Source organism: Accipiter gentilis, chromosome 21 (assembly GCF_929443795.1).
Source record: "Accipiter gentilis chromosome 21, bAccGen1.1, whole genome shotgun sequence".
NCBI classification, from domain to species: Eukaryota; Metazoa; Chordata; class Aves; order Accipitriformes; family Accipitridae; genus Astur; species Astur gentilis.
Window position 1 is genome coordinate 1,681,858 of NC_064900.1, and position 270,559 is coordinate 1,952,416.

The following is a 270,559-nucleotide window of genomic DNA, read 5'->3' on the forward strand; positions in this document are numbered from 1 at the left end:
CGCGCGCTCGCCTCAGAGCTCCGCGCGGCTCCCAAGGGACGCGTCTGTCGTGTCAGAGACAAATATTACTCCCCCACGGGGCTTTCCCTCACGAGGTCCCCAAGAGGACCCCGCGCTAAACCAGATCTGCGCGCTATTTTCCAAAAAAAAACCCCAACCCCCCAAAAAACCACCTCACGTTTATGGGGCCCGACCTGCCACCCTCTAACCGCCTAAGAGCGGCGCGGTCGCAAAGAGACACCGGCGCTGCCACAGCCGGTGAGGCGCAAGATGCCGTTTAGGAGCCCGCAGCGGGGGAGGGAGGGGGCGGCAAACTCCGAGCCGTCGGGAAAGGGCTACCGAGCTGCCCCGCCGTTGCCCGCCATTACCCCGTCCCTGCCCGGCCGAGCCGCCCCCTCCCTCCCTCCGAGAAGAGCGCGGTCAAGCCCCGCCCCTCCCGCCGAAGAGGCGGGCTCTCTCTCAGCGGCGGCTTCCTCGAGCCCTCGCTTCCCTCAACGGCGCCTGCGCCGCTCCGCCGCCGCGCAGGCGCCGTTGAGGAGCGGGCGGGGAGAGAGAGGAGAGGAGAGGGTCCTGAGTGGAATCGCGGTGGCCGTTTCCCCGGTGCCGTTTCGGCCCCGTTCCGTCAGCGGGGCGGCGGGGATGAACCTCCGCCCGGCCCGGCTAAAGGGACGCGGGCGGAGGGACGCCGAGGGTCAGGCCGGGCCCTCAGCAGCCCCTTGTTTCTCCTCGGCGCTGTCGCCGGTGGCGGAGTCCCGCAGCCGAGCGGCTGCGGAGCGCCGCTGACCCGGTAGCCGCCCGCTCAGGGGCCCTGCTGGCCCCCGGGGCGGAGGGAGGGAGGGAGGGAGGGAGAGGGACGGTGCGCAGGTAGCGGGGCGGCCGAGCACAACCCCCCCCCCCCCCCCCGGGGGGGCGGGGGCCGTCGAGGCGGCCCGGCCCCCCCCCCTCCCCTCCCCTCCCTCCCGTTGCCTCCCCCGCTCGGTGGTTCGGCGGGCGAGGGGGGGGGGGACGCGGCCCGGTACCCGTGGGGAGGATGGTGAAGCCGCCTTCAGCCCCAGCGCCGGGCCGGGAGGTGGCCGAACCGAGCCGGAGCCGGGCCCGGGCTGGGCTGCTGAGGGGCTGAGGCGGGCCCCGCCGGGTGGTCGTTAGCGGAAGGATGACCACTCCCGCCCTGCTGCCGCTCTCCGGGCGGAGGTTGCCCCCCCTGAACCTGGGGGCCTCCGCCTTCCCGCACCACAGGGCTACCTTGAGACTCTCCGAAAAATTTATCCTGCTCCTTATTCTTAGTGCCTTCATCACCCTGTGCTTCGGGGCGTTCTTCTTCCTCCCCGACTCCTCGAAGCACAAGCGCTTTGACCTGGGCTTGGAGGATGTGCTCATTCCTCATGTAGACACCAGCAAAGGGGGCAAGAACCTCGGCGGCTTCCTCATCCACGGGCAAGGGCACGACGAGCACCGGCACAGGTAGGTAACGGCGGCCAGCGGGCCCCCCGTGGGAGCGGGACCGCGGGTGGAAGGGGAGATGCGTTAAAATAGGTCCTTCCCGCACCGCTGTCGCTCCTCGCTCCGGCATCCTCACGTCCTTCCCGGCGTGTATCAACTTGTGAGCGCTAGCCTTGTGTCCTCCAGCTGCCATATGTAGCTGTGGCTCCATGTTTTCTTTTCCGGCATGGATTTAGCCTGCTGGCTAGCCAGGGTTGGGAGGATAAATAGGAGCTCTCTTCCAGCGACCGGTTTATTTCCTCGCCCGAGCCCATTCCCTGGGTCGGTCGTGGAAGGAAGGGGGTTAAGTTCCGGCATTTGTGGAGACAGTGACTGAAAACCTGCCGCATCTTTTCTATAGCTTTTATGTGCTCACCCAAAACAGCTGCTTGTTGCTGAATAGTGCAGCGAGAACTTTGATCTGACAAAGACTTCATGCTGTGACCCAGAGACTGTCAGCCTGCAACACGCAGGCTGTGTGGATGGCACAATCGCCTCTTCTGGCCCTTAAAAATCCCTCGTTATAATGCTGTTCCAGACAATTGGAGGTGTGGGTGGCTAAGTTTCCTTGTTTGCGTTTGCCAGTGTAAAGAAATCAGAGATAAAATAGTAGTTAAGAGTAGCAAAGGTAAATGTCACGCTGCTCATAGCTTTTTGGGGCCACCTAAAGCTTTGTGCCATGCAAGCCTCTAAATGTTCAAGACTGGGTCATGTGAAGTTAAGCCTTCAAAACTGAGATTGAAAAAACTTAAATGAGGGTTATACAGTATGTTTGCTGCTAACATACTTTAATTGCTTAAATCCTACCCTAGTGCCTGGATCACAGGGAAGCTGACTGATCTTTCTTCACTGTCAAGGATGTGTAAAATGTGATGGTGATGGGTGATAAAATATATGCTCTTCCATACTCAAACTAGTAATACGGTGAAATTTAAAGAAAGGTTACTTATGCTGATAGTGTTCCTTTGAGAACAGTTTAAAATATATCCTGTTGACATGACAGAAGAATTATTTAAAGGTTATTTGTGCTAGATTAAAAGGACAGGGTATAATTGCCTCTTTTTATTCATGTGTTATGGGTGATAAAGACTACCTGAATACTATGGTATTTTTCCTTAAGGCATCTTTGCCGTTGGATGTCTTGGGGCACTTGTCATGAGCCCTTTCTCCCTAACGGAAAGGGCACGGATGCTTAATATTTAACAAGGATTTCTTTTGTCTATGATGTTAGTCACTGCTGCAGTTAAATGTTGCACAAAATATAGGTTTAGACATTCTCTAATACGCCTCTGAAGTTCTCATCTTTCACAGACTTTTTGTTTTTTGTGATCTTATTTCTTAGCTTCCCCAGTCGCTGTGGTGGTACATGCAGTCAAAATCAGGGTCTAAAATAGAAGACAGATGATACAAAAAGAAGAGTTAAGAAATTTTCAAAACTCCAGCTGTGACTGTTGTACCTTTTGTTGCCCAGTAGATGGGCTGTAGAAAAAGGAGTTTGTTGATGCCGATAGTTCTAGAGTGATGCTCTTGATTAACCTACTTATGTGGGTTGTTTTCAGGTTTCCTCTTTAAGCGTAATTACGGAGGATACAGGTTTAGTAATGAAGTGCGTACTAATTTTTTCTGTCCCATAGATAAGTAGTAACTTACAACTGCCGGAGCTAAATGCATTTTGCTTGTTTGGGATTTGTTCTTAAATGAAGCGGTTATACTGTCATCAGTTAACGCTTCTATGGTTCCTCCATTAGATATCAATGTGTGTACCTCCCCCCCTCCCCAAATTGTCCCTGTCGTGTCCAGTTTTTTATTGCTGCCTTTTGAGTTGTTATCTGAGCAAGAATAGATACTATTCATGTTGTTTTAACTCTGCAAACCATTGGATCACTCCAAGCATAACTTAACTACTAAAAAAGCCTGCCTGCTTAACCTGCTTGTAAGGCACTTGTGTGAATGCCACAATATGCATTGTGAAGCAAGGTTATGTGCTTTACTGTTGGAGCAACGTGTTTGACTTATTACCACATAGTATTATCAACAGGCTATTTGCTAGCTTGGAGCTGTTGTGGTGACTGTATTCCATAAATGAAAACACCTGTTGCCATTTTCATTGCTCAGTTCCTGCTCCTGGGTTGCAGGGACATTGACAGATGGTATTTTGAGGAAGTATAGGGTCTTCAGCATTGAATTCTAAATTACTTGTTATCTCAGTTTGGGATAGAAAACTTTCTTCTTACTATCAAGGAGCAAAGTCAAGTGGCAGCTACTCTGTAAGTGTTGCTTTTTGGATGGTGCTGAGGAGTTATGGTACAAAAGATCAAGAGAAATTAACCTACTGGTAATACAAAGGAGGATGCGGTCTAAGATGTGAAGTGTGATGATAGATTGACAAGTGCTATTTCCAAGAATTGTGGGTCTTCAGAAGAAATCGGATCAGAGATCTAAGGTCATATGAAATATATACTTGATCATGAAATGACAGGTGTGTTGATTTAGTGACTAAAGGAAAGTGTTTCTTCTGTGGATGCTCATATTGATCTCTATCAAATGATAAAACCCACATATCATTATGATGTTTCTCCCTTGGTGTATAGACTATAATATTTTAATGCTCATTTTCCCCTGCCCCTTAAATTTTGAGCTTTGTAGGCTATTGGAGGATATTCGTGTTTCCATCTTCTAGCAAAACATAGCAATGCTGTAGGTAGAGGGTTGTCATGCAGCCGTGCTTTAGTGTTGGGTGTACCAACAGTGGTTCTCACTGGACCTTCTCTGTATTCCTCACATTGCTTTCCCACCTCTTCCCCTGGGCCCCCTTGATGTTCTTGAGTGTTTTTATTATTATTGTTACAGTGGTTGCCCCTTGGCAATGTTCACTTTGCATCTTCCATTAACCTGTTGGGTTTTTTTTCTTTACCGCTCCTGTCCCTCTTCACGTCTCCCCTTCCAGCAATAAAGAGGGGGGGAAGCCCCACTCCCTTCCTGATGGTCTTAAGTATTTGTTCAAGGGTGACAGTGTCCTTGCCTATTGTCCAAAGAAAAACTACTTTCTTTTAAGAAGATGTTTAAAATCTGGAATAAAACTGCTATTTATGTTTTGGGGAATGGATGGCCTGTAGTGCAAGTTAGTACTTATTTTTAGCTGTTCATTTCATGGCTAAGCTCTTCATGTGCACTTGCAGGATAATGCATGAGGAATGGGTTAATACTGTTGGAAAGGTGTACCACAAAATTTTGCCTCTGGGAGGAGGGAGAATGGAAAAGACTAGTCCAGGACTTGTGAAGATATGTGCATACACACGCTTTTTAAAAATTGATTTCATTTCCCAAAGATGAATTTCTCTCCATTTCAAATAGGATATTGCAGAGGTTCTGGAACGAGAGCAGCACAGTTTTGAAGACACATCTTGCCAAACAAACTTGTGCGTCACTCAAAATTTGTTACACGGTTTTAGCTAACTGTCACTTCTCCTAAACTTCTGCATCTCCCCTGCCACACTAAACCACTTAAGGTGTTTCTCACTACCCAGTTAGTTTCCAGCTGTTGTAGATATTTTATTCTTCAGTACCAGGTCTGAAAGGTAGCTTTGGAACCAAAACAAAACATGCTTATGGTTTCTTGGCATCTCATGTAAATGAGTGAGAATGCAGATGTCCTGTAATCTTCTTGATTTATCATAATTTTTTTTAAATAAGATTATCTGTAATATGGAAATTGAGCAGACTTGTTTCTTTAATGATGTGTTGAGCAGTGGCTCTTTATATTACTTGACGAAAGTTAAGATCATTTCTGTGGTAAAAGTACATTAATCTTAAGGCAACGAATAATGTAATTTTATGAGCTCAAAGCTGCAAAGCCGCTTTGTAACAGCACTTGGACTACTGTTGTGCCAACAATTCAGTCCTTCAGAATTTGCAGAGCTGTATCTTCAGCTGCTAGATTCCTGTGTATTACTTCGAGTCATAATTCCTGCCTGTGTTTAAAAAAAACCAAAACACGCACCAGCCCTCATGCCATCAGATTGATAGCAGGTGCTGCTGATACAACTGACCACCTCAACTGCCTTGGCCTCTGTGTGTGAGTAGGTATAGATCAGTGTAAATCATACCTTTGACTTTGCTTCTGTCAAGCTAAGGAATATTGACTTCTGTGTTATGCAAAGATATAAGCTCAGCAGTCTGATATGACCAGTTTGGGGTCAGCAGCTGTATGGCAATAGTCTAAAAGTGCTCTTTCTTCTGTTGCTCAATATATGTTTGGCTCTACGGCAGTAGCGGCTGCCGGCTCTACTTTTAGGAGGTGAAAGTAACAAAAATTATTCTGAAGAGCTTTCAGTCTTAATTTCTTCTTTGAAATCCTGCATTTTTTAAATTTTTTTTTTTAAAGAAACATGAAAGGCTTAATATGCTGCTTCTGAATACCTTTATCTTCTCTGGTCTGTATGACTTAATTAGCCATAATAGAAGTGGGCAGAGGAGATAATTTAACCTCTATTACTCAGTGGGATCAGTGTCTCCTGTCATCCTCTGCCATGCCATCAAGTATAAAAGTGCTCTTTGCTCTTCCTTTCCCAACTTTACTTGAGGCGCAGCTCATTAGTGTAATTAAGAGTATTTGCTATTGTGACTCAGAGAACCTGGTTCTTCCCCTGAAAAATCAGGAGCCACTGTAGGGTCTGGGCCCCAATTCCTTCTCTGTCCAATTTTTCATTGCGTGAAATTGAGTCTGTCTTCAGAGTAGACGCCACAGCCTCTCTGAAATGTGGGCACTGAGTTTAAGCTGATCTAGAAGCAAAGCGTCTTTAGGGTGCAGGAGATACAGGTCCTTGTGGTGACACCTATGGAGCTGAAGAGGGCAGGAGTAGTAGCTTCTAAGTCGGGGTTCAGAAACATCTCCTATGTCTAGGGCAAAGAAGTCATTAACTGGTGTCAGCCTTCAGCTGTTGAAGGTATTGCCAGAACACTGGCTATCTTTATCTGGAGACTTTTCTCAGTTGGAGTTTTTAGTAGCCACATGTCATTCTCTATTCTGGACTCCATTTTGAGAAGAGGCTTGAGAAATGATGCTGGTACTTGAAGATTTTTGGGAGTATGATTTCTCTTGATTTCTTCTGGAATCCCCACATTATACCCTTAACCTCAATTTGAATTTCTCCTGAAGTTTTACTGGACTGTGGGAGAGGTACCCCCTTGTATTATTTCTAAGGTTCTGCTGAAATTAGTGCATTATGTTGTAGGCTGGGAAATGCTTTCATCTTCGAATTACAAAATGCAAATTCCAGACCATCTGTCTAGATATCCTCCCTCCTCCCCCCCCCATCTGCTGAACAGCCTACATCATATATAGAGTGCTGCTTTCTTCAAGTTATCTTGCTGTACTCCAGTTTGTCAAAGTATTTCCTGTATTATGAAAGAGAAGAGTCGAGAGCTGGTGTTCTCCAGTTCTTATCCTTTCCAGTTTAAAAAAAAAAAAAAAAAAAATTAAAAAAAGTTTTAACTTGTTGGTCTTCTGCATGATCTACACTTTGTCTACATGCTGGAAAACAATCAGGCGTGGGAAAACTGCAGAAAGCCTGCTGGCTGGGTTTAGGCCAGCTAGTGGGTGGGAGGCAGTAGCACTTTGGTTCATTCGAAGTTTTGTAGATTAAAATCTCAAAAGAACTTTAGCATAAATGTGGGTTGCTTTATGATGGTAGCAGTGCAGGCAATAGTAAGCAGCACGGCTAGTTGTGGGCATATTGCACTACAAGAGTTCTCCCATGTTCTGATCCTCTCGCTTTCCTGTAGAAAATACAAACATCTCGATCCTACTCAGCTAGTTCTGTGTTACGGGTTTTTGCTTCCTTACAACAAATGTATGTAAAACTAATTACAAGTTTGGTGGCGTCATGTGTTGTATGTGTACATGTTTTCATAACAATTGAACTGTGACTGAATGAGCAAAGAGGAAAAAAATTTGTAACTCCTTTCTTCTCTTCTTATGTCCTTCCCCAAGAAGCCCATAAAGTCCAAAACACAGTCAGTGCTTTTATTCCACCAGCCCACGCTTTCATTATTACAGCTCTCAATGTTGAGAAAAGCCTGGTCTGATGGGCAGGCAGCTGTTTTGCACAGCAGTTATTCAGGCTAACAAAGTGAGAACTTGAGGGCATGTGTTTGGATATAGCTTGTGGGATTTGTTCTTTTCCCTTTGTTTCCAGTTGCAGGCTCAAGCGAGTGCTATCATCTGTCTTAATTCATAAACTAGATTATCACTTAATTACTAAAATTCAGAGTTCTGTTGCAAGTTAACTGTTTGTGGGGAGACAAGTGTTCAACAGGCCAACAGGGTAGTAAGGCCAAGAAAGGGGAAAAATCAGTAGTACCTTTCTGTTGCTGCCCCAAACCTTGCAATAAAAAGTCTGAGGGCTTTAAATGTCCTGTATGATTGTAACTTTTCCAAAGTACCTGCATTTACAATGTAGTTATTTACCTCTTATTTGATCAATATGACTTCTGCTATTTGTCTTCAAATTCAACAAATAGATTTTACTTTATTATCTTACTGTATTGAGAGCAAATACGCTTATTTACGGAGCGGAGGGAGATACTGGGACAAGCTTCGAGAATTGCTAAGTTCTTGTAATATATGTTTGCTCATAAAATTTGTAGGCTTTTGATTCCTTTTGTCTTTATGTTGTTGTCTGATCTAGTGTCCTGTACCGAGCAAATTGTGTAGCTTCATCCATTCACTCCAGTAAAGATCTGGAGGTCTGTATTATTTGTATTATTTAGTATTTGAAGGTCTCAAAAAAAAAAAAAAAGGGGGGGGGGGAAGACAATTTTCTGTGGTAACTTCCATTCTTGTTTTTTTGAGTACTCAACCAGGTATGCTGTTGTTTCTAAAATTTGGGGAAAAAAAATAAAATTGAGAAGATGTGGTTTAGGTTATTTATTAACCTTCTTTTCTAAGCTAGAGGCTGCTTTTTAAAGGTATCTTTAACCTTGTCTCCTAAGCAAACAAAGCTTACGTGGCTGTGCTATATGTTCACCTGCAGGGCTCACTGACCCTGTTCTGTTCTCTATTCCATCTTTATCCTCTGTAACATCTATCAGCAGCAAAGGGTGACCTGTCCAAAAGTATGTTTCTGTATCTTGTGTGTATCTCAGTGCTGGGTGAAAGACCTTATATAGGGACAGTGCTGAAGGAAGATTCACAGCTATGGGCTGCAGAGTCATTTGTGGTACTTGGTCTGCTGCTAGTCAGTCTGCACAAGTGTACCTCTGAACCAGCTGCAGCTCATGTCCTCTGCTCTTCACCGATCACTGGAGAAGGGTGGTTGGAAATTAACCCTGTGGCAGGAAAGAGCTGGGTTTTATGGGGTGCCACTAGCGATGGGGTGCGTTACTGAGGCAGTAGGAAACAGGACAGAAAGCTAAAGGCCATTGATGCATGAAGTATGGGGATATGTTAGTTCTCCTCCTTACAGGATTTATTTGCCCAAATGTTGACTTGTGTTTGTGATTCTGTCTTGCTGCCTTAATTTTTTTGAAATATTTTTATTATGCAAAGTCATGAACTGGATTACCTTGCATATGGTATTCAGCATTAGTTTCATTAATGTTTTATGTGCTTTCTTACGTGGTAGTCACCTCTTAAACCACCAGATGATTTTGCAAAAGCTTCTCCATCTCCTTGCTGTAGTGCTGCCATTGAGGCTTACAATGGACAGGTAGCTATTTTCTATGATGCTATTCAAGAGAGCAAGTTTGAGGTTTTCATTTGGCTTAACATTATGTAATCTGATCAGTATGGCATGAGCAAAATTACAGCTTTAAGGGAGTGCGTACGATGCAACTATTTTCTTGCTGTATAATGATTTAAGAGCTCGTAAATGAGATTACTTTGTGTCTATTAACACCAGCACACAGGAATGTCAATTTTCACATTTAATGTGTGCTGGTAGCAACTTGGAAGACTTTTGCAAGATGACATTCATCTCAGCTGAGGTTTAGTACTGTTTGTAGGCCAGCAAGGCATTTGAAGTTTGCACAAGCGAGCTGCATAAGTAGTTTCTCCCTCTCATTAATTTGTTATCCTTTTTCTCTGGGATCTGCTGACATGTTTTAACTGCTGAAGTGTACACTCAGGCCACTTATGAGCAGGTGACCATCAGTGGTAAATCAAACATCCGTTTTACTTTTTATTGGATCAAACTGAATGTGCTCACAAAGGGTAAGAAAAACATCTCGTCTGTGGGAGTGGCATATCCCTTAAATCCTGCAGTGGGAAGGGGAGGATCACATCTGCCATGCTCTTGCTCTGAATATCCTGCTGGATAAGTAAACTTGTGCTGAATACACTGGGTTGTACTCATGGTTTAGGTTTGTTGGCTCCTAAGAACAGCTTTACAGCACGTGCTGTTTCTTCAGCAGACTCTTCTGGATGTGTAGTATGCCTTTACAAATGCATTACATTTTGAGTGCTATTTCCTACTTTCCCTATGCAAGTTAGGGAATCTGCTTTTGCTCCAGAATGCTTGCATCCTTTCTGTAGTATATTTAAAAAAATTAAATCCAGAGCTGACTTTCTGGAGGACAAACTTCCTGCTTGTTTTCATTACTTTTATGACATAAAATTTGCTCTGTGCTTTAAAAACAAAACTTGAAAAAACACCACTCTCTGGGCTTGAGATGGTGAAAGTAGTGGAAAAGATGCTTCTTAGAGAAGAGGGCAGTTATTTTCCTGGATAAGATACGATGTTTTTCTCCCCCCTACCCCCCCTTTTTTTTCCTAAAGAAAGAGAAAATTCAGTCCTGAAAAAATGATAGCGTGAACTAGTTTGACTAAGAACCATGTTTCTAGTGACCTTTTAAATCTCTTGTTAATCGGGTTTATCTTGGAAACAATGAAGACTGTTTAATTCTAAACTTAATAATTGCAAATGATGCGAGCATGTGTCTGTTTTCCCAGTGCTATAATCACACATCCTTAGTTTCCTAAAGGCATCTGTTCTGCTGTCGTTGGCTTCTATTTGAGTGGAAAGTGTTCTCCAAACTATTAAGTAACGCATGTATTGAATTCTGAATTGCAATGCACAGTGTTCTGTTCTGGAGAAGAAAATACTGCAGAGGGGTAAGTGGGCTCTTCTGCATCATGGAGTTCTGATGTTATAAAGGGTGTTCAAGGAATTCAAATTTCTACTTTTGTGAATAATGCTACCTTCTAGAGACAATGGAATCCACGGCAATTAAAATATTAATGAGTCTGTGAAACAGCCATTTTCCAGTAAATAGGAAAAATCAAAATAAATGAGAAATAGTGCTAAGAATTAAAACAAATTTTTAACTTTGGTTTTATCACTATATCTTGCACATTATTTTAACTGGTTGTTGTTACTCTGAACTGTTAAAAATACTGATTTAGATACTTAAAAACAGTCAAGTTGGATCTACTAATTGTTATAATTGTTAAGCTGGTCCAGATCAGGGCAGTGAAAAGTTCATAGAGTATGAATGTTATGCCTGTTTCTGTGTGAAATGAATTACTAATTCACATCCCAGATGATGGAAGGGAACTTAACTGTACTGCACTAACTGTCACCCTGATAACAGAATTTTTTTTTTTTTTAGTTTTATAACATGTCTGGGAACTTTCTTATACTGAGGGACTGATACCTATGGAAGGATACCAAGGTATCTGTATATGTGATATCTATAAACCGCTTAGTGAAGCTGTTAATCAGTTGTCACTGCTGTCATTTCAATACTTGCATGTGAAACTTTAAAACCAATGGCTAATGAGGTGACTGATTTTTCCACTGGAAGTTTTTATAAATAACTTCTGTTATGAACTTGGTTCAGCTTTTTCTTATAGTGATACTGGTGAACAGAATGATTGGGAATCATGCAAAGTTGTACTGGTAACCAAAGGAAGCTCTTTTTGAGGAAAAAAAACCCCAAACAAACCACACCAAAACCCACCAAAAAACCTTACCCGAAACCTAACAAAACCCCCCACATCACCCCATCATTCTTGGTATTACTTGATGTGAAAAACAACAACAAAAAACTAGTGATGAAGAGAACCTGGAATACTTCTGGCTGGCTTTTACCCAGTCCTTTGTTGGCATTGCAGCATTTGGTAGCTGCTTGCTGGCCAAAGTAGACGATGGGAACAGATTATTGACTGAGTCAAATGCCTTATGGTGACTTTGTGTTTGTTAGGAACACAACATGTGAACCCCAGGTCCTTGGTTTGCTCTGGTTTTTGTACATTTGCAGTCTTTTGATATGTTTATTTTGGTTTCTATAAATCACTTGAGCACTAATTTTATTCAGATGGATATGCTATTGGAGTTATGCATAGCTGTTTGCTTGACACGCCCCGTCCCCTCTTTAGACATAATTTTCTCAGAATAGCATCTGGCCATCACACTACAGTGGGACTAGATCACCCAGTCTACTGCTATTACAAAGAAAAATGAGGCTTGACATATTCGTGTCAATTTGGCAAGATGCCTGAATCACTATGCTCAATGAAATATGTGACGTTTCAAGTGGTAATGTAACCTGCAGGAACACTTGCAGGAGAAACTTAGGGCACTGCAAAGAAAATGCCACCTTTCCTTGGTCTGGGAGGTTCAGATACTGATGCAAGTCACCTGATCGATCCCCAGGACAAGATTGCAATTTAGTCCATTAAGTTATGTAATTTTATTCAAAATTTTTCATACTCTAGAATTTGCTGGTGGTGATCCTGGAAAAATTTAGTATGCCTTTTGAGTTTGAAAGGAAAAAGACCCAAGGAATTATCTATGGAGCTTCCTTTCATACACTACCAAGTAAACAAATGAACAACCCGCCCGAACTCCAAAGTGGTGTGTATGATTTTTGAGTAAGTCGTAATTACTTGCTGTTCTTTGCTTCCCTAGCAATTTTGTTTTGAACCTTCATGGGTTCGTAGTATGGAATTTTTAGAAGAAAGCAAACTATGTAATATTGTCTAGTGTTCTAGTAACTAGAAAATATGTGGAAGCATAAAAAAATCAAAGTATTCCTTAAATTTGATACTTAACAAATTCATTTTTCTATCTGACTTCTGTTAATAAGAAAAAATTCTGGAAACTGTGCAGACTGCAAGTAGAGTTCTTCCAAGCTGCCTTGAAAAATTGCCTTAAACTGCACCAGCCATAACCTTGCCTCACTAGCTTTCAGTTGGGTTCAATAATGCTTAAAATAGAATGTCTTTTGAGATTTAGAAAGCCTTATGTTTACATCAAACTGTTCAAAAACATTTGTGGCAGATGGTTTTTGGTGTTATATTTTCAGTTTTTGCTCTACCTCTCCTTTTTATAGAATCGGTTGCTTATTTTTAGTAATTTGACCTTACTGTTTTCAGTTCAGTGCTCAACAGTTGAAATAAAACAGGGCTGTGAAGGTGGCAAGTGCTGTCCAATGGTCGTGGAGTCTGAGACATCACTATCTTCTCTGCTATGTGGAGATGTGAAGGCTGAGAGGGGAGGGAAGGATAGGAGGAATTGGATGGAAGCATAACCTGGAATTTTTTCTTATGTTCCTCTATGCCGTGCTGTTTTTCAGATCAGATACCCTTTGCCCCAACCTTTCTCCCACAAAGGCTAGATGTGGTCTCGACATGTTGTGGTGATGGATGGCTAATATGGCCTCGTGGTCTTTTAACCCATTAAGAATGACTGAACTTTAACCTCTGAGAAGCAAGGCTAAATAAAAGTCTCCATAAAACTTAAGAAATCCTCAAGAAGGGAAGCTACACTAGGCTTTGACAGCTATCTTAAATACCATGGTTTGTGTTCTTTATTTTTTTCTCCCATCCCTTCTTTCTGGAATCCAAAACAATAATGACTGAAGGTGATGTTTCCTAGTCCGAGTGCTTGATTTTGCAGCATCTTTAGGTTTGGAAAGATCTTCCAACTAATATTAACTTCCATGCATGACCATGGCTGCAAGGATGTGGCATTTGCTACAGCATTGATCTTCAGAAATAGAGTCTTTCTCTATAAAGTTGCCATGGGTATGCATTTGGCATCTTCTAGCATACACAGAGGTTCTTCAGGCAGGAGATACACAGCAATTATTTGCTGGCTTGTGCAGAGAGACTTGCCAGTCAGGCTATTTACTGAGGATTGGTGTGCTTACCAACTCAATGAGTCCCTGCTGGCCTGGAAGGTGTAAGGTAAGAAAATATCAACCTCCTTTGATTCTTGGAGTGGGTTGATTCTTGATCTTGCTGAGTCAACATATTCCAACTCCCCCTTTTTTTCTGAGATTTTTATGCCTTTTGGAGTCAATATTTTTCTCTTGAATTAAGTTGGTGTCTCAGCAATTTCACTCTTTTTCCTACCTTTTGTGGCTTACAGCTGTGAAAGTATCCTGTCATAAAGTAACAGTTTGGTTTTGGTGGAGCGGAGCCCAAGGTCACACTGGACTTTGGGTTGTAAAGAGTCGAATCTCTTGGTTTGGTGATCTTGGGACTACATCCTTGTTTACTCTGGACCAGTATGTTTGAAACTATTGGGTCTGAACTTCTCAAAATAAACATGATTTTGTTGCCTACAGCCACTGAAGGAAAGAGTTGTGGGTTGTTTTCTAGTTCCAGAGTTTCCATTAGTCAAATCAACAATGTTACTTTGAGTCATCTCTTTCTTAATTATGTACTGTTATATTATGGATAACATTTTTTTTAGGGAAATGACCTCTTTTACATGAAGGAGGTAAGAAAGTTGCCGTAATCATTTGAGTTAATGAAACAGATTTTAATTTAATCTTAGAGGAATCAGACATACGACTACAGCTGTCCATGAGCTGCATTTTGTTGCTGGGAATTTAGAAAGTTGACTACAGCAATGGTGGAGAAGGAAGAAAATTGACTTTACATGCTGGATGTATATGTGATTGTATTAAGCAAATTAACAGAGGAAGATAACACAGTGTGTACTATGTACTGTTTATAAAGCTCTCTGAAAAATCTGAGAGTCTGTTGATGAAGACAATTCAAAGGTCAAATTGCTGAGACATTTTATATCCCAAGCTCTTAGGTTGTTTTAGGTTCATGTTCTGGGCTACGGTGCTTCTGTGTATTTTCTGTCTTGGTCATGTCAAGAGTATTTTGTGTCCAACTCATCTATTGTTGCATACATCTAAACCCTGTATAGGTAGTCTGTAAAACATTTTAATATTAAAGTATTTCACTGGTACTGGAAATAGCACTGATAGCTGTTAATCAACATTTCATTGCTTTAGTTTAATCTGTTAATTTTATTGTAGGTTTATGAAAAATATCCATGATAGTTCTAGATGTACTACTATACTAGAGTTCTAGATATATACACACTGCTGAAACATTGCTCGTTTGCTGTATTTTCTTTCACTTCTTGTGTCCTGACAGTATATTTATTGCAGATGCGTATGAACAAAGATCTGCTCGGCAGTTCCCAAAGAATGCCAAGTTGTCTTTAACTGACTTAGTTGTAATGTGTAAGAGTATTTTACACATTACAATCTCCTCTTTTATACTTTTTTTTTTTTGCTGTCTGTTGCGTTTACCATCGTGATGCTAACATCCTTACCTTTTTTATGGGTCAGTCATTCCTTAGACTACTGTCATGGAGACACACGCAATCAAATCAAGCAGGTGTTAAAACCAGATTTTATTCTTCAATAAAAGAGGTTGGTTAGAACTCTGATAACATTAGTGAACCACAGGCTCAATGATGTAAGGGGAATTAGTACTACACAGCTGACTTAAGAGTTCTTAAGGTTTAGAAATGATGACTCAAAATGTGCATATCGCTCACCTAGATGAGGGCTCTCAACCTCAAGGAGTTACCTAGGGCAGCGTCCCGACCCGAGGGGAGAGTCCCTGACTGCAGACCCACTGCTCCGAGGAGGACTGGCTCAAAATGCCCTCTGGAGGGGCCCCATTTATACCCTCATTGTATCTGGCCTGTGGTCATAGATGGTCATTTTAATCCCCACTGGCTGAGGGTCAACACTTTTCTATTCCTGATGCGTGTACCTGTTGACAGTAACGTGGCGTCACCGGGCAGTTCAGCTTCCAACCCTTGGCTTCTGGGTTTTTTCCTCTCTTCCATGGCCAGAGAGTTTTTACTTTCTGTCGGGGCGGGTGTACTGGCCACAGCTATGTGCTGGATTTTACTAACCTAGTTGGCTGTCAACAATATTGTTAATTCAGTTGGGAATACATTGCAGCTGGGAAGGTGTCTTTTTGAGAGTGAAGGTTATCACTCATTTTCTCTGCAGTTTGCTCACATATGAGGAAACTCCACTGCATAATTTATGGTAATGATATCTACATCCTTGAGGATATTCAGAAGCTCTCTGGACATGGTCGTGGGCAACTGGCTCTAGGTGGCCCTGCATGAGCAGGAGCGTTGGACCAGATGACCTCCAGAGGTTTCTTCCAACCTCAATATTTCTGTGATTCCGTGATGAGAACTGTATTCTCCTCTGAGGCACAGAAAACTGCTTTCCGTATTCATAAGTGTACTGAGCTCATGTAAGTGTGAGCCTTGCATTGTTATATTTTTTTGGGTGGGGAGTTACCGATCCAGTGTTGCTCTTCTAGTCTTTTTTACATGGAAAAACCCCTAACACCTAATTATCTGTCTCTTGAATCAAAATTGTGTAGTTTATTAGCAGGGTGGATTATTTTAATGTGGAAACTTATTAAAAGCACCTGGAAGGCTAAATAATTTGTCACACAGTTGTCTTTCATCCTCTGCTTTATTGACAAGATTAAAGAACTTTGGGAGTAATGAGATACAGTTTTGCTCTGTGGAACAGTGCAGATTAGACTGTACGTCATGATTTCCAGGTATTTTGTTGCTCTATCTTAGTTACTGTTTTGGCTGATTTGCTAAGTAGAGAGGTATAAAGCTCTGCTGTTCTTTCCTTCTAACCAGTCCCAGGGGTGCTGTATGGGAGAAGAACTTTTTTTAGAGTACTTTTAGAACTTCTTTTAGAGTATTTCTATTTTAATTAATCCAATATTACTGTTAAAATTATATCCACACTGCAGTCTGTGTCCTCTCATATGAAATCCTTTTGACTCACAGTATAAGTGCTATATATATATATATATTTGTTTTTTTCCCCTGAAATAAGTAAGGAGTGTGTTTAACAATGGAACATTGCCTGCGGCTCCTGTCCTGTCTGGGTTTTTCTCACAACTTGTCACAAAATACTTTCTGAAAGCTATTGATATTCTGAGACTGACTTAAAATTAATTTTTTTTCCCGTTGTTGCCCCATAATTCTTCCAGTTTCCGTGAAGCAGGACTACATTTTAAACTGCTGCCACATAGAGGGAAGGGAGTGCTGGGGAGTGGTGTGATCCTGGCAGTCCTGCAGTGCAAAGAGCTGATCTGTGTCTTTCAGATAAATTAAATGCTGCTCCCATGCCACAGCAACGCTAATTGACTAGCACTGATGCTGTATTAGCCAGGTGGGTTATGCATAACTGTTTCTTGGTGGTGAGAGGAGCAAGTCAAGAGAAATTGCTGTAGATCTGTGTTTCGACTAAGCTGCACACCCCTAGTAGTGTTGTTCCCCTGTAACGAAGAGCTTGTATCAGTCTTGTGGTAGATCCCACAGTTTTCCTCTTCCTCTTCAATCTCTTTGCCATACAACATTTTAGTGCATGGCTTATGGTACCTTGCATGTTGACTACCTTATTTTAAACGCACTGATATAGAGGTATCGATTTAACATATAGCTATGTGGTAACAATTATAGGTGGAGGAGAAAGATAAATCTGAGCAGTACGCCTGAACTTCCAATACGATATTTAAAGCACTCTTGCTTCTGGCATGTGCCAAGCAACTCTGGCTGGGCGAGTTAAAATAGCATTATGGAAATGTGGTAGCTTCCATCAACAGAACATCTGTGTGAGGGTACTCACTTCGTTAGAGCTCTGTAGGACCTGCCAGGGGGTTTCCCATGCAGAAAAGTCTAGTACCATCTGCTTACCTGAAAGTTTGCCATCTCTGAGTCTACATTATACACTGTTTGCTACTTTCACTTTGCAGTAGCCTTTCTCTCTTTATGTGTATTTTTGCTGTCAACTTATTTTATATTTGAACAATTGAGAGTTTTGGGGCTAAGACTGTCTAATATCATGGCTATTGCCTTAAATTGCTAACTTTCTCCAGCTGTTTTTCTTCAGTCCGTGGGAGTCTTGTGGTTTACTGCTGGAGATCAGGCTGTGCAGAAGACTCTTGGTATAAAAGGAGGGAGCTACCATACTTGTTGTGGTACCCCTTTTGAACACAGACATGAGGAAGAGGACATTGCTTCAGTTAATACAATTCTCATTTTTCCAGTATAGGGGGTGGAAAAGGGAAAAAAGTACCTGATTAGGAACAGGAATTTGGAGGAGAAAATTGGGCCAGGGCCTTGGTCATGGTGAGGAGCAGCAATTAATTTGTTTCTTTGGAACCTGGAGATGGTAACTGCACACAGAACAAAATAAAAGGGGGTGGGATGACTGTGAAATAGTGCCTTTTGCTTTCTGCCCCTTTTTCCCTAAGTAGAAGATGATCAACATTGTTCATCTGAGGTATAAGAAGAGACATTGGCTGAGTGAACTATTGAAGACTAATCAGAGTGGCCTTGGGGAGACGAGACACCTGAAGCAAGTTGGTGCTCAGTAAGGCAAAAATAACATTTGGGATGGTGGGGAGTGACTCTTATCTGATGGAGGAAGCAGTATCATTGGGATAAACTAGAGGAGAGGAAACCATATGGCTGAGTGAGAAGATAGAGGTGATGGTAGATGAGGGAATGACTGTGGGTAATGGCCATGTGAGTTTGTATGCAGAAAACGTGGTCCTTGTAGCTTGGGCTCTAATTTAACATCCCTAAACATGCAGGTCTCTAACACCTGATGCTCATTTCCTGTTCTGCTGTGTCCCCAGCCATTTAATCTTGCCTATATCCTTGCCCCAACAGCAGTGTTTGGGCAGTCAGCCAGTTAGGAGACCTGATTTGGCCTGAAATGATTAGTGATTTTTTTCAGCTGGCTCAGCTCACCACTGGCTGACTGGCTTGTTGCCTGGTCTCCCGAGTACCGGCATAAGGAGCAAGGGAGCTTGCTTTTGCAGGGCAACTAAAGCCCTGAAACTTAAAAGAATGATTTGCACAGAGATGGTGACTGATACAAGGAATATAGACTTAAAATACCCTTTATTATGTAAATCAATATTCCAACTATTATTGTTGATTGTATTAATGCTGTGGTCATACACAACCAATCTGTAACCAAATAAATCAGCAGCATGTGTGGACATACAAGCATCTTTCACATGCTAGTTGACTTGTTTCTACAGAACCACTAATTTTCCAGCCATCAGTGACTCACTGCAGCATCACCAGGGAGGCTGCATTTCTGTGCACTGGCTGGCTGGTGATCAGGAGAGGGGACCCGTGCTGATGGTGGGCAACTCTTACTCATCCAGGGATATTCTCTTACCAGTCCACGCAGGTGGACTTCTCTACGTGGGGCAGACGGTGAAGGCAGTGTCATCTCCTCTCCGACTGGAAGTTGGGTCTGCAGCTGGGTCTCCTCCGAGTTTGTCACAAGAACTTCCCAAAGCTTAACCTGCCACAGCTCATGCTTGCATTGGTGATCTCTGCTCTAGATGGTGTGTGGGCAAACTGTCCAGTCAGTTTGTTTATCTCACCATGGTTTCATCCAGTTGTCCTCAGTTTCCAGCAGATCCTTGCCTTTTACTGTTGGCTTTGACTGTTTACCTCAGAGCTCTACAGTTAAATTTTATTTCTTGTTATACCAGTCACCTTAAAGCTACAATTTACACATTTGTCTCTGGCAGGCTCTGTTAAGGGAATGCTGTGTGGACTAATCTGTAGAGAGAAGATTGCTCCTGCTTCTTTACCCATGGTAGCTTTGGGTGTCATCTGACCCTACCATCAGCTAATTCAGGGAGCTAAGTCCATGCAAAAAAGCTCAGAACAAACAAATGCCCAGGAGAGCACTACGAAGCCCCCAGATAGTCTAACTGTGTTAAGACCGTCAATCAGTTCACCAGCCACTGACAAGTGCCAGAGCCTGGTGCAAGGCTGAGTGGGACCTTTCACTTGGCAGTAGCTAGGTATTAATCAGCTTAAATATAATGTGAAACTGTAGCTGAAGTCTTTTTTTTTTTCCTGCTGCAAGCTGATATGTGTGAAACCCTGTCAAGGTATTTTTTTCTTCCTCTGTTGTTGACCTACATAGTAACTGATAGCAGGAGTCTGTCATCCTCTGAGTGCAAATGGTGGAGTCTCTTATGGGTGTAAATCTCCAGTCTTAACCATTTTGTATCACTAGGACATTAAAGTGATTTTAATAATTTTTAGTGATTGCTGCTTCTTAGTTTCCTTAAACACCCCCTACCCCCAAACACAATTCTATACAGCAAAAGTTTTTTGGCACACCTTTTTTCTTTTCTAGTGTCCCAAGCTCTGTTCTTAGGGTTACTTACTTCACACTTTCAAAAGTCAGCCTAATATTACTGCTCACAGTAATATTTTTTTCTGATTGTTATTTGAAACTAAATGAAACTTTGAAGCTCTGTTCTTAACAAAATAAAATCAAGTTGATTATAAAAGTGAGTTAACAGAGGTGTTCGCTTTTTAATTGTGTTGCTTGAAAAGTCTTCTTGGTCTGTTTTATGGTTTGCTTGGTCTTTTTTTCAAAACAAGAGTAGATCAGGGGTTATCTTCTTTCTACTGTTGTTCTTCCTGGACTCGCATGTTTAGTGTGGGTGTTTTGGGTTTTTTTTGGGGGGGGCAAATTCTTTTCAAGTATGTCCCCTCTTGTTCTTTCATTTTAGAACAAGCTTATAATGTCTACATGGAATGTCACAGAAGCATTATCTGTCCTGCCACATGTGGAGGGTGAGGCTATCCTGGTATATTAAGTATTTAATATGTTTATATTTAGCACTTCCCATTGCAAGGAATTAATGCAGCTTTCTCTGTGACATTCTTACACAGTGATTTCAGCAATCCTTTGATATCTGCTGGAGAAAAGTTTTCAAGCTGTATCTTGTGAAGGTAAACAGCTAAAGTCCTGTTTCTCTTGCTTAAATGTTCTCTCATATATTGCTGTTTCTCTACCTCAGGTGAAATGTTAGAAAACTCTTCGTAGCTTATTAGTCAAACTAATATCACATGTTCTATTACTGAGCTAAACTATCTGGACAAGAGCATGCTGTAATCAATAGATGTGCTAAGAAATTCCTTTTCTTTACCATGTGGGTATGCAGAAGGAAAAGGAATTTCTCAGCTGGTTAAGGCTCCTATTTAAAACTTGTTCAGTTTCTGGAGGCTATTTGGGTCCTTTCAGTCACTGCTGAAGATTTTCTGCATGCCTCCAGGAACCTTTTTTTCCTCTTCTGGGAGTATCATGTGCGAAAGGGGGATTTGTAATTCTGGGGCAAAGAAGATCAGGAAAGAAGGGAGAGCAAGGATGCTGTGTGTGATGCACATATATGATTGGAGTTCCGTTGTTGTCAGTTCATTCTTGTTTCTGTCCCCATCCCCTCCCAAAATTCCTGGACAAGTGTAAGGTTATGAACCCAGCATTCCGTCTTGGCACAACGCTCAGGCGACGTAGCTAGTACAAAGGGTGAAGGAGTAGCAAGTCAGCACTGTAGTGCTGAAGACATAGTGCAAGTTTCCCTAGAGCATATACTGAAACAATTGCTGGTGTTGTACAAAAAGGGACCCATGATTCATTTTCTTTAGGTAAAAAATTATCTAAGAATTATATTTTTGAAACACCAAAACTTTACATTCCAGAGAATGTTAAAAAGTAGTGTATGAAGTGCCAGTTCTGCACTTGCACATGCACCTTTAATATGGCTCTTCATGTGTTCAAAAGGGTGAGAATTAAGGTGTAACAGAAACCAGTAATCTCATTGGTTTTCAGGTGTTTGAATCTATAAAACTAGCCACCTAAGTCTGGCTAGCTTCAGGATTCTGTTTAATATTGGTCAGCTTAAGTAGGACTGTGGTTTTCCGGGGAAAAAGTTGCTATCAATGCAGGTTTGTTTTTATCATTGTGAAAAATGAGTGTTTACAAATACTTGTTTTTCTTTATTCTACACAAAATTAACTGCTGTAAAGATTGTAGCATGATGACCTGTGAGAAAGATGAGTTTTGAGTGGTATGGAAAATACAGTAATGCTTCAGACTCTGCAGCAACTTTTGTGATATATGCCAAATTGTAGAATGCACCACTCTTATTTTCCTTCCTGGCTTGTGTTGCTGGGTTTGTCTCTTTGGGTTTTTTTTCCTATTGGAAACTTAGTTTTTGGCAGTAGTAGCAGACTGGACATAATATTTAAGAGCTTGCTGCTGTGTAATGGAAGTGATCTGGTTCCTTTTATTTCTGCTCGAGCATATGCTTCAGTATCTGATCTGTGCCATCAGCATCAGCAGGACTGCTTTGTCCTATATCTAAATGTGCTTATTTGTAAGATGTCTTCTTTAATAGGAAGCAGAGATGATGCATTGCTCTTGCATGAGAACCCAGTTCATTGCTTTCTCAGTATCACAGGACCAGCTATATATTATTCTTCCTTGATCAAACTGTCTTTTATAGCAATAAATAATATAGTAAGATGTTTATCCGTACTGTCCTAGACTTGACTGTGGAGAGTAGAGTGTAAATACATTGCTACATAGATATCTAAACTTGTACAACAGCAGTGTTTTCAGCAACCTAGAGTGATACCTGGATACCTAGAATGGTTTGTAGTAGAAAATTCTGTGTTTCGACATTGTTAATTGTAGTAGCCTTCTGCAGTTTTGAATTGAAATTATCCTACTAGTGTTTGGTGCTGTTTGAATACCACATCAAAATAAACTCTCTATTTCCAGTTTGTTCTTACTATCTTGCTAATTTCTAACTTTTTATCCTACCCAATTCTCTTGTTCGATACTGATTTCTTTTTCTGTTTTTTTTTTTTTTTATTCCTATAGTTTATATGTATTTTTCACTCCTGCTTCTTGTAAAGTTCTTCCATCTTCATTACTAAGAAAGAAAAAAAAGAAATATGTCTCAATGGGGTACTAATTGGAAAGGAAGATATGATGCTCCAGTCAGTATGGTGCTGGGAGACAGGAACATATTTTAAATGCTTTTACGCAGGGCCAGTAGCAACATTATTCTTATTCAGGCGTCCTGGTAAAACATGAAGAGATCTTAAATTTCATAACCTTTTAGTAAGAATTAGGCTTTTCAGTGTCCTTTTCTAGAAGTAAGATTGATTCCTTAAAAAAAAAAAAATAATATTTTTTCCTCTATATTAGCATTGTAAGTGCTTTGACAATCAAATTTAAGACCTTGTTCTGCAGAGTCTTAATATTCTGCACAGAAGTAATTAGCTGCAGCTGTTAAATGAAGTTTCTTTAATCAGCAAAAATTCTGAAATAATGCCTGCTTTTGATTATATGTTAGTGCTGTGAGGCAAATGTAATTGTATTCTCTTTTATATCGTATAAGCAGAAAGGATCTAAATGAGATGCGTTTGATAGAGCTGTAGTGATTGAAAACTCAACATTGTTGAACTTTATGCCTCTATCGCTTTTTCTAACGAAGTGTTTTCGTACCTGAATGACATTAAGACACTAAAAACTGAATGAGTTTGCTTATATGTAGTTGAAAACTTGTAAAGTGTTATGTGTAATTTATATTTTTATTTGCTCCTCACTAATGAAAGTTGCATTCGTTGCTGTTGTAGTCTTAAAGTATCATATTTCTTCCTGAAATAGTTGATCTGCTTCGTCTGAAAATCTGTTTCAGCTGATACTGTAACTACAAAACTAAGAAATTTCATATGAGCTTAAAATGCTTACGTAGTTTCTAGTGACCCTTCTTAGCATTGACAAATGCCTGGCTGCTAATATGAATGCAACTGTTGGAGTGTTTGCAGAAAGGATCTACCTTTCCTTCATAGTAAAACTGAAGCTGACTATACTAGCTATGACAGGTCCCAAGAAAGCCAGTAACTTGAGCTTGGTGCCCTCCTTTTTTGAGTTGACACTTGGGATTACATGGCTGCTGTAGACAGAGGTGAGGAACACATTCCTTTGCTAATGGTCACAGCACTTGACAAAATCTCAAGATAAATTTTCCCAATTCTGCTCATGTTAACATTCATAACATGGAAGCAAATAATTCCTGAAGGATGACCCCTTGTCTGGATGTCTTTTTTTTTTTTTTCCTCTTCAGAAGTTACACATATTCTACATTTGATAGTGGAATCTGTACTGTTTTGTTCTGAACTGGAAGCTATGTTTTGTACTTTTTATTATTGTAGTAAAAGAAAACAAGAGACGTCTTATATGCTAATGCACTTTGTTAATGAAGTATTTAATTGGGTGTATTACCTTATGATGATTTATGAAGATTCTGGCTACGTTACAAAATCTTATAAAAGATACCTAACAATACCACGGAATTTTTTGGCTTGTAGTTTTGCGGAGGGCTTGGCCTTCATGCATAAGGGATGTGCTTCAACTCTTCACTCCCTTCTGCAAGTTCTATGTGCCCATTCAATCTGTGTTTTTGAAATTCTCTCTAAATATATTCCCCAAGGGTTTTACTTGTCCTCATTCCAGAGCTGCTGCCAAAGGCCCTGCCTAAATTACAAGACAAAGGAAAACAATTGGGTAGAGACAGATACAGGAGTAACCAGCAGCAGTGGCCTTTAATGATCAGCATGGAAATCTGTGAATTAACATATCAGACATCTAGAAGTGGCCATGTTTTCTTTCTGTTGTGCCTAGAAAAACACATATAATGAATTGCACATTCTGCGGAAGAAAAACACCTGAAAAGCAACGTAAGGTTGCAAGTAGTTAAGTAGATTGTCTTCCTAACAGAATTGCTGGATGAACAGAACAAGATCCAGCTCTGAGGGCTTCTGACTGTATGGGTTAAGAAAGACTGCATTTAAAATACCTGGAAGTTAAGCAGAAAAATTTAGGTGTAGTCACGTTCTAGGAAATGGGAAGAATGCCCAGACACCGGCAATCTGGGCAATGGAGAAGTTTCCACTGCTGAACAAAAGATGTGGGAGGAAGATTAAAAGTTAAGTTACAGTTCATTTTGCTTGAAGGTGACACCCAGCTATCTACAAAGAAATGTCAGAGACTGAGGTTTTGGTTTAGACAAGAGAGCAGATCTGAAATAGGATCTGTGAGGTGCCGTCATAGAGATGAGAGTTTTTGAGAGCAGTGACGAAGGTGGCTGAAGGCCCAGATTCATGGTATAAGACTTGGCAGCAAAAGGGATCAATTAGGGACATCATTATTGCACGTAAGCGGAAGGAGATTTTGTTTGGAGTAGGTCTACATGGAATTTAAGAAGGGGTGTTTAGGATTAAAGGAGAGTGCCTGTGTCAGTTTGATTCTCTCCTCTCCCTGGTGTGGCCTGAAGAAGTTGAATGATGCAAGTGAGGAGGATGGGTGTTCAGAGTGACAGCCGTGCCTTTCTGGAAGACCAAGGACGTAAGCTAGCAGAGCCCTGAGTTGGTACAAATAATAGTAAAGGAAGGCAGGAAACAGGAACATGAAAAAGGTCAAGGGGGAGTGTGATGGCAAAGGTAAAAACTTCTGAAACTTGATGGAGAGGGATAAGAGCACTTGGATAAGGAGTCTGTCTCATGTTCCTTGTGCTTGAGGAGCAGTACCCATGTCATATGCAAATCTAACCACTTGCTAGAAATAAATTCCACCGTCACCTTTGTCTAAAAGAAACCACTTAAAGAATCTGCAATTTGGGTTAATTTTCTGGACAATGAGGGGCAGTATTTATATCTCCAGTGTCCTTGTGTGTCATGAATGTATCTTCGCCAATACTAGGAGAACATGATGGGGTTGTAATATGTGTGGATGTTATAAAATCGTGTATGCTGCAAGACTGGAAGGAAAAGCAACTTTTGTAATTAACATGTGAAATGTTTTTTAGGCACTGACTCCCAAAGATTTTTTTCTTTTTTTTTTTTTTTTTAATTAGTGCCTACCTTTTTGTTTCACCGTGTCTCTGAAAGTAGCCTCTGGTTGAATATTAAACTTGACAAAAGGGTAGAAGTTCAGAATTTCTGCACAGAGGTTTGTTTCTGGGTGACACAAATCTTTATGTGCTTCAACAGTTCTTGTATATCTATCTGCTGAAAATCCAAATGATAATGAGCTGCTTGTCCTTTTGCTATAGTGACCCAGTGTTCTGCTTTTTAGTGTGAGAGAACAGTTGCTGGTGGCCAGTTTTCTTGACTCCATTCTAATTTTTATTTTCTTTTTCGATCTCGAATCTTACAAAGAAGTTTGAAAGCATTTTTGGTTTTTTTGCAATTCAGTTTCTAGAGAGCCTGTTGTGTCACAGCAGATAGGAGAGACGCTAAGTCATTGTCTTGGCAAGTGAAGCTTTAGTAGCTGCTAAGTTCAGAAGGCTCACTACTGGGTGCATAATTAAAGCACATTAAGTTTTGGTTAGTGATTCGGTTATTGAGTGTTATAATTTGTGGTCTTTTCTGAATGACACTTAATTCGTGGATGCTTTGAGAGTGTACACTGTTCCTGCATAAGCAGCTGGAATAGTTAATCACAGTGTTTAAAAAACTTGCACCTGTTTCTGGTTTCAGATTCCAGTTATCAGGTCTATTTATGGTTCTTGCTGGCAAAAATAGTCTAATTACAGATTCTTTTAATATTGCTCGTTTTGAAGTAGCTACTGCTGTAGTTTCATGGTACTTGAACCTCTGTCTTGAGACTTTAGAGTAAGTTGTTGGGGTAACTAGAAGGAAGCAGCAGCTTTCTGTTAGGTAAGGTTTTTGAAGATGTACTCAGAATACTCTGTTTTAAGAGTTTGCTTATGTTGCCTAGAAGTGGGGTGGGTAGTTGGATAGGGAAACTGACACATCTTGGTATATGTGTTTATGCTGGGATTCTTTCCAATCTTAGATTTTTAGATTGATCCTTTTGGAGGTCTCTTTTCTTTGAGTATTTGAATGTAGGGCTATCTATGTGCATTAAACTATTGCTGACTCTTTCTTATGCTGGATGGGGAGCTTGTTGGTGTTTGGGCGTGACTTGGGGGGGGTGGGGTGTCAGCTGCTCACATGTTTCCAGTCTTCTCATTCTCTTAACTTCATTCTGTGTTTACACTTAGTTCTTGTTGCTTAAGAACTCAGAAGAAACATGTGGTGTTGGTATTTAGGGGCGTGCTTTTTTCTTCCATTAGGGTCATATCCTTGAATATATTTGGTAAAACAAGTCTTCAGCTGGAATGTAGAATATGACATTTCTTGTAGCTCATGCTGTCCATCATTGGTAATTGCATAGAGAACATCTGTCTGCAGAAGAAGCTCTTGTACTATCTCCTGTAAACTCCCTCAAATACCTGTTGACCTTTCTCTTCATCTTACTGTTTTCTTATGTTTGTCTCAGAATGTCATTTCCTGGAAGACTTGGAGCTGATCATACAGTTAGCGCTAGAATTTCTCATCTCTATTGAGTCGCTGTGTATTTTCTTCAAATATTTACGTATTCTGCTGAGTGACTGAAGGAAAGTAGGCTGTCATTCAAACCTCTTTAATGACTCTAATTGGATTATAGTGCTGTAGAAATCAACAGCTTTTGTATGTTTATATAGTGGTTCCTGCAGTGTAAACAGACGTGAATTCAAAACTTGTTTTCCAATTTATGGCTGTTTCATGCAGTTTGAATCTAGAAATAGATGAAGTTGCTAGAGTGATGGAGCTTTTATTACTACTGTTGTATGCAGCACCTGGGACTGAAAATTTAAAGGTAAAGGCAAAATCTTCATGGCACTTGATCTTGATGGTGCAAAACCATGAAGGTGCACAAAGCACATCACCAGTGACTCATTTTAGTGAGTCAGACTCACTATAACACTCAAACATCATTAATCTTTTTCACACGGGGGTCGTGTTTGGGGACATGCATGTTAACCATGGGTTTTATGAAAACCATTTCTATTTATGAATAAAGCAGACTCACTGTAAACCATCCTCTTCAAATTAGGTTAATGTGAATATACCTTGAACATCTTTTTATTGAGGTCTGAGATACATTGTTACCCTGTTTTCCTAAAATCCCAGGTTTTTCATGGTTGACGGTTGATCCTTTGCAAAAAGAATTTCAACATCTGTTAACAAAACATTAGTAGATCTAGTCAGAAAGTAAAGGCTGTCACTTGCCTCCAGGAAACTGAGTTCTGAAAATGAGAAACACCTCTAAAATACATTATCCTCACACTGAAGTATTTTGATTCTTCCTATTTCTCATTCTCTGTAAGCCATCTCTTTGGCTCCTGTACAGCGTGCTGTCTCTTGGTGAGAACATGACTGTGGGGAGTGATGTCTCATTCTGGTGACCTTGTTCTCATTCTCTCTAGCTGCATCTTACGCAGAGCCCTCTCCTAGCCTTGGGAAAGCTTTCCAGACTACAAATGTATGGTTTCAAATTTTTCAGTTGATAGTAGTTTTTAGCTGCTTTTGTTATTGAATTGAGCACGTTGCTGCCACAATAGAATGTGAGTAACTTTTACAGGAATACAGGAAAGTTATCTTCCACCCATAAATGGGTCACAGTAGAAGTAAAAGTTATCCTAAATGGTATTACTTGTGTTTTTCACTCTTTAGACTAGTCTTTTGCCACCTTGAAAGTTGTTTCTTTGCCCTACAGTTGAAGGAGAGAAGGACTGTTACTGTTCAACAGTGTTAAAATGAGCTTGGATTTGATAGTCAAAGCGAGGAGCTCAGTACTTCATTTTTTTTATTGTTAGGGAGAAACATGGATGTGACGTGGGTCACATTGAGAAAAGCGGCTGAAGAACTTCAGTTTGAATGCCTTTTAGTCAGCGCATCTGTTAAAACATTGCATTGTATTTCTGGTACTGAAATATCAAAAGGTAATAATGCTACTATAACTTTTTAAAATGCCAACCTAATAGCACTTAAGAAAAATGTAAGGGCTAATAAAACACTCTTTGTGTAACAATATATTTTGCTGAGAGCATTTATGTTGTAGTACTGTGGTTTTCCCCCTGCATGCTATGCACATTGGCCTGTAAACTGGGAAGTTATTTTCTGGATGACATCAAGTGATGTCAGACTTTGTCAAATTGAGAAGAAAACATGTGCCTAAAAAAAGTCTCTATTTGAGCTTTTGAGTCCAAGCTAAAGACTGGAGCAAAGAGGTGTATAAATTTTAACTTTAAAATATACTGGATGTTTATGAGATAGCAGTCAGGACTCGTGCACTGGGGGTTTGAACTGTGCATTTCTGGAACGAAAAGCTTAATTTATTGCACTTTGACTTAAAATCAGCTCTCCTTAGGCAGAGGACTGTAACTGTTATAAACCTTGCAGGAAATGGACCGGTCTGGTGGGATTGCTCTGATAGTATTGTATCATAACTCTGTGCAAGTTATTCGTTATTAGCTTCATTCTTTGACCTTTCTTTGTAAAGGTGAAACAGTGCTCTATAACAGATGTGACATGATCTTGATCTGTGAGATTAATAAAAACAGTTCTATTATACTTGCAAAGCTCAGTAAGATCTGTCCATATCTCCAGATATTCCAACACAGCACCCCAGTGAGTTACTTAAAATTTGTTTGAATCTTTGGAAATATTACCCGTTTATCATAGACTTTGTCAAATATTTCTAATAACCTTTGTAGGAAAAATATCCCAATTTAAATACATAGATACATTCCTGTATTTGTTGTCAGTGTTGGTTAACAGTTGTCAATCTCATGTTTATTTTTGTCTGTAAACTTTGGATTGGCTTTTAGTTGCAGTTGGACTAGACTGCTGTAGGTCCCTTCCAGCTGAACTCTTCTATTCTAATTCTCACATACTAAATGGTGGTTGCTCCTTTTCATTGGTATGTTTTCAGTATAGTGGAAAAAACACATGATATGGGTCAAGTGTCTCTGTTCCTCCTAAAAGCAGTTATGCCAAGCTTGGTATTTCTTATGTGGTTTGCTACTTGCCTTCTTTCCTTTCCATTATCCACTGTCTTCTCCTTAATGCTCTTTGTGGAGAAAGTATTTTTGCCTGGGGGAGGAAACAGGGAGGGAGTGTGTGTTTTGTAACTAGTGCTTGTTTTAAATCCCTACAACTATTTTGGCTCACATTAGTCATTGAGCGGCTCTATATTTTAAAGAAGCTTGAAAAGGTTGTGTTATATTGGGAGTCTGATGTGTATCTTTCTGATGCCTTGAAATGTTTTAGGACTGGAATGGGCCATTTTTGTCTGTTGTTAGAATAACCTCTTGTTTAACCCAAGCTTTAAAACAGCAGTCTTCCTTTTGTGTGTGAACCTCAGAACTTTTACTAATCGTTAAAGATCATGATGGAAAATTGTGCTTAGAAACAAGATGATGTTGGTTTTATTGACAGTGAGTTTCAAAATCATGCTTTACTAAAAGCTCTTATGTTCCTAAATGGCTTTATAATTAACTCTGCATTTAACTTGTGAGGTTTATGGACCGTACTGATTGGAACAATGAGTTCTGAAGACAAAACATGCTGTGGTGGGGTTTGCAGCTCTTGCAGCTTACACCTCATTATTAATAAAAGTACTGGCTGCGATTTTTTTTTTTTTTTTTTTTTTTTTTTTTTTTTGCAGTAGTTACTTCAGTCTTGGGAAGTTGTGTACTCTGTATTTATTGTACAGAAGGCAAGGAAGAGCCCTTCTGATTTTATTTTTTTTAAACTGAATGATTGCTATGATTGCTCAATATGCCTCTGCACGTGTCCTCTAGTTGAAGTACAAATGTAGGGCTTTTCCTCTCTAAATCCTTGAGTAGGCAAGCAAAGGTGCTGAGACATGATCTAGAAAACCCTTCTGATACATTTTTCTACAATAGTGTTGTGGATGTGTGCACGGTTCTTTTGGGGTTCATGGCAAAAACAGTGGAGGATTGTGTCCTAACACAATTCAGTAAACTTGCCTGAATCATTAGAATTACTTAGAGTAAACTAACTTGGGATGTGGCTTCTGTTGTGAAGCTGCAGTTTGTTTATAAGCAATGTGTTTTTAGTAATGAGATGCTGACTAGCATTTGTGTCTCTAGAGAAGAAGAGGAACGTCTGAGAAATAAGATCCGAGCAGATCATGAAAAGGCTCTGGAAGAGGCTAAGGAGAAATTGAAGAAATCGCGTGATGAGATTCAAGCTGAGATTCAGACAGAAAAGAACAAAGTAGTGCAAGAGTTGAAAAAGAAAGACAGCAAGCCACTGCCCCCTGTTCCTTTACCAAATCTTATAGGGATAAACAGTGGAGAACCAGCAGACCCGGATATCCGAGAGAAGAGGAACAAAATTAAAGAGGTAAAGATGATGATGATGTGGTCCTACCCATTCTTGTATCTGATAGCAGTTATTTATATGGCGTTGCTGTTATGATTTATATTAAAAGAAAAACAGGTCTACAAATCTTTTTAATAAAAACCAGTAAGTGAAAAGTGCACATCAAGTATTAATGAACATCGCATGTTTTTTCCTGGTGTTGGTGTGTTAATATTTCACTGGATAACAACTTAAAAATGATTTTAGGAATTTCTTCAAATTAGTGATACGGGTTCAAAGTGAGTTTGTCATTAACACATGGAACAGCAACAAGTGCAACTTTAAAGCAGAGCCTGACTTTGTCAGGTTCCCTTCAAAGAATGGCATATGTTAGTGTGTCGCAAGATATTTTTAAATGTTTAAAAAGTGGATTGAAAAGATAGGGGAAAAAATGACCCGCAGCTAAAATTTGCAAATTACCAAATTATCATATGCTTTTCAAATTAGGTTTTAAATGGGTCTAAAAAACCTAGGAGCTCATTTAAGTAGATTGCCTCATTTACCTGTAAAACAGTCAAAATAAGATTTTGGCCTAGGCTTTTGGTTCTGTGGCAGCTTATGCTATGGGAATTGCTGTTTCTGGTCTTAACCTTTCTACTCCTGGTTGGCCGTGAGATTCATTGCCCTCTTTTGCCCTAGCAATGCCAATTATCACCAGGCATTTTTCCGAGTCTGTGGTTCTAACTAGTATGGCAGAAATGTTGTACAGCCTTCTTTTTCTTTCCTGCAATCTTATTAGTTTTATGTCTAAAAATTGGGTTAGCAAGCAGGAATGGTTCAGGGCAGAGGTAGACAAGCACAGGCTCTGTAATTAAAGAACATCAAGGACCACAGCACTTAGTAGTACATCAGCTAAATCTTCTTTGAAATTATAATCTGAGTTTAATTAGCTCAGAAATCTAAACAAAAAAAGTCAGTCATACACCTGTCCTTGTAATAGGGAGGAGTTGCAGCTGGAGTATGTACCATGCTGTGGGTAGATCACCCAAGCTGGGATTTTACATTGATTATCAATGACGACTAGATGAAATCCACTCTTATCAAATAATGAACAACTGCTTATGATACATGAGTGATACAGCATGGAGCTGTACCACTATTTGAATCTCTCCAGTAGCAAATCTTTTCCTGCAAGATGTGCCTGTTCTGTTAGTGACTCCTGCAGAAGCACTTTTGCCTGGGAAGTTGTGTGTGGAATACTGGACCCCCTTGACCCTGCTTGGTTAGGGCTATTTCCCAAAGGGGAGCACTGGTTTGTGGATTTCAGACGGTTCTGGTGCTTTTCGAAACTGTATCCTCAAACATTTTCAGTGAGAACATACAGAGAATCTTGCTTTTCAAAATGTCTTCTGTAGGGTGGAGATGAATGGTGAATGGTATGGTCATGTAGTTTTCAGCACTTCTAATTTTAACTACAGACGACTGTATTTAAATACCTTTGAGTGTGCCACTGATGGATTTAATGGGTAGAATAAAATTGAGTTGACAAAGTAATGTGACAGTACTGAGTGCAGCTAACAATGAAGAACTAGCTGGAAGAAATAATCAACTAAAGTTCCTATAGATCAAGCCTGAAATTGCAGGGAGGGTTGAAAATTAGTATTTACATTTCTGAGGTTGTTTGGTCAGAATGTAGACTGAGAGGAGATGAGAAGCTATAGGTTAATACAGAATGGCAATTTTCTTGCTGGCATGAATGACTAGTAAAGTTTAGACGATTCTTGCTGATCTAAATGTGAAGGTGCAGTAATTTGTGAGTAAGGATCACCAGGTAGTTGCTCTGGTGATCCTTAGCTACAGTTACCACAAATCTCATGCTGTAAAAGGCTTACTACTTTTTTTTTTTTTGGTGATCAGCCTGTGTGTGAGTCACACTGACAAGCTGGTTTTTTTATTGCATAACTTGTTGATGAATCCTATTGTGGTTTCTGAAGTGTAGCTTTTCATAGCCAGACCGAAGATTTTATGGGACTATGTATTAGGTGGGTAAGTCCTTCAGTTAAGATAATCATATCTTTGTACTGAGCAGTCTTCAACCGTGTGACCACTGTGCTTGAACAGTCCAGGATCATACTAGCATGACTGAAATGTCTGTCTGTTGTGTGAATTGCCTTCATTGAGTCAGTCTTGTTAGTACTATAGCTATGAAGTGGTCTTGCGAATTTTTAATTTCTTTGATGTAGGACAGCAGATAGTCACTTCTACAACTAGATGTGTGAACACGTAGCATACAGGAGTGGAAGGTCTGCTAGTGAGAACGGACAAATGATAATGCTGAAGAACCTGTTGTTGGTACATTGTCATTTTTGTTTGGCCTCTGGGTCTACTTCTGGGTTTTGGCATCTGCTACGTTGCAATGAATATAATGTGGCTGAGATAAAACATGTATCGACACTGTCAGATGAATAACATTTTGCCTGAAACCTGTTCTTGACAGCATCAGATGTATCACAGAAGGCTGCAGTGATTCCAGAGATGCAAAGTGCATTTTGAAATATGCTATGATCGTTGCTGAGGTCTTCTCACAGTTTGTTGTAACCAGTGTAGACAAATAGTCTTTGTAGATGAGAGAGATACTTAGCAAAAAAAGAACAAGTTCCGGGAGACAATATCTCTAACATAGGTCTACAGCTAGCTTGTGTAGCATTTCTGACATGTAAGACATTACGGCTGCCTGGATTGAGACCAAAAATACAGCACAGGGAAGCTCCCAGCTCTTTGGAGGATATGCATATGCAGCTTCAGAATTCCAGGTGGTCCTGAGAAGCCATTTGGCTCATGCCTTGGTTTACTTTGAAATGTCCTGATGCATATTTGAGGAACTTCACTCTCACAGAACAGCTTTAGACTGCTTAAATTCACAAAATTAATTCATTTATATGGCCTATTTCACCTAATTCCAAATGGTGAAAAACTATGTAGAATCAGGCTGACTGTTGGGGACAGTTTGTAACATGCACATGGCTCTCTACAATTGGGAGAAAAACTGGAAAGCTTTCAAATGGAATTTCAGTTCTATAATTTTTACAGAAAATTTACTACTATTTTTTCCTTCCAAAGATCAACTTGGTGAAGTCTTTAACAGATCCTTGTATAAAAAGTGGTTTTGCAGTACTTAAGTATTTTAAAAATAAGTATTTTGATTTTTTTAAAAAAAGTGCATATAAAAGTAAAACAATCTGTGTAATGCTCTTGAGAGCTTTATAAAGCATTCAAAAGCTTTATATTATAGGAATGTTTACTGAGCACAGAGAGGGAGTGTTCATAAGGTCATGGAATAAACCAGGAGCAGAACCTACATCTCTTGTTTTTGTTTCAGTGTGTCTTTTGGTTCTGATGTTTATATTTAGTGTTACATTGTATTCTCAATTGTAACTAATTCACAGAATTGTATAAATTGTCTAGATTCTTCTAACAAGCTGTTATTTCAGTTATTTCAATAAGGATCATTTAGAAGTTGGCCGGTTATTTTAGATGCACAGTAACAACTTTGAGAAGTAAAGGTTTTCCACCACCTGTTTACTGTACGTCCAGTAATGCTTACTGCTTTCCACCTGCTTTGTAGCACTTCTCTAGTATATTAGCTTGCTGTTCTGGCTTTTAAAAAATGCTATGTTTTTTAATTAACTGGTATTTTAAGAATAAACACATCTGAAGATTATTCTTGCTGTTACACTTTAGCTTTGGATTAATATTTTAGTGATTTTTTTTTTCCATATTAAGTAAAAGATGAAAAAGTGGTTTTATAAGAGGGTAGATGTAACTTGTATAATCTCCAAAAAAGAAATTAAGAACAAAACTCTTCTTTTGGAAGTCATTGGCTTCCTTTCCAAGTTAAATTAGATATAAATTGCCTGAGCACTTGGAATTTTTGGCACTTAATTTCCATTATTATGTCCTTTAAATGGTGTTCAGAGTATTAATTTTTTTCTGCAGTTTAAGTGTAATCATTACATAGTGCTCTTTTTTTAACAAGTTTTGTTTCCTTGATAAATTAAATTTTACCCAGTCAAATAAGGAAAACTTTATAATTCTTTTCACCCTACTCAGGCTTCAGGTTTTCTTTCATTTCAGCTTAAGGTTTCACAGTATTGTCTTACTGCCAGCATTCATTTTGGATATGTGTTAAAAAGTGTATTTCACCCAATAATGGTACTAATCCCATGCAGGATATTCTATATATACCTTGTTTTAAACACCGAATTGAGTTCTTGGATTGTTAAAGTGTTTGCTCTGAGAAGTGCTGAAATCATGGATGTGTAGCTTTTACAAGTCAGTATGTATTGTATTGCACAGAATATCAGTTTTGCGTACATACTGGCTACACAGCCGTGATTGTCAGGGACCCGGGGGCCTGGGTCGTGGTCTCCTTCATCCTTCCAGTGAGGGAAAGGGTGCGAGGATGAGGGTGCTGGCACTGCGCATCAGCAGTTGGTTGTGGAGCTGGTGTTGGCAACAGGGCTTTGGGTTCTGCAACCGTGGGACTCTCTTTGCAGGGTCTGCCTGGGAGAGATGGGACCTACCTCGCTAAGGCAGGACAAAGGCGTCTTTGCCAGCAGGATGGCTGACCTTGTCAGGAGGGCTTTGAGCTGGGAACAATGAGGGCGGGAGAGAGTAACTAGCAGCCCTGCAAGGGAGCGACGGACGGGGGGATGAGCAAAGGACCCGCAGTGGTGTGACAAAGGGATCACAAAGTCAACATAACAGGGCTTAAGCAGGGTCACCTCTCGCATTTGCGTGGAAGCAAGGAAGTGCCTACCAGGCAGCATTATGGAGAAATCCCCAAAACCATTTCTGGGAAATCAGCATGCCGGGGTACCTCTCTGAAGCGCACATACAATCGTGAGCGTGATTGAAGAAAGCTTCTCCAGAGTGATACACAAGTGCACGTAGTAAACTTAAGAGTGAAATAGTTTTTATGTTCTAGGTTTCAAAGATGGACTGGAAAATCTGAGTTCTCTGGAGCTTTTATTCTACTGCTTGTTCTGTATTTGTTGTGATACGCAGTCGTGTAACTAGGCAGTGCTAATTTTGCATAGGCTTTTTAAATTCAGCTCAAAGGCAGTGTGGTGTTCACACAAATAAGCTAGAGTTGTGAAGTGACTGAAGCTGCTGGCTGTAGCATGCTTGCTTCTTGTGCAGTTTAAAAGCTGTTTTGTTTAATGAGATGGGATAGCAAGGAGATATCTTATTGCTTTCTGATAAGCCGTTTTCAACACGGCAAAATTTTGGTTCTGTTCCTGCTTGTCACAGCTTCCTGATAAAAAGAAAAAGCGGAGAAAGACATTTAAGCAAAAGTTGTTGTGAAATGAGCATCCAGGGAGCATAGGGGCCACAGTTAAAGATCAGTTGCTACATCGGACACCTGCAGAACGAGTTGCTGTTAAGTTCGGATCCTCCAAGTGAGGAACAAGGTCCTGGCTGGGAAGCTAGGAATGTTCTGACTTGAGTTCTTCTGCCAGTGAACTTACTGAGGCCTTCAGCAAAACTTTCAGTGTATCCTCTTTTAAAATGTGACTTGTAATATGTTGCCTCTTAGGAGGGGAGGTAGGAAGATAATTTATTTAATATTAGTGGAGGCAATTTTGGAAATACTTTTAGAACTGTGCCAAGAGGAGAAGTGATTAAAATGTATTTTCATTGTGGTCTCTGTATGATGCTCAAGAGGCTGCTAATAATGCTGTTTTATAAGCAGCAAAACTAATGGTTTCCTATGAATTTTTGACCTACATCCCCTTATACCACCCTCCGCTCCTCATGCACACATTGCTGTGAATGCCCTCTTATCTTCCTGTCTGACTGTGTGAATTGCAATGTGTTCTGTGCGTGGTATAGAGCTACCTGCATGCTAAATGCTGCCCCTCTGAATGAATAAAGGGTTGGATTATTGGATTATAACTGCCTTCCTCTCAGTTGGGGTACTAATTTGTGTCTGTCTATCTTATCTAGCCACAGGTATCTTTTTCTTTACACCCCACCCCTGCACAAAAAGTAGAGGTCTCAGTTATCTGGTTCCTCCTAACTCTGCAAAAGCAGGTTTGAAATGAGTGAACAGATTCAAAGGCTACTGCAAATGTATGTGGCAAATGGCAGATGTACAGACAGCAAGATTGCATAAGCCTAATTCTCTTAAGAAATCAGGTTAAAAATAGTAAGTGTCTTTTTACCTGAGTTCTGTTTTGTGTGCTTATTGAGAAAAGAGCTGTGCAGAAGAAATACTTAGCCAATACTTTTCATGTTGCGTAACTCATCTTTTCATAGTTACTATTCATACAACTTCCACTGCTAATCTCGTTGGGTTTTTTTTTTTTGTAATTGCAGTGTTTCTGATCTAGCCAAATAGGCTGCCTTCTGTGACGGGGGGACTTTTTTCAGCATCTAAAACCAATTTAGAACAATTTCATTCTTGCTGACGCTTTTATACTCTTTGTTGTGTTCTTGATCAAACTTACTTGGACTTCTAGTTGCTTAGGACATCAGTTTTTAATCATAGAATCCCAGGTTGGAAGGGACCTTGAGGATCATCTGGTCCAACCTTTCTTGGCAAAAGCACAGTCTAGACAAGATGGCCCAGCACCCTGTCCAGCTGAATCTTGAAAGTGTCCAATGCTGGGGAATCCACCACTTCCCTGGGGAGATTATTCCAATGGCTGATTGTTCTCATTTTGAGAAATTTTCCTCTTGTGTCCAATCAGAATTTCCCCGGGAGTAACTTCTAAAAAAACGGGGCTCCTTGTAGAAAGGGTATCTTCAGCTGATTTGTAGCCATCTCTTAAATGCTGGAACGTGGTGATAAGGTCTCCCCAAAGCCTTCTTTTTTCAAGGCTGGACAAACCCAGCTCTCCCAGCCTTTCCTCATATGGCAGGCTTCCCAGTCCTTTGATCATCTTTGTGGCTCTTCTCTGGACTCTTTCCAGCCTGTCTGCATTTTTTTGTATGGGGGGACCAAAAGTGAACACAGTATTCCAGGTGTGACCTGACAAGTGCTGAGTAGAGTGGGGTAATGACGACTTTATCTTTGCCGGCGATGCAACCCAGCGTCCATTTGCCTTGCTTTGCCGCAGCAGCGTGCTGTTCACTTGTATCGAGCTGCTTGGCCACCAGGACCCCCAGGTCCCTTTCCACAGTGCTGCTCCTCAACTGGGTAAATCCCAGCCTGTGCTGCACTCCTGGATTATGTTTTCCCAGGTGAAAGACCTTACCCTTGTCCTTGTTGAACTTCATAAGGTTCTTGTTAGCCCACTCTTCCCGTCTATCCATGTCTTCGTGCGGGGTGGCTCTCCCTTCCAAAGTGTCCCCTTCCCCACTCAGTTTGGTATCATCAGCAAACTTCATGAGAGTACACTTGATCCCATCATCTAGATCACTTATGAAGGTATTAAACAGCACTGGGCTCAATATCAATCCCTGGGGGACCCCACTTGTGACAGGTTGCCAGTTTGAAAAGGAAAGGGAATTCGGTAATACATGTCTCTTGTGTTAAGAGTTTTGCGTTGTGCTTTGTAGCTTGCTGCTCCTGGCTTTGTTCCCAATGAAAATGAAGCACAGGAAGTATTATGACCTATCTCTTTTCAGTATTTAAGATAACACTCCCTGGAGTGTGTGTGATTGTATAAAATAGAGATATACACATTTGTTTGTATAGATACAAACACACTTTTATATACACACATACACTTACATATAAAATGTGTGTGTATATATAAAAATGCATTTGTATCTATACATACACATTTTTTATTAAGTGGTTTTGTTTGCATGCTATTTGGATTCTCTGTTCTGGATTCTCAAATGTAATTCAGCATGTTGAGAGCAACTAAGTTGGCTTTAAATTAGTTTCACTGCACTTTTTTAATGCTTATCTTATTTTTACTGAATGAGCAAAATCTCTCTAAAGTAAGGATGGACTCTTTTTGATCAAGCCTGTTGGTAAACTAATTTTCAATGGATGTATTAAAATGAAAATTGTGCAATTAGCACTTTGGCCAGTACAGACTAGGCAAGTTAGGAATGGCCCTGCAGAAAGTTGTGTCCCAGCATGTTGGGATGATTTTATAAAGAACTCATTTAACATTTGTAAATCTTTAATTTATGACTATGAGAAGCTTTGTACCTTGGTGTATTTATTTTGCTCAAACAGAAGGATGAAAATAAAGCTCCTAGTGTGGATGGTGCAGTATTTCAGCTGCACATCCTGGATAGGCTGCTTTGGTTGGTAACTTAAAATGTACTGCTAATGAGGAATGCAAGTTTGTGTCTGAGGATATTTAAAAAATGAATCAATTTATTCAAGCTGTAGCAATTACAGAATTCTCTAGCACTCATGCATTACTGGAAACATGTTAAAAATTCAAGGTCTTCATTATTAAAGATATCTTTTTTCCAGACCATTGTGAGAAGAACCTGTCTTTCAGCAATGAAGTAGCACATTTGCAGTATTTAGAATTCATAAATGCAAAATAAAATCAAGAAAACAAGGAATTATTTCACTTCCCTGATATAATCAGCCAAATAAAAATGGGCAAAACCCCAGGTAAATTACTTCAGAAGAGGTTGAATCAAAAGGCTCCATGATATGGCCGATCTTGCTGCTTTTTTTTCTAAAATTTTGTATTTTATGTGCCATTTATTCCCATTCTACAGAAATGTTGGTAGCAAAAATCATGAATTATGGCTAGATGGAAGAGCGGTCTATATTAAATTATACAAGATCTGTTACAGAAGTGACAATGTGTGGTTTTGCAGCTGTGGAGACTTTGATTGGAAAGCAAGACCACCATCTTAAATATAGTAAAAATTCTACTACTTGTTAGTCATCTTTGCATCATTTCTGCTGTAGTCCCCTCTGTTTCCCAGAGCAACTCCATAGAATGTATGCCAGTGTGTTCTTTAACATAGTTTTCCTGATGATGTTACATCTCAGAGTCATTGATATTAATGATATAATTGATACACAATGTGAGCTGCTTGTAGTTGATGAGTAACCTCTTATGGTGTGTTCCATTAAGTCATAGACAATCTGTGTATAATACTGTAATACCTGAAACTTGCAACAGTTTATTCTGACATAGTTTGCTCTGAGATTTGGATTCTTGATTTTCATTGCTGGCATCTATCCTTGCTTTCTGCTTTGTTACCAGAGGACTAGAAGGTGGCTAATAAGATGTCAATTTTTGAAAGGCATTCAAGGGGAGATCAAAGAACTGCAGATCCCTATGGCTGATGAATGAACTGCAGATTAACAAAAACTAGAACAGGGAATAGGATTTTTGAGCACACAGATACGTAAGATTTCCAGGTATATTTTTAATGATGTCATGATGCGCAAAGCTGTAGAAGATCCCCGAAAGGGTCAGTAAGCATGTGAACAAGGGAGACACAGTTATATACATAATTTAAAAAAAAATAATTTTTGGCAAGATTCATTACTGACAGCTGTTGAACTAAGCAGCCATGGGATGGAGGATTATGTCTCTGTTTGCTTGGAGAAATTGGTTAGAAGGCAGGAAATGGAGAGTACAAATAAATGGTACTAGAGGCCATGTAGGCCATGCACTGGGGATCCATGCTCTAAATTATACAGATAAATTATTCGGAGTTTGAAAATCGATGAATAGTGGTATGATCAACTTTGCTGCCAACATGGAGATTTGGAGTAGAAAACTGAGGCCAGACTGAAGAATTGCAGAAAAATCTTATGGGACTGAGTGATTATCTCCCCTTTTATTTCTCAGCTAAATGTAAAATGATGCATATGGGGGCTGGAGCGGGAGAAAGTCCAACTCCATGCTTAATATGAAAAGGTGTGAGGTGACTTAACTGCCACTTGAGAATGAGAGCTTCTTGTGTTTATAATAGTTCCTTGGAAATGTCAGTGTAGTGCTCAATAGCAGACAAAAAGCAAATATTCAGTATTTTAGGAAAGAAGAACAAAACAGGCAAGGTTCTTATGGTAGCATGTGGAGCTAAGGTACATCTGCATCTTGCACGCTTCATCTATTTCTAGTGTCTCAGCTTCAAAAAGGATACAGTAAAACTGGCAGAGGTGCAGGGATAAGCTGTTGAAGGTGATTAGATTGATGCCTGAAAAGGCAAGACTGGAAGAAAGGAACTGCTTTCTGCTGGCTGATGTGCAGTCCTGGTTGTTTCCAAAGATGATCTGGGAGGTTGTAGCTTTCTGAGCGCCACAGGACCTTAGTCAAACCCATGAATACCAGTTTCTCTTGATACCACGAGGACACACAAGGTCAAAAATACTGATTCATTATCTTGGGAAAAAAAGCATTTGGCTTTCTTGTACAAATTTGAGCAGTCAGTTCACTGCTGTAAGCTCTCCAAGTTTAGGCTCTTTACATCTACTGTTCCAGTTCTCACCAGTCTGATGTATTTTGTATCCCCTTAGTTCCATCAGGCATCTTAGACTTAAAGTATTTCATGCCAACAAAAAAGGACAAGCTTCCTCTTTTGCATACATTTGATAAACATTTTAGCTTTGTTTCAGCAATGGATTTGTTACCAGATTCATCAGTAAAAGAAAACCCATCTTTCTGTGTGTGTTAGGAACATGTTCCAAACAGACTTTTTCAGTGGCAGTGTTCAGAAATGCATGAGAGGCATGGACTGATGCCTAAAATAATTTCTCTTAGGCAGAGATTTGTAGCTCCTGGAAGAATAAAATAATCTGTATGAGTTTGCGAAGTTTCTTCAAAAATCTTAGTTTCTCAAAAATCTAAGTATTTATACAAGGAAATGATAATTCTTTAATTTAACCTCCAAAAAGTATTCTCTGTCGACAGTGGGAAAGAGGTTATTAATTTTTAATCTGCCAATTGAGCAGTAATCTTGTCTAGCAAGTCCTTGGTTAATTTTAAAACAGAATTTGAAGGTGGTTTATATAAATCTCTTGAAATCATACCCTTAACCAGAATGTTCCTTTGAAAGCAAAACCTATTTGCGCTCTGTTATGCACATTCCTGATGGAATGGCAAGAAGACGATAGTTTTCTCATTTCTAAGCACGACGCGTAAATACTGCAATTTGCCAGTAAATTGTTTCTTTTGTTTATTTCTCAGGATTCTTATTTTCCGTTTGCTACGTGTCTGCCCTTTTTTTGAGGAGTGGAAAGGGGCTTTTGAGCCAATCTGTGGTTTGAATTATTGCTTCTAACATACTGCTGTAGTGATAGAACTCCCTTACAAAAGTCTTTTCAATCACTGTAACCTCCTTTTACTGTTACAATTATGATTTTGTCAAAAGACATCATTACCACTCTGCTGTTATAAAAACCTGATTTCCTGGTGACTGTAGAGGATCAGATCCCACGAACATGTGCTAAAGTCAGTAAAAGCATCTAGATAACGGTGTAGCTACAAAAGCATTTTTATTTGACATGCCCTGCTTCTTGGCATTCTGGTGCTCTCGCAGGAGAGTCCAAATTCATCTTTGTAAGAATTATCAAGCTGTACATGCAACAGCATCTTGCTGGCTGTTGTATATGGTGTATCCCATAATAACCATATTCGAGACTGGTATTCAGTGGACTTATACCCTATGAATTATTTTGCCTTCAAAAGCAAAATCTGGCATTAATAGTGTCAGTAAAAAGTCCATCACTAAAACCATTTGTTCTGCGGTGGCCAGATTGCAAGGTCTTTATATGATATGCCATCAAGCCCCAGCACTTACCTTGCTATCAGACAAACTGCTATCAGATATGGAAATGTCAGCTCTGGAAATCCACACCTTGCCTTGTTCACAGTTACTGATGCATGCTTGGACCAGCTTGTTATTTTCATTCTCCTGAGCTTAAGATGCCTCTGTCATGGCTTCTTTAAGGGTTGGGGGTGGTTTTTTGCAAGTGTTTTTACCTTCTTTCTATTATCATTAGTGCTGATGTTCCAGTCCGTGTCTGAGACTTCTCTCTCCTCTTAAAGACAAGTTTTTTTTCGAAGAAAAGCCTATCTATACCTGCAGCTATTCTTCAGCATTTCCAGCTTCCACTATGTAGATGCTATCTGGCATAACCATAGAGGTAATCTGGTTTTTCAGATCAGGAGTTCACGTTGCTTGTACTTCCTGAGCCAAAGTGGCATCCTCTGTTACATTTTCTGCTGGTAGAGGCATCTGTCTTCTGTCTCTCAAGAACTTCTGTGTACACAACTGCTCCCAATAGTATAGATGTTATATCTGTAGTATATTATGCTACCGGTACTGGCAGTAACAGAAATCTCCATGTTGTTATAAGATCTCTTGGCATATCATCCTTACAAAACCTAATATTGTATACAAGAGCCGTGGGGTTTCTCACTTGCATGTAATGTGCAGTTATCTGCTAACATGATATTGTGAAGTCTGCTCACTTTGTGGTAGAGGAGAGTAATGAGCTGTGTGCCAGAGTAATGTTCAGTGTTCGTCTGGAAAAAATCAGTTGACTAGTTATCGTAATGAAGTCAAAAGGTTCTTGGGGAGTTATAACACCATATTCTTTGTACACTGTTTAGGGGAGGCAGAGGGGATAGGACAGACACATTTGTGTTTATCAAAGTAGCTTAATCTCCTCAAAATATGATTTCCTATGTCAGAACCTTAGATGATGCAGTCAACTGCATCTTAGTCTCTTGTGTTTGACAGTTTCTGGTCTCAGCAGTGTATTCTTAAGTTACTTCTGCATTAATTCATGAATCTGGTGAAATTGACTCCTTTACAGTTTCTATCTTAATGAAATTTTATCCTAGCATAAATTTTGTCTTATGATCTTATGGATATAGGAACATCTTATATTGTGATGTATTCTGTTTTAGCCCTTCGTAATTTCCATAATTTTCTTGGGTTTCCTCAGAACTAAATAGTCTGTAAGAAAATCTGTACCTTCCCCGCAGAAACATAGCAAATTGGGACAGTGAAATATTCCACAATTAATATTCTGCCTTGAGGAAACAAGTTATTCTTCTTTTGGACTTAGCTAGTTTTGATCTATACTGGTATTTGCCTACACTTTGAGATTTTTACAAAGCTAAAATGTCAATGGTCATTTGATTCTCCTTCATGAAATATTTATTTGATGCGTCCAAAGGTCTCAGAAGCCCAGTTTCCTTTATGTGGAAGCAAGCTGGTTAGATCTGCTGTGTCATGGTCACCTTGTTTAGATATCCGTCTGTTATCAAACTTAGAGAGCTCACTGCTCAGTAATTCTTTTGTTTCATCCTCTAGTGCCTTCCAAAACTATAAGTCTGTTTTCCCAAGTAGAGTTTTTAGGACTTAAACTAAGGAGCTTGAACTAGAGACATCCTGAGCTCCCTTCCTGCCTGAATGGTGCTGTGATTCTTGATTCTATGATCTTATGTTAATGAACAATTTTTTGATTAAAAATTTGTAGGTTGATTCTGGATGACGTTACTAAGAGATCTCAGAGGAACTTCTATACTGCCTGTGATCAGGCTTTTATTGCGTTTGTCATGCTGTGATCCTTTCTTGACAGGCGAGAAAACTACTTTACCTGAGTCATCTTGAGGTTCTAATAGCTATTAATTGGTCAATTTGATTAAGTTCTTTGTAAACACTAAGGAATTTGTGAGTGCTAATGAAATGGGTTTTCTCTCCTCTTTTAGTATGATATTTGCATCCTCTTTTTCTTACATTACAGGTTCATGACGCTAAAAGAAACAATACAGTATTATTGCCTAATCGGGTGTCAGAATCTTTTAGTGCAAATACCAAAAGCAACGTGTGAGCTGACTTTGAATGACAAGCGGTAGGAGTGGGACCTCTGGCATCTTGAGAGGGACATCTGTGCCCAGGTTGATGTCAGTTTAACACAGGAGGGCTTCCCAGCTTCTGGGCCTGTGCGTATACCTTTGCTGTGGTTCACATTTATTGTCTGGGCATGAGTTAACGGAGCTGTGGGAAATTTGGAGGGAGTTTACGTTCAAAGGAATTACAGCGGCGTAGGTTGGACAGGGATCTCTTGATGGTTGTAGGGAGACTTTGTTTTTCATGTCTCGGCAGACAGTTTAGATGCAGTTTGAAAGAGCTGGGATCACCAGATGCTGACTTCCACTGAATCCTGAACTCGGTAAGAGAAGAGAGCTGCTCCTATGTGAGGTAGCGCTGGTAAGGCAACTGGCTGCACCTCACTCTTTAGCCAGCATCTACTTGTTCCTTCCTGTTTTCTATGAGTATGGTGACTCTCTGATTAAAATAAGAAAATTAGTCTTGTAAATCATAGTGAAAACTTTACTTGCCCTGCTATAATCAGTTTCTTAAAGGGTTAGTGTTGGTCTGTCAGTTACATTAGCATACTTTCTCCTCGTAGAGAGCATTTCTCAAACTTGTGGAGATGATGATTTAAGTCCTATGCGTTTTCTGGGTTTTTTTGTTTATATTAACAATATTTTAATACCATTTATAAGGTGCAATATAAAAATATGTATAATGTTGTGGATACAGCCTGATGGCTGTTTTAGAACATGTTTGTTCCTGTTTTTGTCTGTGGCAGAGTCTTTCAGAATCTTATTTCTTCCTGTTACGTGCTTTGATCTGTTTAGGTAACTAATAGTATTTGATTTTCTCTAAACTGCATTCACTTTGCAATTTGGTAGCTGCTGAATTTCTGCTGTATATCAACAAGCAAGGAATTTAAAAAGATTTAGCAAATCCATAAAAACACTGCTTAGTGGCTGATGTGCACAATACCTGTGCATTAACAAGACCTGTTGTTTTTTAGATGTAGCTTGCTTACTAGGTGGTGGAAACATCTATTAGAGAGTTGAGAATGTTTTGTGGAGCAAATATTAGTAATTTTATACTGCTTTGTTCATTATGCTTTCTAAAGAGCAAAGCTTTTGGCATTTCATTTGGTAGAGGCTATATGACAGTATATCTTTGACAAGTAGGTGTTGCTAATAAACTTATTATGCCTTTTGCAAAATTGTTTAGTCGTAATTGGATGCACCAGTGTAAATAAATCCCTTGTATGCTTCAGGTATGGGTTGATATTTTTCCTTTTAGTTAGTGTCTTAGACGTTAGCCAGTATTTTTCACCAATCCCTTATGCTTAAATGCATTCCTTGTGCTTAAATTCTTAAATGTCTGTGCATATATTTAGGGAAAAGAAAGAAAGAACAAGAAAACAACCTAATGCAGAGCATTAGGCTCTATAGCTCAAGTTAAATAGACTTGAAGTTGTTTCCAAACTTATTCATGCTACAAAATCTGATTTCTGTAACAGAAATAGTGGCAAAGTAATTATCAGTATGCTGTGGTGACTGTGAAAGATGAAGTCTTAAATAAGGAGTAAAATATTGTATTCGTACAAAGTAGTTTTATAATGTAATCGAATCCTATTTTTTCCATCTCTTAGATGATGAAGCATGCCTGGGACAATTATAGGCAATATGGATGGGGACATAATGAGCTCAAACCAATTGCCCGGAAAGGACATTCCACCAACATATTTGGTAGGCTCTATTTTCTGGTTTGTTTTGGTTTTGGGTTTCTTGTTTGTTTGTTTTGTTGGGTTTTTTTAAAATATTTCTTTTCATGCTATCCTCTTTGAAAGTCTACCCAAACATCCGAGCAAATTCTGTTTTAATATAAATCTTTTGACGTGTGGATGACAGAAGTGTATCAATTATTTCCACGGTACTTCAGTGAATTACTTTACTAAACTATCTTTTTGGGATTAGCATGTTCTTATTGTTGCAAAAGCTAAGCTGTGTCTATGTGCGCTGTTACTTTGTGTACACATATGTATATAAATAAAAGCTACAATGCAGTGATGATATCTTGGGATGCAATGAATATAAATTTGTTTTTTAAAAAACTAACCTAATCTTGTCGAGATGTTTGTGTTTAGTTCCATGAGAATGTCATACAAGACAACATGCACACGCTAGATGCCAAAAAGCTGCTGGTACCAAGGTGAAATTTAAAGTAGCTTTTAAAAAAAGGTCTGGGTAAGGTGAAAGTGACATTGTTACTGGATGTGTGACTTGTGGATCCTGAACCTGTAGACTGGAATGGAAGAAGAAAACATTCAAAATACAGAAGTTTGAGGGTAGGGGCAAGTTTTGAAGAAATTCAAGGGATGGAGTGAAAATATTTGAGCAATGGGGGGTGAATATGAGTGTTAGAGAAGGTAAAGTTCAAGAAATTGAATAGCCTTGTGTTGCATACGTGTGATCAGACTAGGTGACTTTTCTTCCTTAAAATATCAGTGATCTGCAGCAGTACTGCTTTTTTTGGTGTTAATGCACTGGGGTAGAATAAGTAGAATAGTGATTGGAAAGTGACAAGCATCTTATTGGTACTCAAACCAGGAAAGAATCCATTTGTCCCCAGTTCTGTAGGACTGATGGTTCAAAAAACCTGGTTGTAACTGTTGAGGACTGAGCCCTGGAGGTTCTCTAGGTTCGTCCTCTGGTATAGCAAAACACATAACCTTGATGTTAGAGACGAAGGTTAAGCCAGGATTGGTCCAGAATGCACAGCACCTAAGATGACTGAGCCATGAAGTTCATGCATTTATATTGAAACACACATTATTGAAACACAGAGCTGCCCTAAGACAGAGTAGGGTTTTCTGAATTCTCTTCAGGGTTCCATACTGTGTTCATCTACTCTCTGGTGTCTGAGGAAGGTACAAATTTATCATAACCACTCTTTACATCAAGAATGAGTGCGAATATACTGTGTATAGCTTCAGTATGTTAGTATTGGTTATAATAGTTTGCTTGAAATCAAGATTTTATTGGCTTTTATTGTAAGGCAATTGACTAATGACTCTGTGTGAGGTTGGTTCTCGTAATTAGTATTTGTTTTATTTATCTTGCTTTCAACCTTTAATTTGTTTCTTCGGATGATAGAAATACAGATTATAGGATTGTGTAATTGTTTCATTTTCTGTGCTTAGTGCCTGAACCCAGAATAAATTGACTTAGATAAAAATCTTGTTAGCTTTTTTTTCATTCATAGGGAGAAAGTAAACTCCCAGAGGAAACTTATTCCAAAAGAAGAGCCAAAGGACTTTTTTCAAAAGTATTGTAATACTTAAAGGGATTTTTCATTTTTTTGCTCTGTCCCTTCCCCTGATCTCCTTAAATTTTATCTTGAAACTGTTCTTGTATCTTACCAAATAAACAAGTGATTTTCTTTATATCCAAACAGTTTTTCAGCAAATTTACTTGCATGATAAGCTTCAACCTTAAGTAAGTGCTGGACATGGAGAAAGGAGGAGAACTTTAACTAGGCACACTGCTCCTTTCCCCTTCTCCAAGCAATGGAAAGAGAGCCTCTGGGTTACATTTTCTGCAGTACTTAAAAACCAAATAAATACAACCCCACAAATACACTTCCTCCCCCAAACTTGTAGTGTATAGCAGCCTATTTAAATCCACATGAGAATACTTTCAGGTGCTGTACTAGCCCTACTTGCAGTAAGAACTGTTTGCCTTTACTACAGGCAAACCCCTTACAGCTTGGCATTGATCACTTTTGGTCATACACTGGAACCTGGTTTCTTAAACTTCACTATGTTGTGAAAGCTGACATTGTTTTCCTTGTTTATATTCTTTTATAAAGAAAATGTCTGGGTCAGGGAGAGTTGTCTGAGGGGGGGAAGATAAGCAAGTTAGCATCCTCAGGGGAAAAAAGCATCTGGGCTGGACGAGGAGTTTGAAGAGTGAAGTGGAAGTCTGAGATGCAGCTGGTTCTGAGCATAGGGCAAGAAAGAGCATGAGGCTGAAGGGAAGACCAGAGCAACAGGCTTCTGCCGTGACAGACAGAAGGACGTTTCTTAGGTTCCCGAAGAGTATTATGTAGTATTTTTAGATAACTCCTCTTTGCTACCTTGCACATTGGCACTACTTTCTACTAGAAAAATCTTTTCTGAAGCCTCCTGTGATTTAGTTGTATGTTATCTCTAATTCCTGGCTTTTCTTTATATTTTTTCCAGCTGATGAAGTTGGGTCTGACAGTGAACAGCTTTAACGTTCACCTGTATGATCACGTGTCTTTGCTGTTGAATTTGCATGCAGTTCTGTTGCTTAGTTTGCCAAGTATAATTTTAGATTAGCCTTGGTTTGTAACCCAGACTCTCTATGAAGTGAGTTTTTTTTCTTTATGTGGCAGGAAAACATTTTTCTAACGTTTGTTTTTAATGTGACTGACACAATATTTTGAAGCAATTTTGAATTATAATTTTACTCTAGTCTTTTATTTTCTTTCCATTCCTCCTCTGCTTGCTTCTAACATGTCTCCTAATGAGTCTGGAGTACTTCTACTTTTTTCTCCTTGGAATGCTTATTCTTTGGAGTTTTGGCATTGCTGTCTGAAAGAAATTGCAGGCTTCCCCCACATTTAAGTTTCTGATCCTCTTATTCCTGCTAACTCTAGCAGCTGACTCCTTAAGGTGTTTGTCCTTTTAAAATCCAGATGCTATTTTGTGCCATTTAATTTTTAGCCAAGTCATGTTATGATTGCTCTGTTCAAGGCTATTTCATATGAAAAACTTTTCTGAAATACATAGACTTCAGTATATATCAAATCTAAAATAGAATTGGCTATTGTTGATTTGGTGGGTTGTTGATGGGAAGGGGGAAAAAATATTGGTACTTGTACCAAGGACTGTCTAGGCTGTATTGTTATTGCTAGTACTTTACCAATCTATTGCCCATAACGACAGCATTCCCGGTGGTATTTGCCTTTATAGAAGCATTACATAATTCTTTTTGAAATCTGATGCTATTTTTAATAAGAAACTGCTCAGCAAAACCTGGTTTTATTATTCATCTCAAAGCCGATTTGACCCAAACTATTTTCTGTTATTACTGCAGTCTGTTGAACTTCCATTTCAATTCATAGCACGTCTGTGAGATTCAGCAAGGAGCTGGTATTGCTGGTTGACACTGCAACCCTTTGCATGAATCTTTGGGAAGTCGGGTTTACTGATAACTCTCAAGTGGGGTAAACACGATTCAATTTAGAAGGTAAATAAGCCATAAATCTTCCTTGTTGGACTCCCCTTGCCCTCCGAAGCAGTGTATATCTCTATGCCAAGAGGAACATTAGTGTTCCTAACATTGCCAGATCTAGCAGGGTTCAGACTGGGATCAGAGAAGGCGAGAGGAGGTGGCCTGCTCTGCTCTCGTAAATCTTAGTTTTAAGTCATTAAAAAAATAAGGAAAGGTGATAAACTTTGAAGCAAGATGCTCTGTGCCTCACTGAAGCATGCCAGTGAGAGCCTTTGTGGGCTGCCCCAATTATTAGTTTGACTTTTATAACAAAACCTGCTGGGGTTGCTTTAGCTGACCTGCAGCTAGAAACTCCTGCCAGTCTTTTTGAGATGTCTGACCTGGTGACTGTAAATTGTAAAGGAGAGCCTGCTAAAAATGGTGCCTATCAAACTGTACAGTCAGTCAGTAGTTAAAATCTTGAATAGTACCTCTTCAACAGCTGCGTCACAGCATTAGTAGTACGGTGCTGCTTTGGGAAAGCATGACTGGGAATTGGTGGGCTTTTAAAGATATGTACATTTAGATGACATAGGAAACAAACCTTTAGATGTTCTGTGTTGGTGCAGCAGGGTGATAACTTGCTCCTATTTTTGTGAAAGTTGCCTGGTTTTGAAAGGGCTGGTAATCTCAAGTTTTGTTATTTATTCCTACCCCATAAGATAAAGTATAAAAGGCAAGGAGAAAGTATAGCAGAGAGGTGTAATTGCTCTTCCTAGTTTAAATTTTTTTTTGCAGCTCGGCTAGTGGTTGTCGCACTTAAGCTAAAAAAAAAATATTAACTTTCTTGTTGGTCTGCTTAAATTGCTGGAATAATTTGATGACAGCCGCAGGGCATTATTGCAGAGATGGGATTGTATGGGATCTGCATCAAGTTCTCATTAGAACACAAAGGGTGAAGAGAAAAGGCTGATGGAGAATGATGCATGTCAGGTAATGAGCAAGCACGGCAAATGCTGAGCTTACTTCAGAAGGTTTTCTGGGTTTAACAAAAACCAGAGTAGTTGATGATATTGTTGGATTCTCTTGCTGTAGTGAAATCTGATTGGATTTGCTTTTGAGGATCAGAGTAACCATCTGAAACGTGCTATTTAAAGATGATTTGTCCCTGCCCTTGTTTAGTTACCCCTCAGTGAACATCTTATGGAAACACCATTAAAATTACCGACTCCAGATATGCTTCAGAATTTTAAGCTATATGTTTTTGTGGTATCTTTTACTACAATGGCTTACGAACTAATTACCATAGCACAAGTTTTGAGGATGCTTTACTGTGAGTTAAATTGAGCAGTTTGTACTAGTGGATTTGTATTAGTCTTTGATGTTTGTTTTTCTAATACAACATTTATTTGAGAACCTGAATGACTTTAAGAAAAAAAAATAAAAAAGGCCACAATCCTTGGGCCACTCAGAACATTGTCCTCTGCAAAACTAGAAATTGTGGGCTGTCATCTTACCTGATGCTTTCTGAAATGAGAGTTTAGAAATTTGTGGTGTGGTTTTTTCTTTGTAATGTTAACTATCTGAGAATAAAGATGTGCAGTTTGTCAGTTAATAAGTACAGGACAAAGTACTGATGCAAACTCTTGCAAAATCGTAAACTTCCCATATTACTAGCAGTGCATTTCTAAACCTTGCATTTGGATGTATTCTGTCTAGAGATGACCTGCGTTACATGAAGATGATCTGATAATGTATACATACATAAACAGATGTATGCCTAGATATGTTTTGAAGGGTGTGAAAAGATCTTTCCTAAGTAATAACGATGTGGAGTTTTTAAGTTGTAGATGCTTGCATGCAGACGCTCCCATTCTCATGCACAAAGATTTAATGAAATTATTATTTTGTATTCTGTCACACTAGAAGTGTCTCATGCATCTATGGTGCTTTCATGCCTCTCCTCTTCTCTCATCTCACAAGCCATGCAAATGGTCAGTTTAATCCGAGATGTCTGCCAGCTCTGTCTTGGGTTAATGTCTTCTGGGAGGAAGAGAAAATTGTCAATGAAGTCACATTGTGGTTGCATTTGTATTACCTAGTCGAGCCTCAAGGCTGCAATGCAGTGCTGTATCTCTTCCCTAACACATGACCAAATAAAGCTGTTCTCTCTTTTATGAGAGGTTTTTGTCTGGCACGTTCAGTGTCATCAACATAACGTGGTGCTGCTTCACGCATACGGAAAGATGAAATTTTGAGGCGTATGTTGGTTAACGAGCAAGACGTGTCCAAGGGAACAACTCAAGGATTCAGTTGGGGCAGCTAGCGAGCTGAATTTTTTTAACTTGCCGGTGGACTACATGGTTTCTACCACCTCGTTGAGCGTGTCCTGTTACCTGGCTTGCTGCACAGCCCATCTCAACCTTTTGCTACCAGTGCCGCTGATAAACCCCCACGACCTGGGAGAAAGTTGCTGAGCCAGCTGCCAACTGCCCACTGCCGCAGCGTGGGAAGCTCTTGCCGCAGATCTTTGTGTTGCTAAGCAATGGAGATCTGACAGTGCATTTCTCCGCCGTGCCGGAGAGCGGGAGCAGCGATGCTCCCAAGCCCTGCTGAGAAAATGTATTTGTCAGCCTGCAAGGGCGTGAGGCTGTTGCAAGAAGGAGCTGAGCCAGGCAAAGGAGTCTGTTTTTCCAATACCTTTGGCAAATACAGTATAGCTTGGGAGAGTAATGTGGTTTTCGTCCTGTTTGTGGTCTAAAAAACAAGGGGCAGAGTATTTCTTGTAAGCACTACAAGAAAGTGCTTTAACAGATTTTTTTTTTTTTTAATATTACCCTGGGAAGTATTCATTAGTATATTAGACGTTTTTGTCATCTGTCATCGTAACAGTTATTGGGCTGCCTGAGCTGCTCTGACACTATCGTCTGCTGTCATCTGATTAGTTGTCATTTACTTTTGAAGTTCACATAATTGAGTGTCAAGGGTGTCAGGTTTTGTGGGCTTTTTGTTTTTCTGATTGTTTTCTTTTTGACTGCCAAATAACCTACAAATTTATAAACATTATGGAGACAAACACTTTTGCTGGGAAGAAACTAGATGATATACCCTAAAGACTGAGGGATAGACTTTTGAAAATATGGCTGAAACCTTCTGGTGTCTTCTCATTGTAAAATCCTAATGAAGCAGCAGACCGGAGAAACAACTGCTCAGCATCCTTTTTCTGTGCATGTTTTTTTTCAGCCTCTGAATCTGTGTGGAGGATAAATGAAAACAAAAAAGGTGTATGAGGTATATATGTAAACAAATATGTTCTTGACTTCTGGTTGTTTTGATTGGAGGAAAAAAAAACCCAACCTACTTGGTGAGCAGTAGTTTTTATCTTAACTGTATGTGCACAAGTAATCTATCCATCATTGCCTTTTTCTGTGGCAAATGAAAGGGGAAAGAAAATCATTCACACTAACTAGTAAAGAAAGGTAATTTCATGATGTAGATAGCAGCCCAGTATCTGTATTTCAGGTTCTATTCAAATTTTAAAGTAAATGAAACTGCCTTAGGACAAGCCTATGCAGCTGTGTCCTCTGCAAAATCAGTAATGAGTGACTACACTAAGGCAATGTTGAATATTATATGTACATTTAATGTGTATTTTTTTGCCCAGTAACACAAATTTTGGAAAGATAAAATTTTAAGAAAGAACATAACACTCCAGAGTTGCTGGCTAAATTTGGAATTAAGACAGTGTTCTGATAACATGAGAAAAGTTCCTTCAGGTCGGATGAAAGATCAAACATGATCATTACTCATCCTCCAAAAATTGCTCACAACAGGTACCTAGGGAAGAAATGTGAGAGCAGGAAAATCCTGTAGTAAGTGAGCATTTCTTAGAGTACTTCCCTGCCTTACAAAAGTTTGTGCAGTGTTAGTGCTTCTGTGGTCAGTGGCTGCAAATTTTATTTAATCACTTTTAGTTTATTTTCCTGTGATTTTTGTCCAATCTGCTTTTGAGTCTGTGCAAATTTAAGAGCACCCACCGTATTCTATTATGAGTGGTTCCATAGTTTGATTCCATATTGTGTAGAAAGCTTTTTAGTTTTGAGGTCTGCTCACTGTCCTAGGTGATCAGTTTTGGTATTGGAAAAAACCCAACCCATTATTCATTTCTTCCTTGCCATTCACAAATTTGTAGAACTGCATATGCCCTCAGTTGTGTGCCTGTCTTACATGGAGAGTCTTGGTCTGTTAAGTCACTTCTTGTACATATGTCTTTTCATACCCTATACATCATTATCTCCTTTCTTTGTATCTTTTCAAGTTTTGGGTTTTTTTCTTTGAGGCGAATACTAAAACTTTGTTCTGTTTTCTGTTTTGTTCACTGTTCCTTTCCTAATAATTGTATTTTGCGTCTCTTAGGCTCCTTATGGAGTCTAGAAACCCACTATAGGGTGGCTTTTCTGCAGTAGCACTCCGTTTCAAAATCCTGATCGGTGTATGGTATTTCCAAATTATTTATAAATATGATAATTTATATATATTTCAAAATTATTTCATAAAGAAGAATGTGCCCAAGTAGTCATCTTGCTAGGATCCCACTGGTGGGCTCCCTTCACAATAATAATTGGCTGTTTACACTTATCCTGTTTCCTATCTCTTAAACAATTACTTGCGTGAGAACAATTTTCTCTTATCCTATGGCAGGTTAGTTTTCTTAAGAGTTTTTGTTAAGGGATGTTCTCGGATACCTTCTGTATATATTCTCTGTCCATGTGCAAGTTCACTTCTTAAAGACCGTAACATTGATGCTAAGGTAAGACTTCCCTTTACAAAATTTCTGACTTTTCCTCAGTTATCTAATTTAAAGCTATCCTCTGCTGCTAATTGGGCAAATAGTGTTTTGGAAACGCTATTTTCCTTCACTGCAATAGATACTGTGTTTATTCAGAATGTGGTTGTTCTCTAAAACTTGCAAATGTGTGCAGGCAGGATGCAATCTGGCTGTACATTCCCTCTTGACTGTTTTACAGTACTGGTGCGATAGATAAAGACAACTCTGGTTAGCAAAGAATATTTTTTGAATGTTATTGCTCTTTCATCAAACTGTCACAAGTGTGCCTATGCATATCAGGAAAATTCACGATCAGCAGCTGTTGTCTTCTGTTCTTTTTAATAGTGCAGTATTCCCACTGAAGTTGTCTCACCCAGTTTGTATTAGCTCATGTACAACACATTTAGGTCAGTTGTTCTCAGTGGCTTTTTTACGTGTTGCTGAACTGATGATGTTAAATCCTATGATATTATTCAGAAGATTGAAAATTCTGCCTTTAAAAAAAATATAATGAGATGCACAGATGCAGAGTGGAGTTAGATAAACACACCTCATTTCTGTAACCTGCCTTACAGAATAGTGAGGTAAACATCTACATCAAAGGGTAATGAAGAAATTAAGTCATAGTAGAGTTCAGGGCTCAGGCTCAAATTGAGAATTTTTATTCTCTCTAATAGCTTCCTCTCCTGTTTTTCTCTTATAAACCAGATGGTTTGCTCTGAGGAAAAAAATATATTTGTTTCCTGTTGGGAATCTTTGTTTGTTTTGATTTGGGAATTATTTAGGTTGTGGGAATGTTATTCCTAAATTTAAACTTGTTTCCTATTATTTGGAATTAAGAACAGGGGCTGTAATAAGGAAGTGAAATTAAGGCTATGCAGTCTATTTTGGACTGTGTTAAATTATTAAGTAAACAGGCATGACAACTAAATAAGCGTTAGCGCATACTAAGTTCTAAAACTAAACATGGTGAAGACAACTACATGGCCATGCGTACAAAGCGGGAGGCAGATGCAAGTACACTTTGCTGTCATCCGAAGCCAGCAGATGCACGAGGCAGCTGGAATTCCGAAACAGTTCAACCATGGGAGTGCAGCGCTGTGCTTATGCCTAATCCACTAATATTGTTCACTCAAGTTTTGCACCATTTTGGTGAAGTTTTACAGCTACCACACTGAAATCAGCTCCTCTTCAGCTGTCTTAAAGAAAATTTAGTATGTGGTTTAGGCCAAAATGTGTGGAAGTGGCCCAAGCTTTTAGCTAAAAATGGAAAAGCTTTTATGACCTGATGACTGTTAGAGGTGCGGTTTTCACGATGCTTTTCCTACTGCCTAGCTGACAAAGTAGTTTAGCTTACAATTTCTTACAGGTAATTGTATCTTTACTGTCTTGGAAGATCAGTACTTGGTTTGCTTTGTACATAAGATTTCTGCACTCAGGTCACAGAACTATACTCGAGTCCAGATAACATCTTGCTCTCCTATTTACTGTCAAATATCAATCTTGCTTTGCTTGCTGCTGAGTTCAGCTGACTGCTGCCTGTATTTGGGTTCTGCATACTTCTGAGCCATCATTGACAGGTTCTCTTCCCGTCAATCTTCCACTTCCTGACTTCTCAAAATGGAGTTGCTCCATATCTGTATTTTGGGTTAGTTTTGATTGACTACTTCATGTGTGTAGCTGATTGCCATCACCATTCAGTTCTTGTTATTTATTCTTGCTTCCCATATGATACACTTTTGTCCCCTCCTTTGTACTCAATTTAATGCCATCTCCTGTCCCTCATACCTTTCCTACTCTGAAGCTCATCCTAATCTTTGTCTCCTGACTTTGCGGTCTTTCAGTTATCACTGGGTCTTAACCTTCAGCTAACTCAGATGATAGTTCCAGCATTAATCTTAATCATGGTCTGCACACAGTCCTTTTCCTATCTGCAGTAATTCAGATTTGTGTTTGTGCTTAACAACAAAATAACAAAAAAAAAAATGAAGGACAGAATTGGAAAGAAACGTAGAAAATCAAAATGGTCTGGTATTAATATGTTAAGCCCTTTTCAAATTTAGTTTTGAGGACATTCAGGCTTTGTACTCGAGGGACTGCATTCAGCTCTTGCTTGTATGAATTTTGAATTAAGCTAAAGGGCTGTGTAGGATTTAGTTGGACAGCAAAGTGAGGCAATCAAGTGAAGAGTAGAGAAGAAGGTTTACCATGGTATAAATTCGTAGGCAAAGTTTTTAAATTTGGGTCTTAAGGACGTAGCGATTTAAGCAGCAGTTTGTTGATTAATAAAATCTACCTGCAGGTCCACTTTTTAATAGATTCAAAGACTACCATACACTTCAGTGCTTCGCTCCCATTACTTCCTCATTTATAAAATTAAGGAAAGCATTACAATTGATTATTTAATGTTATTTATATGCTGAAATACTTTATTGTCTGGTACAAAAGATTAGGAACTCCTTTTTATGTTGTCTGTTATCAGCAACTTAACAGAACTAAGCAATCAACATGCTTAGTTTTTTGTTCTGCTTTCTTAATTAGTCTAAAATGTTAAAGGCAATTGGTTTCTTCATGGATACTTAAAGGCTGATTCATTGCATTTTATGGCTAAGCTGAAATCATACGTTGCAGTTTTGTATGAAATGTGTGGTTTCATTGACTAATTTTGAGGCACTTGTTTTCACAGTGGAATTAAACTCTGTTGTTCAAAAGTTTAATTCATTTTCTTAAACATTATCTTGTTCCTTGTGAGTCATTAAGATATTTTACAAGTGGTATGCTTGAGTAGTGGCAGCTTTATTGCCAGAACCTCATTAGAGGTACAGAAAACTGGGTTGATAATTGTTTGCTTTTAATTTTCATGTTATATATATTTCTACCATGTCTGTAATTGTCTGTCACATTAAGAAATCCTGTTGCTACAATCTGAAAACTTGAATTCTTTGAATCTTTTTAAGTAGAAATCGCTGTACTTTCCCAAGATCAGTACAGTCTTGCCCAGTCTGCATTTTTTAGCCATTCTGAAGCTGGGCAGGCAGGAATATCAATAACAAGAATATTTATTTTTTTAAGACTGTAATAACTCTTTATTTAATGTCAGGCTGAGTTTTTCAAGGAAGCATTTTTGCTCTGTTGCTACGGATTAAAACACCTGCCTATATGAAAACAGCTAATCTTTTAGGTTCAAAGTGTGCCAGGGTATACTTCCTTGAGGAGGCTTTACATCTCCTCTTTTGTGTCTGGAGTCACTGTGAGGGAATGGGGAGGATTTGCTCTATGCTTGGGCACACCCCAGTTGTCAGGTTGCTCTGGCAGTAGTGCTGGACCGCTCTGAAGTTCAGGTCACCTGCCAGAGCAGAAATTTAACTTGGGAATTAAGTTAAATTATCCCTTGAGACTTCAGTCCTCTTGGATTCCTTTTGCAAATTGATCCCTGCCCCCCGCCCAATTAAACACACCAGTAATCAAGTGTTCTGCCCCAGTAAGACTAGGTTCTGCTTCCAGTAAATGATGTCTGTCCAGGGCCCTGAAAAAAAACAAGAACTGGGTATGAGTGGCTGAGACCAATACTATTTCTGGCACATGAGGTCTGTTTGTATCTTACAGATCTGTCCGTCAGTATGATCATCCCACTGGCTCTGCTGTTTCGAGAGTGAGAGCCATTTCCTTACATCCACATCTCTGTCTCTGCACATAACTATACATTCCAGCTTTCTGCTGCTCATGAAGAGAAGTTGGCTTTCTAGAGTATAAAGTAACTTATTTCTATAGCAGGCATGTCTTGACACAGAGGTACTTGCTATTTGTACGATACAGAGCCAGTTGTCTTCCGTAACAGCCCAAATGCTTTTACTATATCCAACTGCTTGTTTTTCCTCAAGCAGTCTTGCCAATTCCTATAGCTTTCATCAAAGCATAGCTGCTGGTGGTATCCACAGGCTGACCTTGTCAACAAGAACAAGACTCTCTATTAGATGCCTCTGTTTTTTTCACTGGTTTAGTAAATGTTAAAACCCTACCTCGATTGTAGTTCCTTAACTGATGAGCATCCCACTTCTGGGTCTTCTGTTTGCTATCTTTTCTGCTTAATAAATAAAACATTTCCATTTCAGTCACTGCATAAGGTAGAAGGGTAAGAATGGTTACATGCACCTATTAGGCCTATTGTATTTGACTTTCCTTGGAGGCAAAGTGTCCTCGTGGTAATTTTTCCACTTAAGCTGCTTTCCTCGACTTTGTAGCAGCCCTGCTCTGACCTAGCGTGCATTTTGATAATGAGAGAGCCACTTGATCTGCATTTCCTTCAGGTTTGTCACTCCTTTAACTGGTCTCTAGTAGCTGCCAAGTGTGTTGTAAGACACTAGCACACTTGTAACACAGGAGTGTTAGAGCACAGACAGACAGAGGGGGAAAGGGAAAGAAGGGGAATTCTCTCCCCAGCGAGGCAGGGGAGAGAATAGGAAGAGCAAAAGCAAGAAAACCCATGGGCTGAGATACAGATAGTTTCATAAGTGTGAAGGAAAGGGGGGGGAGTAATGCAAAGACAATCACTCATCACCTCCCACAAGCTGACTGAAGCCCAGCTGGTCCCCAAGGAATGGCTACCTGCTAGATTACCACCCCCCCCCCCCCCCCCCCCTTAAGCTTTTATCACTGAGCATGCTATTATATGATATGGAATATGCTTTTGGGCAGTTGGGGTCAGCTGTCATGACTGTGTCCCCTCCCGGCCTCTTGCCCACCCCGGGCTTATTCACTGGCAAAGGGTTGGAGGCGAACAAAATGGAGAAAGCCTTGATGCTGTGCAAGCACTGCTTGGTAACAGCCAAAACTCTGGTGTGTTATCAACACTGTTCCAGTCACAAATCCAAACCACAGCACCATACAGGCTGCCGTGAAGACAACTAACTCCATCCCAGCCAGGCCCAGTATACCTGCTCACCCTCAGCTCCGGCTAACGAAAGCCCCCACGGAAGTGTTTTTCGGAAGACATAATGAGATTTGCACGTGGTGTGTCCCTGTTGAAGAAAGGAGTAGGTACGGGTGATGTGTCAAATAATCAAAGTGTCTGTGAAGCACTTATTTGATGATTACTTTTCAACTCGGAGTACTTTTCAACTTCAGTTTGCTGGTGTAGAGATTTAATTTGTCAACATGTTCCTTATTTACATACCGTGTCTGTGTCTCAAATTTTCATAGTCTTCTCTGATCATAATTGATCTAGGCTAGTTCGCATATTTTCTCCAGTACCTCACTGCTCATAGTCTCCTCTGCTTCCTCATAATAAATACACTAAGCAACCCTGTAGCTGCTATCAGACTTTCTAAATCTCTATACTTATCCTTATGATATGATGAAAGCGGGCTATTTATTTTCTTCATATTCCTTTTGTCATGGAACACATGACAACGATCTGTCTCCCTGTACTTTGATAGTCTCTTGTGAGACTTCAAAATGGTATAAATAAACCAGTTCTTCATCTGGTGCTTCGGCATACTGAAAGAATTTCAGATAGGAAGACCATTTTTCTTTTAATGGCCCTGCTGTTTACACTTAGTCATGTGATTTGCTAGATATTTCAGACTGTAGATTTATGTGCTATCAATTGAAGGAATTACTTGTCTAATCTCAGGAAACTGAAGTCTACCTAAATATAAATCTGACTTACTATTTTGCAGTCTGTTGGAATAGTACTCTTGCTTAATGAGAGTGTGCATGATTTTGTTAATAGTTCAGCTATTTCACTGCTAAATTCCTTCCATTAACTCATGATGGATGTTCTGTTTTATTTAGAAGAATGAGCATTGCATTAATTAGGCAAACTTCATTAAATTTGGAGCTCAGTCAACTAGAACTATAATTATATGGAGAGGAAACTTCCTAATCTGACATTTGTAAAACTGAGCCCTTTTGGAATCAGTTATTATCTTCTGAAACATGACCAACCCAGCCTTTGTATTGAACAGAGGCAGACCCTGGGAGGAGTGCCTTCAGCTAGGAGAAGTGTTATTTTCTATTATAATTTAATTGTTTTATAGCCTTTTTCCACCACAATGAGACATCTGCTCTCTCTGTATCCAGAGCAATAATAGATCAGACTGGTTGAGGTGGTAGTAAGCAGCATATACTCCTCTAAGCTATTATCTCATTGTTTAGAGTTACTTTATTACTTTTCAAAAGACACCTTCTGCAGTTTAATTCTAGGAAGACTATCCTCGTGTCCTTTAAGGCAAAATTTATGGATCTTAGCATGGTTATGAAAGGGAAAAAACCCCATACTCTATTATGAATGGAAAATGATTTCTCTTTGTGACTTCAGACTGAATGGTTTGTATCAACATCAGGACGAGGCAAGTACAGCTGCCTATCCATTGTAGTCTGTTTTCTCTACAGCAGCACCACGTGTGACACTCGTGCAGAGGCCAGTGATCTTTGAATACTTGCTGTTTCTTCCTGCTTTAGATTTCAGCTGATGCCTTCCTGGTAATGCAGTGCATTTTACGATGGAGGAAGACAGCTATGACAACATCACTGCCTGTTCTGGTTAGGTTGTGGACCTCAGCAGATACAGAAGAATTCAGCGGAAGCTGTTAGTTGGGAACAAATTAAGAATGATGTCCTCGCCACATAGTCCTCCCAGAAAGAAGCTGAGAGCAATTCATTAATTTTACTCTCTAACCCAACCTAGCGTAGCCCACAAATAGTTTTAAGGTGCACCTACCTTGCGACATGGGGCAGCCAAGGTGTTACATTAAGTGTATTGTCCTTTGTGTTGCCTTATGTCCAGCTCTACCCTCTAGTCTTGCAGGCGCAAGACTTCTGGGGATGAACTCTGCATTTTGGACTCTTCTCCCTCAGTGCCCACTAGGAAGGAATCGGCTTGCTTTGTGCTGCCTGATTGACACTAAAGGAAGAAGACTGGGTAGACAATCTTGCAAAATACTGACTTGTTATCTCTTGACCTTTTGGAAATGTGTTTGGCCAAAAAGGTTTAAAAAGAAAGATTGTTCTTCTGAGTCTTCCTCAAGGAAGAAGTGCTGGTGTGCAGTTTGGATTAGTTACCATATGTTTAAGAAGAAAAGGGAAAAAGAAAAAATCGTTTGAAATAGCCTACTTCTTTGTAAGAAAGAAGAAAAATGAATAATTTATTATGGGTTGGGATACAAATGCTATCCTTAGGAGAACATGGTAAGAAATAGTTGAGCTCTCACATGGAGTCTAGAAAATATAACCGTAATGATCTGCATCTCAGAAACAGGCACCCGTCACTGCTCAGGGAAGAGGCATGTGTGAGCAGAAGGGGCTTTGCTCAGTAGCGTTTTGTTGGACATCTGTGGGTCTAGGAAAGGTAGACAAAAAAGTGAGAGAAAGGGGCAAAAAGGCAGCAGGAGGGAGAGCTTGAACAAGCTATTGGAGTGTGGCCCAGACAAAAGCTCCAAGTATGTACTTAAGCCTTTAATTGACTCTTGGGGGCAAAAAATGCTGAGCAAGTCTGTTTTGCTCTATCGGACCGCATTTATTTCTGTGGCTGCAAGCAATGCTGGAGGATGTTATGTGACACAGGTGGTCAGTCAATGCCTGTTGGGGACTACTGGTTTAGGTGAGATTTCTATATACGGGGTTGAGGGCTCGCTTTTAACACCGTGAGGATGAAAGCAAATTTCTTGTCTGTATTTGGTGAAGGTGTATTGTTCAATTGCTACGGGATGCATTAAGAAACCATGGACACTTTTGATCAATTCCGGAGAGCGCTCTCTTCCAGCAGTTCTGGTCTTTCTGCTCTCCATCTCTGTCTGGATGCATCTATTGGATTCCCCAGATGGCAAAAATAATCATGGGCTTTTGCATTTCTGTGGCCCTTCTTTCATGGTTCTGTGCAGAGAACTCCATGAAAAAGTTTTGTTTTTTTTTTTAAATTTATATATTTGAAGGTATTTTCTGGAGGGCTGGAAAGCAGATATTCTCGTGCCCTGTCCTCTCTTGTGGAAACTTGAATGTACTTCTGAGATCTAGAGAACGGTGGATGATTGTACAGAGGTGTCTGAACTTTTTTTCTGGGGTTGGGGGTGACAACGACACAGCAGTCCATCCCCATGCAATGGATTCTCCTCACCCCATGCCAATTGCAGAATATGAGAGCTTACTGATGTGGTTATGGTCGTGTTTAGGTTAGAAGGTTTTTATTTTTTTAAACTGTTACAAGAGGAGCTTTCAGGATTTCCCAAGGCTGTGTATCCCAATTTGTTCAAACACCTCGTGTGTTTCAAAATTTTATCAATGTGGTTTAAATAAAGGAACAGAAATTACTTTGAGTGCCATAGCAGTATAACACATTCCAACTTTGTTAAAAATACCTTGTCAGCTAATACTGAAGTTAGTCCTTGTGTCGTGGTCTGATTTGCATATTTTTGAAGTGATAAATTAGATAACTATCACATTATGCTTATGAGAAGGTGCAAAGTTAAGTGCATGCTGCAGCTCTACTCAAAGCAAATTCCACTTCAGCACAAGCAATGGAATTTGTCATTTGGCTGAAGGCATTAAACCTTACAGTACTTATGCACCACGGTGAATTCATTTCCTGAGAGTTATAGGTATGCCTGGTGGCCAATTTGTCAAAGGATACGTCTTTCAATTAATCTTGTGAAAGGTAGTGTGTCCCGATCTGTACTTGAATGTTTGTAACAAACACCACCAACTTCAGGCTTTCTGTATCTAGTTTAAATTAATTAAAACAGATGCATAGCTGTTTTTGAAGAAATTAGTTGATTACTTTGTCATAGAAACTGTTGTGTTTAATTTTTTTTTTTTATTTGGGGAAAGAAATCCCTGAAAAGGGAGTTAAGCTTGCATGTAAGTATCAGTCATTTAGGTGCATAAAAGAAATACAGTGGGGGTCGGTGATGGCTTTATTCAGTTATTGTTATGCTTGAGGGGGGGAAAAAAAAAAATCTCTATGCATGTAAAAATCATAAATAAATGAATGGAAACAACCAAGCAGGAACGCTGTGCTGTTCCATTGTGGATGAAAAGCACATTAAAAATAAATAAAATTGGCTTGTTAGGAGACTACTGTCATTAAATTGCTAATCATATAGTTACTGTACTGTTTTATAGAATACTGGTATGAACAGTGAAATCCGGCTACTTTCTTAATGCGTAGGAAGGTTTTATACACTCCATGAAAATAAACAAACCCATGGTAATTTTTGCTTTCCTCCAGAAGCAAAGACCTCTGCCTAGTAAGGGCAACAGCTTAAGTTGGGATGGCCTAAGGAGGTCAAGGCTAACATGGGCAATGGCTCGCCACCTCTTCGCCCTGCCGACCTTGTACAAGCCCATGAGTCACTCATCAATCAACTCTAAATTGCTGCTGTTTCAAGTGAATAGTATTTTAGGGTAAAGCACCATTGATTTTTATTTGGCTTTAAATGCTCCACTTTAAATGGTGACAATTGAGGAATCCATTAGCAGCTCATAGCGTGGGTCCCTACAGGGAGCCGGGAGAGGAGAACATCTCTGGGCTGCGGCTTCAGCAGTCAACCCAAGCCAGGGCATCCCTGCTCTCGGGGACTAGGGAGCTTCCGTAATTGCAAAACTTTGAACGTTTCAGTAGTAAATGTTGGGAAATGCAAGGCATTACTGCACGTACCGATTGCTTTATCTCGCACATGCTTTTTTTTTTTTCTTCTCTCTCGACGCTTCTGTCCTAGAATTCCTGATAGCTTTTTGAAGCTGAATGTCTTCCTGCCCTTTTTTTTTGTGTCAAACTACAATTGCTCATGTTCAGGTTAGGAAAGCAGATGAGAACGTGGCATGGGTTTTTTGTGGGGTTTTGTGTGGTGTGTTTTTTTTACTATCTTTAGTCGTCTTTTCTCCCCAGAAGCCAAACTGTGCCAGAGGACTGATGCTTTGAAAGAGAGGTGTGATCCTCTTACATAGCTTCTATTCCTTGCTCATTTTGACTATTCTTTGTGCTGTTATCTTTGTAGTAACTTTGCTTTGCTACTCTTTGGGTTATTTTCTCATGCTCCTGATGTTTAAGAAAGGTAATGAAATAATAACTTGTAATAGAAATCCTTCTTTTTGCATGTAGGAAACTCACAAATGGGTGCTACCATAGTAGATGCATTGGATACTCTTTATATCATGGGGCTTCACGATGAATTCAGAGAAGGACAGGAGTGGATTGACAAAAACCTTGATTTCAGCGTGGTGAGTAGAGCTTGCCCTAATATTTCTCTAGTCCTTTTCAGAGTGTTCCTCTTGGGGGGAGACAGAAGAGGTCTTTCAGCTGGAACTTAAAAAACTTAGGATTCAAAGTATCAGATGTAAGCTTTAGCTAAGTTCTCTGTGTTTGCAGCTTTATTGGGGGAAGGGGCGGGGAACAACAAAAAACTACTCATACCCTTTCCCACTTTAATTACAAGTAAAGATACAGCTATATGTTGTATTTTCAAATGATAAATTATAACTGGATAATGGAATAAAAGGGAGAGTGGTCAGTGAGAACCAACAGGGCATCAGAAATGAAGGCAGAAAGATGAGGCTTTACTAGCTGATAGTAGTTGGAAATAACTGAGCGGTGGAAGACAACTTCCCCCAAACCATGGTGTGTAAATTACTGAACACAATCTCTTCTTCCACGTGCTTAAGATGTTTTAACATGAAGAATGTCACTTGAGTCATCTCAGTTTGCCTACAGGTTCTGAACCTATCACAAGAATTTCCCAGCTGGTCATATAGTATCTGACATTCTTCATGTGTGCAGAGTTTGGAAGTGTTAAATGGAAGAAATGGCTCTTTTATACTTATTGATTAGTGTTCTTATTACTAATTTTAGCACTGCCACAGCCTCTGTGATGGAACTTGTATTTCAATCCTTGGACTTGCCCTACAGTTCCAAAAATAATTTTTCATTCAGTAATGCACAAAATGAAATGTAGGTGTATATAGTCAGAATTGAGCAGATGCTGACTGTTGTTTTTATATTATATCCTACATTTCAGACATTATTTGGTTTTTTTCCTTTTGTTTTATACATTGACTGTCTGGCAAACATTAAAGAAATCCTACTCTGCATTTTTCAGTTAGTGCCAGATAATGAATCAGTCTAAAACTGAAGACCCTAAATATATCTGAGACAGTGTAGACATAATGGTACCATTATGAGGGTGAACTAAATTACTTCCATAACTTTTGTCTGATCTGAGGCAATCTCAATATAAATTTGCAGAATTAAACTAGGATTTGGGTGGAAGAAATCTACATGACCCACTGGGGTTCAATTACAGCTTCCTATGTATCAAAAAACATTTCTGAAGGTTAATAAGTTGCCTTATATATACACCAGACTTGAGTAATTTCCTTATATGTCTTGAAGTTTATAAATAAATAAGTACATAAATTTGTTCCTCTTGGATTCTATTACTGGGAAATAGAAATCATTGGTTTCATTCTACACTGTACCATTGCTTGTGTGATTCATGACTTTAATATGTATTAAGTGGAATCATATGCTACATTGTTGATATTTTTCTTTTATCACCTTTATGTGAATAAAAATACATCTTTTACTAAAAACCTACATTTGGAAGTAGTTCAGACTTTAGACTTTTAATCATTAGTGCTATTTGAGGAAATCTTTAAAGGTTTCACATAATCTTTCTGAAATAAATAATACATGCAAAATGCATTTATTTTGGATACAAGCAAAATGCATGATACAACTGCAGGTGCCATAGAAATAGTGTGAAAGAAAGACATACCTATATATATAATTTCAACTCTGTGCTAATTGGTGGGACAACTTGTACAATGTACACTGTAGTGATTTTTCTGGATAAAAAGAAAAGTCTCCCTTATCTCAAAATCTTTTAATAATAAAATATGTTTCTGTGGCTAATGCGTTGAATGAAGAGAAGTTTATGAGGGAGAGGCAGATGGGGTGTGTGCAGGCAAAGGAGTGAATGGGGCACAGAGGGAGGCAGAAAGATGTTAAAACTACCTAGTTCCTCTTAATTTTTCAGTGGGTTAAATGAGTCAAAAGACACTGGTGAATTTAGCCCAAGGATATTAATGTGGAGGAAGGCAGTAAAATGGTTTATTCTCTTGAGTTTCTCAGTGGTCTTGCAGTACTTGTTGTCATAACATTAAATACATAAAGGCTATTCCTAGACAGAGACTATGTTAAACTGGAGCTCTGAATTTGCAATTGCACATTGGTAATTCAGGTTAAGAAAGCACATTACAGGAATTCGCTAATTGTTATTCTAGTTTATCCTGTAAACCCGGAAGGTTTGGTGTTATGCTTAAATGTAAGAGAAGAGATGCTGAATTATGGAAATGTACAGTCCTTGCCGCCTTTCCCACCATACCGAAACAACTTTAATCATATTATCACCACAAAATGCAATTAGAGAGCAGGAGAAAAACTAATTTGATTTTTAAATATCAGTTGAAGCTATAACTAGAATTATCACTTGGTGTCATGAAGGTGTGCACAGGAATTTCAGCATGGATCTAGACACTGAAACAGTACAAACCCTTGCACGTGGATTGGTTTAGGGTATGTACTTGCCTCTGCCTTGGTGATTTTTTTTTTTTCTTCTTTGATTAGGGAGTTAGTTACTTATTTACACTTTCTTTCTGTTCTAGAATTCCGAAGTGTCTGTTTTTGAGGTCAATATTCGCTTCATTGGCGGTCTTCTAGCAGCATACTACCTTTCAGGACAAGAGGTAAGGAGACTGGAAGGTGTCTGTGAAATTTAATGTATTCTCACAAATGTTGCATATGAAGAATTTTCTAGATGGTTTCTCAGTAGTTTTCAAAGTAATTTTACAGCAGCAAGTTGTCTAAAATAACTGTATTGTTAGAGTATGGAATCTTTAAAGCTTGTTTCTGTACAGGTCTCAGCCAATTTAGGACTCTTTGTTAGAGCTTTGAAATGCTTCTTTTATTAAGGTGTTTTCAAAAGATATCCACTCAAGTAAACATCAGCCTGAAATGTCAAGTGACTAGCTTCTTATGCCAAAAATAACTTGGTTTGATATTCTGTAACTCCATGAAGGTAGAAATAATAGTATTGTCACTTGTCCTGCAAGGCCATAGGTTTGCTTCACAAAAGCCCTACACAATCTTCTTACCATTTTCTCAGTGACAAACTGAGAAATGTCAAGCCAATTTTGTCCCACTTCTGAAACTTCTATTAAAAAAGATCGGAGACTTAGACTTCTGAGCACTTATGTAAAGACATGCTTAGATTGAAAGGATGCATGTACCCAAAGACTTGCAACCGTGGACTTCTTTGGTCTAGCAGTAACATTGTTGTGACCTCTTCACATACTTTAACAAGGCTGGTGCCTGACCCAACTACAGATTAAGTCATAGCTCTTCTCATGTTTTGTCAGCTACCTGTCTTTTGATCTATTGCCTCTGTCTTTGATTTGCTTGGTTTTACCCTGTATTTTTCATGGCCCTTTTGTAGCCCCGTACCTAAAACAGTAGGCTTTCAGCCATACTTCACGGCTTGAGGTTTGGTACACTTTCAGGTGTCCCTATGTATCTTCCCCCCTTTTTTTAGGGGAGCACTACATACGTATCAACAAGTTCTCAAGGATTTTAAGCCTGCAGCCCTAAAAATAACCAGGAGAAAGACCCATGTTTTTTTGGCTCTTGAGGTCTTTGGCATCATCCTGGGATCTGTGAATTTCCTCTTGTAAGTGTGTCTTCTCTTTACAAGAACAGCTTAGTGGCAAAGCAAAAATCCAGTGCGTATCTTGAAAGAAATTGCTAGTTTATTTTTCATCACGTACTACTGCTTCACCTTCTTCACTGTCCAGTCTCCAAGCCCCCTGTCTGCAGAGGGATCAGCTGCAAGCAGTCCTTTTGGGCTATAGTGATTCATGTGTCCATTATAGGAGACCCAGAGGAAAGGAGAAGCACATAATTTTGCCCCTCTCTTTCCTTTGTAGCAACTGAAGAGCTGGTCTTGCGTTCGTGGCAGTGAGCCTTTCTCTGCCTCCAGAATCTGTCATGCTTAGATTTTCCATCGGTTTCCTCCACAGCTCAGTAAGGATTTTACCTTGAGGGAGTGATCATATTCCCCAGTGTTACAAGTCAGCCTTTTAAATTGGTTGCTGTGGCACCTCTTCAGGAAGACAGCCTTTGTAGAAGCTATCACTTGTGTTAGAGTAGTGGTAAAATTCAAGCTCTGTTAGTTTACACTTTTGTCCTAACAAAAGACGACATAAAAATCATTGAATGATCAACCCAAATATTAATGTGAGGTAGCTTCTGAATTTCATCTAGGTCAGCATTATTAACCGACCAGTTTTCTTTTGAAGGCCCCGAGAACAGAAGCTTTCTTTTGCTGTCCGACATAAGCAAGGAAAAATGCTTGTGTTTTTATTTCTGCAGCAAAGAAGTTTCACGGAGAGCAGTCTGAGCTGCATGTGCTTTTCAACTTGTGCCAAGCAGCAGCTGAAGTAGCTAAGCTGGAATGTTAGGAGTAGTCGTGGAAGTTCCTACTGTAGTGCAGGTGACCTCAGCAGCATGTGGAAGGATGCTTCCTTTCCAGAAATCTGTATTTCTGTTGCTTGGAGCTCAGATCACATTAAGTACTGTGGGATCACTTCAAGCATTGAGTGGAGCAGTCCCACATCAGCTTTTCAGTTAGGAACATTGATCCTGTCTCTGGATAACTTACTCAAACTGGAGCGTGCTCCTTGGAGTCATCTACCATGAACATGAAAAACATCAGAGTAAAGATCACGCATCGGTAGCTGGATTGTTTGTATAGACCAATACCACACTTGTGCACAAAGCCCCTTAACAAGAACTTTTTTGCCCCAATATGCGGATGGGTGCAGCCATGCCAGAAGGCATGCTTTGCCTGCATTTGTGAAGCTGAGTATTCCTTTTCAGTTGCTTCTAACCGCTTGGTAGAGTCAGAACAAGCTCCTTTGCTTAAAGAGTTGTCATCAACACATTTTGTTTCTTTCCTTCTTAGAAAGCTTTTACCTTCTGTCCTTCCTACATTTTGGCCACTGGGCTGACTCTTTTTGTTTTTTTAAAATATTTTTATGGCATCAGTCTCTCCAATGAACTTTAAATGCTTCATGACTTGTGGTAGAAGATTATTCCTCTCAAGTGTTCATATGTATTATCTTTATTTTCCAAAAGAAGAACTCCTAAAAAAAAGTGCTCAGACTGCATTCCTTTCAAAAGAATGTGGCGGATAGGACTGCTTCTGGTACCCGAGACAATACTTCATTCGCCAAGTTGGATGGCTTCTCTGCAATTTGTCAGTGTGGATAAGACAAGCCAGGGCACTTGAGGCTTTTCAGTAATTGAGCCCAGAAGAGAGACCTGCCTCTGAGAACCCCTTGGAGTTGGAAACAGGTTGGTTTGGGACGTGATGTCCAATGTGGTCTTCTCCCTTCTGTTCCCAAGAAGGGAAGGTATGCCTTAGCTCAGGATTGGGGCATGCTTAATTTCTCTTTTTACTGCATTCAGACATGTGAGGAGACACTTCTTAGCCGCTGCTAAGATAGGCAAGCTTGATCCCAACTGTTTGGATGTTTTGCCTGATCAGGTTGTGAACATGCACATGGGCTTATGCCTCTAAGGGAGTCTCTATCTACTGGTAGGTATCCTTCCTTTGTCCATCAAGCTATCGTTTACTTGCTCATATTCCCTTCCCTCACCTTCTTGATTTTCCAATCCCCATCTCCCTTCCTCCAAGCCTCTACTCCTGTAAGACTGTTGCTAGATACTGATTTAGAAGGTTTTCATACTAATTTCCATACTTCTGCGTGTCTTTTTGTTTGATATATTGAAAAATAGATCCAGTGCAATGAACAGGCTGCTTGGAATTAATTCTGGTTTTCCCCTTTCAATTTATGTAAATTCTGCTTAGGTCCACAACAAGAGTTACTGCTGTTTGGTGACAGTTATAAAAGACATTCTTATTTCATTTTGACTCCTATCACTTCGTGCTGTGAAAGATGCTATAGCAACAACCATAAAAGAAAGTGTCTGAGACTCAGCATCAGCTGTGGAAGTTCAGTCATTTTTAAGTGGCCACATTTGGAGAATTTGATAGTTAGCATGGTGTGTGTATGTGTATATATATATATATATGCTTTTGCCCTTTGTATGGAGAGGATAATTGTGCTTGATAGGATTTTGTCTGATTGTGAGTCATAATGGTAGATACTGATCATAGTTTTCAAGTACAGCTGGCTATTAATTTAGATAAAATTGTCCTGTTTAATGCTCTTATTAGAAACATGTTGGTCTTTAAATATTATTTAGCATGTCTAGTGGCACGACTCTGTGGTCTCTATGCTATATTTTAGCTGTCATGTTACTGGTATTACTTGGAGGAGCATCAACTGTGATCATGGTTTTAATGATGCTAGTTACAGTAGATGGTAAAATTTTAAACCTTTCATATTAAGTTTGTGGGTGTTGCTGTCCCTTCCTTCAGTAAAAGTTGCCTCTTACCCACTGCAGTGGATGGGAGAATAAGGAAATACATCTCCCTTACAACCAAAGAAAAGCTGCTGTTTTTAGCAACTGACAACTTGGCTTAAAATGCTGTAGGCTTGTCCTGTCCAGTGTTGAGTCACAGGCCTTTCTTTGTGAAACATGATAGCTGTGAATTTTTTAACAACTCAGCCTTTTACATGTGGGAATTTCTGCTGGACTTCGTTGAGTGATGAGCACGTAAAGCTGGAGTTTGAGGAGGATGCGTTTTCGTGTCCCTCTGGCCGAATGTCTGTCTTGGTTGTCTCGCCTCACTGTACCTTTCTGTTGATGTAGAGAGACAAAATTGTTTCTCTGTCTAGCAGGTGGTTCTTCTGATTTGGGGAAAATCACCATCTTTCTCCATTTTTCCATGTCAGAATGCCTTTTGAACAGAAGAAAGTCAAGATATGCCTGTGAAACTTGACACAGTGGGAAATCTGCCTGTGCATTCTGTTTCAGTCTTCTCAAGTTGAAACGACACTGAGGTTTATCTGGTGGCAGGGGCAGGAGGTCTGCAATCTGGGAGGCCCTTGTTTAAATCCTCTGCATGCTAAGTTTTTCCTGTCTGATCGTGGACAGGCCATCTGGTGTCTGGCTAGGTGTGTATTAGCAGCGGTAAGAGCGTGCCGCCTTTGTCTCACCTCCTATGTAGGAATGAGGTCCCAATCTGTCATTGCTTTTGAGGTTCTTGGGGGCTTTTTTGAAGCTTTGAGCCTGTGGCTTTTCTCCAAGGTACATTATTGAAATATATAATGGATATATGCTAAAGCAGTGGAATATAGAATCATAGAATGGTTTGGGTTGGAAGGGACTTTTGAAGAACATCCGGTCCAACCCCCCTGCCATGGGCAGGGACATCTTCAACTAGATCAGGTCGCTCAAAGCCCCATCCAACCTGACTTTGAACCCTTCCAAGGATGGGGCATCCACAGCCTCTCTGGGCAACCTGTGCCAGTGTTTCACCACCCTCATCATAAAAAATTTCTTCCTTATATTTGGTCTAAACCTACCTTCTTTCAGTTTAAAACCATTTCCCCTTTTCCTATCACTACAGGTCATGGTATAAAGTCTCTCTCCCTCTTTCTCATAAGCCCCCTTTATATATTTAAAGGCCACTATACGGTTTCCCCAAAGCCTTCTCTTCTCCAGGCTGAACAACCCCAACTGTCCCAGCCTGTCTTCAAAGGAGAGGTGTTCCAGCCCTCTGTTTTTGTGGCCTCCTCTGGACCTGCTCCAACAGGTCCATGTCTGTCTTATTCTGGGGACCCCAGAGCTGGATACAGTACTGGGGTCTCTAGTACAAGTGGGGTGTACTGTGTACTGGAATTTTTTTGAAATTATGCTGTCAAACCAAAGAAGGAAAGAGAGACTTGATAAAAAGCAGAAGAAAAAAGCATCAGATCTCCTGGGAGTGCTGTATGTGCAGGCAGGATCTCTTGTATTTTGCTGTATGCCAGAGGTTTCTTCCCCACTTCCACTGAGCAACCAATACAAAGTGTTTACTTTACTCGTCATTATTGCTTATTAAGCTGTATGTTAATAGGCATGACCTAAACCTTTAAGTAGGACGTGCAAAATTCGTTGTGCCTATACTCAATCAAGAATTACTAATAAAATATTTTTGGAGGTACGGGGTTTAGGAGAGTTGCTTAGTAGGAGGTGGCTGGGAGCCATAGTGTGAGAACTAGGCACTCCCTTTTTCCACCCCGGGTTATGACAGAATGGGTAAAATTTTTACATTTTGCATTTTGTTCAAAAAGGAAGCATCATCTTGTAGTTAAGGGGTGTGAACTACAAATTTTCCACCTTCTGAGTTCACAGACACCACTATGCTTCCTCTTTTCTGTCTGTCAAATGGAGTTAACAGGCCAGATTAACATACTGGTGGTAAAATATATAATGACTTCTTATCTAAATTGAGCCAGTCTGTTTCTCAGTAATCCCTGCAATAATCCTTTAACTTCTGTAGGAACTAGACATGGACTTCTTTATGTTTGGGGGGGGACTGTGATATAGTTGATAATATAACAGAAATAAGTAGAAATGAAATGTTCCATATGCCTACTTTAGAGTAAACATGGAGTATGGCAGTTTAGGATGAAAATTAGCCTTATGTGAATTAAAAAACAAAAACCAAACGAACCCCCCCCACCCCCAACCCAAAACAAAAAAGCAACAAAATCTTTTTTTGTGGCTGCATTAAGAGATTTGTTTTCTCTCATGCATCATCCTGGCACAAATATAGGGGTTTTTTCTTTAGTTATGAATCTGTGTTTTTTATAGTTTTCAGTGATGCCTATCAAGGCATTATTTAGCATTTTCCCTAGAACAGTAGGTTCTTTTATGTTTACTCCAAGTTAATTCCCTAGACTTACTGTGTAAGAATGTTTTGTGTTCTTTATGGTTATCTTTAACTTCTTATCCAACACTAATAAAATATCTTTATATCACTCTATTTTATGTAATAGTATCGGGATAGAAATGCTTAATGAAAGAGTATCATGTATATACAGAGATCAAATAAGATAAAGCACTTGCATTTCATAAAAAAAAGGATGATATTGCCAGTTGCACTCTTATCATTAGATTCGAGCTGTCTGTTCATACAGCCTTTTAAAGTCTCTTTCCAGGAAGGTTACTCTGTTACCTGGAAATCAGCCATGTTGTATACCTGGTTTCTCAGAATGTGTCTCTGGAATTTTCATCTCCCATGGTATCTATCCAGTTCTCTGATTTAAGATTTTGTTCAAGATCAGTCACATTTAGTGCTTGCTTTTTCTCTGGGTAACTTGAGGTTTTCTCTTCACTATGTATGCTGATATTAGTAAATATTTTTTTCAACACAAATTATCTAATTGGTCTTTATTGGGTATATGATTGAAAGAAGTGGAAGAATATTTAATCAGTCACATTTATGGATCTGGGTCTTTTTTGGGCATCAGGGTAGTTGATACTGATTTCTGAGGGAGGACAGGAGGGCTGCTTTGTAAAATCACTGCCTGTCCAAAATGCTTTCAACTCCTGGCGCAAAAAAGCAACAACCAGGCAAGCAGTAAGAATGAGCGGCACCAAGTAGAAAAGAGCTGGCTGATCTGTGTTAATGCTGAAACAGCAAAGCTTGCCAGCAGACCGCAGCTATAAGCTGCAGTAGAAGTTACAAAATAGATCCATAATGAGTGTGCCTGAATGTCAAATCTGGGAGAGCAGGCTACCAGGAGACCAGGAATTACAGTGTCCTGAAGGCGTAGAATGGTAAAAGGTTTGTCAGAACCTGATGTAGGGTACCATACTGGAATCTTCAGTAGAAATGGGGTTTTCACATGGTGTGCTGAATCAAATAGTCCAAGAGCTACAATTTCCATTATGCTGTCCCCACACCTGGTTAGTGGAGGAGCAATAAGTACAAGGAAGACATCATAGACTGATAATGCCAGCAGAAACAAGCTGCAGTTCCATATTGGCTATGTGAACTTCTTTGAGCTCGTAAAGGCAGATGGAGTTTCCTAGCATCTGGCAGGATCCAGGCCCATTGTTCCTCATTTCTGAAGACCATCCAAAAGACAGTAGTGAAGATGCTGAGCCCTGCTAGGAACAGCTTCTTCACTGCCAAGCCTTTGTGAAGACACTGTAAACAAACTTTCTGCTCTCCAAATGGGCGTTTGTTCAAAGAAGGAGACAGAGAGCTGTATAGCCCAAGTGGTGCATATATGCAGAATAATCCTGTAATTAAACACACTAAGTGATCATAGGAGCAATAAAGCATAAACAAGATAAAGCAACAATGTTGCTATGTTTTTTCAAATAGAGAAGATACCAGAGTTGATTGCTGTGTGTTCAAAATCTTCTGGTTTTTTACAGTTGTATTTGATGAATTGCTGTCGCTTCTCCTCTATAGCTCCTGCCCAATAGCCTCCAGCAGTGACTATACCCACTGCTAGAACGAACGTGATACTCATATTACATGCCAATGTCTGTCTAGCTTCTTGAAAAATAGGTAGGTAAAGTCCAAATTTTTGAACGAATCTACAGAAATAGTGATCTCTTCACAGTGATCCCAGCCATAGGCATGTCCACTGTCTCTGGATACTGTGGCATCTCCCCTGAGGGTTAATAATCCTTGGGTACCATTTATTCCCTGGAGCTCTCAAAGACATTGCAGTTGCCCTTTCTCTCTCAGGCAGTTCTAGTGATGAGGCCCCTGCTAGCACCATCATCCTCAAAAAAGGAGGAAGGAAGGAGGACAACACAAGGCTGAGGAGGTGAATTTCTGATGGGGCTGGAACCAACAAGGTTGGCTATCCCTGCTCTTCAGGAAGCTTCTCCAATAATCTCCTTCCATCTCTGGGGTAACTTTGATGAGTCCAATTTGCTGAGTTGGCATTTTCAGAAGAGATAAGAGCAGCAGGAGCTGGAGAAGCAGTGCCACTATCTTCAAGGTATTCTCCATGCTGTGGGACCTCTTCTTACTCATTCCTTGCTTCAAGAAAGTTTGTCTTTCCAGAGTGACTAGGCGTACTTACTTGCTACATAGCAAGTCCTAGCGAAGCAGAAATGAGCCCCATCCACTGATCATTAACAGAGTTGCCTGCATCTCCCCAGCTGAGGAAGGAGTCTCTTGCCTTCTGTGTGTCAAGTCTGCCCTTCCCCATGGCTACAGTCCCACCCTTGTCAGTGACGCTGCATGGCTCACCGTGGTGGCAAGCCCTCATCTCCATCATCACCTTTTGGGGCTTGGTGTCACCCGGGGGGGTTGGTAAACCCCTTCGAATAGCAGCTTTTCTCATAGTGACTCCTTCCCCCTTCCCATGGCTGTGTGAATTGGAAGATGAAGTCCTTTGATACCAGACTTTGACTAATAAATCTTATTTCTGTTTGTAGTACCTTCATAAACTTTCAGCCTTGTTTAAGCCTTTTGACATTTCCTCTGTGTGTTCCCAGCATGCTTTCTTTTCTGCTCTCTCATGTTGTGTGTGTTAGGAGTTGAGCGAGATCCCATGTATACTGAGAGAAGGAAACAAAATCCTCTAACACTGAGAGAAAGTACCTGGAGCAAGCATATCCAGGCGCTTGCTGGAGCATCTGTGTCTCCAGGTAGGAGAAGGCAGGATGCAAAATGCAGATCATTGTCCTGAGGCTGAAGAGATGTAGCTAACCCAGACTATGATAGTCAGAGGAACATGGTATTACATGGTTTTCTTTTGTTGCACTGCAGACTTTCTTTCAGGTACCTAGATTTTATCCAAGTTAAGATGGTGCCTTTAAATGTGTGGCCTTTCCCTGTCTTTCTGAGCTTTGCCTTTGGGAACCTTGATATTTTCAACCTGAGTAACTTAGGGCAGTCGAGGACGTATTTAACTGAAATTTTGATTTGAATGATTTTAAACATGACATCACTTTTTGCAGTTAATGTTTGGCCTAACTTAATTCTGTTGCTCTGTATAGATGAGGGCTTTACCGATGTGTTTTTGTACTAGTTCTTCTTTAGTGCTTGTTTCAGTGGGTAACCTATTTTCTGATCCTCAAGAAGTCATGGCTTGTTTTGATATGCTTGCTCTGTGGGTTTTTTTCATTGTATCCACGGGCTCTAGAATACACCTTCTAAGGTGGTGGTTTTGAGTGTGGGTTTCCCCAAAGGAGCGTGTCTGCTGACCGCGTAACAGGGCCACGGCCACTCCTCCGTTCCAGATCCCGGATGGTCGGTACGTCACAGGGTGCTTGGGAAGTATTGCTCTGTCCCGCAAATGCACGAAATGCAAACCCAGCCAGAGGGGAGATCACGGGGCAAGAGCTGGTCGTCACTCGTACCTTCTGTGCAGGAGACTTGACGGGGGGGGGTGTCTAACACCTATCTTTATACGCACCCGGGAGGAACCTTCTATTCTTAATCTTTTCTGTAAAATGGTGCCGGCTGTGTGTCCTGTGAATGTTTGTTCACGAAGGTTTATGATATTTTTTTTAAGAGTACGGGTTATCGTGCTAATTTCGGACATCAATAATTGCCTAGTGGATAGATGTAAGGATAAAAATACTGGAGGTATTCACTGGATTTGGGGTGCTTCAGTGAACAGAAGTATGACTCTATCTTTTCTCAGCAATTAGCATGCTGAGAGCCTATGGCCCTCGTTTACAGATTAAGAGTCCTTAAAGCTGCTGAAAATTCAGCATATTTTCTGAAGCAAGAGGAAGCAGAAAAAGGAATGTGGTAGCTTGTGGCGGTCTCTGAAAACTCAGATTTAACTGTCTTGACTAGTGTCATGCAGGAAGTCTCTAATAAAACCGAACGTTGAGTCCACGGCTTCCGAGTTCCTCCCCACAAAAGTTCAGCGGCAGCTGTTTGCAGCAGGATTTGGGCGTTGTTTCCAGTTCTTGCCTGCGTTCTGGTTTGTAAAACAAGTGCCTGGGGATTAGGATTAGTAAGTGATGCTTGAATGCTTTGCCTAGAGCTCATTTGTTAGCAGTCCATAAAGAGATTTGGAAGGTGTGCAGGAGTAACCCCATCTTGCCTTTAGAGTAACTAAGCATCTTATCTGGTAAGAGCAGCATTCGCCTGTGGAGAGAGTGCACAAGCTACCTGTTGACTGCTTGCTTTTTTTCATGAAGTGGAGCTTCACAAATCATTAAAACTCCTGGTGTGACTGGTAGTGGCAAATAAAATATTCCTGCTAGCAATAATGCATGGGATGACAGAAGACCGTAGCTGGATAGAAGGTCAGTTGTGTGGCGTACATGGCTGTGTTTGAGAAATGGCATCAAGTAAGGAAAACAAAGTGAGTATTATTCCAACGACTGTTGTGGGATATTGGCAGGAGGACACTTACACCATTATGACAAAGTGTTCTTGTCTGCTGCTGATTTATTAATAAAATAAAAAGGATAGCTTATTGTTGTATTTTTGTTGAACAAACTTATTTATGGTATTTGCGATACAAAAAATATTAGTGATTTACTGTGTTTACCTTTGCCAGCCTTAGCTATAAAGTAGCTCCTTTATGTGATTGTCTTTCTTATCTTTATAAACACCATCAAAATGACATATCTTTTGGGGCAGGATAATAATGTAATTCGCATGGATAAATCCAGCCTGAAATCTGTCATTTGAAATAGAGAGGAAAGGCTGTTAAGTACCTGATATTCTATTAGCTGATAATCAAACCAGTTCTTTCCAGGAAACTGACAGGCAGCATCTCTTCTGTTCAGGAAGACTCCTTAGTAAAATTGTTATGTATGCCAGTGGATATCCCAACAACCGACCTGAATAGATAAAGGTATAGACCTTTAAGCAAGACAATATATTTTGTGAACTGGTTTCACAGAAGTCTTGACTGTACCTATGAAGGGGCTTATCTAAATTAAGTTTTCAAAGGTTTAAAATCTTGGAAGAGATAACAGCATTGTGTATGTCCTATCCAATAAGGATGAGATTTCGGTGTGTTGCCAGGAGATGAGGTGCTTATTCATAAATGGTTGTGACAGCTCACTGGTCTCTAACAGGACACAGCCTGAAAAAAATATATCTTTTTTTTTCTTGAGTTTTAAAGCATTGTCACATATTGGCATTGCCACTGCTTGCTGCAGTGCAGGTTGTAATCCTTGTGCAGTTTCCGTTTACTAGGCTTGTAGTAAACATTTTCTTGACTGGCAAATGACACTAAGCCCAATTTATTGTTGCACCTTTGTACTGCACGGCACCTGAAGAGCAGAAAAAGAAGGGAAAACTGACTTAATTGCAGTTTTGTTTCCTCTACTCTGATTGGAAATAGGTTTGCCTGTTGGTATAACGTGCTTTAAAGTGGTGGAAATAAAGGACAAGCTGTTTTAGCAATAGAAAATACAATAACTATGCAGTGATAGCCACTCTTAAAACTCACTTTTTGATCATGTTCCTGTAGAGGGCTATAAAAGCTAAGAAAGAATAGATCATTTGTAACTACTTGCATGCCATGTATTACCTGATGACCATGTCTATTCGTTTTTGGCTCCCTCTTCAGTAGTTTAAGCCATACAGATGCTGATGGACACCAGTGACAGCAAGCACGGTATCTTACCTGTTAGTTTTCCAGACATTCATTTATTGGCGTTACTGTTGAGACAGTAACACATTAATTTTTACCCACTGAGTTTTCCTATGTTCTTTCCTCCTCAGTTAGCACCTGCAGTGAGGGTTTTCATGCTTGACCTGATCCAGAGAAGGGAGTATGGCATTCTCTTTTGCCAACAGACTACTTCCTGCAGGATCGTTTTCTGCTTTAAAACAAAACAAAAATACAACTCTAGACATGATACTGCTTTAAAACCTGGCATCTTTGGCTGGTTGTGCCTTTTGGAACTTGTTTGCAGTCAGTACTAACTATTATGTTTTCCTCTTGAAAAGGAGTTCGAAAATTAAAAACTGTTTAGGTACTGCGAGAGAAAAATAAATGCCGTGAATGCTACAATGACTGCTAAGCAAAACCACTAACAACTAGCAAAAATATTGACAAAAATCATGTTGCCTCTAATGATGTGGGCACCTATCACATGATAAAGATGGTTAACTCTTCTAGTCTGTTAGGAATCAAGAGGATGCTGTCTGCCTTAGTATTGTGTTACCATGTATGAATTGGGTGATCAGCAAACAAGTCTTTAAAGAAATGACCAAGAAGCTGCCTAGCCTATTAACATTCATTTTTTTAATTCAAAATACAAAATTGCAGATAAGTGCCTAGCCCAAAAGAACACAACTATGTCCATTTTCAGAAAAGGTCCTTTAAGGTGACCTAGGTATCTGTGAGCTGAGCCAGCTAGTTTGATTTCACTCCTCCTCCCCATCCCAGAAATTCACTTAATGGAAAGTAAGAGATCATCAGTGTAGTAGTGACTTGACAATAAAAGTATTCTCATAAGAATTTGTAGCTGACTGTAGATTTGCTCATGTTGAGATAGCAAATAAATAGAAAACTCAGGAGAAATTTAATCAATCGTTCAGCTCGGCCTGTATAAATTAAATCCGTTTTAACGTTGCCAAAGGTGTAGGTGCAGGCTGCAAGTTGGAAAAAGAACAAGTGACCCACGTTGGCCAGACCCACATGGGAACAGAACGAGGGAATGTGTTGTGAGTAGGTGTGGCTTTGAAGAATACATGGAACTCACAAAAGGCAAGCAGCTCAGTTTGAACTTTTGGTATGAATCCTGTGGCAATAGACCTATGAGCATTTGGATTTATAAACAGGAGTTTTGAATGCAAGGAGGAATTTTTTTCTGTTTAAGTCATTAATAAAGGGCCACTGTTGGTATGCTGCAAACTTCTTGGTAATCATGTTCTTTTGAGGCGGTAGAAGAATCATGAAAAGGTTCAAGACTGATAGTTATGCCTCTTGGACACAGTATGTGGTATATGACTCAGTCCAGATATATCTCTGGAAGAAATGTTTCATTTAAATACTACTTATTGATGTAGTCACTATGCTTTGTATAAAGAAAAGCTTGGTCGTTATGCTTTATTTCATACAGATGATCAAACTGTTGCTCTGATGAGCCTTTTTGATTTTTGTTTGCATGGCATAAAAGAAAATTTTTGTCCAATTCCTGGCCTTGAGATCAATGAATTATGCTGCAGGAGTTTAGGGTGTTTATCTCAACATTTTTCAAACGAAATGTCTGGTTTTTCAAGTGCCTTGCAGAATTTATGCAACTATGAAGATTCAGTGCTTACTAATTCATTGCTCATAGCTTTTGTTTGCCAACTAATTTTCTGTCAGAACTTGGTCCTAATAGATATATTAACTGTAGATAAGCTAAGTATGTCTGTAAATCTGTGAAAACAAGCCAGTTCATCAGTCCAAAAAAAAAGCAAACCCACAAAATACTATTTACTTACTTTCATCAGGTGCAACGTAATGTATTTTTGCATCTGACATTGTGTAAAGGATATATTTTTGAAGATGTAAAAGCTATGTGATTTCTAAAATTATTTTTTTCTAGACTGGGATTTTTTGCATTGCAATCTGTTACATCATACCAATGGGAGGAGGGAGGCTGTGTGTAATGAGTGCATGTAGTGTGAAACAATATGTAATTTCATCTTTGTTTTAACTTTTTTTGTAAAGAAAAATACAGTCTGAAGGGGACTGAGTCATTTCTGGCAAAGTCTAAAGGGGAAATTGAGATTAATTTAAAATGGAAAGCTTGGCAGCACATTCAAGAGAAACAGGAGACAGGAATAACTGAGACAGAAAGTAGAAATTGATACAATGTAAGCACAGAGCCTAAGGACAAAAAAGATGACATGGCAGAGAAAAATATATGGGTAATTAAGGAGGTATTTGACATGAGTGGAGAAAGCATTAGGAGTAGGTGTTACCAAAAAAAAAAGCCAGTGTCAAGAGAGATTAATAATCAGAGAAGGTAGGTAATGTTTATTGCATGAAAAGGATTCTTATAAGACTTGTAAGTATAGCACAAACAGCTTAATTACTTGACTTCAGAACCATTTCTTAGGGTTCCTGATACAGATTTTCCTTCTTAAAAACAACAGAGAGACCGGATCATCAGTTGAGTTAGGACCTTCAGGAACATAATGCAGTCTGTTACTTAATTTAGTAGAACAACTGGTAGTACCAAAATACCAAAGATGACTAATTAATAAAAAAACCCCAAGCTACCCGAGATTCATTTTTACCATTTGCTTTGCCTGGATGTGTTTGGCTACAAAGGCATGTTGAGGGGCTGATATGTTAGGGTCAGTTCTAGGTCCTAAGAATATGTTCTGGAGATGAGAAAGCGTTCTTCGTCTGTCAGATTCCCCAGGGTGTTTCTCATACTCCTGTCCTCACAACGATACTCTAGGCACTCCCTCCATGGTTCCTTGTTATGTCTTGTCTGCTTTCGCCCTCCGTTCATTCCCTGTCCTTCCTCCTGATGCCTCTTCTTTCTTCCCTTCAGCTCCTGTTCCTGCTCTCTTCTTTTCTTTCACGACTTCTCCCTGGCACTTCACCTTGGATGAGGAGGGGGCCTGGAAGCCCGATCTTTTACCACTTGCGCTTCCCGGCTGGCAAAGCTCCACACTGATCTTCTGTCCCTCGACGGCCCTTTTGTTTGGTTTCCCGATGGCCGTTCAGATTCATTTTTCTCCCTTCTCTTTCTCCATTCCCTTTTCCCACACTCTTTAAGTCTTTCTTGCTGCCGGCAACTGGTGGGAGAACATTTAAGCCAGATGCCAGGCATTGTCTGTGCTCTCACATCTGGTTCCCTGTGCTACAGTAGCTCCCACAGCAAGAAGAAATCATCTGAAGAGAGAGTCTTTTAAAAGCCCGCTTGCATCCTTAGAGCATGCTTAGGCATGAGTGATTGTGATTGGTATCTGGTGCAAATTCAAGATTGTTGCTTCTAGTCCTGAGACGATTTATTTACAACGGTAACTAATCTGGCAGGTTAATACTTCTTGTGCAGGTCAACTTAGAGTGAAGAAGTCAGAGAGATGAAAAGCAGGAAGGATAAAGCACAAAAATTGCCTAGGCTGAAAGCAACTTTCTAATAATAATAATAGAAGAGAAAATGAACTCGAGACTGCCATCGTTTTTGGCTCGGTTAGGCGGGATGAGAAACAGCGCATTATATCTTCCGGGAATGATCAGAACGAGGAGGCATTTATATGCCAGATTTTCATTGCATTTATTCTGAATTTTAAGTGATCTGTGATGTTGACTGACTGGTGTAAAGCGCCTCAGATTTGAAGGCCCTTTAAAAACGGAGAACGTGTAACTTTTCTACTCAGATATGCATGAAACTCACGCCAAGGAAGCTGATACGGCTATTGAAGTGAATGGAAATTATGCAGTTTAATTGAGGTATTATTAGCCAGTGCCAGGTAGTTTAAATGTGTTTAGCTGGTTGTCCAGTGCATGCCAAATTTTTATGTTTAGATCTTCTAGAGCAAAAATGTCAAATATTTCCAATAAGCTGATATATGCACAAACTTTCTCATGTGGATTTTTCAAAAATATCAATAGTGTGAAACCAATGAATATTTCATTAGATCCTAAGAGATGCCTCAGTGAACAGTAACTAGATTCCTCTCGTCTGTTGTCCAGGAAAGCAGCTTTGGAAAACTTCAGTAGAAGATAAAGATAGTATCACTTAAGAATTCTGTCTGCAAATCTTTCCCTGCTGATAGTAGAAAACCACCGTAGTATTTATTACCTTCTATCTAAGAAGCAACATTTGAACATATAATTGCTAATTTGTGAAACATAAGTAGGAAAAGTTATAGTCAACTAGATAACATCTGCATTTAACTGATGCAGTTTAAGTATTTTTCTGCTCATTTGTAGACTGTAGCTGAACAACATGATTAGATAGGTGTTTTAATGCTTTTCAGTACAACTCTTAACTTAGCAACTACCACTACGATAGTTTTCCTGGGTTGTTGTGGCGGAAAAAGACTTAACTGCAAGGTTCAAGCAAATGATTTATTTGAACTTCACTTACAGGCTTAACATGCCACTATTGCAGGTTTTACAGATACAATGGAGGGATGCACTATTACCATTTTAAAAGGAAGAGTAGTACACTGTGACAACCACAAGTGATTCACAGACAACTACAAGCACACACGTGTTTACAAACTTTAAGCATAAACAATACTCACTTAGCCCTGCAGGTGAGGGCTCTCAATCCCAGGGAAGCTACCTCGACCGGCGTCCCGAGCAAGGCGGGGAAGGGTCTCCTTCACAAGCCAACTGTATAGTTGCAGAAGTCACTCCCCCATTTCCAACCTGAATCTTAGGGGTTTTATCCCCTGACTTGTGGAATGGTGTGTATGGCTATGTCTGAGTGGATTATGATATATGCCTAGGTGGATTGTGTATATCTGAGCGGAGTTTCCCCTTATCTTTCCTTTGCTGGTCTGTGATTGTTTGAATACACAAGGCTGTCACTTAAAACTGAAGCTGAAACCCTCCAGCTTTTTTTTTTTTTTTTTTTTTTTTTTTTTTTTTTTTTTTTTTTTTTTTTAACCTTGCTTCCTCGGGCAATTGAATAGTGGTTGGACTGAGACTCAGGGTATACTATTTGTTAAGGGATTTCAAGGCTCAGTTCGGGTTTTGGGTCTTTGAATGGCGCAGCCACCGCCCTGTTTAGTTTCGGGTTTATCAGACAAGCCAGGGCTAAGCTGTCCACCCAGCTCTGGTGAGGCATCTCTGCACAGGGACAGGGCTGCAAGGCAACCCAAGGCCAGGTCACTTTTGTAACCCCTCACGGGTCACCTGTGTGCACTGGATGTGGTGAAACTCGCCTGTGAACTATGAGCTGGACAATCCGTACAGTTGTCTAGTCCATCCAGATCAGTTGATGTGATGGGGTAGTTTCTTGTCATCTCTTTTGCTAGTGCTTTACCTGTCCCTGTATTCAGTATTCCAAAAAACCATGACCTTTATTTTCATCTCAGAACAGTCTAGAGTCTCTAGGAAAGAGGAGATCTGGCAACTTGGGTGTATGAATGGACCTGTACGGTCCTACGGGCTTTACTGAGCTTTTTGTTTTAGAAGTAGAATGCAGAGTGCAGTTGCAGCTTTTTCCTTGAAGTCAGGATAATTCTGATATGCTGCATTAGAAATTTTTTACAAGCTGAATCTCTGAATCTCCAGACAGAGATACTAAGGATAGCTAGGCTTGTGTAGCCTTGGTTTTTAGATCAGAGGCAACTGTTACATCACCTCATTTCATGCATCATCTGAAACTGGAGAGCCTTTCTTGCCTTCCTACCATTCTTTCAAATTGTCAACAAAAGCATATATTTCAGGGAGGTATAGAGTGAGATTTTCTTTTACAAAAGTATTTGTAGAAGTCTTATGTGCAGTGTTGCCAGCTAAGAACATGTCAGTCTAGCCTGCATGTTTGGAAAACTAAGGGAGTTTCAGAAAATCTCTTTACAAAGGCATTTTTATTTTAGTGCAGAAAAACTGGTTTGACTTTAGAGACCTTTAAAGGGAAGAGAGGCCTGAATCAGAGTTGGTGCACGACGTGGCAGTCATAAATGTTGACTTTATGAGTTTGCTGAATTGATAATGTTTTTTTTTGTTTTGGTATGGTTTGGTGGTTTTTTTTAAGAACATTTCATGAAGCATTTATTGGCTCATGAAACAAGTAAATCAGCAAGTTATGTAATATTTATGGACTATGTACTATCTGCTTTATCCTGTGGTTCTTGAGAGACCAGAGTTCTTACAGCACAGGAGGACTCTGCAGCAACAGTTGCGTGAACAGAAGTAACCGACCCTGGACTTCCCTCAGGGTGAATGTTGCAGTGTTTTAAGATTTTGGAGACTGTTAGAGTTAAGGAATTAAGCCCAGTTTCTTTCTCTGTGCCTGTGTAAATCTTCTGTGTGTTAACAGCCGCATGCCTTATGGAAGTGTAATAGCTTAAAAGGCTAAGGTTAAAATATGTATCGTTGGGTGCCAAAGCTAACACACAAGATGAATGGCGTCACTCCTGCCTTCAAAAAGGGCAAGAAGGAGGACCCAGGGAACTACAGGCCGGTCAGCCTTACCTCAATCCCTGGGCAGGTGATGGAGCAACTAATCTTGGAAAACGAATCCCCGGCCCATGAACAGCAAGGTGACTGGGAGTCGCCAGCATGGATTCACAAAGGGCAAGTCATGCTCAACCAACTGTGATAACCTACGATGAAATGACTGGCTTGGGAGGTGAAGAGAGGGGAGTGGATATTGTCTATCTAGACTTCGGTAAGGCTTTTGGCACTGTCTCCCATAAAATCCTCACAAAGAAGCTGGTGAAGTTGACACTGTAGTCCAGATTCAAGTTGATTCCTTTTTTCTTTTTTTTTAACTCTGATCTTAGACTGCTGAGATGGGCTTAGATTTTTCATTTCCATATTATATTTTTTTTTCTGTCATAGCGAAAGTAATATAAATTCACAGAGTGTCCCTTTGCAGGGTAAGTCTTCTCTTGTTTAAAGACTTTCAGTCTTCTAGAAATGCTAAGTGTTGCTCATTGAGTACTTTGGTAATCATTACAGCTCACCAAAGACAGCAGAAGTACCTTAGCTATGGCATTGTCTTTATAGTATCTGCAAATATTCCTTCCCTGAACATCTGCTATGACTCCAGAGACCTACAATGCTGAAGAGGTGCTGTTCTATTTATGTAATTCTACCTTGTTTCACCTCTACAGGTGGTGTAGTTTGTAGCTGCCTTGCTAAATCTCACATGAACATGGATTTATGTTCTCCAGGACCAATTCTAGATGTGGCATACCACTTCAATCATCACTCACAAACATCTATAAAATACAGCTGAAGTGCTCTCCCACTTTCAATTCATACTATGATAGCTGAAATGTTAACCAGAATCTTATTGCCTCTCCCTCATCTCACAAGATGCCTTTGTAATTAAATCTGTGGAATTTATTAGAAGCAAATTTGTAAAGAGGGAGTAATTTCTTCATTTCTTGGTAGCAGGATGGCCTCCACCTGCAGTGGGGAGATGCCATAGGAACACTGTAAAACCCAGGAGTTCCCAATCTTGGAGGGGGAAAGTGCGTTGGAACTTAGAGCTATTCACCTGACATGCAGACACCTTCTTCCTATGCAGTAAGGCTTATATATAAATAGGCAACAAAACAGAAATGCTTGTTAAGCTAGTTACCTTTTGTGTGTGTGTGACAATGCTGCTTGATTTTCAGCGGTAAATCACACCACGAGCCTCTATCTCTACTCATGCAGAAAGTCCTATCTGACAAGCTGAGCTTGAAATGGGTGGTTAGCCACAAAAGGGCAGCGAAGAGTTCACTACTGCAGATTGAACTCGGAACGTAGAAAGATAACTGTTCTGGATTGGGCCAAGAAATACCAAATATTTTCCTCAAGGGTCTGAGTCTAGTATTGCTGTCAGATGCTCTGGTTTTTTTATCTGTGTTCAGTAATTAGATGGGTCTGCCTCATCATCTTCGTGCTTAGTGTTCGAAGGAAATGTGTGCAGGATTTGGTAGTATCACTACTGATTGTGCGAGTACTACAATTTTGTGAACTTCTGCGGTATATCTGTTTTGTCTGATGTTTTTTTGAGGATCAAAAGTTGTCAAACCTACAGAACCAGCCACATTGCATGACCATGGATACTCGCTAGTTAATAACTGTGAGATTAAGCAGAAGTCTGGCATTTATTACTGTTTAAGAAGAATGACTCAAAGGCTGATCTATGCACATAAATGAAAGAGATTCTTTATTTGTATAAAACATCTATAATCCCCCTCAGAAATGGGAACAGAGGCCATTTGAGGCTGTTTGCCATTCACAGTGCTGGAAGGGAACACCTAACAGCAGTATTAGCATAATATAGTCTTCTAAGAGTTGCAGGCATGCATCTCAGCAGTCACTGGATAAATCAATAAGGCTTTTGAAGAATCATCTTGATCTTTAAGGCCTTTTCTGCTGAATGTTTTGGCCTTACTTGGATTAATAGGCTCAGGAGCAAGTTTCATATTGTGGGGTGGCTGGCAGGTTCGATATTTTAAGCATCAATTTAATGAGTGACAGCGATTCAGGCCCTCACAGCTGGTCTGCTGTACACACTAGTTTGTAGATAACGATTGATGTTTTCATCTTAATGAGGGATCCACTTATCCGATTTGGGGTTTAGGTTTTGCTTTTTCTGCTAATTTTCACTCTCTCCTAGATGGATTTAGTGTATTAGTTTTTGCTGTGTAAAATGGAAATTCTTCTCCAAGTCTATGGTGGTTTCTAAAAATTTTCTGAAAAACTGTCCATATTTTGAGAATGGACAGAACGGCCACTCTGGGATTAATACATGTTTTCCTAGAACAGTATTTCTGTGTCTTCAAAACAGGATGTGTTTCTAGAACTGTTATGGGGTCTTTACTTTAAGAAGACTCTGATCAGTTACCTCCACATCTTAAGGCCACTACATGCTAAACTCTGTAATTAATGCTAGTGTGAATGCACATTTGAAAAAATACTTGAGTTATCCTGCAGGAACAGCACTTCTTTGAGACCTGTTGTCTTTGTGGGTTTTGTGACTCCCTCTCTGTTACAGGGGTCTCTACTTCGGAGCTTGTGCTAGCAAGGAAACTTGGGGGTGAGTGGTCTCTGTGATTTATGCACCCGTTACTGGTGCTGCGTGGGTCTACAGAGTAGGTACAAGGCCCCGAGAGAGACAAAACACTTTCCGCTTGCGTGTATGGAATGTGCACAAGCTATTTGACTAATTGGCAATTTTGGTGGGTTGACCCTGGCTGGATGCCAGGTACCCACCAAAGCTGCTGGATCACTCCCCATCCTCAGCTGGATTGGGAAGAGGAAAAAAAATATATATAATGAAAGGTTCTGGAGTCAAGGTAAATACGGCCTGGAGCACCTGCTCCCCTCCTTCACTGACCTGGGGGTCTGCAGGGCTGTTTCTCTCACACATTCTCACTCCTTTCCTCTCGCTGCTGTTGTTACACAGCAGGGGTTTTTTTCCCTTCTTAAATCTGTTCTCCCAAAGGTGCTACCACCACCTCTGATGGGCTCGGACTTGGCCAGCAGCGGGTCCAACTTGGAGCCGGCTGCCATTGGCTCCTTCGGACATAGGGGAAGCTTCTGGCAGCTTCTTACAGACACCACCCCTGTAGCCTCCCCCGCAACCCAAAACCCCGCCACGCAAACCCAGCAGTATGACTGGAAGAGTGGTAAGGAAGCTGTGTAGTTCTCAGTTACTCGTCTGTTCCCTGGCAGGGTCAAATCTCGTCAGTCTTCGTAGTTGCATGTGTTGTACAGTGCGTTTTTAAAAGCTGTAGTGATGACTCTGCAGTAATCACAGTCATGCTTCGCTATTAATTATCCTTATCGCCAACTTTTTCCTAATAACTAAATTACTTTCCCTTGCTCCATTTTGGTGTTATTTTGTATTCTCCACATCCATGAAAAAAATTATTTCCTTTTCCTTGTATTAGCCTTTTCTATACTGAAAAGTCATTATCTTGTCTTCTCTTGAACGTTTTTTTTCTGGACTAAATAACCCCAATTCTTTTACTGTTTCCTAATGAGCTCTATTTTCAAGGCATCCATTCATTTTTTGTTCTTCTCTGTTCTTCTTGCCTATATGTTTCTTGAAATGCATTGCCTGTCAACAGGGAACTGCCAAGGCTGAAATAGAATCTATCAGTTCAACCTGTTGGGTGTTTTTTTTTTTTTTTTTTAAAAAAAAAAAAAAAAAAGTAAAAATACTTACTATCGGATAAGTAACCATGTTGTTTGATGCCAGCATGTTATTTAAAAGCTATAGCCGGAGGCGTTTACTGTTGCTCTTACGGTGTGTCTGAAACTTAACAAAAGAAGTCACTTTAATGAGCTTGGCAGAGCCCTCTGGTCATGTCCACAGTGTCCCATAAAAGGCATCTCACCCACCACTGCTTGCTGCATTTCTTTCTTTTCCCTCCGTCTCTCCAAATATGCTCTTCTGGTCACTTTGATAAAAACCTATGCAGCCATCTCCCAGTTCTCACTCCACTCTGCGCAGGTAAATGCTGTGTCAAGCATTAAGTGGTTTTGTTATCCAGAACCAGCAGTGAGATAGGACTGAGATTGCAGTAATCGAAAGTAAAGACGTGTCTTCAGCCAATTTTTTTAAGTGTTTCCTTGCATTCAGTCTTGGGTGAGAGGGATAGAGAGAGGTAGAGGTTTCCCTTGTGATGCTAAATCAGTGGTTACGTAGGGTCTTCAACCCAACAGAGGTGCCGGGAAGGACCCTCTAATCTCAGCAAGTTTCCGCAGGTACTGCTAACGTGGTGGTCTGAACGAGCGCTTACTGCTGCCGCCCCGACGTCTGGTTTGCTCACGTGCCGAAATGGCTGGCACGGTGATTGCCTTGCTTTAACCCTCCTTGTCTAGATTCATGCGCATTTAGATCAGCTCAACCTTTACTTCGTACACTTGTATGAAAAACTGCTTCCAGTACTAGAACTTGTTTCCCAGATATCGTAGTACTGGACAGTGGTATGTAAATAGTTGGCCATTAAGAATATTCTTCTAGTGAGGATGTTTCTAGGGATGTTCTCCTATGGAGGAGTCTTACCCTAATGTTTCCCTATCTTTTCTTAATGAATAACACAGTAATGCATAGTGCTTTCAGAGGGTCCAGGGTCCAAAAGCTAAAGCTAAACAAATTTGTGCCACAAATGTCTTTCTGAACTCTGTACCATTTAACTGGAAGTCATCATTCTGTTCTGGGTTAGGTGTTGCGGCTTGTCAGTGCTGTAGAGGAACTCCCTTTAGATGACTCTGTGTGGATAGTTCTCTCTGGTCTTGACCCATCTACTCTTAAAAACCTAAAAGTTCAGCGTGAATTTTTGACACATATTTATAGATGCAAATCAGGTAGTTTACATGTAACTGGGCCAAGATAGAGCTTTTAGTTCTCTTCAGGGTTTCTTTTTCCTCCAGTTACCATAGACTCCACCTGTATTATACCTCTTATGCTACGCCTTCCTATTTTGACTTGGTCCTTTATTCAAGGTCAGAGTGTTATCTGGATTTTACTGATAAATTTCTGCATATTTTCTCAAAGACTGTCTCTTGACAGTATCTTTGCTAAAAATCATTCAAGCCGTATTGCCTCTGTTACTTCACAATTCTATCAAATCATGTTCTGAGGTATCTTCTTTTTCAGTTTAGTCTTATCCCATCTTACAATTCATTTAGAGTACCTCTGTAGAAGTTCTTTTTCCTGGCTCATTGCTTTCAGATCCACCTCCATCTCTCCATACTCCACTGCATCAAATACAATTAGATGTCATCTTTAATATTCTTTTCTGGTTTATTTCATGTCTCACTAGTCATCTCCTCAAATATTAAGATATTGATCTTTTCCCACCTTCATGTGAAAAATCAGGATGTTCTTGATTGCTTATTTTTCAGCTACTTTTGAGCTTGCTTTTCTAGTGAGCACCTCTTCTGTTTTCCTCCTGTAGACTTTACAAAAGGGAGAAATCCTTTTTATAAATCTAACAGAGCTGTCTTGTAGTTGTCCTTAAAGCTCTTATTCTTCTCAATTACAAAGTATTGGTCAGGTAGTTGATAAAAATGTTTCTATAGTATGTTCATGTTGCATAAGTTATTTTAGGGCATGGTAGCTCTTTTTGAAGCACTGCACAAACATGTAATAAACGGCTGAATAATGTTATCTCTAAATTAAGAAGATACTTTTTCAGAAATGTAGTGATAACATCAAGTTAATTAAAATGTGTTCTAGCAACTAGCTGGTAAAAACAGTTTTACATCATGGGGATCTACCAAATATGCCTTCTTGGAAAAGATGCTTCCTGTAGGCTTAGAAGGAATTTTATCCCAGTTGCTCATTTACCTAATAAACTTAGGCTCTGAATAAGGCTTTTACAGAGTTATGTTCCAAAAGTAAGTAGAAATGACACTAGAAATGAAAGACACTTTGTCCCGTCAGTAATTTCTACGAGTAATCAGACTTGAGAGGGAAGATTAAGTCTATAATTATTTTTCCTATGCATTATCAATGAAGGAAAAGCTACAGGAAACTGCATATATATGGTTTTGCGTAGACAGTGTTCATAAAAGAATAGGAACGCTGTCTGCACTTGCACTATATATATATATATCCTTAAAAAGAGATTGGAAGTTCATAAAAGTTCAAGTACTTGAGTGGGGGGTGGAGGAGTTGTCGTTTGATTTTTTTTTTTTTTTTTTTATTTTTTTTTTTTAGCTGCAAAATATAAAGTATAATTTAAAGACTGGTTTAGAAAGCACTTGAAGTTCCTAATATTGGTGGAGGGCGGTGGGAGGAGAATTGATATTCTTCTTTAATAGGAACCTAAGCGCTATTGCTGGAGAGCACGGAAGGAAAGAAATGAAAATGACAAGCTTTCTTTTCATGTTCAAATCTTAATGAAATTTATAAAATGAACAAGTGAAAAATAAATGATAAGTTAATATATTTTTTACAATGTAAAGCTTTTCTAATACGAAGAGGTGGGTGGGACAAGGAAATGTCATTCTATAGTTCTTGGGGAGAAATCAGACTTTGTAACTATTTGCAATTGATCCTACTATCTTAGGTTTTCAAGATCAAAGCAGTGCAACTGGCAGGAAAACTTCTTCCAGCCTTCAACACACCTACGGGTATACCATGGGCAATGGTGAATCTGAAAAGGTAATGAATTTTCTTTTGTGGGGCAGTGTGTTCCTCCCCTTCCCTCCATCTTAAAATTAGTAATGGCATATATCAGTTTTTCTTTGTAGTGGAACTGTAGAAGATGCAGGCAAATGGGCATTCCTGGCACTTCAGAAGAATTCTAATAGAGTTCAGAGCATTCTACCTCATTAACTGAAATAAATTGTGACCGTGATTTTTTTTCTCCTGATTCTGCAATAAGAATTCAACATGCTATTGGAACATACCCAGTGTATTATACCATGTATTGCCCTAGAGCTTAATCATTGATTCTTTAGTCAATTAAAGAACCTAGTAAAAACCAAAATTGTTTGCAGGCCATGGTTGAACTTACAGGATTTTGTATACTGTGTGAGCTCTATGTTACCTTTAGAAGACTCACAATGTTTGAGAAGATGATGGGACTCTGAAGATGTTAATTCATTATATGGTTCAGTTTAGGTCTAAGGGCTAGTGTGCTGAAGTCCACTATGGTCTATGGAGATGGAGAGGCTCCTTTAGATGGCTGGTCAGGTCAGACACTGAACTTAGATGGTTTGGATTGCCTTGTGGAAGAGAATTGCCTTGTCTAATTTAACTTGTAGTGCTTGTTCAGTGCTGGGATTTCCCTCAGATTTTGAGAGCGCGTTTCTGATGCAAGGCATTTTTTAAATTTTTATTATGTTCTTAAACAGTAGCTGAATTGGGGTGCATGTCTAGACTGTGCGTGCACTTAAGCAATTTGGGATAGTAAATAGCAAAGAGTTTTTGAGTTCTTTTAAATTGTTTTTCTTTTAGGAGAGGTATTTGTTGTGCTTTGTTGGATGGTGAAGAGGTTTTAGGACTACTTTGAGAGCATTAGCCTTCCGTGCCTTTTTGCGATCAGGAAACAATCCTCCCTTCGCTGTCACTCCCTGGGCGAAGACGATGGAGCTGTGGTTTGCCCTCCTGTTGGCGCAGGGCCCCACCACCCTTGCGTGGTTTTCTCTGCTTTGCCCGTGCTGCACTTTCCCCATTTTTTGAACTTGTGTACAATTAGGTTAAATTTCCCTATGCGCTTTCTGCACAGCATTATGGTTTACTCAGTCTTGTGTTCTTCCTGCAGTTTCATACTGTGTGAACTTCCTCTGCGTGCAAGCTAGTTTTTTATTTTTCCTACGTTTAGCCCAATCCTGGACCGTGATTCCAGTATGTTTGAAGGGCCCAGGTGGCCATACTCCTTGGGCAGCAGCACAGGCATCTGGTTCACTGGCTCGACCAACATAGGCAAGGTTTAAGAAGCTGCAAGCAGGAGATGCACGGATACTTAATAGTAAAATAATACGGAGGCCGATTGCACAGGTCGGATATCAGAGCACAGTCAGAAAAGCAGGACCAGGGAGGAGGATTTGCAGTAGGCAGAGGGGAAAGGATTGGAGCACCAGAAATTTCCTGCGTGCTGATATGGTTTATGAATTCACTGTGTCAGTCTCTCGGTAATGTACAGAACCAGCCAGCATCACAGCGGAAAATAGTGGCTGGCGTGCCAGAGGGCAGTGACAGTCGCAGCCATATATGAGAACACTTATCGTGAGGCTGGCATGCTGTAAAAGACAAGACCTGAAAATTATTGACTTGTCTTTTATTAGCTTTTGTATTCATAATGAAACACTTGATTTTCTCTTTTTGAGAGCTGTACCAAAAAACCCATGAGACAAGCTATCATTTTGTAAACAGCAGTTACTGTATTTTAAAAGGTGTTGTTATGTCTTGGGTCAGAGCTGCAAATACTGCTCCATAACCAACATTTTTCCTTTACATTTCCTCTCTCTAATTTGTAATTTAAAAACTAAGTAAGAAGGCGTTCCTAGTTGATTGGAGTCATACTGATAACTGAAATCTTCTACAAGAGGAAGTAAAACTAATCTCTAGGAAAACGTAGTTAACTTCAGAAATTACAAGACCTGATGCTGAAAGGTGGTGAAAACTCCCAAATTAGATTAAACCAGATGTAATTTAGGAGTTACAACTTAGCAAGATGGTATCTCTTAGAGTGCAAAAGATAGGAGGTATATGATACTTTCTGTTGATTGTTTATGTGAGTCTGAGGAACTCATGATATTCTACCTACAGTAAACATAGTGTTTTCCTATGGAGGTACAGCCAGGGCCAGCTCCCGTCCTACCGGAGTGTCTAATCCCGACTCGAAGCATATCCCACATAAGTAACGGGAACTCAGCAGATGTTTGGCAGAACAAGGAATCGAACGCTGCCGCCCTCAGGAGGATACTCTTCTCGTCTGATAATTGCTTTTGATTCTTGTTCTTGGGAGCTTCCAATGAATAAACAATGATCGAGAATGGGCCCAATGTTAAGTCATTGTAGTTCTGGGACATCAAGATATTGTATCTTTTAAGCACAGGACTTTTTGTTGATGAGGTTATGGTATCTTCTTTTGAAAAAGACCCAACCAATGAACCAACTGATCAATCAAGTCCTGTAATCTTAAGTACGGGTTAATATTTTACTGTTACTTGTTTAATTTGCTGTGGTGGTTGTTACTAGTGCTGTGCACAGTAACTCTGCATTTTTTGTTGTTTTCTCCCTTTTTTATGCATATTTGTGGGAATTCAGCGGTGTGGGTCGAAACTGGGGCTGGGCTTCTGCCGGCAGCAGCATCCTTGCTGAATTTGGTACTCTGCATATGGAATTTGTCCACCTCAGCTATTTGACAGGGGACCCCGTATACTACAACAAGGTAGGTGTCAAATTCAGTTTTTTATCATACAAGTGTCTTTTATACTGTTTCATCATAAATTGTATTAAATACTTTCTATATTGAATTCTATTTGCATTCTTGATAGCAGGTAAATTTTTTCATACTTGTATTTCTGTTACCAAGTAGGTGACTTTTTCAAGCAGAAATTTATGATAACAGAAGTTTTCTTATTTGTTTCAGCATACATTTAAAAATAATTTTTAAACAAGTTTGTGAGCAGTTGTTTAAAAACAAAACCAAAAATGTACTAATCTGCAGGAAGCCCTCAAGAAAGCTTCTGCGTTCAGATTAAGAAAATGTACTACTAAAAAAAAAGGAAAAAGAAAAAAGATTAGATTTAACTGTGTGCAGAGAGCAGATGAATGTTGTTAGTGGTGATCCTGATTCTTGATTTAATTTAGGTCATGCACATTCGGAAGTTACTTCAAAAAATGGATCGTCCTAATGGACTTTATCCAAATTATTTGAATCCAAGAACAGGCCGGTGGGGTCAGCGTGAGTATTCTTGTTTTATTCATTCCTAATTAAAGCTCCACTTCTTACTTTGTTGCTGTGTTGGAGATCAGAAAAATTATTTTGTAGGGTACGAACAGCAATGCTTGAAAACATGTAACGTAGAAGGATTACTTAGACTTGAGATCTTGTGAAACCAATTTTTGCCTGTCACTCTCTGAAGTCACACAGCTCAGTTTGTGTGGTACTTTCTGAAAGCAGCTTCCTACCAAATCTGATGCCTATCTTAACTTTTATCAGTCAAAACAATCTTCAGTAATAAAGAATGAGGCTGAAAATAGTTTCCTCATTTTCATTTTGTTCCTGGTTTTGTTCTGCAAACCATCTGGTAAGTAGATTACTGTAAGGTAATGTAGAAGTAATGCATGTTTATTATATTGGTTAAATTTGAGGTCCTTCACCTAGTGTTAGGGACTGACATTTGCAAACATCATTATTCTACTTAGTGGCATGTAAAATGGCATGATGAACCTCCCTATACATCTTGCTGGTATCAATGTGTGTCTCATTAAAAAAAAAAAAAAAAAAGGAAAGAAAAGAAAAGGCTTTGGTTGGAATGAAAAGAAAAAAATTGTTTTTATTGCTGACAATGTAAGTGGAGAGATAAAACATGAAGACAGAGGCACAAATATGATTCCTTTTCTTGAAGTGGTTCTTCCAAGAGAAGTTGAGTAGTTTAGTGCTTTCATAGTGGGTGTTATAAAAAAGAACCTTTTTCTTCAAGGTTTCTGTTTCTATTTCTTTTATGAATGCAGGTTTATCTAGGAAAAACAAGCAAGATGATCTATTTCTGTCCTGTTTGACATCATTGACAGGTTTCGGGGATTTCAGTGGTTGGCTGTAAATGTCCAGCAGAACGTGTTCTGGCTTGCAAACTGAGAATTTGCTTCTGACTTTGAGTTGGTACATGAGGGAAATGAATGCAGCTGTCACTGCAGTGACTGTGAAAAGAGTTGTCTAATCCCATCGTTAAGGCCAAAATTCTCTCCAAAGTGTCTAATATCTTTGAATGAATAGTGACACCTTCTGAGGCAGACACGTGGATTGATGAGATAAATTCTTCAGGCAAATTTAGGTTTAACGATGCATTCAGAAAAAAGAAAGTGAGGAAATACAACTGTGTACCTATTATTTACGTTGTTGTTCTGAAATAATTTTTTCTATTGCCTTTTTCTATTCCTAACCAATTGCTCCTGTTACTTCTATCAAAAGAAGTCTAATGTGGCATATCGCCAGGATTTTTTAGGGGCTTTTTGTCAGTTGTAATAATAATGCTCAGAATTAGCAGCTCTTGGGAAGAAAATAATCCTGGTCACTGAGAATAAACATACAGTGAAACTTTTTACTTTGCAGAAGTCTGATGGAGCTCAAACATAATACTTAAATGAATTTTGAAAGATAATACATTTAGGACTAAAGTTTAGGATTACAGGCTGAGACTTAAGTTCTTAGGATAAAAAGAAATAACAAATTTCTAGAGCCTTTAATTTTTCTGTGCTGCTCATTAGTCACAAACTCATTTCCTGGAATTTGGCGCTTGGTTTTGGGGGTGCAGTTTGAGCAAATAAGCTTCCAAATGCAGATACAGATGGTCTGGTAGTGTTTTTAAGATTTCCCCAATGCAACAAGCATTTGTAAACCTATCTTGAAAAGTTTTGTGGGGATAAGATAGCAAGAATTCTTAATTCTGTTTTTCTTTCCACAAACCGAGATGGAACATTGAGAAACCGTCTTTGTTGTATCCCTGAAAGATCACTCTTCAGTGAATCTATTTGCAGAAATATAAGAAGTTACAGTAAAGGTGCACATGCACTGAAACACTGGACATACGAGCTGGAACAGCTGAGGCTTAGACAGGAATTTTTCTTCTGATTCTCCTGCAACGACTGTGTCCCGCACCGCAGAAGTCAGTTAAGTAAGGGTGATGCCTTCACGTACTACCTCTCGGTTCACTAGAGGACTCGTGTCAGAGTCCACGATGCTGTCACTGACTTGAGTCACGTAGTGGGTATTAAGGGCAGGCAAGGCTTTTATGTCCTCCTTGGAAGGTAATTTCAAAGAGCATTGTGTTTGGCTTGTTATATACCTCAGTACTGGAAAGACTGAGACAATGGAAAGAGTACCAAAGCATAACTTTTCTTTCTTCAGCGTCTGGGAAAGCTGCCCTTTTCATCTTTGCTGTGACCTTTAGTTGATGCGTCTTATCTTGTACAAAGTACTTTCTTCAGATAGTTTCTGAGAATTATTTCAGAACTCTTTATTTGCCTAGATACATGTAACTCTTGACTCTGACCTTTCTGGGTTTTCTTTTCTTTTTTTTCTTCCTTTTAATATTTTTTTTCCTCCTCAGACTTTTTTTGCTCAATTTTAGTTAGGTTTTCTGTTGATCTGTACAGTGTTACAACCAAGTCGTGAGGGGTGTGAAAGAGGTAAATTAAATCTACATAAATACACTGTTGAAGAAATATGGGATTTAGCTGCAACATAGCATCATTCTAGTGGTGGGTTAATTTTCTATTTCTATAGCCGTCATTTGAGCAGTGGGTATATTCTAGTGGGGGGTGCCTTTATTCAAAGTAATAAAAATATCAGTGATTTACGCATAGCAGTCAGACTAGTTAATGTTATTACTATCAGTTGATTATTCAGAGAGTATTAAACAAAATATATAATGGAAGAATTCATTTGGGTCAAGTTTTTTCAGTAGTTATGTTTTGTCTTTACCTTTTAATTTACTTTTTTAAAAAGAAAAAATGCATATGATTTGAATAGAAGAAAAGGGATACACTTCTGTGTTGGTTTTCTGTTTAATTTTGTTCTAACGGGCTGATAGGTAAACTTGAATACTTAAAGACAATTCTTGTTGCAAGACAGATTTGTGGAAGAAAATTGAAGCCTCAAACATTTTTCTGTGACTTTGGTGTGGCCCCATGGGACTGTAAGCTGGATGTATCTCTACTTGCAATAAGAATTTTGCAGAAAATTCTTGATACAGTATTTTGACACCTTCTCAGAGGTATTTGCACAAGGAGCCTAGGCACATCCTCATTTTGTGATTTTAACCAAACCAACCCACAAGGATTGCATCTACTTTGACTTGCAATCCCAAGTATTAAATGTTAGTGTGAGCAACTAATGTGCCATTGAAGTACCCCATTCAGAAATCTTTCCTTCCTTTTTTCTCTTTGCTCCAGAGATGTCTGCAGTGATTTATGCTGCCATATAAGTAACTACTTAGCACATGTAAGGTCTCACAACGTACTGCCTTTCTTTTTTTTGAATCTCAGATTCTGCAGAATCTAAATGTCATGTTGTCCATCAGAACTTTATATGAACTGGATATAATTCACAAATACGAAGCTTATATCTCAGCTGCTGGTGTTAGGAAATGAGAGTAATAAAATTCAGTGCCCGGTCTTATGGAAGGGGAAGGTGATATTTGTTTACAGAGTCATTAAGCCAGCTGACTTTTACCTACTCTCATTTTCTCCTAAGTTTAACTCACTCATACTCACAGGTACCAAGACATGTCCAAGTTGTCTGGACGCAAAGAAAAAGGGACACTACTATCCAGCTCTCTTTGCATACCTAGGGTTCTTGAATGATGATGATGAGCTAGTTTTCGGGCAGATCTTTCAGGCCTTCTAGGGGATCAGCAATTATCATGGGGTTTTCCTGTGCCTCTGTCTGTGGCCTCCATAGATCTTAGGCCACGCAAGTTGCTGTGCGTTGTCTGTTTTTCCTCGTTTAAATGTATGCTTAATGTATGTATGTGGTCTGTTCTCTTCTTAGGTTAGAGGAAGGGGAATGGTGTATGTAATCTGCTGCAACCGTGTCACCGTCCTTCTGATGGTGGGATGCGGGGCTGATGAGACATTTCTGCTGTGGTTTGATTTATCAGAGTGCAGGCCTTTTGATCTCAATATAACCAGCATGTTCTACAGTTTCACTGCTGGGGAATGATGTTCTGGGGACAGTGCCCTGTGACATACAGACCGTCCTTTTCGCTCATTGTTCTGCTGCTTCTGCTGGTGCTTACACAGACAAGCATTTTCATTCAAACCAGTCAAGTGTTTCTGTTACAAATAACTAAAAAGGTGTAATCAGTAAAGTAACTTAACAGTCAATTAGTAATTATGATTTCATCAAGAACATGACCATGGCTTCCAGGTTCTTGACAAGTTGGAGAGATGAGTAGAGTCATATAGTGTGGCATAAATCCAATCTGTAGCCCCATCTTTGTAATGTTTATATTTTTAGGAATGTAAATTTCCATGTGCATTTAATGCATTTTACATAGCACTTGAAGAAGGATTTTGGCAACAGATTACCTTCTTTCTTTTTCCGCCTGCCTCGTGAAGCAGCAGCAGCCAGGGTCGGGAGCTGCAGAGGGCAGGGCTGCGCAGGGACTACCGTTCCATCCCATCATTTCTTTCCATTTGAATGCCATAAAACCCAGTCCTAAAAACTGCCGGGTGAATGGCTTACTGGTCACTGCTAAATCTCCATGCTTTCCAGTGGAAATGCTTTGTAATACAGCTGTACATGACTTTGTTATACCCAGGAGGAGGAAAATGATGTCGTGTGCGCTCAGTATTTGTGTTTGAGGTTGTAATGCACAGGTATTATTACAGCATGAGTGGCACGACAGCTTTTTAATGGGTTCAGCTCACTGGGACTATTGCTAGAAGGCAGAGCTATAATGCCCACAGGAATGTTGACAGATTCAACTTTTACTTACGGACTAAGGTGATGGTCCAGTAGGAACAAGTGATTTAAAATACTTTGGCCTTGGGGTTTCAGTTTCTGTAAGCCTGAAAGGGAAATAGCTGGCAAGAAGCATATTCTAACCTCTCGCATTAACCTCCAGTTAACTTTGTTAGCTTTTCGTTTCACTTGGTGAGTCGTTTGTTTGATGTAAGCATCAGAACTTTGAATTAGATTCTTTTCAAACACAGTGACAGTGCTGTCTAGAGAAGCCTGCTAAGCAGATATAATAACTCGAATCTTGATTAAAAGAGAGAGATTTCAGAATTATGGAAATTAATTTGTACTGAAGAAAAATTACTTTTAAAAAAAATGAAAATATGTTGAGAAAATTTAATTCTAATTTACATTTGCAAACAGATTAGGTGAGAATACTAACTAGAGCAGCAATAACAAAGAAAATGCCAATCTGCATGTTCAGGACAGGCGCTCGTGTTTGCACATTTCTGTAAATTGCGCATTCTTCTTTTCTACTTTTCAATACTGAGAACAAATTATTGCATTTCATCTGGTTCCAACATCTCTTGCAAGTAATAATGTTACCGAAGGGGAACTCAAATTGCTCTGGCTTCACATCTCGCTTCCTGCAGCTGGCCTACCTATAGAGAAACCTGCGTTGGTTATGCAAGAAAGTTGCGTCAGTTTAACTAAAATTGGGTTTTAGACTATATATGGCTTCTGTATGCAAGAAAATAAGCAGAGATATCTGTTCTATGTTAGCCTTCTGTGTTTGTTGCACCTTAGTGATATGTGAGCACGTTAACAACTTACTGTAAAGTAAGCTAGTGTGTGAATTTACGGTGCGTGAGCTGAGCATTACTATTAGGAGTGTAATAGCAGATACTGAAATTACCATTACTGAATGCTGATGTGGTTCAGACTGCAGTCTATTCTACAGTGCTTTGTTTGTGTCTCCTTACCGAAAACAAGCCCCTTTAGTCAGATTTGCAAGTGGACTAAGTTAAAAGCCCAGTGCGGGTACTCTGCTCAGCACGTTGACAGGGACTCGCCAACAATATATACAATATATACATTTTTAATGCACTAAATTTAAATGCTGTCTTTCACGTACAAAGCGATGACTATCCTCAAAAGACAAACAAGAGAATTCCCACAGGTATTTAGCCTGCCTCGTTACACACACTGCCTTAGCACCTTTTGGTGATGCTCTCACGTCCTTGCGGTTCCCTGCATCTGTTACTGCGCAGTAAGTAGGGGCACAGCCAAGGTGGCTGAATGGGAGAAACGGGTCTCCTCTGTTTCCCAGTTGTTTGTGCTGTAGCCTAGCCTTTAAATAAACCAAAGCAAATGCCTTTGTGGATGCACGTATTTCAGTTTCGTCAGGTGGTCTTTCATTTTCAACAATAAATGCCTAAATTAAACCAAACCAAGCACTTTTAATTTTAAAATACTATTTAGAGAAGGCTTCTGAGAATTTAATTAAATTGGATTAGATTTACACTTCCGTTGAAATGCTGCAATTTTCACATGTAGGAAAATCAGTAAAAACAACTTTAAATTACTTTCATTAAATCAGTGCAAGTACTCGGTGAATATTCCTCAGTTTTTATGCCTGCCTGTACAGCAGCTCACCAGCTCGTCCACCTTGAAGTTTGCTAATGAATTCCACATAGCACATGTACCCGGGATTAAATTCGCTGGGAAAAACACACACACGCAGGCATTTCCAGTTGTTGGCACGTAAACCTAGGGCCCTGTGACCCACTGTCTTTTCTCCAGCCGCTGCCACCCGGACCTACCGGCCCCAGTGACCTGCAGCCCCTTTCTCCAGTTGCTGGCAGTCTGACCTTGCAACATGCATCCCAGTTGCTCCAGTTGCTGGCCCCCAGACCTCTCTCGCATACCAGACTCTCTGGGTGCTGGTACCTAGATCTGCAGGCTCCGCGACCCATGGGCTCTTCTCCGGCTGCTGCTGTTTACACCTTGCAGCACTCGCACACAGGATAGTGAGTGGGATTCATGCAGAAAAGAAAGGAATTAATAAGGAGATGATGGAGACTGCTGGTAGGGAGAGTGGCTGTCTTGAATGCAAACTTTCGAAGGTGCTGCAGAGATTGATAAATAAATCACTATTCGGATTTCTGTTATTGGGACTTTCATTGTTAAAATTAAGCAAGAAACCCTTTCAGTCTTTACATCTACCTCTGGGAGATTAAAACCCTTGCAGATTGCAAGGTGTGAAGTGAATAATACTGAAGAATGAAGTGGTCTTTCAAAAGATTAAAGAAATATTGCAGATAAATCTTTCAGATAAAAATATAATTGTAACATAAATTAACAGCTTGATAGTCTAGTTATGGATAGTGAGAAGGATGCTAGTACTGGAAAATTCCTGTCTTGGCCAGCTGAACTGCTAGTGTTCTCCTTTAACTATGAAGGTACTTTGCATTTTCTCCCCCCAGCCCTTACATTGTTTATTTACGAGATGCCTTATTCAGCAGAGGTAGTCTCTTAAATTATATCTGTTAATACCCCTACATGCTCTATACAGCGCTAAGAAACCAGCAGCGCCGAGTCATGAAAAATCACATTGTGAAATGTCATGTCAAGTTCTGGCAAAACATCCATAAACTAAAAGGAAGTGAAGGGATCGTGTCAAGTAAGCCTGTATTTTCCAAAAAGTATTTTACAAAACTCTTCAGATAATTACCTTTCATTTGGACTTGTGGATAGTAGTGTCTAATGCTTTAATTCTTGGGTGGTTATTTTCCCCCTTCGGCATAAGGAAAATATTTTTCTTTCTCTTAAATAGAAATGGTGCAGGATTAAAATAATTCATGTTATCTGTTGTAGAAGCAGCTCCCAACCTGACTTCATCTTTGCACATTTATTTGATTTAGCAAGGAAATTTCTTCTTTGATTTGTGGTTGGAATGTCAGTTATAGAACTGGAGATATGTGTTCTATGTAATGGTTAGTTTGGAGACTGAAGTTAAGCATTTATTGTGGTGGGGTTTTTTTATTTCAGACGTGCTTTCACTTGAGTACATTATGAACAAATACAAATACAACATGATTTCTAGAGTTCCAGCAGTAGGCATGCATGTACCAGTTGCAGATGAGGAGGTGGGGGTGGTTCTCTGCTGTTTAATTTTCTTTGCTATCTTGGTGGATGTCCTTAATTTTTCTCTCCAAAATATTCTGTCTTGTTCTGTATTTAGGAACATGCATGTGTTTTGAATAGAAAATAATCAGTGTAATCTCTGCTGGGGAATTCCCCTTGCCCTTTTGCTTTACAATGATGTACAAATGTAATTAATTGTGTTCCAAGAAAAGGCAGCATTCAAATTTGTTTATTCATTAGAAGCCAAGAGCAAGTTAATCTGTTAAAACTTTGTTTTAATGAAATACAGCAGAGCTGTGCGTTACAGGGAATATGCTTTTATAAGTCTACAAGGTTAAGATGTTTTGCTGGTCTGTTGAGCAAGATGCTGATAAAGCTGAACAAATAAAAGCTTTGTTTAGTGTGTTAAATATTCTAGTGTTATTGGAAGGTTAAATATGTATATGAATTATGCGTTTGAAAAGGAGTGTCTATAAATAATTCCTAAAGAAAGGATTTGGATATGGTATAACTGGGTTTTGAAAGTGCTTGCATACATTGCTGTGGAAAGAGATTAATATTTTATTCTGCTGTATCACCAAACTGTATTTTTAGAGCATGATCTTAGTGGGGAGTGCATCAATATCTAGAATTTGAAACCTGTCCCGCAACGGCTATAACATTTATTTTCTTTACTGTGAATTCAGTAAATTAATCTGTATTAACAGAGTCCGACATGTTTTAGGGTACGGCTTGATATTCTTGAGTTTAAATTGCTGGCTTTGAAGACAGCTAACTTAAAAGGACTGGGGAGTAAAAAGGTATCCTTTGACATGTGCTCTGTGAGTTTTTAAAGTTTGAGCGCTTGTGGAATCTTGTTATTTCTTTACTAATTGACTTTTGTATTAGGATGTCTATGTACCTAAACTGTATTTTTGAACCATTCTTGATTTATTAATTTCTTGTCAAAGGGAAGCCTATCAAAGTCCAATTACAAACTTGTTACAGCCTTAATACAGTTACTTGGTTTTATTTTATTCCTTCTGTATCGCTTGCTGGACGCTGTGCACCTAGCTGTTTATATTGACGTTGTTCTCTAGGCCACTAATAGATCGGGCGACACATCACAGTCCATTTCTTCACATCCTGTCTTCAGTATGTGAGACTTCGTATTCTGAGTTCTGCGTGGAGATGTACCTTCCAGTGGTCCCATGAGAAACATTTCCGATTTGGTGACATTGAGGGGAGAGGGGCTGTGGTTTGGTTCAGTGGACGTTGAATGTGTCTTCCCGATGGGTTCTTTTAATCGTAAAGTTCCATGGGGAGCTGGACTGTCCTGTAGCAGCAAGGTAAAATACCATCTTATCTTGGAGATCTACGTGAAGACATAGCTGACCTTTGATTGCAGATCATGCTGTAGCACTTTTTGGCCTATATGGTCAAAAATAAGAGAAGGTTGGTGACGAATGCAGTCCAAACATAGGGTGTGGTAGCTCTGTCTCAGTCACAGAGCGTGGACTGAGTAAGTCTTAACAACCAGCACAGTTTCCTAGTACCTACAGAATGACCAAAACTTCGGCTAGCTGTGTCTGCTATTTCAGGCGTCTGTCATAAGAAGAAAAATAAGAGATACATAGACACAAGTCTAGGAGAAAGAAACACATGGAGAGGCCTGGATTTATATTGTGTGTGGTGTAATCTGAGTACATCAAAAACAGGGAGAGTCTTTCATGGCTTCTTTGAATCTCTTTTGACTGTCAGCATTCATGTATTATATATACAAGCACGTACGTATGTAAGTATGCAAACTGCTATGGTCTTGATCCAACTGGAAGGGAGAGGGCAAAGTTGTTGACAGTGGTTTTGCCAGCTAATTTTGCATAGATGGATGTTGGGCTAGATTTAATCTAATAAAGGTTTTCTCTCTCCCATTTTCTTGTTTTTAATCTGTAAGAGGAGAGTTAAGATCTTATAGGAAGGCTAAGGTGAATACACTCAAGGTTGTAATGACCTTAAGAGCTTGTCAATCCCTTTATGTAGAAACTCTTATTCAAAAGGTTGTGTGCACATACCTACAGCAGTATTGTTTGTAGCAGATGATGTTACCACCCCTTAGCTGTTTTTCACAGCCAACTTGTCTGGTAAAAAAAAGTCATCAGAGGTAAACATGTACCTGGCTTCCCATCAATCCACTGCAAATTCCAGCAGCTTAGTTAAAGCTGCCAGCGCAGGTGGGATTTACACTGACTCCAAACTTGGCAGAGAGGCAGGTGTGCTTCATTCCGTTGGCTTTGTTGGTGAGTGTAATAATCTGGAAAAGACAACTTCAGGTGATAAAGGGCCACTTTTCAGTGAAAGCACCAATATAAAGGTTTAATGTGTTTAATTTTTGCACATGGACTTGACGTATTTAGTTTATTGGTCTTTAAGTCATGAATATGTCTTCTGAGAGATGACCTAAATCCTTCCAGAATTATAAATACTAGCTGGAATGTGTTGAAGTTTCAGGGAAGTTTGAATACAAAAAGGAAAATATTTGTTCCAGCTGTGAATTCCTGAGTGTGAAAGGAGAGCCTGTTGTAAGATACCAAATTAGGATACTCCTTTGACATTACAGAATCATAAGCTACATTCAATTTGAAGTTGCGTTTTGGTTCTAACAATATGAGTTACCTAACTGTATGTATTAGTTGGGCTAGTTGTACTTGCTGGTCTGTTTCAAATTATTTCTATTGTCTTTGCACACACTTGAATTGTGCAAGTTTGAGAATTTTAATCTTTAGTTTGATAATCAGTACAGTTCTAGGAAGTCATTTTGCTTAATTTTATTATACAGGAAACTGGTAGCACTAACAATTAAGGTTGCTCAACACTTTCCGTTAAGTGATTGTGTTTTCATTTTCTTGTAGCTGCCAAATTTCAGCTCTTCCAACTGGAATATTCTGTCTGCCTCAAGCTGTTTTGTTGGGTTTTTTTAAACAGCTTTGACAAAAATGCTTCAGCCATTTCTAAAGGAAGCTAGAGGTGGAATGTGATTCTACCCAGATTAAAGTTAGTTTTTGCAAAGCGTGCAGTTAAGAAACTTGAGAACCATCGTGTTTTGGATATGAAATACTGTGGGAATTATTTGTTTCAGGACTGCTTGAGGAAAAAACCATCCATAATTTTCCAAGCCTTTGAAAAACATTCACATCTACTTTCTCCATATGGATTATTTAGAGTTCAGCTGCTACGTTCTCTAGAGCTGGGCGCGTGAGCAGGCGTGATCGAGCATCCCCGGGCTGGGAGGAGCTGAGCTGGGTTTTTCTTGTTGCTTGAATCTGTTGTGGCACCAGACGGTAGAATAGGAAGCAATGTCTGTTCAGCTATCTCCTAACTTTTAAATGCTTGGCTTTGCAACCTTATCTATTCTTTGAATGTAGTTCTGTTATGTGACAACCTGCATGTTTTCAGAAAAATTCTCATGCTGGTAACGTGTTCCTTAGTGATAAATGATTCATAGCTGACTAAAAATTGCACCTCCACCTCCTTTTATCAGGGCTGCCTCTGCTGCAGTTAATTTACAAGTGTTTGCACTTTTAAGCCTTCCACTATGGCTTATGGCATCCTTAGGTTGAATTTCCACTGTGAATTGCAGCAGCTGCAATTTCCAGGGCCTCAGCTTTTTGGATTAAAGGATTAGAAAGGGAGCTTGCACCTATTTAGAGCAGCTGAGGGGCACTAAGCCCAACTACATGAAGTAAAGATTGAACTGAAATTTAATCAGAGCCACTCTGAAGACAAACAGAAAAACAATTCCTTATAAGTTTCCTACACAAAGAAGGAGGGCTCCTGCAGTGTAAGGCCGGTTGGTACCCAGAACAACTAATGGTGATGGGGCGTATGGATTTCTTAATGAAAGTTAATATTAGCTTAATGACTTTGCTACTCCCTCCTGGTCACTTATCTTTTCCACTCTTGAACTCCTTCTCTGACATACTGTAATAGCACTTTGTCAAAGTAGTGTTCGTGATCCTTGAGGAAAAATCAGCCTCCCTTTTTACTACTTTCTTCTTTTGTTGCAAAGCAGTTCTGTACTACTACCCTTTTGGTTGAAATGAATCAGTAGTTTGTTCGTCTTGGTGCTTCTAGTCTATTTGGTAAAGCACTGTGGGGAGGTTTAAGTTAGTTTCCCTTTACTTTAGAGTCATAACTAACAATTCCAGTTCCGAGACTTGAGTTTCTTTAACATATTGCCAAATTTCCGATTCTTTGCTTGATTGTTTTCTAGCTGTCTGTACTTAAAAATATTAAATCAGTGTTGTAGTTGCAAATTCATGAATTAAAAATGCTGGCGGCATAGTTGATCCTCATCTCTGCCTGCTTGTGCTTATGTACTACTAGAACGTTATCTTACTGTACTGCTTTTCAGCATGGCAGCCTGTGCATGCTAAACATACTTCTGCTCCGCGTTTTATTTCATCTTTTCCATCCCATGCGCAGTAAATGATGCGTAAGCTTTATGGACACAACGGGAGGCTGGGAGGACGTGCCCTGGGGTCAGGAAGAGGCAGTGGCTCACCACCCGTCTGCTCGTGGGTGACAGGAAGCCTCACCCGCAGGTGTTGGGACCGCAGCATCAGCTGTGGCATGATGTGCTGCTTTTAAAGCAATGCCTGGCTTCTTTCTTTATTCCTGCTCATTGCCAAGAAATGACAATTGAACAATTAAGGTACAAAGCAGAGAGGGTTTAGCAAATCATGAACTGTTTTTGATTTGCCTCATTAAGCTGCTGTTAACTACTTAAAGCCATCTGCTTAAAAATAATTTACACATCTTAAGTTTGCTCTAGAGAGCAGGTAGACTTTCATTAGAGGAAGTTTTGTTATTAATGTTATCTTTAGGGGGCTATCAGTTGTTGTGGAAAATATTTTCTTGCTCGCTGAACCAAACTTTCCCTGTAAACCAAAGGAGGTGGCACGTGTTTGTAACGCGCAGTCTGCTGCCATAACCGTATTCTTGGGAACCGGTGCTGTTCGTTTAGAAACTGGCTTGCTGTGGAGGACGTTATTTACAGCCATTAGGTAGATCTGGGTACGGGAAAGGAGAATGAGCTGTGTGAATGCCTAGTATTCCTATTATCTACTACCATCGCAAAAAATTAGTCCTGGAGAGGAAGAACAGCTGGATCCGTCACAGTGCCTCCGCTGTAATTGAGGAGGGGGAACCCTGCTGCCTACGCTCTGAAGAGCTAGCTGAGGAAAAAACAAGTTTATTTGTCTCCCCAGATTTGTAAAGAAACAATTTCACTTCCAGAGAACAAATCACCAGAGCGCCACCAGACTCTCCCTCCTATCTCAAGCTGAGATTCATTGTCATTTCAGTTAGATAGCACGTGTGCTTCTTTCTGACCTGCTAGGTATTTCTGTGGTTTGCTGTGAAATAATTGTCTTGCTGCTTGTCAGAGGAGACTGTTTCAGCAGCGAGCTAATGGATTGCTGATGCGAATAAGATCATTTGGAGTGAAACTAGCTTTAGAAATATTAGATAATGATGGTGTGACAATTGAAAAGAAGGTCCTCCGCTCAGTCTGTGGGAAAGAGGTGGATGTGATTTTTGGAATATTAGCTGAGACACAATACTTGACTAAATATAGATCTTCTTTTAGCAACAAATTAAAAACTCATTAAAATATTGCTATGAAATGGTTTTTTTCAACTACGAACTGTTTATTAAGAAGAAAAATGCCAATATTTAACAGGATGTACATCTTTTGAAGTATCTGAGCAAAAATGTTGTCGTGAACTGTAAATATTGTTGTCTTTCTATTAAGATTTTGTTTGGCTCTTTCTGGCAAGGAGGAAGCCTACAAACAGACTGACTGCACGGGTTTGCACGCAATGTGCTTTCAAGTGTGTGACAAACCAGAAAAAATACAGGGCTTTTTGTAATTGCTTTTGGTTGCAATAGTTGAAGGTAGTCTTTGCAACTGCAACTACTATGTCTCTTAGTTTAAAATAAGACCTCCCAAGGAATTCTTGATTGGAATCCTTTTATGTTTGCCCAGTCATCTGGGCCTGCATTTGAAAAACGGGGAATGAAGAAAATATCTTAATTTGTCTTGATTGGAAGGAATGAATGTTCTAAAAATGTATACATGTCATTGAAGAGAATATGTGGCTTCTGTCATATTTGATATGCCCTCATACTTCTGTTCTCTTTGCTATATTTGTCTTAATCTGGAAAGAATTTTACTTCAGGATTTCACTGTGAAACACTTCTTCACAGTAAAAACCTTTAAATGACATAGATCTAATTAAATAATTCTTGTAGATCAAGTATGTTAAAAATGAAGTCCATTTTTAAATTTGCAAAATACTTATAAACATTTTAAACATAAAACCTTCACAGCCGTCTACTGAAGAGTACCCAGTGCCAAGATGCTATTGTAAACTCAGTTATTCAAATCAGGAGTTGTTCCTTTTTAGTACTCTGGCTTGACATGCAAGGTTAGGACGGATTGAAAAACCTCGAAATATTTTGTGCAAAACATTTTTATGAGCAAAACATTTTGAGTTGAACCGAGTTAAATCTCTGAATCCATCTGAGCTGTAGCTCAAATAGCAGGAGAGAGTGATAACCACCTTGGACCTTCTGATGATAAGTTTGGGTAGGGAGCTCTGTTTATAGGAGAGAATGATATGTGATGGCCCAAATCTACAGTTTTCACCAGCTATATATTTGCTAAGGAATCTTGAAAAATGTTTCTTTAGCATTTCCACTCTAGGTGAGAGCAAGTTGTCAGCGTCCCGCAATCTGTCACAAAAAGTGTTTTAATTTTCAGTCATTTCTAGTTGTAGCCCTAACACAAAATGCAGCCAGTTCTGCTTTAGCAACCCCTTCTGACACGAGCAGAAGACCTGAAGAAGATCTTGCCAGGGTGCAGTTAATGCAGCTGTAGAAGTTGGAAAAACTTGCTTAAACCTCAGTTCAGCTGCTGTGGTGGCCTCCTTTTCACTTCCACCCTCTTTTGGCTATTTTTTGCAGATGCGGGGAGGGGTTAGGGAAATAGAGAGCTGTACATCAGTGCAGTCAGCTCCCTTGAAGTACTGCTTCCCTTCTGCGTGAAAGATACCTGGGTGATGTCTTACCACGTGTGAGCACCAAAAATCTTTCCTCTGTCCCTTTCCTGCTACTGAAGAGAAGGAACAGAATCAGTTTGCCCTTTCTGACAGGTCTGTTGTCTGGTCCAGCTGTGAAAAGCGTCAGCTGGGGAGCGGAGGAGCCCACAGTTTAGTGAGAGAAATTAACTCCTGGTAGTTGAGAATTGGAGTGAGGTATAAACACGGGAATAAAGCAAACACTGCTGCTGGGAGCAGCAAGGCCATCGGAAGCCCTTAGCCTTACTGTGGTTGCTTCTCGCTTGCCGAGTGGGAGGAGGATCTGTGTCTGAGAGGCTTGTGCAGCTCTGTGCTCTGAACGCATGAAGAAGGTGCAAAAAAGACTGTCTAGAGGATGGCTCCGAGTCCTGTGTGTCCTGCTGGTTCCTGCGTTCCCTGTGCTTGCACCTAAGACGAGAAGCAATGTGGAGGAGGAGAAGAGCTGCTGACAGGAGGGAAAGACAGTTCTCAAATGACTGCCTGAAGAAGTAGATGTGAAACGAGGTGTGTTTCTGATACAATTGACCTTGGAAACTCACCTGGAATGTGGATTTCTCTGTTGAGGAAAGAAGCCTTTTCCACTCGTCTTCCTGCTCTTTCCTGCCCCGAACCCAGCTGGAGCTGCTTCAAGATGAACCGTGCTGAGGGTTTGGCAACCCTGTCCTGGTTGGGGACTAAGTCCATCTGTGACAGAAATCTGGCAGAGGAGCAGCGCTGACTCGAGTGACAGAGCTCAGCTGGGGAAGACGCAACAGCTTAACACAAGTAATTTTAAACCCTGTCTCTTGTGAAGATGGCCCCTGAGTAGTGCTGACATGAGTCGTAACTTGGAAGTCTTGGGATGGTTTGTTTATTTTTTTTCTGAAAACCGCAGACCCTTAGTTCTTGTGTCTGCTTGAGAACGTAATTGTGCATTGAAGGAGTAATTTCTAGCCCTTGCATTTGTGGAAGAAAGTGACTCGTGACCTGAATGCCCTCTTTCAGCTCAGAGCTGGAAAGCTTATGAAAACTCATCGTTTGTGGTTAAATCACTGAGTAGCTGCGTGTGAAAAGGCTGTCTAGGAGATACTGAGCTAGAAGAGAAGGGCGTGAAGTAATCTGCTCCAAATTCACAACCTGAAAACAAATGGGAAAGCTACAGGCTTTCCACCCGCTCCTTCCTTTGTTTAGAAATCCATTGGTAAGGAGCAGAGGAGTCAGGAGGCAGCTAGAAGAGTTAGGCTAGAAGCATCTACCAGCTCTAACCTCCTACTCGCATCTTCAGAGACGAGCAGACGTGCTGGGGCAGGACGGTGCTTGGAGGAAAAGAGCAGAAGGAGAGCTCCAACCTCTCTTTTACACCTTTATCCCAGAAAGACCGTGAATAACAGCACTTTTTTTGAGGTACTTTGAAGAAGGAAGTATCGTATCTTTTCTTTTTTTCAGCCGGCAAAAGGGAACTTGCATGACTATAACAGCAGCCATGCTTAGGGCACTGAATTTCTGGCATTGTTGCAAAGTTGGTCTTAAGCGTTTCCTTCGTCCAGCTTCAGCAGACTAAGGCTGTTCTGGTGCCAGCGTTCTGGGAGCTGTAATGTTGGGAAAGAAAAGGTTATGTGCTGTTCTGGTTGGAGTCACTTATTAAATCTCATGGAGCGTACCGCTTTTTGAATGGAGGGTGTACTGAGGGAGTGCGAGCCGGGGTTGGAACAGGAGCTCTGAGGCTGAGTCAGCCCATCAGTAGGCTTTTTGTGGGGATGTATGATAGTTTACCCAAAGAGAAACATAGGCAGTTCTCATGTGGTCTGTCAGCACAGAATAGCGATGACTCTACTTGTGAAAGGCAACCTCTGCAAGGAAAAAAAAAGAAAAAAGAAAAAAAAAAAAAGCAGGTGACAAAAAAGAAATCTGCGTGTTGGGAGGTCGAGTTTGTGGTGGTGGATCCTAATAGTGAAGCAGCTTTACTTACCCTGTAGCACATGGCGTGGCTCTGCACGGCTGCTCAGGCGTGGTAGAACAGAGCAGGGCTTGTGTTGTACACTGCAAAGGCAATTTGCCTCCCTTTTGACTGAAATAATTTTAAAGAAGAACATTGACTTTGAGAAATTCATTAGTCTGTTAAGTAGCTACCTTGTTGGAAATAAAGATCTCCTGGAAAGATTGGGTTCTGTGTAGTTCATGGCAGTTCATAGCCAGCCACGTGACCTGGTTGCATTCTGGATACAGAGATCTCACGGTTTTTTATGTATACGTTTCTACATATATTAAAAAAAAACCCAACCTCAAACCCTAGCAGCTAAACAATTAGGTTCTATGGAATGAAGTAAAAACAGGTTAAATTACATTTTTGATATGAGGGATAGCCTCTGCAGAATAACGAATAGCGAACATATACAGCAGGTTCCATGCCTATGAAGTTTGGAGGGGATAGGGGGTACAATGCAGCTTTGTCCTGCTAAACAGGCTTAAAATATTGATAATTCTACAACAGTAGACCTTAAAAACGTAAGTTTATATTTTGAATTAATTTAAGGTGCTATTATATAACAACTTCAACTTTTTTTTTTTTTTTCCTCTTTCCCTCCTACAGATCACACATCCGTGGGCGGGCTGGGAGACAGTTTTTATGAATATTTATTGAAAGCCTGGCTTATGTCAGACAAGATGGACACGGAGGCAAGGAAAATGTACGACGATGCAATTGAGGTGATTACAATTCATTGAGTTTTCCAATACAGTGGAACTTAAAAACCATCTTTAATACTTTAAAAAACCCCACACCAACAAACAAAGAAAACCCCATAGGACATGTTTTGATTATATAAGTTTTAAGAAATCAAGTGATGAATAATACCAGCTTTCTGAGTAGTGTAAAAAGTATTGTGGAATACATCTGATGCAGATTATTGTGCTAAAAATAATCAGTTTGTCCAAAATGGTATGATGTAAAAGCCCAAGCTATAGTTCATGAGAAACAGCTCTAACAACCCCTAAGATGTGTGCAGAATGACCAAGTCACTTTTCTCCAGTGTTCAGAATCATTCCAGGAGTTGAAGTCCTCAACTGTTTTATTCTGTAAATTATTTTCTAAGACATTCAGATGTTATATTCCATATTTATCTTGTAAAACGTAGTTCATACCTATTCCTTGCTCTACGGTTCTTCTGTGATATGGTCTTGCTGCCTCTCACAGATGAAGTAGTGCTTGCCCAAGCAGGGCAGTGCTGTAGGATGGTTCAGTGGGGTTTGGGGTGGGGGCCTTTTTGTGGTGGCTCTGAGCTTTTTGTGCTGCCCAGCTCTTACTTTCTTAGTTTCCCTATACACAGGCATCTTCTTTCATCAGGCGCGCTTGTGGCCATATATGCCAACACGCCTGTGCTACAGTTAAAGCACGTAGAGGGTAACTAAGGTAGTTCTAATCAATTTAGCTGTGGTACCAACAGCAGCAGGAACCGTGTAGTCTTGTCCAAGGGCAGATATGTGTTTGGTGCCTAGCTTGTTCCATGCTCTGTGTGTGCCGTGTTTCTTTCTACGCAAACTTTTAAAACTTAGTTTTAGTGCAGTCAGTCTCCTAAAGCAAAATGCCTGTTCTTGGAGTTCTCAAAATTCACCTTTTAAAAGATAGATAGTGAAAGTTCAGATCCAAAATTGCTTTGAAGCTGTAATATGTCTTACCCCTGACCTGAATTTGATTACATTTGGCTTTCAGCTACTTGAACTTTTTCCTTTCCTACGTTGTTTAAAAGGGTGTATCTGCATCACGTAGCTGGTTGCTAATGAAGGTATGATAGGCATTCTCTCCTGAAGGAGAAATGCATTATTTTCTTTATTCTCACAATATAAAACAGATTTTGAATTACTTCTTAAGCTTTTTTCCCAAGTAGTTTCAAGTGTCTTCAGTATGGAGACAAGAACATAATGGTTCTTCTAATGTCATCACCTGATTTCTTCTCAGTGTTCTCTTCTTCATCCAGCCAAGAGCTGTGTTTGCAATCTTAACCTTTGCCTCGCACTGTCATCCACTTTCCAGTTGGTTTTACTCTGAAATTGGTTATATTCTTTTTGATTTACTGCTTTCCTACTACTGTGATTTACATTCCTGATTCCTCGATGTGTGACCTTATACTTATCTCTGTTAAAACACAATTGTTCAGGCAAAACCCATTTTGTCACCTATTCTGAATGATTTTACAGGACTGACTTTTCCTTTATCACTATCTATAGCTCCATCAATTTTTGTGTCATCTGCAATTTTTCTTACCATTTGTTTCTTGCCGATCATTGGTAGAAATTCTGCCTAGCACTGAATAAAAGTATCTTTGCAGAATCTTCATGGGATGATTTTTCGCAATTTTTTGTTTTTACTTTGTTCTAGCAAGCCAACTTTTAATCCACTTCATATGTGTTGCCTTGAATTTGTTTGGGACTAATATTTTGTACAATACCAAGGAAATTCCTGAAGTGTTGACTTTAACAAACCCTGGAAAGGCAAGAGGACTGGGAAATAGCTGATGCTTTAACAGTATTTTAAAAGGCTAATAGAACAATCATATAAAATGAATGATGCAGTTTCAAAAATAAATGTTTGATTGACAAGTGCATGCTGATATTAGGAAAGCATGAACATCAGATAGAGAGCATTCTGTTTTCACATTTCGGTCTATTGTTTGGGGCATTTTACAAACTAAGGCAGCTTCAGCTCAGTTAATCTCAGCTGATGTGAACTAAGTCTTTTCTTTGGGAGCTTAAGTACACACGTCCGCTCTAGTGCATGTATACTCCTCGTGGTCCAGCTGGAGGTCGATGCTTCACAGTACCTATCAGAGTGCTTTGTAGCCCCAGGTGTCCAGCCCAGGATACAAATGTCACATCTGTCCCAACCCCAGCAACGCCCAGCTGTTCCTTGTTAATTACTGTAAATTTTAATTGTCCTTTTTATACAGTCAGCAAGCAGTTGGTTGTTGAATGATAAAGTATTTTGAGACGGGTACATTTATTTTCTTTTTGGTGATGCTTCTTTTGTGACTCTTAAGACATAACTTAATTATTAAAGTAGCTGACAACTTGATGTTCAGATTTCAAAAACTACCCCTTACACAAGACAGTGATGTTCAAGTTCAGAAGACGTGTTCTCTGTTCGGAAGAAGGGCACACTGCACCTAGATGATGTTCTTCAGTCAAACCCTGAAAGTAAGCAGCTCATGGAGAAGTGTATAAATTTGGCCTTTGTTGGCTCCCCTGGTGCCAACGACAGTCGTTTTGTCCCCCCTGGAAATGCTCCTGCATGCATTTACTCCTCAACAGTTATGAAATTACAAAAAGATACAATTCTAAAGGGAATTTTGCAGAACATTTGGAAAAAAATGTTTTCCTCCAGGAAATAAATAATCCAAACCCTTTTAAGCCTTCTTGCTCTTCACAGTAAAAGTGGCTTTCCTTTAAAGGGGACTCCTCAACTTTTATGTACCATATGGTCAAAAAAATCCTATAGTCATCAGCATGTCAGTTTTGTTGCAGTCTAGGGTAATTGAATCAACAGAGTTGATGCTACAGATCTTAGTATCTTCTTCAGTGGCAGAATTTTCAGCAGATCCAATCTTTCCTATACCAGTACTTGCAGAACCAATGAGGCTTGTACAGTTAACCGCATCAGGCTCCCTAGCAGCAGAAGCCACATTATCACGCCAGTCCTCGATGCCAATTTGCATGATTGTTGGACAACCACTCTGGCAGCCATCAGAAACGTATTAGTTTTTGCTCTGTCAGTTGTTTCTGCGTTCTTCTCGCTGGATCCTGCCTTAAGCACAAACTTCAGATCTGCCGGTGGCATTAGCGAAGAGGTTAACTCGACAGGAATGCAGACCAGCACTTTGCTTTCATCACCTTCAGAACACACAGGCTCAATAGAGGGCAGTGGAGAAATTTCACCACCCAGATGATGGCTCAGTCCACAGTGCAAGTAAGGAGCAGGACCCTACCGATGGTAACGCAGTCTTCTCCCTGTAGTCTGCTCTACTGGCTTTTAGTGAGTGCATTCACCTTGGCCCTATGGGGACTGCCAGCTCTTCACCGGCTGCATGGCTGCGGCGGACATTCACATCACTATAACCATTCAGAAAAGTTGCTGCAAGCACTTGCAGCATCTCAGGTCAAGAACATATTCAGAAAACCATGCGGAAATACACGCATATTCAGAAGCACAACTCTTTCATATTACTGTTTATATTATTCTCTTCCCCAGATGAGGCTCCTAACCCTACAAATTCTGCCTTTTCTAACTGTAATTTCAATCATTCTAGTTTTAGAAAAGTTGTTTATGAAGGGAGCTTTGGAAGGCTGTCAGGTGTTATTTCAGTACCTCGATGGAGGACTTCCATGCTACCAAATATTGCTGGGTTCAATACAGCTGCTTTAACAGTGCTGTATCACTTAAGCATCAGCTTAAAAAAAAACCAAAGAAATACTCCAGTCACAGAAGAGCTTGAAGCTTTTTTGTTTGTCCATTTTGTTGAAAACAGAGTCTCCCTTTTTTATTTGGAGGGAAAAGCTATTTCACTGTCCACTTTAAAACCTGAATGACGAGTTGCAAGCTGATTAATCTATGTATTTATTGCTTGAATCTGTATTGTAGCGAACTGCATAGTTTGCACTGTGTAGATAGCAAGGAGACAGCTGTGTGCAGCAGACATGACCTCCACATCCATGATAACTGCTTTGGTTATATGCGGGATCCTCTGCCTACGTGTTCTCAGTATATCTAGTTTTAGTGCAAAATACAGTTGTGGACATCTGAGGTGTAATTTGCTGTAGGTACCAGAAAAGTAACGGAGAGGGGTAGTAATTCACTTCTGTATTAGATCTTGTGGATGGCAAGGAGAGTAGTAAATGCCTTTTCAATGGCACTTTAATCCTTCAACTCTAATCAGCCTTGGAGTACTCTGACCAGTCACAGATCATGCACTTTGAAGGAAGCTGTGAACCTGTCAGGTGGTTATGTGTGGAAGTACAAAGGAGATTTCTGGAAAGAAGACAGGAATAATGTCTTCATGGTAAGGAAGATAATTGTCTTCATTAGTATAGGACTCAAACTGTAATGAGATTCTAGTTACAAGAAAAACTGTCTAATACTAAAGATAGTAAGTACTGCGGTAGATTGCTGAGGGTTGTGAAACTCTCTGAAGGAGGCTTAAGTAAATGTGTTGTTCCATATAGTTTGCAGACTTTGGAAAGTTAAGTCAGCTATTCTCCTTCCTGCTACCAGAAGAACACCCTTTATAAGTCACAGGCAACAACATATATTGGTACAAATGTGCAAAGACAAAGCAGCAGTTGCCTCACCTATAAAATAATACTGGGTTTTGTGAACAGCTGCTCTAACCCTCACCCATTCTTTGACCGTGTGCAATCAGAAAGCTGCTACGGACAAGTGGCTGGAGCATTCCTGTCACTTCTTATTAAAGTCGAACTGAGAGTACAGGTGCTGCCTTTGCATATGTTGCTGACCAAAAGTTTCCGTTGCGGGTGTATTTTCTGAGTACGCACAAACTGTACAGCAGAACAAATAAGTACTTCTCAGAGTTGACAGGTAGACAAACATTGTCTGAGCCATAAAATATGTGTTGAATTCTCAGCTAAAAGTGCAATGTTATCTATGTCATGATTTTCACATGTTTGATCTCGTTAGCATCGTTTAACAGTTAGGGTATTTTTTTGTGTGTTGAAATTATATTCTTATAGCTGTTTGTTCCTGTAGTGCTCAGAAGTGAATTTGAAATAAGAAAATTCTTTTTGTTTTGAAAACAGTACTTTCTTCTTTGAAGGAGAGTTAGTATGTAAAACTTGCATGTGAAACAGTATTTGAAAGTTCTCTTAATCTTCTTGTAGGCCATAGAAAAACATCTCATCCGAAAGTCCAATGGAGGACTGACCTTCATTGGAGAGTGGAAGAACGGGCACCTTGAAAGAAAGATGGGCCATTTGACCTGTTTTGCAGGGGGAATGTTTGCCCTTGGAGCAGATGGTTCCAGAGATGATAAAGCCGGACATTATTTGCAGCTTGGAGCTGAAATTGCACATACGTGTCATGAGTCATATGACAGGACAAGTAAGATATATTGCTAATCTAGTTATTTCAGTAGTTGAAATACAGAAATTGTTGTCATTATTTTTAAGGTTTGTTATGGACCTGTGCCTTGTGTAACACACACTGTTTTTATACCAGTATAATTTTTTTAACATCCATGTATTTACTACTGATCTACATCACGGTGAGTAAATGTAAAACCAGACTTTATGTGGTTCCTTCCTGCACGTTTATCCCTATTTTTGGTTCAGTCAGCTAAGATAGGTTATATGGGTGTGGGGAGGAAGGAGTGTGTGTGAACTCTTGTCCTCTCAGATATATAGGGCAGTTTTTCATTTCCTATATACTGTTCTTGCAGTTCTGTAGAGTGAACAATTTGTGAATACACCTTTTACCGTTTTTAGTAATAGTACATTCTGGGTAAGTACAATTAAACTAGAGAGGATGAAGATTAGTATGCAAACTGTGAGATGGCCAAGGACCTGATTAGTGAGGAGACGATATCAGACTTCACTGTTGGGCTGGAAGTTTCTCAAGTTCACTCAGGTTCATTTTAGATCTTTAATAGTGACCTTGATGCAAAAAGTTGAAGTGTGCTGATTATACTTACAGTGGCCATAAAGTCATAAGACACAATTAAAACAGAAGAGTCTCAGAATAGTAAACAGGAAGATCTTAAGGACTCGACTGTCAGAAATAAGAAGTTCACTAGAAAAAAGGCAGGAACTCTTTCTCTAAACTGGGAGCTGAAAAATGCCAGTGCAGTCCTAGTCCGTATCAGGTGAAGAATTTTCAGCAGATACGAGACAATATTAACACTGCCTTAGAAGACACATATAATTCGTCATCCAGAATACACTGTACAAATCTGAATTTCAAGCAGAACAAATGCAGAGAAGGACCAACAGAATGGAAGATAAAATATCTTACAGTGGCAAAATAAGGGAGGTCAGCCTGCTCAGACTAGAAAAATAATGCCAAAGAAGGGAATAAATTTGTTGTCATCTCAAGAGGTAAACACTAAAAAGAAATAGAGTTATTTTAAGATATAAGCAACACAGTTGTACCAAGAGCAAGATTTGTAAGCTCGCCATGAATAAATGTAGGTTGGAAATTGGAAATGGCTTTGTGTAGCCATCAGAGAAATGAGCTTCTGAAATAACTTCCTAGTAGAAGTAATGGTAACTAAGACTCGGGCAGTTTTAAGATGAGAATTCATGTATTTATTCACAGGATTACATAGCATCATTGTATAATTACCTGTCATTTTAAGGAATTCAATCACAGAAGTGATACTTTTACCTGGGTAGCAACAGCATTAAAAAAAGGGGGAAGGAAAAAATATGAGGATGCTTAAGGAAAAAGGTAGGACATAGTAGCTATTGTTGCATTCTGAAAAACTGCATTTAAATGTTCAATTCGACACTTAAAAATAAGCAATGCTAAATTTACAGTTGTTTGTGCAGTCCTAATTTTATTCCTTCAGATGTTTATTCCGTACCCTAAATAAGTCAAAAGATGGGGGGGATAAAAGGTTTGGTTGCATATTTAATGACTGTATAAGAACACACACATGCAAGAAACAGACTGAAAGTTGTACAGACAGCTATAAATTGGCAATGCCCTAGTTTTCTTTTGTTCAGTCACGCAATCTCAGGAATGTGGATATTTTGTGTGTTTGGGGTTGGTTGTTTTTGCCTGGACTGGTTTTTCAAAGAAAATAAAGAACTGCTACGTGCAAAATGTCAACGACTTGATTATGCTTTAACAGCAGGATTTGAGACATAATTGTGCGCTTTAATGACAGAACTAGCTGATTGCAGAAAACAACTCTCCTTCAGAGGGCAGACAGTCTTCTGGTTCAGCTGATAGGTTTATGCTTCGGTCCGCAAAGGGGAGAGCCTGATCTCTTCCTCCTACAGACTTGGGAGAACTCTTTGGTGTGCCCAGAGGAGACAGCAAGGTGCTGAGGCCGCGTGCTGAGGATAAAGAGCTCTTTTCTTCAGATAAAGGGAAGGACAGCTCTGGTTGGTTTCTCTTCCCAGGGTTACTCCCAATAAACTGCAGTATATGCCTGGGTTTATAATATTTTAGTATAAAAATACTACTTTATGAAGCAACCTAAATTTCTATAAGGGCTGAGCATGAGGGGAAAAACCCAATGCTGTTTCAAGGTCCAGTCTCAGCAAAATCGAAACAGATTTTCACAGAATAAAAGCACTTCTGGAAAAGAAGGCATTATATTGCCAACAGTCAGCAACCTGTTGCACGTATTGCAGGTATGAAAGCCTGTTTAAAAAAAAAAAGAAGAGAATTAGATATTTCAGAAAGCTTCAGGCAAACTAAATTCTATATTTGCTACTGTCTACCATAATGTTGTTATATAAATATGGAATACCATTTCCTGAAATTCTGGTTTGAAATCATGCTTTCCATGTCTGGCATAAATAAACAAACATGGTGACATGACAGATGATTTAGGGTCCAGGACTTCTGGGTTTTCAGATAAATTCCGTTAGAGTAACTTTGATCTGGACAGGTTTCACCGGTGTGATAATAAGTATAAAGCTCTTGTCTTGCAGTGGCAGTCCACATGCCTATTTAGTGTTGAGGTGATTTTTTTCCATGACATTTGTGGCTGGAGGTTCTTGATGTATTAGGATTTTTTAAGGCAATATTCGTATCCTCTCGGGTCACTTTCCCCTCTCATACATTACCCTATGTCTTCAGGCAAACTCAATCACCCTCTACAAGGCAGAGCATTTGTGGTGACTTCAGCCGGCTTTAACAAAACAAGACTTGACTTATTTTGTCAAGCTAATATAGCCCTTTCACTCGTTCTTGTCTGTTGCCCTCTATTCTTTGTTTACTTGCCTTTGGGACTGAAGTTGTCGCAACTGATGTCAGAAGTCACCCGTTGAATTACGATTGCCCAGACTCTCATTGTTTCTAAGACCATCTCTCTGGTCCTTTGCATGCGTTTGCTTCTGTTGATGGCTTCTAAGACCTTTGAGGTCTTAGACAGGCCATTATAAATTCTTCTCTGCTTTCTGGTCTACCCCTTGATGTCAAGCATTCTGTCACCATCCAGTTTGTGCTCTTCGCAGTAGATCTTCACGGTATTTGGGAGCCGTTGCCCCAGCAGGCCGTTTTACCCTCCTCTCCCAGCTGACAGGTGGAGCAGCAGATGGTATTGCAGGAATCCCACACAAGCCTAGCTGGGTTACAGTGCTCCCAAACATATTCTGACCCATTCCCCAACTCAGATACTTCTTTTGGGTTCCCCAGACACATGATGAAAAGATGTGTGTTTTGCCATAAATTATTTGGGGAGGTTTGAGGACCACCCTGCAGATCCAAAAACGTCCTGCTTTTTCACCTCTTTACTGGTGAAAACATGTTCTCGGCTGCCCATCCTTTCTTTCCATTTTGGCAACAGCAATCACTTCGCCCTGTAGCCAGCAAAAGTTGCCACATGGTCACAGATTTGTACAGCCATGTTGTAAACTGACTTATTTGCCTTAGCCTTGGCATCATTGGAATGACAGCTTTCCACTGACATTTGGGGTATTCCGTAGTCCCCTGGAATGTGTATCAGTGATCCCTTGCAGGTATTTTGGATGCTCACGTGTCATCATTGGGGCTTGCTGAAGATTTTGGGACATTTCTTAACTTGGTTGAAAGTGTGGCGCACAAGTTAAAGAGCACCATCGCCTTTTGGACAGATTGTTGCTGGCGTGACACCGTGCCGTGCGTCCCAATATATAAATACGACCAACCACAGATCCGTGAAGCTACCTTAGAGAGGCCGCAGCCTATTCCACCTACATGTCTTGCTGGGTCCTCTTCTTCAAATGTTATATGAGTTAGAGCCTAGAAAGTATTATTGTAATTATGAATCCTTTCTTACTTTCAGGAAATTTTTTGCTAGATTAACTGTAGTCTTAAATGAACACACAAAAAAGAATGTTTTCAAAATTATTTCTAAAATTAGATACATAATATTTATCTAGAGGTCTGAGGATTTGCCCTTATTTTCAGCAGTGGTAAATACAGCCTCTCATTGAAGTCAACTTGAAATCAGTTAAAATCTCTTTTAAAATGGTACTGGTTTAGCTTTGCAATTTTGCACTGTGGTGTGAAATTGTTTCTCATCTGCCCTCCCTGCCTAGACTATAGCCTATCAGCCCTATTAATACTAAAATACCTGTATTAAAGTATGACCTCTATAGCATTGTAAAATGGCCTTAGATGGTTCTTTGCTTAGAAGAATGCTCCCCTGAAAGGTATTATGTTCTAGTATCTTCTTCACTTCAGTCAACTGTTAGTAGAAGTGCTGTAATTAATTTTACATCCTTGGTTTCAGATAAAAATTCAATGAGATTGTCACAATGTGCAGGGGTCGCCCATCCTTGGGTGGTATAATTTCTTGGAGTGCCCAATAACGTTAGAAGTAGATATGAGTAAATAATTAAAGATTTAATGCCCCAGCAGGCTACAAAGCCAGAGAAGGTGTCACAGTTTCTGTAGGTGACGCATCACCAGAACTGCCTGAAGCCCCGCTTCTTTCCTGGGTAAGAGTAATACAGCTGACATGGTTTACCTGATTTCCGGAAGACTTTTGAACAAGTTCTCTACTAAGGCTTTTTAAGGCTATTAAGCAGCCACTGCCTAAGCAGCTAGCACCTGCATGGAGAATAAAAATGGTTGTAGTGTAACAGGTAGGGTAGAGGTAAATAGTCAGCTCTTGCAATGGACGAACAGTGGTTAACCACTGGTACTCTGATATATTTTATATATATTTATACAGATATGTGTATAAATACATTGTATCCTTATACCTATCTGTGTATAGATGCGTATAAATGTATAGTATGTTCACATTTAATATTTTAATATGTGTATATATAAATTTAAAAATACATGCATACACATATATAAATGATCAGGAAAAGGGCAGGAATAATACCGTAAATGTGCTGGTAGTAACTAAAAAAAATCTGTTTAGGATAGCAAGGATGAAAGAAAGCTGAAAAATTACACAAGGACCTTATGAGGTTGAGTAATTGGGTAATAAATTACTAAATTAAATTCAGTGTAGTTAAATGTAAAGTGAGGCACCTATGAAAAAATTATTCCTAACCTCCCATATAAAATGATGAGCTCTTAACTGACCATTACAACTCAGGAAATTGCTCTTGAGATTATGAAAATGTCAGCTCAGTAGCAGTCAGGAAAAACAAAGTGAGAAAGAGCAAAAATAGAAAATGTCATTGTGTCACTGTATTAATCTTGTCCACACTTCTAGTGCTGTATTCAGGCTGGTCCTCTCATTTCACAAAGGATGTAGTAGAATTTGAAGAGTTGCAGAGAAAGGCTAGATGGAAAAATAAAGGTATGGAACATCCCCATTCAAGGAGCAACTGAATTGGATAGTATTCTTCAGTGTGGAAAAGGGACATTTTAGGTAGGATACAACAGATTTGCAAAATCACCAGGAGACTGGAGAGAGTGGATAGGAATCAGATGTTCACTCTCTTCTCCGAGACAAAACCTAGAGACTATTGAATGACTCTAGTAGGAACCAAGCTGAAAATGGAAAAGAACAAAAAAAGTGGATTTACACCCAAGAGGTATTAAAGATGTGGAACTCCTTAGCAGAGGTTGTTTTGGATGCTTAAGGCTTTTACAGAGGTTGAAGGCAACACCAGATAAGTACTTGGGAAATAAATCTATTAAGAATTACTGGCCACATAAAAAGTATGTCTAGTTTGGGAGAAGCCTCAAGCTCAAAAAAAGTGGTGACATGTAGAGAAGCTGGAAAAACGTATCTCATATACTTGGCCTGTTCTTCCTCGTCCCTATCCTTGTCCGATTTTGGCTGTTGTTAGAGACGTGATACTGGACCTGACAGAACTTCTGTCTGGTCCAGTATGGCCATTCTGATCTTCTTAATTTTGGATAGGTAGAACTCTGTATCTAATCTAATTGATTTTGCAGTAAAATTTGTAAATTTTTTTCACTGAAACTGGTAAAATGGCCCATTTTGAAAGAAGTATCATAACCATTTCTTGATGGACTTTTCCTTACCATGCACGCAGCTGAAGCAGAAAGCGGTGCTTTTTTCTGCTGGCATCCAGAGCCGTACTCCCTTGAAACAAAAAGATTAAGGAACTTTTGGGGGAGATTTCCTGCTGGGCCATGCACTGGGAGGTGCTCATATTTTTTATTGTAGTATTCTAAGGTTCCCCTTTCAGACTCATGAGACCATGGTTAATTTGAGCCTCTAGCCCATAGGAATTACATGATTATTTGCTTTAATAATTTTTAAACCTCGAGTGCGGCTTCAAAGTTCCATGCCTTAAAAATTGTCTGCCAAAGCAAAGGGTGGGGTGCAGCTATAGATAAGAGTGCATTATTATTTGAGGACTAATGTGTAGCTGTGTAATAAAAAAAAGTCTGTAATTGCATCTTCATATTTTAGACAGTTTTTCTACAGGTACCACCTTATATGAATAATCTTCCAGTTGCTGGCACAGGGCCATTACAGCTTCCTTTAAGGGATGAAATATTGAATCTCTGAACTAAGATTTATTTTCAGGTGTGGCTAAGTTTTCATTGCCTAGTTGTAAATCCTTTACTTGAGGATCACATTATGAAGCACATCAGTTATGGTGGCCTGACAGCCCTTCCCTAAACCAAGAGAGTTTGGATGAAGATGCAGGTTATTTGAGATGGTGGTCCCTGCTTTTGTTCTAAGGTCTTTTCCCACTGTTCTGGGTGGAATCAAAGGACATCAAAACCTCTGCTGCCACCCCCTCCCCCTTTTTTTTCTTTCTCTTTTGCTTCTGAAGAGCTGATATTGGTCACTTTAATTTTATCCTATAATTGAATGTGTTAATATGTTTATATTCTTAGCATTTCATTAGTTTTCAAGAGGATTACTGTACTCCTGTCAAGATAGGTAGTTTTCTCACAGGAACTGGATAAATTATTCATAAGAAAAATTATAGGCCACAACAATAGAAAATATTTATGGGACTGCTTAAAGGCAAGCTAGTTTCTGCTTTTCTCACATGCTTGGGATATAGCAGTCTCCTATCCACCCTTCCTGCAAAGACTTGTAAAGAATAAATTTCTTCTTTCTTTTCTTTTTTACCTCTTTCCTCTGCAGCATTAAAGCTGGGTCCAGAAGCATTCAAATTTGATGGTGGTGTAGAGGCGGTGGCAGTGCGGCAGAATGAGAAGTATTACATCCTAAGACCAGAGGTGATTGAGACCTACTGGTATATGTGGAGATTCACCCACGATCCCAAGTACAGGCAGTGGGGCTGGGAAGCAACACAGGTAACTGTATTAATTATCTGTCAGTAATTTAATTCTATGCATTTTCCTTTCGTAGCCGCTTCAATGTTGTGGTACTGAAACACTTCAAATGGTAATCGATTTTTCACAAGTTCCTGTAAACCAGGGTACATATGGGCGTGCACGCAGTTATTCCTGTTTTGCAACTCCTGAATCAGATGCACAGATGAGAGATGTGTTCAGCTTTATACAGCTGATGAGTTTTAGGCATGGAAATAGAATCCACTGGTCATGATTCCTACTGTTATCAGTAGTCCACAGCCCCCGAGAGGGGTAATTTATCTTGGGAAATGGAAGTGTATTATAAATAACTTTGTTAAGCAGGTGTTCGCACTCAGTTTAGAATAAAAGACAAAGCTGTTCTTACAGTTTCTTCTTGGTCGGCTATTCAAACACAAGTGGTAGGACAACTGTTCTCAGATGGTTTGTAGACTAGATAGCATGTACATACCTATTTGTGGGTTGGTATCATGGCTTTTTCTTTTCTTAGTTGTCTGATTGGAAGGAAAAATTTGCCAGTCAGTCTAGATTTGCTCAACTATAACAAAAAATTACAGCATTGCAAGAAGTAGATCATAAAATAAAGTCAGCAAGTAATGGCACATAAGGCAGAACTTAAAAATTGTTGCTAAGGTATTTTAGAGATTGTTGCGGTTTTTTGTATAGCTGCTTTCCTGAATTTACTACTAGTTGTTTAATGTTTTAATCAAATTCCCGAGTGTGAAAACGCTTCTGAGTCTTTCTCATTGGAAATGCTTGTACTGGTCTACAGAAGCCCAGGTTCATTGTAAGACTCTTGACACAGATCTGAGGTCGTGGCCTCCTTCATTCATCCTTTGTACATAGATGGATGACTCCTTTATCTGGTAGTCATAGATTATGGAATAACTATAGCTGTATTAATAACTAGGCTTTATTTTCACATGACAGTATAATATTCTAATTGTAAAAATTATTTCTAAACCCCAACAGATTTAGTCCTTTAAATGCTTCCTAGGGCTGACCTTGGGAGCCTTTTTTGGTCTCATGTTTCTCACTGCTTCCACCTGCTGGTCTGTACTGGGCTCCTGCAAAACTAATTTGCTGGCCAAGCAGTTCTCTGGTCATCTTCAAGATCCGTGAATTACTACAGCTTCTCCACTTCCCCGCTACAGCTCCAGCAGTCTTTGGAAACACAGGTCAAAGCCAGTTTCAGAGATGAGCATAAACATTAAAGATAACAAGATGCTAATGAAATACTTTCACTACAGCCAAAGGAGATGAGGGAAGAGCAAAGGGAAGAGGTGAACCAAGAGCCTGGAGAAACTTTATTCTGCAGGTGAAAACCAGTTTTGCTCCAGAGGCAAGAGACCCAGAAAAAGTACTTGGAGGAAGAGATCTGTTGAGAAACCTGTATTCATCAAGCGGAAGATAGTTAAGGCAGGTTCAGAATATTTAGCTGAGCTCATCCCTATCCTTCCCTCAGCACAGTTATAATCATGTGGAAGCGTCCAAGTATTTTAAGATTGTGTTCTTAGTCTTGCTTAGGTTTTGCCTTGTAGACTGTTCCATTATAAGCAACATTATGTTATTCTGGAGAGAGGTTTCACGTTTGTCACATTTGTATTCCAGAGTGCATTGCTGCTCTCTCCAAAACATCAAACATTGAGGCACATCATCCCTCCTGCCCAAACCGTGCATGTTTCTAATGTGACAAAGAAAGAGATTTAGTAACTTACTCTTTGCCAGCGCGTGCACTACAAATGCTTGCTGATCTAACGTCAGCTCTGTCAGAAGCTATGGCTGGATGATCTAGGCTGAGATTGGATCCTTTGTACTAAGTTAAAGAATTTACAAATGTAAATTTTTTCAGGCCAGGATCTGTCTCTTAAGCACACTGCAAAGCATATCTTTGATTTGCATTTTGTTCAGTTTTCTCCATTTGTCTTCATATCTTGGTCCCCATTAATGCTTTCAAACCAAACCTTCCCTTCTTCCTCCCCTGCCTCCAATTTTCTCTGTGTGCAGAGTAGGTTTTTATGTTCTCCTTCTGTCAGCCTTCATCGAAGTTGTGTAAATCAAGCAGCCCGTGTGCTTAACTGCCTCTGTCCTTACGGAATGCCTTTTTTTGCTTGCTTCCTCAATAAAAAGTTTCTTTATCCAACATAGCCATAAAATGTTTTTTAACTCTGTGTAAATGGTTTTGCATACCTCTCCGTCCTACTCACAGATTTTCTTACCCCACCATCATACTAACACAGAAGTTTGGGAAGCTTTTTGTTCCTCAGGATTTTCTGTTCCCTGCATATGGATAATAAGTTATTGTGTTTACTTCTCACACCTACTCACTACTTTTCCTTCTTCCCTACCACACACAACTCTGGTTTATTCCTCCGTTTATAAATAGAGAAGACTCTGGTATGACACACAGAGCAGCTGACTTGCTGCTCTTGTACAACACTGTCTGTATTCGCTTTTCTTTTGCCTTTCAACCACTGAAGCATACTTTGAAATCTGTATTACAGACCTTTCATGGTGAATGATAGTTTCTTCATCAGAAGTCTAGCAGTTCTTTTAAACTTTTGGGGAAACTGAGTTTTGTTTCTGAGTTCTAAATGGTCTTATTTTTCTGCATTGAACCTGCTGTAATGTGGTTTGTTTCCCTTGTTTGTTTCTTTGGATGGATGAATACATCCCTGTCCGAGTGGATTTGGGTTAGTTCACCAATATGTTAGAGGTCTGCTTCTGTCATTTTAAGAACTCTTCAGAGATGATCAAGGATATGTTGCAGAACCACCTGGCTTTTAAGTATACTGCATTACTTAAGTTTCTTTAGCACTCCCAGCCCAGATCTCACTCTGCCTTTTATCAATGGGAATTTGCACAGAGGGCTGGACTGTGTGTGTATGCAGATCTTTGTGCTGTACTTTATTTATTTCACCATTGGCACCTTCTTTTTGGCTTTATTATCTAGATTTTTTTGACAAAACTTGGGCATTTTAGTGTAGATCTTGTGCCTTGACCAAGGCCTCTTTTGTCACATCTCTCCAAATCCAGTGCCTGTGGCAGAAAAACCAGGAAGTTGGATCTTATATTCCCTCAGTGATCATAAATCCCTGTGACAGGGTCTCTCTCTCCTTCCTAATAAAAAAAGGCTAATTCTCCCTAATACTATACTTAGCACTAACGACAACATCCATCTCAATTGTACTGGGCCAGCCAAATTGGATGACGGTATGCTGGAGGGGGCTGGCTGAAGTATTACAGAAATACCCATGCAAGATATTCAGGGTAAATACAGAAAATTACTAAAATCCTTTTTAGGCTAATTATTTGAAAGCAATAAGAGTCACCACTTCACAATAGGTATGTAAAGCCAATTACTAATCTAAGCTGTGTGAATGAAGAGTTCAGCTATTTGTTGGGGACTTGTGTACCTGACTAAATAGGATTGCACCATGGAGATTGCAGAATTCAGTCAGAGTTTCTACTTATCGTGCAGATTGGCAGTAAGATGGAGTTGGAAGACCTATAGCTCTCTACTTAGTGAAGCAAAGTAGACAGAAAAGAGGCGGGCATAGGTTGGAGGTAAAAGAAACGTGGGTTCACGGTTCGTGGGTTGGAAGCTCCGAGTACCACAGCTAGTGGAGAAACTGGCACAGTTTTTATGAGCATGTTGTTGGCATAGTCTAGAAAAGTCACACATGCATCCACAAAAACGCCCTCAGAGGAACTGAGGGAGCTGGGGTCCGATCTAGAGGTCTGATCTCCCCGTATGTGACAGGCCCTGAAATCTCACTTTGTGTCATTTTTGAGCCAAGACGTGTATTTGGCAAGAGTACGCTATTGCATATTCTTCTGTTCTGCTCTTGGTTTGAATAAAGGGAACTGGAAAATCCACTTCTTTTGGTAGTTTATTCCATTATTTAATTACTTGTACTGTTAAAAATATATGCTTTACTTCCTATTTGAATTTGTCTAGTTTCAGCTGTCAATCACTGGATTTTCCTATGACTTCCTATACCATAGTAAAATGTCTTTTATTCCCCCATGTTTTCTTTCCAAAGAGTTTTCATAAATTGTAATAAGCTTGCTACTGAGTCTACTTAAGATGCTAAACAAATTGTATTGTCTCTCGCTGTGAGGCATTTTCTCCAAATGTCTGCCTTCACATCCGTTCATCATCCTTTTTTAAAAACAAGTTCTAGAATTGCATATTCCGGTTTTGACTTTACCCACAGCCCTGTGCAAAAGTAAAATTATATCCCTGTTACTGTTTACTGCCCCTGTGCGTGCACCTGCCACAATATCCTAGCAGGAACTTGTACTGAATTGTCTCGTGTGGCCACTGAATTCTTTGAAGCATCTCTACGTTCTGGTTCTGCAGTTACACAGCCTTTATATCTAGATTTAGGATTATGTGCCTGGTTATAGGAAACTCATTTTGTTTGGGCCCCAGTAACCGCGAGGTTACACTGCTGTTACCTGGGTCATTTTTGCCAGCAGCAGCATTGCAGTGATTGATAAAACTTCAGACTGCTCCTTGTGCATCTCTGTGAGAAGCAGCTGTATTTGGTGATGATTTTACATTGCCGGTTCATTCTTAGGGCACTGTCAGTCAGTTTTAAATTAAGATAGTGATACTGATATGGTATAGTGCTGCTTTGTCTTATTGTAATATCTTATGGTACCGTATCAATTGCTTTAGAAACTTTTAAATTTATTACAGCTCAGCAGTTACCTTTATTTGTCAATTTGTAGACCTCAGGGAATGAAATCAGGCTTGCGAGCAAGATGGTTCTCTATAAAACCATGCTGATTGGTGTCAATTATCCGCTTATTCGTCGGTATTTTTTACATGTGTTTCTGTAGTTGTTTGGAACTAACATCAGGTATGCCATCCTAAAAGTATTCAGCCTGCCAATGCCTTGTAGCAGTAGCATTACCTTGATAACCCTTCCAATCATCTAGGACTTCCCCGTATTCTAGGATGCAATAAATTTAGCATCATTTTATCAAGGAGACTGGTCTTCAGCTCTTGAGTGAAGGAGTATCCAGGTGGCAAATCAGATACCCCTACACCAAGTACTCCGAGGTCTGTGTTAAAGCAGAACACAGCAGATTTCAAGTGCCTTCTAAGCAGCTTGTCTACAGCACCAAACTTTTCAGCCAGTGTCTTGAAGTTCTGTACACCTCTGAGTCAAGGACAATTTGTTGATCTATATTTGGATGAACAGCTGTATAGCAGTCTTTCAGAGGAATTTTTCCTCTACAGCTCATTATTACCTGCAGTGTCCAGATCTCTGACCAGCTAGGATAAATCCTCTGCCTATCCTGAGCTCCAGTCTAGCCAGAGTCTGTCTCTCCAAGGAGAAATTTCTGAAGGTACAAGACTACTTGGTAATTGTAAGAGGGGGAAAAAAATCAATATACATCACATGTTTCCTTTCTTGGGGCTTCTAGGCCTGCTAGCTTCACCAGTGTTGCATTTAGTTATCCAAGCATGAGACCTCTGCAGCACACAGCAGGATCTCAGTGCTATCTATTGTCTGCAGTCTCCTGAATAAAGGAATTGAAGGAGACGGTGTCCTAACAATGGTACCGTTCATTCCTTCTCCTCATTTTGCACAATCCCTGGCAAGTTTCTCCTGTCCGAGCTGAGGCGTGCAGCGTTGGGGTTACTGAATCGTTGACCAGAAGAACACCTGCAAGGTCAGACTCTGCAGGCTAGAAATTCTGGCAGGATTGTAACCGCTGGAGCTTTCCTCTGCATTTTCCACACTCCAAAGCAGAGGTAAGGTCATGTTCTGCACTGTTATAAAAAGGGGGATAGTGGCAAGAGGAGGCACTTCATTTCCTGCCTAGAAAGCAAAAGTGCTTTGGCTCTTGTTTATTCACACCACACCTGCCTAGCGGCTCTAGGGCTTGTGGGGAGGAACGTGCAAATGGTTCCATAAACAGTGTATGTATTATTTCTTCAGAAGTCAGCCAATTAACTTTTTTCTTTTTTCTTTTTTTTGTTTGGCTGCCATGTGATAACTAGCATCACTGGTGATGTGCAACAGCATGCAGACAGAAATTGTCGTGTGTGTGATGCTGTTGGGCTAGCCGTGTCACGTACACCTTTCTCTCCAGACTGTAGAGGAAACCTGGGCAACCCTAATCCCAGCACGTGAATAGTCTCAGTGTACCTAGCCTGCACGAGTAACCAGATCTGAAAAGTATTCATCCAGACGCTTTCTCCTTTTAGGCTCCAGTCCCAACAAAAGAGGGAGCATTTCCATCCGAACCTGGAGAAAGCTCCACTTGAGATAAGGAATTACAGCGAGAATTAGATTTTGCCAAGAAAGGCAGTACCTTTCTTGGCATAAGCTCAGGCTCTAGAGCCACAGGTGTCCACTAACATCCTTTTGCCAGTCTCTCCTTTGGGTTCTTTAAAAATCTTGGTCTTCAGAAATTTGAAAGAACTCTGTACAGTCTGGATTATTCTTTGGTCCATGAACAACCTCACATTTCCACAGGGTAAGAGTGTATAGCAGGAGGAGGTTAGCTGTAGTACCTGATGTGCTGTGATTTACTGTCCTAGGTGCCTTGCTTATTTGCCTTTCCACTTTTCCTCCTGATTTCGGTGATGGCATCTGCCAGCATTCTTTATGCATGTGTCCAGCGGAAAATTCTTCTTTGTCTCCTAGTATTTCTAGTATGCAAAGGCTATAGTAAGGACCTTGAAGAGTTCATTTTGATTGATTGAATTTGTTTTCTCTGCATAAAAAGGGACATCATTCAAAATCTGTTCGCTCCCCTGCCTTGACTTCACTCAGCTTCTGTTGAGTATAACTAGCAAAAATCAGAATTAACAAAAATCTGGGCCTAAAGCACCATGCAGAGAGAAACTTCATACAGGCTGACGGCCTGAATCATAGATTACGGAACTACAGGTAGCTACGTTCGGTAGTTGGTAATGACAGACATCCCGAGCCAAACATTTTCCTTCATCACTGTGCCTTTTCTGTCCCTGCATGAATCTATTAAAAGAGTCGGTGTCTGCTGAGGAAGCACTGCCAAAGCAGCGGGGAAGCACAAATAACCTGTGAATCGTTTCAGAGTCGTTTCTTTGGGGCCGGTTTTAATGGCTGATATCCTTGTGTGCTGTAAGGTCGTGCATGTGAGTGGAATAATGAAAGCATAGGCGAGAGGTGCTCTGAGCTACTAATGCGTTCTTTCCAGTCTCCTCCTCTTCCATTGTGCTTTTTGCAGTACTGTGTTGGAGCTGACTAGCTGGGTGATTTGTGAATCACGGATCCATTGGCCCCTTTCTGCATGGAATGTTTATGGATTTAAACTTCATGCTTTAAAGATAAAGAGCTCTTCTGCAGTCCAGCACACAAGCTGACTTGAGTTTCAACTGTATAAAGGGGAAACAGAGAAGAGCACATGTAGGAGATGGAAATGTGGGGAGAAAGCAGCAGCTAGAAGAGTTTATAAGATGAAATCAGCAGTCCCTAAAGATGAGTACAGTATTTTATTCCTACTTTCAGTAAGTCCCTATGACTAGCTACTAGTCACAGAGTTCCTATAACTCTTCAAACTCTTCCAGCTGCAAAATCCAGGGACTTTTGTCATCTTCCTATGCACCTCATAGCACATGTTGCGTTGACTGACTGATGGATGTATGTTCTACTCAGTGTTACCTCTGAGGAGCCATACCAGCTCAGAGTAAAAGTCTACTGAGTCCATGTCCTGTCATCAGTATCAGTCAACAGTAAATACCCAGGAAAGAAAGTATTCTTCCCAAGAATACTTTCTTAGCATCTAGCAGTTTGCCAAACGTCGTGTCATTAGTAGCCCAGGCCCTTTTAATTTTTTTTTGGTCAGCGTAAACTGTTAACATCCACAGCATCCTCTGTCAAGGAGATTCACAACAGAGTAATGCAGCACGGAAAGAGCTACCTCCTTTGTTGATCAAGCCTAATCCTTTAATGTTTCCAAATTTTGCTCTACGATTAAATTCTCCTTTTCTTTTCCCTTCTTCTTTGCAGGCAATTGACAAGTATTGCCGAGTCAGTGGTGGCTTTTCTGGGGTCAAGGATGTCTACTCCTCATCTCCTACATATGACGATGTACAGCAGAGCTTTTTCCTTGCTGAAACTTTGAAGTAAGTTCTCTTCACTCTTGCATCTTCCTGTAAAAGCTAGCATCTGAATTCTAGAATACAGTGGCTCAACAAATAAGCTCATATCTTATCAGGGTGGTTTATGGTTTGGGTTTTCTTTTTTTCTCAGCTTTCGTGTCCCAGCCCATTTCACCAGCAGAAAATACAAGCGGAATTTCCTATGCAAGAAGCTTGTGCTGAGAGAGCTTTAGCTTTTAAGATTTCTATTTGATTTCTGTCATCACAGCAGAGAAGGTTATCTCCTTTTAAGAAATTCCTTGTGCAAAAGACATATTTTTTTTTTTAGATACACTGACTTGACATGTCTTATACAAGTATGTGCCATGCTCTGATACTGTAGAACTCATTTCTCCTGTGCATGTCACTGGAAGGGAGTAAATGGATGGAACAAAAGTCCTTTGTGCCCTTGGATGATTTTTCTGTATTTATTCCACAACATATTTTTCTAGAATGCTTCTTGGTGTAAGGAGGAATATCAGGCATATTTTATAATCTTATTTTCAATTCAGTCAAATCAGAAGGACACCTGTAGTCCACCCTGCAGAAGCTAAAGCACTCCGTTGCATATTTGGTTGAAGGTAAAATGTTCAAAGTCATTGGTCTTCCACTATGTTTCTTTTTAATTAATAACAAAAAATGTGATACTAGACTATGCCGTAACCTCTAACTTATGGAGATGATACATACATAAGAAAAACTAGTATAAAGAAAGGAATATGTTACAGGGATTTTATTAAGAGATCTGTTTTTAAAACTGAGCTAGGGTGTCATGGCTGCTCATCTCCTTCATCATTCACACAAAGCAGCTATCAATAGCACTCTCCTGTCACACGGTTGTGATTGCTCTGGGGTTTTGCCGATGAAGCAACGTCTTCTAATGTGTGACAATTTTCTTGATACTCAAGTTACACCAGCAAATTTGCTATTATAATTCTGGTGTTGAAATCTACCAAGATTCCTGTATTGGTTACCTCCCTGAAATCTTGTGAATTGTCTACTTTTGGAAGAAAAGTGTCCGAGTTGGCTGTATTCCCTACCCGTTTTTTTTTCCTCCTGCGTAACAGTTTGGGGAATGTTTTAGTTGGTTAAATCCATAGACAGAAGCCACTGCTGGCAGTGTGAATGAGGCCAGAGCTGCTATTAGGAGGCATAGTTGTTGTCTCTGCTTACATATCCATACCACTTTCTGCTAATGTGCGATGGAAGGGATGATACATATGTTGTTGCACAAACCTGTCAGCAACGAAGACTCATTAAGGTGCCCTTTCTGTCTTTACAACCCAGTGATATGATGAAAAGACAGTTGTAACCATTTGGCAGTCTAGCATGGCATACAGGCTTTGCAGAACAAACAGGGTTTCTATACAGCAGCAGAGTTTACAGTATCGGTAATATCAAATTTTCAGGTTTTAGCTGTAGCTGATATATGTGAAGATTGGGCTTGGGCATTGGGAGCTCAAAATGCAGCGGCAAGAAAGCAGGTCCTGAAAGTGGCAGTACTGGTGCCTACTTCAGGCGCCACAACACATTTCACTGCCAAGAAGGGGCTCCGAATTCGTCCCATGTAAGGGGAGAGTCTGGCTGTTCTCCCCTTCTGCTGGCTCCTTACCAAATTCCTCTACATAATCACAATACTTTGTTTTCCCATGTTATCATTATAAAAAGAAAGCCACTGCTACCTCCTCTGTTGTCTTTGTTAATTTTATTTCACTTACTCCTTCAAGTTCTTTTTCTGGAGACTGTACTCCAAAGAGAGAGGCAGCAGTTTCAAACAGGTCCAATACCTCCAATACCAAGCAATACCTCCCCAGGAGCTGATCTTATGTGATTGATCTGCCTATAAAAGCCAAATCAGAGAATGAAATCTGCTCCTAAGGGACTTCTGTGGTGACAAGGCTGACCTTTGAAGTATCGCCGGAATCCTGTCTGCATCTTAAATAATCACAAGGAGATCTGAAAATTCACTGATGCATCACTCAGTAACTGGACGTACTATAGTGCAGGCATTGCAAAAGAAGGCAGTTCCAGGAAGGAACTCAGAAATTTTTACTGGCTTTTGGTTTGGATGATTTCCTGCTTGTGGGACAAAACAAAGTGTTATTGGAGAGCTGGATATTGGACGTTTGACATTGATGTGACTGGCATGGCCAAACCAGAAACTGGTGTTGCCTTGAGATAAAATAGAGAATGTAAGGTCAGGATAGCTCAAATGGCTATGAAAATAAAGACAGAAGGCTTGCGTGTGATGCCATGAGGAAATGTCCCTCAGAAGTGGGACATAAAATGTGTGTTACGGAATGCCTGCTGTAATCTTTTCTGCTATTGATGGTAACTTCCACATCTTCATTTCCCTCAAATTCAAAATTGATACCTCTCCCAAACATGCATTGTTGCTGCTTGGATACTTTGGCTCAAGATACTCGACAGATTATGAGAGTTTGAGCAGTATAAGAGGCAAGGAGGTAGCTGTTGAGTGGGAAGCAGCAAGATGTAGAAATAGGTAGCTTGAGTTATTCAAAGCAAAAGCGTGAATCAAATGAGGAAGGTGAGTTTGAGTAAGATGAAACATTGCTGCTGTGGTGAAAAAGAGTTTGGAGAGCTGCAGAGGGAGAAAGCAAGGTGGGGGTAAGGAGGAAAGGAAAGGTATGATGGTTTAAAGATGAATGAAAAATGTAGAGAACGAGACTAGACATGCAGAACAAAACTGAATCATCTCAGCAAGAAATTTTTATCTGTAAACAGTTAATTGGTAAGGAAGGGAAGAAAAAGTAGAGCTTCACTGACTGGGTTGTGCTGTGGATACAACTGGCAAATAAATGCAGTGGGAGAGCAGTCAGGCAGTGACACACGACTGTAAACAGTAGACTCTACCAGTGTCTGATTGAGAAGTAAGAGCAGCCTCCGCAGAGCGAAGGCAGAACGTGTGTGCGCGTTTTGGATGTGACAGAGCTCACTGATGGGAGTGACCCCCCCTTCCTTGAGAAGTGCTGCAAGAGCTGCCGCTTTCTGGATGGCAGGAAAGCGGGCTGTAGGGGGAGCTGAGAGGTCCTGTACCCCCGTGATGTTACACTTGCACAGTCAGGTTTTCTGGAACAAGGGAAATGCCTTTTGAATTGTAGCAATTGAGTTTGGAAGCCTTGACAAAGATCCCTACCACCAATGTATCCTACAAAGTATAGCACAGCCACGTTCCAAAGTGTGTTAAGAAAAAAGAATGAAGAAATAATCTTCTTCCACATATGTCCAGAAACCTTAATTTTGTTACATGCTTCAATTGCTCTGCATTGCTTTATAATGCACAACATTTATGAATCCCCTCTGCACAATATATTGGCCCATTTCCTCCCACAAGAAGCTGAACCAGCTTCCAGCATGGTGATGACAAGCCAGATATCTGGCATGGCTTAGTGCCTTCCCTTGTGCTTCCTCAGAATCTTTGATTTGAATTAAAGAGGATTAGTCATTTCCAAGTGGGTTTACTCCATTAAGAAGAATTTTTTGCCAACTTCTGTGCTCCCCTGCCCCCCAAATCCTCGTGCTTGGTGGTGTCTTGATGTTTGGTTTACATTGCAAGTCTTTGAAAGGAGTCTTGAAAAACAAAAGTTACTTGGAAAGTTTAAAATGCTGTCTTTACAGCAACTTTTCATTGAAGGGCTTGATCATAATAAAAATGACTCTTCAGATCATTATAATAGGGAAGGTTGTGTGGGTGCTATACAAAGATTGAAAGCAAGTAACTTGTTCATAGCTTTAGCTGCTGTCTGGTGGGGCTTGAAGCTGCTGTGTTGCCGCTGCCTGTCTGTTGCTCTGCTTTAATACCCACCATTTTTTTTCTCTGTGTTGATATCTAGGTATTTGTATCTGCTTTTCTCCAATGATGACCTTCTACCATTAGACAACTGGGTTTTTAACACAGAAGCTCATCCTCTGCCTGTTTTACATTTAGCCAACACCACACTGTCAGGAAATCCTGCATATCGATAAAAGCAGCTCTACAAAGAGGAAGAGAGACTGTTTTCAGCTCTGTTTTGTTTACATGGACCACTTGAGACTTTAAGCAGGAGAGGAGACAGACACTTGATAAAACTAGACCTCTGAATCAAGCAAGTACCGGCGTGAGAAATGAAGCTCTTCACATATAGCTAAGTTAAAAGTTCTGTTTTATACATGACCAAAACACATTAGTGTGGTATTTGCCGGACAGAGAATTCATGCGCTTTGAACCCTAGCAAGACATGGAATCTACTGTTTAATATAAACGCAGCAGCATAAGGAAGAAGAGGCTTTCCCATCTGGGGAGAGGAACTTGCTGCTGCTGCTGTTCGCTGTTGCAAGGAACAACACACCAGTCACCTCTTCAGGTCGGGTGGGTTCCAAATACCTAGAATTTATTTTTCTTTTTTTTTTTTTGTTTGATGATGGCATGAACAAAGCAAAAACAAAAAGCAACATCACTGCACCAGCAGCATCAGGATTTGAATTTTTTTCTGTACCTGTCTGAATTTTCTAAGGAGTTTGTGTTTGTCCAGACTGGCAGCCATTCTCAGGGCCTCTAAGCTATTAAAGTCTATAAAATTGCCGCCTCATTTTCCTTTTTCAAAATAATGCTGAAAGATCTGTGTTGTATGCTTACATCCAAAAAGACAATTAGTAAGCATTTGGTTTGTAGTTCACTGTCAGCGATGTGGGTTTAGTTCATTTGGCAAGCTACAGTCACAGTCTGGAGCGTATCGCAGGGGTAGGAAGGAGCCTAAGTTTCCCTTCCTCACAAATCCTGTCACATGGTAAAAAACATTCTCTTATTAGTCCTGGTTCTTTTAGCTAAATAAACAGAGATGACAACATGAGAAAAACGGTCTCTTGTGATTTATCTAGGAGGATACAGTATATGGCACTTAAAAATGCTCCCCTTGAGCTAAGCAGCAGGAGTTTGTTGCTTTATATTTTTCCACACAGTCTGGATTTTTCCAAAAAGTTAAATTTCATTCTTTGGCTACTATTCATGGAACCTTCTTTGCAGGTATGTGTATGACAGAAGCCCAAAACTGCCTTTGATTTAGTTTACAAAACTCCTTTTCTTCTGGGTGCTCCAGTACAAAGCCAACATGATCTTCCTTGGAAGCAACATAACATCTCTTACATATGAGTGGAAAAAGAAACTGAAGAGTCTCTTCTTCCATTAGTTGATGAGAAATGAGATGCTGCTACCTGCATGGGTTTTTTTTCCAAGTACTCCTTGGCTGGGCTGGACAGTATCACTTAACTGGAGTCTGCTTCAGTCTTCACTTATTTGCTAAAAGAAATTTCATCTTTTTGGGTATATCTCAATCTCTTTTTTTTTTTTTTTTACTGTTGTTCTAGAATCCTTACAGCTCAAATTATTCTTTGCGTAAGGGGAATAACCTTTATAGCTCTCAAATCCTTTCACCATGGTGACTGGCCCCTCTGCTGAAAAAGAGCTGGGAGGTGCTCCTTTCCCTCCTAATTAGTGCACAGGTTGAGTCTGTAAAAAAATCTTGATTGTGTTTTCATACTGAAATGAGTGGAAGAACTCTTCAGTGAGCGACAGCAGTACAGGATCAGATCTAAAGGGAGTGAGTGCTATTTGTCTCCCTCAAAAAATGTTTTTATATGAAGTTTTATATATAAAAGCTTTTCTCTTTATCATATTATGATATATACCTCCCTGTACCTTATAGTAGAATTTCCACCATAAAATTTTCCTTCACTCATCTTTGACACTAACTTAGACATATAAATCATCACATGATCTAAGAAGAAAAAATGATGTTGGATGCTTTTTTCCAAACAGTTACTTTAGTTTAAGAGGCAGAAGACACAGAGCTTGGAAAAAACTCCAATCTCAATGTTTTTTACCTTAATACCAGGTACTGTAATTTGCAGCAGTATCTTAAAAATAATTTGAGACCCAATAAAGTAATTGATACAGTAAATAATACTGATTCAAATAATTGTTTATTTAAAATTAGAAGTAGCTTAATAAATGGATTCTTCTTACTGGTCCTGCATTAATTTATTTTTCTAATTAGTATTCAGTGACTTACTGAAGAGCTAGTCCTTTCCAAAGTTCAGATTCATTGTGTTTTCAAATTAAGTTTTTCCTATCCCATGAGAACTGTTATTAGTTTAAAACTGCACTCAATTGCCTTGTTCTCCTAAATCTCTCTGGGTACAAAGGAGAAAGAGGAAAATCAGCCTCTTCTGTTTAAAAAAAAAAAGAAAAAGACAAAAAGAAAAAGGCACTTTCCACCCCATACACCTCCAGATAAATGCAGATGTAGAATGGCTGCCAGTCTGTTCAGAGAAAGGTCAAGGACAGAATTCTGGAGTCCCAGAAACAGCAAACTTCTTATCATTGTTGCTCTTCAATCCCCCTCTCGTGAATTAAAGAGCGACCCTTCAAATTAATTCCTCCATGAATCCCAATGGGTTAACTCACTGCCACAAGAATGCTTGAATTGAGGACCGAAGCCATTTCATGTTATGGGATGGTATTTTTCTCAAAGCAGATGTACAGTACTGCTATTTCTTCTTTGTGTAGACAAGCAGCAGGTACCAAATAAAGGACACTTGTTTCTTGTTTTCCAGTTACCCCAACAGCTGTCAGTTTCTACTCTATCACTCTTTAAAATACAAACTATCCTTTTCCTCCAGAAGCTACTGATGTGCATAGGCTATCAAAAATAATGCATTTTAAGGACTAATTGCTGTGTCATTCATGAATCTCTCCATCCTGAGATTTCCTAGAGCAAGCTGAGCTTGGAGGTCATGGGTTCTGGGCGAGGTGTGTGCATAATAACCACGCACCACGGATATTGAAACTTCTGACTGAAGTGATGTGCCCTCGGTCCGAGTCCTTCACAGAGAAGTAGGTTCTGATCTGCAGAATGGCATTACGTGCAACCCAAAGTTCAGACTGTTTTCCCTCTGGGTACGTAAGGTACAGTAGAATATTGCCATTTTCATTCTGTTGCTGCTGTCTTACATACTTTCATGAAGATAGAGTGTAAATTTAAGCACAAAATGACTTTTTAGTCCTAGTCGTTTCTGAGTCTTGCACTGTATTCTCTAACAAAACAATCCTCGTTTTCTTTAGGTAGCTGTCCCATTTTAGCAATTTCTGCAATACCCTCTCCTCTTACAGGATGAAATAAAGAACAGAAAATCATGTACGGTTTTGGCACACTGGATTTGGGCAAGAGCCTGGAAATCCCAGAATTGTCTATTTCCTGTTTGCATGCAGTCAAAACAAGGATGTTCAGTTCTTTTCCTAATCCAAGCTTCAAGCTTGCCTGTTGGTCAGGATCTGCTAGCAGTAATTTTTTTTCTAACACCTACAGCTTGACTTTTCAAAGAAGCCAGGTTTCTGCAGCTTCCTTTGACCATCCTGGAGCTGTGTGTCCCCTGTAGTCAAGAAGTCAACTTCTTAGCTTTGTCCTCTAAATAAAAACAAAACCCTTGAATCATATTCTGGGTGTTCATTTTGCTGCACAATATAGTCCTTAAAACTGAATGTTTAAGTATGGAAAATAGTAAGTATGCTGGAGTAAAGGGAAAAGCAGGTAGTTCCCTGTGCCAGCCACACCTTAGAGGTTGCTTTAGCTCCCTACTCCAAATTTATGGATCACTGTCTTCTGCTGCCCAATCACTGACATATTCCCACCCAGTATTTTACAAGATTTGAATGTTGAGTGTCTTGGTACTGAAAAGTGCAAATAATTACACGCTCCCTGTAATACCATCCTTTAAGGTTAAAGGTCTGCCCTGTGCTGGTTTACAGCTAAGCAAAGCCCTGTCGGGCTGTCTTTTATGAATCCCCTCTTCTGTCCCTGAGGAAATGATATTACAAACCTTCATAATGTGACTCTCCCTAGTTTGAACGGAGAAGTGGTTAATAGCATTAACATTGAAAGGCTCGACAATGTAACCTGGCATCCACAGAAAACGGTGAGGCAGTTTACATCTCAGGGCTGTTGTAACAGGCTTTTAGCAAATCGAGCCTGTTATGTACATTAGTAAGCCTACTCCATGTTTTTAAGGGGACAAATAAGAAACAGGCTTCTTGTTAACAGAGAAAAATGAAAGCAAGCTCTTGATCCACACTGTAGTTCAGAGATCTGTTCACCCTGATAAGACATTCCTCTTTCGCTCCTTGAATTTTGAGAAACAGTCTTCTGGCTCAAGACTTTCAGTTGCCATACAAAGAGGAAACCCAAACTCTTTTCCAAGTTACTTGCATACAACTGTAGCAGAAATGATAAGCCCTAGCTGCTTCGGCTGTCAGCCCCTTCTAACAAACTGCTCTGTAATCACCCAGAAAAGTTGGGAACCACCGAAGTCAAAGGGACAGCCTGACTTGCTACAGTGAATTGTTGCCTTTAATCTTAATCGCTTGGTGGAAGTTGGATTTGCATTCTGCCTTTATTCTTGCTTTGTCTAAAACTGACAGATTATTTTTCCTCCAAAATAATAAAAGGGCAAAAGTCTATCTTCTGATGTGGAAACCTTCTGCCTCTGACCTGGAATCCTGCATATGTACTTTTTACAGATTAAAAATAATATTGTATATAAAAAAGATTGAATAAAGAATGTCTTTAAGTGAAAAAGGTGCGTTTTGTGTCCTTTGCCTCCAATAGCAACCTCCGGTAGCATTGGACTGTGAAACTGATCCTATTTCTTGGTCTTGGTGATGCTGCAGCTTTTTTGTCCCCTGCAGCCCTACTAGGGACTTAGTCAACTTAAGCATGTATCAAGAACCCCTGTTGCAAAAATAAACCCCTGTACCCCTTTCTTGCTTTTAACAGGTCACCGTAGTGCTCCAGTTTTTCTCAGGATGTAGCAAAATGTACAACAATTTGGGGCTGTTCCTGTGTGCCATCGTGAAAGCCATCACATCGCACAAAATGTTGAGATTTCTACCCTTTTGTTAAATTTATGTGCAAGTGGCTAAGTTCAGACATTCTTAGTGATGAGGGTAAAGGGGGCAGGCAGACAAGCAGTGCTACTAAATAAACTTAATTTTCTTAAGGCACCAAGTTAGAAGCCCAGCTTTTCTGGATACTAAATAGCCAGTGAATGGGTAATTAAGTCCGTCCATCCCTTCCTCTACCCTCTGTGAAAAGCAAGAAGTTTGTAATTGTTTAAATGTTCACAGGGAAATTGGTTTGAGGAGATTGCTTCAAGCGAGCCTGTTTTCTCCCTGTACCTTTAAATCCACTGGAACTGGTGCTGTAGCTCTCTGTTTTGCAGTACAGCAAGTGAATAACCAGATTTGCTTTCTGAGTCGTATTAAGCGTAGATAATCCTTACTGGCTGACATGACCCATATTGCACATACGCGGTACCGTGTTTTCATGGCATGCCTTGACCGCCATCCTGTGTGTCCTGTTTCAGTGCTTTATATCCCATGCCCAAACTTCCCAGGGTGCTTCTGCCTCGGGATGCAATGACCTCCTTCGGTATTACTTCATAAAAGAAAATTGCTTCCAAAGTGCCGTAATTCAGTGCAACACGTGACACCAGGTACGCACGTGCTGTGCCATCCGTCTTAAGATCCAATTCTGCTTTCCGAGCTTTCCACACGAGCGCCGCGTGTTCAGGATGCGCCTGCAGTGCCGCTACCAGTGTCTTTTGCATCCATTGGTCTTCCTGTGGTGTGGTCAGCCCTTAATCCACCTGACTGAAATTCACTTCTTGCGTCAAAGCGTGTTTGCTGTGTCTTTCCACGTCACGTTGCCTCAGCCACTGAGCCCTAATGCACAAAACCTCGCCTCCTGCTCCCAGTACTCTCAAGCTCTCTATCCTTGTGTGTAACAGCCAAGACTCCAGGCTTCAGTGCTGTCCTTGCTGCACTTCAAACGGGATCCTGTCCTTTGTGGTTGCTCTGCATTGTCTCTGCCTCTTCAACAGTGAAGTGTTTCACCCCCCCTCTGCTTCTACCTCTTCTGAAACACACTTTCTTTGCACCTCCTCTATCCTCATAGCGAATATTCTCTTTTATTTTGCCTTTGGCGCTCTGCCTGGGTGTCGCCCTCCTCCCTCCCTCCCCTTGTAGACTCTATGATTGTGTGTGCTCCCTCCTGGAGACCATGTGCCTTTCCTATGCATATTAATTAGCTGTATTTAAAAATTCTGAAATTAATCCTTAATGGGTTATTTTTAGTCTTCATCTTGTAGCTCTGGGAGTTGGCTTCTCGGTGCAAAGCCATAGGCATTCTGTGGGCTTTGGAAAGGAAACGTTACTCTATTTGTGCCAGTTGACGTGTGGGATGTGTGAAGGTTGGTGGTGGTATGCTTTTTTTTTAATGTGCAGAGCAAGAGTCTTTTTGACAACAGTATTTTAGACTGAGCACACTCCCATGTGACAAGGTTTGAGAAGAGCAGTCACTCATATAGCCAAACTACTTGCAGGTAAAAATTCAGGGAAGAATTTGGGGAGGAATTAAAAAGCACTGTGTGTCCAAGTGTACCAACAGTTCCACTGTTTTCTTTCTTACATGGTTTCCATTGTACAAGTAGCTATAGGCAACAGGTACCATATAAACCAGAAAGGATGAGCTGCTGCATGACTGAGAGGATAGCATCATGCGTTGGTGTGGGATCACACAGAAGTCCCATGAGAACTGCGTTACTTGTACAGCTACAAAAAGGAAGAATGTCCCCAGGTCCGTCCTTCCACACGCTGGCGCTGCGTATTCTGCACACCCATCTCTTCACCAATCCCTGCTGAAGCTTCAGCAAGGAAATCCGTGGAGGAAGCCCCAAAGAATACGAGTGGATGCCAGCAGTCTGTAACGTCGCCTGCGTGCGTTGTGGGAGGTGAGGTGCAGGAAGATTTCTCATGTAGACATAAGACCCATCCTTGCCTGGTGTGCGGATTGTGCCCAGCATTCCTGTGAATCCCTCTACAGAGCTTCTGGCTTGACTTGAACCATCTGTGAGGCCACAGAATGTATTTTGAAGAAAAGAATCACTGAAGATGCAGAATTACTTGGGATATCAAAGACAAAAGTTTTCAGGGTAACCAGGTATTGTTTTTTTATGAGATAAAAGCTGCAGGTAAAGGATGTATGGTACATCTCATGTAACTGAACTTCAGTAATGTATGCAATACTGCATCTTGATTAATTTGTCTTAAAAATGCAAAGTTGAACACAAGAGCTGTACAGTGGATAAGGAACTGGATAAAGGAGAAACAGTGAAGTATAAAACGGAGAAGGAAGCTTCTAGGTGTCTAGTGAATGTCACTAAATCCTGGTACTAGGACAAATCATCTGTAATGGCAACAATTTGCAGCAGAAGAACCTTAGGAAGAATTGTCAATAGAGAGAATGAAGGATCAGATAGTCTTGAGGCCTGGAACAGCAGAAGACAAAAGTAATTTAAAAAGTCAAAAGGCAAACTTGTTCTTCCAGGAAGGAGGGAACTCTAAAACCTTATGCCAAGCTCCTATAAACTCAGACACTGTATTCCTGCTGGTACCACAGCACACTTACATTTTCAGGTTCTCATTAGATATTTTTCAACTGAAGTGGAAATTGCCTCCAGGAAAAGAATCCCCCAAATCTTTGAATACCCAGCAGTCATCAGCTTGTGGGATTAATTGCTTTCCTGTGAAGCAGACTTTGATGAGTTCAGTGACAACAGGGAAAAATTTACTGCCACATCCAGGAGACATTGTTACATTGATTTTTATTAGCTTAAAAAATACACAGACGTGGCTTTTCCAGGCATGTAGTCTAAGTAAACCTTTTTATATACTGCCTCTGATTTCCTCCAGTTCCTGCTCATGCTATTTCTTAATAGAGCAGAAGTGTATGGGGAAAACATCAACCCCTTCACAGAGCACGGTGTGTAGCCCTGGAGATGTTCCCTCTGAACAGGTTATGTTCAGCTGCACCAGAAAGATGCTCTGCCCGCATCCACATTTTACCCCTGCAGTAGAAAGTTCTCTGCCAGCTGGAGCTGTCAGGAAAGGGCACTGATGTGGCTGGCTGTACTCTGGTGCTGGTACCACCTGGGTCACCTTTCTGTTGGCTGCTGTATTCTGTATTCAAGGCATATCCAGGCTAGTCAGCTCCAAATTTTAAAGTCATGATTTGGTTTCAATAGTAGTATGAGACTAACTTCCAAAATGGTGACATTTGAACCTGATGTTCAAATGTCAGACACTCATAGTCTGTCTCCCAAATGCTGAGCATCCTTTTCCCGCCTGCGTGTGTAACACCTGATGCAGCTGACTCACCAGGACGTGCAAAGTCCCCTGCTTCAGGAGCCAGCAAGGCTCAGCAGACCCAGCCAAGCGCCGGGGACGCGGCAGTCTGCCCTGAATGTATCAGGAGATCAACACAAAGGATGGTGGTGAGTTTGTGATGTGGGACGTGAATTGTGACCGTGAGGGGAATTCTTCCTGCAGGGGAGCAAACATGCCTGATGGGGAGGGTCTGGTAATCTCTGCAGACACCATGGGATTTCAACTGGCCGCTGGTGAGAAAAGACTGTAGTTTAGTTTTCAGCTGCTTGACAATCCCAATTTTTCAAAGCCTCTGAGTCAGGCTGCAAGAATTACGAGATTGCTTCTAAATAACAAGTTTGAGTATCTTTTTCCAGGTCTTCAGTTGTTTGGGTTTTTTTTATCTTGAGCATTTGGGTCCCTCATAGTTTAATATTTCCAAGCCCTTCCCTTCCCTTTTCTTTCAGAATGATGAAAAAACACCCTTAAAAATAAAAGAAAAAGATAACGTGGCATATCTCCCAATCTGGCAGAGGTTCCAGCATCATGAAATGATCAAGAGTGGGCACTGCTGCATTAAGCTCACCCTGAGCACTGCTACAAATGCTAAAATAAGGGCAACGTGCTTTTTGGAAAGCAAATCTTTTTAAACTTAAATCTGATACAGACAAGGATCTTCATTCCCCAGACATACCAGGCAATTTCTGCTGTTGACTGTGCTGGTTCAAACACAATTGGCAACATCCTGTTTTTAGTGAGATGGCTTTTACAGTGACCAAGTACCAAACACACCACTGAATAACATGACGTCCAAGTAAAATGTTCTGTGATACAAATGTGAGCCCCACAATTACTTTTGGGTTCTTGCACTGATCTTTATACAGGCAGGCTTATTTTTCCACTCGAAAGTGAATAATGAACGGGATTCACACACTTGGCCTTAACTCTGTCACCTGTAGTTCTTCCACCACTCGCTGCAGGAGTGCTGGAGGGAGAAGGGAAAGGAGAAACTTGGGGTTTTTTTAATCTTGCGCTACGTATCTGCTTGTACAGATCAGCCCATACAGACTTCCAGTCTATTATCCAATTTGTCCTCAGATAGGACCAGAGAGCTAGATGATGGCACTCTGGGTTTGGGAGATTCTTCCACAGGCTATCTGGGCTCTGCTCTGGTTGTTCTGTTCCCACAGCTAAACATGGCATCACTCCCACTCGAGCAATCTTTAGCGGATGAACCAGAGACCTTTTCTTGAAATAGATGCATCAAGCCATTCCCCTGAAGCTACACTGTGAAATTTTGACTTGTAGGAGGGGTTGCAAAGCACACAAGAATTTTAGCAGGAGAGCATGTGAGATGAATACATGCATGAATGCTGGACATGATATATCAGAGTTAATCCTTCGGCTCTGTTTGTCTGAACGGACCGTACCCAGTAGCAGGCAGCCTCCACCAGCAACCTTGCACTGTGTTATCTGTGATCAAAGCGCAGGCTTTGTAAATACAGAAACTCAGCAGTCAGAATATGAAATTGGGCTTCAGAGAGTGAGTGAGGGGAAAATATTGCTAAAGATCCCATCTTGTGGTAGTAAGAGGCACAGCCCAACAGAGCCAGCAGATTTAAATTGTGTGAAGCAAGCATCAATCCTATCGAAGAGCTGATCATAAACTCCTTCCTTTCCAAGCAAAGGATGCCACTGAGGAGTAAGTACTGGGCTCAGATCTCACTCTGCCCGGTCTGTCCTAGCCCAGGAGCTGCAGGGAGGGGACACACTGGAAAAATCACAGGTTTATACCACACTCACCCCACCCCCGGTCGGTCCGTGTCGTTCCTTGTCCAAAACACCTCCCCCTGTGAAATGGTGACGAGATCAGAATGAGGACCTGCTCCTTACGCTGGGATGTCACCCAGATCTGCCCGGTGGCTGCTTTCCACCTGCCCTTCTACAGCAGGAAGCTTTGCCCTGGGTGCCTCTGCCACCAGCAGCCTGGTCCCCGATGCCCGGCATGGCTTTCCGAGCAGATCTGCCTGCTCCCTGCTCTTCCCACAGCCTCAGTCCAAGCACAGAGACACTGACAGTACAGCCGGGTGGAGGAGATCCCAGCTGGGGTCTGTGTCCTGCAGTGGGACCGTTTCAATTTGCAGCCTAGCCAACCTCCTGCTGTGAAATTTCCTTACTTCCCTTCCCTTACTGATAGCAACACCATGAACAGAGAGTTCAAAGTAAATGAGACCACTGTAAAAGTAACTACTTTCTCTCTGTAAATACGTAACTAGTAAATTTATAGAGGGCTGAGGAAAAGTCCCTAGAAGCAAGAAAACTTCAACACTGCAAAATGGCTGTCTCGACCAGTTCTTACAGGCAAAACCTAACATGCAGGGCTCAGCATCCAACAGTTTCCATGTCTCGATTATTCCTTGTGGCTGCCCAGAAAGACCACAGTGTTCTAGCAATACCTGTGTGCCAGAGTTTATTTCAAGAGCCTCATAGACAAGAGACATCAATTGCAAGCTGGACCAAAAGAAGCCTGCCATGAGAGGGACTGTTTTGAACATAGTGCCGGGTACACACTGTTCCTTATGTTGTCAGCATTTACAAGTAAAGCATTTAGAAAGCCCAAGTACATGTAAAAATCCAGTGTGCTTTTGGTCTAGATTAATTAAAAATCCTACATACCTACAGTTGCATGTGGGGTTATGAGAAAAACGTATATCTAGCTCTTGATGAAGTCACCACATTGAAAAATCTGAGATGCAGGAATATCTGAAAAAAGAAAATAGCATTTCATGAGAAATTGGAGATGCTCCATTCATGTAATTTTTTAGGAAAAAATATGAAGAGATGAGGTGATTAGAGAGTATGTAAGTACCTTCACTGGGAGGAACTTCAGAGTTCTCAAAAGCTTTTTATTCTAGTAAAGAGAGCATAACAAGAATCAAAAGCCAGAAACTGAATCTTAACAAATCCAGACTGAAAAATAAGGTGTAAATTTTTAACAGGGGAGAGGCTTAATCACCAAACAAAGTGATACATTCTTCTTCCCTTCACACCTATGGATGGGTTCTGGTTGCTTTTCTCGTTCATGTTTCAGTCAGGCCCATGTTATCAGGCTCACTGAACATAAGGGGGTGAAATTCTGTGGACTACGTTATGCAGGCAGTGAGAATAGATTATGCAATTGTCCCTTTTAGCCTTGAGAACTATTGCAATAATTTTTAAAAGACTTGGATGATTTTCAGACTTTCTGAAGAGCATCACTTGGTAATTAATCTGAGGTCAAAGTGCTACAGCATCACTTCAGAAGAAAGATCTTCAAACCAGGCTGAGCCTTACTGAAGCAGAAAGTCCTTGAGAAGGGATATGGGTGAGACACTGGGTTTGGAGTGTAATAACTGGTTAACAAGCTAGGCGAACTCTCCTGTGTACTGACACCTTAAAACTCTTTAATCATGTCATTTACAAACACTGAGAAATACCTATGAAGACTCACAAAGGCAGATGTATTCCAGGTATTCTGTGTTAGATGGTAAAGACTCTTTTGGACTGAAAGAACTCGATGAAGAAATGCCTCTCTACACCTTTTTTGGAAGCTCTGTGTGAAGCTGCACCATTATGTGCTTGAAGCTGATGCAGTGAGACTGTGCACAGATATTCTGGACCTCTAAGGCCATCGAGCACTGCTTCCACAGCTCCATGGATACACTTTTCTTACCAGCTTTCAAATACCACTAGCAACGACTACGAGTTTGCACCAAGCTACACCAACAGGAAGCAATGGGAACATAATGGTCCACCTGGAAAAAAGGTCAGCTCTTCTAGTTAGCACCAGCAGGTGTACGAATTAATGACTAAATGGGCTGCCGAACAAATTTCGTGGAAGCCTGTGCACCATTGGGCTGTCCTGGGGTTCTTCAAGCAGAAGTGCTAAAAAGGCTTTGGCAGTAAAAACAAGACCCTTAAAATGCAGAATAAAGTGATCTGAAATATTTGTAATATCTGCAAGATCTTCCAGAATAATATTATATATTAATATCAAAAGCAAAAATTGATTTGCCCTTATGCATTTTGTTTTCTTTTCACTTTCTAGACTGGCGTTTCACATCTTAAGGCAGCAACAAAAGTCTGTCTTTGCCTCAATGGTCTTCTACAATGCATGTTAAGCATTTTGATGGAAGATACTATGTAGTGTAAGTGCTTTTGCAGGTCAGTGCTTAACTTAGAGCCCTCATTCTCTACAGACCTCTTTCCCACCCATTCCTACTCTGCAGTTGTGAGAGGAGAGATGCATTCACTAATGCCAGGTGTACTTGGAGAAAGCAGGTTTGTAGACACACTTTTGGTGCCAAAAGAGCTCTGCATTTTTTTATATAGGAGATGAACTTGACAAGAAAACAAGCCTACCTAACCCCACAAGCTCCCCAGTTCAAACCAGTCTGTTAACTGAGCACCTCACTGTTGGGAACTTCTGGGTATTTGACAACAACCCCCCCACCTGCCTAATCAACAATCACAAAAGTGAGTGGCACCTGTTATAGGACCAAGGTGGAGATCTAATATATCTCCTTTATTTTGGGTTACTTTTCTTTTCCCTTTCTTAGATTTGTCCTCAACTACTTAATATTCCGTGCTTGCTGCTAGCACTGAAGAGGCACATTTTATTTAAGAAAAGTGAGAATTTTTGTTATGTCAATGGTGAGCTTCCAGAAATGACAAACATTAGTATGAGAAAGAAATCCACGGCACAGCCACATATGAATTCCAGTTATCCAGTGGTTTTTGAACTTAGATGGAGATGCAGATGGAGAGATTTAAAGAGGAAGAAGAGCATTACATGGGACTACAGGGGTCGTGACAAGAGCTGCTCAGATGAGGATGTCTTTTGAAATGCATCCTACTGTACTCCCACTTTCCAAATTAGCTTTACAACAGCTGTGATCTATTATATCTAGACGTATAAGTGACAGATTTTTCAGGTTAAGAGACCACTGTTATTCTGGTTTCCTACATAGCAGAGGCTATACATAATGTTTCATATTGTGATTCTGCACCAAGCTTATGAATTGAGCCAAAGCTTTCTTCTTTAAAAAAAAGGTAGTTTTGACTTAAAGATCGTAATTGAGAAAGATAACATTTATCTTGTGATTTTTATCATTTAGTCTGTATTAATTCATTTAACATCATAGTGTAAAATGACAACTTGTAAAGCAAACTTCAGCCACTAACAAATCAAAACTTTTATCATTATTTGAAATCTGCAAGGCACTCAAAATACCCATGTCATGCTTGTCTGACAATATGGATTCTTCATAAAAACATGCTCACTGGCATTTACTATCCAACTCCACTGACTGTATCCTATATTAACAATACCAGTGTCAGTACTGACATGAGAGCCACTTCTTCTTCTGTTCCTCTGGAGCTTCTTCAGTATTCCTAAATTTATTAAAAATGTACAAGCTTAGAGTTCCAGCTCCATTTTAGCAAGCAAAAATCTGTTCCTCCCTAGCGACAAAATATTTAACAGCAAAAGGTGGTCTTACACTTAGCTTTTATACCTGCTGGAACCAGAAATCATTCATTTGTCTGTAGCATGTAAGTATCACTGACATATCTTTGCTACTTCCCCCTTTCTGCAGGCCTGAAGGGTAAATAAACACCTTCACAGCAAAGCAGCCTGAACATTTTTTTCTTTTCCAGTGTGTATACTTAAGTAAAATTCTTCTTACTAACTGTGACCCTGTTGACAGTGGAGTTTCATTGATAACCAATAGTTTGCTTTACTGATTGCCAAGAAGCTAATTAAATTAGATGAATGGTAGTGGTTAGCTAACTTAAAAAATAACAAGGCTCTTTCTGATCGAGTACATTTTGTAGCCACTTTGCTAACCTGCCAAGCCTAAGAGTACATAAACAAGTTACTGCAAATTAGACTAAAGTGTAAACTTGCAGCAGATCAACTGCTTTGCAGTAAGTGTGCCTGTTCTCCTTGGTATCCCTTGAAATATCTTAATTAGCTTGTGTTTGTTAGTGGGTAACAACACGCACAGGCTCGCTTGGTGACTGCCGAGCAGGAGGGTAACACATTCAGGTATCCATCCCCGTGGGCATTCAGGACTTTTTATTGCAGACACGCCACTGTTTTGGGCAAATACCTGAAGCAGAGGCAAGCCTGAGGGTGCTCGGGGAGGACGGTTGCCTGCGTCCATCTCTCCTCCTCACCTTGCTCGCTCTCCCCGCGCCCTGGCACCGAGAAACCCAAACAAAGAATGAGAGGTATAAAAATCCCCACCACGCTGCAAAAATATGGCTAAAAAAAAATAACCTAAGCCTTATTTTTCCCCTCCTTTTCTGCTGTCGGGCAGGTTTCACATGAGCAGATGCTCCGGGGAGTGGGACATAGCTTCACAGGGCAGGGGGCTGCGAGAAGCTTGGCACAGGGGTGTCCTTCTGCAAATTTAAGGATCTTTACTAAACTAGGGTTTAGTAAAGGGTCACAGCCTCTAAGTCATTTCCCCTAACTTGCTTTCTTGCTGAGCATTCATGTTGACTTCTCTTTCATTAAGATGATGAGGCCAGTAGTGGGAATGATGATGATCCCCTGGCAGATGATCCCGAGAACGTGAAACAATATGAGACATTACTGGAGGCATTTGAAGATAATGCTTTCCAGAGAGGGCCAGCATGTGTCAGAAATGCACCCGAGGGACCGCCTTGGGGAGAGACAGGATGATGGCATTCATCTAGAAAAGGCCCTTGAGGGCCTCCACGGCATCCTTCTCCACCCAGGAGATGCTATAGGAGACAATCACTCTGGATACAGTGACGGTGAGGAAATCATCGGCCAGACATCAAACCTTCAGTAGCGTAAGGCATCCCAGACAGAGAAACCCCACAAATGTCCCAAATGTAACAAGGGCTTCAGGTGGTTCTCTGATTTAATTAAACACCGGAGATCCCACCCAGGTGAGAAGCCCTTCATATGCAGTGAGTGTGGGGAAAACTTCAGGGTGAGCTCCCACTTTATCTCCCACAGAAGAATGCACACAGGAGAAAGGCCCTACCCTTGTCTTGAATGTAGGAACAGCTTCAGCTGAAAATGTTACCTTAGAAATCACCAGAGAGCCCACACTGGCAAGGGACCTTTCAAATGCAGGCAATGTGGAAAAGGCTTCAGTGATTTCTGAGCGCTCACCCAGCACCAGCAAACCCACATGGGTATTCCCAACGTGTGAAGTGCTCACGCCAACAGACACCAGCGAGTCCACACCAGAGAAAAACCCTTTATGTGTGCTGAGTGTGGGAAGTGCTTCCAAAACAAACGCCTCAGCACTGTAAACTTCACCTGAAACAGACAGCAGGACAGTGTTTCCCTTGGGTCTGTGAGCATTGCTGCCTTGCCTTTAAAAAAAAAATAATATTCAATTATAAATTCTATGGTGTGACTGAAGGAAGGAAGAAACCACCAAGGGGAGGAGAAGGACTCTGTCACAGAACAAGTAGGTTACTGATGAGGTAGGAGGGGGATGGCATGGTAGGGACAGAAGTGGGAATAAGCTTCCCATCAGCAGGAATGGCTTGTCATGAGGATTAAAGGAAGGGATGTGGTAGCAAGAAATAGGGAGGCAGTTCAGCAAAGAAGGAATTTGGTGCTCGGAAATCGGATTGTTGGGAGCATGGCCCTTGGAGAGATGGAAAGATCCCACTGTCTTACTGAGAAGGCAAAAATGACTAAGTAGGCTCCGGCAATGGGAGCCCACACTTGGGAAATGAGTCACTTACTGAACTGCGGAAGAAAAGTTGTCCTTTATTCTCTCTGGCAGCATCTGTAGATATTTTAGGAGCTCTGTTAAACCTGGTCAAAGATGTCCCAGTTTTCTGGTACATGTTGTAATATTCCAGCTCTTTGATGTGTTAAGTGCCTTCCCCTATTAAATAGCAGCTCTGCTTCTGTTGTTCTCCGCTTTCCTTTCCTGCTCTATTTCCATGTGCCTGGATCGTCCTTTCTACTCCTACTTCAGTGTCAGAGCAGCCATGGCTGCACCCATCATTTTGGTCTCACCGGACATTAGGATCTATCACTAGCCTGGAAAAATAATGGATGTTAATGTGTTAAACAACTTCTTTTTGCTTTTCTGAGCAGGATTTTTTAACTGCCTTCAGCCGTATTTTGTCTTACGCATCCTGAGAGCCTTATTCAACCTGGGAGGCAACTGAGATAACCGCGTATATGTAAATATATGGAGCTGATCTGTAGCTTTACTAGCAGCACTGAGAGAGATGTGAATTTTATGTACTTGGGAGCCTTTTGGAGGCTAATGGCCTGCTCCAAGCCTTCTGCCCAGGAACAGAGTGAAAGCGGGCAACTGGAAGGGAGCAGAGCATGAATGGTGGTGAGTGGAGGGCCACAGATTGCAAATGGAGGGGCCCAGAGGGGAGCAGAAATGGAAACAGAAATGGTGGGAAGTGGAGGGGAACAGAGATGTACAGAGGGGAATGGAAAGGAACCATCTGGTGAGAAAAAAGCCAACAATGCAGGAGACTGGAAGGGAAAAGAACGTGAATGATGAGGCTCAAGGGGAGAGGGCATGAACAGAGGGACTGTAGCTAAACAGATTTGCACCAGAGAGGTCTAGACAGAATGAGAACATGAAGGGAGGGGAAAAGTACAAATGGAGAGGACAGGAGAGGAAGAGATGTCCATCAGAGGGATTTGGCAGGGACGAGAATGGGAATAGTGGGGAGCGGATGGAAACAGAAATCATCATTTAGTGATGGGTGGGGAATAGAGCATGAACAAAGGTGGCTTTTTCTCATTTACCTCAACTTTAGCAATGCTCTCAACATAGTCTCCACCAGCATTCTTGGATGTGGGTGGACATTGTGTTAAATAATACCTTTTGGCTCTTTTTAAACTTCAGTGCACATCAGTTTGCTTGGTGCAGGTTCTATCCAGAATTTTACAATTCCAAACTTCATTTTCAAGTCCCTTATTCTTTAAGGCTGCTGCAAATCTCCTCACTCTCTGTAAGTCTTTAGAGGTGTTATCAGCGTACAGTGTAGCTGGGGATGGGTCTCCTTCAGCATGGGATAGATCTGTGTGCTCACTAATAAAGGAGGAACTCTGATGGAGGTGTTAAGAGTACTGCTTGCTCATTGGAGAAAGGTGGAGATGTTGATATGGTTAACTGTGAAGCGATGGCATTCAAATAACATCTGCAGCGCTAGTTTGCTGAGTGTTTACAAAGCCTTCAGTGGGAGCCTGGAAAACTTATTTCTGTGTCCCCAGAACATGACTGGAAGTGCTGATGTCTGGTATTCTACTGCTTCAGGTCTTACATACTTAACCTAAGATGTTACTAAAGAAAATGGTAATACTTGCACTGGGACTATATAATGTCTAGGGCACTGAATAATTAAACTCAGCACAGACTTTAAGCTGCCAGCATCTCTGGAAATGTGATTTATTTACATTAGTACTGAGTCAGGTAAAATGTTTCTGTTCACATCATCCTGAACAGAACACAACAGATATTCCCATCTTTTAGAGCTGTTTTCAGCAAGTTGTATGTTTAAGAAGAAAACACTGGATTGCACCTATTTGTTCAGACAAGTTCTACGTTTTTGACCCGAAAGTCAAGTTACACATTCTGCAGAAACTCACGTGGCCATCAGAAAAGCCAGGGACAGCACATATGCATCTATCAGCTGAAGGTAGCCTTTGTTCCCAGCTGAAACCTGGAAATAGCATGATTTTTTTCAGCACTCTTTATTTTTCCTCAGTGTTCACAAATGTCTTGACTCTGCAATGGAAACTGTTCAGTGACCAAGGCTCTCCTGCAATATTTTCTCCGTTTCGTCTTGTTGAAGCTGTTGTTCTGCTGGGCAGCCATCAGATTTACTGCAAAATCTCTAACTAGGAAAATGAGGATGGATGAGGAAGTCTTCACCTGAGCAAATCTCCCCTTTCTCTCCTTCCACAAACCATCCAAAGTAAAACTATGTTGCACTTACATTGTGCTTTTGGCTTCACAATGCTTACAGTGCCCAAATTTGCTCTCAAGTTTGACTGTCAGGTGAATGGCACAGGAAACTGGGCAATGCTCTGAAAAAGTGAGCAAGATCTGTAACAGCTTTTGCAATCAGGTGGCTTCTACCTGCTGTGTGTTCGGTAAGGCTGGCAAGAGCTGAGTGAGTAGGGTATGGCTGAGTAGTATATATTTATAAATTGTAATCATAGTTCTAGGACAAACTGTGCTTTACAAAAGCCTTAAAGGTGGAATGGAGTGAAAAGCGAGGCTGATGTGTTCACACTGTGGACTGTGGGGAGTCTTACTAAAATAATGTCTTTGTGCTGCACGAGATGTAGAAGTGAATGTGGACTATACAGGAGAGTTACCCTGATCAGCCTGTACTCAACAAACAAATTAACATTTCACTTTTATTTATTCTGGGTTGGGGCAGGGAGGCTGGGGGGGATGAGGGGGCTGTTACACAAAGTCTTCATTTAAATGCTTTGTGGTTGTCTGCTGCTGCTGTTCACCCAGCTCTCCTCTGGCTCAAGGCCCTACTTGTTTAGCCAGGTCTCAGCTCCTCTTAAGACTTAGGCAGCCTTGCTTCTCAAGTACTCCCTTCTCTGTGGGACCATGGAGGCAATCCACTGAGCAGTGCACTGCTTGGCCTCTTCCCACGTGTAGCGAGGCACATAGCCAAAATCCTTCTGTGCTTTTCTATAAGAGAAGGTGAATGGGGTGTTCAATAGAGTGACCAGGTGACGGTTGGTGGAGGGGATGTATCTGACAAAGGGCCGGAGCAAGAAGCTCACGATCTCCAGCAGCAGCGAGAAGTAATACAACATTGTCAGAGGCATGGGGAGCCGCGGCTCGATTCCAAACCCCAGGTCCCTGGTCAGCTCGTAATTTAGATCTGCGTAGCTCATATGAGGAGTGTCATCTGAGATGTAGTAGAACTGCCCCCTGATGTACTCGGCTTTCTGCGGGACTTGCAGGGCTTTGGCTGCCTGCACGTGTGCCCAGGCGATGTTCCCCACGTACACAGGGTTCACGAAAGCCTCCTTCCTGGAGAAGCGCAGGTAGACATTTTTGTTCAACAGACACTTATCCAGATGACCTTGAAGAAATGGGCAACCTTCTCCAAAAATGTACATGGATCTCAGGGCGCAGGTCGTCAGCGTGCCGCCATCCTTTAGCACCTGGCCATCTGCTTTCAGTACAGAATCCTCTGCCAGTCTCTTACTCTGGGCGTAAGGAGATTTTGATATACTCTCATAAGCTGTATCTTCGTCACCATTGAAAATTGGGTCACCTTTGCAGTTTGGGCCTGTCACTTCTATGGTACTGGTATATATGAAGTGCTGGACATTACAACGGACACATGCCTCCAGCAGTAGCTGAGTACCTTCAAAAAGAGACACGTGCAAGTCAGTCCAGAGCTCCCCAAGCAGGAAAAAATGGGCTTTTTAGATCAGAAACAGCATCTCTGGCCTGAGCTTGGCCAGATCTCCCCTCTCTGCAGCTGGAAGAATCCTGTCCTGAACTGGGCAGCATTTTCAGTGAAACTGAACCTGCGCTGAATCTGTATTTAAGCAGTATCAGTGCACCTGCTGGAGTTAAACAAGGATGAACACTTGGTCTTAATTGCATGTTGTGGGGTTTTTTTATGCCGAGAGTCAAATTTTGCTCTTGCTTAGGTTAGCATGGATACTGATTACAGTTTCAGGGGCTTGTGCCTGTTGGTTGGATTGACATGGCTTAAGGCAGAGAACCTTCAGAAGCTGCCCCTCTCATTAGGTACCATCCATCCTGTATGCTGAAGCCCCTGTTTTCCAGGCTCGAGGTGCTCTTGGATGGTTTGCTAAGCAGGGACAGAATTAATGTGGGACCTGAAGGTTTGCTCCAAAATCAGCTTCACCCAGTGGAAGTCTATTCACTATTCAATTGGCTTCAAAGGAGGGTTTGAAGAGAAAGCTCTTATGTCAGAACAATGCACAATACCATGTAGTCAAAGATCATAAAGTGCAGCGAGCAAAGCGATGTTTGTGTATGTACACCTCCTTTTTCTGCATATTCTGTCTTTTACTTGCAGTAATACAGGATTTCCTACTTTTAAAATCCTATCATAGTGCTTTCATTGAGGGGAGCAGAGGTAAGCTGGCAAGTTCAAGGTCTTTCAAATAGCCAGGAGGGTTAAGCTAGGCAAGCACATTCAAGGGGGAAATAAATACTTTCATCTTGCAAGTCTGTGAAATACATAGCAGTGTCTTGGCTGGTCAGAAAGCCAAAAGAGCATCAGAATGTAAATGGAGGGAAATAAGGAAGAGGACTGCAGTATTTACTGACTAATCTTAGGGTCAGTTTGCTCTAGAAGCAGGACTGGCATGTGCTTTCATTCTACCAAATGTTATCAGCTAACCATCACAGGCCCAGTGGGCTTATTTCACCCACAGGCAGACTCTGATCGGGGGGATCTGAAGGAATTATGAAAGCCTAGATACTTTATGCTTAAGTCTAAACCTGCCAAAAGGAACAATGGGACAGACGTAAACAAACTCTCTAGCTCTGACTCCAGCTTTTTTCTTTCTGCTTTCTGCTTCTGGGACATTTTAGTATTTTAGTATTTGTCTGGGTTTTTTTGTTGGGTTGGGTTTTTTCCCCCATGGGTTTAGGCAACACATTCTGCCATGAAAAACAGATTGTAGCAAGAGTATGGTCATAAAGAGAGAGCTTTACAAATCCTGTTTCTGAACTACCTTCCCTGTATATTTATTTTTCATACTACCCAATGCACAGGTTTACAGGAACTTGCCTTCCTGCTCTTCCCTCCTGGCAGGGACCTAAGAAGCTGCCTGCTGGGCTCTAATTTGTGGTCACTGACAATTTGTGGCTTTGAGTGAGCAGAAATGAAAGGATCTGGAAGCTGAATGTACAGGCAATGAGCCAGGCTAAAACAACCAAAATGTCATCCTGCTGTTCTTAAGGTGCGTGTAAGAGACAACTTGACTACAAAGAATGCTCTGGTGAGTAGCCAATATTTGTAAAAGTGGTGCCAGTGGAAGTATGTTCCTTATTTTTTCCATGAAGAAGCCCTGTACCTGTGGCAGAGGGGAACAAAGAACCAGGAAAACTATTAATGTAAATAAGACCGTCTTCCCCAAATCTTCACCAAGGAGCTGAAGCAACACAGCCAGGGAGGTCAGTGTGCATGCAGGTTAGGCACTACCAGTCCTCTGGCAGGCATAGAGGGTTTGGGATCAGAGGGAGGGGGATAAAGTTGATCTTTTAGTACATATATTTCAATTTCTTGGCAGCTGATGCGACACCAGCCATTCCCAAGTCAAAAACTCCCCCCTTCATCTGATCTTTTCATGAAGAACAGGGGCTCCTTAGTAGAAGGGGAGATCCCATCACAGAGTGAGAAGTCACTCAACCCCCTCTCTCCCACAGACTTGAGTTTGTTGGGGGCGTTTTGATGATAAGCTGAAGGTGGGAGAGCAGCTGCTCCTATGAACCGCATTCATGCACCCACAGACATAATGGCAAATGGGAGGAAAAGGAAAAAAGAAGGAAGAAAAAGAATAGGAAGCAGAGCGCCACAGGGTCTGGGATGTTTGCTATAATTGCAGCGAAAGCATGCAGCGTTTGTAAAAATTGAATACTACACAGGCAGGGATGCTGTATGGGGAAGGAGAATAAGAACCGATTTCTCAGATGCGCACCGGGATTTCAAAGGTGAATTGCTTCCAGACAGGTCCACTGAGCATAGCATTATGGCTATCCCCACTGAAGGCAGAGCCTGTGCAGATCTCAGGATGGGCATATGTGAGTGCTGACAAGCGTGAATGATCCTGCAGTGCCCTGCAGTGGAAGACCAGTGCACACTGGGTGTGGAAAGGGCCAGCGCTGCACATATACTTTGCACTCACAGGTGTGGCTGTGCAAGATGCAGAACGACCCAGTTAATCTGGTTCAAAAATACAGGTCAGGTGCTCCCTCTCCTGAGCAGATGATGATCGGGACGTAGTAGACATGGGTTTGAGAAAGGTGCTTCACCCACTCACCTGTTACATTGACTTCCCAGAGCAGCTGCTTCTCTATGAGGCCCAAGGTGTCAATGATGGAAGCTGTGTGGATGATGACGGAGACCCCCTGACAGGCACGGTGCAGGAACGTCACATCTCGGATGTCCCCTTCCAGGATTTTCACTGCCGTCTTACCCTGGAATGCTGCAAGAGCAGCAGAAAACAAAGCAAAAGACCTTAGAGGCATCCTAAGAAGAGCACGGAAAGGAGTGGTGAAGGGCCCTGTGGAAGCTGATGCTGCGCCTGGGAGGTGCTGACTGCCCAGGCAGGGGAGCGATATTTTAAGGCTGGGAAAACAGAAGGTATTTTGCAATGGCTATATTGTCAAGTGCTAATTACAGTGCTATGGAAGTCTATGTCGCACTACCTACTGTATTTTTGGAGCCAATATTCAACATGGTTCTTTCTTTTTTCTTTTTTTTTTAAGAGAAATCTTTCTCACTGCTAGCAAGGACCTGAAGCTTCCTTCAGGTGTGACTATTTTAAAGTTCACAGGGGGAGTAGCTTTAGCTATGCATGTTCTGGTGACTGGCTATTTATAAAAGTATTAAGCCAAGTATACCAAACAGCCAGGGACTGCATGCTCCTGTCTTCAAGGTGATGAATGATCTTTTGCCACCCACATGTGTGCACAGAGCTGTGTTCACACCTATCTTCTGCCCCTTGTCCTTGCCCATATCACAGCTCTTCTAATACATACAGTTCTGACACATCTTTTTTATGTACCTCGGCCAGGATTGCTGTGCCTTTTCTAACTCCAGCTCTGGCTCCATTTCAGCGTCTGTGCTGTGGGGTCTCTTCTAGCATGCACATCTTTCTGGTCCAAATTTGAACTCTTAAGGCTGCTCTCCTCAGCTACCTCAGCCCTGACTTGCTTTAACTGCTGGATTTTAAGCCCTCTTCCTCCCCAGCAGCTAATGTGTGTGACCTTGATGCAGTCTTCAGTCTCGGAGCCATCCTTCCCTTAAGTTTTGCTGGGCAGAAGCATCCTTCATACAGCCCAGAATCACACTAACAAAATTGAGCTAGTGCAGGACGATCGTCTGGAGAAATGTATAGTCTGAGGCGATGCTGTTCTCCTTGGAAGCCTGCTGGCCTGGCTGCAGCTCTGCCATGGGAGAGGACTTTTCAGCGTAACTTACAGCTTTTCAGGAGGTGGTGGCATGTCCTCTCATGAGCCTCTGCTGTGGTTGCACTAGAGGGCTCCCCAGGCACAGCTACTGGGAAGGGACTCTGCACAGCCGGAGTGCTGGTCTTCTTCCAGCACAATCAACTGCCCATTTTAGATAAGAGAAGAATCTGATTAATTTATACAGCTTTTAGACTCAGCCTGACTGAAAGCTCATGTATCCTAGTGCTTTGTGACCAGCTCCAAATCAGGCAGTATTTCATCCCTTGTCTTTAATGGGGAAACACTAAGAGAGACAGCTGCTGGGATCTGGAACTGAGTGGGAGTATCTTTTAAAATGGGGTTTATCTCATTACCTTTGTAGCACACTAGAATGTAATCCTGTATTAATTTAACAATCATTCTGATGCAACAGGCTTGAGGATCTTTTTTTCATCACAGTCAGTTGGTCTGAGATGTGAAATTTGTGAAACATTTACAAAACAGTTACTAAATCTAGAGTTACTGCCCTCCCAGCACTGCTATATGCTCTCTTATGCTCTTTTATTTTACAGAGTGCATTCATTTCCTAGGGCTCCGTTTCCAGAAGGTTTACACTGACATCTACTTGTATGGATGCAAAAGCGTCAGACTATGGGGCTAGGCTTTTTGTTAAGCACCTGGCAGTTAGATTTGCTCTAATAAACATTAGTCTTTGTACAGTGCTTAGGTTGATGTTATCCATGAATAAGGCTTTGTGGGGTTGCAGTAACCCAAAGGACCAAAATACATGGTTTTCACAATGTAAATTCTAACATGTGGCCCCTTCAGAGTGATGCCTGGGCAGGAATTAGGAAAATTGAAAGTTTTTACATGTGAGAATCAAAGCTTTCAGGAAAAATACAAAAGAAACCTGTCCATTTCAAAGCTGATCACAGGGATAGTTGGTATCAGTCACTAGAAAGCTGCTGTCTAGCTGCTTTGTGCCTTGTTTGGGCTTGCAATTTAAATTGTGTGTGTGATATGAGGCAGGAAAGCTGCTCCTCCATTCCACTTTACCCAGCAGAAGTTGCTGTGCTAAATACAATACGGGCCTTGTCCACTTTACCAGCATCAGCTAGATGTCAGGAATCAGCAGATTGATCTTGTTTTGCTCTGGGAGAAGAGGAAAACTACAGGTGAGCTTGGAAGTAGAGAGAGGAAAGAAGAAAGGACTGACAGACAGCGGTTTCAGTCTGAGATGGACAGGAGAGAGAAACCTGATTTCCATCTGCACAAACCATTGTCCAGGCATCAAAAAAGCACATGTGTGTCAGGTGGAAGGGGGAGGAAAAGAATAAATTCAACTCAGCTCTCCATTTTCTGTGTACAGTGATTATGAGAAAGTACCTACCCATTGGGAAAGCTTCTTCTACTTCACCACTGGTTTCTGTGTCCTCTGAGCTGTAAGCAATGCTCCCTGCTTGCTATGGGGTAGTTTTTGCTTGGAAATGCAATGACTACTCAATAAAATTCAGTGTCCTGTTGTGAGCAGTGTTTGACTCAGCAATCCACTCAGACTACTTGCCCTAAACTGTCTGTCTCTTTTCTATGTATTGTTTAAACTTCAAGCAAACAGCAATGTCTGTGGGACTTTTAGCTTGAATTTCTTAGTGCTCTTTTATAGAGGTCCTAACAGCTGTGGGGTGGGTGGTGGGGAAAGGTACTCCTCATAAGAGGTTAACCGGATGGTTCATTAAAATGGTCTACTTTGTGTATTCATAGGAGAAAATGAAAAATTGCAACTTATTTTCATTTGTAAAGGGTAGAGCAATTTATTGGCTTCTTTGACCCAAGGAAGCTAAAATGTTTATTCTGTTCCCATTTCAGGTACTGGGATGTTCTGTTGCTACTCTGCCTTTCTGTTTTGAATGCAGTGATAAAGGCAAATGAATGTCTGCAAAGTTGTGCAAAAAGCTAGGAAGAAGTTTCCCAGAGCAGGAACTTCCCCCAGCAAAAGTCCTGGAAAAAACCCAACATTCCTTCTCCCTCTACTTTCCTTCTACTTTGGAGCAGTACTGGGTTAGCAGTACAAAAACACTCAAGGCTCAAGCATTGCACAATCTATAAATGTCTGTCTCTGAAAAATGACATGAAATGAGGGTTCAGGGAGAAATGGGAGGGATGTACAGAGAGATGAGGCAAGGGGGAATCAATGCTTTGAAATAGTGAGAAATCCTCTTGAGAACAACCTAGGAGTTTCCAACTTTTCCAGAAGTGCCAGTGCTATAGTGAACAAAAACAGAATTGCATAAGTGGAAGCACAGGAAAGGCAGAAAGATAAATTTGAAGTGGAGATGGGAGGTAGGAAACCCAAGGCACCAAACTACTATGTTCAACGTGATGTTCATTCTCAACCACACAGTGTAACTGGGTGGACTCCAGCTCACAGCACTTGATATCGATTGGATCATCCCGGACTCCCCAGGGCTGCAGAAGACCGCAAATGCCACTGTTTTACGCAGACTGAGTGCGATGGTCAAGGTCTCAGCAGTAAAGATTTTTGGACAAAAGAGGAGTGTCCTTGAGTGTCTCCTGGCACAAAGAGCTGTAACTTACACATACTCCTGTGTCTTACCCGCAGCTCTGACTCTGCAAAGATATCGCAAGGAAAAAGCGCTCAAGGGCTTAGTGAGAAAGAAACCCACTCAGCTCTGCTCCTGGCTATTCAAGAAATCCAAACAACATATGCTGGCAAGTAAAAGTCCCTGCAGTAAAAATAACACAGGTCAGAGGACTCCAGCCACACAGTTTTTGCAGCAGCCCTGCATTTGGAATAGGAGTCACTGTGCTAGAGAAGGGCTTGAAAGGGAATGGCAGGAAAATACTTCAGGTAGTCCTGAGCACAGGCACTGGCAGGACACTTGAAGAGATGGAGCTACAGAGGTTGGTACAGGCAGAGGGACTGCCAGTCAAAGTGCAGGGCCTAAGGCAGGTCAAACACATCTGAAATGCCAGCCTGCTGTTCCTACTACCTGTTTGTGGGGGGGAATGGCTCTGATGATAACTGATTTTTCCCTTCCTCTTGCGCTGGTCAGATAGGCAGCAGGAATGGTACAAGAATAGTAGAGGGAGTGTCAGGGCTGTCTTCAGTGGAGGAAGGAGGGAGGGTAAGGAAAGAGGTCCTAGAGCTTTCCTGTTAACAAAAAAGGAGCAGCGAAACCTCTGCTGTAGGCCAGCCAAGGTTGTACACACACAAACCCTCATTTTCACTCCCCAGGAAGCTCCATGATCCCCACAAAGCTCTCCTGGCCTGAAGCAGCGCGGGTGCTTCTGTTGCTGCCCTGCTGCCTCAGTGTTAAATCACACGCGCTCCTGCTGCCGCAGCTGCAGGTTTTGTCACTGCGGGAACCGCCTGGCAATCAGAACTGCTGCAAGGCTCATGGCATCTAGCAAATCCTCAGTGAAATGCTGAATGACATTTAATGAGGAGTTGTATAAAACCATCCTAAAGGCTTGTGCAATTTGCACCGGGTTTATGGTGGACTGTTACTACACTTTGATGACACTTAAATGCTTTATAGAAAGAAATATAGAAAGATTGTGGCTCTTTAGCAAATCGTATGGGGATATTTCATAAAGGTTCCCATATAGTTCCCTGTATAGAGGAAGAGTAGCCTTGAGGTTAAGATGTGATGGAGGACAGCATTGCCAAGTAAATGTGATGTAAGGACTTAAGAAGTAGATCGAATTTAGGTTCCTACATGCCTTTTTATAGATGTGCTCAGGATCCCAGGAAATGGGACTTTTAAAATATAATACTCTGAGCTGCTTTCCCCGCCACAGACTGTTTCTGACACTGGGCATATTGCTCATTTGTGCTGTCTCCACTCCATTCAAGAAGCCAGAATTCTGACTTGCCCTTTGCAAATGGACCCTGTCTCTTCTGTGCTTAGTGCAAAAGGATTCTGCTCTCCAGAAAACTGCAATAATGTTAATAATAACAACAAATTTTTAAGATACCTCATCACAACTCTCAGCCAGATGATCACTATTAACCAAACTAATCACGGGTTGAAGAAAACCATTAGCATTTACACCCACAACTTTGTCACTGGCTTCTAGTCTAGCACATCAGAGCCCAGGACAGTATGCTCTGGGTTACGCTGTTGTCCCTCTTCCCCCAGTATAGCAACTCTTGCATTTTCCTTCCCCGCAAGCAGAAGCATGAGATTATGTGTTTTGATGTAATAGAAGTCGGGTTGAAGGCAGCCTCTTTACGGCATGAACAGCACACAGGTATCTTCCAATCTAGAGAAGCCTTGGGGTCTGGCAAAGGAAACTCTTGCTTTTACATTTTACGTCTGATTTCTGTGCTGGAGGGAGAGGGAAGGATAAAGCACAACTTCCTTGAAATAAAATCTCCATCTGCAAAGCTGGTGTGGATGAGAGGTAAAGGCTTCCAAGCTGTCCATACAAGACAACAGTACATATACCCGCAACACACAGTCCTCACGAGATGGTACTTACTTCCAAATCTCCCAAGTGCTTCATTGCTAAAGGCTTTGTCTAGCAGTCGGATCTCAGCCAGTGCCTCCTCTTCTTCCAACAGCAAGCGGACAATCCTCTGACCAAGAAATCCTCCTGCTCCTGTCACCAGGCAGCTTACTCCAGCCAGGGACATTGCTCTGGGTTGCTCCTTGGTGCCGAACTGGCTGTTTCTTGAGCTTAGAGCGGCTGGTTCACCTCCTGCCTGAGGAAATGAACACATGATATCAACCTAGGGGGTCTTTACAAATCAAAGGGTGTTACCAGAAGGAGAGACTACTGGAAAAGAAACTCTAACCCCTACATTAAACAACAATTTTTAAAGCATGTCTTACTTTTGCTAGCTATTCCTATTCAGAAGTAGCCTACGCATTTTTCCATGCAAAGAAAAAAACTCTTTACAAACGATTACAAACTAAGAAATTAACAAATCTGAAAATGCTCTAAATCAAAGCCAAACAAACCCCACAAAAGTCTGCCTCAGTCCTTGGTTCCACCTCTCCAGCACTCAAAAGGCTGTGGGGGAGATTTGCCTGTATTTATATACCGCAGAGCACGACCTCGGTCATTTTGTTTCCCCTCCCTCTTGTGTGCCTCCTTTGCTGCAAAAACGAACATGATGCTTCCACCACCCCACCCCCCCACGAGGAAGGCTCTGGATGCGGCGAGGTCTGAGCCTAGATGTGGTCCTGCATGCCTAAATCCTCAGAGGGCAAATCCTCACGCTGATAACTCTCTGTAGCTGCGCTTGCTTGTGTAACATGGTGTTAATATGAAGGTAGAGAGCATTAAAATTAAATGTACATAGCAGGAGTTGCTGTTTATAATGGTTTGAGAAGTGGCTTCTATTGCTGTAGGTTTTTTGGATACTGTGCTCCCCCATTATAGCATGGGATTCTCACTCTTTCTAACCTCTGGGATTTTGTATTTGTTCAGTATACTCGAGGCACTGGAAGTAATGAAATTGTCTAAGGTACTACTGAAGTTAAATTAAAGCCGCAGGAGAAAAAGATTTACCTCTGAAATGCCTGGTGTGAGATTACCTAGTTAAAATAAGGCTGCGGCTGGCTGTTTGTGCCTTTGCGGTGAACTATGTCATTACTTTTTACGTCTCCAGAATACAGGGAAAACGCCCAAGTGCTTCTCCCTAAGGTTTTACTCCAGTTCTAGCAAAATTCTTTTCTAGTGTGAGACTGGGGCAGGGCTTAGGCATTAGCCTGAAGCTCCTAATACCTGCGCTGCCTTCCTGGGTCTTCGTGTATGGTCAGGACATACTGCCTGGAGCTTTATTTTCTGTCTCCTTCTCTCTCACAGCGATAGGCAGTCATCCCTACTGAAGCAAAATGATAAATAGGCAGCTGCCTTAAGCAAGAAGGAAGCTACAAAGCAGCGCAGCAACACACTAATTAGGCTGAAATCACTGGAAAGGGGATCACTTATTTCAGGCACAGCTGGAATGGATGTCTAAAAACGCTTTGCTTGCATTCGCACAACTAAGTCCTAAACTCCCTTTCTTTATTCTGTCATGAATTTTGCTCCCTCATTAAAGAGAGCCCTGGAGACAAGCTATAGAAGCAGCACCCCCACATTGTTACTTTTTTAGAGCAAAACTGGGCCTCCAAGTGACAGGAGGAAAGCAAAACCATTTCTGTTGGAGGAGAAAAGTTTCTAGCTAACACAGATGACAAAGTTTTGGCAACTGTTTCAATCACAGCGTCCTTGAAAATCTTCCCTTACCCCAACAAAGAGTTAAAAAAATTGTTATCAGTGCTTCTTTCCTTGGCTTCTCTCAGGCAGGACCTTGACATTGTCTGTTCTTATCAGAAGCTGCTGCAAATTAATTTTGTGCAGTGCATGCATTTTGCAAGGAAAAATAACTGACCAAGGCCTGCCGCTACAACTGGTGTTCTCTGAAACAGTGCTTCCTTTTTGCTGTTAGAAAGGAAATAAAATGCCTTAAAGTGGCATTATAAAACCAGATAACACCACATAGCCTCTTAGGATAGAAAACAGTCTTCTACACCAAGCTTGCCTCTTAGAATGACCAAGATGTTCAGTGTTAGCACTTTATATGAGAATATGAGTGCTGCATAGGGGATTGCAGGGACATTTAATACTGCTGTGCTTTTGTCCTCTTAAGTACTACTGGGCCAAATGCTTGGCTTAGTTTGAGGGGATTTTATACATTGCTACATAGCAGCCTTCATTTGAACTGCCGCTTGTGGATGTCAGAGATCAGCAAGCAGCAGTTTGCTCAATTCAAGCACAGACCTGCTGGTGCTTTCAGCAGTCTCACCTAGACATATTTTCATCTTCTGTTTCTTTTGGAAACTGCTGTGTGGGGTTGCTGGGTGGCACGACAGCTCTTCTGTGCTGCAAACAAGACTGGCTCGGATGCTCCCTGAAGGACTTGGAGGCAGATGCTTGAACGGGCTGTAGACCCAAGAACGGTGTCAATGAGCAATGAGGCCAGAGCCCACCAGACCCCAACCACCAGGAACAACTTGAACAAATTCAGAGCTATGGCACAGGTCTGGAGCAGTCTAAAACGTAATTCAGCATTATCTAAAAAGTTTACCAACTCTGCATTCTGTGTCAAGGCATAATAATTTTTTAACTATGTTGTCTTCTTCTCCTTGACTTTATTGTAAACCAAGGCCTTCACAATCTGATATTTTGCTGTAGAATGGGCTGCATGCCTAAGATTATCATTTTGGAAAATCAGAGCTTGTAAATTTTTGCTTATGTTGGAGAATTGCTCTACATGGACTAAGTGGATATCTTAGTGTACGTGCAATCCACTATGTCCCATCACAACCCTGTTCCTAATCTGCTGGTCCAGGAACAGTGTTGATCCTCCGGCTTTATTAGTGCTTACTGTGACAAAGATACTGTGGGGCAATGGCTGGCTGGTGTAAGGAAAATGCATTTTTCTTAGCCTTGTCACAGGAGAAAAAGGGATTGGGGGTATGTAGTGGAGATGAGAAGACAGTAAGAGAAAAATAGCGAAGGGAAAATTCCCAGCAGCATTGAGAACAAACTATCATGGTACTGGAATGGATAAATGCAGTAACAATGCAAAGCATGGAAATTTTAGGTAGGATAAAAAGCTATCTGGAAAAGTCAGGCAAAAGAAACTATCCAGGAGTAAGATGAGAAGAACAGATTCTTTGTCCAGAAAAGAAGTCTGGTTTAGGAAAGTGGTTTCTGGAGCCTGCCCTGTTGCCCAGGCTGCTGAGAACTGAAGCAGAGAAAAGCAAAGGCATGCTCATTATTTAACTGCACCTCTTGCTATGTAAACATAGAGTAATTGTGACCAAAAAACCAAAACATTCATGTGCTTCTCATGTGAAAAAATTAGTATGTTTCTTACCATCATATGCCTGTAAGCTCAAAATGCCTAGACGCTGGCAGCTCTGCAAAAGAGAGTATACTTCGAGATGTAGATTTACTCAAGGAAAGCTTCTGCCCTTCAGGGTGGGAAGCACTGTGCCCTCTGGCAAAGGTTTTCCTCTCTCTTCTGGTTACACATTGACAAGAGGCAACAAGACTTAGATAATTAACTTTTAGACAGCTGTCCTGAATCAAGCTCTGAATAAACACAATCAAGGTATGAAGATCACCACCTTAAGAGGCCTCAATGTTTCTGTGTATTCAAACCTGACAAAGAAAATATCTCCTATTTCAGTAGTACCAAAATTCTTCTGGTAGAAAGGAGAAAGTGATTGTAAACTTTTCCTACATGATCTTCAAGATCAGAAAGACTTACTTGTAGTATTCTTTGCTGTATTAGAGAGCACATGAGGCAGGCAATTAACTAGAAACAAATATTTAGTCTCATTTTCCCTTTAGTTTTAGGTAGAACTGTGTTTCCTCAACTGAAATTGATGAGTGAATTATATATTTAAAGGCCATAGAAATTTGCACCATATGCCAAAGGAAAATGTTTATATTTGGATCCATTTTGTAGATAAACTATTCTTGTAAATAGACTGATTCTCTGTCCCTGCTACATCCTCCAGGGATGTTGGGAGGCAGCAGGGTTTGATTAGTCCTTAACCCACATGTTTACAATCTCTTTGGACACAGGTGTTTTTTTTTAAAGATTTGACCTTGCTTGAATTTGTATCAGAGGTATTCACAACAGTCAAATACAGAAAGTAGGACAGAGTGTAGACAAGGGGGGCATGAGACTTTGGTATGCATTGGCACAGGCTTAATCCAGATAGTAGAAAACTTCCAAAGTCTTGGAAAAGTTGTAGGATGGGCTTGTTCAATAGACTCTCAGCCTGGTCGAACCCTGTGATCTCTTCTTTTAAGCTTACTCACCAAATAGCTTGCTTTCTTCCTCAGAAAAATGCTTTCTGCAGCCTCTTTCACAGAGATATAGGTGCTGCCTCTGCTGCTCCATGGTAGTCGATCATGACAACACACTGGTACAGCAGGGTACAGAACTGATGTGCAGCTCTTATTTTATGATTCTGTGATGTCCCCCAACAATTTAGATTGAAAGGAGCCTCTGGCAGTCTCTGACCCAACCTCTTCTCAAAGCAGCGTCAGATTAGATGAGGCTGCTCTAGGACTTTGCCCAGTCTCCATCTCTAAGGATGGAAATTTCACGAACCCTCTGTTGCAGCATCTGACCACCCTCAGGGGGAATTTTTTCCCACTAATTTCTAACTGGAATTTTCCTCATTGCAACTTGTGCCGGTTGTCTTTCACCCTTTTACTGCACACATCCAAGAAGTTGGGGTGCATCTTCTCTGTTCCCTCCAACTGAGTAGTAAAAGATAGTGATGTGATTTCCCCCCCCCCCCAACCTTTAGCCTTCTCAGGACTGAGCACACCCAGCTGTCTTCAGTCTCTTCTTGTACATCCTTGAAGTCCATCAAAGTGTGCAATGTGGTATTATTCCTCAGTCTTATCTGCCGGGCTGTCAGTCTGCCAGCAAGGTTTATTATTACTGGAACAGAGAGGAAGGTCTCCTGTGAAGGCCTCTGGAAGATCACTGCAGACACCGTTATCTCTGCGAGAAATTCAGGTCTAAACAGAATGACAGGGCTAGTTTCTCTCGTCTGCCTCCTTAAGGCCAATTTAAAGTAGGGCTTATGCAGAAGGTCGCTTCTTGATAGCGTGGCTCCTCCCGCGCGTGCCATGGAAGCGGGCACCAGGGCATCTGCCAGTTGCAAAGCTGGCTGCGACAAGAGGTCCGCACTGCTGCGAGCTGGCTCTTTGCCCCAGCAGTGGTATTCTGCTGCGGGCAATGGCTTGCCCTTGAAATCTCAGCTGAAGAGCAGCTTTATCATTTGCCCCCAGGCTGCACATGGCTGGTTCTGTAGTGGTTCCCCTTTGGTACTGATCCCTGTGGTATGATATTCACACAAACCTTACTGGCAAAATCTTCCCTTCCCCTTATTGCCGGGGGGCATGCAGAACCATCCAAGTGTACAGACATTGCCTCAGTTTTAGAATACATGCTGATCTGAAAGGGCAGAAGGGGCTAGGAGGATATTCTATATCATTGTATAGTTTGAAAAATCAGACAGAAAAATTGTATGGCTCTAAAGGGCCAAGAGCAAGAGATGGGATTGGAGAACAAGGTGTTTCAGCTCTGTGATGCTGCTCATTCCAAATGCCTGCAGTCTGGGACCCCTACTGACCTTCATTTCAGTTGCAAGTGCTCTGTGCCTCTTCAAATCTGGCTCCAGTTGTACTCCACTAGACATCCAGATCACAGGAGTTGCAAATTGAGTTGCAAATTAGTGGCCTCTGCAAACATTTCTGGTTAAAGATGTTTATGCTATCTTACACAACAAACTACAGAACAGCTTGATCAAAGCCTGCTATTTGTCTGGCTACCTCTAGCAGAGTTCACACGTCCTTCACCTCCACCTGCCCTCCTATCCTCCATCCCCCAACTTCAGTGCCATGGGAAAAGCAGAGAAGGTGATCACAAAATAAACCATTGTGCTTATTTTCATGATGTGGCATTGCTTTTCCTTCAAAACAGATTCTGGTCTCATGGTACTCAACAATGGTGTGAATGAAGCCACCACAAGTCAGCTCAGCAGTGCAGACAATTTCCATCACAGTTTTTTCAGCTGCAGCAGACATCTCTGATTTCCTTAAGATGGCTTTCCTCCTTGAAAGATTTCCTTCACAACTGTAACAATGATATGCTTGCCAGCATCTTGTTTTGTTGGCTTTAAATGAAAGCTGAGACTCTGGAGCCCGAAATGAGAGGTTTTTCTGCCTCAGCAGAGCAGCCTTGAGCACTACCTCTGCTCCAAGGGGCACAGACTGTTGTGAGAAGCGGCACGAGCGGACCAGCCATGCCACGCAGGGAGCACTGACAGAGTCTGACTGCAAGTGAAATGCAGGTGAGAAATGGATGATTTTTCAGCACCTGGATTTATCCAAACAAAGGTATTTCTTTCAGTGAATGGGAGAGTAGAATAAGGAACAAAGGCCTTGATGGTCATCTACCAGGGAGAGGACCTCATTTTCTTGGAAACAGAGCTTAAATGCAGTTGTCCCAGCCTCTCACCATCTACTTTCCCATTTTACAGCATCAGCTCCAGAAGACAGCAGCTAAATTCAGGCACCTGCTCACTCTCACATTTTACATGCCCATGTCTAGGTCTTCTAGATCATCCAGAAACAGATCTAAAAAAATTCCAAAGGCTCAGAGGGAAGTGACCAAGATGTATCAGAGGAAGCATGCTGGAAATCCTGCTCCTCTCCAGAGCTTAGCCAGACTGCCAGCAGGCTCCTTAAGCCACTGCCATTTGTATAGGCTGAAAGCCTCTCTTCTAGCAAGTTTAGGACCTATGAGCCTCATTTGGTTCTTCTAAGATACATGCAAAAGGAGGTGCTGCTGCTGCCCCCCCCTCTTTCCCTTGTACACCAGAGGCCAGTGGGCAATGTGCTCAGCAGGAACTGGAGGAGCACACGTCTTCTCCTCCGCAGAAAAAGCAGCACCTCTTCTCTGCCAGGAGAGAGCCTTGACCAAAGAAGCTCATAGGCAGTTTCATGGGAGGAGAGCTGGCACTTTCTCGTTGAAACTTGGCCACACAGCACTCCAAACCAGGGTCAGGTAACCTTGCAGCCCCGTGCGCCAGCAACTCCTGTGGCATTTTCCTCCAAGTAATTACTGGGTGAAGTACTGACCTCATGTCCCCACCTTCACCCTCATACACAGGACAACCTCAATCACTAATTTACAAAGCATCGCTCTTCCCTGCCTGCAGCCCCTTATTCTTGGTGCTTTTACTTATTGAGTGCCAGAGCTCCAAGGGGAGCAAGAGAGGCTCCACTTGGGGATGCCCGTGCCTGGTGCCCAGACCACTGTCCGTGGTTGCCTTCTGCTGAGAAAGGGAGACTTGTGTGCATGGGAAGACTGGGAGGTGCACTAAGCAGAGGAGGTACCCAGCAAGTTGGCACTTATTTTGCACAAAAAGACATTTGGCATTCCATTGCTGCCCTCAGCCATTCTGTGCTGCCCTAAAGTGCCATAAAAGCAGCGGCTGTGCCGGTGAGTCTGGCCTTAGAAATTATTCATAAGAAAACAAGGTCACGTGTCTTACCAGACATTTTTAAGATCAGATTGCATTTTTAAAGATGAGGCACATATTAGAAGTTTTCATGTGTGTACAATCCTAGTTTACCTCGCCTCATTTAAAAGACCTGATTAAGCCCGAGCAGTTAAATCAGTTAAACTCTTTACGGAGAGTCAGCTTATTTCCAGTTACACTGGCCCAATTCCCCACTGGCTTACACACCACATGTATAACAAAGACCAAATGTGCACACAGGGGGTTTAGCCATTTTAAATAGATTAATTCTGTTTACACCTTTACTTGGAGAGCATTATATAAGGATTAAAAAACAAGCATTGCTAAACTCCTCCTAGGGAGAATAGTTCAAAGTAAATACTCACGCTGCAGCCTATTGACACAGACAAACCCCAAGGGACATCAGCTCTAAATAATACATCAACTGACTTCTGCCCTGGCTGCGGGACCCTATCTGCCCCCACCTCCGCTCCCCAGTAGCTCCCTCAGCTCTGGGCAGCAGCAACATTCCTTGCCCCTTTCTCTGGGGAGCAAGAAGGCAGCTCTGGCATTCTCACCAAAGGTCCAGGACACTGGGAGGCTCATGTTAGTCAGGGATATACAGAAATAATAGTTTAGGTCAGCACTGAAAAATTTTTTCAAGAAAAATAATAGGGAAGGGAGGCTAGTGGGGCACAGAGAGATTATGAAAGGAGTTGGAATGAGGAAGAAAGAGGAAGACTAGATGGTGCAGCTGAAGATTGTGCTCTAAGGAGTGCTACAGAAAAGGAACCATCCAGGTGAAAGAGAACTAGAAGGAAGGAAGGAAGGAAAGAAAGAAAGAAAGAAAGAAGAAAGAGAAAGAGAAAGAGAAAGAGAAAGAAGAGAAAGAAAAACAAAGAAGAAAGAAGAGGAAAAAGAAAGAAAGAAAGAGAGAAAAAAGAAAGAAAGAAAGAAAAAAGAAAGAAAAAAGAAAAAAGGAAAGGAAGGAAGAAAGAAAGGAAGGAAAGAGCGAGCTCCTAGTTGTCATTAAGGACCCATCACCACCAGGTGGGTGGCACAGCCAAGTGAAGGGTGTGCTTCCTCATGGGGAGGTCAGACCCATGTCTCAGGAAGAACCTTGGACAGGGAAGGGATGAGTACATATTTCTGTTACCTTGGAGAGCAAGGGCTGCTGCTGCTCTACGCTGGCAGCAGGCACACGGTTGCCTCTGCTCCATCTTCCAAGAGCAAAGGCCACATGCTGCTTGGATAGTGCTGGCAGCTCCTGCCTGCTCTGTCAGCCCGCGCTGGCCATGGTCATCCATGGGCAGAGACCAGGGCACCGGGGGAGTTATTTACACACTGCCACAAACTCGTGCTGTGCTCTGAGAATGCATAGGTCCTGGCCGCTGCTCGGGTGAGTTTGCCTTGCAAATTAATGATGTCGTGAAGGAAGAGGCTCTCTCTGCAGGGTGTTGCTTCGGTTACTAGTGATTTCATTGCCCTGCATTTAGAAGCAGCAGGCAAGAACCACTCCCACTTCCAAAGGGTAGCTGGGGTGCCTATTAGCTGATGCATCTTGTTTCTGTATCTGCTATGAATACATCTAAGAAAGTCCAAGCTGTGGAAGATGTCAGCTGCAACACTTACTGCCCCAGAGCAGGAAAGGTGCGTAGCTTGAGTTGCAGTCAGACTTGGTAGGACAACCAAGTGGAAGAAGCAAGGGACATCGTTCTCTGTGTCTGTCTGACTGATATATCAGAGCTTGGGAGTAAGGCCCCACACAGGTAATGCCATGGAACAGCCAGTTTAAAGTAAATGTATTTAAGCAAGCAACAATTACCCAAAGTATTAAAGAACTCATTGGTCTCAATAAAAGCAGAGAACAGCCTTTGCTAACACAGAGCGTTTCCTAATCTCCTCAGAAGTTTCCTGAAGGCCTTATCAGATACTTCTTGCACATTCAATGTTTGCATCTCCTTTTTCTCTCTTCAGTCTGGTTGGGACCTCAGCATGAGCTGCTGCTGTTCAAGTGGGCTTGCAGGAGGCTGTTCACAGCTTTGAAAACTGAACTAGGTGTCGGCCAATCTCTGCGACGCTGGCACAGCCTGAAATAAATAGAGAAATGAAACATGTTGGTGAGACAGAAAGGTTTGTGGGTGAAACTTGGAAGGCCCCCTCGCTGAATCACGCTCTAGTCTTGTACAAGCCATGTGGGGATAGGTTGGTACTTCAACAGCTCACCCACAGGAGCCCTACTCCTCAATGGCATCTTCAGCCTTGAGTTTAGGGACCGGGCTTCCTGCACAAGAAGAGTTAGAAACAGGGGAAAAAAAGGATCCTTATAACAAGCTGAGCAGGGAGCCGTCTGATCCAGCCAGAAGTGAAAGGCAGACAGGAAAGACACAGGGATTGCCGTGTGTCAAGTGACTGCACATGGAGATTTGCATTGCTGTTTCATTTGGTCAAATCTGGGTGGAATTTCACAGCCCTGCCAAAAAGGTCCCAGTCTGCTACTCTTGCCGAGTTCAGTGCCCTTTTGCATGTAAAGAACTGTGAGAGCCTCCTGGAGAAAAACCCAAACCTTGTAGCAGTCTTTACTAGTTGAAAAAGTAACCCAAAACTCCAGCCTATTAAGAAATGCCCAACGGGATTTCAGTTTTCCAGTCTCCCAGTCAGCATTGTTATCCACTTGAGTTCATGGTTGCTAGCGCATGAAAATCTTTAAAACATGATCTGAAGTGGGATAAGACCCTTTGCTGATGTCTGAGTACTTCTGTACCAGACCTGCATGTTGTACTTGTTCATGTGTGAAACTGGAGTTTGCACTGGGCTGTGCAAATTTGCTGTTCAGTGAGGGGGTCAAACGTGGCAACTACAGGTAGGAGCAGAAGTGAGAAACGCAGAATGAGGAACAACAGTAAAAGCTTGGAGGAGACACAGAGGCTTTTAAAGCATTTGGGATGCAGAGATTTGAACCTGCACCAACAGACTGGATTCTCTAATCTGCAGAGAAAAATTCTGCATCCATTTTTTCCAAACTTTTCATGAAGGAAAAAAATTGGTTTTATTTTCCCCTGGTAAACATTAAATTAAATACTGAAAAACATATGCTGCAATTCCCAGCAGAAGTTCCACATTTTGCTCAGCTCTAGTTAGCAGTTTTGCACCTCTTTAATTGGTCAGAAAGCTGCTTTAACGTACTTGTAAGCTTCATTGCTATGGCACCTGAAATGCCAAGTGGTTTCACAGGGAGCAAAGAATCACCTTAAATATAGCAACTAGAACCAGCACAGCTCACGTGATTTCCTTTTTCGTGACCCATCCATCAGACTTCTGATTTTAGATGGCTTGCATACAGAAACCTCTGTATCACCAATTTCAACCAACCTGCAAAATGCTTACCAGCTAAGGCCATTGACAAGCGAAATTCATCCTGCAAAATCCTCAAAACCTCTTGAAGACCTTCTTCACCCTGCTCCAACAAAGAAAGCGGTCAGGGGAAAAGGAGCACTGGCACAAAGCAATGCTGCAGGATGCTTGCACTGTGAGAGCTGGGACAGTCCCTCAAGTCTGTGCCAATTCCAGTCTCTCATACAGCTGAATGATTAAAATGATATGATGGATGTGCTCAGTTCATCACAGATTAATTTAGATGCTTTTCCTTTTGTGATACATCTGAACAGGGAAAGAAAACAAAGCTGTTTTTCACTTCTGACATTTTCTAGCCGTTTTTTTCTTAGCTTTCAATTAACCTCCACCAATGGTCTTGTTTTAAAATGTCAAGCCTTACAATGCTGACAGTATTTTATGGAGTTATGAGAGTTTTATATATGGTACAGCTTTAAAAACTTTAGTTTACTCAGATACCAGACTGCATCTTTAAAAATAGTACACTGTGTGTTTTTCTCCAAGCAAGTGACACCAAGAAGCTCAAAAACCAATAAAATGTACATATGATTTTGATCTTACTGTAAAATATTGGAGGATTTTTTCTTTTTTCCTCTTAAATTTTGTGTTTATTTTTTGCAATAAAGAATGCTTGGGGTGCAGACAATGTCAGTGCTTGTTTGTGCCCTTCTGCTCTTGTATGCTAGGGTAATGCCACTGAGATACATCTTTAGGAATACTCCATGGAATGTAATACAAAAGCACAGTTGAACTCAAAAAATCCCATCTCCTTTCTGTTTGCATTGTGGAAAAAATGCAGACAACTCACAGCAACACCCTTTTCACATTAGGCCCTTTTTCTCTGTTTACTGACAACAGAAACAGTGCTGACAACTCATCCAGGTTTCTCAGAAGATTCAGGTGATTTCTTCCTTAAAGCATAGCTACTGCAATCCGCAGCAATCACACCACTAGACAGGAGTCTCATTTAAAACATAGGAAATGTTTCTAGACCATAAAAATAAATAATTTTTCTTCTAGAGAAAAGCTTGAAAGCTCCAATCCAGAGGCTAAAAAGCAAAAATTTAGCAAAGCAAACAACTGGTATAATTACATTTTTATTTTCATTATATTGTGTTAACCTTCTGTATCAGGGGCCTGTTTCATGACTCTGGATCATAGAAATACGCTAGTAGTTAAGAAGCAGCAAAGCTGGAACTGAGATACAGTAGTGGCACACTCAGGCACCTACAGGACACGGTTGTGCTCAGTCTTGTCCAAAATGTTTCAGACATCAGTGGGATGGAGTTCTATATGTATTTCTGAAAAAGTGATAACACCGCTATGAAACTGCTGTATCAAAACCCTGTAAGTAAGCTGACAGCAAAAAAAAATTGTGGGAAAAAAGCCCACCTCCAATTTTCAAAAGCACTGGCGGTGCTGAGTCCTACAGTACTTTAGCACCAAACTGCAGTACCAAGAGATCAGGTCCCACAAAACAATGTTATCAGCTTCAAAATCATAGCTGAAATTGTAAAATTCAGTGGTATTTTTAAATCACAGAAAATGTCTGGTTTAGATTCAATTTGGAGTGTTTCCACTTAAAACTCAGCAAAGCAAAGCAAAAAAAAAGGTTAGATTCTTCACTGGTGAAAACTGTCTCTATGACTTTCAAGTAACAGCAACAGTGTTAGAAAGTATGAGAAGTAGACATACAAACTCAAAGCTCCTTACTCACCTTGTAAGCCAGACCCCATAAAGCTGGTCTTCCAATAAAGACGCATTTTGCTCCTAGTGCCAGTGCTTTTAATATGTCACTTCCTTTTCGTATTCCACCATCTAAATAAACTTCAACTCTGCCTTGTACTGCCTCCACAACCTCAACCAGAGCATCAATCTGCAAAGAAGCAGCCACTCTCACCTTGAGGTCAGCTTTTGATTTCAAGAGAAAGAGGAGATATTCCAAAGAGACAGGCAGGGATGCAATGCTTTAATATCATACCTTCTTGAAATGAAATGTGACAATGCAACACAAACAGCTCGGCACCAAAGTCTGCAGAATAAAGTGCAGATTCCTGTTCTGTTTGCCAGATAGTTATTTCCATTTTCCAGTGCTTTGCTTATACTGATATTCTTTGCTAGCACTCCTGATAAGTGAAAAAGTAACATTTTCACTTGCCTTCTGAAAGATTTTTAAAATAAATTTCAGTGGAAATAATTGCTGTTAATATCTTACTTTCATCTGAGACAATGATGAGTGATGCAAATGTCTGTAAAAAAGGCCAATGTCAAACTTCTCCCTGCTGCTGTCCAAATTGCCTAAACTTACATTTCAACCTACTCCTGGTGACCACCTGTTGAAAGCCTCCTCAGACCCCCTAATGCATCTATGAAGGATTTCATTTGCTATCTAGCACAGTCAACTTACCACTTCCTCCAGGCCAAGTCTCCTGATTCCCTCAGGTCTTTTCTGTAGAGCACAGCGCAGTGCTAGGCTGGTAGTGCAGGGCCGTGCCACGCAGCGACGCTGGCTCTGGTCCCAAAGCCAGTATAACCAGTGGCAGGACTTTGCAGTAGACCTAATTAACTCTCCTTCCCAGCAAACCCAAAGGTCTCTTTACACTCTTTTGCCTTCTTTTCACCATTTTTAAGTAGAGCAGCTATAACTAAGATTACTAAGTAGATTTTTCAAGTTGGTCATAATTTTTTTCAGAATTTCAGTCTGAAAACTTTCAGGATGAATTTTTCCAGGACTAACTCAGCAAGAGCAGGGACAATAGCTTCTGCTGCCAGGCTTGGTACCAGAGGAGTAGCAGAGCTGAACTAGTTATCTGCTGGTTTGTCTGTGTATGTAAACAAACTTTTAAGGTAGAAGAGCAGTTTAATGTGGATGCCATTTCCATTATTATGTCCTTAGAATTTAGATTAATTTTTTTTTGCCCATTATTGTCAGCCTTGACTTAGAATAGGAGAGAATTCCCTGATACCTATTTTTGTTTTACAGAGGAAAACAGAGAAAAGAAAATCCATAAGACACTATGCAATACAGAACTGTAAAATAAGAACAACTGGAAAAACTGACAGAAGCCAAATCAAACCAGTGAAATACAGATACCTCCAAACAACTCAGGATTTCTTTGTACAGATTAAAAAGCAGGGGAATTTTGCTCCAGATAAGTTATCCTTTTTCTGGCTCATGAAAGTCAATAAATTCCCATTTAGACTTGAGTCTGTAAATACGCAAGCAGACCTCTCGCTAAATCTAGCTGCATATTGTTTGTGCATGTTTTGGCAGATGTGAACAATGAGAACACATTATGCTCTCATTTGTACATTTTTGGTCCAGAGTTTAGTTTTATTTTTGCTGCAGTGCGCAAAGAGTACGTGTGTATTGCACCAGCTAATGAAGACATAGGCAGAAAAACTTTTACTAACTTAGGCCAGTAGTTTATCTGCAGTATTGTGGGTTCAGTGCTGCTTACAGAACCCTCCCAAGAAGGTGAGAAAATACTTCATTGGGTAGCCCATGCCAAGGCATGCATCTTACCAGTTTAAAGCTCAAGTACATCTGCACCCATCCACAGCCATGCAACAAACACACAAGTCCACCAGAAGCATATATGCAAAGGCAGACATAGAGATACCCAGGTTAGTGCAAATGTGCCTACAACACTCATGCGACATCCATCCTCTCACTTACCGTGGCAGGTCCTCCATCCAGTTGCCTTCCACCATGATTGGACACAATAATTCCCTGAACTCCATGTCTCACTGCCAGCTCTGCATCTTCTTTTGTCAAGATGCCTTTGATGATGATGGGCAGGTGGGTCAGGCTCCGCAGCCAGTAGATATCGTTCCAGGTGACCGAAGGATCCAAGCTGTTGGGGGGCAGTCCGTACTCAGAACGGTCATCTCCCTACAGCCATAGGACGGAAGGAAACCTCATCTGAGCTGTAGCAATACAGAGGCCCCTTGAAGTCTTTCCTTGCCCTAGAACAGATTAATTAAACTTGCTAACAGACATGTTCATCAGCTCCAGAAAGCACGTGTCTCCAGAGGAGAATAATTACAATGGGGATGGAGGTCAGTGTCTCTAAGGCAGCTGGACTGGGATTTTGAAGCCAGAGCCCAGGCTGGCAGGAGGTCAAGCCAGGTCGCTGCAGAACCAGAAGGGGAGAAGATACGCCCTGGGTACAGTGGATGCCAAAGCAGCAGTTACCCAGTGGTTTTCGTCTCATGTGGTACGCTCCAGCGCAGTGAATGAAAGGACGGGCTTATTTTACAAACCTCAAAGGCTCCTTCCAAGTTCTTCAGTTTCATGTGGGGAGGAAGGCGGAAACCATTGCGGACATCGTCGCGTCTTTTGCCCGTGTAGGGCAGATCGGCGGTGAGGACAAGGCCCTGGAAACCCAAGGCCTCCGCCCGTTGGACCAGCTGCTGGGAAACCGCCCTGTTGCGGTGGATGTAGAGCTGGAACCACCGGAGGCTGCCAGGGGCGGCTGCAGAGATCTCCTCCAGCGTGCAGGTGGAGTACGTGCTGGCAATGTAACAGGTGTTCATCGCTTTGGCCGCTTTGGGAGGTATTGGGAAATAATCAGAATCAAGGTCATTTCAATGGTCCTGCCAGACACCAGGTACAAAATTATGTACTGTTTGCAGGGACCACCTGAACTCCTGTTTTACGTATATCCTACCTAATGCAGCGCTCTACCGATTGGCAAGTATGCCCTCAGGATTAAAAATGGCTATATTTACCATGCACTGTTGTAGGATCATGGTTAAGAAAGCAGGAAAGGGAGAGGTAGTTTGCCAAGTGATACTTTCATTCTGCAACTATTTATTTTAAAAAGCATGAACTTTATCTTTATGACTGTGTCCTCACAGGAATGCACTGTCAAATGCATTCAGTGTACACAGAAACACACACAGGAAAAAAGACTTATCTAGCAGTCAGCTCTCCAAACCTACCACAGGATTTGGGAAGAAAGGTTATCCTTTTCTCCAGGGGAGACACTGTTCTTAATCAATAACAAGGATTTATAGGCTGAGTCCCATCCACCACTTTTATGTCCTATCTAGAGCCCCCAGGACTAAGAAACTTGTGTGGTTCTTGGCATAAGTCAGAAGTGTGTCCACTGCCTCTGTTTTAAGTTTGCAGCAGCCTCTGCAGGGCTGATCTCGTAATAGTGGTAGCTGGAGAAGTAGAGCAATGTCTATACAGCTTCCCACACACTCTGTGTCACCAGACCCAAGCCGGTTATCCACAAAAAGGGGTGTCAGAAAGTGGGAAAGGAGTTTGCCCCTTCAAGCCTGAAGATTTTGCTCAGTCACACTTCAAGTCATCCTAACAGCTTCTTGAGGCTTTTCCACAAAACCCTTTTTGTTACATGGTAACAAAGCAGAAGCATACCTCTGGCTGTGCTTTTCTCTCCGTCGGGCCATGCCAGCTGGTGGAAGCCGGTAGGGGCGATTCCTACAGGAAAGCTGATTTCAGTCCCCAGGAGCTTAGTCCTAATGTCCATCACAGATACGTCCCGCAGCATACGTGGCCGGAAATGAATTCTGTAAGGCAAAAAAACCCTTCAGGATAGTAGCTGTTCGGTGGCTTTTCTGAATTTTCGTGGAAACCAGGGCTTCATTTACCTATTGCAATGCAGGAATCTGAGCCAATAAAGAAAACAGCATAAAACAAAGGCTCTTTGTCCTTTCTGTTCACTTTTAGAGGTCAATTCAGCCAGCAGTTCAGCCCCTTCCACTTTTCATTAATCCTATACTCCTGCTTAGTGGCCACAGTGCATCATTTCTGCATTTCCCACCTCAGCTCAGTGGCTCTTCTTCTCCCATTGTCCATCCCACAGATTCCTTCTACTTGCAGCCCAGTCCCAGGTTGCTGCCTTCCACTCCACCATTCATATGTCTGTCCTTGCTGTACTTTGTGCCTGCCCTCACTCTCTGCGACATGTTCCCCAAATCCCATCCTACCTACATGTAGGCTTCCTGCTATTCACCAAATACTCCCCATTGCATGTCATTCTATTATAGCTACTTATCCCCTTTCCTGTCATACCGTACCATACCATACCATACCATACCATACCATACCCATTTGCCTGTACCCTCACCATGCCTCATGGTAATCTGTGTCATATTCAGGCTAGCATTAAAGCATACAGCTCTATACATTCAGGTAAGTGTATTCTGCTTGGGGACCGCTTTGAAAGGGCAAGGTGTTAGGTATCTTTGCTTGTGAAGTCTTGCATAAAAACATAGTTTAAAACCTTCCAGTACAACACCCCTCATTTCCTCTTCACATTACCTTTTATATGCCAGGATGTTTTCATCTCGGGTGCTACAGTCATCTGCTCCAGCTGCAAAAAAATCCCAAGCAATCTTGGGTAAATACTTTTTAGCATAAGCTTCAAAGTCGGAAAGACACACCATAGCCATTTCCAAGAGAGGCTCTGGGAACCTTGAAGAAAAGAATAACATGGAGCGGAAATTAGATCCCTGAACTGTCATTCTCTCTTCCAGGGGCTCTAATGTCACTTAATGCAAACCTTGGATCCATCTGTCTTGTAGAAGAGTTGCTGAGAGGTTGTCTCAGTCTATCTTGCCCTTCATCCTCTCCCCTAGTATGAGGAAAATTTCCAGATGCAGCCATAAGAGCAGGAAGAAGCTTGCATCTCCGTGCCTCTCTTTACTCTCTCTTAAACAGAAGTCTGAAGAGGACATTTTAGGTCCTCTGCTTTTTTAAGACACAGCAATTGTGTAATTCTGTCATAAAGGCCATCTTAAAACTAGTTGGGTTATTTGTTCCACTAATTCTCCTCAAAGGTTGTCCCAGAACATCATTTGCTGGATTACCCCTTAGGACGGCTCCCTGACTGAACAATTAGTTATGGAGCGCAGTGACTAAATTCAATCTGGAAGCAAGTAAATACGGAGTCTACATCTAACCTGCTCCAGCATGAGCACATTGTAAAACTATGTCCAGGCTCTGAGTGCAAGTCACTGTCAAGGCCAGCACTGTGGAAAAACAAAGTATTTTTTACAGATCTTAATTTCTCTTTTGTAACAAATATATTCTGGGTGTTTGCATTACATACTGGAGCACTGATACATACTAAAAAAGGAGCATACAAAATTTGGACAAGCTATGAGAAAACACTGGCAAAAAGCAAATTCCACAACATGAAACAAGATTCTAAGAACCACCCTCAATCTTTCAGGGAACAGAAGTGATGTTGTGTGACCCAGATGTCTAATCAAACCAACATAAATGCTGCCTAGCAAATGCCTGCACTTAACATGCTTCTGAACCAGCCAGGACTAAAAGCTATGCAAATTAATGTTTTAGCAAACCATGTCTGTGTGCGAGGAAATATGTACAAAACACAGACAAAATCAATTTGCTAAATTGTTTGTTGCAATTACTTCCGCAACTCTGATTAAAATAGGCATTCTGCAAGGTATATGAAAACATGAAGTTTTAAAAGGGCTGTGGTTTGGGTCTAATTTTTCTAAAAATGTACAGGAAGATGTAAATATCCTAGTTTTCAGGATTAGCCTCCCACAGCAGATTAGCAGGGGCTGCAAGCTTCACAAAAACCAGTCCCATGTGTCCCATGTTGTACACTTCTGGCAGAGATAAACACATAGGTTATGTACACAGATCCAACCTGTCAAACTGCAGACACGGATATGTCCCACTGACTGAGGTGCCTGTGTATACACTTGACAATTAGGCATCATAATTCTCTGCTAGGAAAGAGCCCACGATGAGGCACCACTTGGAAGATGGAGAAGAAATATGACTGATTTGTTCAGTATTGTTCTGTCTCCTCTGGCAGGCGTTAGGTAGCAGGTATCCCAAGCTTTCTCTGTATGCCTTCAAGATATCAAGCACTGCTGATAGCACAAGGCTTCATATTTCAAACATTGTGATATACTGTAAATAAACCACGTATCACGAATTCTGCTTTTCCAGCTGTTAGAAAGGTCAAAGCCAGCAAGCACAAAAAGATTAAACCAAGTCCTGTCACGGAAGAACAAATGGGAATTTTAAACAATCCAGGCCCATTGTTTCCCAATTCAGACCTCAGTTCAGACTTACTTTGGGTTTCAGGGGAGCTGCAGGAGGTGAGACCCTCTCCTTCAAGTTTGCCTGCAAACAGGACATAGAAGAGGTCTTTACACTGAGTAACCACTGTTTTTTCTGGAGTCAATAAGCAACCACCAGAGATTAAAGCTCAATCCTGCAGTAAACTTTGTCCTGTTTGTATAACACTAACTTTGTTTTGCTATCAGATGATTAAAAGGTCCTTCCAAAAACATGCATCACCTTGTCAGCAATGCAATTGCTTTGGACGCAGCACTGGAGCTGTGCTCTTCTGCCGTGGCTGAAGGATATGCATTCATTTAGGGAAGCAACAGTATTTGAGGGGGTTTGACTGAATCCCTAAACTGCTGGTAACTCACTGCTGAACGTGCTACAAATCCCACCAAAATGATGAGCCACAGACAGTGTGAGTTGTTACAGCCCACAGCTGCAGAGCCTTGAATCTTTACCACCATGTGTGGAAGAGATGTTCTTTGCTTCCTACAGTATATGAACAAGTACAGTACCCTTTGTCTTATGCCTTTTTTGAAGGGCTATGAGTGCTGTCGTGATCTGGTTGCTCTCCCACTGGGCTTGCAGATCCCCTCCTTTGGCTGCCCACCCAGCCATCACCCAGGAGGACCACCGGTGCTCTCCCTTTCCTCTGCTTGGAGCTGGTGAGACTTCTCTGTGTTTCCCTCCATCTCCCCTGCTAAGCATTACAAACCGGCACTGAGGTGCCAACAGATTTATGATATTGACTTAAATTTGCAAGATATGAAAAGTAAACACTGGACAGTTTTATTTGCCTTTTGGTTTTTTTAGCCTTTAGGGTTCATGTTTTCAATTTTTCCATGCAAGCATGAGAGCTTGAAACTTTGATTTTTACTAACTGAAAATTGAGATATTTTTCTCATAAACCTATGATACCAGATGCAGAGGGTGAGGCGGAAACTTGTGAAAACATTCCCAAAGTTTTACCAGTATTGTTGCCCTCCCAGCCCAAGCAGCCCAGCTGGGTCAGTGAGTGAGCCAAAGGACCAGGGACCAGCTGGAAGCTGAACAGAGCTGCCACCTTGCGACTTGGTGTCCAAGAGACTGGTCTGATCCAGGACTGCAGCTCTGACATTCCTGACAGCAGAAATCCGAGGTCACTGACACCACCTTTGCAGCTGTAGTGAACATCTGTTAGGTGTAATCACGAGACCCTGCCCAAACTCTACTGGGCATGATTAAATCAAATCAAACCATTAAGTTTGGAAAAGACCTCTAAGATCATCAAGTCCAACCATCAACCCACCACCACCATATCCACCAAACCTTGTTCTGATCTTCTATACCATCATCTTCTGAAACTTTGAAATTCAGCCTCCAGAGCTCATTATCCACCAGTAGCCCTGCCATTGTCTTCCAAAACTTTTAAATTCAGCCTTCAGAGCTTGTTATCCACCGACAGCCCTGTGAAGCTACCTTCTGGCATCCAGCTATGGATCCAGGTGTCACGAACGAGACAAGGTGTGCACCCCTAGCTAGAGTACCCATGAGCTCCTTGGTTCTCTCTCCTGCCCAGGACCAGCCGTGCAGCAGACAGCCTTCAGGTCACTTTGGAAGAGAAGAGCAAAGGGCCAGCTCTACCTGCCCACGATGGAGTGCATCCCTGGGAAGGGAAGGGAAAGGAAGGGAAGGGAAGAGAAGGAAAATCCTGCGCTCATTCTCCCTCCGCTAGATGTCAGCTTTGGGTCATATATATATATCAATATATGTGGGGAATAACAACACACCAAAAAATCAGTAGTTGATGGCCTGCCAGGCACTATGGCCTTAAAACTGATATGATCACATCACAAGAGTGCCTGCTAATATGTTTGGAAATTTTCATTCCCTGTGTTTTCGTCTTAACGTTTTCTAGTGCACAGCATAGCAATAAATGTAGCTACATCTGGTCTGGCCTGATACTTGTTTCAGCCTACAAGTTATCTGCGGGGTCCTCTGTCATATTTCTCATTACGCTGATCTCAGTACTCCCCTACTTCAGGGAAGTGCATTGCAGCCAACTCACCAAACCATAAAGTTTATAGTTTCATGGTTATCATAATTTTACATGAATTAAAAATAGTCTGTGACTACTGTATTTTGGATCAGGAGAGGCGAAAAATCTCTACTTTTGTGCTGTGGCTTTTAAGAGACTGTACTTTGCATCTAGATATATTCTCTTCCTTCAGCAATGGGCTCAATTCAAAGTAGCAATGACTTCTTGTCCCATAAGTAGTATTTTCTCTGATACTAGTAATACTTCTGATTTAGCTGTGAAGCTCTGAATTTCTAAGGAAATCAGAATTTGCCACAGAGATAGTATGTTTTATTAGAGCCCCTGCTATATACTTGAAAAAAGTGTACAAGTTTTAAAGTTCTGGAGCCCTTTCATTGGAGTACAATAAAGGACTCTAAAAGACTCTCTAAAAACTTTGCTGGAAGCCTTGCTGCCTTCTTTTGAGAAGTGAAGAAAATAATATAGGAAATACTCACACATCTGGTCCAGCCTTACAGGTAGAGTGTCAAGCAGCCAACAGTCAAAGCTTGATTTTTGCACAGATCGGCATAGCTGGGGTTTTGTAGTTGCTTACTTTTCAATACTAACATAGTCAAAGGCTTGTGAGTCCAAACACAAAGATCCTGTGTAAATCTGTGCTCCAGTTCCTATTACAATCACGATGCTCATTACTCCAGTTGGTTATATTTGTTTGTTTTTCACAGCTGGCAAATCGCTGTGGGTCAAGCTGACATCTATCTCACTGATGTATCCAGGAGTGCTGGGTTCAGTCTGAGACTTTACAACACTTCGGTGAAGAATCCGGTGAACTCTAAGCAATGTAAATAACTCAGATCATATAACAGTTTGCATACAGTCACAACTGGTTTTCCTTATCAGATGTCTTTCTTGGGCATATGCCCCATGTTTGGAAGGAAAAGGCTTTTTGCTTGCATATCAGTCATGCATAAAGTTTTCCCCAATTTAAATATTTAAATAGCCATCCCTCTATTATAGGTGGAGATGGCAGCAAATCTTATATTTAACATTGCCTAACACTTTTGATTATAAGATCCAGTTTTCAGTTGCTTTTAATTTTGTCATATTTTAATCATTCCAGGCTGAAATTTTCCATCCTTGGTCTCTGTGTTGGGCTGGATTTTTTTGGGAACATTTCACTGAAAGCCAGTCAGCAACTTCCAAGAATGAGGTTAGTGAAAAATATGGTGGTTGGCCCATGCTGAAAATGTCTTACAGTGGTTTCACTGCAGTTCAGTGCTTCATGCAGGGGCTTGAAATTAGCGGGGGCTGATCCCTGGGGGCATCAGCCTGTACTTGCTGGCCATATGAAAATCCAGCCACATCTGACCTAGCTGTAAATCACTGCTCTCTGCTTGCACATGCTCAGCAGAGCTTGTCTGAAATCCAGATGTTATCTGTACTGAAGACTTGCCTAGTGCAGAGTATGCTTCTGCCCGTGGCCAAAGGAACTCAGAAAACCCCAGACACGAGCAGAAGGCAGAGAGATGGCTGTCCCCCACTGTCCCGTCCCCACCTCTGTGCCACCTGTGCTTGGATTCAGCCTTAAACAGCACTGGAGGGGAGAGGAAAAGAAAAATAATGGCTCAAAAAAGAAGCTGCAGGACAGTACCTGGGGACAGGCAGGGTGCGATGTGCAGAGGCAACAAGGTCAGAGATAGAGCAGAGGGGAGTAACACAGGACAGGGACTTGCTGGGATGAGAGGACTTCAGGGGGATAGAAGAATCAAGAGAAGGGGACAAATTTGGGGAAGAGGCAAAAGGGACAGCCTGTGACACACTGGGCAGAAAGAGTTCTAGGAGACTACCAAATATTTGGCTGTTCTTTCTGTAACCATCTCTGTCTCCAAAACCCAGAAGAGAGCTTGATTTATTCTCAGCATTACTCTGTGGAATGGCAAATAGCTACAGAGCCCTTTGGGAAAATGTGTCTCATCTACCCCCAGTGTTAAATTCTCAAAAAGGAAAAGTGTTTCCCACTAGCAGATGACTCCTCTAGCTCATGGGGCAGGGCTCTGTACTGTGTGTCTGGAAGTCCAACCATATAAAGTCTCACAACTCCCGTGTACTGTCATATGTGGTAAAATGAAATTTCTGAGGCTTTCTTTCCGGCTTACCTAACGTGCCAGTATGCCACCTAACTACAAGTCTTCCCATAAGGTAGCTGCATCTCACTTCGACATCCGCATCAGCATTAGAGAAAGGGTTTGAAGCAGATCAAGTTTAACTAGCGTGCATCAGAGAGCACAAAGCAAAGATCTGCTAAACCAGTGACAACAGGGCACAGCGAAATTGCACCTGGATCTCCCTTCCAGTAAACTAAGCTATTATCCACCTGTAGTGGACATAGAAGAAGATTCACTCCCATTCTCTTTATGTCTATCTTTAAAATATTTTAAAATCATTTCTGGGCCACCCCTCTATTGCCTCTTTTCTAAATCAAGCTATGCAAATTCCTTCAGCCTTTCCTCATAAGCCATGTTTTCTAGACCTCTGGTCATCCCCAATTCTCTCCTCTGACTCTCCAGCTGTTCCACATCCTCGCTTAATTAAAGCACCAGAAACTGGACATGATCCTCCAGCTGAGTCCTCTCCTGCCCTTATCTGGGACAAAGCTGAAAGAATATGCGAATACTCCTGTTTATTCAGCTGTGATGATAGAAGAGTATTTTTGTGTTCATTACTGAGCAGTATGTTCCTTACTCATTTCTTCAGATGTGCCACTCCATCCCAAGATAAAGAAAGGAGCCAAACCCTTTTGTTCATCTCTCCCAGACAGAGAAGTAGCCTCATCTCTTGTCCAACTAGGACAAGAGTCAGGCTAAGGATAATAGAAATCTCAAACCCCAAAGATCAACCACCTAGCAAAGAGCTCTCATTCTTGTTAAAAATGTTGAGAGGAGATAGATGTCATAAAAAGACTCCATCCCAAATACATGACAGAGACATCCTAATACATCCAGGATGTCTCCTTGGAGAAGCAGAGACAGAGAAAACCTGATAATCATATATGATATAAAGGAGGCCTCTGAACAACAGTGTCAAGAATAGTCTCTATCATGAAAGATACACCTCAGCCTTGGGATTTTGTGGTGAGGGAAGGGCAGAAAATAAAGGAGATTTTTCACAACTCTCTGTCTGAATAAGAATGTGCACTCAAAACCACAAATGAGGGGCTCCTTTTAGCCTTGAGACTGAATTATTGTTTAAACTGAGCCTAGGACTTTGGAATCCCAGAACTGATGCCTTCAGGAAAGTAAAACCATACTGGTACTTTGGAAGTTGTCTTGTCTATTACTGTTAATGTCGAGACTCCCAGTACAGCTTCAGTCCTCTCATGAAAGCAGAAGATCTGCTCTCATGAGGCCATAGTGTGGGATCAGAGGGCTGCCCCAGTCCCAATGATCCCAAGGTTGACCCACTTCAGAAGCAGTCCTCTGGCTGACACTAAGTCCAAGAGCAGGGAAGCAGCTGAGTTGAGACAGCATAACGCTGTTTGCACATTGATCTGTGGCAACTTTCCACTGAGAGGGTTCTCTGTCTTGCAGCAGCATTGCATGCAGTTTTCAGCTTGGGACACACTGCAGCCTCCTGATTCCTACCCCTGCAATGCTGCTCTCTAGCTCATGCATAGCTGATGATGGGTAGCTAAAGGCAGAAGATGTTGTTATCCTATTAAAACTGCATCCTAGCTTTTCCAGATTATTTCTCCAGTTTGTCACGGTCACCTAAAGTAATTTCAAACCCTCCAGGTTCAATGTAATATGGAAATATAATAAATGTATTCTCTATTCTGTCACCCATTTGATTAACTAAGAAGTTAGCAATAGAGATCTCAATCAACATATACTTCCAGGCTAACAGTGAACTAAGAAGGACTACTCTCTGAATATATTTTTCAACCAATATTGCACTCACCTGCTAAAAATTGTACATAGCCAATATTTCCTTCATGAGACAATGTTCAAAGCCTTACTAAAGTTAAGATACATCTTTCTGCTGTCCTTCCCTAGCCACAAGTCCCATCACAGAAGCATATTACATTGGTTTGGTATGATTTGTTCTTGATAAATCCACACTGGTTGCCATTCACCTTGTAGTTAACTTCTGGAGGCTCAATGATTGTTTCCCTTGCCCCCTCATTATTGAAAATAACAGTAAGAGGCAACACATTCATTTCTGTACTCCATGATTCCTCAAAGATAACAGCTAATAGTTCTGGCATTGCTTCAGACAATCCTCCCAGTATCTTACCAGGAATTTCATCAAGTCCAGCCAATTTGAAAACACCCAACATATCTAACTCTCTTCCATTATATTGCTTGGTCTTGCAGCAAATTGAAAACATTCTCAGACATTCTTAGCAACGTGAAGGCTCTAGACAGTCATTTTGAAATTAAAATATTCCCTAACAGGCTGGAAAACCCAGGTAGCTGGGGAAAGCTGACAGGTGTGGAAAAGCCCAGACTCAGCATTAGTATCCTTATGAGAAAAAAAAAAAATGGGAACGTTCTGAATCCTGAAGGAAAGCACAATCCAGAAGATGTAAGTAATCCAGCAGGGAAAGGGAAACAAACATACAGGGTTTTATACAAGATGCCAGTAAAAGAACCAAAGTAGTGGTATGCTCACTTCTACACAATGCTTGAAATCTAAAAAATAAGGTGAGGAACCAGAATGCCTGATCCAAAACACAGACACGGATATAGCAGACATATTGGAAACCTGGGGAAAGGAAGACAGTCAATGGGACTCTAAGCCCGGGTTATAAAGTACACGGTAAAGATAAACTGTGCCAGAGGCAGAGCAGTGCTCTGCCTTATTGAAAGCTCGGCATCAAATCGAATTTACAAGCTCATCAACTCAACCAGTAACATAAAGTCTGTACAAGTTGAAATTCCAGACCTAAATAGGAAGAATATAGTTATGGCAGATAGTGTTACTAACCCAGGATAGCAAAATGCCTTGAATTTGATAAGCCAAAAGAGATCAGAGAGGCAGGAAAACCAGCAGTAACAGGAGATGTCAACTGCCCTCCTGTAGATTGACAAATGTCATGCCGGGACATGAAACAGAGATGACATTTTGGGGCTCTGTCAGCAATTATTCCATGGAGCAGCTGGTTAGAGAGCCCACAGGAGCAAAGGCAGTCCTCAACTTTGTGGCTCTAGCCCTTCCAGTGGAGGCTCCACTCTGACAGTGACCACAGAGGACTCAGCTTCACCAGCTCTACAGGAGCACTGCAGGCAAAATACGCCACTGCCATTGTCCTCAGCTTCAAGAAAAGCTATGCAGAAATGAGGAAGCTTGTTAAAAAGAAGCTAGAAAGGTCAGCAAAGAGAAATCCTAACAAGCAGCACGGAAACTTCTGAAGAACACCAGACTGGAAGCATAACACCGCTGCGTATGACCTATTGAGAAAGGCCGGAGAATGGATTAAAGGAGGCCAGCACACATAAACAGCCAAGCAAGCAAGTTTATTAGCAGTAAGAAGGCATTTTTCAAAAAGATGCCTATTGTATCCAAACCAATAAAATGAAATGAATAGTGTAGTCAGGCAGATTAAAAGCAAAATCCCAATTAGGAAGGCTAAAAAAGAGTTTGAGGAGAACTAGCTAAAGAAATCAAAACTAGTACTTCACCAAAAATGTCAGGAGCAAAAAACCTGCTAGGGCCTCTGCATGGCCAGCTAGCAATAAGGCAAAACTCAGAGACAATGAGGCCATTCTGAATCGCTGTTCACTGGAAAGAAATGGGGAAAGTTTTCATACGGAGGAAAATGCAGAGGATATGTCTGAAATCAAAGTAATTGTGGATGAGATTATGTTTCAAACAGACAAAGTGAAAATTAACAAATTGCTGGAGCCAGATGGTACCTAGCAGAAATCAAGGATGGAAACACTAAATTACTAATGACAGTGTGCAACCTCCCACTTGAAACCTCCTTGGGGCCTGAAGACTGGAAGGTGGCATACATGAAGCCAATCTTTAAAACAGGTCATGGGGGGCATCCAGGGAAACACAGGACTTATGCTTCATACTATTTTTTAAGCCTAGAAAGGTGAGCAGTGCAGCTCTGGACGACCAGGGCGTGCATGTGTGAGAGGGCAAATTCTGCTCTTGACAAATCATTAGCACTCGGTAAAGAATTCATTGATATGTGAAGAAATAGGATATACTTCAAAAGAGTCAAAATTGCTTGTGTAAAGAGAAGTCTTGTCTTGACAGGCTTCCTTGGATGTCTCTGAAAGGATCAGCAGCAGACAGGTGAAGATGGCCTTGTAGACAGAATCTGCCTTGAAAAGTCCCTCACCAAAGGCTGCTAAGTACATAAAGCAGCCAAAGTATAAGAAGAAAAATCCTGAAATTCATTGCAGTTAAGTACAAAGCAATGCACATGAGGAAAAGTTGCCATTTCTCATATGAATTGATGAGCTCATGCTGACCATTGCCACTAAGGGATGAAACATGAGGGTATAATTCCATGAGGATGTTAGCTCAGTGCTGAGCAGCAAGTAAAAAGCAAATCAGAAGTTAGGAGTTACTAGGAAAACAACAGAGAACAAAACAGTGAATAACATCATGCCCATGTATAAGCCCATGGTTAGCCCCAAACTTGAATCTGTGTGCAATTCTATTGTTACCATCTCAAAAAAAAGATATAACAGAACTGGGAAATATTCAAAGAACAGCTACAAGGATGATTAAAAAGCATGGGATGACTTCTGTAGGAGGAATGACTCCGTAGACTGGAACTTTTCTGCCTGGAAAAGAAAAGGCTTATGAGACAGTTCTGCAAAAGCCTGAATTTAATGGTGATGATGCATTATGATAGACTGTCTCTTCCAACTCAAGAACTAGGGACAACAAAATGAAGCTATCAGGAACCATGTTAAAAACCAATGAAGGAAGGTGAGTTTTTATACAAATAATAAAACTGTGGAGTACTTTGCCTAAGGATATTATGGATAAGAAAAACATATATGGATTCAAGGAGAGATTAGACAAATATTTGGAAGTACACTACATCAAAGGATATTAGAGAAAATGCATCAGGATCAGGCAACCTCTGGAGCTAAATTTGTTTGGCAGTTGGGAAAGTGTCATTAATGCCCCACCTGTTCTTTACCCTTCTAAAGGCATCTGCTATGGTCATTGTTGCAGAGGAGCTACCAGGCTACAAGGTTCCCTCAGCCGCTCCTCATAAGACTTGTGCTCTAGACCCTTCACCGGCTTCGTTGCCCTTCTCTGGACACGCTCCAGAGCCTCAATGTCTTTCCTGTAGTGAGGACCCCAAAACTGAACACAGGATTCGAGGTGCGGCCTCACCAGTGCCAAGTACAGGGGGATGATCACTGCCCTAGTCCTGCTGGCCACACTATTTCTGACACAAGCCAGGATGCTGTTGGCCGCCTCGGCCACCTGGGCACACTGCTGGCTCACATTCAGCCGGCTGTCCACCAACACCCCCAGGTCCTTTTCCACCAGGCAACTTTCCAGCCACTCTTCCCCAAGCCTGTAGCGCTGCATGGGGTTGTTGTGACCCAAGCGCAGGACCCGGCACTCGGCCTTGTTGAACCTCACACAATTGGCCTCAGGCCATCGATCCAGCCTGTCCAGATCCCTCTGTAGAGCCTGCCTACCCTCAAGCAGATCAACACTCCCGCCCAACTTGGTGTCACCTGCAAACTTACTGAGTGTGCACTCGATCCCCTCGTCCAGATCATTAATAAAGATATTAAAGAGAACTGGCCCCCAAACTGAGCCCTAGGGAACACCACTTGTGACTGGCTGCCAGCTGGATTTAACTCCATTCACCACCACTCTTTGGGACTGGCTATCCAGCCAGATTTTTACCCAGTGAAGAGTACACCCGTCCAAACCATGAGCAGCCAGTTTCTCCAGGAGAATACTGTGGGAAATGGTGTCAAACACTGTCAATATAGTGTCAATAGCTCTTTGAATGATCAGTCTAGGGTGTGCACCATAGCTACCCTTCTAGGGTGTGCACCATAGCTACCCTCAGGCCAGGAGCAAGAAAGATGACAGGGGTCATCTTCTACCTTATCTACACATTATCAAAGGCCCCCTTGCATTCAGCCTTTTCAGTGTGCCTTCACAGTCTAAGTACGTAGTAGAAGGTACTGAGCTGTATTCTCTCTAAATAGACTTTCAAACTCCTCTATTCTGCATTTTCAAATAAATGGAAAGATAAACATTCTTTATAAACGCAAGCTGCAAAAACAGCTACTACTTCACATCTAGTTCCTTAAATAATGACAAATATTGTAACAGTTTATAGCTGTCTAGGCACAACTGCACTTCTTTGTTAAGCCTGTATTAGGATCAGTTCTGCTGTTCAGCCTGCACTTCTCTTTCAATTTCATCTGATCATGCCAAGGTGTCACAACACAGTTCCAGTTTTAGGCTCCCTTCTACTTTACCATCCATCTGCTTCTTGATCCATATCTTCCTCTTTTCTTCATGTTTATGCAAAAAAAATGGCTGTCAAATATGTACACTTTCATGTATCCCACAATGTTAAATTATCAGCCCTGAAAGAACAGAAGAAATTACTTGGGTTTAGTTTGTTTGGTTGAATTGATTTGCTCCATTGAAACAGGGCGTGAATTGCTCCATTTGGCTGACTCTCCTACTAGATTATTAAAGAACTCTTTAGAATGTAGTATCTACTACAATGAGAAATTTGAATGACTGCAGAATTTCCAATGTGGTTTTGATTTTTTTATATGCACCATTTATTTCTCATCATTTTATTTTAGGGCAAACGAAAGCTTGGGAAAAAAAATAAGCAATCAGTCTTCCTTAATTAAGGGATATCATTCCCTCTGGTGAATTTGTGGAGAGCAGGAACAGAATAAATTTCTTTTCATTTCCTCACTGGGAATATTAAATGCAAGGCAGCTAATTTGTCTGTGAATTAAATTTGCAGCTTTTTTCAGCTCTTTAGTTCTGCTCTTATCTTTTATTTTACTGTAGCAGGGGAAGATGCAGTACTATGCTAGCTGAGATATAGTGGAGGGAAAAAGCTTTGTATTCTGCTTGCTTTTTCTGGTATTGAATTTCTGTAACAGAGAGAGGTATATACAGAAAATAATAAATGGAGTTGCTCTAGGAATTAATTTCTTATCAGTCTTCTCAGCCTATTGAAAAAAATAATTTTCCTTTAGACAGCCAAACTTATGATGAAGTTGTCTGACAGGAATTCTTATTTTTCAAATGTAGCATTCTTCCTCCGTTTACACAGATTTCATGCATGTCATTTCTGCTGGCTCCTATCAGCCAGAAGCGTCTGCGACAGTAGCTTTAAAACCAGTCCTTCCCAATGCGTTTCCACACAGGTCTGGAGCCTCAGGAAGGTTTGTGTGAGGGGGCTGCTTGGGGCAGGTGTTGGTGGCTGTGGAAGGGATCCACAGGCTGGTCTGAAGGACACCAGAACTTTGTTGTGCCTAGATTCCCTCCAGCACCTCCAGCCTTGTTCTCTTCAGAAGCAAGGGCAATACTATCCTGCAATCAAGCAGCTGTCCTGATGAAAAGGATTATTTCTTTAGAGCAAAACACTTCCAGAGCAAACAGGTTTTAACCTAGCAGAACAACATATCTGCTTGCAGATAGAAACCGCTGACAATCCTGTACATCCATCTTCTCTCCCTTCCTCTGCTCCAAGAGCTTTTTAACTGTTCAATGTCTTTTCCAGCTGTGTCGCTTTTGAAGCCTGAAATTTGGCTCTTGCCCTGTCAGTTTGGAGGTTGGTTGGAAACGTTGCTTCCTTGTTGGCTACTGCATTGCTCTCCTGCTTACTTTTCCTCCAGCACGGCCAATTCTCTCCCCAGTGAAAGCATTATAATCTAAACTATAGTAAATCATCTCACTAATAATGTCACCATAAAATTATTATATCTCATTATTCTTAATTAATTTGCAGTGTTTCCACATTTTTCCCCAAGCTCCGCACTGGAGAGAAGAGGATATACAGCCTTTCTCAGAGCAGAATTAAGGATGCGCTCCAAGAAAGACCCTAGGGTAAATTTTAGTTAAAACTAGGATCCATTTTTGTCCCTAATGTCCCATGTTTGGTCTGTATTTTACATGTGGCAGAGTGGACATTTAACATGTTTATACCAAGTTTAACTCCTTGACTGTTACTGAACAAAAAAATAAGGCTGAATACATTTGTTACACTTACATGTGAATTGATCATGTAAAAAATTTCTTGCCCTATTTACTGTAAGAGCTTACTAAGAACTACCTTGATATGGAACTTGGTATTTCTGTAAGCAGCCCTTCTATGATCTGCTGTTTCACTTTTCCATTATACCTATATCTGCCTGCTAAACAGCTAATCAAAGAGACTATGCAGATAAATATGTATTTATTTATTATATTTTATGTTTGTAGTTCTGCTTGAGCTACGGTTCTCCTTTACAGGCTTTCTTAAACAGCTGAGGAAAGCAACGATTTTGTGGCTAAGAAAAGCCTGCAAAGCATAGGTTGTGATTTCCATACTCTCCTAAGGCACCAGCAGGCTAGCTGACCTTTAGGAATTCGCTTCTCAGGATGTTCTTTCACTTGGGACTTCTATTTTTATCAAGGGACAATGTCCTGCAGGATGTGCTATTTATGTCACCCAAAGAATGGTGTAGGACATCCGACAGAATGCAATTGCCATATATTGGCAAGTAGTTGCCTGCTATGTCAACATTTTCATTTTCTCTCCTCAGCTCTAGAAACTTTTACTCATATCTTCCTGGCTGGCCTGTCCTAGACCCAACACTCCCTAAATTCTAGCCAGCCTACGAGATGGAAACTGATGCAGTACTGGTGGATGGTCTGCTGGTAAAGCGGAGAGAGCACAGATCTATCCTCACCCTTCTGGGCTCTTGGGTGCTGTTCAGGTGTCTCACAAGATACCAGCTGTGAGTGATGTGGGGTAAAGGGGGCTGTTGTTTCCTGGCAAGATGCATTCAACAAGCAGTGGTGGGAAGCTGCATATCCACAATTAGCCTCTTTAACTGTGGAGTCCATCAGATGTTTTGTCTGCTCTCTACCTGCTCTTCTCAAAGTGTACACATTCAAGATCTCTGTCCTTATGGCCATACACTCTGCAGCCTGAGTCCACCATCCCAGAAATAATCCTGAGAACTACAGGGCAGAGTCACATCAACAAGGTGTCATCCTCAACTTTAAACAGCTCCTAAAGCCTTGTGAAAAATCAGGAAGAAAAGGTCTTTTTGCATTTTAGAGGAAACAAAGAAAGAATGAAGTGTAAGGCCAGTCAGTAGTGCCTTGCTTTGGAGGAACTTCTTGAAATGGAAGTTTGAGTGCATCTTGTGCAGTTTAACACCTGGTAGAGTGGAAAACCTGGGTGACAGCTTTGGATCCAGGTCTGAATAACATTTGCATCTATTTGGGTCAAATGTATTGCATGTATTTGACCTCATTAGGCTCTATGGCTTAGACCAGAGGAAGAACAAAAAAGAAAAAAAAAAAAAGAAAAAAAGAAATGGAGCCTGTGTCTATTCTCTGGTATGTTCAGCACACTTAAAGTAGCTGTCTTATCTTTTTATGAAAATGTACATGTATTTGAAGTCCTTTTCTCCACCTATCCTCTACTCAAAGAGGCAGGGTCTGGGTTTGTCATTCCCTGCTACAAGCAGGCAAATGACACAGGACCAGGGGCTCAAAAATTCTGTTCAGAAAATAAAATGAAAATGCTTTAAGCAATCTACCCTCCACTCATTACAAGGAAGCCATATGCTCTGAGATACAAAGCCAGCCTCTTCCCTTTTCTGATTTACACAGAGGAGGTGCACAGCAGCATAGCATTGAAATATAATGAACACAGAAGTAAAAGGCACACTGGCAAGAGTGGACAGCTAGAGCCCCAAATCTCTTGTGAAAACACATATGAACAACATCAAGAGCAGTTAATACTGGCTTAATACAGCACAAGCCTAGTCCCAGAGTCTGTTACTCCCTTAGGCTTAGATCCCTTCCATTTTCACAGCTTGACAGTATGAGGACAACTGATGCTGGAAGAATATGGGCTCAGTATGTCAGCCCAGCAAAAGGAGATGAATAACTATCATACAGATGGTGTGTGCTTAAAGGAGAGGACAGGATGGAGACACTCTCCTCATAGCTAGCCCAAAATTTAATCATCTGTGCACCTGGCTTCAGACAGAGTCAGAGCAGAGATGTGGTTTTAGTTAGGGATGTAAGCTGCATCACAAAGGCAGAATGTCTATTAGTTAATGGCTAGTATCAGTTTTCATGCCTTTTAAGGCCATAAATATTTTAAATATCAAGGCCTTTTTCTTTCATGTGTGTATCTATTTCTCTTAAGTGCATTCCACTGCTGTCTGTCCCCTTCTCCTCTGGTCTGCTCTGCAAAAGATTAGACATGATTTTGCCTGATGGTCACCTCCAAGCCCTCAGTCATGGAAGGTGTTTCTGGCTCACCACAGGTCATGTCAGATTAAGCCATAACTATTTCATAATTTCTATTACCTTCGAGAGAGGACTTCACATTAGAAAACTGGGCACTCAGTCTCACAAAGATGTTGGAAAATATGACTCACAACAGGGATCAAGCACTGCTCTAGGCGATATGGATTAATTCAAGAAAGGTAGTGTGAAGCTGTGACAGAGTTAATATTCCACCTGCCTATAGGTGCCTGGGACTGAGACAGAAGCACAAAAGCAGGCTTGTCTGGCATGGTCAGGGCAGCTTCTGAGAGCCTCCAAAATGCAGGGTGGGGTCTGATATCTGCGTCCGTTTGATATGGAGAGTTCCTGTTTGATTCGCCAGATGTGCTCTCCCCCATTCCACTCACCCATCATCTCATTTCCTCTCCATCAGTGATTGTGGTATTTGGAGTGTGTTTCTACATATGAGGGCTTTCTTAATTGGTTCTGTGCAGGTTTTCTTAGTAAGGCATACTGTTGCTTTGCCCCTATGATGGGGAAAACACTGACCTCTCCTCTGTCTTGCTCAACTTTGTTCTCTTTCCACTCCCCAGTCAGTTGGCATGACAAGGATAAATTGACTTGCTTCCTCTTCTAAGTGTTTATTCCACTTCAAAGAAAGTGCCCGCTCATTGCATTCATTAGACATCAATATTAGTTCGTGATGGCTTTTTCTACTGTGACACACAATAGACATCTCCAAATGAGGAGACTGACAGCACAGGTGAATCGTACAGTGATGGAGAGAAACAGTGTCTGTGAATTTACCCTTTAAGAGAACTGTCCGCAGGGTAGACAAGCTCCAGTGATATGTCCAAATCCCCTGAATTCCCCTGAGAAACACTCATGTAATTGATTTGGAATAGATAATTCCGACTCCTCCAACTTAAGGTTTTGGTTTAATAATGCCAGATGTTAAAGAAACTAGCAGACTTCATGGTTCCAGAAGTAACGATAGGATCTAAATAGTAGCTAAATCCTGGCTGGAGGATGTTGGCATCAGTCAGATGATGGAGGGACTGAACAATTTTAGGGACAGCAGAGAGGTAGCTCCAGTATTTTTATTCTAGCTGTGGCATACAAAGATGAATAACTCTGTTTTAACCTCTGGCATCAACTGGTGGCAGCAGAACATGACAGAAACTCAAGAGTTTTCACCATATGAAGCTCACCTGTCTTTAACACAACTTTTTTTTTTTTTTTTTTTTTTTTTTTTTTTTTTGAGTGCATACTTTATAAGTTTTGTCATTTTCTGGGAGTAAAAGCCTCCCTGCAGAATCGGTCATATATTCACATTCATCTGTGTACATGATGTGGGTCATCTGGGTCTCTGATGGCTAAGTGGACAGATTCTCTGTTTAGTCACTTCAGCATTGAGCCTCTTCTGCATTATGATCACTAGCAGCACAAAAAATCTCTACTTTTATCAAGGTTAATGAATAGGTGAGTTTGTATCACTTGTCTGCTGCTGAGGCTTATGTGTCCAAAGCTAGATTAACTCCTTAACTTTCATAGCCATATGTTTAGAGGTGCTTAGCTAAACTGACTTCTTTGGATACATTAATTGTTGCTTTCACGTTGTCCTTTCAGAACGATCTGTTAGACCTCAAGCAGCTGGGGTCCAGATTGGAAAGAAGATGCCTACAGCAACTGAATATGTCACTTACCATCGTAAGCTTCACAGAAGGTGTTAAAGGGAGCTGGCATGCAAGCTATGCAAGGGACATAGGGATTCAATCACACACTGTGCAATTTCAGACAACCCAATTGGAAAGAAAGAATGACGTGAAATTTATGCTATTATCTAGGAATGGTCCAAAACACTTTGAAGTCCATGGAAAGATTTTCACTGACTTCCAGAGCTCTGGATCAGGTCCTGCATCCTGCATAGTCTTATACAGAATGACAGGGAACTTTCATCTTCTGGAATTCCTTTCAAGCGATGTTGCATTAAATGGCCTTTACTAGCTGTCAGGGTCAGTGTATCTTTAGATAATGAAATGGAAAGTGTCTGGATCTTCATGGCAACTTCAGCTGTTGTCCACTAAGCAATTCGAATCTAGACACCTACACTGAGATGTATACATCTATATTTAACATCTATATAACTTAGGTCAGCCGTGCAGAGACGACGAGCTCTTAGCACTTGCCATTGAAGTTCATGACAACTGTGGGTGATTATCCAATCTAAAAAACTGGTCTCTTGCTGAGGTGCCTAAATACAGATTAATCAGAGGAATGCATCCAGGAAGAGACCCTGTATTTAACAATGGGTACCCACGTTTGTTCACAAACACACCTTTGTTCTTAATGAAATGTCTGCAGTCAAAGACCAATCATTCCACAAACATCCTATGGGACTATATACTAAAGAGCATCATAGCTGCAGTCAAAACACCCAACTGTTTGGAATTTGAATAAATGGTGTTTTCCCAATGTTTGAACATTTCTCATATAGAGTTTACTTAATCATTTGTATATACTTTTTTATATATACTTATATATATATACTTATATGAGCCAGCCTTACCAGCTCAGTCATAATTTTTGTTCCTTTCCACTGGATTCTTCCAATTTGTCAATAGCTGTCCAGTAATGATGCAGCTATAACCATACGCAACAGGCAGATGCTCAGCTGGTGTTAATTGGCACAGCTCCACTGACTTCAAAGTTCCTGAAACTTTCAGGTGTGGTCACACCAGGCGCGTAGAGAGAGGGTTTATTATCATGTTCTCTGATGTGGTGCCTTTGTGTATGCATCCCAAACTGCACTGCTGACACATTGCAAACTCATGTCTAATTTAATGTCCGCACTCAAACATAGATCTCTTTCAGCCTACCTATTTCCACAGCTCCCTTGGTGAATAATGTGGTTTAGACAATTTTCCCCATATGTATTAGTTTATATTTTTTCCCAAGTAGGATTTCACTTTGTCACCCAGTGACCTACTTTCTGATTCTTTGGCTTGTCCAGTTTTGCTCTGTTCACATTACCCTGAGGTAGTACCCTCCTGCCTGCAGACATGAAGAAGTTGAGGTTTACCCTCTTTTCCATTATGAAAAAGCTAGAAAACATCAAAATTATTACTCAGTGTGCAACGTGTTCTGCAAACTTCTGGAGAGTTATTGATTGTAAGTTGGTTTTCAGGTAGTTTTCAGCTTGCCTGTGATTGACAAAGCATTTTAAAATGGGCTACTAAAACCAAAGCCCCAAGTCTAGAGTTACAACATGACTGATGCAGCCCTAAAAAGAAGACAGGGCAAAGCAGCTTGGCACTGTGGTACCTTAGCAGCAAAGCACTCTCAGCACTTCCCAATCTGACTGCCAGGCCAGTGACTCCTAAAAGCTAAAACTGCTTGAAGGCTGCTCTGATTCATCTCACTGACCTCAGGCAGGTGGAAGCCAGCGATGGTGGGGATGGGAAGAAAGCGAAGGGGACATGCCTGCATTGGAGACCTGGGGAAGGGGTAGAAGAGGAAGCAGTGCGGTTGGCTTGCTGCAGTGCAGGACAGGAACGGGGGTGCTCAGGACGCCATGTAAGGCACATTTGAAGCTGGCTCTGTGGCAAAGATCTCGTCAGACCTGTTCCACCTACTGCTCTCCCTCTTCCCATTCATCTCACACACTACTAAAATCTATTTTAAAAATGTCTTTTCAACAAAGTCTACTGACAAAGTCTACTTTCTCTTCGTGCTTCTGTGATGTAGATCCTGCTGCTAACTTATCCCTTGGCAGGTGAGATCAGATGAACAGGATCAGGGCTCAAAGACAGCACTGGATTTAGGCAGTCAATATTGCACACACTGTGGGATCGTGGAGAAGCAGCTGCAGCAGAGGGCAAGACCTGAAGCACATAAAGTTTGTCAGGAGCTCTTCATAAGGTGGCACACCCCAAACTGCAAAGCATGGCCACATCTTCTTTCCCAGTCTGAACCCATATTCCTGGTGTGTCTGGACCATAAAATCGCAGAGGTTGTAGTACTGTACCACAAATAATGACTGGCATACAGGACTCACGAGTAAATATTTTTAAACAGAATAGAAATTAGACATGTGGGACACTTTCTTTGTTTTTAAGAACATTATAATTGCTTTCATCGGGTTTTCCAGTATCATCTCTGCTGTTATCAATCATGCATACAGCGTAAAAACTACATTTGCAAATGGAATGGGAACTTGCCTGCCAAAAAATCACAGCCTACATCTACCCTAGTATCTACCCCGAATACTAAACAACAGCCAGGCCCAAGTAGTAGAACTGGTGCTCTGCCATCTCCCTGTTAAATCACTGCAACTGCCCCTTGGTGCAATCTTGGTGTAGAAATCCGTAGTGGAAGTCAAGATGAAGGGACCTTCTTTTCAAAGAAGGGATCACAAAGTGTACAGGAAGGTTGTAATCTTCCTGGATGGGGGGAAGCATTGCAAGGGACCAGCGTGGAAGGCAGGGGCAAGATGGAGATTCCTAAATACAGCAGTAAGGGCAGAAGAGTTGGCAAAGCATGGGGCAGCACACTGGGAAGGTGAAACAGATGAGATATTGAGACAGGGCAGAACTCTGTGGCACCTTTGTACTGCATAAGGGACAAGATAGCAAGTTGTGGCCAAACTGTGCTTGCAAGTAGAACGCTCCTTGGTTCTTGCTTTTATACCCAATCGCAGAGCGAGGCCCTGTGTCAATCTGTCTTGCAATCAAATCCCCTTGTACTAATGCATAGTACATTGCCCTTTATTGGACTGTATTTCCTGGTGAGCACATCTGAAATACCCATGAACAAAGCTGAAGTCACTAATTCACAGTAACAGGATCCATATTTCCTTATAGTCTCATTCAATTTCTGCTACTGTCTTGATGTGTGGTTTCTTCTGCAACGAGAGTGACTGCTTTCACAATTTTAATTCATGCTCAATAACCTCTTTGTTGAATGCTTAGCTGAACAGCCTTTTTAAAATATCACAAGCAGCAATCTCCCCTTCCCATCTCCCGCCTCAGAAGCGCAGTGTCCTCCCAAAGTCTTTTGGGTGACCATATATCCAGTCCAAGAATTTTTCATGCCGTTTTTCCTTTCTCTGTGGTTTTACCAGATGCTCATGGTTGTTTCTGCTTTTATTGTGCCCGGAAGCCCATCACCGCTCTCCTCAGCAGGACGGTAATTCACCGTGAGCGGAGGTGTGACCTGCCGATGCTGCGGACAAAGTGGGCTGTGTCCCACCATGCCCCGTGCCTGCCGGAGAGCAGGGACGATGGCTCCAGCGCAGATTTGCAGCCCAGCCAGGGCAGCCAGGACAGCCTGGTGGCCAATCAGATCACATGTGACTTCTGACTGGCCAATCAGAACACTCATGACTTCTGGCCAGCCAATCAGAATAAACATGACCTCTGACTGGCCAATCAGAGCACACATAGCTTCCAGCTAGCCAATTAGAAAGTGTGTCAGCTGAATTATTTAATTTCATTAATGCAAACTCACTTCTGTGCATTTCATTAAAGGATAAAGCTTATTACTATGCTTTTATTAAAATATTGTATTAAATGGAACAGTCTAATAATAGAAATTTCCCAATGAACTAATCAAAACATTATGGCAAGTTATACCAATGAAACTAATAAGGCCAGTCACACTTTTATGTAGTGGAAATATAACTAAAAACATCAACCTAGGAAGTAATTTTAGCTAGCTCCAGTCACATAAGTATGCAGTAAATACAAAACTGATACTAAAAAATTCTATATAGGGTGTAGAAAACCAGGAAATAGTAGATTATGTAAATACATTTCTGACCACTGGTAGGAAAGGTAGCATTCACATGAAAAAAGAAAAAAAAAGTCTTATCATAAAATTAAAGGGTGTATGGAGCATAAGCTAAAGGCTGTGGATGAGTAACCTCAGCTGGGGTATTCTGTGTTCTGTGCCTGGATGCCTGACAGCAAGCTTCTGCTATTTGTAATCTCTGCTTCCCCTCCTCTTCTGCCTTTTATGCACGCCCCCATGTTTGTTCATACTCCTTCTCTTCTCTCCTCACCTGTCCTCTTTTTCCTACAGTGCTCTGTGAATCTCTGCCCGCCACCCCCCCACCCCTAGTTTTCTGTTGCCTCCTTCTCTTCCTGATCACTCATTTCTATTTCTCTGTCCCAGCCCATGATTCCCATTCAGGCTCTTCATACCCTGCAGCCTCTTCTGACCCACCCCAGTACCCACCTTACTACGGCTCCCTTTCTTCTCCCCCACCCTTTATTTTCTCAGGAATTCCTACTCCCCCCCAGGACACAGGTATTTTGAAGCTGCCTGAGCACTGCAGTCTCTCACAACAGTCTGCCTTTGCACTCCCAGTTAGCTCTGTCAGCCCACCAACAAAGGCTGTGCTCTTCCGTACCTGGCTGCTCCTTGAGCTATGTCCATCCATCTCTCCTCTCCACTTTTCCTCACCCTTATCTTTTGTTTCCTACCACCATCTTCAGTGACAGGTCCTCTGCAAGCATTCACTTTCTTTTGCCCTTCTTCTCTATTCAGTCCTTGTTGCCTTCCATCATGTAGTCAGTCTGGTGCTGTTAATGACCTGCCAAGCCCTTAAGCTCTTTCACACACCTATTAACCAAGCTGCATGAGGAAATGTCAAGAATCGACATAAATATGAAGCCCAGTTTCCTCCAGGTCCAGGACAAGACTTTAAGAAAGGGTAGACAGAAAGGTCTAAATGGCCTCATTCCATACATACACCTCATCACAAGCCACATAGCACTGCTAAAACCCAAATCCTAACATGAGACCTGTAGCATAAAGAGCAAAAGCTACATGAATCCCAAGGAAAGAACTGGTCATATAAAAAATATGACAGCAGGGAAACTTTGATGGAAACATTTGCGCAAACCTGTCTTTAAGTTAAAAAAAAAAAAAAGTATATTATTGGCACACTGGACCTGGCAGAAATCTAAATTCCAGCATGTCCTACAACCTGGTGTCTCTGTCAGGCTTTGAGGACGGCTAGCGCTCAGCACGAGCTTAGGCTGCGTACAGATAGCCACCCAGCTTTGCAACCACAGTGTCTGAATCCTTGTAAGTTGAACTTGAGGGCCTCTGCCCCAGGTATGCTCCATTTACCTAACAGCAGCAGTGGAAGGTGACCAGGAAGCTGCACCAAAGGCCAGAAGTTCAGCAGACAGCCATGGATCTTCAACCACCAGCACCACCTGGGTTCCCTCCCTTCCCCACACCAGAAATCATGTCAGAACTGGTCAAACATGCCCAGAAAGCAAGTAATTTTAGTGGCTTTTTCCACATCTAGGAAGCCCTAGATGTGGGGGCATCTAGGGGAAGCATGGCACAACAGGGCAGATGTAGCAATTGTGTTGACCAATCTGATGTGAAGAAAAATTCCTTTATGGCCCTAAATCTGGAGAGTGGTTTAACCTGGAATGTGCAAGCAAGCCATGCCATGCTTGAAACCTAAGAGATCCAACAGTAACCTCAGGACTACTAGCAATATAGGATCTAGGGAGTACATACATTTCTTCTGTGCAGGCTTTGAGGCTGAGTATGAATGTCAGCAACATTTTTGTCTGAATCTGGAAATTCTGCCATGTGGATTCATGATGTAGCTTTATTGTGGGTGGATGGGTGAGTTACCAATGGTGGCAGGAATCTACCCTTTAAATAAATAAATACAATTCATCTGTACAGACTGCCATTTCTCTCTCTCAACTGCAAAACCAGTTCCACCACCCTACAACTGTTCATTGCTGTTGTGTGCAAGGACACAAAAATATTCTGTGAAAATAAATGCAAACCTTCACTGAATAAACATCTCGTAGCTCAACGTAACTTACAGCTCTGTGTTCCCAGATCAAAGTGTGCCGGATATCCTGCAACTGCAATACCACAGGCAAAAGACAATTGTTTTAATTGATTCTTATTGGCAGACTCCCCATCTGCAGATTGAAATTCCTGCATAAATGGTAAAACAGATCTCTTGGCAAGGGACAGAGAGATTGATTTAGCAATTGGGAGCTAAGAAAGAGGGGAAGAAACTTCCTCTTGAGGGAACAAAACTGGGAAACAAATCTAAAACTACATTAGAAAACTGTACTCCACAGGTACCAAAACAAAAATCAGTCAGATGTCCCACCTGCCTCCTTCCTCTCCCCTGTTAAGGACCAAGAGGCAGGTATACTCACAGCAATTAGACTTAAGCAAACAAAACAAATTGGAGAGGTCACGAGTGTGTTACCCAAGTGTAAAGAACAGGCCTCTTGCATCAGCATTTAGTGGGCCAGCATGTGAGAATGATGGATGGAGAGTCTGGGGGAAGGGAGATAAGGAAGTGTCCTCGCTGTTGAAGCCCCCATTGAGTTTGATTGGAATATGTGAGCAGGAGACTTGCAAGGAATATGGAGCTGATAATCAAAAACATGACAGGGAAACAGATGTTGCCTGCTTTGGAGACTCTCCTTGCACATTCAACACAATGGAAAGGGCTCAGATAATAAAACAGAGAGGATCCCAGCAAGAAATATAGTGTGCTGACACTTTTATGACCTGAGATGCTTACAAAATACAGAAATGGCGTTTTGTTTGCTTTCCATGCGCAGCTTGATATCACATGCTCAGCTCTCTCTTCTGCCACTCGGAGTCAGGAAGGACGATATATTTTCCTTTCCAGATAAACCTAGTGATTCTAGTCAGGTGCAGAAAGCAAATAAATTACATAAGAAGACTTTCTGTATCTATTAATCAAGAGGCTTGTCATTTTCCAGGCCTTGATCCACATGAAAGAAAGCAAGGAGGGGGAGGGGGACCTAGGAATAAAGGAGGATGTGGAAGGGAGCAGAAAGAAGATTCTTGCTGGAGCTGCTTGAGAGGTTTCTCATAGCACGAAGGACCACAGCTTAGACAAACACACTGAAAAACAACTCCGTGCCCTCTCCTTTTGGAGCTTTTCTCTGCAAGCCAAGGGGACACAGTCCAAAAGGAGGAATGCATGAACCAGAAATAGTCCATTATGCTTTTGGGGCAGTTATTCTCACATTCCCTTCTTCTTTTGAATGTTGAGAAGAAAATGCCCTGCTGCTGAAAAAAGGAGCTACATTCAACACCTTGTCTTCAAGTATATCCCAACAGGCTATGTCACGTTCTTGGAGGTTCCTTTCCAGCACAGAGCAAGGTATTTGTGGAGTATAGCAAGTGAGTCATGAAGCAACAGGGCTGGCTACTTACACAGATAAAGGAGGAGATAATTTTCAGTGTGGAGTGCAATAATTCTAATATCAAGTAGAGAGATATGATGGACTCAGTAGTTTGCATGAGAAACTGTCTCTATTTCACTCTCTGCAACTGACTTCCCATGTAGCATTAAAACAAGACTCAAGATAATCTTATTAAGGCCATCATATTTACTGTCTTCCTTGGATTTCTGTGAATGTAAATCAATGAGTATTTATGACATTTTTGAGATCTTCCAAGAAAACAAACTAGAAAAGCATAAAATTACTGTATGGAAGGACTGAATTATTGCTGCAGCCCAAACATGAATCAGAATAATATCCCACATGGAAAACTGTCAGGAAAGTTCTTGAACCAGGAACCTGGTTCACGGCCAAAGAGTAAATCTGGTTCTGTCTGAATCAACTGCCTGAGAAAATCTGTCTACACACTGCTAGATAGGCATGTAGCGACAATATGGGCAATGCAATTTTCTCTCTGAGGCTTCTTACTAAGGCTAACCTTGGCTTATGGAAGCTGGTCCCTCCAAGTTCCCTCTACTGTCTGTGACAGGATGGCTTTTCCCAGAGGTGCCTTGGAGGACGGGAGCTTGGGCTTTTCTTCATTGCTTCCTGGAGCTCTCTCTCATCTTTCTAATTTCTGCACAGAAATAGGCAATGAAACAGTTAATACCCACAGCTAAAGTATTATTGTGAACGGAGCAATGGTTCTAGTTCTGGTGTCTACACCTATGAGAGGATGGTAGAAATTGGAAGGGGTTCAGAAAATAATTTAATGACTAATATCAGGTCAGGAAAATCTGCTGTAGAGTGAAGAAGGAAGACAGACAAACCTAGCTTATCCAATAGACACTTGAGAAGGGATTTGAACCTTACCTATAAATAACTATGAGGGGAAGAGATATCTGATAAGAAAGAGCTCTTTAGTTTAGCAAGAAAAGACTATGAGAGTTACAAATTTGGATTAGAAAGCATTTCTAATTAAACACTGAAATCACCTACTGAGAGACATGAGGGATTTTCCATTACAAAAATGCTTTACATCAAAACTGAAAAGATTTGCAAAGGATATGCTGTAACTCAAGCACAGACTACTAAAGTCACTGAAAAAAATTCTAAACCCTTTTGTTTTATGACTTTGATCTTAAATCCTCTAGAGGCCTACAGTTTTTTGCAGCTCTTCCAATAACCTCTTAGCCTGTTGGCAGCCTCTGCGCTAGGTAATATTATCAACATATTCAAGATCAACCAAAGATGATTCTGTAATTTTTACTCCTACTTTAACATCTGTTGTCAGACAGTCAACGGGAACACTGACAATACTAGCTAACAAACATTTCTCTGGCATATCCCTGTTGAAAGCAAGTCCAGAAGACAGCCATCAAGTCTTTCATAATTAATGGCAACGCAGTAAAGTTTCTTAACTGGGTACCTTATCTCCTCACACAGGGGATTCATCTCTAGATTTACGTTGTGACTCGCTACATTTATACATTCTGTGGGTCCTAATAGTTATAACAGAATACCAACCACAAAACTTTCTCCTCATCTGGGTTTCTTGTAGACATATTTTGTTTGTTTACTTTTAATTAAGAAGTGGTGCGCTCACTTTCATTGTATTTCCTGCTCTGGAGTAATCCGGTTACTTAGTTAATAAACCTCTCTTTTAACATCTTCTTCTGCCTTCGGAAGGCTTTCCTGAAGTACTCACTTTTATATAATGTCAAAGTACGTGCAGCACTAAAGTATATCCTTCCAATTCCTTTCTGGTTAGAGCTCACACAATTTTATCAAGAGGGAAACAGAGGAGCAGTTAATCACTGCGTCGATCTGGGCATTCATACCCTTCACAAAGAGCCGAGAGGGCAGCTACGGGGGTGTCTGAGGACAGCCAGCAGCCGGCTGTCCCTCGGAGATGCTTCGCACCCCAAGCCAGCGCTGTGTGAAGCTGGCCTCGGCAATTGCAGAGTACAACCAGGCTATGTGGTCTCCATAGCCCAGACTCAGCCAAACTGGACAGCAGTGACCTGCCTTTCCCCCAACATGTTGGACATGCCCTCGAGACCCCTGCAGCATGCAGCATTCCCCTTCTTCATTCAGGTAATGGGACCATCACACATCTGTAGTGCTGGGAGATGCCCGTTCAGCTATGTATTTACAATGGGTGGAAATTCTGCTGCAAAATTAGGACCAGATGGAAAGTCTGTGAGAACCTATGGATAATTGTCAGGCATCAGGGCTGTGGGTGCTGTGCCCTGCTGAGCCCACACAGCTCCTCAAGCTCTGAAACTAATGCAACCAACTGACAGAAGCAAGTTATATCACAGAATATAAATTTCAACTCTCCACGTTACAGGGATGTCCACCACACTGGACACAGCTGTTTTTACCATGTTTTCTTTCATTTTATTTGTTTTATACAGCAGGTACTCTATGCTGCCTAGGCACACCCCACCAAAAAAAAAGCCAACTTGCAAGAATTCGCTCGTATTTTATCCTCTCTCACGCCTTCTTCCACTCCAACCTTCATAACCACAGCATATTTACTCATTCTGCATGTACTGTGTGGTCCCAGCAAATGAGGCTAACTTGGTTTCCTGTCATCCTTTTCACTCATAGGTTTTACTGGAATGTAAAGACAAATTATCCAAAACATTTCCCTCTATGCCAGTCCTGATACTCACGTTTTCCATGTGCTCAAAGGCTTGATTTAAAGTCTTCAAGTACTGGAAAATCTACCATGTCTCTAAATATGTTGCTTCAGAAGTTAACTAACTCCACAGCCATGCACATGCCTCATATCCAGTCTCAATTTGACCAGATTTAGCTTTCAAACACTGGGCCTCTTGTAACCTATCATACAACATATACCTTAAGGTACATGCCCTATTGATTTTTAAAATCTAAATAGTATTGTTGTGGCTCAATTCTTAAACTAATCCCTTGGAAGATTTACCACCTCCACTATATATATGGAGGTTGATGCGTTATTAAAAAAGACCAAGGCTAACAGAAATTTTTATAGAAGACTCATTTTTCTAGAGAAAAGCTTCATAAACTTAAAATGTGATTTGGCTAGTGCACCTCTGGCTGTCAGAGGTGTCTACTCCAAAGAGGACTAGCAGTCAATATTGTTGCTTATTCTGAAATGATCTTTTAACATATGTTGACCTAGCACTAAGGAATCTTAAACTTTCTTTTTTTTTCTTTTTTTTTTTTTCTTTCAGTAGCTAATACATGTGACATCTTTTTCAGCATGATTGCAGGGGAGTGTAACCAGCCTGTTGCAGCACTAAATAGACTCATCAGTTCACATTAGCCATAAACCAATGAAGTTCAGAAAAGCACGAGATTCCCATACAAAGGATGCGACTTATGCATCCAACAAACAGAATTTATACACTTCCACCCTTCACATCTAATGTGCATTTCCAGATCAACATTTTTCTCCTCTCAAGGAAACTAGATATATCTGTACCCATATCTTCTGCTGGACAACTACCTGGGCTGGGGGCAACTGGTTTTGAGACTTTATTCTGATCATGGAGCATGATCAAACCACATTTGAAAAGTCCTTAATTCCTGTTTGTTCCTAGGTTATGAAAACAAGTTCTCTGGTGTTTAGGATACCTTTTACAAAGACACTCCAACCTTTTAGAATGACATTGCATCTTGATAGAAAGATTTCAGCTGATGGGCTATTCACCAGAGAACTGTAGAAAGTTAGGTTTAGAAAGGAAACTCAAGGATTCCCAGCACATTTCACATTAAATTCAGTGACATGGTCTTCTTTACAGTGAGAAAACATCATCCTGGTTAGTTTATACAAGTGGAAGTTAAGTGTGATGCAATGCTTAAAATTATGTTCATGGGGAAAAGATTTCCAGCAAAAGACAGAAAAAAAGGCAAAAAGAAATCCAGTGACTGGAAACCGAAGGAAGAGAATTTCAGAGTATAAATAAGATAAACATTCTTGTCCATGAAAATAGCCACTGAAACCACTTACCCAAGCAACTCTTCATCAGTTGAGACTCTCAAATAAAAAATGGAACGTACTTCTAAAAGCTAATTTGAGAGAAAGAAGAAGATACCATTCTATTAATGGAACCACCGAGTGCAATTGCTTGGCCTATCTTATGGAAAAGCCTAGACTACAAGTATCATAGTGGTTCATCTGGGCTTTAAGATCTCTGGAAACATCATCAATGCCTTGTGTTTACAGGGGTTTAGTCTTTGTTTTACCTCTTCTGTTTTTAATAGGCTGATTTTCAGCTTTTAGCCACATGCAGCTTCTTTATGTCTAAAAGTGTCTCTTTTTTTGTGTTGAGCAGCCTCCTTCTTTCTGCTTACAGGGCATCATCAATGGAAAATCTTACTCTTTTTTAAAAATACTGATCCAGACAGAGACCAAAATATGGTTCTATTTAGCCCACTGAGATGATGAAATTTTCCTCTCACATAGCTTTCTCAGTAAGTGATGTTTCAACATCCTCCTTTGACAGAAGAGGGAAAACAAACTTTCAGAGAACCTGCCTCTCACCAGCTGGCAGATAGATCCCCACTGAAAACGGTGTTGGAAAGCTCGCTGTGGCTTCCTTGAGCTACAAAAGGACTGGTGGATGTGGGAGTGCTGAGTGACCAAGGGTGTGTGTTTCAGAAAACATACAACATGATTGTGAATATGGGGGTGGGAGGGTGTCTTTATTAATGTCTGAATGGGTTAGACATTAAAAAAACTAAGGGTCACTATTTGGGAGATAGAACCTGCAGTACCAGTGAAATCAAAGTGTAGGCACTGAAAATAACAATCAAGAAGCACTTCTTCCCAGCAAGACCTGCAAGTTTTAGATTCATGTGGACTCTTGAGCTTTGCTGGGAAGCTCAAGACAGGTCCTATGTCCCGATAGTTCAGCCTCTTATTCCCTGTCTTGTGCTGCCTTACATCTATTGTCAATGTTCAAGACTGTGTGAAATGCATTTAAAATGTAATCACTCATATTTGACAGCATTTGACATGTTTGGTTTTACATCCCAGCTGCAAGGTAGCAATGGATGGTTCTCCATAGTCTAAGGACCTTTCACAAAAATAAAACCATTCTTCTTTCTCCCCATCCACCTCCTCCCTAGTAACGTCTCCACCTACAGATTCAAATAGTAAGCATGTAAGAGAAACAGCTTTTCTGTCTGGGGGAGAAATGTGACATCCGAGTTTTGTTCTGTTTCTGTCAAAGTCTACAGCTTATCTAAACAGTTTGCAGTTACCCCAACTAACACCTCTGGGAAGCCAGAGCTAAGGTTGCATATGTTGCCTGTAATTTAGGAACTTGATAAAAATATAGATAATGTTGCTTAAATAAAATGAATCTGAATTGTAAGAAATGGGAGGTAAGATTACAGATAAAAATATGCTGGAAAGGACAGAAATGCAGAACTAGCAGGGAATGTAGAGTTCTCTGGAGTACGCCTTTGAATATTGTGTATCTATGCAGGAGATCACAGCACCTGTTAAATTTAATACATATTAAATCTTGTCATATCTTATATATCTGGGCAAATGTAGCATACCTTCATATTTTACTGGCAGCTTACAACTCCCAGATTTCAGTTTATGTTACAGAAAGTATGTAGTCAATTCCCAATGAAAAGCTGATTTAAAAGGCACCACTGGGGATTGTAAGGAGATTAAATTGTTTTAATATTTTCAGTACATGGAACGGGGAATTTAAATGGGAAGCTGGGAATCTTTGTTCCTTATATGAAACATAAAGGTCAAGATTTTGCCACAGATACAAGAGTTGGAAGATAGTTTCTGGTTGCATAGATGTCCATATGTCCTGGGTGGGTGCTTAAGACATCCTTAAACCACATATGATGCACATTGATGGCTCATCTCACCAATGTCCAGAGGGACTGCAAATCTATGTGGGGTTTTTTCATTATTATAAATGGAATATAGGCAATGAGACAAAAGCAGACTAAAGGTTGTTGAGATCTTGAACTTTCTGGGGTTTTAGATTTTTAAGTCACCTTGCTAAATTTCCCATTAAACCTACTTATTTTACACTCTAGTCTTTCACCATTATTTTTCATTCTTCAGATATGAATAATATTTTTTTTAATTTAATTTAGATTGTTAGAGTGCTGTTTTTTCTGTGGAAGAAATGTCACCCCTTTCTAGAATAAAATTAATCTTGTGCAAAAAGCCAGCACAAGACCTAATTTAAATACCACACTGGCAGCACTGCACCACACTGCCCATCATTGCCAACTTGTCCATCATAAAAAAATTCATGCAAGCCTTGCTTGTAGCTTAAGCCTTCACAAAGCTCTAGCCATATATAGCAGACTATATCCACACTACTCCTGAGTTATCACAGTTTTTGTGCAAGAGAGAAGGAGGGAAAAGGGAGCAAGAAATAGATAGAGAGTTTCCTCTCCACTCACTCCCAAGATAAATCACATTTTATGCTATTTTGTGCTTTATTTTTTAGCACACTGTGTACCCTCTCAAAGCACCATTTCCTCTACTTCTGGCAGGAACTGATCATGCAAAGAATAAAAACCACACTCATAGCTTAATGCTTGCACAGGGATAGAGCACCTGTGACCCGACAAGCTCAACTACAGCTGACAAAGCCTTCTGAATCTGTGGACTGATGGCATTATCATGGAGGAAAATTGGATGTACACAGCTCCCAATCACCTCCTCACTGTTTATCACTGCTTTGTTGAATTCCCCCACACCCACTGAGAATTCAGCATATGCTGTATCCAAGAAGGGAAGCTACAAAAAATTTTAAATATGCCATAGCTGGCTGGGGTGGGCTTCTTCAGGCTCATAAAAATTAGCAAGCAGACTTCTTATGGCATCATGGCATCCATAGTTCTTTTTCAGCCTAGCTAATAATCTTTTACCAAACTAGTCATAGACACCAGTCATTGATGAGATTATCAGAGAATAAAGTTGTAAAATAGAGCTACAAAAGATCTTGGTGTAAATAATTAACATATTTGCCCAGAAAAAATATCATTTGGGGTTAATTAAGACTATTCATAAATTCATACTGAATTTAGCAAGTCTACAGGGATTTTTTGGGAGGACAGGAAAAAAATAATTTTCACATTTTCTTGATAAGCATTTGGTTTTGAAATTTGCCTGCAGGTAGTATTCTTAAGAATAAAAAACAATTCACAAAATTGAAATTAATTATCTGCTTTGGTATTGAAGAAAAAAAGGCATCTTGAAAGAATTTTTTATTTTGCTGGGAGAAAAAAATCAATTTGCATTAGCAAAAAAAAAAAAATAAAAAAAAAAATTCCAGTATCATCAACTCAGAATTCAAGCTGAAAAACCACCTATTGATAAAGCACTAATATGACACATTCAACAGCCAGCGTTCAGTAACTGTAAAAAAAAGTTGACATTGAACACGCGTGGACTTGGCTCAATTTGGTCAGCTTTTTCCCTGCTCACTAACCTTCTGTTTCTGCAATTGAGAGGTAACGGGTAATTACACAGGAGGTCCTTCAGTACACATCACAGCTCCATCACATCAGGCAAGAAAGGGAGAAAGACAACCAAGCGAAAAGGACCGCCCCTTTTACTGATTTTATTCTATGGGCCCCTAGAAGAACCTGAAAAGCTAGAGTCAGTAGAGAAAACCCACAGTTTTGGCAGATATGGAATTTTCCAGCCCATGTTGCTTTTGAGTCGTGACAAGCCCAAAAAGTAAAAAAAAAAAAAAAAAAAAAAAAAAAATTAAAAAAAATCTGTTTAAAAGAATGCTTCAGTTTCTATATGAATCCAAAAATGCCTCATCCAATTTGTCTCAAATTTTCCAGAAAACTTCTGCTCTGACATGAGATCATATATATGAAATGTAAGACAGACTGGTTTGTAGTTTTGGCAAAGGTGGGAAGGAAGATAAATTGGATTGCATTTTTAAAAAGAGAATTAGGATCTCATCTTTGAATTAACACCTATTTAGGCAAGTCTTGCCACTCATGACTCTTTAATCATTAGAAATTATTGAAAAAGCAGTAAATATGTTACCGGGAATTACTCTGCACTGGCAAAGAGATCATAAAATGTGTAGGAGGAGGATAAGACATAAGGAAAATAGGGATGTGTGGGGAGACCACAGAGAATAAAGAGGAAGGAGTTACAAAAACTTGTGAAGATGCTGCGTGCAAGGAAGAGCTGACAGGGAGCTCAGGGGACTGTGTGGTGTAGTAGGATTTTAAGGTCCATAGAGGACTGTAAAGTGCAGAAGAGAAAGCACAAAGAGATGTTGAGAGACTGGGAAGGTGAAGAGCCTCCTGAGGAAAGAGAAAGAAATAAAAAGTCATTTTCTTAGAGAGGATAGAAAAAGTAGAGTTGTTTCAGATCAGAGAGAAGGGAAAGCCAGTTTATGCCATTGCTGGAATAATAGATGTATAAAAAAGTGGATGGGCTAATCACTTGAGTGGGCTTGGGACAGCCACCTTCCCAGCATTTGTACCGCAGGAGAGCTCCAGTACACCACCACCCACCTTGCTGGGAAACTCCCATCGCTCCCCAGAATGCACCCATGCAGGCATTTTAAAGGGTAATGGGTAAAAAGTGAAGTCAACACAAAAATTTAAACAGTAAACTATGTTCTCAAAATACCTTAGAAGTGGCTTACACTGTTTGAAACATGCATAAGGATACCTGGGCTAGACAAAATCGGGTAAGATCATCCAGTCACACTTTCAGCATACTGAAGGTCACCACCTCAAAGAAATGAAACACTTCAAAATAAAATACATAATGATAAACTACAGCACCCAGTAATAATCTGCAACAAAATAATTCTGAGCTAGAAGCCTCCCCAACTCCTGTCTTAAACTCCTTTGAATGCCTTGGGATGATGGCTTTTATTACTTTTTTGTCATGATTTCATTTTTCCTTTGCAAGGAAGAAAATCTCTGTTACTCTTGGAAAGACACGGGAGGGAACCTGAGGTGTCATGCAGCTCGCTGCCAGAAACACATATGAAGGCAGCCTACTTGGCAGGAGGAAAATGACTGGGCCTGCCTCTCAGCCGCATGTGTTTCCTGGTCTTTATTCTCCCTAGTGTTACCACATGTCACAAAGTACGTTACAAAGCATTAACAGGAATTGCAGGCTTCCCACCCAAACAAAAACACAAAAAACAACATTGCAATTAAGCATTATAATTTATAATTAACAAATTATGAAGCCTGAAGATGGGTCGTTGCTCCTGAGTTGACACAATTCACTAAGACTTTTGACTTTTGCACTTTTTTTAGGGACGAGGGGGAGCAGGGAGGAGGTTTAGTTTGGTTTTTTCCCTAATCGCTCTGCCTTTTGAGGGGAGAGCCAGGACTATGGGCATTTAGGTGATGTCATCTGCCAGACAGCAGCCATATGGAAAACATGAAATGGAAGTTTTCTACCCAGCTCCTGGCAAACCTGTGGCAAATGCCACATGACCGCTTGAAGCAGTCCACTGAGAGGCAACAGGCACAATCCCCATCCTTTAAAATGTGCAAAGGGGCCACCGGCACAACCCCTGCGGTTGATTTGTGGGCAGACATTTTATCCCATGTAGTCTCTTTTAGCCCTCATCTCTTCCAAGGGCTGGTGTCCAGGAAAGGACTATGTTGGCTGAAAGGAAGGAGAACACAGGACCTTAATGAACCTCCCGAGTCACCAAAGCAGGCAATCACATCATGTAATCCTTTTAAAATATTTACCAGCCCCGTCTTAAAGTTTGTTCAGCTTCCAGTTTCCATTATTCCTACCGATGCTTTTCCTCACTCTCCCAATTCACAGCACACATTTGCTCAGAGCCATTTGCTCTCGTGCCAGGATGGTCACTCAGCTTATATTGCTCTTCTGTACCCCGGCCGCCCGGCCCTGGATTATGCATGGAGAACATTAGTATCTTCTTCCTGGTCTTCTCACAGCTGAGTTGAAAAAAAGACAAATTGTCTTGGTCTCCACACATAAGACAGGTTTCCTATTCACAGCCACTCCAGCAGGCATCCTCTGCAATTTTACTTCCAGTTTAGCCTTTGTCAGGCATGAACTGTGTTCTCACTGAACTCTTATATCACAATATTAAGAGTCAACCTCTGTTAGAAATGCCTTGATACACTGTAGGATGACATTTGTTTTCTCTACAATCAGAGCACACCGGCCACTCACAGCCAACCTGCAATCAAGTAAACCCCTCAGTTCTTATCTTGTTCTGAACAACCTTGCCCTCCCCTTTTTATGCAGCAATATTCACAGCCATCTGCTTTTTCCTGTGTGAACCATGACCTTGTCTGTACCAATGATGTCCCCAGTCCTGTGTGATCAGCAAAAGCTGTCGTTGCTTTCTCACATTTTGTACGTTACTGAAACCATTCCATGAGATCTGTCCCACCTCCATAGGCACCTCCTATACTGCTCCTTTCCTGACAAAGTTTGTCCTGGGAATAACTAAATTTTGGGTACATCATGGAAGGATGTTGTCCAGCCAGAGAACCCAGCCCCCAAGAGAGAATGGGAACTTGAGCTACAGAGCCTGTAATGCGATACACAAGCTTATTTTAATAATGAAATATGGTTCAAAAAAATCAAAAGAAAACATAATTCAGGGATGTTGAAATGTTATGGCTTAGGTGAAGATGTCAAACCCCTTAACTTTCTGGGTAAAGCCTTTCAGAACTTTCACTCTGCAGAAGGGTGGATGCTCCAAGCATTTGATATGCTAATGTTAAGGCTATTTTTAGAAAAATATGATACCTAAATATTTATATCCATTCTTTACTAAAATTCAAAATGAAGGCCACTTTTGGATCAGCCACGTGAGACTCAGAGAGATTCAACTGTAAGACAAATTTTAATATATTTATACACCAAATGAAACAGGTGACAGTTTGCATAGTTATCATTTCATAAGCAGAAACACTGGGAAAATGTAGGCTAGCTTGCGAGGTTGCTAATTGAGCAAAACACTCCCTATCGATAAAACGGATTTTTTAACAAGGAGTAATATGTGTTGGGATTATGACCCTATTCTCTGTCATAGTAGCTGAACTTTTAATTTGCTGGAGTAAATTGAGAAAAAACCAAATGTCTGTACCTGTAGCACCCTTCTTTCTTGCTCTAGTATGTAAAACTCATGGAATTAAGCTGGTTGTTCTCACATCTGCCTGTGTTCTCAGTGTGGCGTTCCCCACTATTATTAATCTGGTTACCTCACTCTGGGTGGGAATTAGCCATGATTTCATCTTGAATTTAAAATAATACAACAAGAACAACTACATGAAACCATAGACATGGGAGAATAACTCTGTAAATATGTTTTCTGACTTCAAAAAATTTCAGGGTTTTTAATCAAACCTTTCCAAACTGACTTTGCAGAATAATCACGCTATGCAAAGTACATCAAATCAGCTTCTGCAAAATAAAAGCAAAATGCCTTTCAAATGGGCAGGGTGGCTTCTTTTATTTTAATTTCCCATGTTTTACTTTTTCTTTAGGACACTATGTCAAAGTGAAAATGCTGTATAAATTATAGACATGATCTATGACGCAGAACAATATTTATAACATGCCTTTAAAGTTATGTAATGCTGAGAACAGAAATGCAATTAAAGTAGAGAGGAGAAGAGAGGAAGTTCTGCACTCTGCAGAGCGTGCTGTCTCATCTTTTAAACAATGCAACGTGATGGAAACCAATAAATGTTTCTGCAGAGGTGACTGGTTTCTTGTATGATGTATTGATATGGGAGGGGTTGATCTCAAAGATGCATTTTTTCAAAATCAATTTTTCAAATTCATTTGGGGAAAACAATGACATTTTCATTTTCTTTGTAAGAGAAGTATGTGCTATCTTCCCCATATGTTCTTGGAAGAGTGCAGGCAAAAGAGGGCATTTGGAAGTTATTTTCTAGCATGTATTAAATTATTTCACGTGTTTCAAAAATAAAACGCCATGTTTATATGCATGTATAGATCTTAGAGAGAGACAGATAGCTTCTCACAAATGGCAATGCAAGATGACAGCAGCATCAGAGACTTTCTTGGGATGTCAGCTGCACTAGAGTCATCTCTTGTTTTCCACTGACAGAGTAGGGGTAACTAATTTTGTGATTTCACTTTCACAAGAGATATTATTTTTATTTGCTTTTCATATAGCAGCTTAAATATTTATCTCTCATTAGTTCCCATCTGCCACATTCTGCTTCATGCAGCTGTCTGTTTGTTTGTTACTGATAAATACCAGAAATGTGCCAAGTATTTGTCTGTGTAGAATGCTCATAGAATACTAGATATCAGAATCATTAGCCCTTTTCAAAACATACCACATATAACTTCACTGTCATGTCCCAAAAGTTCCTCACCATAAAGCTGCCCACAGGATATCTTTGCCTCCTAGTGCTCCAAACAGAGGAAAGATCGATCAGAAAAGCTGACACCACGCAGCCACATAACCAGTACTGCACAGCAGCACCAGCAGCATTAAGGACATTTCCATTGAGAAATGTTAGTTTGCATCTATGAAGAGTTGTTTTTCGGGTGACTTTTAGTATGGTGTCTTAGATAACTTCTTAATTCTCTGTCCCAATGGTGCACCAGGAAAGGACCGATGGTGAGAGAGATGATATGCGAGACACAAGTCTGACAACTAGGGAGAAGAGAGGCATCAAGTAAACCATGTAAATGAGTAACTTTACACTGCGAATCTTAACTTCTGGGGACATGTTGATTTTTTACTGGAAGAATCCAAATTCTCTGGGAAAATGCCCAAATCAAATAAAATTCAACACTTTTCAAACAGCTCTACCAAATACAGAAAACAAGAGGGTGAAAAAAAAATACATCCAACTACAGTAATTTGGAAGTGGTTTATACTCATTTATTATCTCATTTGCTTGATTTTCTTTTGGGGGCTTGATCTGTCCAGAGAATATGAATTATGCCTTTCCCTGTATTAGAAGAGCAGGGTGTATATGAAGGGAAATGCAGACCAAAGCCTGAGGACACATAATGGAGAGATGGCACAGAAATAGAGTCGAGGAAAGGAACAGAGTAAGGAACGTGGAGGAAAAGTTGAGAAGGCTGCTAGTTATTAATGCCAAAATAATATCCAGCACTCTGAGGGTCACAGCCTGAAGACATCACCAAAGGTGATGAAGAGAGCACTGGAGATCACAGTTGAACTTGGCTGTCTTTCCTTCTGCTCCTTTTATCTTCCCAGAGACAACAGCAGCAGGTGAGGCTGTTGCATCAGGCATGGAGTCCTGATCTAGACCATTTCCACACACTGGTTTTACATGGCAAAACATAACAGAAATGTTATTCTGGTAAGTATCTATGTATATAATGCACAAATGCACTTTCCAGAGAAAGGGCTTCATAGATCATCCTCTTCCATATTAGATAAGGAGGATCCTGAAGGAACCTGGACTGATTTGCAAGACCGCACAAAAAGATAATTAAGATCTTGTATATTCAGGCCTATTTAACGGGAGGGAGATTATTGTTGATCACAAATTCAGTGGTGAGCAATCAGCTTCTCACAAATTTTAAAATTTGATCCTTCTGTTAAGATACTCAGATGTGGCAATCCTATCTCCTCAAACCCAACCATGTGCACTCAGTTGAAGCTGTTCACCATGCTCAGGCATCACCAATGGCTACATTTGTATTTCTCCCTCACAGAATTATCAAAAGTGGACAGACTGGGACTTTTGCAATAACAACTTTAGAAATTTGAAAATTTCTAAAAGAGAAACTTGATGGGGGAAAGCTAAATTAAGCATTTTAGCATGTCAGACAAGCTTCACATGAGATCCTCTTTGAAATGGATATAAATGCAACAAAATGGACAATTAATTGCATCAGGTTAGTTGTGATGAAAATGTTCTTGCTGTAGTTGTTTGTTATTATACCTTCATTTTGAACAGGATCTCATGAATTCTGACCTATTTATTTCCCTCTCCAGCAAAGACTATGCCACGCTTAGACCTGGGATCAGGCTAGTTTCTTAAGGGTATAATTAGTTATTTAAGGAGCAAATATAGAAAACAAAGGTGCTGTTCTGACTGAAGCAGGCTTCAGGGACCCAAGGATTAGCAAAGTGAGGACTGAGCCATGTGGATATCCAATTGTACCCTCTTATGAGGCAGAGGGGTGCCAGAATAACATTCTGTGCTCTTCCAGGAGTCTGGATACAAGCCATTGCCAACAAACTGTAGGTACAGAAAGACAAGCCCCATTTTATAGATCTGAGCTTACCCCACCATGCTGCAGAGGTTTTGAATAACCATGGAGCAGCAGATTCATCTGGTGACTTGGAGTCTGAAGTCAGGGCTACTGCTGTCTTAGCCCTGCCTCATTAAGTCTGCACTGGGAAAGAAAAGGGCATGGATAATATTTTTTAAATTTCCTTTTTAAAGGCCTAGAACTAAGAAAAGAAAAGAAAAACAAACACACATTTTTGAACAACGAACAAAAGCTGACAAATCGTGGCCCCAAAGTACTCAGAAATGGCACTCTAAAATTTTGGGTTTAGGTTTTAAGAAGAATATGTGAACAACTTAAAGAAAAGAAGATTATTTTGAGGAATCACCCATTTTTGGTAAAAACTGTCCTTTTTTTTTAACAAAGTAAAGTTTAGATGGAAATGTTTTAGCTAGCTCTGCTTGCAATCAGATACATGTCATAGCTCTAAGACAAGCCACGTGGGCTCGTTTTGCTAAGACTCTAGTAAAATATAAGCTCTTCTTTGACTTCACAGATATGAAAGGAAGCCAACTTCTGATGTTAGACTTTTGTTTTCCTCCTTTTGCTCTTCAGGACAAGTGAAGGGTTCTGAAAAATGAGCTGAAATAGAGGCATGTACTCTTGGAAAATAGACGCAACACATGCATGCTGTGGTTCCAGAATTGTAGGTCATTATATCTGGTAACACCTCTCAGAAAACTTCAAAACAAGAGTCAGAAATAATTTTTATCAAACACTCCATTTTCTGCATTGCTCTGCTCCTGCTAAAAGAAATATGGATATTTGCATAAAAAACTGCTTTGGTCTTCATTTTGTTCTTTTAAGGTGCACGTGTCCTGTCCCTCACTGGGATTCACAAATTTCTTCAGAGCAACCAATAGCGATGTGATAATCTTGGACCACAGTCCTGACACTCGGGCAAAGATCAAAAAACTAAGAGGCTATTTTCTTCCAAGTACTCTGAGAAGTGTTAAAACTTGGAGCCAGAGGGAGAGCATATAGGTCAACTAGTGGGCTGCTAGTTCTGCCATCCTGCCAAAATTACATTTGTTAGAGTTCTAATAGGGACAGGCCAAACTGACTGGGGGCCACTTGTGCCGGGTCCAGATGCAGAAGAAAAAACAGACTCTGCCCGGCAGAGCTTATGCTACAAATGCCACTGACATGCCTGAAATCAGATTAACAGGATTGCCTGTATCCACAGAAAAGGGTTGTGGTTTTTCCCCTAAAAAATTATCTAGGTTGCCTGAGTTCAGTAAGCTACTTGAACATAGCATTACGCCAGTCACCGGAGTAGTCCCTTTCATCGTAATGGACTACTCACAAACTACACACCACACGTTTAAGAATGATCCAAATTGGAGTCTAGAACATCACATTTCTGTGCTGCTGTTTGATCTCTGCTCCAGAACAGTGTGCCTGTGCAGTGAAGTCACTTCTCTGTAACTGGGTTTTCTCTGACCAACACATACAAAATGTTATATAAAACATCATAACAGGCATTTTGCAGTCTGTGAGAAGAGACCGGCAGCAGGCGTGGTTCCACACAGGGTACACCAGGTGCCACCACCCACCCTACAGGAAGAACATTCATGGAAATCAAAGGCAAGATGGTAAATGTGTTTAAAATGTAACTTCACTGCAAAACTCATACAAAACTCTTCTCAAGTCTTGCATCAGGGGAGACCAAAACAAGAACAGGATCTTGTTCCTTTCCTACAGCAGCCCTTCCTAGCACTGTACTTAATATTTTCCTTCAGGTTATTTTCAAACTCTGAGTTCATTCAGAGCTGGTTCCCAGATGAACCCCCTCTCCCAGCCGTGCAGGCTGGAGTTCTCTCTCTACAGGGCAGGTGCAGCACCAGCAGATGTAGCATGAGTTTCTCCAGATATTCACAGAGCACACCTGTGGAAAAAGGACGTTGTTCACACAACACGCAATTACTGTGGAACCCTTTTCTCCGGGAAACTGGCACAGCTCAAAACCTAACAGCAATAAAAAAGGACCAGATATTTATGTGGCTTTCAAAAACAGCCACAGCAGCCGCACGCAACAATAGCAAACATCTTAAGTACTTGAGGGCTTATGCCACTTTCTAACTTCTGAAGATCTGAATGGGACTGGACAACAAGGTCAAATTAGCCTCCTCTCTTTTCTTACCCATTGTACCACAGGATCCTCATGTCTTCCTCTGAAGACTTTGTTCTAGATCACGTGGGATCTGGACACTGGACTGGATGGGCAACAGTCCAACAAGGCCATCAGTTCCCACTTATCTACACCACAGAAGAAGGAAGAGGGGAGTTCAGTTGCCCAACGTTTTTTCTTCTTCACCCCTTTCCACTGAGATTTGCTAACAGCTGTCATGTACTTTAGAGTCTTTCATCCACAAGCTCAAAGTACTCTCTGTAGAGGTCACGTCCTGTTATCATCAGCCTAGAAAGGGATGTCGAAAGAGCTGAAGTGACTTTCGCTAAGCGTCACACAGCAACTGAGAATAAGAATCAAGAAGAAAACCCCAATATGCTTCTAGACCTTCATAACTTTGCAGCCATGCTGGTGTTTTCTAGTTGAGTTGCACGTGTCATAACTCTGCCCACTGTAGGCTGGCATCCAGCCTGCTGCTTTCTTCTAATCAGGCTCTGGCTTCTCACATTGGGATTGTGGTGGGCTCTGCTTTGAAATGAGATGCCTGAAAATGGTTGACACCTGTAGTCCTCTGGCTCTCGGGAAAATTTGTTAACCTTCAAGAAAAGTCTTGGAGAGGAGGGACTTTCAAGTTTTACAAGATGGTGAAGTTCTCTTTGGTTCCTTTAAAAAGCATTAGCAAAGGTCAGATTAACAAGTCAACACTGAAACTAGATATGACCAAGACTCCCAAAATTGATGCAGAAAAGAAAAGAGGTGGGTGGGGACTGGGTGTGGGGGAGAAGGGCCCACAACACAACATTGGCTCTGATCCTTTCCCCCTTGTTGGGCCTGGGGCACACTTGATAAGGTGAAGGGAAATTGTAAAATTAGACCTGGCAACCTACACAGAGAGGCCCAGTGCAAGGCCCTTGGCCTGAGGCAAGCTGAGAAAGTTGAGGAATTGTGGGGGAAAGGGGACTTGGCAGGCTAACTTCCTGTGGCTGCATCCAGGGCTAATTAGTTTTCAGTGTTCTGTGTGTGTTTGGATGGAAACGAGCCAGCACTGAGAGGCACGGGGTGAGGAAATCAAAAACACATGCACCAAGAAGGAAGAAGGGGGGGGGGGGGGAAAAAAGGGGAAAAAAAAAACCCCTGTCCTTTTTAGCTACATTTTCTTTTTCAGGAGGAGATCTCATCATTTTGTTCCATGAGCACTAAATCACCCCGGCTCCCCTGTCTATCACATCTCACATCTGCTTCAGAACTCATTAAACATCAAAAGGCCTGCCCTATCAGTTCTGCTTAGTTAGAAGTCTGAGTTACTAGAGTCCTAACCAGGGAAGATTTTGTATGTTTTTAATAATAGCTTAAGGAACTTCTTAGCACCCCATAAATTACTTAATGCAACAAACTCTTCCTGTGGACCAGCAAATGTTTTACAGAGGAGCTGAATGCTGCCTTAACATGCTTGTGGTCAGTCCAGAGTTACATGGCAACCTGCTTAAATGAACCTTTAATCCACATTTCAGCTTAGGAATTGTTTTCTCATGTATCCTCTCCTGCCGCTAGCCCACTCTCATTTTTACTGCCGCTCTAATTTTATATAACTACATTATAACTTGTATTTCCGTAGCATTTTGAACCTCAAGAATGCCAAGGCAATTATTAAAAGAGCAATCATAACACTACAGCACCAATGAAATCTGCCTACTTCTGCCATACCATTTCCCCTACTTCAAATACACATGTACAGTGCCCTCCACTACTGTGTATGCCAGACAAACAGTTCATGAAAATAATTTATATACAGGAAACACAATGAACACAGTAAAGGCTCCAGTGGGCGTTTGTTATTAAGAGTACCACAAGAGCTCTTTAAAATGAACTGAGCCTAGACCAAGTGTGATTTTTGAATGCTTGTTATTCAGACAAAAGCAAATAAATTTTCATCAGGACACTCACAAACTTTTGTCTTTAGTGAAGAAGTTTTTTCTGCCTAATTTGAAGTTTCTGTCTGCAGCTGTTTTATCACTAAAGCACTTCCGTCCCTCTTTATAGAGTCAGGCAGCATGGGTTTTGCACTTTTCCTCATGCTCAGGAATTACTAAATCACTTTTGCTCACACTCTTTAAAAAATCTGACCAGTGGGCAGACTTGAAAATGTGAGTCCCATAGGTGAAAATTTCAGATGGTGGCAAGCAAATCAAAGAGAGGCTTTGAACAGAAAAAAAAATTCTGCAGCTCTAACTTTAGCAATCATACACACTCGACTGATACCAATAAGCTTTGTCATTTAGTTGCAACTGTTCCTCTTCCATCTGAGTTTGGGGGCATATCTACACTTCAGACAGACTAAGGTTCAGCAGCATCCTTGATTCCTCCGGGTTGCGTTGATTCTTGGTAGAGCCCTAAAACTCAGAATCTCTTTCCTCTTAGTTCTGGGAGGTAAGAGATCAACATCTCACAGTTAAAAGAAATAGGACAAAAAGTTAGAAAAAGAACTATCAAAGAATGGTGGTCAAAAATAGAAAACCCCATAGTTGTATGTAAATGTTTCTTTTTATTTTCATTTACCAGGAGTGACATTCTAGGCTAGAAGGTATGTAAGAATCTCTCTTCCAAAAAATTTTAAGTAAACAAAATGTATTCTTTTCAAAATGTCAGCATAAATAAAAGGAAAAATAAAAAATAAATAGCATGACCCTCAAGCCATGTTGAACTAAACTCATCACGGAGCATAAGCAGAGATATGTGTTAGCACATCCATTCTAAGGCCATACACGTCTACTGGCTATCTAATGCTCACATTGGTACAGATGAAACAACCTTGGACATCAGAGGTGCTATTAGACTAGCAGTCAAGGAAAAAATGAAGTCAATAGCAAGTTACTAATCCTTTTCTAGGATTGCTACTGCTTGCCAACAAGCTGTGGATACTGCTTACCAGGGGAGATTTCCCCTCCCAAACACAGTCTGTCTAGTTCCTTGCAATTCAGTGGAGGACAGTCCTGCAGAACAGCAAGGACTCCTACACCTGCGGTGGGTGCAGGACAGCCTCTAAGGGAGCACACGCTCCCTATGTTCACTTCTTCACGCAGAGGGTTCCCAGTGCTGTCTGACCAGACCAGACTTAAGGGAAAAGCACAAAGTTTATTCCAACATGATGCACCATTAGGGAAGAAGTTACTCAGTTCAAGAACAAGTATGAAGAAATTAAGTCCAACAGGGGATACCTAGTCATTTAGCTCTGTTTGAGGATCTGGGTGGCTCTCCCTTCAATGACACTGCTGATAGGACAATTTCACAGCTGTCAGAGCTGCCAGCTAAATTCCTAGGTGATCCATGGCCTCTGTTCGTTGCTCCTTTAAAGAGGGACCTTTATCTGGGATAAGCTTCCCATAAGAAAACCCCAAGTCACCAGAGGTCCTGTTCAACATATCTGTGCCTCTGGGGACTGTCTGTAACCCTTCACCTTGACAAATAATGTAATTAAGACATCAGCTTATAAGAGTACATCAGTGAAATGCAAGCAGTCACAGTATTGGTGTCTCTTACACTATATGCTTACTGAATGAAACACCAAGATAGTCAGTAAGCAAACTCCCTTGTACAATGCAAGGCTGACACCCCCTGTAAAGCATGATGCTGGGGATTACATTTAGACCTTGAGAGTTCACTTATGTTTAAGCACAGAGATGTTCAATGACATATGACTCCAAAACTATTTGCTACACAAATACTTAAATAATAGAGAGGAATCTAGCTTATCACTAGCTCTAAATAGAGACTAAGCACATCAGGAAATTATGACAACTCGAAGGTAATTATGTTTCGATTGAAAAATGCCTCAACCACAGCTCACTGTGTTTGGGAACTCAAGTCAGACCATAAATATTCCAGAATCACTGGAAGACTATGAGTAACACTAACATGAATAGTACCTAGAAGGTATCATTGTATGGGTAAGTCTTTCAAACAGGTAGGCCATGTACTCCAGATCTGAAGACAACCACACTCAGCCCTTAGCTGATGTTCTCCAATAAGGCATTCAACAGCTGTAGTCTTCCTCCTGTAACTGTTATTTTCCTCGGTATTCAAGATTTGTATCCTGCACCAGTTTAAATTAAGCACCTCTATGGAGGAAATGACAGGTTCTGAGTGAAAGGAGCTCTAGGGAGTGTGTGCGCTTTCCCACTCTTTGATTTCCCCCTTCATGTGGAGCTCACACTGCCTTGGGATGATATTTACTCTTAACTTAGAGTCAAAGAACATATTTGCTTTCTGTTTTTCATTAAATACAGAGGGTTTCAGAAAAGAGGCCATTTTTCATCAAAAATTTGTTTTCAAGTGAAAAATATCTACCAGCTCTACTGACTCTAAACAATTCCTGGCCTAGGAGCACATTACTGTGACTTTACAGTTCATAGAGTGTGACTCAAGAAATGAGAAAAATGTTTTCAAGAAGTTACCATGAATATTTAAAAAAGAAAAAACAACCCACACCCCAAAGTATTTATATCACAGCTAACAGTCCAGCTGGTAGCCTGCATGCCATCTGAGACAGCCACAGCATTCACTAGCATCAATCTTCCTCCTTTTTTTGATGATGGGCTCTACATTTGCTTTCACTCAGCCTCCTGCTTCCTCCTTCATTTTCTATCACTTTAAAATAATTGTCAGTAGCATGATATAAGCTGTAGTGTTTTTGTCCTTCTTCTGCCTTCCTCATCTTCCTGCACTTAAAGGTGTCCTAGAATAAAGACAACTGCCCAGGTTGAAGGATGCAATTGAACAGAAGGTACTTGAGTGATGTCAGAGTCATAAACTGAAGGTGCTTGATGCACTGTGGCTAATGCACCAGACGGGACATGAGAGCTTGCTCTACATTAATGCTTTAAGGGGTGAAGTATGTCTTACTTGGGTTCTGAAAACTTTCATAAGACGTTCTTCATATGTGCTCAAATTCCTTGCGGCTTCATCAAAGCAAAATCTAGCCTCTGTTCAAGCAGGCAATTTTCTTTTTTTTTCTTTCTTTCTTTTCACCAGAGACTTCCTGTGTATCTTTTTTCTAAAATGACAAATCCCTCCCTCATCAGACCAGTGCATACAGCTTATTTGGAGGCAGCTTATGTAAACAAAATAAAACAGAGTTTATTAGCAGAGATTAGGTCAACTGATCTGAGTCCTGCATAGTGGTTTAGTTTTGCACCTATGGAAGCCAACAGAAAAAATTCCCCTTTAGCTTCAGACTAAAGCATTGTCAATCACAGAGTTCAGAAACCATGACTCAAATGAAAGAAAATTGTTAGACTCACTTAAAAGTCATGAAATATACTTAAAAATAATAAATTGTAATATTTTTAATTTCTTTCTATGTTTTCAGCCTTCACTTTTGGCCCCCTCAAGATACAAATACGCTATTTTTATGGACAAAGGGTGAAAAACACAATCCCTTCTGCAAAAAAAATAAACCAAAATATTATCTGTCACAAGACACACAGGTAAATAGTATGAATTAGCAGCATGAAGTGAGGTGACTTTAGAAAAACACCAGTGCTCCCCTTTTCCAAGTTCTCAGACAGAATATAAGGTAACAAAAATAAAAAGACATCTGCACCCAGAAGACTTGATAATGCATTCCATGTTGGCAGGACACTGTGAGCTAGCTACTACATGCCAGTAACTCAGCCAAAGAAGGCATCATTGCCCAGGAAGAGAGGCGAGCTGAAGTCATCAGGGATATGCTAACAATACAACCACCGAGTTATAACTGTGCATCATGATTTCTCTAGAGAGCTAAGCAGAAAATAAAACTGCTGCCTCCTCTGATGGAGTATATCCAAGGAATGCAGAAGCAATGCTGTTTGACATCTCTAGAGTGAGTCCTCCCAGTAAGCAAGACACTGGATATAGAAAGCAGGTGTGATTTTTTTAGCATCTCTGCAAACATCTGTCCATCTAACTATCTAACCATTGGTAGTACATACATCACCATGATATATAAAAGTCCCAGAGTTATTATCCCAACAACATAAAGCCACATTCCAGCAGCTGAGGGAATTTTTAATTTTATTTCTTCTCCTCATTTTCCATTCTCCTCTTTGTCTTTTTGCTGTTGTTGTTGTTTTAAGCTTCAGTGGAGACAGGAGTTTCTAGATTTTATTCACAGAATGCCAAGGTCCCTTCTCCACTGGAAAGCCAGCCAGTCACTGGGAAAATTTCATCTCCTGCTCTGATGCCATTGCTTTCAAGTCTGACAGTTTCATAATGCTTCCTGTAAAATAATATAGAAACTATACACCATATCATACAATCCCTGAAAGCATATAATTTCACCTTAGTTTATCACTTAGTTTATTTCTTTATCAATGTATTATTGCTCTTGCAAACTATTTGGCAGCACATACTGTCACTCAACTGGAAAGAATGACCGTCTTAGCAAAAAGCTGAAAGGTAAGGAAGATCCTTGTCTGCATGTACTCTGAGGTTTGGTTTTCTCTGGACCAAAGCTATTATAAATACATTTCCTGCAAATCAGCAGCAGTTGGTTTTGGCCAGACCAAGGCCTTCTGCAGCATGATTTTTTCCTTAATAGTGACTCTTACTCTCAGATATGTTCACTTCAGCTTTGCAGTTTAAAGAGTGTTTGACTCCTGAATTCTGTTCTTGACTATTAGTGGTTCTTTCTCTGAATGTGTTAATTAAATCTCTGCATTTCCTCCCGCAGAATAAGTACACTGTGTTTCCATTTTCCTGTCTAGAAAATGACACTGATAATGCAAGAAATAAAAAATAATGTAAGAAGTTACCCATTATTTGAAATCATCTATATTCCTGGGCAGCCATCCTTCCAAGGGCTAGACTTTCTGAGATCTATTTCAACAACTCATGCTCCCTGAATGGTTTGCCCTTCTTCCTTCCTTCCTTCCTTCCCCTTTGAAAAACAGATTTTAAAGAATCTAGGTTAAGCATTAACTCATTCTTCTTCCTTTGCTGCTCTTCTCCTCTCCCTTTGAGTCTCAGGTAACTCTTGCTTTGATGCTCTCTATCCCAACATTTTCCTTTATGGATCAGTTGCATTTCAAACCTCCCGTCTCAGAACAGCCCCTCGTTACATATGCTGCCTGCTTCTTGTTCTCTGAAAATTTTTTTTTCATAAAGGAATGCTTGCTCTTTGTGCTGTAATTACAATGGCTCTGCAAGAGAAGGCTCTGGGGAAAGGCAAACTCTGTGAGGATGTCTTCATGGTGACTTCTTAGGAGGGCTATGGGAAGGACACAGCTCTCCCAGCAAGGAAAACGGTTCCTCTCTTAGACCACATGAATCCTCAGGGATATACTGAAGGCCATCTGTGGAAAAGCTCTGGATTTCCCTGCTCTTACATATTTAACACTAATGGAAGGGTGTAAAAGTGAAGACACTGATGGCAAGAATGAGCTTTTTGTCAGCCTCACTATGTCCTTTCAGAAAAGGATGATATGAATGCACATGGCTGCCCTTCCTCTTCCACTGAGGATCCATTTTTTGGTGCTTGTTCTCTCATCTGCTAGAATCAAAATTTCAATGGCCCAATTCTACTTTACTGTGGTTTTTTTCCTATAAATTCCCATGGAAGTCAAACGGAGTCAACTGGAGTAAAAATTAAGTAAACAATGAACATGGGATTGAGGGCTTGATGTTACATTTCCTAATCTTCTTTTATCCTCTCCATTTTTTTCTTTTTTTCCTTTTCTTTCTTTTACTTCTTCACTACACTAGTGAATTCAGTACTTTGCTCCATGTCCTCTGTCGGCAGAACCTCCTGGGTCCTGGTGCCAAACTACTCTCTGCCTCCCTCATCCTCTCCAGCCCTCTCAGATGGCAAAGCAGATACCAGACAGTATCTTCACTGACTAGACTCCCTCCCTTCTGAAAAATAAATTTATTTTTCCCATTCAGATTAGGAAACTATTTTGTGCTTCTTTGACTAAAAGGAATTTCTGACAGTTATCAGCATACATAAAGCTTACGCTCCTCCCTAAACTTGGCATTTTGTGGCATTTGCTGGTTTGAGAACATTTTGTTCTTATTCTCTTCTGCCTTGGTGGTTAGCAGCAAATACACATTTACATTTGTTTGTTCCCGTTTCTTGTGTCCTCATTTAAAATGAATCGGTACGCTTTTCATTGCTGAGTTGTAGCCAGTTAAAACTGCCTCTACCCTCTTCTGTTCTGTATAGTTTGTATGCCTCATGCTGTCCTTCCAGTTTTAAGTATCACTTTATTAAATTTCAAGATCTGTCTACTGCATTATAATATACATCCATTAGCACAGCCTTATCCTCAGAACTACTTATCTGATTCACAAGCTCCTTGTACATTTGTACATTCAGATGTTCCTATTTTTAATGTTTAAAATAACTCCATCTCTCAGTTTTGTTTATCTTCTGATGTTAGGAGAACCCACTAGACTACTTGTGTTAAGCAAAAACTTGTGCTTCTTATCAGGTTTAGACATATACTGGAGGAGCAAACTCATCCATCATGAATCATTTACACCTGTACATGTCACCAATTCATGATCATTCATGGTGCTTTGGTAACACGTGTACTCAATGCCAAAATGAGATAATCTCTTACATGTTGTTTCCACACATGTGAAGTCCCTACATGTGAAAAAAGAAGTGCAACTATTAGTTACAATTGTAATTTTGCAAAATTGAACAGAGGAATTAACACTAGCCTGACAATCAGACCCAAATCTTCTCTTTGAGTCATCGCTGACAGGAATATTTTGCTGAAATCCCTAAAGTCAAAGCTCAGCTATACAAATAAATACTGTAGCAGATCCTGACAGGAAGACGTTCAGCCCAATCTTTTCCAGATGGCAGTGATGGATGGCTGTGTGCTTCTATTTATTTGGTTTCCCAGGCAATGGTGTCCTGCTTTCACTGGCCATCACTTGAAGTGGTTTGGCTTACAAACCGGCACAACAGTTGTGTACACTGCCAGACAGGTATTCTGGTGGGCTTACTCACTGCTTGGATGTCATGACTGCAAAAAAGAAGCTAAATTTTACCACCTTGCTGGGATTAGCTTTTCTAAAAACTGCATGTCTTAAACTTGTGACAAACTCTTGGCACAGGACTCAAGGAGCTCCCAGGTAAAGCAGAGACTAATCATACATAACTTGCTGATTGCTGAGATATGCCAGTTCTGAAAACAATACAGTGACCTAAAGAGAAGAGAGAGAGAGGAAAGACATCCAAATCCCAAACCACATTGACTGAAAATGTGGCTGTGACTATTGTTCTGTTCTGTAAAACACATGGTACTTTACATAGGGCTATAAAACAAACGTCCATAGATCAGGGACTTACGTTACAGAATAATGTGTGGGGAAGAGTGGAGCTGGGGTACAAAGGCTTCTGAATCCAGACCATTCATTTTGCCTGCCCATGCTTGCACAGTGAACCAAAGTTATTAGCAACAAACACACGTTTGGTGGCCTAGGTAAAATGATCCATTGCCTCCAGATGATGTTCATTTTGCAGGCATCCATACCAGGGATAAAATGAGAAGAGAACTGCTTGCTGCAGGGGTATGAGTTGCGTGGTGCTAGCACATTGTAAGCAATTTGGGGAAGAGGCTGTATTTTCATGCGTTCATATAACATCAGGCATAACACGGCCATCTTGATGACTGGGGCTTTTGATGCTACTGCTAACATAGCAACGGATAAATGCAAATTCTTGATACAAGAACTTCCTGGTGAAACCAGGTGCCAGCTGAAATGTGCAGACACCCAGGATTGAATGCATAGTGGGAACAGACACAAAGAAATGCATGCCTCTCCCATGGTCTCTAGTCACAAACTTACTTACACAGTCATTTTTCGGAGGGCAATACAGCCAATACAGTGCAATTATGATAAAGCCTCCTTCTAAATGAAAGCACACACATTAACATCAGTAAGTGGACAGATTAGGGGAAGGTTTCTTAAAAAAAAAGCTTTATCTGGAATCCAAAGACAGCAGGAAGTGAAAGAAATTGGTTGAGGCTGTGGGGATGTGGTCACGCTTCTCTGTGTAGATGAACAGATGGGCAGCAGAATTCGGCATGTGCTGGTTTGGACAGCTGGGACTCAGGGAAGCCATAGGAAGGGAATGATAAGAGTACAAGAAAACGAAGGCAGACTGAGGATTTCAGCAGAGGCTGAGTTGCAACACCAGCATGCTCAGGCGCAAGTCTTGCAAAAAGCAGTCACTACCTACTAGATTCTAGACTGAGGTTACCGGCCGGGCTGAACCATACTATTCAAAAAACAGAAGAACAAAGTTATAAAAACAGTAGTAGCCATTGCAATGACAGAAGTCAGAAATAAACTAGTGTGCCTGGTTTTTATGCTGCCTACATTAATAAGGCTTTCCTGTGGATGCACACTATGGTTCTACCTTTAATTACACGACCATATGACACTTTTTCTTTAAAAGTTTCACCTTCATGCTGAAAAAGTAGGACGACAAAAATATGGCACACTAGTGGCACATGTATGGCTCACCAACAGGATAAGTGATTTTTTCAACCAACCCAGGTCGTAGCTGTGTTATCAAATACCTGACAGCAAGATTAGACTGTCAATTTCTTTAATCCTACACATAGAGATTAAGCCCTCTCATAGTATTATTCACAGGTAAGTGAATAAAAAAGGAATCTGTGATTCTCAGTTTCCGAGCCAGAGCCTGGAAAGGAATGAAGACTTCCTTTTCCTTCCATTTCAGCCCTTTTAACCCATCCTACTATGTGGCTCTGTCCTGCTTCTTTCTCACCTTGGTCCTGCTCTCCTCATCCAGCTGTTCACAGCTGCCTGCCTCAGAAAAATTACCTTGGCCCCACACCACGACAGAGCAAAATCTACCCTCAGCCTTTCAGCTAGCCCCTTCTGATTCCTTCTCTCGCCCTCCTGCCGTCACATGCCAAATTGCAGACTCCTGCCCAGGTACACCCAGTCCCTGCCAGACTGCCAGCGACGGATGAGCTGTCTAAGGAGATGCCATAGCTAAGGAAAGTGAGGATTTCGAAACGGATCGTGGCAGTAATTTATTTTATACATACTCTTGGCAATAAATTCATTGCTCGCACACAATATGCTGCTGAGTTCCAGATCATTATTTTCCTAGCCACTCAGCACCAACACAACAGCTGCAGCTGGCCCAAAGAAACTGAGGAATGAGGTGAAGACACAAGCAGCAGCAGCAGCAAGATCCCAGTTATTTGCCAAACGTGACATTTTCATACAAGAACAAAACTGAAATAAGCATAGGCAAGCTTCTTTGTTTATGATGAGAATTTGAAAAATGATCCCAGTGACTTTAATTCACTCTTCCTGTACATTCTGAGTAGAAAACTATCTCAGCTTTCAGGATTGTGCTCAAAGCCCACCACAAGGGAGACTACGCAATCCCACATGCCAAAGAAGCAGATGAGCAGGTAGGCTTTTAGATTTTATGGCTAAAAAAAGAAAACTGGGAGGTTATCTTGACTTCCAGTGCAGTACAAGACACAGAAAGCCTATATAAATCCCAAAAACTTCTTGCTGAGCTGGAGGACGTGTCACAGGCAAACAGCCAGCCATAATGTAAATTTACTCAGTCACTTCAAGTAAAGAGGAATACACTGCATTTGCTAATGAGTTTTTTCCAGCAGCTCTTTGGCCTCACCATTAGTGTCTGAACTTGATTTTCAGTGTGAATTTGCCTATCTCGCAATGTGTAAATTTGCAGTCTCTTGGTCATTTCTGCCTTTGTCTGAACTGTTTGATCAAAATCTTCGGTCTGTATAGTTACCCACAGATGATCATTGAGCTTTCATCTAACTTCCATTTGAGTTGCTCTGTCATTATGAAGACTCCCTTTGCGGTCATATTTGTAATTGTTTCTAAACCGTCATCATTTTCTCATCACCTTTTTGAAGCGTAGACAGCAGAACAGGGCACACATCTAGTGCCAGATACGTATTACCAATGCTGTTTGCAGAGGAAATATGATCTCTTTATTCAGTGTTGTCTGTTTATACACCCAGTGGTTACCCAGCTGTCACTCACTGGGCTCACTCAGCCATAGCACTGCACCAAAAGGTCATATTCAGTCATTCACCACAAGCTGGACTTCCCTTTCCAAGTTACTGCTTCCCAACCAATAGACTTCATCACACCAAGGCTACCTACTTTCTTTTTCCTATTAGTGTATAGCATCCCATTAACTCCAAACGGGTAAAAAAAAAGACTTTATTCCAGCAGGGTAGGAGTACGCTGCATCAGCCTCATGTGGAAATTCACAATAAGAGCACTTTGACGACTTACTTCTACAGAATGGCACTAACTGTGGTATTTAACAGATCTAGCCGGTTCCTTTTCAGACCATATATTTAAGTTGCATTTCCTGCTTTCTAAGGAATATCTTTTATGTGAGAGGTCAACAAGAATTCTGCAGGCTGCACCATTTACATCCTAAGAGAGAGGGAAATTGGACATGAACCTAAAAGGAAGAAACCTAATAGGTAAGGAGGAGTCTAGGAGAGATCCCAGTATGAGTTATTTCTAGATACAGAATCCTACGAGTGCTCAGCTACATGCAGATAAAAATAAATTGATGACATTCCATGCAGTCATGCTATTCATTGTCTATGGATTATGTTTGTCATGGAAATTATGTTTATTCACATGACTTTTGGCCAACTACAGATGCAACACCTTTCACCACCTAGGGATTTCCACTTCTACTGACATTCCAGCTGGGGATTGTGGAATTTCACTCAAAGAGCTAACCACAAAGGGCATGCTCTGTCAAAACCCGAGCAAAAGCATAAATAAACTGCCTTCCAAATACCCTATTTAACCTTAGTGTAAGGTGATGCAATTAATCTGAAGACAAGGTGTTACTAGCTGATGTTATGGCCAGCATCGGCTTTGACTGTCCATTCTCAGCACATCTGAACAGGCTTGTAGGCACTGGCTGAATATATATTGGGAATCTATGATTGATATTCTATTATTTCTGCCAATACACTGTAGAAAAACATTTTTATTTCATTCAACTTGAGATATTTTAAGGGGGAAATATACAGAAAAAAGGCCAAATCCCTAGAGACCAAAATCAACAGTTCCAGGAATGGAGAATCAGTACCTCCCTATTTCAGAATTTATTGGACCAGAGAGGAGGTGCTCAAATTTGCACAAGTTTTGTGCAAAGGGACATAAACTTGGGGAACTCTATGCTGCTGACACTCTCAGCAGGGGCTGAAGATTGTTTCTGGCTGAAGTCCACACTGATTTACAATGCTCAGCATCCTATCAAGACAGCAGCATATGTTATTCCTATTATCTTGCATTCTTTCTTTCCACTCAGTTGTGGAGTATTGACTCCAACACCATATAGTCCAGTGCTAGGAGAGATGGCAGTCACTAAGAGTTGTAATTATATTAATCTAACAGTGCGAAGGACTCTTTGCTGCAGACACATTTTCCTGACCAGAACTGTGGATTGGAGTTTTACCCATGTAAAGCCCAATTACTTGAACTGCTCTCAAAACGCCATGCTGCTAGTTGTGTGAAAACTATGTTGCATATACTTAGAGCCTTTTTAGCTAGAAAACTAACAACACTTTTGACCAACCATTAAAGCCATTTTATCTATGAGACAAGAGAAATTGACTGTGTTCACCACTGCTATTCTAAAAATATGAGCTCATATTGGCTCTAGACGGTGATCAATTTAGGTAGAAAAATCTATTTCCTGATAGAAAATGTTTTTTTTCACATGGGCTAGTTCAAGCAGAATTCAAGCACATAGGAAAGGTACTTACAGAGCATTTTGTGCAGAATAAAATTTCATCTAAACAATGAGCCAAATTTCTAACTAGCCCTACAGTATTTTCAGTTTAATAGCTGTCAGGGCCCTGACTGCACTAATAGGCCTTATTTGTCCTGACCAGCCTTACCTGTGGGCCTCTCCCACACGCTCTGTCCATGGGCCCAGGAGTTCCCAGTAAGTTCAGCTCTGGGCTAACTTCAGCCCTTGCTTGAGCGTTGTTTTAGGACTACTGGTCTCCAGAGCAGCCACAGTCTTGCTTGTGCCTGATCTTGAACCCCATTGTTTTGGACATTGACTGTGGACCTGTCTTGTCACTATGGACCTTCCCCACGATCACTGGACTGTCTGACCCCGGTTAACCTCACCAGACCCGACCCTGACTTGTGGATTGACTTCCTGGCTTGACCTTGTACTTGCTTCATCATCACAAGCTTATCGGATGATCTGGACTCTTGGTTGAACTTCGTCCTGGTGTGCTCTGCTCACCTCATTTGGGTATGGTGGAACTAGACCTTGCTTGGTAAAGCTGTTGCCCTGCCGGGCATGTTACTGTCCTCAGCTCCCAGGTTCCCATCCCTTAGGGTGCAGCTGGCCCTCACTGCTCCCTGACAATACTCAGCTACTAAGAACTCCTTAAAGGTGTGCTTCCCAAATTTTAGGTAAATTAATCCAACTGCCCCTACACATACTGTTGAAAGACTCTTCATTGTAATGGCACATATTTAGTACATCTCCCACCTTGACCTTCATCTCTCAATCAGGAAATCGCAGTCTAGGCAATGGGAAATGCCAGCGTAGCTCTTTACCAGGACATTCTTCCTTTGTGGTCATAAACACTGTAATACTTAAATATTATTACTGGAGTCTAGTATGTCCCACCAATACAAACAGAGCATCCATATTGTATGGCTTCTTATTATTACAGATGGTCTACAAAATCAGGAAGATGTATCTTAAATTCACTTTGTACTTTTGAAGGCCTTCTTCAAAACTGTAATAATAAAAAATAAAAAAACCTTTCAGACTCCCCTAAATATAAGACAATTTGTGGGATGGCAGAAGAAAGAGTTTCAGAAAATACACTCTGAACTCCCACTCCACATTAGTGTCTCGTTCTATATTGAATGCTTATAGACTCCCCTCCCTGACAGAGGAGGGCAGGCATGACCCCTGCTTACAGCCAGCTTCCCAAGGAGGCACGCTTCCCAGCACAGAGACAGAAGCAGTTCGAAGTAGCGGGCTTGCTGTGCTGGAAGACTGGACAATCCTGACCTAGTTTGTAATCTGAATATAGGGAAACACCTTACTTTTTGTCTTGTGTGCAAAGTTAAACATCCCATTTCCCAAATTCACACACAGAAAAGAAAATATTGACCATCTTCCATTCAAAGTTGCCTCATGTTTGGGTGAATGCATTACTTACAATTTAAATGAAAGATAAGACTAGGGAACACTCATCAAACCTGCCTCATTTTCCTGTCTTACCTCTGTTCCAGACAACTACTTCCAATGCTGCCTAGTCCTTGCTGCCTGAAATGGCCTTGTTTTGGGAATCAGCAGCCTAGAACTAGCAGAAAGTCTGGTGAATGTTTTCCATATGCATGAGCAGCCCAGAATAGACTCCAAACAAAGCTGTAACATTTTGAGTCCATAAGGAAAAATACTCTGTAATTCTGGAAAGTCTTTCAAAGGCAGAAGAGTCTGGTCTACAGGGAGTGGATGTGCTAAAACTCACCATGCCCCATATGATACTGGACATGCATAAAAATCTGTACCTTCATTGTGCGTAGACATTGGGTTGATCAAAGCAATATTTCTTCAAAAAGCGCCAGAACTGTGATGGCCCCTGCAAGCCCCTGACCACTGAGAAGAATGCACTAAAAAGCTGAATGTAAAAACCAAATCGTGTGAATATGAACAACCTGAACAGCTATTTGGTACAGAAAAACTATTTCAGATAGTACCTCATGACAGTAGTAGCTTCTGAATTGTATTATTTCTTAGAATGGCGACTGGGATAAAGATAAATCTTCCCCCTTAAGCAGGGACACTAGACAGGTAGAGGTGCACAAGGTGACTGTGAGACAGCAAAAAGGCCACTGGTTATTTTCAAGCTTTCTGAAATGTGATAATGAAGAAAAGCTTTCCCAAAGTAAATGAAAGAGAAGGAGGAGGTAACTTTGGCTATTATGTCTCAGATACAGGGAGACTAGATAAGAACGTGAATCTATCAGGTATCCATGATTGCTGAATAAATGCATGAATTAAAGTGTCCCAATATATACCAGAGCCTGCTCTGAGCGATCACCATGCTCTGTGACCTCTTCCTTCCCCATCCAAGGGGCTTGGCCACCTGGACCAAGACCAGTTCTGGAATGGCACAACTGTGGAACTTGGATCAGATGCCATGCAAAGAGCTGTAAGACGCCTTGTCGGAGGCCTCCCAGCTTTGCTCAGGGACTGCACTAAGGCTTAGGGCTTCACCTTTGGTCCCTGCCTGTGCCTGGCCTTGTACCACATTAATCCGGAGCCTGACTCACTGACTTGACCTCCTGGCTTGACCTTGCACCTGCCCTGTCCCTATGGACTTGTGTGGCAATTACTGGATTCCTGGCTGAGCCCTGTTACCTTCATTGGACCTGCCCTGCTCACGGTTTGGCTGCTGTGGGACTGTGCTGCTTTGTCGGTGAGGTCCCAGCCCCTGCCTGCCTTGCTGTCAAACCTCAGCTCCCACCTCATCTTTCCTTGCAGGGCAAACCACTCTTGCTGAGACAGTACACAAAAAAAAAGTCTCAATACTTTGAAACATCTCATTGGTGAGATACAAATACTAGGCTTCCTACAGATAAGCATTATGAATAGAGTAAACTGTGATGAAAGAAAATGTCTTTCTTTGAGTCTACAGAAAAGGAGTCCAGAGTTACTGCTCCATGCAGAAAGCAGCCCATGTAATGAACATTCCTGCTGGCTGAAGCACTGTACATTGTGTAGGTGGCAGGCTTACTTCAACAGAAAGTGCCAGCCCACGGCCCACAACTCCCTTTTGAGGAATTCCCTAAGCAGAGTAATTGTGCTACTTGCACAAGATCTGAGTCATGGCATTGCCCCACCAGTACCACAGCACAGGGCCTCTGCTTTTTTTTTTTTTACAAGCCCCAGAACTGGGCCCATGTGAACCTCATGAGGTTCAACAAGGCCAAGTGCAAGGTCCTGTACCTCAGTCAGGGCAACCCCCAGTATCAATACCGTCTGGGGATGAAGGGATTGGGAGCAGCCCTGCTAAGAAGGACTTGGGGGTACTGGGGGATGAAAAGCTGGACATGGAGCTGGCAATGTGGGCTTGCAGCCAACAAAGCCAACCATACCCTGGGCTGCATCAAAAGCAGGGTGGCCAGCAGGTTGAGGGAGGTGACTCTGCCCCTCTACTCCACTCTGGTGAGACCCCACCTGCAGTTCTGCATCCAGCTCTGGGGTCCTCAGCACAGGAAAGACATGGACCTGTTGGAGCAGGGCCAGAGGAGGCCACAAAAATGGTCAGAGGGATGGTACACCTCTCCTGTGAGGACAGGCTGAGAGATTTGGGGTTGTTCAGCCTGGAGAAGAGAAGGCTTTGGGGAGACCTTATTGCCGCCTTTCAGTACTTAAAGGGGGCTTATAAGAAAGATGGGGACAAACATTTTAGTAGGGCCTGTTGCGATAGGACAAGGGGTAATGGTTTTAAACTAAAAGAGGGTAGATTTAAACTAGATGTAAGAAAGAAATGTTTTACAATGAGGGTGGTGAAACACTGGCACAGGTTGCCCAGAGAGGCTGTGGATGCCCCATCCCTGGAAACATTCAAGGTCGCATGGGACGGGGCTCTGAGCAACCTGATTGAGTTGAAGATGTCTCTGCTCATTGCAGGGGGTTGGACTAGATGATCTTTGGAGGTCCCTTCCAACCCAAACTATTCTATTATTGTATGATTCTATGATTTTATGATTCTAAGATCAGCATCAAATGGATTCGCAGAACAGCGGAGGAGGCACAAGAGGGTATGTATATGAATGCATATACATATGCATATACATATGAATGCAAACTAGCCCCAGCCAAGATCACACAGTCCTGTTGTGAAAATGTTAACATCTGAGGCCAAATACAGTTCTGGCACACTGTGAAGAGCACTGCTGTCATATAGCTGCAAACAACAACAAATGCAAACGATATGCTACACAGCTATAAATCACAGTTTATATGGGAAAGCAATACCAGAAGGTTATAACAGCTCAGTCACATCTGTACTGCTACTGCCTAAAGCGCGGTGTCCGAGATGTCCAAGGATCTGGGATTCCAGGAAATACAAAATTACATTGAGACATGACTCTGCCCACTAACAGTTAGGCCATATGATAATAACAGTGTAACAATAAATATCTCCCAATTAAGTATTGTAATACAAAATGGAAATTCTTATGCTTCCCTAAGAAAGTAAGTTACAGCACAAATGAGGCTATGTTTTGATCTGCTCAAACCAGTGGAAATGTAGAGTAATTCCAGTGACTTCAGCAGAGCTCCAGAGGATTGACACATCAGCACACGTGACATCAGAAACTGGTTAATTGCACTTTCCATCACTTTGCTTGTTAAGTCTCCATGCAATATACAAAATTATCAAACTGTGGCAGAAAGGACTGTTGGGTGGTTTTGCTGCTCAGAGGGTAAAGTAATACACTTCCTGAGGAAGCAATACTTGTAAGGACATGTGGGCTGTCAAAGGGGAATGTGGAAGATTGTGATGTTAGTTTGCTTACAATTTCCTTTCTATTCTCTTTCTTCTCACAATGTTGCTTGAACAGGTTAGCCAGTTTCAACTATATCTGACACAAGCGACAATATTTCAGAGATATTAACTCCAGATAGTTAACATGACAATCACTAGCTGTCGAGGAGAGCCCTTACTAGTGCTTCCCTGCTGATGGGGAGATGGCAAGGCAAGCTTAGCTCTTCACTGACCCCAGAGAATCCATTCAGGAAGCCATTCTTGAAGCCAATTAGAGGAAGAGCTTCAGTTCTTTGGTGTCATTATTAGACACCAAAGTTAAACTACCACAAGATGCCAGCCATGTTCCCTTAATTCCAGAATTCATGGAGTTACTTGTCTTCTATTGTGTTTACTGCTATTCAGACTATATTCTTCTGTAATCATTGACCCATGATAGGCTTTAGCAGGGGATTAGCCAATTCAGACAATAGGTCTGCAAACTGGAACTAAGAAAATAACAGCCTCTATTCAGGGAATGCATTTCCAGAATTAGCACTAGACTGTAAACTCTTAGATCTCATGAAATACAACACAATGCTCTCCAGGGAACCCATGGAGAAGACGTCTCTTCCTCTATCAACAGCAACAATTTCCTGGCTTTCTTGATGCCTGAGTGGATTGCAGTGATAGTTTCACGTTAGTGAGAGAGAAGGGAAAAAATGGTGGGAATATGTTTAACAGATTGTTGGACAACAGTTTGAACAGGCTATGCATCTCAGACTCCATCTGCTGCGATGCAGTTCCAGGTGTCCATCTTGCCTTAATCTAGGCACAGGTACCCTTTGCCTAGGTTGTCTACAGATTCTACCTGCTCTGAAGGCCCTTTTGGGAAAGTCCATGGATTGAATATACTGGGTTCTTGATGTTGTTGAAGGGCCCAAATAATACATGGAAACAGCGGATCAGACAGGAAATACTAAGTACATCCATACTCCAGGCAAGTGTATACTTGAGTGTATTTCAAAGCGCAATAAATGCCTAAGACTTTTCCTTGTCTGTAACAACTGAGTGAGCCTTCAGCCAGGTATTCGTGAGCTCACTTCCATAAAGAGGGTGGACAAATGCTGGAATCAAGCTTTGAGTCTCAAAGCTGTTCTTAAAATGTAGAGTATGTAGAAGTTCACCCACAAAGTTAAGAGAGACTGGAACCAGGAACTTGCACAAATGACCAGCTTGTGAAGGTAAAAACACTGTGGGCCTTGGACTAGGACTATGACACAGGACCCTCTCATGAAGCTGGGAACTCTGAGGCATATATGGAGCTTGAATCTTTTTTTCTGCCAGTCAGTGGTAGGTTTTATTTATTTATGTCTTCTTATGTGTTAGAGATCTTGGACTCTACTTCAGAATGCTATGTCCTGACAATCAGCTGCGGTTACCTCGCTCTTCAAAGGATTTGTGTGTAATGGCAAGAAAGCTGAATGCTGTAATCTGACAACATGGAGTACAGAGACTGGGCTGTTGGTTCTGCAAACTTCACCTTTCAACTCCAGCCATAAACTGAGCTAGATGGAGACACTTACCTGACAGATGACTGTGGGTACTTTATACTAAACCCAACAATTAATTCGGATTCTGGATCACTCAGCTCTGGCTGAGCTACCTTGCTCAGTGACTTACGCTATTAAAACTTTAATATTATGTCAGAAGCTAGTTAATTTATCCCTGATGTAGACAAAATACATAAGATCTTGTGGAATGAGTTTGCTGGTTAAATGGCAGGCAGAAAAATGGTACAATGGCAGCTGAGAGAAGCTTGAAGAAATTCCATATCTGAATAAATTTATCAGTACAAGATTCATTAATAGAAGCTAGACTGAAAAAAAACCCCAAACCCCAAACCAAACCTCTCATACTTTTGAGAATAGTTAAATCTGCACAATAGTTAGAGGTCAAGTCCATGAAGAAAATTAAAAAAGATATGCAGCCACTCATACTGTCTGTGTGCTCGACTATAGCAGCTAAATTATATTTCTTACAGTCTTTCATCAAATTTCTGAGCATTCGTCTTTAGCATGAAAAAACAACAGACAGTTTTCACACTTCTTGTTCAGAAATATGCTGAATACGTTTCACTTCTTTGTTCAAAGATTGACTTCACATGACCTCTTCTGCCCTACTGCCAGAGTCTGGGGATAATATGGTAAGTGCTTTCTGGAATGAAAGGTGAGCAGAAAGATGGGGCTTGGATGGGCTAAGCGAGCTAATGGCTGGGTTATAGTTCTCCAGAAATTGATCAGAACAATGCTCAGCCTTGTTTCTAAGTATAAAATAATGCAACAAACCACCTTGGAGATGATGATTGCCACAATGAAATCAAAATCTGATTTAATAAGGCCCAGATTTCTAGATACCTGCAGCTAAGAAACGGAGTTATTAGTACCTATGTTTTAAGAGCTGTTCTGGAAGAGAAAGGAATCCAGAAGAACTGAGCATGCCTACTTACATGATAATTTGAAGTCGGATACCATTAGATGAAGGAGTACATTCTGTTCTGGAGAAGATGAGGTTTTTCAATGCAGAAGCTCCCCTGCAGATTTCCTCTGTCCTGACAGGCTCTGCCTGACTGTTCTTTGTCCGGATGCTGATGTTTTCCAGGTGCTGAAAACAGAGAGATGACACTATTTGCATATGAGGTAAAAGATGTAGAGCTGAGACTTGCCCGTCCTGCTTATAGCTCCATCTGTGGTGCTTCAGCCTTGTTCAGTTGCACCAAACATGCTGTTGGCAGAGAGCACAAAAATTAAGGGGATGCAGGAAGAGTCACAGACTTCTTCGGTTTAAGGGCACCAGGCAGAGGACTCTTGACCCTTCAGGAGTCACTTCAATACAAACGTCTCTCACCTTGCTTTTGTCAATAGTACAGCACCTGCTTTACAGGTACTTCAGAGAATCATAGAATCGTTTAAGTTGGAAAAGACCTTTAAGATCATCGAGTCCAACTGTTAAGCTAGCACTGAACATATGGTCACCTTCACCATTATCCCATGTAAAATACATTAGTATAAAAGCATGGGCCATGTCTGGGCCTCTTGCTTGGCTCCAAAACCATGCTTTACTTGTGTGGACTTTGTTTCAAATCAGGAGTATTCTGGGGTCTGGGACTGGTTTTGTTTTGTGTCTTGTTCAACACAGAGCACGCTGAGACTGCTTAACACATAATAAAATAAATAATAACCCTAAATGAAGAGGAAGCCTTGAACTATGGAAAGAATAAAAGCATTTTCAAAGGTGTCCTGACAATGTTTTACAGGTTTCAAGCAGCAGTTCGATGGCTCACAATCAAGGTCCGCTCTTTCAGACTCGGCATCTCTCACCCCAACACTTTGAAGTGCATCTGAGCTGAGGAAAGCATTTTGTTTGTTTGCTGCCAGCGCTCGCGGTCACAACAGCAGCATCCCCTCTCCGAGGACAAGAGCCCTTTGTCTCACAGCACATTCAGCCACAGTAAGCACAGGGGTGAGACCGCACCTCACCTTTTATCCCAATTTCACACATTGGCTTCACAGCATTAATAAATTGGTTTCGTTTGCCACACATTTGGCAGGAGAATTTTCTAATAACATTTTTATCCCCTTTGAGAACATGAATCACTCACACGCTGAGTATAAAATTACTTCCCTCCCTCTCCTTATTAAAGGCACCGCACGTTAGCAGGGGTCAGGCACTCAGCCTTGCCAGTGGCAAAGTCAAAACCAAGGGCACGGCTGGGAGGCACGGTTGTAAAGCTCACTGCTTTTCTTTCTTACGGATGGGGGATAACCTATTTAGCGCTCAGAATATATGGTTTTCTCCAGCTGTCAATCCTACCTGCTTGGGGGACAGATTGAGAAAACGTGTCAGATTTACCGCGCCACTCACACAGCCGTTCCAAACAAGAAATAAATCAAACGTGTGCAGCAGATGTCCGCCGCTCCCGCCCTCGCAGGGGCCACCAGAAGCTTCCCTGTTCCCCCTCCCCTCACGGCGGCCCCGGCCGCCATCACCGCCTGGGGAACGGCCGACGGCTTCCCGCCACCAGGGGGCAGCGGGGGGGCAAACCAATCAATCCCCCCCGCCTGGGGAAATGGTGCCTTCCCTGCAATGGGCACGCCGGGCTGCCCTCGGGTTCCACCTGAACCGGGGGGGGGGGGGGGGGTCGGTGACGAGCAGCAAATGACGGTATTCACGAATTTATAAATGCATCTGGCTTTGATTTCAGGTTTAAAAACGAAAAAAACCCAACCCACCCACCCACTTTTTCTGATTTTTTAAATATTTTTTGTTGTTGTTTAAAGGGACGTCCTTGTTTGAAAACACACTTTAGCCCCCAGAACCGATTAAATACAGGACTTGAGGAGCATGGTATTGCGAGCGCCATTTTGTTCCAAACCCACATCTCCGTCAAAACGCACCCCTTGAAAACATGGAAGATCTGTCCTCAGATTACCTTTTCTCCCAAGTTTCTTCCAGACCCTCCCTGTGACAGATGAAGCTGGAGGAAAAGACGAGTGAGGAAAAGACGAGTAATGAAACGGCAAGAACTAGCGTGGACGGAGAACTAAGAACTAACCTGTGGGGCCAGGTGGGATCACCGGGTGAGGAGAAGATGGCAGAAGTACGCCCATAACCTGCCTGAATCCCAGGCAGAGATTTCTGTGGTATCACAAAAACCTGAGGGGGTGCGCAGGGGAATAAATTCCGCTCACGCCACTCCGGTTTTCTTCAATCACAAGGAGCTTTGCTGGCAAAGGTACAGACCTGTGAGGCATTTAGACATCTTCAGGTTTGGTGGCTGCTTTGCCAGCATTTTGGCATATCCTTGAGCGATCTAGATGTTGGTTCTGGGTGGTGGTGTTTTTTTCTTTTTAATGTGGCCTTTGCCTTTCATTTCTGAATTTTTCATAGGAATATTCGTGCAGGAGTGTTACACGGGTATAGCTTGAAGCTGTTATTTCAGTGATGATGTCATGCATCCCCCGTGTTACACAAGAACAACACTGTGACACCAAATGTCAGCACATTTTTCACCATTTTGTCCTAATATCCTACTTGTTGCATGGAACTTGCCAACAATTCTTTTAATGATTTTGAATCAACTTGGGGGGGGGGGGGGAGGTGGAGTTCATACCCAGCACAGCATGCAAGTTGTTCCCTATAAACATATTCATATTTAAATACAGAAATGAAAGGCCAAATTTAGTGAATACCACCAATAGGCAGTTGTGTGGTAAGTGCCAGTCTTAGTGGGCTCTTTCACTTTTCATATTTGACCCTTCAAGGCAGGTTTGTGCTTTTTCTAGCTTCTGAGTCATCAGCAAGAAGAGCCGAATGACCAACTCACAACAAAAATACAATCATCTGAAGCATCTAGCCTCTTCTACTGCCGGCATGGAAATAGCAGCCAGCAGGAAAGCCTGCGCTGCAGCTGTCTGGGTTAGGTTTGATTGGTCAGATAAATCACATTGTATTGTTTCCATTCCTTTGGCTGAGGGAATGTGTAAGCACTTCAAAACTGAATGCTTATGCATGAGAACTTAAAACTAGTTTACTTAAATGCACACATATGTATCTTTGACATTGACTTTTTACAGATTTTCTTGTCAATAAAAGTAAATTGCTTGAGTGTTCACAGAAAGTTAAACATAGTCAAAGCGAATTCATATTTTAAAATTGTATTTTAGCGTGTGACTGCGTTCAGTGACAACTTTGTCAAAAGAAATGATGAAGTTTTTACTGCTGTGACTCCATGCCAACCGCTGCACTGAAGTCATTTCTCTGACTGAGAGCCCCGAACTTTAAGGAATAGCAGAGTAAACACCGAATGCCTATTTCGGAGCAGAAGACTTGCTGATTTACAGCCAGTTGTGGGTAATGGAATTGTCTCAGCTCATCAGAGGACGCAGACACTGTCCAGTTACTTCCCAACTGTGCGAACGCTTTTGTTTCGGGGCTGACAACTCTATACCTTTTCACCACTTCTTAGGTCCTTCTTCAGGTTGATGGAGAAAGCCTTTCAGCATACAGCAAAAAATCATGCCTCACTATCTTTCCCAACTCTTGCATATCCTTGGGAAGCAATCACAGCTGCTCCACAGAAGGGGTCCCAGCACCTCCTGCCTACCCACCCCCTCAGCACCATGAAGACATTAAAGGAACAGGGGAAGAGAATCAAAAACCTGAACATTTAGGAGAGTGGCTGGTACAACACAAGCGAAAGATAGGGGACCATAAGTGGTGTTGGAGTTTTTAGGACAATTATTGCTAAGGCATGTATGGGAGTATTGATGAATTAACTCGCAGCAGAATACTTGGTATGTTTCTGGTTTCTCTGTCTTTGCTGAGTTCCACTTACATGGAGTCCACATGGCAACTCCTCCTCCAGCAGACTGAGCCCAAGGGCACCATCAGCTCCCCATCTGCCCAGTCCTCCCATATGGCCACTGCTAAGTGAGCAGCTCCAGTGCAGTGTCACTCTGCACTGCTAGCATCAGACCCTGCTTGGTCCCCCATGGGTTAACCATGACAGGCAGCTTTTCTGGATGCATCAGTATTGCTGTGACAGTGGCCACTAACGGGACAAAGGTAGGCAGGGGCTAATTCAATTTGTGACATTTAAGATCAATTCTTTTTGCCTGGAGACTCTCGCAGACCTGACTGATGGATGGGATCTAATTCGTGTAGCTATTGTAAGGTTACCTCAGTCATGAGCTATCCTTGATCAACATGGCTGCTTCAGTCTCTGCTTCCCTTCATGTGTGAAGCAGCTGCCCTTGTTTTCTGAGGATGTGGGGTGGAACTGACACAATTAAAGGTCATCCTCCATCTGGGAAGAGAAAGTTCTGGTCTACAGTGAAGCACAGGGGCTGGTTTCCATTTTGTCAGAGTTATGTAATCTCTAAATAAAAAATAATTCCACTGTTCACTACAAGATCTTGTTGCTTAATGCTCCCTAGAAATGGCTGCCAGATTCCTGTGTGAATGGAGCATGTACACAGTGTTTTAAAACCTGCATAGATTGGAAGTTCTTTAAATTGTAAATGCAAAGCGTTATTTTATAGAAGGGAATCTGTTCTTCCAACTGAAAAACATTAGTGCCTGATTTTCAGAGGTGCTGAATTCCAGCTGAAGCCAAAGGCAGCTGCTTCTGGTTTTGTGCTGCCCCTCTGAAAATTAAGTCTACAGTATTAACAGTACATGTTAATAACAGGCATGTTACGTGCAGGTGAGAGATGTGGAAATAAAGTAGGGACACACAGGGTACACACAGAAGGAAAACTAGACAAAAGGGGAAGCAGTCAAGCCTTTAAAGAAAAGCATCTACAACAACCATTTGCCATTCAGATTTCATAATTCCCGATTCATAATCCAACTGAACTATGTTGCAAAACCTCAACCCAAAAGCTTTGGGTTTTCTAATTTAACAACATATACTCAAGAGCCAGTGACAAAAACTACATTTCTGCCCAGGACTAGGTGAGTGTACCCTTGCTTATTTTAGGGAACACAGTTTTATCAGCTATTTTTCCCCCTATCCTTACGTATGTCAAAATGCACTATTGTTCAACAAGATGACCAGGTTGCGATGTTACCTCTTCATTCTTCATATTTGTATTTCAATCTTCAACCCAGATTCATCTCCTGAGGATTCTTTTTTTTCCTTTACTCAGAAAAGTATCTTTTAACTCCTACTGATTTCTTTCTGATTGTGCTGAACCAGCATAGTGTAAAGTAGGGGGGACCCATGTACAAAAACAAAGGCTGTGTGTCACTGTGGCCTCTGTACCAGGACTGGAAGAGCGGCAGAACTAATGAGTTGGAAATCCCCAGGACACAGAGGAGTTTCCATGGTGCTGCTCACCTGGGCCATCCTGCTTGCTTTAAGGATCTGGTATAAGGACATGGACAATGTGCTGGAGAAGGCACAAGGTATAGCTGGAGTGCATTACGCCTGGGAAAGCACTGACTCCCCACCTCTCTGCTGAGGGCCCCAGGGGACATTTTGCTTGAGGCTTTCTGTTAAGCTCCCAGATATGTATCTGTTATGTGATCAATAGCTGGATTTCCATCACCTGATGTGTCCTATCACATGGCATCATGTCACTTACATGTGTCTTTGGGAATGAAGACTGCAGGGATTACCTGGTGGCACTGCCCATGAGAACAACCCACAAAGTCTATCACCTGCTTTCTGTACACACGCCTTCAGAAGAGGATGGCAAGAAATGGTCTGCATGGTGGACTAACCGTGTGTCAGGAAATATTTATCTTGCAAGCCACAGTTTGGCCATTCTTACATGTTAAAGAGTGGAAGCTAATGGTTCTCCAGAATCCATCAGGTGAAGTGCAAAGCTAGCAAAAAGAAATATGTTACTGCACTGAGCTCTGCTTGTCCAGAGTAGGACCTAAATATATAACAAGTATGTGCAAGCCAGAAAGAAACCAGCTATTGTGTGGTTCCATTTCAATTTGTTGATCTAAACTCAACTATTGTGCTTAACTAACGTGTGTTAATATAAACTAGTGTGCTGTGGCATCATTGAAGGACAAACTTGACCCCATCAGGGATATTTTTAATTAGCTTCCAGTTTATAACTATACCTTAGTTTCATTCTGTGCATACACAGCATCCAGTATCTGTGGATATCCAGCATCAGTTAAGGTATCTAAACTTATAAACCTACAAAATTATGAGTATGTATTTATGTGGAGAATCAGTTAGGTGCATCACATGGTATACATGTCATAATACCTGACTGCAGAAAATCACAAGGTGTTTTGGGAAGGAAACAAAACTAAAATGAGATCTGTCAAAGAACCCAGACGTCTGCTATTTTAAAAAAATACTTCAATATGCCTCTAATCTCATTACCGAACTTCATTTTTCCTAGGCCTAAGCCATGGATCAATGACAGTAAGATCGTAAACCAGCACTACATAGGTAGGTTGTCTGTGTGGTCAGCTTCCTTAATTGGTGAGGATTCACTGGTAGAAGGCAAACCACAAAGTCTGTTTCTTCTTCTGCAGTGACGGAGGTAACTAAGCTAAGTGGAGTTTACTGAGGTTTGCAAGGAAAAGATCTTGCTACAGGTAATGATGCATGAAAGCTTTTATTACATCCATTGTGCCTGGCTGTCACTTATTTTATACTGAATGCATAAACAGCAAAAGAAGCTGTTTCTAGAATACAGCTGCCAGAAACAGATGCAACCACAAGCCCTGAAGAAAAGGGGCTCAGAGGTGCTGAGCAAAGCTAGGATCAAATGTTAACATGGTGGCTGAACAGACCATAGTAGCACTTTGACCAAGAGACAGGGTGAAAGAAAGAAAACACAATGGAGTGTCCTTCAGAGGGATTAAATAGGATCTGAATTAGAGCCCAAACATAACTGATTTACAGTAATTTGCACAGGACCAAAAAAATTTCATCTCCAAATCCTGGACATGTTTGTATCTGTGCCTGCTCTTGTCAAGGAGGTAACTTTCACTCTTTAATGTCAGCATCTTCCCTGTGCATGGATGTCATGTCCAAGATGGCCTCACACAGGAATCTGGGCCAGGTACAGCCTACTTCGGTAGCAGGGAACTGATCTACTCCAATCTAATGCGAGCACCCCTTGTACTGTGCATCCTTTCTTTCTGCATGTACAGGACACTCCTGAGAGGTTCCATCAACCCACAAAGTACCAGCCACCACGCCCCTCTTGAAACAGAGAAGAACTGAAGGAACCTAAAGATTAGAAAACTGCCACAAATTTAAGATTTCAATCCCCTGCTTCTTTCCATGAGGAAAAACCTTTCATCTTACATTTCTGCCTGCCCCAATGGGCACGCAGACACGCTATCTTCTTTAGAAATTTCACATACATGGATTACAGCACAGCACACATAAATTGCTTTTCTTTCATAGACTCTTTAGAAGCAGTCCCCTGATTTCCAGAAATCTGTGGATCACAGCCACTGGTATAAGGACATTCACCTCATGGGGAAAGATCAGAAAAGCAGTGGATTAAAGATAGAGAAAAGAAAGTTAACAGTGGGCCAGTCATGTAACAGACTGGTAATCATCAAGTTGGCTTTTAAATCAAGGTTTGCTTTGTTTCGACATATGTGCTTTTATTCAAACAGGAATTAGCTTGGGAGATCCCAGTTGTGTAAGTCAGCCCTCAAGTAAGACCCAGTGGTCCAGTTACTCCCTCTTCAGGCATGGAAGCCCATTAGAGTGATGATACCTGTGCCCAGTATTTGCATGCTTGTAACATTTTGCCCCGTTACACCTAACGCTCAGCAAGACTAGATAATAAAACGCTTAGGGGGCTTTGGTTTGGCCTTCTTATACTTAGAACTGTAAGTTTATGTGCACCTATAAGCACCCTGAAGGTGCTCTATATGCACCGTCGCAAAGAGACCTCCACTCTTGCAGCCCTTTGACATGAGACATTCTCAGCAGCTAACACACATAGCCAGGAAAGCGGTTTTCCTTTTCCTTGCAGTACCGTCCCATCATTGGCATCCACTGTACACACATTGAACCCCTCTCCCTCTTTACTCCTATTTACTGGGAAGGTTATGCTTAAAGGAGCTTTACTGGGGGAACGAAAGCATGTGGCTCTCCACAAAGAGATTACGAAGACAGTAAACATCCAGCAGTGTAGAGGGAAATCTCAACAGTCTTTAGACAGCTGTACAGCTGTCATTAATGAAAAGGAGAGGAAATCTTTTCAAAGTGAAAATATGCCTAGATCTGCCCCTGTACATTAGGGAGGCAGGAGATCTAAGCATTGGTTTTTAATGAGGTAGAGCCTGAAAAGAATTCCATATATGTTAGGTGATGTAAGAAGCATTCTGTCACAGAACAGAAAGTGTTGCAACCATGCCTCACTGCATGAATTGAATTACTAGAAAAACAGCCAGAATCCAAATGTGGAAGATACCTCATCATTTAAGACTGTTAAACCAAAACATGCACTGTTGCACGTAATCTTGCACTGGCAATCAAGAAGTGGACTAAATTATCTGATGCTTGGGTTCGCATTCATATGCATTTGTATTTGCAGAGACAGCATACTCGTAGAGACTGAATCTGAAAGGACACCCTCATATTGCAACTTCTTAGCATCCCTAATGTCAATGTCACTAAGCAAGAGATCAGTGTGCTTCACTTATCCATGCTGCAAGTATGATGTTTCTAAAGTGAGTAAAGAACCTACGATCTGATCTAACTGACACTGCTTTGCTGCAAGCATTCCAGATACCCTGTACTCCAGCCTGCTGCACCCTTTCAAAACTGCCACCTTTGGTTTACGGGACTCAAAGTGAGATAATTCATCTTAAAAAAAAACAATGGAGAGTGTGGGGACAAGAGAAACAATTCACGCTATTTAAACATGGACATTTTGTTTCTCCATTCTGACAAAGGATGAAGGATCCGGTATCTTGCATTGCCAGCGAGGGCTCACTAGAAAAGCCTGCCCTGTGTGGCTAAGAGCATAGGTGACTGTATAAGTCTCCAGCATGGACTTAAATCCAAAGGGATCTTCTGGAGGAACCATACTAGGAATCAGAGGTATTGAAGCCATGACCCCTGGCTCAAACGCAGCCTGCTCAGAGTGTCGTAGCATCCCTGTGAATAGCTGACAGTAGATCTGCCTCACCATCACTTACTGAAAGGACTGGAATCTCTCCTAAAGCACAGTATTAGAGTAGGGCAATCAAAGACCTAATTAGCAGTGGCTGCATCAGGGAAGGGAAGGTGAAAATGGGGCTGAGCACAGTGCAGGGACACATTTCTTTTTCACACAGCCCCCGTGCACTGACCCCCAGTAGCCACCCAGAGTTCACCTTCAGCATCCAACCCAGACCTCCAGTCTTAACCCAGGTCTCAGCGGGAAGGCTGGACACGAAGCTCGGTGTTGTTGCTACATCTCTGATAGATGTGCCGCAGTACGTAGCTGAAAGCCTGACAGTCGTGTTCCCCAGGGGCACGCAGGCTTCCAGCATCAGTGAGGTGAAAGGCAGCTGCCACTTGCCCCAGCACCAGCTGGAGAAGCCACAGCAATGTGTAAAGAGTGTCAGCAGTGAAAGCCTCAGGGGCGAAGAGGGAAAGAAACGACGTCACTGTAATGGAACCCTTCCCTGCCTGCCTGCCTGTCTGTCTGTCTGTCTGTCAGCAAGGACTTCTGAGTCAATAAATACCAGTCAGAATGCACAATTCCTGCTGACCTGCAGTCCCCCCTTCATCTCTGGAGAAAATAAACACGGGCTGTGGGTGCTGAGCCGCTCTGCCTTCTTCAGAGCCTCCATTGTATTTGTGTTAGCAGCGTTTCAGCCAGCAACACTGGGCAACGTTCACTCGGTACTCCCAGGAACTTGGAGAAACTCCCTGGTTATTATGAGATTACCCCTTCACTGCAAAATAAACGGTTCTTTACAGATACCCTCTCAGGGTGTTCCCTCACAGATGTCCGGGAGTCAGGAGGGGTCAGGACAGGAGGGATTTGACGTTGTGTATAAACCCTCTCGGTGCAAGCTGCAGCCCCTGGAACAATGCCACTCACTGTCCAAAGCATCCCTGGGAACAGGAGCTGTCTCTGGAAAGCCCAAAGGCGGCTCTCTCTCCCACCCCTCAGCCCGCAGCAGCACCTTACGCGTCTGCAGGCAGCTCAATATTGGCTGTGGAAGGGAGCTCCTGATCACTTCTGTCTGAACAGAAACACCCGTTGCCATATCCCAGTTTGCCCTGTTCCTAGGGGAAAGTGTTTTGGTCTGGGATTTTCTTACTATCTTATTCCACATCTTTAATAGAGCCATTTGTCTTTGCTATCAATGTTCACAGTACAGTTGTGGATCTACTGATTTAATAACAAAAGGCCTGTCGTCCCTCATGCTTGCTATTTGCTTGGGGCAGGGGGGAATGAAGGGACAGAAATGTCCCTGTTTCTCAATTTGCTAGCAGCAGTAGCAGACTGCCATTTCATATTTGGTGTGGCCATTAAAGGGGGTGAGGCATACTTTGCCCGTGGCCTTCACAGGTGCTTGATGACAAGGGAGTGATTCAAATGCTGTCTGGATTGTGTTCCGCTTTCTCCAAATTGGACCCTGGCAGTGATAGATCCCTCCAGCCCTATTTTCCAGGACCATGATGCTGCTTGCTACTAGCCTCATCCCATTCCCAATTTTCAGTTCCAGATTTTCTGTACCCTGTTCTTTGAGACCGTAAGCACATTGAGGCAGGGGTTGTTTTACACAATGCCTGGAAAACACCTGATACACTGAGACGCTCCATCGGCAACTTACTCAAACTGCTTTTCCTCCTTCTTCCCCCCACTCCCTCCAAACACTCATTTAAAAGAGAAAAAAGATCTAAAGATATTTCAGTCTGGCAGGGAAGGTACAGGATTATTTGTTTGCTTCTTTGAATTTAAAAAGAAAGATTATTACTGCCAATTTTTGACAACAGAGAACAGAGGGGATTTTCTTCAGAAAAAACCAGAGTATACAAATATTCTAGCAGGTTTCAGGTCACTTTCACCCACCCACTAATTGGGGTCATTCCGAAAGCCAAGGCTGCTTCACAACTCGCAGAATTTGCTTTCTGTGTTTTCACCTAGAGCACTGTTGTTTACAAGGCAGTCCTGCAAGCCTGAGAAACCATCCGAACATCACACCACAGTCCTGAGGCTGAGCTAGTATGAAGGCGAGACATGCTTCACCAAACGTCAGACAGAAGAGTGGCCCAGCAGGACACAAGGGTGGAGAACTGGTCTCACAGGTGACGTGCACAAAAGCGCGTGGCAAAAGGCATTCAACAGAAACCTCTCAGAGGAAAGGGCAGAACATCGATCATGAGGGGCGTGAGCTGGTCCGGGGGGCACAGTCTGTTCTGCTGTGCAGTCGGAGCCCCTGCTTCCCACAGGCCCATCCAGAACTTTCTATAAATCACACTCTAGAAGTCATAGCTTATATATTTTTAAAAGCTTCTGAGAATTGCAGTTATGGAAATAACTGTGAGAACCTGAGCTAGGGGTAAAACACTGCAGTGATGTACAGCTGCCTCAGAGCTGGAAACAACAGTTCTCGCAACACCTTCTCGAAGCATTTCACTCACAGCTTCATTAACTCATTTATTCTGCAGCAATGGAATTTGGGACATTCCCATAATGTGTAAATACAGTGTTTTACCAATATCTGTAGTCAGGTACCTGACACCAGTTTCTGGCCAGCTTGCAAGCCAAATGCACACAAAGCCAGGGAATAGGCTCCTCGTGGCAAGGGAGGCAGTCCTGGCACATGGCAGCAGCAAGGCTGAGGACTGTGATCTGATAAGCTGCTGAAGCCAACTACAAGTTACCTCCTTCCCAGGCACATACTGGAAAAAAAGCCCTGGGCTATGCTTCTTGAAACAATACTTCACTAAACAAAGGCCCGGAGATAGATTGCCTGGAGACATTGTGAGGCCAAGAAAAGATAAAAGCTTTCTTAAAAGAATAGTTGAAAATATTCATTGCCATATTGTGGTGATGACTATTTTCAGCAGATATGGGCCACAGCTGCACATGTTTGTGTGAAGAAAGGAAGACAAGAATGAAAGGATTTTTTTAATATCATTACCTTTTGGTCCCATCTCATTACAGAATACACAGAAACTGCCTTTGCAAAGGATGCATTCTTTTGAATCCTTGTGGCTTGGAGCCAGAGCTAAGGTAACTAGTTGTTAATTAATTTAAGCCATTAATGAGATACAGAATCTAACTCACTTTACAGCAGTGTAGGTCCTGGCCTATATGCTATACCAGGTCTATGTACTGTATAAATAGCAGTAAGTTAAGAAACTGTCAACATGGCAAAAAGTCAAACATTCGGATGTTAAGGATCATCTGCAATAAGCCTGACCTTATTTCAGCCCTATCTATGAGCTACCTTACCGTCTTTAATTATATAACCACATAACAATTTTCCACTGGATCTCTGTTGAAGATCCTGTATATTTGAGGTCTTCTTTTATACTCATTGTTCAATAGGTGGGTCATATCTTATTTACTACACGTCATCCAAACTCTGCTCTGAAGCCTGAATCATTAATTTTCTAGTTGGGTTGGCGTTTTTTATTCTGTTATATTTAATTTTTGAATTTCCAATGTGTGGAAATTCCTGTTCTCTTTCTGGAGACAAGCATCTGAGGTCCATGCCTCTCCCCCGTCATGTTTCCAGTTCTACCTGTAAGCCCCCCACCCTTCCTCAAAACATCAGGATATTGAGCCCAGCAGCTCTTTGTCCCAATGTCTTTGTTCCCAGTACTTTGGTCCCAGCTCCCTACCTTCTGCAGTCTTGTCAGAAAGGTTCCTTCTCCTCTCCCATGCTCTGTCAGACAAGCACTGAAACCACAGCGGAGGCAGCAACACCGTTCATCTCCTGTGCCCTGAGACACACGACCACACCACGTACCCCACTGCTCCAGTGGGAGAGAAGGTTGCCGTCCACACCTGGGCTTGAGAACGGGCAGATATCCCTCAGAGAACATGCATTCCTAATGTCTTTGTGCGAAGCGGGACTTTCTGAGGCTCATAACTTGAGTAAATGTGGGAAAATTTTCACGGAAATAGGCAAGTATACATTCCTGACATCAGAGGGATCCTCCGCCCCAACTGCTGATCAAAAGACAAGTCTTTCATCCAGATTAGGTAGGGATTATTAATTCTTACTGGTATCCCTTTCAGGGTTTTTTTTTAGCATGTACATGAGAAAAAAGTCTCCCTGATTTTTTTCTGAAAATTCAATTAATTATTTTTCCTCCCTTTTTCAAAGAAAGGGGAGAAGAAGGATGTAAGGTACAGAGATTAATCCCTGACATGGGAAATTTCACCTAGTTTATTTCAAATGTAGCAAAGTTCATACACAACTGAAAACAAGGCATTATAACGATGTGGCATAAATTTTCAACATACTTAATTATAAATGTTTCCTTATACGTTGCCTATAATAATCAGTTTCCAGGACTATTTCTGTTAAACAGAAAACAAAACTCTGTTTTGCTCTCATATTGATTAAAAGGTGTGCTAGGATCTTGCAAATATTTAGTCAAAAACTTGTTAATAGTCCTTCCTATGTTGTATTGAAAATGTTCAGCACGGTCTGAGCAACCTCTTCAACTGAATTCCCACAGCCAACCCACAGCCATCACAATGCAGAGTTTTACCTTCCTGTCCCAATATACATGACACGGATAAAACCAGAGCAGTACAGCAGGGTGCCCAATACAAATTAACCGGGGGATCATTAAAGACTCCAAGCTATCAGCCTGGGGACTCGCCTTCCTCTCCTTCTGCCAGCAGCCCATCCACCTTCCCAAGCCGCACGGCCGCTCTCCTTCAGCCCCTTGTCCCCACCACCATGGCACACCTTGGTCTCTGCCTGGGGTGGGCACTTGGCCAGGGTCCATGCCAAGCAGGTCACCTGGAAAATAGGCTGGAGAAAGACGGGAAACCATCGTTTCTCGTGCTAAAGAAAGGAGTGACCAGAAGTGAACAAGCAAAATGCTTACGTCCCTGACTCCTGTGACACTATGGTCAGGGTGAGCTCCAGCTCAGGTTTTTATCAGTCTTAGCATCAGGGTTGAGGACCGATTAGAAATTTGGATTGCCTTCTCCCCAGTAAGGCCGGAGGAGAAGGTGATTTTTCTGGCCTGGGTGATGTGCTTTGAAAGGGGACCCCACGGCATGTTGATAGGGGCCCGGCAGTTCTGCTGCTTCGGTGGTACCTGTTTTGTGGACAAACAAATGACTTCAGTTTCCAATGCTGTCAATCTGGAACTCCTCCTCACCACCAAATTAATAAAAACATCTTTAAAAAGTGAATAAAAAACATGTAAAAAGCGCTAAGTAGCCAGCAGTCTGGCCCTTGAAGCCCAAGATCGGAGGGTAGAGAGGGAGCAGGGGGTCTCTTTCTCACCTAGGTAATGATTATACGAGCCCCATAAGGACATAGTTAAATCAAGTTTTAAGAAGACTGCACTTAAGAGGGGGAAAATATGTCAATCACACTTTGCCTTTGACAAAAGGAAATTCCTTGAAACTGAGAATGGGGAGAGAGCGGGAGGGAGAGTGTCTCGTCATGTGGGTGGCCAGGAAACTGGAGGCCAGAAAAGTACGAGAGAGAGAAAGAGTAAGAGACAGGGGGGGGAAAAAACCCACCAGACTGAATTCTAATCCAAATGCTGTGAGGCGTTCACACCAGGCCTTGTGAGAATATTAACAAGGTTACAGGAGAGGGGCCTTTAGCCTCGGGAATTATTAGTGAATATGGAATTATATTTGCGCAAACACAACCAGATGCAAGCAGCTAAATGCTCTGCAGATGTGAAAGGAGACGGAGTGTGTTCCAAATGGGCAGCAGCTTCGTGTGTTTTAACCCTCCATCGCGGTGCCTGGTTGCCTGAGAGGGCTGCTTTTCTGAAATGGCAATGGGACGGGAGGGACAGGGTCTTCTTTTCTATCAGAAATTCAAACATGGGTACACTTTAGGGATTATTCTTCCCCAGAGCCACTAGCATCTCCCAGCTGACTGACTATCACCCTGAAGAATATGTCCTGACTACATACTTTTTTCTCTCTGTGCCTTAGATTAATTTCCTGCAAGTTTTCATTTTTTCTTCCATTTTGCCATGTCTTTTTCTAAAAATCTCCCTCTGCCCTCCTTCCCTGTTTTCCCTCATCGTTTGCTCTCTCTGGTTGCATTGTCTAACTCCATCGTGGCCCGAGCAGTTAGCCCGTACGCACAACATAGCAGGCTGTTTCCATTAGAATGAGAAATTGATTACAAGAGCCAGGTATTTCTTTGAAGTAATCCTTTTTTACTACAAACAAAGTCCCGCTTCTTGAAATATAGTAAGATTGAACAAGAATCCGTTGCTTTGCTCATGATCCCAGATCTGCTTGCAGTCAGGGCTTTGCTCAAAAAGCTCCTTCCTTTGGCTTGCTTTCAAGGCCATTGTGTATTCACTTCATTTCTCGTACCATGATTTTTGGGCTTGCTCCCTGCCTGTTTCCCTCTCGCTTTCCACTGTTTCATTCACTCGGATCAATCCTCTGACCCTGCATTCAATGTTTACTTTGGGCAGTAGCCTCCATTGTTTGCTATTACTAAACACAGGGTGTTCCCTCTTTTAGCCAGCGTGGAAGGCAGTGAGCACACCTAGCACCCTGAGTGGGATGTATGGATGATTCGAAACCAAAAAGCTGCCTCTCAGCTCCCAAACTCCCATTATTAGGTGCATAATACCAGTAACTCAGTGTCTCAGTTGAGAATGCAGCTTCATCGTTCTAGATGAATCACTACTTCCAAAGTTAATTACAGTCCCTACTCTGAAGAGGAGAGAACATATACTGCATCTTTAAAGATCAACTTTATCAATTTAAGTACAAAGCCACTGAAATGGCCGTAGGCAAGATTATAAAGGCTTTTAGTGGCGCTCTGTGGCAGGGTTAAGACTTCTGCTGAAGAGGAAATTTCCTGCTATGAAGAATAATGGCAGCAAGTGACTGTTCATCCCATAGAATTGTAAATGTAAAAGTATGGAGATCTGGAGCCTTGTGTACGTGGGATTTTAACAGATGACAGTTTGACTTGGGTGAGTATGCTAATTGCGATTTAAATTACCTGAATGGTTTGAATTCCTATTAAGATCTTGCCCATTTATTTCCTTGAATTACAATGCTTGTTTTCGAAAATAATCACAGCATTCCTACAGTATGGCTTGCGCAAAATTATTGATGATGTATGCCCTTAAATTTCATCATCCTTTAAAGTATTTTCTATCACTGAATGAGTGTTTTAGAGGCAATTAAAGACTCTAGAGTCAGAGCAGAATCTTCAAACTCAGGCATGCTTTACTGATTATTCTTTAGTCTGTATGAAAAACACAGTGTACTCTCCTTAACAGTACAATATGTGTGGTTGGATTGCAAAACAAATTTTTCAGTAATTTCAAAGATGTATTTGAATATATTAATTTGCTTAGAGATTAAAAATCGGGCATTTAAAAAAATGGACCACCCATTATTAGATCTCTTTTTGTCTCCTATCTTGGTAAAAAGAACACAGACTCCAGCGACTCAAGAGTGTATGAGGTAGGAGGCTGCCCAGTGAAAACGGAGGGTGGAAAAATATCACATCTTCATAGACGAAACGCTTATTATTCTGTGACAAAAATTGCTTCCCATTAAAGCTGTCAAATAACGATTTTGGTCTCTTAGTATTTGAGGGGAAGTCAAGGCATCAACGGGGGAGAGCAGCAAAAAGGACTTCAACCTCCCCTACAAAACTGGCTAAAAGCTCTGCTAGCTCCCACGTAAGTGGAACTCACTGTAACCCTGCACGAAGACTTTATTTCACTTCCTTCTTGTAATTAAGCTGGTTTTGTTTGGGTAGTTTTCCTGTTGCACGTAATCTTGTTTTCCCCTCGGGCAGGGCCCAGAGGCTGCTCGGTGGACCACCGCCTCCCCTCAACGTGGCTCCGCTCCCCCGTGCTCCGGACGGGCTGAGAGCGGTGGCGGGGCCTCTGCTGGTGGCCACGTTGAGAAGGCTTTTCCCCATTGTTCCCAACGGGGTCTGTGTTTTATGATGCCTCACAGTATAGGCAGCCACCATCTCCCCCGAGGGTGACGGCAGTTTCTGTTTCATGGAGAACAATGGATGATGGTGGCCAGTCCAAAAGGGAACAATTCTGCATGGGGGAAAAAACAACAACAACAACAAAACAACTTTTAGTTACAAAAAATAACAGCAAGTACGGCCATTCATACTAAGCATCTGGGAGGAAAGCACCTATTGTGCCAGCTCCTCTTTATAGACAAGCTGAGAGGGAGGTGGGAGGCAGCGTGCTCGTTTTCTGCACTGAAGGGGAAGCCAGGAGCACCCTCCCTGGAGGAGTGACGGAGACGAAAGCGGACATGTGGAGACAGCTGGCTCCAGGCTCGTAAGCAGTGTGGGCAAAATCGTATTTCAGTGCCCGGAGGAGAAGGGGCAGGGTCACTTCTGCCATGAGATGGAGGAAAGAAAGGTGAGGAGCTGAGGCAGAGAGCTCCGGGAAAAGTCACGAAGAGCCGATCAGTCGCTGCCGCCATCACCAAGAGGCCAGAAGAGCTGGAGACGCGGACCGATGCTGCTCGGCCGTGCCGCTCTCCTGCCCAGCCCAGCCAGGGCCGGTGCCCACGCAATGCCCTCGCTCCCTCAGCGGCGGCAGTCGGCCTGGCTCTCCCAGTCTGGGGCATAAGAAAAGCAAAGCGGCAGAGCGGGGAGGTTTTGCCGTCACCCCCAACCAACCTGATGCTCTGGGCAGCCAGTGACTCTGCCTGAATTAAGTGCCAGTTTGGCAGACAAGGGGAGCGGGATGATGTAAGCCTGGGGAATTTCATACATTCAGAGGATAATGCCAGGCTAAGGGAATGCAAAGGACGGGGTTGCGTTTGAAGAATAATTAATGGTGGGAGGTGACAAAACAGCAGGGATTTGGAGTGCAGAAAGCAAAGGGTGCTAGAGTCTATTTCAGCAACTTTTCATTGCTCTGGTGAAACAAAGCAGCTGCAAACCCAAAGTATCCCATAAACCATCGGTGTTCCGCATTCCCCAGATGGGAACACAATAGTCAGAGCATAGCCATGAACATGCATATAAATGGTAAAATAAAAAATTAACATTGAAAACCTTTATCTGGGAGTGTTATTTAATATTACATTAACTCACGTGAGTGATTTTTTAGAGGTAATTATAACAACTCTGCATTTTATGTACTTCAGTCTTTCTGGTATCTAGAAATACACTTGGCCGTGCCATATCTACATTTTTGTAACGTGTTTAGTTTGGTACTTTGTGACAGTCTTATTTTTTAAATTAACATAAAACAATCAGTGAAGCGTATATTGAACTGTACATTAAATGGATGTTAAATTATTACCAGTTCAACAGGTGTTAAGCCCCTGATCTCATTTTAGCAATTAGTATTTTTATTAAGTACATAGAAGAAAATAGGAAAGCACTGCTAGTAAAGTTTGCAGATGATGCACAGCTTGGTGGAATGATAAACAGGATCGCAAAAGAGCCAGTTACATACAGCTGGGTTCTTTGGTAGGAAGGGGAACACATTCAAGCAATGTGTCTGAACACACGTAAATGGGGAAGGTCACACACCTGGAAACAAAAAACCTGTGTCACTCTTACAAGTTGGGGGACTGTGGAAACCACTGACACTGAAATTGGTAGACAGAGATCAGATGATAGAAAGAATGCAAGCTCTCAGTGCAGTGTAGCAGCTAACACTATTCTCAGATATATAAATGTTATTTATTGTTCTATCAATCTGTGCATCATCTGCAAACTTTCTTAGCAACACTTCTTTTTTTTTTTTAGCAGATGGCTGAGTAGAAGCAGACAAATGATATTGAGAATAGCAACAGTATTGAGGCACATTTTGGTGCTTACCCTGAACAGAAAGGCTTGGAAAAGCTGAAAAGATTAAGAAGCCACAATTGTAATTTAAAATGTGTAAAGCCTATTTTATGACAGTTTTGAAAAAAAGCAGTCCATGCCATTTCTTTAAGGAAAAAAAAAACCAACCAAACTTTGATTATAAGAGGTGAGATTTCTGAAAGTAAGACGTGTTGCAGCTTAAAAGGCAATGAGGTTATACAAACTAAGATTGGAAAGTGAAATTAGACTAATTTAGATTGGAAATAGGGCATATTTTTTAGGAATGGAACAATTTATAAAAATAAATCATAGGTTTTACATCAATGACTTTTCAAAAGTGTCTGGTGCCTAATGACCCTTGATTTAAATGTGAATTAGGCAAGCAGATCTCTCTGTACCCTACTCTCACATCTTTAAGATCCTTATTCCAATAAGCAGGTTGAGGGATTCACTTCATTATTCTTTGTAGACTCTCTTCTGAGAACCTTGGACAGACACATAAGTCACAGGCAAATGTTCACACTGTAATATATCCTCTAGAGAAAGTGAGAGAGGTGTCATGCTAATTACCATTGTAAAAAGGCAGCTGTGAGGTTCTCTTACTAAACTGACCAACCAGAATTACAAAGCAGAGGTTCAGACCGTGAGAATTCCTACCTGTTCCTAAATTTTCAAAATCTGTTTGCTTATATGAGATTTTTCATAATAGACAATTTCTTAACTTTGCCAAGCTTGTTTAAAACTTTTAGGTTTTCTTCATTTTTCTATTAATTCTAGTAATAATATTTGCAGTCTTGAAATGTTCACAGGTATGGAAATACCACCATCAGTTGAGTATACCCAAAGGAGGTTTGGCAGATGGGGGGAATGATTAGGAGAGAGAAGACCATCCTCACTAATAATGTTGCCCAAAGTAAAACTCTAGTCCATGAACTGTTACTTGAAGACATGCTTTCATTTCAGAAAAAGGAAGAATTGCTGCTGCATACCAGCAAAAGCCTCCTCAGTGCCCAAGATGATTATGACTGAAGAACCAGTCCAGACCATGATTTTATCAAACTCTTTCCCAGATTTGTTCCAGTTTTGCATACAATTTAACAGATCTTTGGGTACAAGGGGGTGAGGGAGTACATGAATCTAGTGAAATATTTTCTGGGTGGTATTTGCACTGATGCATATTAGTATATTGAAGTTTTAAAAGGAGGGCATCTATGTAGGAGATAGGAAGGTCTCAGGGCAGCATCTAAAGCAATAAATTTCCCTCTTTCCAGGGCTAACTTCCTGAAAGAATACCAGAAAGCATGAGAAAGTACTGTATATCTGGCCCCCAGTGCTTTTTACCACATCTTTTCTCTCCTTTTCCAGTCTTGTGTTCTTTAATAGCAGACAGATATGGATGACACGTCAGCACTAATTTTTTCTTTGTGAAGTCCATTGACATAGCCATTTTTTTCTGTCTGTGGATTTCATTTAACTTATAGAGGGTAAGTATGTCCATTCACCATTTCTACTGGCAGTCCCTAAGAACACTTATCTGGACAGCAATATTTGCATATAGAATTGAATTTCAGATAAAAAAGAGAGGAGTTACTAAAAGCAATGCTTATGTTACACCCAAAAATATGTTAAGCATTTTAGAGATATAGAATAAGAGAGCTCTCTGCTGGGAACAATGATCGAAGGTCTCCTCAGACACCCAAGCTGGATTAACCACCGGAAATAATAGCAGAATTGGGTTTTCTATTTACTATAGTAAAGCAACCTTGTCTATAAACTCCTTATTGCTGCAAACCAAAGGTGTGTGTCTGGGGAGGGCAAGCTTTTCCCCTTGATGTTCCAGGACATGGAAATACAATCCTTTTTCAGACACAGATGTTTGCAATAGAAAACTTTCACTCCACTCTCTTCTGTTTTTAATCTGCTCATGACAGGAAACACAGATTCAAAATGAATGTAAAGAACACAGTCACCATAACTGATGATAATACAAAAGAACATGTCAGAAAGATTTCTTTTTCCCCAACATATTATAGGGAGAAAAGGTTTACAGATTTCAGAAGATTCTAGGTGTTTTTATTTCTCAGTGGCTACCAGTACAGTGTTTTTCCCTGAACTTCACAGGATACAGGTCTCTGCAATGCTACGATAGCATCAACAGTTTCAGCATACAAAAGATAATACAACACTTCATGTTTTCTGCCAGATCTTCAGCACTTTCAAATGACTACCCTGCCACAGCTTCACTGAACAGACAGATGTATAAAAATGGTCAAAGATTCTTCCATAGCGTGTGTAAAATGTAAAATGAAACAGGTAAGAGTAATTGATTCACCCTCTTCAGCCAGTCTTGCTGCTAACCTCTAGGCTCTCAAGAATTTCAAAGATGTGCTTTTAAACTGTGCCAACTTGCACGTCTCAAGTGAAGTTCTTTATGCATGACAATGTGAAGGGTTTGACTGGACTCTTTCCTGTGCTTTCTGGTTGCCTGTTCCAACTTCTCTTACTCTGTTCTTCCGATCCCACCCTACCTGGTGTCCCCTCTCTGCCTGCTCTAGTTTGCCTAAATCCCCCTTCCTTGCTCTTTCATTCAGGTAGTACCTTGCTAATGATATCCTTCACTTAAAAAACAATGGGAGTCACAATATTTACATGGAGATTTCTGCAAATTCATTTATCACGTCGTGTGTCATGCACTCTTTGATCTGTGTCCATTTTGTGTGTTCAGACTATGAGCTATTTGGAGCAGGGGCTGTCACCTGGTGCGTGCTTGAGCAATGCATAGCACAAAGGGATCCTATTTTAGACGGTACCTGAGCAATACTGAGGCAAACAATAAAAACTGTAATTAGAATTACCCCTCCCCCAAGCTACATTAAAAAACACGATCAAAGACTCAGACATTGAGAAATGACACCATCAACTCTGTGATGTGATTTTAATTTATTTCCCTCTCTTCTGCATAAATATTATGATACTGTCTCTAGCTATATGATAGCATACTATTTTTTGCAAAGGTCTTGCTTCATTGATTAGTGTTAATTTTTTTAAAATATTTTTTATTCAAAATGGTGTCCTAAAATTTTCTTACTATAGGACTTTCTGTCATAATCCCTCAATTGAGTAGAAAATTACTAATTTCCTTCTACATTGTCCTTTGTTACTTTTATCAGAGAACGTGAATGGTTCAAGAGTATTAGTGAAATTATTTTGACAATGCTGACTTGAATAGCTGTTACTCTTACTCTATTTTAAAGATGGGAGCTAAAGCACAAACACATTACGCATAAAACATAAATCTTACATGTTAAATTAACAGACATAGGTTCTAATATTTTAGGCTGTTTCATGTTTTTAGCATATGGTATATTAGAAGCACAGTAACAAAACAATAGCTTTTAGCTAAGAGTGCACAGGATTTCTGCTAATTTTGCAGGTGAGGAATGCAAAATATTTTAGTACATGTGATTTTTGGCAGTGGCAAGGAATAAAGCCAGGCTTTCAAAATTTATTCAGCTTCTTTAACCATTCTTCCTTTTCACAATCTGCTGCCAACAACCAACCAACTTCCAGTTCCTATGTTAAATAAGATGAACAGGCTGTGCATAAAAACTCTCTACACATCCCTAACTAATTCCCAGGACCCCTTCACATTGTGCAACAACCAAGGCTGGGTCCTGTGTAAAGCACTGCCTCTTCAAGGCTTCATGCAAATAGAAGTTTTGTGGGTTTTAGCCCAACTACAGAGGTCTTTCTACCTGGAAAAAAGAATCACAGACTTTCTGTTCTGCTCCTAGCACTATCCTGCATTTTAACTAATCAGTTATTTGAGCATATGCCTAAGTCTTCTCTTAAATTATTTTATGGCTATTGTCTATAGTTTTTCCTTGATTTTTCAATACCTCTTTTAAGCACAGAAACCCAAAGTGGACTTAGTATTTTCTGACTGGTACCCCAGTACTAAAAAATCACTTAATTGACTATTTCAGCAACAGGACTGCACTAGCAAATAGAGTTGCTTGTCCAACACAAACTCTAGATCTTTTGCAGAATCACCATGTCCCAGGAGACACACACTCATCTGAAAGACACGGTCTAGAACTCTTGTTTCTAAGTAAGTCAACGGTCAGTTTGGCAGTATTAAACCCAGAGAATTGCACTAGTGATATTTTGACTGAGTTCTGGTTCATGCTCAGCGATTAGTGGTATTTTCCTAATTTGGGCTCAGTAGCAGATTCTGCACATCTAAACAGTCTTGAATGGATTCACAACGTGTATTGGGGTAATATGGGAGGGGAAAATTGTAAAGGAATCATACATGAGAAAGGTCAGAAGAGTTTTCGGCAGCAGTGGGAGATTTCAGAGGGCAATAAATGTGAGCAGTGAATCTTTCTCCTCCCCTAACTTGCCCATCTCTCAGGATGCAAGCTGTCTTGTCTTCTCTGGGATTCTCAAGCCAACCTCCTCCTCTTCTCACTTGCCTTTCACATTCACACCACTCTCCCTCTGCCTGCACCAAGAATATCCCGCGCTTATTCTTCTGCCCCTACTAGATTTCTGTCATAGTAGTGGGCTCGTCTTGTGTTAAAGAGCTATCATAAATATTGTATTGAATTTTTTCTTTTTGTTCAGCTTGAGTTTGGGCTCAACAAAGACTTCAAAGTAATAACTCAGGCTCGGTTCTGGTTAAAGAAAAAAACCAAACAATTTTAATTCAAGTTTTAACTTTGGTTTCAATTTGATTTTAAAACATGCTTTGTTTTAATACGCTTCTATTATCTGAATGGTCCGAGTGATCACCATGTTTATAGCATTATTTACAAGTCTTTCAATATTTGTGTCAAGGGCACATTTCAACATAAATTATTCACTATCTATTTCCAGATAACCGGTAACAGTATTGAGTAGGGCAAAGCACGGGTCATCACAGAACTCTGCTAGAAGTCTCCCAATTCAAATTTAACAAGTACTTTTGGAGAGGTGTCAGCTAATCAGCCCTTAGTCATTTAATGTGTGCTTCTCTGGTATGTTTAATTTGAATGCTCTGTGATACAGACAAAAGTCTAAAAGGTATCACCTT

General features: G+C 41.3%; 3 protein-coding genes across 6 annotated transcripts; 1 reads left to right on the forward strand and 2 right to left on the reverse strand.

Moving 5' to 3' along the window:
- Positions 1-531: 531 nt before the first annotated feature.
- MAN1A2 (mannosidase alpha class 1A member 2) lies at positions 532-138,620 on the forward strand. Its single transcript, XM_049824720.1, has 13 exons — positions 532-1,461; positions 30,635-30,890; positions 46,267-46,363; positions 64,780-64,898; positions 67,341-67,421; positions 92,297-92,391; positions 95,005-95,128; positions 95,551-95,644; positions 113,201-113,316; positions 118,495-118,714; positions 125,868-126,040; positions 134,077-134,192; positions 138,062-138,620. Exons 1-13 carry the CDS (start codon positions 1,154-1,156, stop codon positions 138,192-138,194), a joined length of 1,932 nt encoding a protein of 643 aa, XP_049680677.1. The 5' UTR covers positions 532-1,153; the 3' UTR covers positions 138,195-138,620.
- A 16,947-nt stretch (positions 138,621-155,567) lies between these two features.
- Positions 155,568-166,705, reverse strand: LOC126049087 (3 beta-hydroxysteroid dehydrogenase/Delta 5-->4-isomerase-like). Of its 3 annotated transcripts, none has more exons than XM_049824915.1 (4): positions 166,658-166,705; positions 166,176-166,398; positions 160,538-160,702; positions 155,568-157,878 (listed from the first exon to the last, which is right to left on the reverse strand). In XM_049824915.1, exons 2-4 carry the CDS (start codon positions 166,327-166,329, stop codon positions 157,064-157,066), a joined length of 1,134 nt encoding a protein of 377 aa, XP_049680872.1. In that variant the 5' UTR covers positions 166,330-166,398; positions 166,658-166,705; the 3' UTR covers positions 155,568-157,063. The 3 variants fall into 3 exon arrangements, with proteins under 3 accessions (XP_049680872.1, XP_049680871.1, XP_049680873.1); XM_049824914.1 differs by having other exon boundaries at positions 166,529-166,689; XM_049824916.1 differs by having other exon boundaries at positions 166,498-166,689.
- Positions 166,706-175,536: 8,831 nt separating this feature from the next.
- HAO2 (hydroxyacid oxidase 2) lies at positions 175,537-185,312 on the reverse strand. 2 transcript variants are annotated; one of them, XM_049824851.1, is made up of 8 exons: positions 185,232-185,312; positions 183,435-183,587; positions 182,529-182,680; positions 181,406-181,689; positions 180,819-181,034; positions 178,857-179,015; positions 177,134-177,203; positions 175,537-175,836 (listed from the first exon to the last, which is right to left on the reverse strand). In XM_049824851.1, the coding sequence occupies exons 2-8, from the start codon at positions 183,563-183,565 to the stop codon at positions 175,781-175,783; spliced, it is 1,068 nt and encodes a 355-aa protein (XP_049680808.1). In that variant the 5' UTR covers positions 183,566-183,587; positions 185,232-185,312; the 3' UTR covers positions 175,537-175,780. The 2 variants fall into 2 exon arrangements, with proteins under 2 accessions (XP_049680808.1, XP_049680809.1); XM_049824852.1 differs by lacking the exon at positions 178,857-179,015.
- Between the last annotated feature and the right edge of the window lie 85,247 nt (positions 185,313-270,559).

Bases quoted from the DNA above. Each gene is read 5' to 3' on its own strand.
- HAO2 (XM_049824851.1), bottom strand. From the start codon at position 183,565: ATGGCTATGGTGTGTCTTTCCGACTTTGAAGCTTATGCTAAAAAGTAT. The intron at 179,016-180,818 runs GTAAGTGAGAGG...GCTTCTTTGCAG, and splicing joins TGGATGGAGGACCTGCCACG to ATTGATGCTCTGGTTGAGGT. The intron at 177,204-178,856 runs GTGAGTAAGGAG...TTGTTGGAGCAG, and splicing joins TATGGGGTCTGGCTTACAAG to GGTGAAGAAGGTCTTCAAGA.
- MAN1A2 (XM_049824720.1), top strand. From the start codon at position 1,154: ATGACCACTCCCGCCCTGCTGCCGCTCTCCGGGCGGAGGTTGCCCCCC. The intron at 95,129-95,550 runs GTAGGTGTCAAA...GATTTAATTTAG, and splicing joins ACCCCGTATACTACAACAAG to GTCATGCACATTCGGAAGTT. The intron at 113,317-118,494 runs GTGATTACAATT...ATCTTCTTGTAG, and splicing joins TGTACGACGATGCAATTGAG to GCCATAGAAAAACATCTCAT.
- LOC126049087 (XM_049824915.1), bottom strand. From the start codon at position 166,329: ATGTCCCTGGCTGGAGTAAGCTGCCTGGTGACAGGAGCAGGAGGATTT. The intron at 160,703-166,175 runs GTAAGTACCATC...CTGCTCTTGCAG, and splicing joins AGCACTTGGGAGATTTGGAA to CATTCCAGGGTAAGACGGCA. The intron at 157,879-160,537 runs GTGAGTGGGTGA...CTCTTTTTGAAG, and splicing joins CTGGGAAGTCAATGTAACAG to GTACTCAGCTACTGCTGGAG.